This window comes from Genypterus blacodes, unplaced genomic scaffold (assembly GCF_046128005.1).
Source record: "Genypterus blacodes isolate CSIRO-AG114 ecotype Tasmania unplaced genomic scaffold, CSIRO-AGI_Gbla_v1 ptg000032l_1, whole genome shotgun sequence".
NCBI lineage: Eukaryota > Metazoa > Chordata > Actinopteri > Ophidiiformes > Ophidiidae > Genypterus > Genypterus blacodes.
This window is the reverse complement of record NW_027466845.1, coordinates 8,729,644-8,952,370: the sequence shown is the minus strand read 5'-3', so window position 1 is coordinate 8,952,370 and position 222,727 is coordinate 8,729,644. Positions and strand designations below refer to the sequence as shown.

Here is a 222,727-nt window from a genome sequence, read left to right as displayed (position 1 = left end):
TGAACTCTAAACAGGCTCTCCTCCCCTCCGCAGACACACACACACACACACACACACAAGCGGGAAGGCAGGGGCTGGAGATGGAATTGAAGTAATAAAAACCCCTTTGTTTTAGTTTGTATTGGACCATTCATCATCACTTTATTTAATACGAGGCTGTAATTGTGCCATCCCCAACCATCACTAATGGCTGTGTTCGTCTGTGTTTGCTTTGTTGATGGAAATGAATGAAATTAGGATAAACAACCGCCGAGTCGCGTGTAATCAAGCCCTGATTAATGTACCCGCGTTTCAGCGCCGTTTCTCATTCCACAACACCTGATATCTTTCCCATAAACAAATTGTGTTTGTCTAAATGAAGAAATTAAATGACGCATTTGATGAGTTTATGATTGACCCGGTCCGGCTCGTGGCTCATCACTCTCTGTCTGTTGAGGCCAAGAGGTATGTGACTAATGCTCTGTCACGTCCCACACCAGGATTTATCACCGCTGCTGATTAATGGCAGCCAAACAGCATTTTAATAATTTTATGATTGTGGTTTCTGGCAGTGTCAGGGCTGAGATGGTGAGAGAGAGAGAAAGAGAAAGGGAGATGGAGTTTAGCATGAAGGGGAGGAGGTTGGGGAGGGGGGTGGGTGTTAGAGGGAGAGAGTCCAGCCTATAAAGAGGGGGGAAAGTGACAGAAAGTGTTCATCCCAGATTAAATGTTTTATGCCCTTGCCGGCTGAGCAGATGGAGGCATGATTATACGCGGCGTGAGCGTCCTCATGAATCTTCTTCTCGTACTTAAAGTATTTCATACGCACGTTTAATGAATTTCTCCCCCTCCCCCCCCTCGTTATTGCATTTACTTTTTGCGGTGGAAAACAACAAATTGGCGACAAATCGGTGAGCGTTTGCTTCGCCCCAGGGGGTTCAAACGAGAGGTGGAAGTAAGAGGGGGGGAGGGGGACAGGTTAGGGCTGGTTTACGACGGAGGCCGACATCTTACAGCAGATAATGATGAAATAAGATTATTGTCAACGACCCGTCGCTCTTCTCGTTTACCAGCCAACAATTGGACGCTTTCTGACTTCTGCCGCTGCTGGCAAGGTCCCAGATTAGGAACCTTTTACAGGAACCTTTTACTTTTGCAGCAGGCGGGGGTCCCATGGGTGACGGCAGTTTAAAACGCTCGCCCAGCACAGCAGAGACCCGGCTTGGTCACGTCTTTCTACGGAAAACAAATTGGCCGCGTCCTTGGGTGGGTATATGACAGAAGGATCTCTTCCTTGTCGTCAGTCAGGGCCCGTGCCACCTCTGGTTTAGATCCACTAAGGTCTAAACAATCTGCCATTTTACTGCACCTAAGACCACTGATGGACTGTGTTCCAGGACTGAGGTAGCACAGCAGAACTTAGGTCTGTCATGTTTCTGTCTCTGGAAACAACTGGAGGATTTAAGTAGGCGTAACATTGTGACATTCTAGAAGACTGTGTGTGTGTGTGTGTGTGTGTGTGTGTGTGTGTGTGTGTGTGTGTGTGTGTGTGTGTGTGTGTGTGTGTGTGTGTGTGTGTGTGTGTGTGTGTGTGTGTGTGTGTGTGTGTGTGTGTGTGTGCCCCCTCGCGTTTGTGTTTATTATCACGGGACCCAGGACTTCAATTCTACACGCTGAGGCACACACTGCATTGTGTTGAAGCCAATGGTTTTGAACAGCGTGTGTGTTGTTCCTGCCACACCGGCAACATTTCAAAGTGATTGTTAGTTTGAATTAGATTAGCACGGGTCATTTTTCCTTCCAACTCTTGAGACACGGGAACAAACGCGGCGCGGGCGATAAACATTTAGACACCTGTCTTCTCCAATCTCACATTCCAGGCCTCAGGAACACATGGAAGTCATGAGTTGTTTCAAAGCTCTAATGAAGCTCTAATTTTGTACAGATTGTGCTGTTAGGTCTGCCACTAATAACACAACCCACAAGTGCACTTAGACCCACACACACACACACACACTTTCACACTTCTCCCTCCTCTCCTCTCCCCTCGCGTCCTACGACCGTTGGGCTATTGTTCCCATCCTACATGATTTGCCAGTTCTGATGAAACAGTGTTGCAAAGGTCTCAAGTTATCTGTTGTCGCCTGCTGGTTGGGTTTTGCGATGTTCCGGCAGAACTTTGGGCGGGTTTGGATTCCAATTTCAATCAGGTTGGCTTCAAAACTTCAGCCCAGATTCAATCCCTCTTTGTCGCACACTCGCTTTGTTCTTCCCTCCCTTCTTTCACCTCCTCTTTCCCCTTTATCATCCTCCCCTGGCTCCATGCGTCCAGTTCTCCTCTTTCCTCCTCCCTCTTTTCTCTCGTGGTCTTGGCATCTGCAGTCAGACATAACAACTCAAACAGCTCTCCTCTGTTTGGCGCAACAGGCCGATGACAGAGACGTCCACCTACACCCCAAACGGTTGGCATGGCCGCGTTGTTTACGGCAGGCCGCATGTGACGCAGCGGCTCGTCCATTTCGTCCAAGTTGTCCCACCCAACTACCCAACCTCGTTCCCCCTCTCCGGCCTGAACTTAGTGGTTCCAGCGGAGGAGTGAAGACAAATAAACAGTTAATTAATCCTGCGTTGGCTCAATCTTGCATATTTCTCTCTAATTAGTTAACCAGGCGGCAAGGGGCCCCTATAGGTGCTGGTCTCCTCCCAGCTGGGGCCACGGCGCTGGTGTGTTTAAGGAGAAATAAATATCAGAACGTAACACTGCATCTCTTTCATCTCCTCGCACTGAGGAGAGGGAATTACTGTGGGAGAATTAATGTTCATTTAATCTCCCTTCTTTCTTCTGCTCGTATATTTGCATTCTTCAGGTATTTCTTGTCCGTCCATGTTTCTGTCTCTCTCTCAAGCACACACACACACACACACACACACACACACACAGAACAGGGCCGTACACGTAGCCGCTACATCTGCAGGACATATGTTCAGTATACGTGTGTTATACTGGTGTCTGAGCAGCATGAATTACTGTATCAGGATGAAAGACAGATGTCCTGGCCTTTATCTGCTGACTGGCACAAAGTGTATTTGTCTTGTGTGTTCAACACAACATGAAGACACCCTTGTTACCAAAGGCTAATCTGTCGTCCCAAATTTGACAAGTCTTAAAAGGCTCTCCAGGCTGTGTAGTGGAGAATAACGTAATCGGATCTGTTCACACTGAAAAGAAGCTTGTTTTTGCATCTGTGTGTTATCATGGACGTGTTCCGGCTGTCTTGAGGCCACGAAGCTTCACATAGTCTGCTTATCATGATCATCAACAGCCAAGCGACCTCCTGTTGCACTGGATATTCAATAGTTCTGTACCCGAGTACCATGTTAAGGATTGTGGTATTCGCTCAGTTTTACAAAGAAGTATCTGACTGTTCAGACTCCAAAACCGTTTATTATCGGTAATTATAAGTCATAGTTATTAGTTTTAATACGTCTAACTGCTGTTTCCAACAAGTCAGTGTCGCCTGCCCTGCCCGACTTATGTGTCTGCTGTGTGAAATAGTGATTATGATTATAATGGTAATGATTATCTACAATGTTTAGGGTGGTAGAAAAGATTTTGACAATCTCTGAAATGCTTCAGATTGTTTTCTACAGTCAAAGGAGGAAAAGTGAGCCAATGACCAAATATTACAATATGGGGGGAGGGAAGGAGGGAGAGAGAGACACAGGGAGAGAGAGAGGGAGAGCGAGAGCACAGTAGGGATTAGTGTGCCATCTATCAGAGTTTAGAAGCTGCAGTAGTGAATTAGTTGTCTAATATCGCTTCTAATAGCGACAAACCTTCAAATCCCCCATCCTGTGTTATAACTACAGATTTACAGAGCCAGGTACGACCTCTGACCCTGAGTTGATAGAGTATACACACCTGCCAAAGATTATGGGAGTCTTGATTACTCCTGGGACCAATCCACTAACAGATGAGCGGGGGGGGGGGGGGGGGGGGGGGAGTGTTTGCGGACCCGCGAACGAGGGAGGATCCTCGGATTGTGAGAAGAAAAAAAGGTACGGCACGTTAGAGGGGCTATAGGCGGGTGAGAGAGGTGAGGGCGGGGGTCTCCAGATGAGGACTAATCGGTGGGATCAGCAGCAGTGAATGGGCCGGCCGTTATTCTGAATTGGCCAGGATATGTGGTTATATGATAGAGAACGAGGGTTTAAATCCGGCATTGTTGGGCCGTCTATACAAGATGGCTTTCCTCCACATACACACAGAGCACGGATGAGCATTGATGATAAATGTATAATCCCCCCACACACACACACACACGCACACACACACCATTAAACCCCGTGGATTACATCTCGGGGAATTACAGCAGGGATTTCTGTTGTCTCTCTCGCTCCCTCACTTTCTCTCGTTTTCTTTCTGTCTCTCTCTTTACTTTCACTCCCTCCGCTCCTTCTCGCCGCTTTTCGCTGCCCTCGCTTGTCAACAGCCCCACTTGGCCCGGGCCTCCACATCCCAAAGCTTTCGATGAGGAGGTGTCAGCTATTTGTTTTGGCCGAGCGCAAAGTGGATCTCTGAATAGAAAGAGTGCGTGAGAGAGAAGGGGAGAGCGAAAGAGAAACAAAGCTGAGAGAAAGAGAGGACGGCCATCTTGGCACGCGATAACGTTGCAAAACTAATCTGCCACCTTCCTCTTCTCCTCCTCGCTGTTGTCTTTCTCTCAGGTCTCTCTCTCTCTCCCCGTTCTGAACACTGCCTCTCGCCCTTTATCTCCTAAACGCAGGCCGTGCCAGTGTCGGCTTGCAGCTGATTACCGGTGTAATCACTCACATTTTAGATGATCTGATAGGAGAAAGGGCCTACAAATCATCTTAACACCCCCTGATTCCCGCTCAACGCCTTCTCCTGTCGACGGAGGCCAACAAAAACTTCTTTATTTGTGTCCTAAATATTTCCTTTTCTTAAACTGTAGGCCAGAAAAATTCCCTCAGTAAAGCCCGGTGTGAACAAAGCTCTGCCTAAGCTCATTCTGCCAATATCCAGCGCTTATTTCACTGTAATGTAAGCCTTAGATTTGCACAGTGTAAGTAGATTGGGACACAATGTAAATACAAGCAGAGTCGATGCAGCTAACTTCAGAGTAGAGGTCTCAGTAACACACACACACATGGCAGCTGAACTACTACTTTGACTTTGTTAGTACAGTGATGCATTTGATGGCAAACTCCTCTTCTTTGTGTTTAATGGCACCGCCTACTTTAATAGAAGTGTGCACTGACGAAAGGGGACTCAATTCCGTTGTGTTGACCTTTTGAAATCATAATTAACACTCTTAATTGAATTAATATCCCAAAATCTCAGCCCGTGTAAACATAATCAGTTGTCTCAAAGCACAATTAAACAGTGTGAATTTTGATAGTGATTCACGTTGTGGATTTGTGTGTGTGTGTGTGTGTGTGTGTGTGTGTGTGTGTGTGTGTGTGTGTGTGTGTGCAGCTTGGGAACCGTTAATTACACATGAAGGGGTCCCTGAGCAGCAGGCTGGGAGCCCTCGGGGGCCACTGGTAGGGCAGGGGGGGTGCAGGGGGAGCAGATTACGGGGGTCTCGGGGCACCAATAGATGGCCAGATGAACCAGCAGGGGCCCCCTTTCTTTTATTCATTCCCCCAGTGGACCCCTCCACAGGTCCGGCCCTGGACATGAGGCCTGCACACGTTAGAGCTAAACGGGTAAAACAATAAGTAATCATTAAATTAACCTCTGCAAGAGAGGAACTATGAGGTTCATGCTGAGATGATTTTACGTTGAAGAAAAACCTAGAAGTTGACCAAAATTAGCAGTTATTTTTGATTTTTCGTGTCTTTTTAGCATTAAAAAGTACGCAACTAAGTTATCTGCCTGTAAAATGTATCCTTAATGAGGTGTGTGTGTGTGTGTGTGTGTGTGTGTCTGTGTGTGTGCATAGGGGTGATAATCCTTTCTCCCATCTGCAGCGTCGCCATGAAAGCCTCTCAAGCCACTTCAGTCACTTTGATCCAGTTTTTTTGGGAGGGGGGGTAGCGCAGTTTAATTTCCCATAATGCCGCTGATCAATGATTTCCTTTCAGCCTTGATGTAATTAGGGGCTTTAAGCCGGTTTTATGCTCTTCTCTGGCGGCGTTTGACAAGCTTTACAAAAAAGATCGATACGGGCTCACTTTTTTTCACAGGAGGTAATATGTACTCGGGAACACGGAGCAGAGGTGTGTGTGTGTGTGTGTGTGTGTGTGTGTGTGTGTGTGTGTGTGTGTGTGTGTGTGTGTGTGTGTGTGTGTGTGTGTGTGTGTGTGTGTGTGTGTGTGTGTGTGTGTGTGTGTGTGTGTGTGTGTGTGTGTGTGTGTGTGTGTGTGCGTGCGTGCGTGCGTCACGAGAGTGTGTGCATGTTTAGATAACTACAAAAACTAACACTAGCGACAATTATAATCCGTCTCCAAACAGTTGCTGTTCTAATGCATAATTAAAAGAAAGGAGCACACAAACCTGGCAGTGTGTTATTAGGAAAGGCTTTTATGAAATCACTTGATTAAACGGCCTGATTGGAAACGGTCAAATGATTAATACAAGCCACCGTTGGCGCCTGCTGCACCCGTCGATGTTGTCGGGCTGTTAGCTCGGCAGAATAAATGAGTTAAACCCTAATTTCATAACCGCGTCACACACTTCTCTCTCTGCCATAAATCTACATTCAGCTCATTGTACAATTCAGCATTGAATAAGTTTGAAGTGTTTCCTTTGTGCTGCTAAAGTAAAGTAACACATTTTATTGTGCTTGTGACAGTGACGCTAAAGGTTTCTTCTGTTGCGTTTATACAGCGAACAGAGATCTGATTAGACTCCGAGTGGAGCGTTTACATCCGCTTCACTAACTCGGTTAACAAACAGTCGGGAAGACCTGAGGCCTGTTGAGCGAACGAAACACACACACACACACACAGACACACAAACACACACACAGGCAGGCGTACTCAACTTCCATCGCTTCCTGCCACACTTTAAAGCCAATCTACCTGTTTTGCTCTCTCACACACTTGTGAATGACAGAGCTGCCCGCCGCTTGGGCCGACTCCCAGATTGCCGTGCTTGTTATTTGATGGGCGGTTTCAACCTCCTCTCCACTTTAGAACAATGACAGAGGTCAGAGAGGAAACGAATGCCCGCATGCGCCCGCTGTATATCACCTCGGCTCGGCTCAGGTGATGTAAAACGCCGCAACGCGTTTCCATTTCAGTGTTAAAATTGAAGCACAATGGCTCCGCATTAATTCTGTAAATACTGATGACTTCATTTTGGATCAGAGGTAGTTGAAGTGGCAAATAAGAGTTAATAAAATGAGCCCTGTAGCGTTGAGCCAACACCGTTTTTTAAATGGACATTTATGGATGTGTTGTTTTGCATAGCTGTGGCAAAAGATGCATCATCGGTCTTCATTTGTTTGGAAATGAATTTATTGGCCTTAAATGTGATGGAAGTGGTTTTAGAAGGCGTCATCAGACTGTTTAACATAAGCGATGTGATTTTAAAGATCCCCATAACAAATTAACTGCACCGTAGTTAATGACGAAAGTTTTTGGTGATGGGTTGGTTGGTGGAGATATTTTGATGATTTTTCTTCCAGGTGTGTTCACAGAGCCTCTATGGAGATACAGACTCATCTTAAACTCCATAATGTACACTGCAACACGTTAGGAGTCACTTCCCTGACAGACACTAAGCTTTTTCTTGTTCTCTTGATGTTAGTGCATAAATTCAATGTCGATTCTTCAAGTGTCTCAAGAACAAGTTTGCATTTCACGCACAAAGCCAATCGGAAGTACCTGCTTAAATATCCTGTAGTGTCTCTTATCTGTAGGAAGTGGATACAGTGGGGAAAGTAAACAGAATCTACACAAAATTCTGAAGGACATCTTTTAATGAAGAGAATAAACATCGATTTAGTTCACACACATGATTTTATACAAAAAGCTGGAGACACAAACTTTATTTTCACACGTTTTCATCTTGACGGTAACAAAAAGGCGCAGGAAAAGTGTAGGTAGACTTGTCCGAGTGACGTCTGTGGTCATTACTGACCGTGAGCCTCTCTCTCTCTCATTTACCTGAGTGTCCTTTGAACTGAGTCCGCCGTGCTGCAGGGCGTTCACGTACGAACGCAAGGCCAGAGCCCGAAATTACCGCCACACCGTCCGCCAAAATCCGAAGTAGGTAGTCATTACTACAGACCCTCCGAGTTCTTCGCCCTTTTGAAGTGTGTCAGTACTTAGACGCATAACAATGCTCGTGGCCCTTTAACCTTGTCGGGCTCTTCAGCTATGCGTGTCTCTGTTCTCGTTTGGCCGGCTGATCTTTAAAGTTGCTCAGTGATCTGGTTACAGCCAGGGGATGAAGCGCAGCACAGAGTAGTTTCAAATGGAACCAAACTAAGCCTATATGCAAACAAAACCCAGGGAATTAGAGGAACTAAGCCGGCCCGCTCACAGTAACTCCTGCGAGGGAGGGAGGGAGTGGACGAGCGAGGCTCTCTGAATTCTCATGAAGGGCCTGTTCTTTTAATTGTGTCGAACAAAACAACAGGGGCTAAGTAATGGGGTTTTAAAGCGAAGCACATTTGGATAGATTGTGTAACGCCTTGTGTGGGTGTGAGGAGGTGAGCGCAGAGGAGGGAGAGAGAGACGTCAAGGCCGAGTGGGCGGCATTGTGTGGCAAGAACAAAAGGCGAAAGTTGGCAAACGGAGGCACCCCATCGAAAAGCCTGGAACCAGCTAATTACTGACACGCATTGTCAAGGAGGAGGAAGCGCAACAAAACCGGGATGAAGATTAATTTTCTACCTCATCCTCCTCGCTGTCAGACGCACAGAACCAAATCCTGTAAATTGAAAAAGAAAAAACAAGGGAAGCAGATATAAGCAGCGGGGATCAGAGGGATGAAGCTACAGGAGCGTAAAGTGCACAAAGCAACGCTAGCAAGGCTCCATTTGTTCTGTCAATCCCTCCTCTCAGACAATCACCTACTGTAGATTTTGCCTTCTCTCTGTCTCTTCTCAGTCTAAGAAAGAGATTGTGTCTGAAAAGTTCAGAGATTGAGCTCTGTGTTTGTAGGCCGGATGGGGAAGATGAACAGACATGGAGAAGACCTGGAGATCTCTGCTACTGTAGAAGAAGCAGGTCTTCCCAGTTGCGGGTTCCTCTGATCTGGATTTGAATCCTATGGACACAAATGGCTGTATTGGACGTCAACAGAGAGCCGACAGCTTGACTTCACTGTGGCACCAAAAGTTGGATTGTAGAGACAAACATTAAGGTGACTGTGGTGGCATCACGTGACAACTGTCCCATTGACAGACAGCAAGGGGTCAAGTAGTGAGAGAGACGGCCAGAGAAGGCGGGAACGGACCAGAGTCTCACCGAGGAGGCCATGAAGAAGAGTGGAGAGAGAGAATAGGTGCGAGCGAGCACAGAATTATTAATATCTGTGTTTGTGGAGAGCGGCTAACGTTTCCTGACATGTTTGTTCTGCGTTCAGCTCTTTCAGACTTTGTTCTGCCATTGTTCTGCTTTTTTAAACTTCTCTGCTGATGAGTGTCTTCAAAAAAACGCTTGTCATCCCCGAAACTACACCGGGCCGTTTTATTTCCATTTTTCCTTTCTTCCCTTTTTTTTGTTTTGGTTTTACCACGGAGGTTTCACGAGCGTACGCCTGCGATTTGGAGATGAAAGGGGTGGAATCATCTCGATTCCTGCCCTGCCACTGAGCCGCTCAAACTCTGACAAAGCTGTCAGACTCCATTTTGCCTCTGCCTGCCAGGGTAAACTTGCTCTGCCATTTACAATCAACAAGAGGCGGCGCTCAGTCCCACTCTGACCCGTGTCAGATCCCTGCAACATTAAAGTGGATTCACCCCCTTCTTCTTTTCCTTATATTTGCCGCTTTCTCTCCCTTACGTGTTTCTCTTTGTTTACTCTCGCCCTTTACCTGCTAATATTAAATAACTGTTGATGGTTCACAAAGCCTTGATTCCACTTCCATACAGATACAGAATGTGGACTTTTCTGCGTGTTCTACTCAGCCCCCGCTCTCCTGTGCGGGATCGTGAGGAGCTGAGGTTGTTTATTTATCGTCTATTTGATTTAATTTATCAGGCCTGCCATACGTTGGCTACATTTACATACACTCAGCACTGCGGTTATTTGTCTGTACTGCCATTAAGGCAAACACGCGGGTCAGATGTGTACATGGAAGGAATTAATAGTTCACCGCAGTTCACCCAATATACACAAAGTGTTGCGTAAATCACTGTATGAGAAGAGTCAGACCAATGAGGAAATGCATGTAGACACCTTTTACTTACAACTCCTTCATGCTTTCCTTCACATCTACGGGTGGCGACGTTTCCAGATCAGCTGACTTTCATTTGTTTGGATTGTAGGAGGAAGCTAGTACACCTGGAGGAGACGGGAAACAATCATCCCTTTTTGCGCTCTTGCTCGTGATCAATTGTTGTGTTCAGGTTCACACAAACACACGCCGTGATTGCGTCCAGCTGATGAGATTTGCATTGTGCCGACCCTAGTGGACCCTATTGGACCCTAGTGGACCCTAGTGGACCCTAGTGGACCCTTGTGGCTCAGCAGACGTGGAAAAGCATCATTTGGCATCACAGCACTTTGATAACGAGCACATATGCACCATGTGTGCACAATTTTGACCGCGATTTGTTTGTTTCTACTTTCCGTGGCTTTTGCTTGTTTTCACCAGATCAGCTTGTGCTTTGTTTACACACGCTTGTGTGCCTGGTGATGATGAGGATATTCCTGTATCGCTGATGATCCCGTGATCTTCCCATGACGTCTGACAGGCTGCAGCTGTATTGGAAGATCTCAGCGGGGGTTAAATCTTAACACTTGGTATTTCCAATCTGAGAATTCATCTCCTTGGGTTTGTGCTCTAAACATCACAGTGTTTAGAGTTTAAACTAGCCCTTCTTCTATTGTTGCCTTCAAATATGCACCAACCCAAACCTAGGCAGCTGAATCTAATCTGTCTTCTCAACACATTACTCTGTGGTTACTGTATATTTATGTTGTTTACTGCACTGGCTGTGTCTTCTTACTGGATTCTTGCCATTTTGTTGTTTGTTTACAGGATTTTTTTTTACTTTAGCTTGAAGGTGTTCTGTAAAGAAATGAAGAAAAATATATTTCATGGTGCTCGGTCTTACCAAGAGCTGGACGATATTGATTTTGTATCGGTAGAGAAAAGGCTCTGGGATGTGTTAAGCTTAGCTTAGCACAAACACTTGAGTCAGAAGGAAACTGCTAGCCTTGATTAAAAGTAGAAAAAGCACACCTTGCCGCAACTCTAAATCTCTCATTTACAGGCTGTGTAGTCACGAGTCTCACAGTGTAGGACGAGAGAGACGCTAAGGACGCTTGGCTTCCCTCCAGCAGTGTTCCTGGGGCGGAATCCAGGTTCACCCCTGATTTTACGTCATATTTTCATCATTCACAGGCTGATAAGAATGTATGAGGCTGTTTCATATTATTAAGCATGTCACTTGGTAGTAGAGGTTACTGGAGTTGTGCCCAGATAAAGTTCAACCTGAATGCCATTTATTTGCTACAACAATAGATTGTCTGTTTCATTGACAACATTTTCCCAAAGAGAAGGGAAATCGCTTACAGCAGCAAAAAGCAATCAAGCTATTTCTTGGTCCCGACAAACTGCAACAGGCCAGCATGACTTCCTCTCAAACAGTTATTTATGTGTACATGCACTTTAAAACTTCATGCGTATACAAATCTAAATTGTGTGTACTGTGCCTATTAAGGACAAATACTCTGGAATACTTGATGCATGTAGTATGTTAAGTGAATGGTTGGACGTGTGTGCATTTATCCGTGACTGGGCATGGTAGCGCACCTGCTCAGTCACTTCTGTCACTGTGAAATAAAAGACATTCGTTACGTTTCATTCGGCAGCTCCTCATTTCCTTTGTAACCGTTGAAACGGCATTACAAGGAGCAAATTCTGTAGCTATCCTGTTTACTCTGCCTCGCTCAGCCCAGCCCAGCTCAGACTATTTGCTAGGCCCATCTGAGCGTGGCCCGGCTCGGCCCAGCCAGGTTCGGCTCCGAATGAAACGGCACATCCATAATCTCTGTGCCGGCATGTTAATTTTCAAGTCAAAGGGGCAGCTCCCTTTTCATCACGGCGGAGGCTGTGGAATATTCAGTGCGCTGCAGATGTTCATGAATAATGTCTGTGGCCAAACCCCTGGCTGAGGCTGGGGGTGGAGGGAGGGGGGGAGAGAGAGAGGGGGGGAGAGGGGAAAGGAGGAGGGTGGGGGGGGGGTTGAGGTAGGGAGGCCAGATGAATTACACGTAGGGGGGATCTGACAGGCGGCGTGGAGCTTTGTGATCATTCCAAAGTTCTAATAATCTCTCTCACCTTCTCCATCTCCCCAGTAATGAAAGAGAATAGGTGATTGCACCCCGGGCTATGTTCCCTGCGTAATGACTCCTCCAAAGGCACAGAGCCGCCAAGGAAAAATGAACTTTGAATGAGCAGCGAATTGGCTCTGACAGCGTGATAGACCGTGACACAGATTCTGTAGCAAAACAGACGTAGTGCTAATTGATTATCAATATTTTAAGCAAAGTGATGAAAATAAGCATTAAGAGATGAGAAAGAGGGAAGAGAGACGGGAGCATGCAGCGCTGCCTTCAAGAGAGGACCTCGTTTGTCCGACCTGGCTCTCTCTTTCTCTGTCTCGCTCCGCTCGTCCTCCCCCCTGTCTCACCCTCCCTGCCTCACCCTCATGAATATGGTCCTCCTGTTTTCCTTTAGCGTTCCGCCAGATCACATTTTAGTAATTTGCAGTAAAGTAACATTTGTCAAATATGTTGGAACTTGTATTAACCACTTAACCCCGAGCAGACACAGTATTTTTTTTTTATTTTTTTTATCCAATTTGTTTTTGATGCGTCATACATTATAAATGATCGGTAAAAACAGGAAGAAAATGTAAAAACCGGATGATAAATAGGACTTCCAGGTTCCCTATTTTTTTTTACATGAATTATGTCGGTTGCCTCATCCATTTTAACACGCCGTGTCTTGATTCAGCTGGTCATCGCTGGTCATGTTCAGGTCATCGGCGAGGAATATTTGCGATTCAAGCCGGCTCAGCCAATCACAAAGTGGTGCTCTTGGTCGTGACTCATGAATATTCATCGTCCACCAGTTGACCTACGAAAAGAAAATGTGCTCCCTGGGGAAAGTAGCTCCGTAGATCCTTAAGCAAAGCACTTCACAGCCCACATGAACAGGAGTGGATGAGCTAAAGTGTGTTTTTCAGTTTCCTGCTAAATAAATACAGAGCAAACTTCACTTTGAATGTTCCAGATTTATTACTGTGTGCCCACGAAATAAACGGAACAGAACAAGCTCAGAAATATGTGGACACAGTAAACACACAGGGCTTAAGTGGTTAATTTTCTAAATCTTTTCTTTATTTGTCCCTTTTGCGTTCACGTAGAGTTTTGTTACCGGAGCTTTAGTCACCTCTTCCCTCTGAGAACCTAACCATCTATTCTGTTCCTGGCCTCAAAAATGAAAGAGAGAAATCAAACACTGTATTCAATAGTGGACCGGTCGATCTACAGAATTGGACGGAGAAAAGAAAATGAATCCAGTCTTTTTACGAGGTCTTACACTCCAATCCACCACACAAGCCGCCCCAACCAGAGAGCAGACGGGGAGTAGCCGAGACCACCAAGTTTGTGTGTCTATTCTGCCGAGTGTGTTTGTTCCCCTAATGTGGTCAGCGGTGTTGAGCCCTATTGACGCTGCCGGGGACCCGACTCTCCTGTCTTTCTTTTCTAAGTGGCCGCCCTCCTCAACCTCCTTGTGTCAGCAGGGCGATTAGCGGCCCCCGTTTACCTTTCATGTGCACGGGGTCCTGATAGGTTTTAGTCCCAACTCCCTTGCCGCCACTACAAACACACACACACACAGACACACACAGACACACACACACACACACAAACACACATACAAGACACACACTCAGTGGTGTGCCGTCACAATGGCATCCAACAGGCTTTCAGCAGGGGAGCCGGAGTCTATTCTCCTGCATTCACAGCACGCTCAAGTGCACTCATGCCGCAATAAATGCACAGATACACACACCCACACACACACATACATACACATAATACGTTGCCTTTCGACAATGTCGCAGAACACTTCAAAGAAGCTTAAAAGTTGCATTAAAACATGACATGATTCATTTGAAATGAGTGCAACAGGAAGAAACTGAAATATGTGAAACTACAAATACAGAAAATTAACATGGTGACACAATCTAAAAGTGCTGTAGTTGTCAGTAAACATGGCTTTAGTAAGTTGAGTTAGATAGCTGATTTTCTTGTGTTGTAATTTGCAATATTCTGGAGATGTTTTGTGTCTCTATAGGCATTTGAATAAGTGAGCAATAAGTGAAGGCCAACTTACAAAACAACAACATCAGTGACCTAGTTTGGATGTCAATGTAAATCACTCTGGCTTCATTGTAAGATCAAACCGGTGCCGTTTCCTTTCTGTTGCTCCGTCGACCTTTAAGAAATGTGACGGTTGCCTGTCGATGGTGCGCCGCCGTCTCTTGCCGAATGACCGAGAAGGAGCGCGGTAGGTTTGAGAGACAGAACAGATGGAGAAAAAAGAAAGACACAGGCACAAGGAGAAGAAGAAGAAGGAGAAGACAGTGGCGTGCTGAGACGTGGCGAGGTTGAAGTTGAGGGTGAGATGTCATTCAGAGGCCCCGGGATGCTTAATATTTCACCGTGCCATCTCTGCATTATGGATTTGATCTGATTGCCCTCTGAAGACCTCTGCTGTGCTCTAAACCCACTCAGCTCAGTCAAGTTCTCATGACAGAACTTTTTGTTTCTATCTAAAGAGTCACGCCCACCCTCCCACTGAACCGCAGCGCCGATGGTAAACACACTGTACATTAATGTTGCTGTTTAATATACACTGGAAGCCCGAAAAGGCAGAAACATTTCCAATTTTATCATGTGATTTACCCACAATGAGGCTTCAAGGTTGACCCCTGTTTGACCTTGTGGCTACGTTAAAGAGGCTTTGTTGTTTTGATTGTGAGTGTGTGTGTTTTCCCCTCGGGGCTCGTGTGTTATGCATTTGTGTGTGCGGTACACGCTGGTCTATTTATGTGAGTGAGTGTGTGTGTGTGTGTGTGTGTTTTTGTCAGGTGTGTTTATGTGTTTGCGTGCAAACACAAGCCCACAGCGCTGCGCGGTCCTTAGAGTAACCTCCCTCTCTGATCTCCTCGACCGCTGGAGGCCTCCGCTCCTCCCCGCCTTCTCCTCTCTGGCCCCGGGTCCAGGACCTGTGTCTCTCAGGGCGGCCATGCAGCTGTGGAATGGTGGGATACGCTCCTGCCCTGGGGTCTGAGGGGGCAGGTCAGGGTGATGGAGCCCAAGCCACCCACATGCTAACGAAGGCCCACTGCTCAGCTGCTTATTTACCCACTTGGCCCACATATGAAACTTGTTCCCGGGCTGCAAAACCTCCAGAGCAAGGTTCGACCCTAAGGAAATAAAGCCTGAAACAAATTACAGAGTGACTCACAGGGGTTTGGAACGTAGGGATCGTGTTGGATTTATCGTGTTGTGTTGCTTTTACTGACAGGACGCTGCCTTGTTGAATCGCCTCACAGGGCTGACCGCTTCTCAATCCCTTTAGGCCAATTTATACGTTGGTTCCACGTGCTTGGGTCCATGTGATGTAAATTGCTGATTATGTGCAGGTCAATGTCACCCAATGTTTAGCTCATACCTAAAAGAGCAGATTACACACGACTGTGGGATGAGACGAAGTAAGGAAGGAAGGGAAAGGGCAGCGATGATTGTCGGCTGTGTCCGCATGTTGGTTGGTATGACAGTTGTATATCCATTTCTGAGCGTCTGTTATGGAGTTAAGTGGACTACAATCCTCGGTTTCGGTTGGTCTAGGTTATTGCATATTGAGTTCAGGTATGAAAGTCACATTTCAGCGCACACTTGATGCGAGTGAATCTCCCCTCTTGCTTTGTTCCGCTCAGACGTGATCTATCAGCATGCAGCTTTGCCTACTTGCAGCCGGCTCCTGCGCGCACACAGGCGATCCCTCATCGCTGATGCATCCCAGCGCCACAGAGTACACGCTCTAATTGATGCTCCCCCCCCAGCACCAGAACATAGCTGTGAAACAAAAAAAAAAAGCTTTTCAGACGATTGGTAATGAATAATTGATTGATTTTGTAAGATATCTCTCTCTAATTGTTTGGTTTCTAAATATTTCATGGGCGTCGTTAAATCCTCTTGATAACAAGCAGGAGGCCAAGCTGTGATGAAGATCATTCGGGTCGAGGTCCCCTGCTTTGTGCTCTGAGGAATTTGCTCCGTGTGTGATTTCCAGCTTTAGCAGGGCCATCATATCAAGCTGAACTCATTACACTCGTGTTTATGTCAAGTAGACATTATTCAGGCCTAATGCCGGCCATTGATCACATATGAACAGTCTAGAATGTAAACTCACTGTTGCATTAGGCTACTAAATAATTAAAACTGATTTGTGTGGCTGTTGTTAAATTATACTGTACAACTATGAAGCCAGGTGAACTGGTTTTGATAGAGATTACAGTGTACACACACACACTCACACAAACACGAGGGCTGGCTGGAGTCTCCAAGTTGTGTTGCCTGTGTTTTGTGCCACCTAGTGGTTGATTTGGACACTGCCGCCTCCTGAGTTCTGATTCTACATCTCCATCATGCACACACACACACTCGTTGATAGTGGATTCTGTTTCACAGTTGATGTTTTGTCACCTGACCAGTCAAAAATACGCTGAAACCAGTGATTTTTGTGTTTTTGGAGGAACGTAATCTCTCTCTCAGGATTGGTGGCGCACATGAGCTCATCAATCTCAGTATCGTCTTTGGAGGTCAGATGAAGAGCAGATGTGATCGCCGGCCGTGTTAGTTGCAGGGTGGAGTTGTTTTCCTTATCACATTAACCTGTACAATAACAATACAGTGTTCAATTAATATTTCAGGAACACATGTCTGAATATTTGGTCGGACTCGGTCAGTTGTTTTTCTGTATTTATTCTGTCTTGTTTTATTTATGCTGCTCTTCATTTTTGTATTTTGCATATTATGCTTAGTAGTTGTTTTTCTCTGCGCTCGTGTTTGAGAAGCAAGGTCGTTTAGTTCTTTTTTTAGTACTTTTTATTTGAACATTATATTGAAAATTTGTTTCATTTTCAGTTTAGTTTAATGAATCTTTTTACCCTTTCCATTGAACTTGTTATCTTTGGTGACCTCCATCATTTAGCTTTCATTCATCTTTGTTTATAGCTTTTAACTAGAGAGGAAGAAGGTCAGGGAACAGTCAAAAATATAAAAAAGACTGCTGCCAAGCTTTAAGCACACGTTTGCGTCATGTCTGTCACAGGTCTTCTTCTCTCATCATCCGTGGAATCTTCATCTCACAGGTTCACATCATTGGTAGAATGAATTCCAATGACAATGAAATCTTTGAATTCAACCGGCATGACGAGTTTGAGACTTGGGTTCTGGTCCTGCATTAGACTACATGCATATAACTTTCCCAAACCTATCAAACTATCCTGTAACTTTATGAAAGCAGAAGAAGAGCAAAACGCTGCGTCCCTCTTTGAGCACGTGGACCGCGTATCACATCTGTCTGTCTGTCTGTCTGTCTCTCTGGTCTGTTGTGTATCAGTGAGCATGCTTACCTGGCTGTGTTCCAGTCCCATTGTCTGTTCATGTGTTTTGTTTTGCCTCTCTGCCTGTCAGGTTTGTTATCTGTCAGCGTGTCTACATGTCTGTCTGTCCGACCGCCTGTCCTCACCTGTCTGCCTCTTATTTCTTTATTTTCCCTCCTTCCCGTCTCTCCGGTATTCGGTGTTGGTGGAGGCCAGGCTGCGGAGCTTCACTGTAAAGTGCTCAGCTGATTGGAAGGGACGTTTTTCCAATGGCGCGGCGCAGCCTCTAATATTCTGTTTGTCGTTGGGTGTGAGGCTGATTTATCACGCCTCCTCTCCTGCTGACATTCAGATTCACTTTGATTGGCGGCTGGATGGAATGACACCCACCGCTAACATCGGTATAATGCTCCCACACACACACACGCTGGCAAATGTGGAGTCTTGTGCACACACAGCTTGCTCAGGTGCACGGCCGATATGAATGTGCCGGCACAAATGACAAGGTTATTGTTGTTAAGTAAAACTGTAACAAAGGCGTTTCTAAAAAAAAACGAACTAACTAGGAGCGTGAGACACAAAATACTCAAATTGCAATAACAAACTTCAAAGCTGAACTAACAAAGCAAAAATTGGCGGGAAATGAAATCGTTTTTAAATGAAAACCCAGCAGCCTGTCTCTGCTCCATAACGGCTCTCTAAAAAGGAGAAAAAAGGAGGAGAAGTCAAACATTCGCTTTGTTGTACTGAAGACGTTTAACCGGATCAACAGGAGTGTTTACATTCAAAAAATTTCTGACACTTAAAAAAGTAACGCTCAAACATCCTGAAAAGTGAACTGAAAAAGAAACAAAATTCAAAAATGGCATTGAAATAACTTAAGAAACAGGACTAAAATGATCTGGACACACACACAGATTCACTCTAACACACACACATGCACACAGACTGAGAGTGTGTAACCTTTATTGAACACCATGGGCACACCGCCACTTTTATGTGGTCCTCTCAGCGCCGCAAACTCCATAATGCGATCGTCTTTCTCGCCGTGCCCAGCCCGAGGCCCAAACTGCCGCACTCTTGTGTTGAATAACATCCCTCTCTTTCCTTCTCTCCCTCCCTCCTATCCCTCCTTAATAACTCTATAACTCACCTCAGCCTTAGATTTAATTGCTTATCTGTGTGTAAACGTATTAACCCTCTGCTGTATCTGTTTCGCCACCGTCCCGGGGGCCCGACAAGCCTCTCCGACTGCCGCGCCTTACATCCAATGAATAGTCCTTCTCTGAGCGGTAATAGGGAATCAGCGTCGTAGCAGCAAGCATTGGCGGCGTGTAAGAGATAAATCAGATTGGGGGTCTTGCTTTGCCAGTTTATTGAATCTAAATTGCGTGCGTGCGTGGCCCCCGCCGGCCCTACATGGCCCATCCATCTCCCGGCTGATAATGGAGCGGGCCCGATTCCACCTGGTGGGAGCATTATTACATTTCCCCTCTAACGAGACCCAGCTAATCCTGCCAAGGGAGGAGGACAAGAGAGAGGAGAGAGAGAGAGGAGGAGAAAAGAGATGGAAGAGGAGAGTCTCAGAAAAATACAAGTGCCAAATATCCTGGCAGCCTGCCTCCCTCCCTCCCTCCCTCTTCTTCCTCTCCCTCTTTCGTCCTCACCCTCTTCCTCTCTGTTGCCGTGCATAAAACATCTTCGAGCGCCATCAGAGCGACATGGCCCCTGGGCCCCCGAGCTGCAATTACACTCATAATCACAATGCGATTTCGCTGAGTCTCTCCTCCCCTTCCCTCTGCCCTTCCTCCCTCCCTCCCTCCCTCCTCATCCCCTCCTCCGCCCCTGCAGCCAAGACTGAACGAAGTCTAAATGAAGTGAAAGGCCTCTCCTCTCCCCGACATCAGGCCGTTTATTACCCACTTTAATAAAAGTCCATCACAGAATTATCCTACAATGAACTGGAGCCACTAACTTGCCAAGAAATATACTCCCAATAAGCAGCCTGTGCACGCAGACGGACTGATGTTTCTGGATGAACAGGACCAAAGGGAAAACAGGGGTCCACTTTTGAGCTGGGAGTCAGTTTGTGCTTTTAAAAACTCCCAACGCCAACTGGCTTTTTCACGAGAGCGCAGCAGCGTCCGTTCATGTAACGTGTTTATGTGGTTTTATTTTTATTTTTTAGGCAGAGGTCCTTATTGATGTAATTAAAATCGTATCCCTGGCTCAGCGCTCGGGCCCGCTTTCATTGTTTTGAGGGGGCAGGAGCCCCGTGAGGCAGCGCACTGATGAGAGATGGATAAACAGTTTGATTTGCTGCTAGCGCCCCCGGGCACAGTGTACTGGAGAGATGAGCGAGAGAAAGAAGAGAAAGAATGGAAACGGGGAGGGGGGGGGAGAGGGCGAAACAGAAGGAGAGGAGAGAGCGCGAGAGGATGAGAGAACCTGTGCGGGGAGGGATGAAGGGATGGAGGCGCAGAATAGACACGCAAACACACACACAATAAAAAATGGGCGACAAACCGCTCCTGTTGTTTGCACTCGTTTGCGTGAACGCAGTGGAGGGTTTCTCTGCTCGCTCTCTCTCTGTCCTCTCCTCTCCTCTTCTGCAGCCTCCTTTTCTCTCACTCTCCCCCCCCCTCCTCCTCCTTCTTCTTCCTCCCCCCTGCTCCATCAAACCGATACCTCGCTCTCTCCTACCTGCCTCCCGCTCGCCCGGAGCAAAGAGGAAACTGAAGAAGGGAGAGAAGAGTTCACACACAAACACAAACACACACACACACACACGCACATATGTAGTCCACACTTTGGTTACGGACTCACACACGCACACACACATTTACTAAATAATGGCTGCATTACAGGGATGAATTATGTGGTGAAGCTTTTGTTACGCACACACTTACAAACACACACACACACACACACACACACACACACACACACACAGACACACAGAAGCGGAGGGAGGTAGAGCAGGGTTCAGTCATCCATGTAGAATCATTGTTAGCAAAGATGCGGAACCTCCAGACTTAACCAGCCGTAACAGCAGTGTGACGGCTTCTTTGTCTACGGCAATTAGTGAACAAAAACAGCAGCGCAGTCACAGAGAGACGAGCACAACCTATGGCCTCCCGCACACACACACACACACACACACACACACACACACACACACACACACACACACACACACACACTTCTGTGCATATGTAACACGTTACGAACCGACGTGTGCTCGCAGTGCGGATTCAGAGAGACAGATAGAAGAAGAGCTCATCCTCTGAACACACACACACACACATGCACATACATGCACACACACCAGGCATCTCAAGTGGTGCATTAAACTACATTGGAACACCCACAGCTGTGCCCTAACACAAACATTCTGTATGCACTCACAAACACTTACACCCACTCTCATATTGTATTAACTTCCCAAAAACAGTGTGCCCGCTCTGGTTCTCTCTCTCTCTCGCCCCCCCCACCCCCTCGCTCTCTTCTCTGCTTGTTGTCTTCTATTTCTCTCTCTTTCTCTCTCTCTCTCTCCTCTTTTTTTCTCAAAGTTTAAACTCATTAAGTGTAATGATATTGGAGACTCAATTTTACATAGCTCACTCATCAAGCAGTGAGATAGCAATAAAGGCGAATGGCTCCGCCGAGGCCCTAACGCTGCGAAATAAATGATGCGCCGCAACGGAAATGTAATTAATTTAGAGGCAGTATTGATAGTCCTGCCATACACGGCATTATATTTTTTAATGCGGCTTAACATCTTGATTATTCAGGGGGAAAGGCGGAGGAAAAGGGAGCCGAGGCGACGCGGCTCACGATGAGAGATGCCCAAAATGCTGCGACGAGTGTTTACCCCGCCGCCTCACTTCCTCTTAAGCTTTTCATTATGCAGAGGATGCGTACGCCTCTCCTCGCCGCCATGTCGGCACTTAAAGGGGGAAAAAGGAGGGATTACTCATATTTGTGCAGATTTATACGTCGAGCCTTGATTCTGCGATGACGTCCTCTCAGCCTGAGAAGTGTCGTCTCATTTCAGAACGCAACGCTTATCTGGAGAACGGCCTTTTCTATTGACTAAATGCAAATATCATTGTTTTAATTCATTGATTTAACTGTTGTAAGCTATACTTACAACATACTATGGTAAACTATACTATGCTATTTACAGTATGAGTAGAATTCTTATGTTTTTGTTTATTATTGAATGTTTTATGCTCTTAGTTGAGTTTTTAATCCCATTTTCTTTTATTTATCTTTAAATGGTTAATTAAATGATATTTTTGTTTCTATTAGTTTGTCTAGTTTCATTTATTTTATTTAAATGTATTTATTCTTTATTGATCTCATGTTTTATTTTATTCTATGACTTCTCTCTTCTCCCTGTGGTCTCAGTGTTGACTCCATTATGCTTGGCGTTGTTTCTCATCCCTTCCAACGCACTTTGGACTGCATTTTATCTTGCAAAAGTGCATATAAACTGATTGATTAATTGATAAATGCGTCTGTTATGAGGATTCCCTGACTTTGCGCTCATTTCTTTCCAGCTAAGACGGACGAGGTGCTGAAGGCCAAAGTAGCCAAAAGAGAGGAGGACGCCCGGAAGAAGCTGGAAGACCGTGAGTCCAGTGTGTGTGTGTGTGTGTTTGTCCGTTTGTCTGTGAGTGTGCGTAACCCCAAAACAGCAACTGGTGAACTAATCCGAGGCCAGTTATAATGGATCTAAAATGACAACGCAGCCACAAAGAAAAACACAGAATAAATCGCCGAAGCTTGTTGACAGACAAACAATCAAAACAATAACAATTGTTCTGCTTAGTGAGGTATTTAGCATCTCCTCCATCAGATAGCTGTCAATATTGCTTTTGAAGAGTGAAAAACAGAAAAACTACAAGAATCTTTTTCTCGGCTGGCAAACATCTGTCGCTCAGCATCCAGCTTTGACATCATTGTTTTTAACCGCGTGGAGATCAGCTGCTCTAAACACAAGACCATATGTGTGCAGCAAAACAAGTCCTCTAAAGATTTCAATGGACAAAGTATGAAATTTATGCAAGCTGACAAAATTAAAAAACCAAATGGTGTTTTTAGTTTGGAAAAATTCCCACTCTCTCTGCCGCTGTGCAGGTGTTGCAGTTTAACACCTAATAGATCTAACAAGTGGCATTAAGGCGTTTACATTCCTCCTTAAACTCATCAACAGTTTGCACAGCGTCAGCGCCGCTTTGTGTTATTAAGACGTCTGCAATCTACATAAACATGCATGAGGAGACGGGCCGGGCGGGAATGTGAAATGTGCTTAGCATCGCAGCCAGTAAATTCATCCTGCTAACGTGAGCCAACCCCCCCGCTGACACAACACACACACACACACACACACACACACACACACACACACATACACGATATACATTCAGATATAGTCAAGAGTAATTTGCAGTGGATATGCTCAGAGTAATAAAAGCCCTTAGATTGAATAATGACTCGGGCCCCTGTTTGGACCAGAGCATGATATAGATGAGAATATCTAATATTTGTGTGTGTGTGTGTGTGTGTGTGTGTGTGTGTGTGTGTGTGTGTGTGTGTGTGTGTTGGTATTTTATATTCTCTCTCTCTCTCTCTCTCTCTCTCTCTCTCTCTCTCTCTCTCTCTCTCTCTCTCTCTGTGTGTGTTTGGTCGAGCAGGCTCGGCTGCGTGACCTTTAAAGTTTGCTGACCTTTTGGCCAAATGAAAGTCCAGCCATCAGAAACTAATTAGCCCTGCAAACTTGCTTTGGTCTCTGGGTTATGGAAAGAATTCCTCCTCCTCCTCCTCCTCCTCCTCCTTCTTCTTCTTCTTCTTCTTCTTCTTCTTCTTCTTCTTCTTCTTCTTCTTCTTCTTCTTCTTCTTCTTCTTCTTCTTCTTCTTCTTCTTCTTCTTCTTCTTCTTCTTCTTCTTCTTCTTCTTCTTCTTCTTCTTCTTCTTCTTCTTCTTCTTCTTCTTCTTCTTCTTCTTCTTCTTCTTCTTCTTCTTCTTCTTCTTCTTCTTCTCTGTTTTGCCTCCTCCGCCTTGCTCGCACTATATTATTCGTTTTTTCCCCTCCGTCCAGTACTCATCCTGTCTCATCCTCCCTCCTCTTTCTGTTATCTCCTCCTACTTTCTGTCTCCCACCGCTCACTCTTCCCACCTCCATTTGTCCTCATCAGCCATTTCCACCTCTCTCTCGCCCTCTCCCTCTCTCTCTCATTCTTACTATTTCCCTCCTCCTCCTTCGCTCTTCTCTCTCTCTCGACTTCACTTTGCTGCGGGGCTCCTGGGTAAATAGGTTTCCTATGCAAAGTTCGACACTGCAATGAATCCTCTCCTTTGGAATCTGTTGACTCTTTCTCACCTCAGCTCAGTGATACCTCATCCTCCTCTCCATGGTCCACTTTCGCGGTAAATGAGGTGTAGCGCTGCCTGCGTGGTGGAGAGGTGCCGTAAACGGTGCAAGATGATTATTTTATTCTATTCCCTACAAAGGCCAAAGAGTCTGCAGCAGTATTTTAAGCGGCAAAGGAGTAAAATGTGTATTTACTAAATGGCTACAGTGAAGTTTGGTTCCACATATGCAGAACCACTGAAAACTGTGTTTGGCCTGATGCCTTTTGTGTGTGGGATTTTCCTATGTAAGATGTATAAATGTGTGTTTAAAATCAAATATTTGAATTAGTGTAAAGAGAGTGTTTCCATCAGCTGTGTACTGCGGCCGGGATGTCAAATGTGAATCCCGTTTCCTTTTTAATTCTGCAAATATGTGAGTTTGAGACACACTGCCTCTTCTTCAGCCACCTCAAGCAAGTACACACACTTCTTTTTGCACATTTTGAAAGATAGATCCGATATTTTCTGTTTGCATCAAGCCTTTGTGATGCCACACGTCAGGATAAAGAGTCAGAAACAAAAGCCAGTCTACTAAATAAATACCACACAGCACAAACTTTTGGGTCCGGGGCTGTAATTTAATGTAAGTTTAGTAAATATCCTTCTAGTTTCAATGTCTTGAGACGTTGGACAAAGTGGCCCTGATGCGTAACCTTACCCCAGTAATGAGAGACGCTACATAACACACTAATCCTCAGCTGACCTTCCTAGCTGAAGTAGGATAGTCAAACAGCAGATCACCAGGGGTCTCCATATTCCCCAAATGGACTCCTAGAGGTCAACGCAACTAGAAAGTTTACATTTGAACCGCAAAAAGTGCTAAAATGAGAAAAGCTGTAAAGAGACGGGAGAGGAGAAGAGAAGAACACTACCACCCACACGCCTCGTTCATAAATAGATCCGCATCCTGGACCGGCACTGCGTTTGAGTTAGTTTATCCCTAATCGAAACCGCCGAGATCGGATTCATGTGAGCGCTATGATATGCAAGCTATTATTGTTTGCGAACTGTGGCTGCGTACCGCACAGCCCCTGCGAGAAGAGAGAAGCTTTATCAGCCGGGTTCCCTGAGTGAGAGGAAGAGGATCAATAACTGGCCCCGTGGTCATCAGTTAACAAAGTAGTCTCCACTTTAAAGGAGTGTTTGGCTCTGTGGTTAAGGGTAGCCAGATGATGCTAGTGGTTGAAAAAAGGAAACTTGTGATATGAAAGGGTGTGGGAATGAGAGGGGAGGCCAACGTCTTTGTTAGTTTGGTGCCTATTAAAGCTGAGAGACGCCGCTTGTGAGCCCAGGAGGCGTTTAGCTAACGTAGCATGTCCAACAATAATGAGATGAAACGATTGCCAGGGCAACGTGGCCTGGCTCCCACTGTGCTGCCGTGGCACTGTATGTATTTATATTTATGTTTTTGAACGTTTGCAGGGGCTTAGATCCAGCGTTTCTACCGTCTAGAAAATACTGCGTTTATAAAATACTGCACTTTTAATGCCTTGGAAATGTTTTAAGAAAACAAAGTAGTTCTGGAAAGGTCAGGGAATGTAGAGTGTATCAGGAGACAAACATGTTCAACCGCCTTGAAGTCAAAACCCCTGAATTGATATTTGTTGGTCGTATTTTGTCACACTAGTTTCAACAATCATGCAAATTCAGGTTTTTGTAGTGAATCTTCTCCTAAAATGGGTCCTGGTTCCTTGAACGTCCCGAAAAAACACCTGCTCAGCGCACACACACACACTCCATAGTCCGTTTATTAGGTACGTCTGTACAATTCAGTGCAATCCAATCCAACAGCCCTGCAATAAATCCTCTGTGAGGCTTCCCGTTGTTGACACAGCATCAGAGGGGTGTTGATTCAACACCATGGTTCTGTTGAAGCTGTATTTTCTGCCGGTGTTGTATTGGATTGCAGTATAGTGAGAGGTGTTTCTAATATCCTGTCCCTCTCCCTGTATGTAAATGGGGGGTGGGAATGACAGAGGTTTGATGGAGAGAAGGTCGGAGGATGTGAGATATGAGAAGGAGAAATGTCAGTGTGTCGTCTCCATTTCATCCTCGCCGCTTAAAACGTACAGATAACTGAGTCAGATATTCAGATGTGCTGTGTGTGTGTGTGTGCGGCAGATGATTAAGACAATTTTGGGCCCAGGTTCCCCTCTTCGTTGCCTCGGTTCTTAAGGTTTGCCTCCTTCCAATCTGCTCAGAAGCCCGTCAGAGCTGCCTGAACACAACTCATAAACATGTCACGTGTTTTAATATCTGCAATCACGCATGACCAGTTAACAGGTTTCATCTTGTGATTTTGGAGAGTCTGGATTCTGGTCCATTGTGAATCTGATTCAACCTGGTTCACGCTGCAGGAAGGTTTTCAAATCCAATCAGATGTAGCCTCTTAAAGAGTTTCACAGCGTCTTTGTTTCTCTAGTGTGCGGAGAGCAGACGCACTTGACCATTAACCGCTTAACCACAGCAGCTCATCGCACAAACTAACAGGGCCAGTTGGCTAAATTATCTTATCCGTGTTAATTCCTCCTGATTTTCCTTCATCTTTTTCTCCAGTAAAGCTAAGAAAGAAAGGAGTGGCGTGAACCAGTCCAAATGAGAAGCAGTGTCAGGTTGTCAGGTCGCTTGATAACTCTGCTTCAGAACTCCCAACACCGTCAGCGTCCTCTGGCAAGTTCAGTGTCCCTGGTAGCATTTACCAGGCCGCGCACGTTAATCTTCTCATCTTCTGCAGCTTCCTTTCTAACATACAGAATTATGTTGATATGGATTGGACTCTCCCCTATAGCTTACAGATGGTATTTTAGCCCCCACGCCGCTCTGTCCCCATTACCTCAAACCACCACCAGATTGGGAGATCATATATTTTAATGAGACGTATAATAGCTCTTTAACCCATATCATTAGGGGAATATATACCTACCGTTTGCTCTTTTGGCAGTAAAACGAAAGGACTGTTTCCCTAATTACGTGGTGTGTAGGACAGGTCATGGGTTGGGTGTGTACCTGACTGTGTGTGTCTGTGTTCCGGAATTATATGACCATTAAATATTCAGCCGCAGGCCCCCCCCGCCCCTCCCCTCTTCCTCGACCTAGCATCCATTAACGCCTCATCACCGTTTAACTAGCTCTGTTGTCAATCACCGCTGGGCCTCGGCTGAAACGGAGGAGAATGTCTGGATTTGGTTTCTAGCCCCCGATACAAACAGCAAAGCACTCAAGACAGCACAGAACTCCGCCAAGGCCACACACTGCCCTCAAAACCTGCATTTCTCTGTACATTTGTTATAATCTGACTCATTGATCTTGCAAACTTCAGTGATGTCTGCATCTTTACGTATTAGTTTAGGACATTTTAAGGGAAATCAATAATCACTCATGTCTGAACTGTAGTGGATGGAGCGCTGCCATTATTGAAAATACAATCGAATCAATTATAGAAACTAACCACACAAAACCACCAGCACACACTCAACAAACATTACCTTCCTTGGCTGAGGTATGAAAACCGAACGGCAGAATTGAAAGCAGCAGCTGCAGGGATTCTCAGTCAGGGATCATCAATATGAGCCAAACATCATTGTGGGTGTTCCTTCCTGTGAAATAACGTTTCTCTCGTTAGGTGCCATTACGCGCTCTGCCGAACAATTTGTCAGTCAGCTAAAATTTCCCCCTCACACCTTCATTACGATCGGCGTCGGAAAGCGGCTGCACGCGGCGGCGGCGGCGTGGGCGCACGCGCGCCTCCGTAATAAACGACGTGATCCCTTTTTCTAATTGAAAATAATAACTAATCCACCGATAACGAGCTCTGGTATAATCCAGAGCCTTACCCCAGTCTTGTTTTGCGGCCTATCTCGGCTGTAATAAAAGACAGGAAATGAGAGCCAAGTGAGAGTGGTGGCTTGGACATTGACGCTTAATGTAATCTGCCTTGAAATCAAATTATTTGACCTGGAAAGCCTAACAATACAAACTCCTGCCGGGCTGCTGTTAAATATTTAGCACGTGCCTGTCATGAATACAAATGGCGCACAAATTAGAATCTACAGGCGCGTGACCCCCATATCACACCCCGGGAGCACGGGCGGGCAGGGGGGTTGGGGGGGGGTGCTGGCTTCTGCTTTAAATGTTTTAATTACCGGGGCCACGGCGCACCGTGCCGCGCCGCCGTGCCGCGCCGCCGTCGACGCCGCTCGGCCTGCCGTTTTGAAGGACAAGCGGCGAAATGTAACCGCTGATAAACACGAGTGATCTGGTGTCCATTATCTCATCACATTAACTCAAACGCAGGGCATTACGCAATGAGGAGAGGCTCCGAGTTAGACCCAGCTATAATTATCGTTCCCAGCATCCCATTATACGTTGTATTTTTTTTTTAAGCTGTGTCGTTTTCCAGCGGCGATACGATCCACCGTAGGGCTCCGGGGAACGCTGCGTATTGCTCTTGTGCACTCTGCACTGAAGGAAGATCCGTCTCAGTGATTTTGATGTAAGAAAATCCGGTTTGTATGGATTGGGTATTGATTAGTGGAGTTAGCAGCATCTCCTGTCGTTACTTCAGATAAATGGCCTTATTTGTTGTGTTATTATGTTCAACACAATCATGCCCGGGACAGTCAAAGGAATATTGAGCCGACACTTCATCGGCTTTCGCGGCTTCCCCGTCTGTTCCCTGGGATTTAAGGGACGTTTTGTCTACACGTATAGCGAAGGAACCAACGCTGACAATCAATTACGCCTTCGCTTTTAAAGGTCTATCTAATAAACGCTACAGAACTCTTTCCCCCCTCACCCCCCCTTGCCTAAATAATGATTGATTTGATGAATAGTGTCACAGAGTCGGTCTCGCCAACTGCCTTTTTATTTTCTCCTCTCCTCTTTCTATTCATTCAGGTTTGTGGTTCCAACCCCCACCCCCACCCCCCCCCCCCCACCCCCCACCACGTTGGAATGATTAGTTATGCCTGGCTTGTAAGCACTGAATCAGAGTTATGGTCCCCGGGGAAATAAATTTGGCAGAAAATCAGTGTGAGAAGATTTAATTATCACGAGGAGACCTTTTTTTTCTCTCCCCTCCTTGCCTTGGCCCACTGAAGCCCAAACTCCTCTCTCCTCTGTCTCACCGCGCTCACGCCCCGGCATGGCAGCGCGGCGTGGACGCCAGCTCCTCCCCCCCCCTCCCCTTCTTTCTCCTCCCAATTTGTTTCATTGCGCGGTGATAAGCCAAGCAATTACCGCTTTATTGATTTTTCATCACTGCAAATTTAAAGTTGATTTTTTTCCACCCCCCTCCCCTTCCCGTCCTCCTCCTCCTCCTCCCTCGGAGATGGCTCGGCATTGCGATTAGGTGACCTCCTGTCCGAGGCGAAACGTGCCTGAATTCTACCAAACCCCGCGTGACCCCTTTGTTGTCCTCGGGGGCTAATGGGATGCTGACGCCGCCCAGTGTGGCTGTCACTTTGTTCTCTGCGGACCCTGCAGCTTAATCGTCTCCACAGGGGTTTACACGTTAGCAGGGGAGCTAACCCGGCCGTTAGCCTAACATTGCAGCAAAGATTGACCACGGCGAGCTTCCGTCTTGTGTTCGTTCGGGTCAAGTGGACAGATGATTGACAGTTACCTTTTACCCCCTGTGATGGGTAATCGTTTCTCAGGTCACGCCGATCAATTAACCTCCTGCCACCGGGCCGTACGTCGTCCATTCAGCAGCCTGGCGCTCCGGTCACCAGGTTGATATATTTCTCATTCCATTAAGCTTTTCGGGTTATTATGCTGCAAAAATTAAAACCTATACTGGACGTCCAAATCTGTCCCAATACGTTCCACTTTCTGAAAAAGATGATAGCGTTTTACATCATCATGAATTATTCCTCTTCACCTTCTGATCAAAATCTTCACAGTTTAATTAAACGGATGTTGCCCAACTTAAGGTGAGACGTGATCTAAAAATGGAACAAAAACAACAACATGTCCAAACACACACACACACACACACACACACACACTGGTGTATGTCTGGACATGGTCACACACACAGCGGTAGCGTAGCCTGTGAAGTCTGTCAGGGTGGTCAGGCTTGTTGTGATTAGACACACCCGCAGACTGTTGTGGGTCAAAGCGCCGGCGTCCTGGGTGGCTCTGGCCATGTGGTCGCCCCCGCAAGGTTTGTCATTAGACATCAGAGGTCACTGAAGTGTGTGCATGTGTGTGAATGTGTATTAGGGGCAGTAATATGGGCTTTTTGTGTCCCTTTTTAAACGATGTGTGAGAATTGTGGATGAGAGAACCCCGACATGCAGTGTTAGGGGTGTGTGTGTGTGTGTGTGTGTTGGGGAGGGTCAGTGGCACCTCATTAAGCATTGGTGGAGTAAGGTACATTTATTTGATGGTGCTTTTGGTGGAGCTACATGGTGTAACAGAGGAACCGGGCTTCGCCAACTACATGAAAGCACCAAATTTTACACATACACACACACACACCAAACACACACATGAACAGAGCGGCATTACTATTCAATCCAACCACCAACACCTTATCAAACATCGGCACACAAATCTTGACAACTGTAACAGTGTTAATGTCACAACGACAACGGAAACGCTTCCTCAGCGGCGGGTTTGGCGCTTGATGATGTTTTGTGGTTCAGTCATTTTTTTTTCAGGATTCCTTTTAATAAAGCAGAGTGCAATAGAAAAGGGAAGGTGATATATTACGCCGCGCCAAGGTTATTAGACTACAACGAGGTCAGGAGAAGAGTGGGTGGGGGCATTTGCCTAATTAATTACTACTCAGACACACTAACACACACACACACACGGCCATGACCTTTACTAATATAGTTTGCAGCAGACCACACAAACAAGACTCTCTCTTTCTCTCTCTCTCCCTCTCTCCCTCTCTGTCTCTCTCCCCCTTTCTCTCTCTCGCTCACTCTCTCCCTCCATCTCTCTCTCTCACATAGAAGCACACGCACACACACAGTTGCACACATGAACACACTGAGGGAGAGCGAAAGGCAAATCAATTACTGCCCAACATTAGAGTTGGTTGTTTGATGGCTCCACATCCAGAAAACTCTTGGCCTCTGTGTGTGTGTGTGTGTGTGTTCATGCATTAGCGTATGTGAAAATTGGTCCCTTTTCCTGGATTCGGATTACATCATTTTCATTTTAAAGACCTTGCTCCAATTAAGTAATTAGTTGCTTGGTGTTTCTCTAATTACGGAGCTGTTCATAAAAGAGCTGCTGACCAGCCTGGGATGGGAAATGAAGACGGATGCACTTTTCCCAGCGTGCACAAACACACACACACACACACACACTCAGGCACTACACACTCGCACGGCCCTAGTTTAACATCAAGTTAATGCAGTCAAATGCTTGTTATTTCTGGTAAAGGGCAGGGCAGGACTCCACATTGTAATCACAGTGAAACAGCTCCGCGCTCATCCAGTTTCACAAATGATTTATTAAACAAATATGAGAAACGGGCTCAAAGTTCAACATGCGCGCCCCTTCAAGTGGAACAAGAACAGAGCCCGCGCTGAATTTCCCGAGCCGGTCTGAACACACTAAACATATATTTTAAGAACGTGTGATATTATTTGAGTGTCGCGCGGGGAATTAACCGGGGAATCCAAACTTTTAACAGCGCACCACCGACGCTCCTCTCGCGCCGGCGGACGGAGCAAAGCGTCTGTGATCTTGAAGATGTCACCGCTCAGCCTGTGAAAGCTTCACTTTTTAATGAGATTCTGTGATGCTGCCCAGGCACGGGACATCAGCTTACACTCACACTCTGCTCACACACACGCACGCACACACACACACACACACACCTATACACACACACACACACACACACACACCTGGTTTTGGTTAGCCCTGTGTGCAGCCTGAGCTCGACTTACAGATAAATAGTTAATGCTTATACAGTGTGTATGCAGTGGATGCTTGTTTAAATGTCCTCATTGTAAACAAGCTGTTTTGTTTACATTCACTGTTTCTCCCCAAACTCGTGCCGCTCGTGTCATTAAGGTCGAACAAACACGTTGAGTGCTTTATTCTCCCACATTAAACGGTGTTTTGATAAACTTGAAACCTGTCTTGTTTACATTCTCTGTTTACAGCGTTTAGCTTTCTTCTTCTCCTGCAATTAATCGAGACGCGAAAACGTAGCATCCTCTGTATCCTGCTCCAGCTTCACCGATACGTGTGTGTGTGTGTGTGTGTGTGTGTGTGTGTGTGTGTGTGTGTGTGTGTGTTTCTGCACTACTCTCACAACGATGTCTCATGCAGCTCTGCCGCCCATAAGCTGAAGCGTTGAGCAACTGCCAAGCGTTTCCATACCAAACAATGGAAAGTATTCCTCTGCCACTTCCTGTACGGGCCAACCAGAGCACCTCAGCACCGTCAGTTAACTGTGTGTGACTTTGCCCTTATATGATGGAAGTCATCCTTCCTTAAAATCTTATTTTAGATAACTATTGGTTTACCCAAGTCTGGATAACTTATATTATTGTATTTTCTCTTCTCTTCTACGCTACGATTCATTCTCAAGTCGGAACGATCAGCTGCAGTCTGCCTCCTATATGTTTATGTGATCTCACTTCTTGCTTTATGTTTATCTTGGCAGTTATGTAACACCGTGGAAGAGCGTTTTCTCACCTTGCAGGAATAATGAAGTTTTTTCTAATCTAATCAGTGCTTTGGCGTTTTATCACTGAAGTCTGATTACGTCTGGTGGTTATTTATTTCATTTGACGGCGGTGACAATCCCAGAGATTTTAATTTTGTAGCCGTGAGATGCCATAAAGCGCGGCGTGCGTGTCTGTCGCCGCACGCGTACAAACAAACAGGAATCTGAGCTCGACTAAACATCGCTCTGACGTTCCAGCGGCGGTCAGAAAACTCCATTTCTGGATTTGTTTGCTCCAGTTTTCCAGATGTTTGCCCCCCGGGGTTCAAATTGGAAGCTGTATTTGTACATTTGAATGTAAATAAATACATGTCGTACCCCGTGAATACATCGGTAACCAATACTGTACGTCGCCCGGTCCTGGGCTGTCGTTTGTGCCAGGCTAAGCTGGAATGTTGGAAAGTTTTTGTCCCATCAGCGTTGTAAAAATAAATCATATAACGCTGCTTTAGGGTCAGTTAGTGCAATGTTAATGAAGGCGGAATCGACTGATGAGATGTGTGTAACAGACAAGTATATGGACGGATGGACGGACAGACTGGGGCCAACGCGTCGTCCTCCCCTCCCTCTCTGAATCCATCATGGAGGACAGACGGCGGCAGGCTAAAAACGCATTTAATTGCGGACGCGGGAGCTTTCAGTGCGCGCTGGAAGAGCGTAGAGTAATTTAAGCGGGGGTCATTTAAGGAGAGGAATGATGAGCAGAGGGGAGTTGAATGACGGGAGGGAAGCGTTGAGGAGGGAGGGGCCGAGCGGAGATGCAGGGAGGAGATAAGAAGGCACGGCACGTGGCCGCCGCCGCTTCTTCCTCGTCGTCTCATTAGCAGTTTGTTTGGCTCTTTAATTCATCATGCAGACCTTTATTGACTGAAGAGTGGGAGATCACTATCATTGGGAGATGCTAGCTGGGTGTGTGTGTGTGTGTGCATATGACACCACTGCTCTTCATTTCCTGATGCCAAGTGGATTTTCCTTAATGTAGCCAATAAACCGCAATCTCTCATAATGTTTACACACCCATTTTTACTCAACTTTGTGAGCTTCTATACTGTATGCAGGACAGTTTTGTAGATCTGATATTCAGCGAGCCAGGGGCCTGTAAAGATGGAAACATGGTTTGTCACATGCGTGTTCACATGTATGAGATCTTCAAAACATTTTTTTAGTTTTGGCTCGTTGTTGTTTGTGTCTACTCACATTTTGGAGCCACACACTCTTGATGTTACCACAGAGCAGTTTAGTGACAGGACTCAGCAGGAGCCTCCAGAGAGACCAGTTGACACCATGACAACAAGGTGAGCACCACAGGGATCACTTGTCCCCACGCCTGTATTGTGGCGTAAGGTGCATTGTGGGAAGACGCGGGTTATGGGCGTGGGTGGCTTTTTTCAGGGGGGGGGGTTGTGGGTACTATATGAATGAGTGCGTATTATGTGTGTGCGTGTTGTCTCATGGGAGCGCACATTAGAGCAGCTTAGCCAGCTGCTCTGTCATTGGACATCTCCCTCCTCTCTCTCACACACACACACACACACACACACACACACTTACAAACATACATCCATACACAGCCTCCTTGGGGACACACTCGGGACATCTGGCTCAGCCTGTCAGAATTTTTCCTTCATTTTGCGCGACCTGTTGACCCCCTGCCAGCAGCCAGACAGGCATCAGCATACACAGCCGCACATCTTGTTGCAAAGCACCATGGGTGGTTGGTATACGCTGGTTTAGCTTTACACGTGGGTTGTTTTGATTGTTCATGTAGGTTCTCTACTCGTATCCCTGAGCATGCTGGGTAATTTTTTGCCCTCGCTGACTGAAATTGGGCACTTTGTGAACTAAAAATATAAACGTCTTAAAGTGAGCCAAGTAATCTGTACTTTTTTGCAGGCTGGCGACAACAACAACAACTCCCATAATTCCACGCAAAATGCATCTCAATCGTTGACATAGCAACCTGAATGCTCGACATAAAAACAGAGAATATCGGGTTGATTTTGCCTTTGGTCATTTCCTACGCTGCTCCCGAGTCTCGCTCATCCGTCACCTGCTCTCTCTCTCTATCTCTCTCTCTCTCTCTATCTATCTTTCTCTCTCTCTCTCTCTCTCTCTCTCCCTCTCTCTCCCTCCCTCCCTCCCCCTCTCATTTTTCAGCGTCCGGAGCCCTGGCGTATTAGTTATGCAAATATTGACGTGCAGCTTTGGCCTGCTAGCTATCAATTGAAATCAGCTAATCGATGGGCCTAATAGCTGCTCATTAGCTACTTGATGCATTTCCAGGGCTAACATCAGAACCTGTCAGCGGCTTCCTGATCGATACAGTCTAAAAGTATTACCTAACCGAGGCCCCGCGGCAGGACACCTTTTTAATAACACAAGTTGGCCGGCCGTCTGGCTTCCTGCGCAGCCCTCTGGTGTTGTTTGGTCGGTGTTTTGGGTAAGCGAGTGAGTTTGATTTGACGGCTTAAGTTTCCATATCAACACAATATCTCATTAGCGAGGACATGTGCAGACACATTAGATTCCTTAATTTGTTTGTTTTAATGACAGTGTAATGGAAATGCTTATCTGCGCCGCAAAAAAAAAACGTCTCGCCTGGAGTCATCTGGTGCTGATAACGAAATCTCATCACTTTGGATTTTAATAAGTAACCTATTGTTTGGTTGTTTTGTGTTGTTGTTTGGTCCGGTTCCCTGGCACGCATCGACGCTGCCTGTTGTTTGGGCCTGGAGAATCGCAACGGCGCAGGGCTTTGATGCAGCTCAGGATGCTGCTGAGAACAGGGGCCCGACCGGAGCCTCCTCTTATCGCCCCGAGCGCACAGCCCCGCTCAGCTTAACTTGGCTGTTTGATGCCAAGCTTTGCGAGAGTAGAGTGTCTGTGTGTGCGTTCTTGCGTGTGCGTGCGTGCGCGTGTGTTGTGTTGTGTTGTGTGCATTTACCCAGCTCAGGGGTTACATAAACAAGAGCAGCTAGCCTACAGGTAAGGCCCACAGGAGACCAGCTGAGCGAGCGAGAGAGAGAGAGAGAGAGAGAGATGGAGCGCCGGGCTCTTACCTTGGCGTTCCCCAGGTGTTGTCGCCGGTGCTGGAGCGATATTTCCACTAATGAAGGGCGAGCTGGAAAATGACTAAAGGAGATAGAAAAGTTAGATGGAGTAAAGCCCGGTGCGTGTTTGTGCGATTCTTTGTGCACTTGCCCTCCCAACACACACACACACACATATTGACACAAACATTCACCCGCACATGAATGTTAATACACAGAACCTGGTGGAGGTAAGTGTGTGTGATGGTGCCTGATGAATCTGAGACGAGGAGGATGTGGGCGGTTGGGGGGGCTTTGGAGGCGCAGACTGGCAGCGGGGGCAGTTTGTCCGGCGGTGCAGAGAGGGAAACGGGGAGGAAGGGGATGGGTTGGCAGGAGGGGGGAGGAGGGGGGGGGGGGGGGGGGTCCAGTGGAGATAAATCATTAGAGAGCAGGTTATTGGAAATGCAGGGAGATAAAAGAGTGAAGAAGCCAGTAATTGCCTTAAAGATCAGACGACAAAGCATTACTTTGGATTTTACAAGGCCAGCCAGCAACAAAAGAGCAGTAATTTATGAGCTCAGTGTAAAAGAATAGCATAATTGCATTAAAAATTAATGCTAATGAGGGCTAAAATGGGGAAGGTGGTTATTATGAAAGTTTGTATTCATCTTCCCCGGGTTGAATGATGGCTAGTGGCTTGATTAATGGCTTAATTTCTATCAATTAGCAGGCAAAAAAATCTCCACTGAGACGGGCCTAAATTGAGCATTGAATTACACATCTTTACTGCCGTGCAGAGAGGAGAGGAGGGGGGGAGTGTGTGTTATTGAAACCTGGGAAACCAAGACTTTAGAGTGTGTAAGTGGAGTGCGTGTGTGTGTGCTTGTGTGTGTTTGTGTGCAGGGAGTTGTGCATGGGTTAGAATAGTGGAGTTTATCCTCATGCGTCCTCATGGGTTTACTGTGGCTGCATAGGAGGAAGACACAGGGAAGAATGAGGAAACTTCATTCAATACAAACCTCAGTTGTTGTTTTAGATATTTTGTAGTATTTTATTTGTATAAAGTTTTCTTCCTTGATTTACTGCTTATGCCTGGTAAAGATGCTATTTTTACACCGACTGCAGAGCTCATTTAGGTGCTCGGCGTCATATATAATGCATATTTTATTTTTATTTATTCTATTCTTCTTTTTTTTCTGGAGACCCGCAGTAATAAATTTGGAACCTTCAGAGTGGAGATTGTTACTCACGTCTTGATATAGCAGGCAAAAACTGACACTAAAAACAAAACTGTAACTAAAACAAGTATCATCGATTCGCTCTCGATAAAGACATACGTCACATGCTCAGTCAGATCCATCCAAAAAGAGGTGACCAAAACCAAAAAGTACCTGATCCACTTACGCTGAAGTAGTTAAAGTTATGCATGTTCTTACAAAATTTCTCCCTTTTCAAGTTAAATGGAACGAACCTGATAAGTGACGATCTGCAGAACGCAACGTCGTACACACAAACACCGTCAGTGCCCTCACTCAGATGTAAACAACGTGAAAATCCTCACATTTTTGGAACCTCCGCAGTGTATCACTTCTGAACTAAATCTAAATCGAGGTGGGAGTTACCTTTACTCTGACATGACATACACCATGTTTATATCTTGTCCTTACTCTGCTGAAGTTTCACTACCGAGCATAAATAAATACAGCAGCACAGTTTGCCCTTTTCTTTGCCATGGCCTCATTCATTTTTAATACATTCATTAAATGGCTTTAAGCTCTCTGTTGGCTATATAATTCCAAAACACTGTCAAAGATTTGCAGTAATTTGCGAGCAACCTCAATAAAACAAGCAGTTAGTTTTCCCTTTATTTATTTTCCCCCATGCAACAACAAGTGCTGTGGTAGTGCAGTCAATTACCCAGATTAATCAGCAGCAGCAATATATTCAGCTCTGCCGCTCCTGATTGACAAACTGTACACCAAAGTCAAGTTTACAAAGACGCCGCTGCCACCGCCGTCACAGCCCTGGAGGCCTCCCTGCCCGCCGCATAGACATGTGTTGTTGAACAGCGCCCTCCTCTGGCCGGAATCCAAAGGCTGCTGCACTATCGCTCTCACATCTTCAAGGCTGAGGAGAGATGAGCCGAGGAAATCCGTTTCCATTGGCTCTTTTGATTTTCTCCCCCCCACCTCTTCTTCTGGTCTTAATCAATGAGGTGGACAAACAGCTATTTAGAGAGAACAATAGCCTATTGATTCCGAGCCGCTCATCAGCGCTGCTGTCTGTCACGCTCATGTGATGGCAAGTGAATTTTCTGACCGCCTCTTTTCTGCACGTTAGCACACACACACACACACACGCCGTGCAGAGATTAACACACATGATGCGGCTCTGCTTAACACTTGTACATCAACGTGGACACAAACAGACAACCGGCGTATTGCTAAAGGCCTTAACGTGTTTTCAACGTTCAGAGACAAATGGTCCAGTGAGGCGAAACTGTGTCCATTCTCTCCGGTTTCTCCCCCTCTCCGCTTTCACTTGGTCCTCCTCTCATCGCTACCAGAGGAGCGCTCCTAATGCGGTGACAATTGAGTCGACCTGTTAAATTAATTTGCCAGATAATGTGTCAATATTAAATATCAACTTTGACCTCTCCGAGCCGCCGAGTGCGCTCACCCAGCGAGAGTATTGATTTTTGTCTGCCTCTAAGCTCGCTAGGCACGCACTCAAAGTCCATTATTTTTGATTTTCTCATGAAATACATATCTTTTCCCGCTGACATCTGACAAACAGCATATGGAAGTCATTTTATCTACCAATAATGTGTTTGTCAAAAAGTCTGAGGCCTTAATGGATTCCTGCAGCGTGCACGGACAGCCCGGCAACAGACAGGCCTGCCAAAGAGATGCGAGCAGATAGGGGGTGGATGTGTGGGTACATGTCATAGAGTGTGTGTGTGTGCTCGTGTGTGTGTGTGTTTGAGGCATTCATACTCAAAAGGACGCTCTCTAAAGGGTAATTGATAAAGTGGATTAATTGTGGCTCGTCCTAGGGTTTGGTTTTGTTTCGGGCCACCTGTGCACCGACACAGTGGCTCATCGAGCGGCGGTGGCGGTGGCCTGAAGGACAGGCACGCGGTCTCCAGGAGGATATTGGAAACAATGTTCAGCCCCAGTCAAGGTAACGGCTATCTTTGGAGCCTCGGAGCGATGGGTCTCTGGTTGACAAGCTGATGGTCTGTCACACAAGAAGGCTTAATTCCACTTGTCACTCCGTCGTCCAAATCTGCAGTCAGGTTTCTTTATGGTCCGTCAGGGGCAAGGTTATCATCTTTAACTAGAACAAAACAATGAGTAAAAGCTTTGCGAAACTGAAGTATAATTACACACTCCAGAAGAAACTGAAATAAAATAAAAAGTAGGTTGTTTTCCTATGTTTCTATTCATAACTCAGCAGCGTGTCCTTGCTCTCTAAACAGGCTAATCGATTGGAAAACGTCACTAATGACACAGAGGGTCAGAGCAGAGCCAGAGGTGGAACACAAAGTGCCAGTTTGTCGCACTGTCGCTTTCAGATTCGACTCGTTTGTCTCGAAATGCCTCCTGATTTCTCAGCTTTAAAGAGATTTCCCTATAGTTCACGTCCACTGTTTGCTGCTCTGCGTCGAAGCGTTACATGTAGTTGAATGGATCAGCGACTCACCGAGGGCCACACACAGGGAAGTGGACAGAGAGGAACGCTCATAATGTTGTTGTTTAGGAGACATTTACATTTGTTTATGACATAAGTAGCATTTATGTTTTGTTTTTTTACAGTTATTCAAGCAAAAGCTACAAAGAATTCATGTTCTCTTTAAAAAAAGGAAAATGATGAATGAAGGGTTACACTTATTACTCATTATTATACTATAACAGTAAGTAGTGGCAGTGGTTTGATCTATTTTGTTTGTTTTTATGGCTTTGCTTCACAGTTTTCAAAGTTTATTAAAGCTTTTGTACGGTGTGTTTTATGACCTTTTGTTCCTTACTTTGTAAAAGTTAAAACAAAAAAAAATTATTTTGATACGAAATGATGGAACCTCGCCAAATATAACAAGCAAATCAGAAAAGGATTCATAAAAACTTGACCCAAACTGTAACAAAAATAACCTTGACCTGTGTGTGTGTGCGCCTGCGTGTGTGTGTATGCGTGTACGTGTGCTTGTGTTTGTGCTTGTGTGTGTGTGTGTGTGTGTGTGTGTGTGTGTGTGTGTGTGTGTGTTTGATGTACGTGTGCGCGAGACCACATGATGCTTTGCTAACCCCATGAACGCTGGAACAAATATTCATTTATTCATTAAAAACCGTGGCGATAAAGATCTGTCATGACACCTTTTATGTGGCTGCTAATGAATTAAATTAATTCCCGCTGTTAGTTCCAAATCCTGCGAGTGTGTGTGTATCCGTATGTGTGTGCGAGTGCGTGTGTGAGAGCGATATGTATGTATTCACCATGAGTGTATGTACTGTACTTAAGCGTGCATAATGAGCACATATGCTGTTTTATGTCGACGATGCGGATGTGTGCGTGCTTGATGTTTTCCTTTTCACTCAGACATGTAAATGAAGGGAGAGAGCCTGTGCCACGCCGTGTGTGTGTGTGTGTGTGTGTGTGTGTGTGTGTGTGTGTGTGTGTGTGTGTGTGTGTGTGTGTGTGTGTGTGTGTGTGTGTGTGTGTGTGTGTGTGTGTGTGTGTGTGTGTGTGTGTGTGTTCGAGCGCGCGTGTGTGTTCGAGCGCGCGTGTGTGTGCTCGTTCTCATGACACGGCTCACATCAGCGTGGTAGGGAAATGCACACGTCTGCCGGATTGACAGATAGCGAGATGGGAGAGTGCAGGAGAGGACGGACGGATGGAGGAGAAAGGGATGAATATTGACTGATCAGTGGAAAGATTGACAGCTGCAGAATAACGGCATCGCAACTTTTCCAGACACACCTACCCCCTGCCCTCCTACACTCCCCAATTTTTCCAAATCATTTATTATCCGATATGCAAAATCCTGATGTGTTTATACGGGGGGGGGGGGGAGTCATTTACTGGAAACCCTTTTCTGTCTCTCTGTTTGATTGGACGAGCCGGAGAAAAATGCTTTCTGATGCGCGGAGCCGAATGAAATCTAATCATGTTTAGAGTCCGTAATGGAATTATACTGCATTGAGTTTGTGTTCATATTTTGATTATTTTAGAATGCTTTATCCCAGCGTAATTCACTGTCCTGCTATTATCTTGTTTTGTGTTGTTTTTTTTCCAAGGCCTCCCCCTCGCTCTCCCCCTCCCTCCCCTGGGCCCTTGGCTAAGCGGGTCTCCTTTTCATGGAGGCCGAGATTAAAATACGAGAATATCAGATATTTCATATTACACGTGTCAAAGAGCGTTATGTAGAGGGATAACATGGAGTCAAGGAAGCGCAGCCCAAATGGAATCTGGTGCCTTTCAAAACACGGCAAAAGATGGGCGTCCCACTGCGTGTGTATGTGTGTGTATGTGTGTATGTGTGTGTGTACTGTGGGGCGCTTGGCGGCATGTGTGCACGCTTTTGTTCACAGACTTCCCCTCTGTGTAACGTGTGTTTCAGAAGGAACTTCTCTCGAGGAGCAAGTGCGAAGGATAAAGGACATCGAGGCCATCGAGAGCGATTCCTTTGTTCCTCAGGCTTTCAAATCATCCCGGGATGAAATAAAGGTGCGTTCTGTCTCTTTCTTTCTCTCTCTCCCCCCTCCTCCCTCAATTTCTCTCTCCCTCTCTTTTCACCCCGTCTTTTATTGAATTTTGCTCTCTCTCTCTCTGCGATGCCGCGCCGTCTGTCCAGAGACAGCCCAGACCAAATCAAACGTTCCCATTCAATGCTGTTTGTTCCGACCTGAGATGGTTTCATCTCATCGTCGGCAGCACCCGCACAAAAGCCCACTGGCCCTTCCTCTTCCTCCTCTCTTCTGGCTGTGCAGACCAAACATGAGTCATTATTGAAATGTTTCCGTCGGGAATTTCACATTTGTCCGGGGCCTTGTGGCTGTTTTGTAGAGACGGGTGACAAAAAAACGTGACGGCGAGCCTGGTGGACTTGTTGGCCACGTGTTGGTGAGTCGGACAAAGGTCAGGACCCATGTGGCAGCAGCTGGGACCCGACTGAGCCCATCAAGGCCAAAGCGGGCCAGCACAGATTGCATCATGTGAGACCAGACCTCCACCATGAAGATGCTCTGGCACTGATTTTCACCCCATTTCAAAGAGCATCCATGAAATCATGTACGTTTACATACATGTGGACTGTTCTAGTAGAAATTACCCCTCAAAACATTTTACTGAATTAATAATGATAATAAAGGTGCATACTTATCTCATTTCTTAGCTCCTAAAATATTACTCAAGTCCAAACCAAAGTGTACCTCTAGTTGGAAGGATCTCATCAAACTTTTTAGCTGCATTACCTTCATGAGCAGAATTACTCAAGACCCAAACTATTGTGGAAGTTAGCCTGAACCAGCATTTGACTCTCACGACCCCTGTACCTTCAGAGCTCGGGCAAGATCTCGTGTTCTGCTGTATATCAAGTTGAGAGGCTTAGGCATTGTTCTCGTGCATTGTTTTGTAGCTTCTGCCTAGGACACGTAGAAATATTCTCTCATTGGTTGCTAAGAATCCAATGTAGCCTTAGGCTTCGGGTTCTGAAACCCTGCGGCATTCTGCTGGTCCCCTAGCCACGGTTTGGGTTTGCCATACCGTTGTCTGTTCAGGAGCCACAGCCTTGTATTTACCATGTTTAGTTATAATTGTAGTTAACATTTCGCCTTTAAGCATTAAGCTTTAAGTCAATAAAGACTGAATTCAGGCTCTCTTCCCTAAGTGCTCTCATTTATTATAGTTTGCTTAATTTATCACCCCGAGGGAAAAGCGTCAGAAACCCAACGTTACAAACTTCACAAAGTTAGGCCGTGTTGAAGTGCTGTTGTATTGGCTCACATTACACCGTACAGGAGAACTTAAATAAAGTGTGAGCTCAGTTTGTTTGTCCCTATCCACTGTCTCTCTCACCCCCGTGTTCATAAACTCACACACACAGATTAATGAGTCCGGTGAGACTGAAGAAGATTCAGATACGGTACACTGCAATTTTTTTTTTTACTCCAAGTGCCAGACTTTCACTGCCATCTAGTGGCAAAATATGCCATTATATTTGTTGACCTGTGTGTTATTGTGGACTGTTTCTACACACACAGCCGTCCTGAGGTAGTGAGGGCCTGTAACCCCGCACACAGGCTAGCAATCGCATTCTACTGCATGACTGTTTAAGTACATCGTCACTTTGTATTAATTATTCATCTTGTTTGTTTTTGTTGCATATTCGTTTTCTATCGCTGTGTTTTCTCCTTTGGAATACACCAGGACCAATTCCAATACATTTTTTAATTGAAATGGTCCTAAATCATTGAATCTTGAGTTTGATGACAGTAGAGAGTAAAATGAACTCGATTTATCTTTTACGCTTTTCTTTTTCTTGTATTTCTCTTTACATTTCATTTGTTGTGTGTCCTATATTTATGCATGTTTGATCATCCTGTACGTTTTTGGCTTCATTTGTTATCAATGTACATAACATTTTCACTTCTCAGGACTGTGTGGGCGTGCACAGAACTTGCTAGATTGATACCCTCTCTGACTTGTGATTGGTTTGTTGCTGTTGTTGTGACGGGACATCTGGCACCTTTATGAATCTTTAAAGTAAATTACACTTACACCTATATGCAGACGTCCAAACCCAGACATGAGGTTTGTAAATGAGTGAGTTTGCAGGTTGATTCCGGTTGTGATTTATCTCCTATGATCCTAAACTCTGGATTCATCTCTGTGTGGATCTGAGGGGAGCTGCTAATGTTGAGATATTGAACTTAATTACAACGTTTTTAGTCTAGGATATACTTGAAATGCCTGTTTTAGTATTTTCCTCTTCTTTTTTTTTTCGTCGTTATTTTTTTATTGTTAAAGTTCCTTATTTATGATGTTCACAGTGCTTTAAATGTCTTATGTTCCCTTATTTATTGTACTTTGTTTTGAACTTTTATTGATTTATCTTTACGTGCATTAGTCTTGTGCTCTCCAAGGTTCACCCTTTCCCAAATCAATTTCTAAACCTATATTGTGATGTTGAACTCACCATTTTGTCAATAAGTTGTGGAAAGCACTTTGAGTAACAGCATATTTGATTGATTGATGGATTGATTGGTTTCTTTATGTACAAATGGGTGCATTTATGTGACTTCAGGTTGAACCAGCAGAGATAAAGCAGGAGTCGGAGATGCCCGTTTCCCTGGACGTCTCTTTCCCCGTGTCCATCGTCTACAATGACAGTGACACCCTCGCCCACCCCTCTGTGAGTTCCCGTCGCAAACCCACGCCACTATTTTCTCTGATTGCTCACACTCAGCTCCACCTGAGCCCCAATCCAGCACAGTAATTGCCTTCACCTGGTTTTCTAAATTGCTTTCAGAACCTGAGATACAGGGTGAAAGCAATTAATCAGGATAGAATCACCATAGGCGTGGCCCTGAGTGATCAGTTTAGAGCTAATGAGCAGCTTGATATCCTCGGGTTCGGCTCAGAAAGGCTCGCCGTCGTTTCATCTTTTAGTGCCTTCTTGCTGGAATAAGTTGGATAATTGCTTTTACTGATCGGTGAAAACTTTGTTAATTGTGTCTGCTACAAACACTGCTGCTGTTTCTAATATTACTGCCACTGCTGGGTTATTGAATATTATACAATATGTATTTGAAAATGGAAAGGAAGAGTCTGCGTCAGTCACAACACTTCATAAAGAGTTTTCTGGCCTTTTTTAGCTGCAAAGGAGTGAAATTGCCCATAAATACAGGACCAATGTGAGGTGAACACATGCAAAATGACTAAAAAGTGTTCGAGTTAATACATTTTGCATGTAGCACATTCCTTATAAGGAGATTCAGTCAAACAAATGAAGACCTAGTTTATTATTGCTGCTGGTGGGGTAACAGCGTCTGACCTTTGGCAGCAGGTGGAAACTTTGTAATTGAAAGCAGTTTGATCAGGCAGCAAGAGAGGGATCAGATAATGAGAGACACTGGTGTATGCCGCTGCCTGCCATGTGGTGCTGTCTTTAAAGCACGCAGCAGCTGAGCAGTTTAGTACCCCACAAAACTGATGGCATTAATTTGCTTTTAGTAAAACAGATTTCCATTGTTTTACACAGACTTTGAGGAACTCTGGTGTATAAAATAAGATAAGATAAAACTTTATTTCCATAAATAATTTGTTTAACATTAGCCACAGTTGAAACTCTCCGCAGAAAAAAACACAACAGCTTTTGAGTGTAGAGACGAAATCCGTTTAAACCAAACTGGTAATAATAATAAGCCTTAGGCAGCCGTCCAGAACCATGCATTGCGTAGCATAAAGCACTTGAGTATAGTAAATTATGGCCTCTTTACATCACTTCCTCCCTGCCTGCAGACCAATGATGAAAAACACGAAGGAAAATCCTTAAACTCCAATAATGCTCCCTGGGGCCTCCCAGTCATCTATCTCTAGTGGGTAAACTAAGTTATGCCCTGATGTATGCAGATCAAACCCCCCACTCCACCCCTCCACAGACGCACGCACACACACCCTCAGACAGGCTGATGTATGGCAGCAATATGCCCCAGGCAGGCCCCGGCCCGAGCTCCAGCTCCTGTTCCACTTCCAATTAGAACAGATGAGTCCCATTAGCCCGGCCCAGATACTGTCAACCCACACACACTGCCTCATTAGCACCGTGACACCAGCGCACGGCTGACAGACAAGAACTCGCTGGTGCTGAATCTAACACACAGATAACACGCAGTGCAAGGATGTAAGCAGCATAGGTTAGGGGTGACGGATTGATGCGGCCTGGGCGCTCTGCAATCTGCATAATAACACACACATTATTGCATCGATGTACATAGTGTACACATAGCCGGGATGTCAACATTGTCTCTCTCACACACACACACACAGTTGATATAGAAACGATCCATTTTCCCCCGTGCTTAGTTTGTACTCTCAATAGTCCTTGTGTTTCCTCATAATAAACAGATGCCTTCATTCATCAGAGACTTACAACAGTTTTATAGCCCGACTACAATCAATATCATCGCTGCTGGTGAGGCCCTGTGATGGATACAAGTCACATATACACAGGCCTTTTCCATAGGCAGGCTAGCACTCTGCTAGGCCCACACAAATGAAACCCGTGTAGTTTTATGCTTGTGTTTATCCATTGTGTGTGAATGGAGCGAGTAAACCGAGAAACATTCCACAACCCTCCACTGAATGACAGCATCACCAGTGTGTGACTGAGGTTCACGCCAAGGTTAGCAGGGTGTCAGCGGGCGGCACTCACAGCCCAGTGAAAGCCTCATGAAGTATTAGTAAGCGAGAGTTCATTGGGTTCTGTCACATCCTGAATGTGAGAGGTGGAGATGTCAGGCTGTGCGGCCGCAGCCCCCATGGTTTGGGAGTTGGCTTTGATTCACAGATAAAAAAGTGAGGGAATATTGCTTTTACTGCGCAGTAAAGAAGCAATTACATTTGGAATGTGTCGGGGAGACAAACATATTCCGCTGGCTGAGGAGGGAAACCTCGGAAAATTCCACCTCGGGTGAAGACCCCCGACAAAGACTTAACACCTAAGTGTGTTAGTCATATTTTATCATCACATCAAAAGCTTTCTCAATTTTCACCGGAGACAGAGACGTGCTCAGAGTTCATAGGCCCATGGACGACCTGGAGAAGTCCACTCCCAGGCCTGGAAAAGTAATGGAAAAACAAAGACAAAACATTTTGGAAAAGTCATGAAATTTGAAAAATCTTTTTTATTCTGATTAAAACAAACAATGTCTTTATATGAATTGTTAACAATTTATAATTCCATAGGCTATTAACATTTTGAAACAAAATGGAATTTTAGGTTCCAGCTTTTAGTTAAATTCAAGGGAATTCTGATAGGATACTTAGAATAATTAGGATACTACGTATGAAGAATTAGGATGCTCTCGTCTTATTTCAGGCGGCTTTTGTGGGCTTGAATCCACGTGCTGATCTTGAGGGCGGTCATTGCCGTCTTTGGCAGTCCTAGTCCAACTCCTTACCCGTCCTGTGTCTTCTCTCACCTGCAGTTGTTCTTGGACAAGGAGAAGGCGGAGGAGCTGTGGATAAGCAGGCTGATCTCCCTGCGACAAGAGAGGCTCATGGGAAGTCCCGTGACATGAAGGACAGGACATCAATGTGCTTTTCACACAGACGTTGACTTCTACGAGTCCACAGTAATTTAATGTATTTCAGTTCATTAAAACCATGTCTTTATTTTGATTTGTTTTTAATAAAGGACTTTCTCAGATACAATTGAATCAGATGGTTTGTTTTACTATTGAGAAGACACATTTCCTACAATTTCTTGCTTAATTGCCACATAAGTTTACATGCAGAACATCTGGACCAAAACGGATAATGGTTGATCTTCGTTATCTCAAATCCATCATCGTTTTGCCCCAATTGTGACTTCATTTTAAGCACATTCACTCTCGCATCTTCTCCTACAAAAATAAGCATCGGTCAACCTGGTGATGGTGCTATAACAACACCAGTGAAGTCAAACTGGTGTGTTAAAGCCATGTAGCAACATATAGTCTGTAGAGATGAATGAGTCACCTTGGCCGGCAGCCTGACTCACGCTGTCCTCACCTTATCTCAAGTGTCTACATCAGGATGGCATCATAATCCTGAAATAGACGTCGTCTCACGCTCTCCTCTTTACCGTGCTTAATTTTAAAGTGTGTGTATGTTAGTTCAATATCTCGTCACACTCCTCTACTGCTGTGTTCTGCTATAGAAGGGTTCTCAAGGCGATGTAGGAGAGTCCAGACTCGGGACCTATTTGTGGAACGTCCAGATGGTAGAGCTATCCTGAGACTGGGACAGCATGTCTCACTCCAATCATTCGCTGTTGTGACGACGTCATGTATGAGTGAGGAAAACAATCTGAGTGGGTTTTAAAATGTTTGACTTCCAAATATGTCCAAAATAATATACATACATTTACAACTTTTGTCAAACAAGTCCATTACACGCTACAAAATGAATTCTAATATAGGTCCTTGTGTTGGAACACTGCCACTGCACAGAGGGCGATCAAAAGCCCTGCTGCCCTCTGAAGTGTGGCCAAGTTTTGTCTTCTTATCGAATGTGTGTGTGTGTGTGTGTGTGTGTGAGAGAGAATCTGAAGTAAAAGTGATTAGAGTAATGAAAATAAAAGATACTTAAATTGGAAAATAAAAGAAAAAAATTGTATCAAATTCATGAATGGGGGATTACTAGAGTGGTTGTAAAATTGTTGACGAGTTTAGGAAAGGTCCTTGTTGCACAAACATACCAACACACACACACACACACACACACACACACACACACACTCCAATTACAGTAGTAAGATATCAGTTTTGGAACAATAGAATTTGCCTATGCGATACAGAAAAGTCATTTAACAAAGGTGTGTGAAATCTTAGGTCATCACTTTGAGTGAATGAAGGGAACACATAACACACACAATCTATCTAACATTACGGCACTTTTGCACGCCTCTTCTTCCTCCTCTACTGCAGAAACGAGTCATGCTGTTGTTTTACTTAATATGTCTCTTAATGCTCTGAGTTCTTTCATCAAAGTCTGGTTATTGCTCTCCAGATTTGCCGCCATCTCTTCCAGGCATTTCACATAATCCTTTCTTTTCTGTCGACTTTTACGGGCTGCATATCTGAGGGAGGGAAACAAAGCTGCGGTCAGTCCAACTGAAAGGTTAAGCAGAAGGGGCAAGTGTGGTTCAGAGGACTTGTAGGGGGTCAAAGTGGGCTTTCTGAAGGCATCCCAGTCGACAAATCATAGTCAGTTAGTAATGAAAGAGTTTTTACACATTTACAAATGGATATACACTTTATTCTGTCCAGATTATCTTTGAACATAAACTTGTTCTGTCCTTGATTACTTGTAGTGTCCTAAACCCCCAAACTGCCCTGTTAACATACCTGTTCCTCTCCCTCTTCAGTGCTGGATCAGGCTCCTGAGACAGGTCCACGGGGTCGATGGTCTCTGTCCCTGACTCCACGGTTGCTTGGGGAACAACCTGGTTGTTCTCTGTGGCTGCATTCTCGTCACCACTTCGTCTGAACTTTCTCCTGTTTGAGTCCATTGTCTTACCAAGGTAGACAGAAAGCTCTCAAAATAATAAACTTCTACCTCTTTGCACCTCTTGACAAACAAGTTAACTGCTCCAGTATCAGTTCAATTGTAAGGCTCAATCATTGCGGGGTTTAAAACTACTAGTCAACAATGGCATCATTCATGATGTCATTAAGGGTTCCAGATGATTCCATTTTATGTCATGGGCCCCTATGAGATCATTCATGGTGTCATGAATTAACAACTATGACATCATGACATCATCTGTGGTGTCATTATGGGGGCCCTACGGTTGTTGCATTCTTGTCTTCTGCTGCTGTAATGTATTTATAAATATGGTCGACCATCAAGTTGGAATTAATATATTTTTCCAACTTTAGTGGCCAAAATGTGTATATATACTGTTGCCCATAAGGTTGGAATAATGTTTAATGCAGCTTAATGGGTGTATATATATGCATATATATAATATATATATATATATATATATACCCACCTATTATATATATATGCATATATGTGAAATAATAAAAGAGTAGTAAGATAAGATGTATGGTAACACGTAGATTGAACATACATCTCAAGGTGAAGTTTTCATTCATTGTGTTTATATGTTTTACATGGCATAACAAGTTAGTCAAAATGAAAATCTAAAAACTATGTAAGACTGTTGGCTGACAATACTCATTTGATGTTTAAATTCAGCAGCTAAATTACTTTTACTCAAGTATTTTTTCTAATGAGGGAAATGTAATATTTTATATTAATATATAATATTAATATTAAAGTCAAAGCCCCCCCCACACACACACACTGAAGTGTGTTCGTCAGTCTGTCAGCAGTTGGAGCTCCAGCGTGTCAGGTGGCTGCAAACAACAAACCAAGAGTCACCTCACAAACAACATATACTTTACAAACACACTATATGTCTTCTAACGCGCCCGCCTCTGTGGTTGTGTGAAGCTTGTGTGTTGGTTTCCGGGGTTGACGCCCGCTGGCAACCTAAGAAAATGTGACTTTTACAGGATAAATGTCTTAGGTGCCGTTGTCATGGGAGCCAGGCCACAACACAAAGCTGGGAACAAACGGGCCAATGAAAGCGCGAGGCTGTCGTCACGTGCCCGCGTGCGTAAAGCGTGTCGCCTGCTCCGTAGTAAACGCACACTGCGGGACTGAGCCTGAGTGAGCGCGAGCCGGAGCTGCTGCCGCTGCACCTGATCCTCGGGACGAACAGCTTCACCTGATTTTACAGCGTTTTTGGCGTTAAAACGTGGAAATGTTCAACAGTCTTCTCAGGGATTTTGACGAGGACCCCTTCTTCTCGTGAGTACCTCAAATACATGTTTATAAAACCGAAAAACAGCAGACAAAGTGAAGAAAAGTGACAACAAACGACCAACCCCGCAAATAATACGACTAAATAAACACCAAGTAAACTTTGTTTTATCGTCGATAATATTAAAATAAACGTTTGAAATGTCATTGATTTTGATTGTGTATTACTTTTGTAACTAGTTTGTTAAATTTGTTAGTAAGAACATGAATTTAGTGGTATTAGTGGAAGTTATGACAGTTAAACTACAGGTCACATATTACTTAACTTAAATTATAATTGTTGGTAACAAGTAAATTTTTTACAATTGTGAGTGTGATTTAGGATGAATTTCGCACTATCTTTAGAATTATTACAATATACTGTTATTTATACGAGCTATGGAGAAAAAATTTAGGGTAAACTAAATATTCTAAAAATGAAGTCACTCCTTGGGTAATTACCTCCACCAGTGATTTCCCGTCACAATTAAGAGAAATCAATGTGTTATTGATTGTTTTTCCATTACTACCAGCAGCACTGACACAGAGTGCGACAGTGAGTTTGATTGATGGCCTGTGTGTTTGTGTGTGTGTGGGTGGTCACACTCGGCCTGACTTAGCCTAAGTAGCAATCAGCTGAGTGTAATGTTGCTGAAATTTGGAGTGCTTCTTATATTCTAGATTATATGGTAGAAGTTGTTAATCGTCTTAAATGACAGAAAGGGCAGGTGGATAGAATGGAGGGCTTGGAGCCAAGGGATCCATGCCAAGGCTGTGATTGGTCAGTCACTCTCTCGTGCTTCACATACAGCAGTTAAGTTCAGGCTACACAATGTAACTCTAACTAACCAATCTTGGGCAGGGAAAAGACAAACATAGCACCTCACCCTCCATTGTAATATCTACCTGCTCTCTTCATCTTCCTTCTCCTCTCCTCACCTCCACCCTGACCCTGCCCTCCTCGGATTTATTGGGCTTCCTTGTTGACTTGTTGTCTTTAACATCCTCTTCCTCTTCCATAGGGATCCATTCCGGGCTCACAATGAGCACATGAGGCAGATGACGCGTAGCTTCTCCGATCCGTTTGGCGGGCACTTCATGCCCAGTTTAACGGACGGGCGTAACCATGGGTGCAACCTGGCAGGGCAGCCCGGCTCATCTCTGGCACTGAGGGACGACCACAGGGTGAGGACGTGTGTGTGTGTCTGTGTGTGTGTGTGTGTGTGTGTGTGTGTGTGCCTGTGTTTGAGTCCGTGAGCACCATATCTCAAAAGGTTGTTGGGGTGTTTCAGCCAAACATGGTGTCCAGGTTAGATAGATACTTTCATTGATCCCAAACATATAAGCGTTTGGAGGAAGCGCTGAGTTTACTGAGGTCATTATGGTGGACGCTCTCCACCGGCAGAGTAACCGGAGCCCCACTCAGTGAGGTATGGGGCCATGTGAGTCTCTGCCTCAGTCGAAGGGCAACCCTCTTGGCCTCTCTGGACAGTTATATCTAGCCGTTAGGAGCTCTATTTATAGTGCATTGTTCCACTGACACACTGCTGTCTTGTATATACACGCATACACACACACACAGACACACACACACACACACACTTGTTTCATACTCACACTAACAGGACCCAGGAGAATTCTACTGTGCTGTGCTGATATGAGCTGCTGCTGAAATGATATTCCAATAGAACTCCGCTTCGTATGGGTCGAGGCTCCACAGCCGGTGTTCACCTTGTTAGGTACACCTGTACAATCCAATGTCACACTCTTGACATGTAAATCAGACCTCTGTCAAACTGATAATGCTCAGTTTTTGTCTAAATTGTGTCAAAGTGTGCTTCTAATGTTCTGCTCAGGCGTCTTTACAAATTTATATCCGGGCTACACAATTAATCACATTAAAGTTGTGAAATGCAAATATGTGATTATTAAATTGCAAAAGGTGGTGATCTCAATTTATGTTTAATTGGAGAGCTTGTGTATGTATATGTGTTAAATTCAAAGAGGGCCGTTCCTCTAATCGCCTCCAAACTTGCGAGAACCGTTTCTTACATTTGTTTTTACTTCATTAAGATTTTTATTGCACGCTTTATCAAATTCCAGTAGTCGAGTCGTGAATGGAATCACGGTAGCAACCCCCATAATGACATCATGAATAATGTCGTAGTTGTTTTGACCTCTTTCATGACGTCATATTGAGTCGTTATCTTGGCTTGAGCGTCTCTGGCTTATGTGGAGATAAGGAGCCGTCTGCTGGAGCGTCACCGTGCTGCCATGTTTCTGGCTTCACTCAGTTGCCCTGTTTTCTCCTCGTTGCTCTTTGGGTCCATCTGTTTGGCAGAACGTGTCTTGGCAGTGCTGACGCGTTAGCAGTGAGATGACAGACAGCTCAGTCCCATGCTGCTCTCCGATATCACAAGGACATATGTGCGTACAAAAATACATATGCACGCATACTAAGACACATGCTCAAAAGCACACGCAGACATGGAAGGCTGGATAACAAGCGCCACATAGGAATACATACGTTGGCTTCACAGTGTTGGAAAGCTTCAGTTTCTTATGTCAGTTTACCAAACATTGGGATCCCCAGTGGGAAAACTTTCCCCCGCTTTCCCTCTTGAGCCTGCCGAGTCTCCTGCAGCTCTGCACTACCTGCTCACTGACACCACATCACCGTTCAGAGCAGGCATCTGTCTGCACGCTTGTTTATAAAAACAGTTGATGAGTGCCATTGATTCAATTTGTGCCAACCAACAGTGAGCCGCCGTGTTAGAGGTGCCGTGTGTGTTGTCGTGCCGTTGCTACGACACATCAGGCCTATTTCAGGATCTGACTGCAGTAGGGTCCAGGTTTCACTGAACTCACATGAATGAGTTTGTGACAGCCGAATTGTTTTTAGATGCGGTGGTTAAAGGCAACTCTTCATGGTTCCTTCTTCTTCTTCATTGGAAAAGCTGATTCTGCTGCTTTATTTCCAGACCACCAGTATTAATTATGTGCAGCATCCTCTATGCTTTTGCGTACAATGTCATCTCAGCCCTCCTGCCTTCGGTCAAACTCCTCTACCAGCTTGGTGACCAAATACTGATGAAGACGAGTTTTAATTTACATGATCACTGGCGATTTTGTATGATAACGTGATTCACCACTTGTTTTTCCAGTCTCAGCATTCAGGCCATGCTGTGTTATGTACCATAACATATCCCCCCTCACTTTACAGCACAGCCTCACTCCCCCTTTAGGTCCTCCTCCTATGCCGTGACCTGCCGTTCCCCTCAGAGGACGGTGACAGGCTCAGTATCAGAGCGACAGAGCAATACAGAATGTCAATCTGCCGTCATCTCAGACCGCCTAAAATAATGTGTTAAAGACCAGCGGGGCCGCGTCTTTATTTTTCGCCCTGCGTCGCTCCTCGACTCGGCCCAGCCCTCTCTAAAAATAACGGAACTGGCATTTATTCGTTCATAGCTGCCTCGCTGAGATAAAATTGGTGGCAAGCTTTGGTGAATAGTGTTCGGCAGTGTTTTACATCAGCGTGACCTTTGAAGAAGAGCTGAGTGAGCAGTCTTGCACTCGTCAACCCCCTCACCCGGGTCCCAGCCCACCACCCACCCCCTGGCGTGTCCGGGCCGGTCCCAGCCCGCAGCCTTCCTAGAATGAAGCTCAGTTTCAGTGTTAAACCCACTCTAATCTCTGGCAATGCGACCCAATTACACATGGAACACAAGTCATTCAACACCCTACTGATTACACGCAATACCTCACTCCCAACAAACACACACACACACACATAGCTACAGGGCTGTTGATGCGTATCCACAACTGCGGGGTCATAAACACCTGCGGGTTTGGTCAGGCGGACACAGGGTCCTACTGAAGGAAAGTAGTCCAACCTCCCGATCGTCCTCTTCAAGGTTCACGACCTTGAGGAGCTGCTCTAGTTTTTCTTTGAGTATTGGACATAGCCATTTGTTACATCGGTAATGGTGGAAATATTAGTATTCGTAATACTGTGATAAAATTCTACACATGCTCGCCCGGCTAGCTCAGTCGGTAGAGCATGAGACTCTTAATCTCAGGGTCGTGGGTTCGAGCCCCACGTTGGGCGGCTTTTGGTCCTGAGACTGTCAAGGCGAATGAATGGGTTGATGTAAAGTATTTAGGATACAGCGCCACAAAGTCAGAGTCCATATATGTAAAAGTACTAACCATTGTGTTATTAAGCCTAGGTCACTGTCACACACAGCCGGGATTATTGTCTTTATTTACGGGAACCTGAAAGTCCCCTTAATCGTCTGGGTTTTTCTTTTTTCTTTTTTATAGGCCCATAAAAAAGGTGTTATCAGACATACAGACATACATTACCAGGTTCACTGTCATGCTGGATCTAGCTTTATGGTTTTGATGTCATTGGGTTCGTGTGATGAAGTAATAAATGTCAGTGCGTCGACTGCACACACACATGACACAAACACACATGCCCCAGTGTGCATGTAAGTGCGTATAAATAAAGGAGTTGTTTATGAGCTGATAACGCTTGCCGACCAGGTGGTGCAGTGAGCCCAGCCGTCACACTCTTCTGCTCTACTGTGTGTGTGTGTGTAGGACATGAGCTCAAGGAACCCGTTCAACAAACTCGACAGCATGATGAGCAACGTGAAGAGCAGGATGGAGGAGATGCACAAAAGCTTTGTGAGTTAAAAAGTGAACTGTTTTCAGTTTGTGTTGCGTTTTCTGTCTTTGTCTTTTCTCTTCTCACACTGTCTTTGTGTGTCTGTGTGTGTACACCAGGAGAACATGTCCACAGATCCAAACTCGCACTCCTTCAGCTCCTCGTCAGTTATGACTTATTCAAAGGTTGGGAACGAGCAACCCAAAGTGTTCCAGGCGACCTCAACGACACGCCGCGCCCCTGGAGGGGTACGTACCAGATGCTGCACACTGTGTGACGCCGCTCTACATTCCAGTGCAGCGTGCCCTGACAATTCAATGTTTCTGTCGACGTCGGCCCATTGGTGCCATTCTCAGGATCAATCTTCACCAAGAAATAAACAATCAACATGCCCTTTTTGTCACCATCTTCCGCAGATCAAAGAGACCCGGCGAGCCATCAAAGACTCGGTGAGCGGCATGGAGAAGTTGGCCATCGGTCACCACATTCAGGACAGGGGACATGTTGTGGAGAAGAAGGTCAACAACAAGACAGGAGAGAGAGAGTTAAACCAGGACTTTGAAAACCTGGATGAATGTACGTCACCATGTCTGTCTTTAGGGCCCATGAGCTGAGTGATCATTCAGGATCAGATTTAGATTCTCAGGCCTGATAGAGGGCAACATAGTGGATCAGTGGTTAGCACACGAGTCATGTGTTTGAACCATGCTATTGAACCATGTTTAGTCATCGAGGTTTGTTTAGGTCACAATGTCACAGGAATGACCCATGATCCTGTCTCTCCCCCCTCCACACACACACACAGCTGAGGCGCAGTCTTTTAATGACGAGTGGCAGCAGGAGTTGTCCAGGTTTCAACCGGCGGCCCCCATGTCTCGTCTGGAGGGACCACGGCCCCGCGCCGTCCACCGGGCAGCCATCAGCAGCAGGCCCGAGCCAGTCCACAGGTCAGTGATAGAGAAATCACAACCCTGTGAGGATCAGCAGCTCAGGGGAAGATGACAAACAATGAGAGAGACATCTGCTCTGTAATGTACACATTGTTGTTTATAGATATTTTTGTAAACTTTTGTGTTTTTTTTTATTTCTGCAGTGAAAACCCAAAACCCAAGGCTGAAGAGAAAAAGGAAGTTTCCGTCAACCAGCCTAACGTGGAAGGTTCCAGCGTGTCAAAGCAGTAAGGAACGTCTCTGCACATTCAAGCTTTTTCGATTTAGACGCCCTCTGGTGGTGATTGATGGTACTTCTGGGCTCATTGAGTTCAGCCCAAATCAGATCCCAACAGTAGGAGGAGCCAATGAGGCCTGATTCATTATCACAAAGCACTCAATGTATAGATTCCAAAAAGGGTTTAATAATGATTTCAGCAAATTCTATAGATATATATTTTTATAAAAAAAGATTACAAACCGCTTCAATGCTCACACTGGCTTTAAGAACGATACACTAAATATACAAAAAGTGCTCATCCCTTCACCAAAAATGTATTGGCACATATTGGTGTTAAAACAGACCTGTACGATGTCATAAAGGTCTAAATTAAGGATTAGTCAGGACATACAGCATATTGTTGCAGATGTAGAAGCCGATCACCTGCTTTCATCTCTCTAACATTGTTTTCATAGTGTAATTCTGTCAACATTCAAACTAAATGTAGTGATTTGCTGATTGACCACATCTGTTTATAATTATACTGTTTAGTGCCAGATGTTCTTGATATTTGTATTTTATCTGCTGTAATCTTTGTACAAAGGACAAAAATGTATATTGTTACTTACCTTTGGATTTGGTGCTGAGCGGACAAACTCTTTAAAACTCAAGATTATTCTCAAGAATTCTTGCTTTGTTCTTATATATTTTTTCAAGCTTCAATGTCATCTACGAATAAAAAATATGAAGATATGAAGAGATGAATGTGGTCTTGTTGTGTTGTTGTCTGTCCCAAAGTGAACCATCTGAATTGTCACTCTCTTGTTGTTGACACAGCTCTCCTGAAAGTCTTCAGTGTGATCCTGAGTGATGATGGACCTCGTGTTGCACCCGTCTGTTTATGCCATGGATGTTATTATTGGACGCGAGCGCCTGTCAGTAGCTCGTCGTGATTTGAGATGTTTCACAGCTGCTGGTCCACAAAGTTCTGCTCTCACATGCTTGTGTATCTGGCTTCATTAACCCTTTGCTCTGACAGGTTATTTTCTATTAAGCTCTGCAAAGGTCCCATTCTTCTCCCATTATTATAGCAGTACTGTAAACACTTTTGCAAACATGATGCATATATTCGTTAAAGACTTCCTGCTTTAAGATTATTTGATTCTGTCATCACAATCAATTTGAAGCCTGAACGACTGCATTTACAACTCCAAATACCCAATGCTTGCATAACAAGATAAAAGTTAATAATTCTGGTGCAAAACGTGTAATGTCAGTAGAAATGTTTTAATAGTCAATACAAACAAGCTACAAAATGTCTGAATATTGGAGTGCCAGGTGAAACTCTACCACCACCTGCTGGTCATCTTAGCACATGACTTTCTTTCCTGATAGGAATATTTACACCATTTACAAGAGACACAAAGGGATGAAAATGAGAATGTCATAAACATCATTTTGAGTAAACAAAATTCATTTGAATCATCTTAAACCAAACACAATTAATTTAAATACAGCAGAGACCCGGATATGAAATAAACCATTTTTCTCTAGGAAAAGTCCCTGATGAGGGCAGGTGGGTGCGACCGAGGGTCCCGTCCTCAGCTACATGATTCCCTGTGGCTGCACCTTTCCTGCAATCTTCTTGGAACACTCCAGCAGAGCATTGTGGATGTCTTTGGCACAGGAGATCTGAGACTTGATCATGCCGAGGTACTGAGCGTAGGACATGGACTCGGTCTGTACTGTGTCTGGCTTGGTGGCTGTAGGGACCAGGTTGGGAGAATGTTTGGCGCTGTCAATGCTCTGGGAGAGACACTCGTACGCCAGCCGCTGCGTGGAGAACAGGAGAAGAGTTGGAAGTGGGTGTATGGTGTCAGTGTGTGTATGTGTGTGTGTCACATTCAGCTAAAATGTCATACCAAGCACAGCTCCAGCTGATCACAAAGGGCATAGAACTCCTCCAGGCTTTTGTCGAATCTTTGAACGGACGTGTCGCTGCTTTTGCTGAAGGGAAAACAGAACCCAAACACTCAAGACACACATCTGACTGAATCCCCTACATGCTGCTTCACTGACATTACCAAGTGGCCGTGTTAACCGTTGACTTCTGCCTAGATGTTTCATTAAATAATTGTTCTAGATACTTTTTTTATCAATTTCATTAAGTTTCATACAAACCCAAATGAACATCACTTGTCTAAACTGTCACCATCACCTTATATAATATCAAACTATTTACAGCGGACCACTTATATTAATGAATTTCACTTATCACAAAATGATAAACTGATATAAATAGTTATAAGAATATTAATAATAAACATGTATACTGAGTTGATTTCCTTCTAAATGTGCAGGCTGGTGACACCAGATTACTCGGTCACTCGTTATTCTGTAACACTGGTAGGCTACTTACATTCCGTTGTCAATTGAAGTGTTGTGCGCCAAATTCAGGGACGCGATCTTCATTACGTTCTGTAAAAAAAACAAAATAGGGAAGGAATTCGTTATATGATGAGAAAACAAGAATAAACGTTTTAAGAATTGATTGTTTTCTTCTCCATCCGTTGTGGTTTCACCTGCAGACTCTCCTTCAGCTGCGGGATCAGCATTTTGAACCTGTGCACCGGGTCAAAGTCTTGTTGTTGACTTAGTTGTTGCTGTTGTTGATGTTGATGTTGTAACGCAGCACTTTGTTGCATTCCGGGTTGAGACATCGGACCGCCGGGCTGCTGCTGCGCCGCCATCTTTACTGTCTAACCGGAAGAACTGTCATTCTTCATACTTTGTAGTTTCCAAAATAAAAGCGCCCGCAAACCACAACGGGGAGCATTTATTCAATTATTACTATTATTCAATCATTCAGACTAAATATTGTTGAAAAAGAGCATGAGCACTCGTCCATCAGGTAATATACTTCTAATACCATAACGTTTGATACAACCGAGGTCATTTCACATAATTCTCCAAACATGAAGGGTTTCAACTGTGTATTTCGGGATATTGGACTTTTAAATCTGTTTTTTTAAATGTTTAACATAATGTAACTGCTGTAGCCAAGTCTTTTAGAGAACCTGATTAATCCCTCACAAGAAGGTACAAGCACCGGCTTCACTAATGAAAGTTTACGACACTACAACTCACTTTGAATTTCTAACTCCTAAAATCTGAAATCGCGGATTCTGTCTGCGTGTCCGTGAAGGCACCGCGCCGTGCAGAGGGGCGGGCCCTGCTGTAGCTCTTCTCTGCCGCGGAAACCCCGTAGCGCAACACAGCAGCGCCATTCGAACACTGCAACAATCCAAAATGGCAGGAGCCGACGGAGACGACTCTCTCTACCCGATCGCCGTGCTCATTGACGAGCTGCGGAACGAGGATGTCCAGGTACGAACGCGGCTGATTCCCGCGCACACCGTATTTGTATTAAAACATCGCAGTATATTGTATTTAACGCATTGCAGTTGATAACTAGCTTGCTAACTAGCGACGGTACTAGCGGGCTAGGTTGCGGCCTTTTTCTGCGGGGCGCACCCTGCCTCGACACCGGGCTGCCCAGTTTGTTATTCTCATTCACGACCATTCATGACCTGTAGGTCCAGAGTACTTGTTAGTGTGATTTATAGTCTTAGGAATGAAATTGAATGTGTAAATAAGTAATAGGGACGCGAGGCAATCCGGTCAGTGGGCTACTCGCTAGCGTCGTCCAGCCTTAAGCTAACTGTTTTAGCTTTAGCAATCACAACAGCAAAGATGCGGCGAACACAGCTGAGGTTAATTAATGAATTGACGAATAAGGAATTGAAGTGTAACTTGGGCATCATAGCCAACGTGAGGCCCGACGCTGGTTATGTGGTGCGGTGACGGTATTTGTGGCAGTGACAGTGTGAATCCTTGCCGCGATGTCAAGCTGTGATTGTGCTGTTTGTGTGTGTGTGTGTGTGTCGTCTTCATCACGCTGTGTAATGATGATGGTCACATTGTGTACAGTTGCGGCTGAACAGCATTAAGAAGCTGTCTACCATCGCTCTGGCTCTCGGCGTTGAGAGGACCCGCACCGAGCTGCTTCCCTTCCTCACAGGTAAATCCCACCTGACACCACCTGTCCGTGAACGCTTCACCGATGAGGTCACCGTCGTGCTCTCACTATTGCATGTGTTTTATGAGGATGTTTGGCCATGTACAAGCTGTATAATGTAAATTATTCACCTTAATATGTAGATATGAACAGTGTTTGACTTAAGTGGGACAGTAAGTAATGCTTCCCTCTGATTATTGCACTCACAAAACTGTAATCATAACATAACACTGTTTAACCAACTAACTCTGTTTATGTAGACATCAGCATGAATGAGTTAAATAACTGTGTAATGTCCTCTGGGCTCCTCTAGACACCATCTACGATGAAGATGAGGTGTTGTTGGCCTTGGCAGAGCAGCTTGGCAATTTCACCATGTTGGTTGGAGGCCCCGAGTACGTCCACTGTCTCCTGGTGAGTTTAAAGGGCGTCGGAATCTTTGGACATGTATTGAAAATGTGTTTTATGTGCATGAATCACCTGTTTTTAAATAGTAAAGGGAAACTGATGTGGGATCTTGTACACAGAGCAGAATCAGTAATAATCAGGTCTGATTTAGAATTTACCTAAGCTCCTATTACACTTCATGATGGTGTGTGTCCTCACACACACAAGTGCAAAGTGGTGATGCATCAATATCCGCCTGATTGACCACAGTTGGTAAATTTAGTGTGACATTTGCATTGATTGTGTTCTCTTAACTGGTTAACACAGATTGTCATTATGCAGATGATGAGGTCACATGTTGATGCACACAGTATCAAATGTCCCCAGGCTCGTATTGTGGCCATGAGTAGTAGTCGTCTCCCCCCCCTCGTCTTCCTCGTTTTGTCATAACCTTGGGGGGAATGGGGGTTGTGACTTGCTGCAAAGTGGGGCCTGTCGCTAGAACGCAGACATTGTCAACAAGAACATTTAGTTATTTTTCACACGGATGCTGATCGTCCCCAGAGGAGGGAAACGGTCATTGTGTGCATGGACATGAATGCAGGCGGTAACATGCTGCTTCCTGATCTCAGAGGGAATCTATGTTGTGTGTTTTGCCTGCATATGTCCATGTGTGTGTCCTCTCAACATTAGCAAATTCTCCAGGCTGGTGTCACTGCTGCTGGTGTCGTCATGTTCATGGGTGAAATTCACTGGATGCTGTGAATTTATCAGAATGGAGTTTACATTATTTTTACTGGACAGTCGAGTGAAGTTGGGTGTCAGATTCATACGTGTGTTAACTATTGAGATTTGGTATAAATATAGATTGTAGCTTTGTCTTTAAATTCTTCACACATGAAGAAGAGTCTAATCTCATGATCTGTCCTCGCTCAGCCTCCTCTGGAGAGCCTGGCCACAGTGGAGGAGACGGTGGTGAGAGACAAGGCAGTGGAGTCCCTGCGCAAGATCTCTCAGGAGCATTCTCCAGTTGACCTGGAGGTCCATTTTGAGCCCCTGGTCAAGCGGCTGGCCAGTGGTGACTGGTTCACCTCTCGCACGTCCGCCTGCGGCCTCTTCAGCGTTTGCTACCCACGTGTCTCCAGCACAGTCAAGGCTGAGATCCGCCAGTAAGTTTGATCTACAGACATCAAGTCTCTGCTCATAGCTCGTCTGTGGAAGCTGCGTTTGCTCTTAGATCTGCATGTCTGATGTGTTTGTGCTTCTCTCTCTAGACATTTCCGCACCTTGTGTTCAGATGACACCCCCATGGTTCGTCGTGCTGCAGCGTCTAAACTCGGAGAGTTTGCCAAAGTCCTGGAGCTGGATTATGTGAAGAGCGACATCATTTCTCTCTTCACTGCTCTGGCCTCTGATGAGCAGGTAAGAGGACTCTCCCATCCTCAGCCTTTGTACTCCAGTCCCCCCGTAGTCCACATATGACATCATCACACAGCGGCTGACCTGATTCCCCCCCTCCTCACTCTTCTCATCAGGATTCCGTGCGGCTCCTTGCAGTGGAGGCTTGCGTCAGCATCGCCACTCTGCTGCCTCAGGAGGACCTGGAGACGCTGGTGATGCCGACCCTGCGCCAGGCTGCAGAGGACAAGTCCTGGAGGGTCCGGTACATGGTGGCGGACAAGTTCTCCGAGGTGAGCAGACGACACAGCCGCCGCACAGTCAGGACCCCAAAGTCAGGAGTAGAATAGATGAAGTTCTTCCAACGCACGTTTAACAGAATTTGCAGTTTGAACCAGGTTGCAATATTTGATGCCATTTGGCATCGCTCCATTCAGACGAGCCCAAAGCTGAAATGATGCCCTGACTGTTATTCATCTTCATAATGTTTGAGGTTGTTTCTATGATTTCCCTCCATACAAAAAATGTGTTCAGCCCGGAAGTAATTGTTGTCATCTACAGCTGCAGAATTAGACCAGGAAAGATTAAATGGGAAAATCATTTTGTTCTCTATCATCTTAAACTCCATGTATCTCTGTGTTATGGTCGTCTGTGTGTTCCTGTGCTGATTGTGAACATTTGTCTCCGTCTGAGTGTAGCTGCAGAAAGCCGTGGGCCCAGAGATCACCAAGAACGACCTGGTCCCTGCCTTCCAGAACCTCCTCAAGGACTGTGAGGCCGAAGTCCGAGCTGCCGCAGCCAACAAAGTCAAAGGTCAGCATTTAAAAAAACATGCAAATCATTGGAATAATTCAGACCTTGTGAATGTTTACAGAATTTAACTGCAGAAGCTAAAATAAAACTTCTCCATTCCAACGTATCTGTTCCAGATCCTCTTAACAGTCCAATCTGTTTTTTTCTTCCCCTCAGAATTCTGCGAGAACCTTCCAGAGGACAACCGTGAGCAAATCATCATGACTCACATTCTTCCCTGCGTCAAGGTAAAGACATCGGCTCTTTGGAAAGTTTGCTGCTTCACCTTTAAACTAAACTTGAATCCCCACCGCTGCATCAGACTGAACACTTTAAGTTTGGCAGAATGAGTTTCTAACTGCACCTACAGATATGTGACCCCTGTAACCATGGAGACATACAACCTTTAACCGTCATGAATAAGAGATCAGTTTAATATTTAGTTCAATTTTACTGGATGTACCTCAATGTGCGACAATCCAGCCAGTGTTAGTCAGGTTTCAGCCAGCAGGTGGCACTGTTGTCCCGGTGTTGAACAGCAGGTTTGGGTCCAGGGTTGCAGTGTTCATCAACATGCAGCTGACTGTAGATATTCCACTTTAACTCTAAAGTCTAATGTTACTGTGTGTGTGAAACGTTGTTGTGTAATGGAAGCAGCAGGTCGATGTCGCTCTGCTCGTCCCGTCAGCAGCCGCACACAACACACACACACACACACACACACCGACAAACCGACATTCAAGCGTAGAACAAGAGCGGCGCTGTAGCAAAGACGACATCACCTGATAGACGCATCAGACTCTGACAGAAAACATGAAATATGTTTGTTTAAAGTCCTTTCCTGATAAAGGTGACCTTGATGGGCCTCCCGTGTGTGTGTGTGTATCTGGATTATACCCTCCTGCTGTTGTGTGTTGTGCTCTCTGTCTCTCTTTTTATGTCCTGACTGATCTGCTCTCTCTCTCTCTCTCTCTCTCTCTCTCCGCCTCACCAGGAGCTCGTGTCCGACACCAACCAGCACGTGAAGTCGGCCCTGGCCTCCGTCATCATGGGCCTGTCCACCATCCTGGGCAAGGACAACACAATCGAGCACTTACTGCCCCTCTTCCTGGCTCAGCTCAAGGACGAGGTAAAGCAGACGCACACTTGTTGTTTCAAGGCGCTGCGTCGTCTCCGCCCGCTTTACACCGCCGGCCGGAGACGACACAAAAGCTTCCTGCGTCACCTTTTTGAACGAGGCTGAAACTTCCCTCTGACGTCGTCTGCGTCACTCGGTATTTCAGACGCGTTCACACCACTTAGCTGCAGCCGCCACACACACCTGGCTGGCAGGATGAGTCATGCAGCCGGCAGCCAGACTCCGACCTCAGAGTGAGACGAGAGCACAGCTCCATCTAGAGGGACGCAGAGTGAAGAGCGGCCCTTTAATCTGGAGAAGTTAGGGCCTCGTGGATTTGGACTTCATGCGTTGGAAGCAGGTCCTTTTATTGGCTGTAGTCGCTTTGCTGAGGTTGAACTCTTCTGTTCCTGCTGCACAGAGAAGAGTTCATCAGGAAAATTGGATTTTTGTGATCGTGTTCTTTATTATGCTCTCAATCATTCCATATAGGGACTGAAGTCACTGCAGGCTGTAGGAGTGCTGCTTATGTTACAGCGCTCTGGCTGTGATGACGCGTCTTTGGGCAGTCGTCCTCCCGTTTGGAAACGAGATGGCTCAGTCACATCTTCCCCGACTCTCACTCTGAAAGGAGAGATCGGAGAGGTTAAGAGGAAACAAGTCTGAGTGTTTTGGAAGAGTTGACGCCGTCAGCTCTGCTGCTTTGTTTGGTCCTATTTAGAGATGGCCCGCTTCCCTCAAAGACCGGAACTGTGTGTCAAATCAGATTACTCACACACACACACACGATGGCAGCCGCACTGACGGCTTTGAGGTGCAAATCTTACAAATGTGAGGAGCAAAATGCAGAATCTCTCTCTGCAGAGGCCGGAGACAGAGCAGAGCTGCAGTCTGGGTTTGTTGTGGCGTCGTCTTGCTGCTGCTCTCATTCAGTTAACAAGCGTGACGTCACACTGCTGCAGCGCCCTGACGCCTCTGTGCTCAGAGGAGGAAAAGTTTGATCAAGCTGTTCCCTTAGTTTGTATCCTAGATCAGATCTAAACCACGTCTCCATCTTTAGTTATAGAAGCGACCTGCTGACTTGACTCTGGGCTAAAGGAGAGAAGAAGTGTGTGTGTGTGTGTGTGTGTGTGTGTGTGTGTGTGTGTGTGTGTGTGTGTGTGTGTGTGTGTGTGTGTGTGTGTGTGTGTGTGTGTGTGTGTGTGTGTGTGTGTGTGTGTGTGTGTGTGTGTGTGTGTGTGTGTGTGTGTGTGTGTGTGTGTGTGTGTGTGTGTGTGTGTGTGTGTGTGTGTGTGTGTGTCTCTCGTACTGACCCGTCTCTCTCTCCTCCCCTCAGTGCCCTGAGGTGCGTCTCAACATCATCTCCAACCTGGACTGTGTGAACGAGGTGATCGGCATCCGTCAGCTCTCCCAGTCTCTGTTGCCGGCCATCGTGGAGCTGGCGGAGGACGCCAAGTGGAGAGTTCGCCTCGCCATCATCGAGTACATGCCGCTGCTGGCCGGGCAGCTGGTGAGTGAAGCGTCCGACAAACCTGCACGCACACACGCATGTCCAGAGGAGGTCCCAGTGGAGACAGATGTCCTCTCCACACGACGGGGCTTAATAATCACAACTTCCTGTCCAGTCCTCGGGCCGGTCTGACTCTGTGTCCTCTCGTCCTACAGGGAGTGGAGTTCTTTGATGAGAAGCTGAACACACTCTGCATGGCCTGGCTCATCGACCACGGTGAGACCACGCACACACGCCTTCAAACCCTCAACTCACACATATTAGTCTGTGAAGCCCTGAAGTAAAGACACACACCCCAGACTGTCCACTGAGTGGCGCTGTAGCACAGGGTATAGGTCAGGGGGGGGGGGGTTGCTGTCCTCACCCGGAGGAAGTCCCTCCCTAGAGGTTGTGAGGCAAATACATGTCTGTTGTTTTGTCTCAGTGTGATCGGTACTAAGCTAACGTCTCTGAACGCTCCAAGATGTTTGACTGCTACGCTGCCGGAGAGAAAGGGAGGTATTCTATGTGCTGCTGACTGGTTTCCCCTCTGGGCTCAGAGATGTTTGCTTTAATCATCAGCCGTCTTTGTTCAGCTCTGATTCAGTTTCCTCCCTCAGCTCGCCGTCACGCAGAGAGACGCTTCTGTACAGGCGTCTCTCTGCGTGACGCCCGTCTGTCTGTGTGGACCCGCTGCACCCTGGTTGAGCCACTGGGGGGGGGGGTGGGTGTGTGTGTGTGTGTGTGTGTGTGTGTGTGTGTGTAAGAATTGGAGGGATTAGTGAGCAGATTGAGGCTCAGAGGTGTGAGATGTTGATCTGCAGGTCAGGAAGAACCAAGACTGTGAGTCAGAACGTTACTGGTGTTCTGTGCGTCTGAAGGAAGCAGCTTCATCCTCTGCACTGATGAAGTGCAGAGGATGAAGCTGCTTCCACTGACGCTGCTGCAGTTTGGTTGTTCACTACTTTGGCTGCACAAACACCCACAGCTTCATTTCAGAACTCAGAACTTTGATCCAGTGTCTAGTTTCCCTTTCATGTCGAATCTTCCAATTAGACACACACACACACACACACACACACACACACACACACACACACACACACACACACACACACACACACACACACACACACACACACACACACACACACACACACACACACACACACACACACACACACACACCTGCTGTAGGGGACAAAAGGCCAGCTGCGTTACATCATTGGAATGTTGCTGGTGTGAGTGTCTGGACATGGGTGTGTGTGTGGCTGCAGTCGGGGTCGTGTGTACGTTACATAAGCCAGAGAAGCACAAGCCCGCTGAGTCTGACTGAGCAGCAAACGGCTCCATGTTAGTGTCTTAATGTGAGGGTGAGGAGGATGAGGAAGAAGAGATCAAGCAGCCTGGACTTGGTTTGATTTCTGGACAAACGGACTAAAAGACACTGAGCCACAACTTCACCCAGCTGCTGTCAACATGTCGGGCTTTGGCACTGATGATGATGATGTGTATCTTCTTCTTCTCTGTGCTGTTGCAGTCTACGCCATCCGTGAGGCCGCCACTTGTAACCTGATGAAGCTGGTGGAGAAGTTTGGAGCTGAGTGGGCTCAGAACACCATCGTGCCCAAAGTGCTCAGCATGGCCAACGACCCCAACTACCTCCACAGGATGACCACACTGTTCTGCATCAACGTGAGGCTCCTCCCTCTCTCTGTCTCTGTGCAGCCCCACGTCTGTCCCACGCTGTGTGTAGCCTAACGTCTGTGTGTGTGTGTGTGTGTGTGTGTGTGTGTGTGTGTGTGTGTGTGTGTGTGTGTGTGTGTGTGTGTGTGTGTGTGTGTGTGTGTGTGTGTGTGTGTGTGTGTGTGTGTGTGTGTGTGTGTGTGTGTGTGTGTGTGTGTGTGTGTGTGTGTGTGTGTGTGTGTGTGTGTGTGTGTGTGTCTCTCTCAGGCTCTGTCAGAGGCCTGTGGGCAGGACATCACCACCAAGCAGATGCTGCCGGTGGTCCTCAAGATGTCCAACGACCAGGTGGCCAACGTGCGCTTCAACGTGGCCAAGTCCCTCCAGAAGATCGGCCCCGTGCTCGACAGCAAGTAAGAGGCCGCCGTCGTTCAGTTAAGCCAGAGGACGAGAAGGGAACAGGCTTAATGAACGTCTGTGTTTCTGTCCCTTTAAGCGCCCTGCAGACAGAAGTGAAGCCGGTGCTGGAGAAGCTGGCATCAGACACAGACATGGACGTCAAGTACTTCGCCCAGGAGGCCATCAGTGGTGAGTGTGTGTGTGTGTGTGTTTGTAATGTTGATACAACAAAGACTTCACAGCGTCTTAAAGGAATCTGAAATGTTCCCACACAACAACAAGACCAATCTGTGCTTTTACTTCAGTCCAGTTGTTTTCAGAATATAAAACTCTTTTCACCGTGCAGACATCAAGAGGATTTGCTGTGTATTGACAGTGTTTCCTCCTCTCCTCTTCCTCCTCAGTTCTGGCTCTGGCGTAACCGACCCCGGCGTGGCTGAACCGGACCAGCGTCCCCCGAAACATCAACGCAAACACTTTTACAAGATATTTATTGATGTTGAGGAACACCTGGTTAATGTATAGAGAAGCTGTTAACACTTTGATCTCTTTTTTTTCTGATCGTCTCCGTCTGTCACAGCTGCAGGTCCACTCTTCGTTAGCTCCTCCCCCTCCCCCCTCTTTTTTTTTTCTCTTTGCTGTAAATGGGCGCTTGGACACAAAGCAGCGTGTGATTAGATCGCGTTACGTGCTGCATGCTGACTAACGTGCTGCTGTTGTAGCTAGACGTCGCCCAATCGCAGCCCGTCTCACATTCCTCCCTCCGGCCTCACGTGACTGAGTGATTCGCCCGGCTGACGGTCGATGGTTCTCTCTTAAATAACGACGTCTAATCTGAAATCTCCGAAAGCCGCGGCGCTAATAAACCTCGACTTTGATGTTCTGTCTCCGCACGCCGCCCCGCTCGCTCGCCGTGTTCCCTGCAAGATTGAATCGGTCAAACAAAGGTGATTTACCTCGAGCCAATGTTCCAGGAGGAGAAGTGATGGGGAGCTGCTCATCATCACTTCTCCTCCTCCTCCTCAGCCAAAGTACTGATAAGCTGTAATCTTCTGCTTTACGTTGTAATCTTTGTGCCGACGGCGTTTTACGTTTTAGTCTGCTCGATTTAAACGGTCGTCGCTTGCGGAGTAATGAGGCGGCGCCGTCCTCTCCTTACGGACGTTTTTATTCCTCAGATTCCTGAAAGCCACGTCGGTTCGCCGGCAGTCGAGCAGCTTTGCGCACAAACGCGTACACGGCGGAGAAGCGAACACTCGGCTCAGGGACACGAAGCATGTTGATGTAAGGCGGCGTGGCGTTTTATTACGGGATGGGAGCTGGGATGGAAACGGTTCGGTTCAACGTGTAAAACTTTTGTCTTTCCCTGAAATGTTCCCACAATGCCCCTCTCCTCTCCCGATCTCATGAAACTGAACCTGGATGGTTGATTGTCCGTATATCATGACGACTGTGCTTTTGTTTTTACTTTGATCTCTTCACAGTTGGGATGCTGTACTACTGTATCTTGATCCGAATAAAGTAACTGAGAAACTGATGAGGTGTGTGTGTGTGTGTGTGTGCGCATGCATGCGTGTGTTCATCATTAGTCTGCTGGAGCGCCTCAAGGTCACCATAATAAGTTTAAGAAGAAATTTATGATATTGTTAGTTGAAATCTACAGGCCTGTCCTCAGACTGTGTAATGTGTTTCAGATGTTCCTCCTCTTATTTGTTGGTGGAGATGAAACGCGTGGCTCCTCCGGTTGTTTTGGTCGCAGGGAGCCGTGGAGAGCCAGGATCCCTGCTGCAGGGCTGGGCTCAGGCTCAGACTCAGACTGCATGTTTGTGTTCCTGCAGGTGGAGAACAGATGTGATCTACTGACTTTCTACATGAGGTCTTTGGGGGTAGAACAAGTTCCAGCGTTACATCAGGAGAGAAGAGTGAAGGTCCAGTGATTAAAGTAACTGAGCATTAACAAGTCATTAACAAAGACTTCATTTAATAATGCTTAGTTCACTTTATTGTATAACCAAGCATGGCAGATCTCAAAGGGCTTTACTGGAGCTCTGGTGTTTGTTTACTTAAAAGAACAATCAGAGAAGAGGAGCTGTGACCATTATATAGTGTTAAACCCTTAAGAACACACACTCTTCCTGCTCTCTCAAACATTAAGAATTAATCGCTCATTCATTAATTGTGGGTGCAAAATAGAAATGAGTCAAATGAAATGATGCCTGGGAACAAAATCTTGAAATTAAGGGGACTTCCAGGTTCACGTTGAACAAAGACAATAACCCAGACTGTCCACTGAGTGGTGCTGTAGAACAGTCAAGTAAGTGAACCACTGAATGCTCAACGCATGACATCATTCTGCTCTGCAGCCAATACAACACCTGAAGAGAACATGAACAACAACTCCACTGTGAACGTCCCAAATTTATTACTGCGGGCCTGCTGACAAAGATGTATTAGGTGCGATGCTGACTGCCAGAATGAGCTCAGTAGAACAATCGATATGTTGATGGATGCCTCATGTTTCATCCTGGGCTCCAGCGATTCAAATCATCTTTCTAATTGATGCTTTTTGTGAGGAAACATCTCCTGCCTCTCAGTAATCTAAGAGTGCTGCAGCTGCAAAGTCACTTCTTAAAGATTGCAGCTTCGTCTTTGTTGATTCCAAACAAGCCATCATCAGAGAGGATTAGAGCCATAAATCAGACAGCAGAGAGTTTTATTATGATGTGAATGTTGCATATTTAATCTCCTTCAAATCTCCCAGAATGCCTCTGCCGGGGCCTCTTGACCCCCCGCTGACCCCTGTGTACGCTACGCTTAGACCACGTACAGCTCGGCGAGCCTTTGTCAGCATATCGTGCGTCCTGCAGAGGATCAGAGCCCACCTGCTGTGCTCTGTGTGTGTGTGTGAGAGAGAGAGAGATGGTGGAAGGAAGAGAGCCACATTTCTCAAATCACGCCCGGGTCTTTACGATTCTTTATGTATAAATCTGTAGATCTGCAGGCTGGACAACACAAAGTCCTGAACCCGCAATTTTCCTCTGACTCAAACTCTTCATTACAACGCGATTACTCCAGGGCTTTCTGCTAATCCGCCTCTGAATGTGCGACTCGATGACGCGGTAATGAAGCGGCAGCAGCAGCCTCTGTACATGCCGAGTTATTTGGGGGGATTTTCAGCAGCCTGAGCCCCCGACGGAGCTCAGAGTCCTGACGTCAATGCAGCCTCCTCCCGGGCCTCTGTCATCATCTATAATGAAAGGAGCCGAGCAAAGCCCACACACACACAGGCGACACACACACATGGCGAGGGCAGATGCTCTCAGGGTGACGAATGACAGAAGAGAAGCATCGGTCCACTCTCTTCCTTTAAGTCACCTTGTCATCTCTCCTCTGTGTCCTTCTCTCTCTTCCCCTCTCTCTATCTCTCTTTTCCCCCTCTCTCTCTCACACACACAGACACACATACACAAATGTGGCACTCATTCATCTTTCCAGTACAAATCTTCTCCAGCTCATATCAGGGACAGTCACAGTGTGTGTGCGTGTGTGTGTGTATGGACAGAATGTTGTCTTTTACATGAGATCTCAACGCAAATGTGCTCAAAGTTTGCTTGCAGTCGACTAAATTATTAATATGCTGCAGCACTTTGTGTCTAATGAGCCACGCCCACTTTACTTTGACTACAAATTATGACAAATCATTACAAAATATATAAAGCAAAATGACAAATGTTTTTTCTGGACGTTGTTTGTGTACAATTTTGTGACAATGGAGTTAAAATAGTTTCGGGAAAATTAAGGAAGTTTCTGAAAAAAAAATCAAAAATGGAGGAAATCGCAGACCTGCACAAATGGGCGTGGCCTGTAAGGACGGGGGCAGAGACGATACATCTTGTTCTATGTGTTTAATGTCAAATTGGTTATTACAGCGCTACCGTCAGGCTGAATGAAAAATGCTTGATAGTGAAGGTCATGACCCCAAGGTCGCAAAGGTCCCTTACATGTGTGTGTGTGTGTCCTTGTGGCTTCCATGTCCTCCTTGCAGCCTATGTCCAGTGTGTCCAGTGTGTGTTCAGAGTGTGTTCAGTGAGAAGGCTGAGGCTGCACACTGGCGCACACACATACACACACACACACACACACACACACACACCTGCCCTTCATCTTCGTCTTCTCCCTGATGTATTTTAACGTCGCTCTCTGAAAAGTGCATTAAAAAACCCCACAAATCATTTTTCCGACATTCCCGTTTCCCTCCCAGTAAATCCTGAATGCCTCTGTGCTCTCCCGCTCCACAGCCGCAGTAGGATGTTGTCGTCTGCACTCCCCCGGTTGTCACGGCAACCATTGATGTCATTACACTGTGATGAGGGAACAGGCCTGTGATATTATGATAATGTATTAAAACGAGCAAAGAGAGAAAGAGAGAGCGGCGTGTAGAGAACACACAACGTAAATAAGCAGAATTCACCAGTAAACATCTGCACGGTGTCACGTTTCCCTTTACACTCCGTTTGGTTCTATTTTTATCTGCCATGCAGGAGCAGCAGGCGATGACTCAGGCGACTTAGATGCGTTACATTTGCCCTTTGTAACTTGTGGTTTTCAGAGTGTCTTGTTGACTTTGTTTTGAAGGCGCTGAGCTCCACGTGTTGATTGAAGTCTGATTTGTGTGAGTGTGTGTGTGTGTGTCGGTGTGACCCCATCCTGCGTTTTAGCCTCGTGGGTTTTTGTCTAAGCTCTAACAACAATTCAACAATCACTCGGGGAGATCCCAGGAAAAGAAGCCGGACCCCAGTTTCCATGAAGGGATTGACCTCCCGTGCTCCATCGCCCCCTCGCTCCCCCGCTCACCTCTGGCGCTGTATTAGCAGGATTAGCTGTTCTCTGTCTGTGGGCGGATTTGATCTCCACGTTCTCTTTGCGTGATCCTGTCAGAGAAGCAGGCCGCCGCTCCCCAGCTGCATTAACGACTCCTTCTTGTTTCAAACTCCACTTTTTTACTCTGAATGTCAAGGATCAATGAGGCTTTTAGTTTCACTTGAATCGTCCAATCAGAGCCCAGCTAAGGACTTCTTAAGCCTGAGCTGAGGTTTGATCTTTACATTTATATTTGAGTCTAAATTAGAAACAGATAGTAAAGTGGACTTCCAGGTTACTTGGGATGAAATACCATAACTGTCCACTCAGTGGCGCTGTAGAAGGAATGGAAGGTAGAGTAAGGTGGGTAGTTACTGTCCTTATCTAGAGAATCGCACCGGGGCAAAACATGACTTAGCGGTGTGTCTCAGTCAAAGGTCATAGGTCATTCAGCAGAGTAGAGATTCCAGGAAAGTTCACGAGTGGCAAATCTTTTAAGATGACTTGTGATGCTCAAGATGTGGTTCAGACCCTTTTTGTGTACGAATAATTGCTGTGAATGCTTTCAGCTAAAAAAATCCCTATTAAAGCTCTGCAAGTTTCCTTCAGGCTCTTTTAACGTCTTCATTCTTTCAGGCAGAGAAATCATTCCAACAGGTTTCAGGCTTTCAGACTTCAGGCTTTCAACCGCCCATTCAGGGTTTTCAAATATTTCATCATTTTTTAGATAATAAAAATTGAAATCCTGAATGACAGAAGTGCTGCCTGTTTGCTCTCATCTGGTGAAAATTGGCAGAATTAGTAAAGTGGTCTTATAGCAGCCGGTTATAAGGAACCAGTGAAGATACAAGAATGTCTCTTGATTGTTCCTAGTTTGGCAAAGTTTCCCAAGAACAGGAATTAATCATTTCCCTGCCTGAAAAAAAACATTTTTAAAATTCCACGACTTTCCTAGGATTTCCTCTGAGCCGCTCGTGTGGAACTCCCGCTGGAATGCGGCCTCGGGCGTTTTCGTTGCGGTTGAGACAAGTTCAGGCTGTGACTCAACTGTTTATACGAAACACTCAGCAAGATTGGGTTTTTTTCGGGTTTTTTTACCCCCTCTGCCCCCCCCCCCCTTCCCCCCGCCACACAGCCCACTTCCTGCAATCCTGCATCAGATGAGCAGTTACAGAAAGTTTTCAATTCGGGGAAAAAGGTATCGCAAACACAAACAGTGTTTTTAGAATGACGTCACAACAAATGACTCACTCGCCAGATTGTAAACAGTCGATTGGTGTCGTGGGAACGCTACAACTGCATAAAGGTCTTTGTGGCAGTAGGGGGCGCTGAACTAAAAAGAGGAGCTGAATGCAACATAACCGACCTCGCATTTACCCAGAAACAATTTTGTTCAAACCAAAGCAATAATGAATGTGTGCAACTCTCTTGACCGTGTGACGCTAGAGGTCCCTTATTTAGCACAGCGCCCTCTACTGCCACAACAGCCTGCATAGACTGAATGGTGACAATACGCTCAAGCTGATAAGGGAAATTGGTGGACTGTCCCTTTAAAAAACCATCGACGATTTACAAAATTTCTCTTGCTGCCTGTACAACAATGCCATAACAGTTGTGCAAGTGTGTGTGTGTGTGAAGCAGCTCAGTAATCACCTGATCAACACACAAAGTGGCATGAAAACAACAAAAGACTCAGACACAACAAAGTTCAATAAACCTTTTTAATCTCAACAGCAAGTTAGCTTATGTGTGGTCAACATCAATGAAGGTAAATATAAAACTGAATTTCTATTGATAGATTTCTCTTTTTATCGTCAGGAGGTGAAATTATGATATTCGGAAACATGTCCACTAGAATCATCAGCTAGAGCAATATTGCTATAATACTTTTAAAATGGCGTACACTGATCAACCGACGGGAGAGAGCGCGGCCGCGGCAGAGAAGCTGACCAACAAGCTCCAGAGCGCCACACGCTGGGTCGCACAGGGAAAACTGCTGAGGGACTTTGGTTTGGTACCTTTAGTAAGAACCTGGCTCTGCTTTCATACCCAAATAAAATCAACCAATGATAAAAAAAAAAGACAGGACACAACCAGGAACGCTGACAACTCTCTGGATTTAGACTGGAAATAAGTCAAAGTAAAAGGCACACGAACAGAACCCTGTGGGACGCCACAATCCTCCAAACCCTCCACGTAGACAAACACACCGAGTTATTAAATGAAACCATTCAACATTCCACTCATTGGATTTCTGATTCTGAAACTCAGAAAACAAAACATCTCCAGTGTGTGTGTATGCACTTGTGTGTGTGTTGGTACCTGGCATATGACGACCTCATTCGAAGGAAATGGTAGCAAAAATATCAGATTTCCAATTATTTGTCACAGTGAGACATTCAGTGTGTGTGTTTGTGTGTGTTTAGATTTTTTTTAGGCGAGGACGTGTGTGTGTGTGTGTGCAACCCTGTTTAGGAAGTAATCACCACCTCACGAGCGGAAAAGTGTAAGAAATGGAAATTGAGGATAAAATGTGATAAATTTGAGAAACACTGTGACTGTTTTGTTTCTGAGTGGACGGTTAAATTATTTTCAAAATCAGGTTGTGGAATTCTCTTTCGTGGAATTTTGTTTCAGAATCTGGACGTCCGATGGAATGGAAGGCACACAGAGCAAAGGGAGAGGAGGAGGAGGAGGAAGGCCTTTTCCTTTAGATTGTGGTTCGTTTGTAGACTGAAGGCGCCCACCAGCCCCCCTTCCCTCCCCTGCTTCTCCCTCACCGTCCCCACGCCGTTCCAGCCTGACGACTCCAGCACCAAACAGAACGTCCAGGTGAACTCCCCGCTCACACACTCCCGCACGGTTACACCCGCTTCAGTCTGTCAGGCTCCTGAGAAAACACGGTGCTGTAGGGAGTTTGGGCGTGAACGTATTTCTCGTGATTAAAAGGCAAAGCATCAATGCAAATCGAGCGAAACCGTCTCGCCTGTGAACACCGGGGTGAGATCACAGAACCTGTTTGGCGGCATACAAAGAATTCTGGTCAGCTGAGACGAAACTGGCTCCTCTGCAGCAGATTAATCTCTGTGTGCTCCTTTGTGATTGGCTGGCAGGCGGCCAGGGCCATTGTTTTATCAGAAGTGCGGTTTTGGTTAATGGTTTTGTGTCGTTCCAAATCAGCGTGCCAGGTGCACGAAGCCGCAGGTAACCATAGCGGCGACGCCTGCTCCGGTAACTCAGGTAGAATGGACAAGAACAAATAGTTAAAGTGAGTGTGAAGGACATTTAAAGGTGGAGCCCACAGAGTTTACACGTGTTAGGCTGCAATGGCCAAAGTAAGAGAAGGTCAAAGGTCACAACTCGTCGATGCTGAATCTTTAAAGCCGCTCTGAGACGATTTGCTTTGCATCTTATAAAGGCGGGACAAGACCCTGTGATGTCATAGAGGTCCCCTCACTTTGAACAGTGCCTGTATAGGGACGTGGAGAAATGGTGGACTCCCCCTTTAAAAGAGTGAACGCTCACCAGGACATTGTTTCCTCTCTCGTCCACTCTGTTCTATGTTGTATACATGGTGTGAATGTTATGGCATGTGATGTGATATCGGTTTGCTTTGACGTTGACCAAAAACAAAATGGCCCACATTTACATTCTATAATGCCAAACAGTGTATCAGTGTTCTGAGGTGGACTTTTCCTTTTACGTCTAATGCAGGCAGGGATCGCAGAGTGAAGTCGCCATCGGAGACGGCCGAGACAAACCATCCTGTCCAGGTCACGGTCAGCACATCCAGGTCGTTAGATATGTGGCAGTCGTAGTTCAAGGCAAGACGACCAAAACACAAAAGGTCAAAGGACGACAGACAGAAGAGGTTTGTGTTATATCTCCCAGTTTGAAGCCAATAATTCCCTCTGCTTGGCCCCATATGGGATGTAAAGTAGAGAGTAACAGATTGAGATAACGGGACAAATTGATTGACTTGACAATTGGAGTAAGCCCCGCCCATGTAGGGTGCTAATAATTATGTCCATGCGTGTCTTACTCGTAATTTCTGCCTTAACAGAAGTACAGAAAAAAGGAGTGTGCATTTAAACGTAGCGACCGACCCAGAAGTGAAGTGACTTGGGGAACAGGACTTCCAGTTGCCTTGAACTACCACCGCTAACCAAATCGGAACTTGGCCACGAGTGAGCTCTGAACTATAGTAGTGGTGTACAGGGGTAGCAACTGCAATCCCGACTGAATTAGTTGAACGCAGCCCTACAGGTTGACCCCGTGACCTCTGGGAGTCCCGTCTCCAGCCTGTGTCGCTCGCCGTCACCTTATTCCAATGAAAACCTGTTTTGTTGTTTTTGTTTTATTCCAATCTGTGAGCTTCAAGTAGATTCAACACAGTCTAAGTGCTAAAAAAAACAGTCCTCTCCTCTGGGCGTCGCCCGCTGTCAGGTAAAGATCCACCGTTGTTCAGGTGGTCTTTGTCTCACAGCGGCCTCAGCCTCAGTGAGGAAACATTCCTTCATGACATCTGACACAGAGAATATTTAAGGGATCGCTCCATGATTCTAAATGTACTCGACATTTTTTGTATCGTGTTCACTCACTCACTTACTCACTCACTCACTCACTCACACACACACACACACACAGAGGAAGTAAGCTTCTAAAGGAATCTGATCGACCAATAAAGTGAGTGCGGGATTTGTATTGATGACTATTGACTGTGTTGAGACGATGGACACAGCGTTCGTCTTCTTCAGTGGTGACGGATGTGTTGACAGGCATAATGTGAGAAATGTAGAATGACAAATTAGAAGCACACACACACACACACACGCACACACGCACACGCACACGCACACGCACACGCACACGCACACGACCGTCCCCCGGCTCGTCCCTGTACAAGCTGGCCAAGCGAAAGATCAACTCCTGGTTACATCATCGGCTCCAGCGATGCCGATGACGACTCGGAGGTCCCAGGAACCAATCAGAGGTTGGCTGTACAGGTGAGGCTTCCATTCATAATCCCCTCAACATCAAGGATTAATATTGCTTCAATATTGCCACAAAAATAGAATAATATCGACTGTCTAACACTGCAACTTCTTAACCAAACACACGATAATTACACAAGCCCTCATTTATCAGGCCCGACACATGACCCACAATGCAACTGTTCGGCGAGCGTTTTCCCTGTGAAAACTGTCGACTGTCCCGACTTCAAACCTAAGAAGTGTGTGCGTTCAGACGGAAAGGTGAGAAAGCAGATCAGTAGTGTAAGAAGAGAATCAGGATCAGTAGTTGAAGTTATAAAAAACGCCACAAAATATAAATTCACTTGAGGCTAAAGCCTGAGGGCACGAGTCCGTTTGTGCTACTGAAAGAATCTTAGCGTCTTTAGCAAATACACAGTTTCAGCACTGTTAACCACTTAAGCCAGAGCAGACCAGGTACCAGGACATTGTCTTTTACATTGGTCTAATGGGGGATAGTTATTGTACTTACCAGGAGGAAGTCCCTCCCAGCGGGCATGAAAGCTGCTGCATCCTAGTGGAGGAGCGCCATAACGGCCCTTACCTTAAAATAGAGCGTCAGTGCCCGCATGAAGACAGAGGCAGAGCGGCAAACGGAGCCGGAGGTCAAAACGTACTGAACAACCATCTCCTTGAATGTTTGTGGATATTATATGCAAGGCTGCCTGGCAAAATGAGCTCCGTAGAACAAGAAATATGCAAAGTCTGTGATAGCGGCGATTTTTCCTTCCAGGGCTTAAGTGGTTAAAAGCACAAAGGTAGAAGGTAGTAAAACAGCTGGCAGGAAGGTGGCGCATTAATCACCACCTGTGTGTGTGTGTGTGTGTGTGTGTGTGTGTGCGTGCGTGTGTGTGTGTACTTGGTTGGAGGTTCTGGAAGTTGTCTATAGGTTTGACTGCAGGTTAATGTTAAACGCTGCATGTTAGAGTGGAAACCTTTTGTGCGGGCGTGAGTGAAGTGAAGAATCCTTCCTGACAAACACAGTTGAGTTTGTGGTGATATCAATGGGATCCTGATAAATGAGGGCTTTTTTCTCTTGTTCAGTTGTTTTTCCACCTACAGGAATAAAAGACTGCACAAGAGTGCTTTGAGCACCAGTCTATTGTTGGTGATTCTGTCCTATTTTCAATACAAAAAGCACTGCCAGCCTTTTGTGCTTTTGGTTGCCAGTCAGTCTGTCCTAAATTAGTTCACTTCCAAACCATTTCTAAGTAAATCGCCGCACGCTGGCAGCCTTCGGGATCCGCGGCGTCCTCGGGCTCCACATTGCAGTCCCGACGAGCTCGTCACCTCACAGGCGACACAACGTCCATGACTACGGCCTTGCCTACCAGCCTGGCAAAGCCTCGGCTCACACTGTGCCACGTCGGACCCGTTCATGCCTCAAAGAGCTGGTGACACCGAGAACAGAGGAGGAGAGGGAGAAAGGGAGGTAGGCTAAGGGAGGATTTGGTACAGAGGTTGTCTGAGGTTCATCACAACTATGAAATAGAGTTTGTATTAGTCGTACAAAAATTAACACTTTTCCTTCCCTGTTGCTACGCTTATGGCCTCCACTTACATCTCCATCCACTCTGCTCTTAATGCTGTGTGGGTTCTCATTGCTTAATACTGCCTGTTAACCCCCCACACTGGCTTCAGTTGACCAGTACGAAGCCGTGCTGGGAGTCCACGGTCTCCATCATCTCACTGTCCAGGAGGGAGCTCTGGAGCTCAGGCAGGCCCAGGCCCTCCGACTGCCCCGGCCTCACCAGAAGCCCGGGTGCCATTACGGACTGTCCTGGGGAAGGTGGGAGCAGGGATCCGGGGTCCAGCTGGAAGTCGTACTGCTCCGGGTGAAGAGCCGCTGCAGAAGGTCCCATTGTCTGCTGCTCACAGGGTATGGGGTAGCCATAGCTCAGGCTGCCAGCGGAGGCTTCATGGGGCTGGGGATGGTGGAGTTGGTGGTGCAGGTGGGACCCGGGGGGCAGGTGCGGGGTGTAGTGGTGGTGGCTCATGTAGGGGTCAAACACCAGGCCCTCTCCAGGCTCCATCAGAGGGCTCAGACTGTGGGGGTGGCTGAAGGGAGGCGAGGCCTGAGGACTGACCTGCTGTTGGGGCTGTGCAGCGGACATTGGGGGGCCCTGAGGGGAATTTTGTGACACTACTGAGTCCAGAGGGGGGCCCCCAGCCGAGAAGGAGCCCTCCGCTATCTGCATCTGGTTGAAGTACACCTGCAGGCCCAAACCTTGCGACTGCTGTAAGTACATCCTTTTCTGGTGCAGCCTGTAGTGAGAAGCAGAGACAACTTGGATCAGAAACAGCGACGGTGAGAGATTCCATTCTTGTAGATTCACGTCAGCTATTTAGAGTTTATTTGCAATTATAAACAGTTTCTGAGGTCAGGGTTTATACACTTGGCTACACTCACCACAACGTCTCTATAGTGTAATGATTATTGTATGTAAGCTAAACTGTGTGTTAGTGCACAAATGTGAATCGACAAACTGTAGTTTGCTTTCTAAATTCTGCACTCGGATTTGATCTTTGATTTTTTTAACGTTATGTACTTTGGTTGGTTTCATGTTGCATAGAACCTGTCAGGACCCCATTGAAATGGGCGTTAGCTGGTTGTTGATAGGGTTACAAGCACTAATCCAATTGTTCTTCAATGAAGACATCAGCCTATAGTGCAACCGTGACACTAGATTACGGAGGTCAGAAGGTATAGAATCTGCATGTTTCTGTGGCGACCTATTTGTTGTCTGTGTGTTTTTTTCTCTTTTCCTGGATGAACACATCCAACATTGCAGACATATCGCTTCAACTTACATCCCATCTCCAAATTTGAAAACACAATTAAAATTTTCCACCATTAAACCTTTATTTGTCTGATATTGTGAAAGGCTGTAAAGGTTAAATTCGTAGTGGTGGATATAAAAGCAAACTAAGCCACAGTATAGTGTGACCGGTGTTTACCTGTGTTCCTGCAGCTGTTGCTCTAAACTTCGAGGAGCCTCCTTGCAGTAGAGTTGGCAGCTAGCCGGGCTGTTCGCCAAGACGCCGGCCTGGACACGAGACAGATTGGTACTGATGACTGTGCTCAGGGTAATTGCCATGGTAACTGGCTACAAACATTTCCATTCCATCATTGTTGCTGCTAATCCTCAACTTTCCAGAGGATATCAATGACTCCACTATGCAGATGGTTAGATAAGCCGAGTGTGTGACACCATGCGCGATGTGGAGAGCGTCAACAAAGTTTGATCTGTAAACTCTAAATCTGTAATCAGTAACGACATTATGGCCAAGTGTAGATGTTACCTGTAGCCTGTGAGTGAGGTACTGCGTCTCCAAACTCTGCCTGCGGGACAGCAGTGGCGGCTGCGCTCCGCCTTGGTACAAAGCGAGGTCCTCCTGCTGCTTGGATGCTTCACCCTTCAACCGAAGACACAAAGAGAGTGACACGTTCAAACAAAGTGCCATCACGTAGCCTCAAGACCCAAGGATGGGAATAGATTGAGACCCAAAGATACAATATTACGCCCATATTTAGGAGACAATAACACTGAACTAAAATGGCTGAATTAGAAATATAACAGTACTAAGTGTTCAGTACAAAGCCCCGAGATAGCCTGAGCTATCGAATGTGTTATTCACTTCACCATCTGAGAGTCGCTGGCTAATTTGTGCAGCGTTGCTTCCAGTATTTCCCGGCTAACATTATCAGAATTAGCTTAGTTTAGCTGTAGCAGAGTTAGCCCGATCAGAGCTCAAACAGGTGGCCAATACTTGGGCTTAGCTGTGACAGAGTTCGCATATTAAGTCGTCTGTTTACATTTTAAAAGCCAAAGTGAGTCCAGACTTTAAGATTTCAATGGGGTTTCTGTTTCATGCTGAGTCAGCATGCGCGTGTTCCGCTCAGAACAGCACAGAATCTGACGGCACAAAACACAGCTAGCTACTGCATTAGCACAACTAGCTAACAAAACAGATTTGTCACAGAAAGCTTTATGCCCCCCTTTCCTGTAATCGTGTGGTCTAACTGGATTTCTCCTCTGGATTACGCATGTCGGTAAAATGAAATAAAAGCAAATTAAATGGAAGCTGGACCAAAGAGCAGCATAATTACATTATCTTCCGATTTTGCTGCCGCTTACAGTAAAGACGCCTACGTATCCTCCCACAAATCATTCACCCCAGTGTGTGCAAATACATCAACTTGTGTATATGTGTGTGTGTGTCTCTCTTTTTTTGTTTTTCTTTGTTTCGGTGCCAGTCACTACTATGGTAAGTGATTTCAACAATGGCCGCATTCACTTTGACCCAGACTCCAGGCTCCAGGCCCGGGGGATGATGGGAGACAGTAAACAAGCCACATTTGGCTGCTTCTCCCTGGGTTACACAACAGCCCCCAGAGCCTGGCCTGGGTGTTTAGCCAATATGAGGCCAGGAAAGTTCAATTCAAATATTCAAAAATTTCAATGATTTTCTGGGACAATTACATCAAAATGAGGTCACTGACATTGTTTTCTTTTATGGACGTTGGACCGTGTTTGGTGAGATAACAGCGTTTCACAGTCCCACGTGCTATTTCTTCTGCGACACAACAACAGAAGTTATACAGGACACAATAAAGGCTTAACCCAGGGGTTCCCAAAGTGGGGGGCGCAGGGGGAAATAACTTCTGATCTATAAAAGGGGGGCACAAAAGAAAAAGTTTGGGAACCACTGGCTTAACCTATCTACTGGATAGAAATCTGCTATGCTGAAATGACGCCAACACCATGTCAAATCTGTTTTGAAAAACTAAGTATAGGTAGGTGTGATCCTGACCTCCAGGAGGTTGTGCAAATGGTGCTGTGGTCCCATAGGGCCCATGGCTGCCGCTTCTCCCGAGCCCATCTGTTCCACCAGCATTTGGACTTTGTTCAGCTCCAGGATGCCTTTGGTCCTCGCCAAGTTCTGGAGGTGCTGCCGAAACGCAACCAGACCTGAAAAGTGAAAAAAAAAGTGAAACCTGAATCAAGCCAACACTGGCAATCAATAAACCAATGGAAATAAGAAGATGTAGTAAATCCTTTTCTCTGTGCGGGCGACCACTCTATGGGAAGGAACACGGATGAGGAAACAACCACAAAGCAGATCAGCAAACCTGATCCATAATCACACACTTCTGCTCAGCTGGATGTTGGCTTGATGCAGTTCCTCGTGCCTGTATATTACTCAATGTCTAGAGCAAACGTTTTTCAGGCCAAGGACCCCCAAACTGATGGAGAGATGGAGCAAACTGGGCCTACTGCCATGTATTAACATAGCAACCCTGTTATTGTGCATTCAATTCTAAGCTATTCAGTGACGTGCAGTGAGGTTCGCGGTGAGGTTCGTGGCTGGGGAGGCACTGACTCTTTCAAAATCAGATTTACAAATATATGAATTCAACAGAGAGAAATGCGCCCTCTCAAATCCTTGTCCATTTCACAAAAATGATCCATTTGGTCCATGGTTACTATGACATTTTCCCCGAATTTGATCATAATTTTTATTTGCCCCAAACTTGCAGCAAATGATCCTAGTGCCATCTAGATGATGTGGTTGAAATTCTGGAGCTCTAGCTTTTTCCTTGTCCAAGATATGGGCCTTTTACCAAAATTACCCTTTGGGCGACTTCTGCCGAAACCTGGGATTGAACCAGGCATGTAGATCTTCAGTCCAACGCTCTACCCAACTGAGCTATTTCTGCTATCTCCGTTTCAGTCATAGCGCTCAGGCGCTTTCCACTACCAAAATATGGGCTTTTTACAAAAATAACCATTTAGGTCCATGGTTCATTTTTCCGAAATTTGACCAAAATTTTAATTTGCCCCAGACTTGCAGCAGATGATGGTAGTGTCATAAAGATGATGCCATTGGAGCCTTGAGGCCGTGTCTGAAATGTTATCTCTCTCGCTCCGTCCTTGTCCAAGATATGGGCTTTTCTGGTTTTCTCTAGTTTTACAAAACAGCGGGGTTAACTTTTTCAGAATATTCCCCAATTTGCCCCATAATTGATTCATGTTAATGTGTATTTAAAGACATTTCAATTTGTGGGGGAAAAATCTGTTAAAAAAAAAAGATTTTAAATTCAAAAAAATTAAAAATTGTCTTATCAACCACAAATTTAGCAACTCCCCTCTGGTCTAGAGAACTAATTTCTGCCTAATTAGACCAGAATGTTTTATTCTAATATTGTCGTCTTTTATAGTACATTGGTGATGATACATGATGTACATAAATGTTTTCCACCTCGCTGTGCCTCTCAGAGCGTGCTTGTTGTTCTCATGGGTTGTCACCAATGTCAGCTTTTCAAGACATTCACTAATAGAGCAGCGCAGACGCTTTTGGCTCTATCTCGTCGAGATTGAGCCTTTCTGACGTCAATTACCCGGCTGACCAGTTAGCGTTTTCATCGCCCTCACTGACGCCGTGACTGGATGTACGTCACAGGGCTGCTGTGGGTGTGTGTGTGTGTTAGTTTAAGCGAGCTGCTCAGATAAGGACCCCATCCAGTGCTGACAAGTTGTGGCTGTGAACGGTGGGGACCTGACTCACCCTGAGGGTGGGAGTTATTTAAAACCGGAGTCAGCAGTCTGCAGAAGCATCTACAGCATCAACGCTCTCCAAAGAGGATTACCAAGAGAAATAAATTAATAACTGCTAACACCAAGAGGGAGTGTGTGTGTGTGTGTGTGTGTGTGTGTGTGTGTGATTATACAGAAGCAGTGCACACTATTATTACAGTTTCAACAAGGCTAAAGTACAGGTGATTTATAAGCACCACACACACAAACACAGATCTCAAGGTAAAACTAAAAAGACACACACTTCACACTCCCTCTTATGTTTTGACTTCTTCTACACAGAATGAAACTGAAAAAAGGCACAAAATGGAATGAATAAGGAGTTAGCAAGGCAGAGGGAGAGAGAGAGGTGAGAGAGGAGGTGAGAGAACGAGGGAGAGAGAGATGTGGGCTGAAACCTTCAAATATCTGTCTGTGATTCATTACATGAATCATCGGCGTCGTTGTCGTCAGAGAGGCTGGAGAGGATGAGGTGGAGGAGGAGGAAGAGGCAGAAAAAAGTGTGTGAAAGAGGGGAGGGGGGGAGGCACATCTATCCGGAGGGGATGTGTGCGTGTGTGTGTGCGGGTGCAGCTGCAGCTGGGGTGTTGTGTCTGTGTCATGAGAATTGGAGCTGCTTCCTCTAACTGGATCCTCTATGCATTATGTGACACTTATTGATCGAGCTCGCTGCGGCTCAGCTATCAGGCTTAAGAAGACAAATCTGGCATTTAATACTCGCTGCCTACTGCATATAGGACTGATCAGCCACGCCGAATGAATTCCTGTCAACCCGGCTCATCTACTTCCATAGGAGGCAGCAACTTCTTCTTTTTTCAGAACAGAATACAATACTGTCAAAGCCTGTTTGACCTCTCTGCATTCTGGATGTGTAGAATGTGTCACTGGTCTTTGGACGCAACCCAAAATCAGGAACCAATGTCTCCTCCCGCAATTGTTGGCTGCGCTCAAATCCACTCCAGTGGGAGGAATATTGACAAGAAAACCCTACTCCCACTCCATTATAACCTCCTGACGGTTCTCAGTACCAAGGCTGTGTTTTTTCTTAGTCGCCACTGGTTAGTTAAGAACTTAATGGTCTTCACAGCCCCCTCTTCTCACCTCATCCATCAAATCCGTCTTATAATGGCACTGTCTGTCTATTTGTGTGGCAGAACGGCTTCGTGCTTATTGAGGTCGTTGCCTAAATGGAGCGCCAAGGTTTTGCTCGCTATGAAAGGGAGTGAGGTTTGAATGCACACGGCAGCGGGTCAATTCAGCGAAGCTTCAAAGGGAAGGCGGCTGGTTCTGACCTTGGGTGAGCGAGGTGTCGGAGGCGCGGCGACCTTCTCTGAAGCTGATGGGGGAGCGATTGTGCGTCTCCCTGTGCTGGGACGTCAGGGCGGCCATCGCTGGGTTGGCGGGCAGAGCGCTCAGGAAGGAGGGCGGAGTAACGCCGTGGGCAGAGCTGTTGGCCGTTACCACTTCACTGAGAGAGGGCGAGTCCTCCAGCAGGCCTAGGTCGCTGTGCATGGAGCCCATGTCGTAACCCATGTCCGAGTCCACGCTGCCGAGGGATGGATTGTGGCCCAGACTATAAAGTTTACCTGGTGGACAGAAAATGGATGCAGAGTTCTGTTAAACCTGCTTTTTTAGACACTATGTCCTCGTGCCCGACGCAGACCAGCGCGTACCCTGGTGCGAAGGCCCCGGCTGGTTGGTGACCTCAGAGAGGGTGTGCCGGCGCTGGCCGAAGCGAGCCGTCTGACAGGCCGACAGCAGGTGGGCCGGGTCGTCCTCTGCGTCGGCCTCCTCGGTCTCGATGCCCTCGTCGATCGACGTCTCCATCATGTTGCTAGGCGACGAGGTGGAGGACTTGCGGAGAACGGTGGGAGGGGGCAGGGGGTCCAGGAGGCAGCCATTCACCTGAGAGCAGTGTACACATTCAATATTGCTTCATATACTTGGAACACAGACAGTAAACACTCACATGTGACATTGAGATAATCACAAATGAATGTTATTGGTCAAATCAGCCATTATTTCATCATTACACAAACACAAACACACACAAATCAATCTGGCACAAAGATCACTTGGATGGTGGGCAGTGGCTGATACTGAGGGCTCCACTGCTCATTCTCCTCCCACTTCTTCCCCTCCAGTTGCCAGAGTCGCTCTCATGCTGTGAGGAAAAGTGAAGGGAGTGTGTGTGTGTGTGTGTGTGTGCGTGTGCGTGTGCGTGCATGTGTCTTAGAGCATGCAGAAGTATGTGTGTGTGTTGTGGAGGGTGGGGATAAAGGAATGCAGGGCCAGGAAGTGAGCCTTAACTAAAAGTTAAGACACACACACACACACACATTTGCCGCAGTAACCATAGAGCCCGGTGTTGGAGCAATGTTACCGAATTCCCATCTGCTTTCTGTAGCGAGAGCTGAGCTAGGAATGCTATTACTCCACACACACACACACACACACACACACACACACACAGAAAAACAAAACAACAAAAAAGTAAGGAAGAAGATTGAGCATGGTTTAAAAAAGGGAGAAGTGCAACCAGAAAGTAGAAGGAAAGACAGAGAGAACAGACAAAGTGTTGGCTGATGGGTAGGAAGTCAGAGCGCCGAGATCAGTGGATCAGCAGCGGCCGCTTCCTGTCCATGTGTGTTCACTCAGTTTCGCTCTAGGTCACATCATCATCACAGGACGGCTTACATAACCAGGCTCCATTCACGCAGATAAAACCCATACACACACACGCGCACGCAGAATTCTTGAAGAATGATGCTATGTGTGTGTGTGTGTGTGTGTGTGTGTGTGCATGTGTGTGTAGTCCTGCAGGTGTGCCGTCAACTCAGACCACTGGAGTCAGTGTTCTGTAACAGTCGGTCAGCTCAACAACACGCCTGGAGGAAAAGGTCACTGGCTGGCACAGATAAATGCAGAGAAAGAGGAAGAACACATTGTGAGATAGTGTGTGTGTGTGTGTGTGTGTCTGTCTGTCTCAGAGCTGTGTATGATACCAGTTGTCCTGTCTGATGTGAGTGCTGGCTGAGTGCTTACATAAGAGAACAAGTCAGCAGGTTGAAGGAGTGCCGCCACACTGTTGTTGTGGTTAATAGGAATTTACTGTTTTGTGTTTATAATCTGCATGCGATTATAAACACAACATTGACTAATTGTACGCGCCAGAAAGCTGCCACGTTTGAGTTACTGTCAATTTTTTGACAGTAACTATTTGTCGACACAGCAGATGGAAACAGAAGCGCTACTGTATGGAACAGTAGAGAATATAATGGGAGAAAATTCAATAGGATTAATTGTACTAATGGGGATAACTGCACAGACTTTCACTGGACAGACTCAAGACGCAGCTCCCTCCGCCATCACATACATATCAGACAATTCGAGCCTTAAGCGTTGGCTATGGACTCACTTTGGGGGTGCTGACGTCCTCCATGAAGAAGCTCTGCTCAGGCGCACACGCAGACTGGGGGAAGGTGAACGCGTCGGAAGCCTGCGGCAGAACCGGCGAGCGCAGCAGACGCATGCCCTGTGGCAGCAAACCCACCTGGGCGGAACAGCTGGTCGACTGCAGGGACACAGAGAGAGAAAGAGACTTTGATGTAAGATCACTAGACCTGCTCCAATAGCCAACGCCACATCCTCCATAATAAGCAATTACAACTGAGATGAGCCGCGATGGATTTGACTTTGTAATGCACGCTTGAAAGCGAGGAAATTAAGCCGGATACTAGACGAGGAGAAATACAAGAAAAATACACACAAAGAGGGATAGAAGACGCGCAGAAAAGAGTGATGAATAATAAAGCGACAGAGAGGGGCATTAAGATCAAGGAGAACAGAGAAGATTGGAGGAGAGCAGGTGAAGACGGACGTGACAGAAGCTGGCGGGCTAAATCAATGAACGGGACCGGCCGTGTGCTTGTTTGTTCCTGGGTGCAGGTGTGAATAATGGCGCTTTGATCAGACAGGCGTAGATGGTAATCCCCTGTACAATTCTGAGACCCCCCCCCCCCCCCCGTTGCCCTAACACCCCGTGGTTACCTTGGCGACCGTCTGTTCGGCGACCGTGCTGGGCCGACGCTGGCGGGCGTCAAGCCTCTGTTCGACGGGGAAGCTGCAGCGGTGGGCCTTCAGACGCTCCACCAGCAGGTAGTAGATAGCAGCAAAGTGGTTGTAGCTTTTGTTCTGCAGAGACTGAAGGATAAAAGGCAAAACATGAACGGCAGCTGTAATCGAAGCCATTACTGACTCACACCTTCCATTTTGCACGATTTAATTATGCTATTAAGCTGTTAAGTTACGCCGAGATGAAAGTTTAATTATCCCTGCACAAAACTGGGTCATTGCTGTGGTGAAAGAACAGGATACATAAGACAATACCAGGCACGGAAGAGAACATTGAAGTGAGCGCGTTCTTCTTTACTGTCTGATGGAGAAAGAGGAAGAGTACACCATCTTTCAAAGTCATCTTACACGCTTTTTCCTGGTGATACTGACCCCACGATGTCAAACATTTACATTAACTGAATGGCTAAGAGCCAAAATGTTAGTTGGAAAGCTTTCACTTTTTGGAAAATGTAATCTATATGCTGACAATGAGCAGCATTCCCTCAGGATTTAACAGTTGGAAAATACTTCCCTGGATTGCTCACATAGAGTATCAGGTCATCAGCATAGAGAAGAATATTTTTGTTTTGTATGAAATAAGTCACTGTAACATTATCTTGCTGAATTGTGCTTATATTGCCATATATTTGGAACAGCGACATCCAATTTGTAATGTGTTGAAAACTATATCTATATATTTTTTTATTATGTTGAGAAAATTCTAAAACATTTCATTTATTAATTGTGCAGGATGATTTATTTTAGGATATTCTTTTACTATTGTATTATTTAGATTAAAGCTAATATAAATTGTCTATACTACATCAACCCAGCCTCAGAGACTAAGTGTCTGGACCTTGTTCCACATCCAGTTATGAGACTGCACATCTGCCCATTAAACTGCTGGATACTTACCCTTTCCCACCCTAGTAGAGTAGAGTATTATGCACAATCTACAGTCTGAAGGTCCGACCTCATCCTTCCATATCTCTGCAGAACAAAGGGTTTGAGTCCTCACCTCTATGGTCTTGTGCTGGTCTATGCCAAGGCTGTGCATCAGGCGAAGAACCTGTTCACTGTATTCCCCGACGCCTGCTGCACCCTCAGGAGATACAGCCTGTTGGTACAGAACAGGCCTCCGCACTGGAACATCCAGTGCCATCCACTTGTGCTCCTTGATTTGGGCCACGGAGAGACGCTTGGATGGGTCCAGAACCAGCATCCTGCGGATCAGGTGCTCACAGTCTGAAAGGAGAACAGACAAAGGATGTTGATGGAAGGAAAACTTAAGGAGAGGATGTGAGAACAGTTTTATAGCCATCCATATTTTAGAGCCGTGTTTCTGTTTGACAATGCTGAGCACTTTTCGGATATGCTGTGAGGAAGCAAATTGGATCTCTAAAGGTCAGGCCCTTCAAAATGTACCTCAGGTGAAATGGGGCCGAGATAACACTAAGGGGCTTCAAATCTCCACACTGTGTTTCCTTGGCGTCTTCCAGTGCTTCTACACTTCTCCGCCCCGCCTCACCCCCCCATCCTAATGTGAGCTTCTCACCTCTTGTTAGAGGATAGATGGGTTTGACGTCAGACACAGTTGGGTTCTTAACAAGATTACAGTTCCCCCGGCTGCACGCCTTTGGCCCGACTTCACCCCTACTGACGGCACTGCATTCCTGCCTGCCACACTGCGACCTTCCTCGTATAGCCTGCTGCTACCGCTAAGCACATGTGACATAGGAGACAGACTTTATGTCTTTCTTCCTTTATCTCCAATATTGGATTACTCGAACCATAATGCTGACCGGACACGGGGGTCTGCTTTTCCAACAGAAACCCTGCTGGTTGGTCTTTGATGTTTATTTGAGCCTCTGCCGTGTATACATTCTCTTCTGTTCTATACACTTCAAAGGCACTGTGCAGCAAATTCTCAAATTAAAACGTCACTTCCCACACCATTTATGTTAATTATGATGGCAACTTTAGAGGGTTTTCAAAGTGCAGACATTCATTTTACACATACATCTTCTGCAGGTCCCTTTGTTCCCTTCCCTCAGGTCGTCAAATATCAGATTTCAACCATAGAAATCAAAGCAATTGTGTGACGGAAAGAGGCCCCGGCAGCTCTTAAGAGAAAGCTCTGGGACCTGCCTGCCAATCTGAACTCCCTGCCGCACATTCTTTACAAGTGCCTCGATGATCTAACATCCACATACATTCGTTTTTTTCCCTACTTCACCCTTGGATCAGCAAACCCGATTTCTTCCATTAATGGAATAATCCACTGTGCTGCGTCCTGACTTCATGCTGTGCCATCTAAGCAGCTTGTCTAGCCACTAAACTCCCACAGTTAAGAACTGCTTCAAATACAGCGCGTTTCTCTCAAACGTTACTCATCGACTCAACTGTGCCTCACTGCTGGTTGCTACAGTTTGTTTATAGCAACAGCTGAGGCTGTGCACATTTCTCAAAGCTTCTAATCACCAGGGAGGGCTGGACTATGCTAGGGTCTGCACTGACTGACTGATGAGTGGCTAGCTGATTGACTGACAGACTGTTATTAGCCAGTACATTACACCACAGTGACTCAACCACACAACCATCCGGTTCACACTTGCAGTCTGTCAGAAGCTGAAGAGCAGAAAAGCAGCGCAGAGAATGATATGCCATTTATTATCTTGATCTTCATCAGATGAATCAACACATCCAGTATGAGTAACTGAGGAGACTGTGAAGATGAGAATAAGGCAATTCAAAACACACATTTAGGCTGTGGCTCCTGAACCGGAACACCGCCTCCACAGGCAGAGGCGATGCTAAACGGAGCTAAATGTAACCATAGCCCTACTGTTAACCACAACCATAACAAAACCATCGACTGATGCTGATCGAGATGGAAATCGGCCCAAAATGGAGAACTGCCGTATCTCAGCTCTGACAAATACATTGGGCTAGCCAAGCTTGTAAACTTGATTGACCACAGAGTTCAACAGACAATTTTCGGGTCAAATGTGACAAAAATCTACACATTAACTGTCTGAATCAGTTCCAACAGGTTTTTATCTTTCTTCCATTCTGCGAGAATCTATCTGTCAAAGTTTTATGGCCGTGCTGCATCACTGTGAAATAATTAGTAGACTGGAACCAAACTTGATGGACACGCTGATCACTATTTACGCAAAACAACAATCGACCTGATGGTGGCGCTGTAAAAACAAAAATTTGAGTTTTGTCAATAACTTTGGAAGTGGACATGGTAAGGGTCAAAAGTTCAATCAAATGAGAGTTATAACTGGAGCACTACTTGGCCTTGGCAGAGATATGAGCTATCCGAGTGCCTTCTAGTTGGCCAACGGCATTCCAAAATTCCATAAATGTTATGTGGTGTCTTAAGTAAAGAAAAGTATTTGTGAAGTGCCACTCGAAGAATCTAATTTGTAAGACAGAAACAGAACATCAAGTGTGGGTGAATCACTGAAGATGAGGTAAAACACAAAACAAACCATTTATTTTCCTTAGGTGTCGTGTTCTACTATCCATAACACACACACACACACGTTTACCACAGCAGCACGGTCCTAAAGACGTCTAACGATAGTAAGACCACGAGGTCTTAAGTGTTGGGATGTTCTCGGAAGAGTTGGCTGCGTGGTGCGAGGCCGTGCCGCGTACCGCAGGCTTGGCCGGTGAGCGCAGTGAGGAAACGGCACACTCTGTTCTCCTTGTTCAGGGAACAGAGGCTGGGCTGGGGTGGGGGGGCGGCTTGAGTGTCAGTCTGGCACTGCGGCTGACATTATACTCCTACATTCCCCTTATGACTTAATTGTTTCAAGGTCCTGAGCGAAGAAACCTGGACGGTTCGCTCACCACACCCCCCGTGGAGAAAGAGCTGCAGAGAGACAGACGGGCAGGAACACAGAGAGACAGGAAGTCTTCTAACATGCTGCCGGAGAGCACAAGTCAAAAAGACACACAAAAGAGAGACAGAAAGACACACAGGTAGAGTCTCATCAAAAAGACAGAGAGAGACAGACAGACAGACAGACAGACAGACAGACAGACGGACAGACGGACAGACAGACAGACAGACGGACAGACGGACAGACAGTCTCCTCAAAAACACAAAGACGGAGAGACGTCTTCTCTAAGACACAGAGAGACACACAGACAGACGGGTAGTCTCCTGAAAGCAAACAGGCTAACCGAGGCTCCTCATATAGACAGTCTTCTCAAAGAGACAGAGGCTGCACCTCATTTCCTTTGAAGAACCACATAGGCTAGGGGGCCTACAGAGGACAGAAGGTTCGGCCCAGCATAACCGATGTTCTCACTTCACTTTTGCCTCTGAACAACACATAGTTTCATATTGTAGTGATGTCACACAGAAAGTTTGTTTGGAGTGATTCATTGTTGACTGACCTGACCTGGTGTCACCCCTTCTGCTTTGTGTCCTCCCTCCAGTACTTTCTGTCAGGACGGTGAAGCTTTTTATTTATAAGTATCGACTCTGATTTCTTATGAGAATGGATTGTTTGGCGTTTCAAATTTCACTCGCAACAAAAAAAAAAACACGATGATATGATCAACCAGACTTTAAATGCAGCGCCGGGAAGGCCAGAGTGGCTGTGCCCTCGAAACTCGTTCAAAAGAAGGTCAGTTCAGCCAAGTTGATCCTCTGTGACGTCACTGGTCTTGAAATGCAACCATCCAAGGCTGCAGGCCAAGAAATCAGACACAGCAACACACAAGCTGACAGACAGATAGATAGATGGATAGAGAGGTAGGCAGACGAGCTGCTGGAAACACTCACTGGCTCTTCCCCAGGTTACATAAACGGCTCCAGTTCTGGACTTAATCTGCTGCCAGAGAGCTAGCACAGCTGCTAACAGCAGGGCTGCTTTAGAGCAGTTTGCCAACCTCACTACCTAATCTGCATCCTGCATGCACACACACACACACACACATAATGGAGGACAAAGTTGGTGCTTCTCCTATTGTATCCAAGTTCTTTTTTTTGATGAAATGACCCTGATCGCCTACAACCACAACACAGCCTGGACACTGAATGCTTCAGTGACTCAAACAGAAAAGCACTATCTATTCATCTGAGGTAGTGTCTGCAAATTTGTTATGGCATTTCAGGATATGTTCAACAACATACGGCCATAAAAAACATCTCAGAAATGTTGGGACATGGACACACAAAAGTTTCCTAAGTTATTTTAAGTTTAACATGTCTTATTCGTTTCCTAAGCAGTAAACAAATCCAACCCTTCATCCCCATCAGAGCACCCCAAAAAGCACATCAGAGGACATGAACACAGTCAGCCAACCTCACACTACAGGACAATAAATATCAAATAAGCTCAAAAATCACAGCTTTAGTGCCAAACGTAAAAGGGTTGAATCAGGCTCAAACTCAGCTTAATGATCTGCCAGTGTGTACCCAGTTTTAGATGGGCTGCTATATTATTCAGCCATTATCCACCATGTCAAAGGTTGAGCTCTTGAAGCCAAAGCGGAAGAAGACGGAAGAACCATCCTGCAAATTATTTATTAAAAAAATCATTTAAACGCTGATAGTTTTCAAATTACAATTCAACGACTAATTCCAGTAGTAGTACTAATTGTTCTCTTAAACGCGGTATTCCAATATCGTTCCCGTGGAAATTCGGTCTCACCTTCGGTCATGAAGTAGGGGATACGGAACCTTCCCTCAAGGACTCTCTGTCGGAGCACGGGCAGGGTGGGCCCGTCGAAGGGCAGAGCACCGCACACCAGCACGTACAGCACCACCCCCATACTCTACAAGAGAAACACACACGTCAAGGTCAAGACAGGGGCTAAGAACAATCAGTACATCAATCAATCAGAGGGGCCTAGATGTAAATAAGGCCAAGATTAGTATTGGAACTCACACACACACAAGGTTATTTATTATGCCGTACAGCTATAGGGTGTGGTTAGGAAATCACACTCCATACACACTTAAACGTTATGTTTAAGACTTTGACCTCTAATACATCTGTATAATGGTGGCTTGTCCTACCCAGATGTCCAGCTGTGGACCCTCGTACTGTTGGCCCTCAAAGACCTCAGGAGCAGCATATGGTGGGCTGCCGCACCACGTGGCCAGAGGCTCCCCGGGCTGGAAGAAGTTCCCAAATCCAAAATCTAAAAAACAAGGAAAACAAAACCGAGGGACGGCATTAAAAATGAGAAAGGACATTTACGTGGATGCAGGATTCGTGTGTGTGAAGACGCTTCTGCCTTTAGTCTTCTGGTATTCGTCCATCTTTGAGATTGGACCGTCCCTCAACAGGAGAGGAGGACTGAGGCTGCATTCGTCTGGCTTACCTGGCTGACATGAACCTTCACAGCAAGATTTGGTTTCATACTTGAGTTGACCATGTGCAGCAGTTTCAGCAAAAAAGTTAACTTCAAGTGTCTCTTGTGAACTTTATTCAAACTGTAAAAAGGAACAAAGGACATTTATAAGGTGAATCTGCGTGCCTGCAGTGAACTGTAACAAACCAAACTCAGGTGGGTTACGTCTTGTGTTTGAGCGTTTCTAAGCGTCTTGAAAGGGGTCTGCAGGGATTACGTAATACAATATGTTAGCCACATATTTGTACACTGAGGAAAGCGGCCTTCATCTGAGGTAACCTCCCCTCGAGACTGACATCATCACAAACCAACCGTGCTCTAGATTGTAAATGTCTCGAGTTCGTAGAACTCTTGTTTTATCTTCAGAGGGACTAAATCTGGAGAAGTGTGTACACATGCACGTGCGCAAAACTCGGAGAAGTTCTGAGTCTGCCTTTCGTTAAAATCCAACTAAGCACTGCAGTAATATCCGCCTATTGCCAAATCCCGCTCGCCTGTCTGCAATCGTTCAGCCAGCCGTTCCTCTGTTACTTCAGTATATCATTTTTCCGCCTTCTCTGCCCCACCTTCTTCCGTCTGCAGTAAACGACTCTTTGCCTCTCTTTCCCTCGGAAGACCTAAGCTCCACATCCACGTCGCTCTTCCCAGCCCAAAGGTGTTGGTCACTTGTTATCAGAGAGGCCCCCCCCCTCGTGATGACGTCATGTGGAGCAGATGATCACGCAAAGCTCCACTTTAACGGCCCCATCCCCATTTATTTCCAATCAGAGACGGTTACACAGAGAACATTCGTATTGCAAAACAAACAAATAACTCTGATTTTAATAACAGGCTTACATAATGTGGGGACACACACACACACACACACACACACACACACACACACACACACACACACACACACACACACACACACACACACACACACACACACACACACACACACACACACACACACACACACACACACACACACACACACACACACACACACACACACACACACACACACACACACACACACTTTTTTTCCTTTGCTTTGTTCAACATCAGTCATTGTGTTTACATACTCAAGACTCATGACTAATTCAACGCACGCGTTTGATCTGTTACAGGAAAAGTATACAGTCTTTCCGCAACCGTTTCAAGTCCAAATGATGTCACAGGTCAAAGCTCGGCTGCAATTTGGGATGTACGGCAAATAATAACAACAAGCTTCATTTGGCACGGGTTACAGTTTATTTGGGTAAATTGCAACCTTGCCATATTTACACAAAAATCCAAATGAACACACTGACATTTTTTCCCCAAACTGTGCAGGCCGGGGATGATGATGGCTATGAAGAATCTGGAGGGTAGGGACACTGAATGCGATATTGGGCTGTAAAAGATAAATTTGATTTGATTGAAGGGGGATGGGAGGGGGATGGGAGGGGCTTTGGGGGGGAAGAGCTTACACAACATTTGCATAATATTCACCCCCCCGTACGTGTCACACTGGAATACGTGCCAGCTAAAAGCTTATAAAACTCTGTGGCGGGCGTATGCCAGTTCTGTCACGGCGCTGCTGCGGCATCCAGGAGTTAAAGAATGCTGCTGTGTCATGTCCAGTGACGGCATATGAGCTCCCACGTACTGTAGTTATAGATTATGCATGAGCCGTTGCAGTGAGAGCCGAGTCTGCCAGGTGATGAAACGCATGCAGATTATATATGCGTACGTGACCCCATAAATCAATCAGTCACATGCTCCTCAGACGACACTCAGACTACTATTATTGTGCTTGCATAATGCAAAAAGATGATTTATTACTTTAATTTGGGTATGATCAAAGTTTCAGTGTGCAAGGTAAGGAGAGATTCAGCAATATGTGCTTGTTGTACTTTCTAATTGTTTATCATTAATCCGTGTAAGTATAAAACGTTCAGTACATTTCTCCACAAGGTCCCCTAATTTTAGAGGCAGATTTGCATTTTATGATCAGAGGAAGAGGACAGGGGCGGGGTTAGTTTACGCTCGCAAACAAAATGCAAATGCGACTGACGTCTTTGCTTGGCTCCACGCTCCTAACGCCGCCCCTCAGTTCTGCGCTCTTTCCTCCCTCCAATTCGTCTTCTGTCAAATCAAACTTAAAGGGGCCGTTTGAAGTGAAAACATAAAGGGCACCCCCTGCCGCCGCTGCAGCCACTGACGCCGCGCTCTCCTCTTCAGCCACTGCGAGCCTGACCTTTCTTTGACTGACCGCCATCAGGCAGCGGTGGCCTTCAAACTGGAGGAAACGGTGCTAGAAAATGTGCTAGAAACTGAAAACAGAAACGGAGAGGAAACCTTTACTCCTCTCCGTCACCACAGCTGAATCTAAACTCACACGAGTATCACTAATGTAACCAGAACATCTGGAGCGAGTGCTTAAAGTGAAATATTTACTCTAACTTAAGAACTCTCGCCTGAACGCTGTGGGTGAGAAGAACAGGATGTACCCGACACTGCAGACAGTCTTTCCTGAAAGAGGCTTCCTCTAATCACACACCAGGTAATGTTCTGTCCGTTGTTCTTCACTTCAAATCTAATCTGCGGCGGCGGCGGCGGGGACAATCGCCCGTGAGTCACAGGGTGAAATTACCACCGCGGTAACAACAGCTCGGTGTTATCGTGTTGGAGCTTTGCGAGAAACCCTGGAAGGAGTGAAGCAGGTCAAACATCCAATCCTTTCTACACCTTTGTGTGCTTCTGCCCAGTGTGTTTCCGTTGATTGATTTCGCTCTTAGGATGACTTGAGCTTGAAGGATTGGTAAATTGGAAAGCGGCTATACAATGGCGAAAATTTGAGTGCATCTTTTCTGTCCTCATCATTCATCTCCTCCACAGCTTCCATCATTCCCTCCACGCCAGCCAGCGACGCCCTCCTGCACTCTGACACACAGCAGTAGGACAACATTCTCACCAGCGTGCTCCAAATGCCAGTTGCTCCACCATCAGACACTCTGGAGGTTGACCCTATACACCTTCAACTTAGTCTCAAATCGCCACCTTTGAGTCGGCTCGCCTTTCATCTGTTTTATCTCTTAACAGGTCCTTAACGATACTGGTGTTAGGTCGGTGTTGAAGAAGGTGGAAAGAACCCTTCAGATTTTAGTGGCGTCTTTTGAGCGTTTGTGTTACTGGCTACCGTCAGCCTGCAACTATCTAGCGAGCAACCGCGGACCACTTGTCGACACAGTGCAAATGGGCCGGTCAGGTACTTCAGACATTTCTGAGCTACACCGGCGTTGAGATCATGGCAGGCAATGGATCAAAACAAAGTGATCTGGAGCGGAGCAGACATTCTGTGCTTCTCATCCAGACACAAAACTGCGTCACGTGTACGTCCGTGTGTCTTTGGGTCACAAACTGCAAACCTGTCCGGACCTGAAAGCGCCGACTACATATACGCAAGACTGTGAGAACGGACGCAAATGTGTGCAGGCAGAAGTGGAAGTAAGGAAAAAGGAGGAATAGCTGCAAAGTCAGTAGGCAGCTTATTGAAACCGCCTGACAAGTGTGAATGAGTTTGTATGTGTGCGATTAAATAAACCATCGGCTCTACACCAGATATCAAGCCAACACCAGAATGCACAGTCTGAAGTATAAATGGGTCTGCAGCAGGTGGGAGTGTGAACTGTAACCATGTCCTACCTGCTATCTTAATGTTCATGTGACCGTCCAGCAGCAGATTCTCCGCCTTCAGGTCCCTGTGGACGATGTTGCGGTTGTGGCAGTACTCCACCGCCGACAGGATTTGCCAGAACTTCCTCCGAGCCTCCAGTTCACTGAGACGGCCGTGCTTTGCCAGGTAGTCTGTTAAGAGAGAGAGAGAGAGAGAGAGAGAGAGAGAGGGGAGAAAGAGAGAGAGAGAGAGAGTTTGGATATCATTTTAGAATATCGAGATAACATTTTACACCGACTTGCATAACCAGACTGTACAGGCACGGTATCAGGCATCGCTTTGCGGTTGGTTAATTCAAAAGATGCAGCTGTATACGCATGCATGCATATTTCAAAATCTTGTGGTTGTGTTGAAAGGATGATTTGCATTTGAGGAGATGCGGGCCTGATGCCAATGCTACTTTACGGCTAATGTACATTACAACATACTTTGGTGTATTTACTGAGTGCATAATGTACTGTAAGCTGTAATTATCCTTCTAAACTCCTATTCCCTTTACGAGTGTGTATGTGTGTAACAGGCGACCGGGTTGTACGTGTAGTATCTTGTGTGTTGCCATAACTGGAGCAGGAAAGGGAGGACCTGAGGGAGGATTTCTGAGAACTGGTCAGCTGCTACATCACGTCCACATTAGCAGAAGCTGGAACAGTAGGAGTGAGGGAGAGACGGAGAGACAGAGAGAGAGAGAGAGGACGACTTGTTCCATTCCTGCTGGTGTGGTTGTAAAAATAATGTGGAGTTTTCGCCGCTGCAGGAAGCTACGCAAACGCACACACATGCCCGATAAACATCCGGATAAATTAACAAATTGTTTATCTGGTTAGTGAAGGAAGGGAGAGCTTTTTTCCATACCGTCAGTGTGTGTGTGTGCGTGCGTCAGCATGTTAACATGCACGTTATACTCCGATTGAGGCAATAAATTGTTATTTTCAAACATCATGTAAAGGTCACGGTGCGAAATAAGCATGAATCAAAGCTTGAATCAAGAGTTACAGACATGAATTATCAAATTACGTGACAATTTATTCAAACAGGTAAACATTTTGTCACCTTGCCATGCATTTCCTCTGCATTCTGACTCTCCTCATACTGTGCTTATGCACTGCATCATAAAAAGGCACAACCCTATTGATTATTTCCACTCAACCTCAACGTGACAAACGCAATTCTAAAAAGGACACCAGTGCATACTTTCAGTTTCACCCTCCCTGTGGAGCGTGGACAGAGTGTTGGAAAGAGCAGAAAACAGAGCAACATTGTGAAATTAAGCCCTTTCACAGCTGCCAAGTGATGCATGAAGCAAACAGAAGGTGTTTTTACCATCAACTTCTGACTCTGACAGACAGGTTGGACACTGCGTTCTTAAGACAAAGAGTGTGTGGTGGTTTTGAAAGATGCAAGAAACCAAAGTCTAGAGTCAACACACGTCACAAGGAGAGCAAAGGTCGTACATTTTATTGTGCCTTCTCCACGCATTCAGATCATTGACCTCCCTCTCTTCCTCTGCTCTTATGCTGCTCTCATTGTTCCTCTGACCTTTAATCTTTTTGCATTCGCTGACTTTTCTGAAATGGACCTGTCTAGCAGATTATTGCAGGACACGCGATCGCACTCAGCCCTGTGGGCTGTGGAAAGTGCGCCGTTTGTTGTGGCTGTCGGCAGGGTTCCTTTTCACACCTCTCTGTCCAGATAGCTCGCTAACTCTTTAATTCACACTCTGTGGCAAACAAGATAGGACGCTCTGCTTTGGCTCCGCTTCCAGTTGGCCCGGGTACAGACCACCGACCAAACCTGACAACAAGACACAACAACCACAACAGGCTGGACCAACAAAAAGCTCCAAGCGTACAGACATATAGGGAACACGATTACTTGAAGGCCTCGCTGTCCATTTTATATAGGAGCAGGGACTCTCAGCTCAGACGGTATTAAAACCCTTCTGTTGTTATTGTTTTAATACGTCTTCTTCTAATAATATAGCGGTGATTTCCCTGGTGGACGCACGGAGCAGCAAACCCTTGGCAGACACACACACACACACATACCTAAAGATAATATAATTTTCAGCTGTTTCCACAATAGAACTTTGTTGTGTTCTCCTTTGTTGTGCAATTCCTGCCCACACCGACTAAAATTTGGGGGCATTTGAAATGTACAATGTCTTCTTCCTCCAAGGAGATCAGGATATCTTCACTTGAGGAGTTTCAATCAGACTTCAATCTCTAGCCTAGTCTTTTGAATAACTTATAATAGGTCAAGTACTTGTTAACACTATTTTGTTGCAAAGGAGAAGAAAGAAAAGAGACGAGCGAAGTCATGTTCTCAGGTCAGGATCAGAGCCAAACACAAAGCCATAACTCGCCAGCGTCAGTGTCAAAATACGGAACGAGTTACTCATCAAGTCATTCATTCACATCCATTCATTGATATAACGAGTTCATTCAAAACGGTTGATAACATTATGTTACACTGTGTTCTACCTTTTACGGGGTCAAATATGTAGAACATAGGGTTGACTTGCCCTTTGGTCCTGGTTGTTTCCTGCACAAGTCACACTAATTTCACAGGCAATTAAGATCAAAAACATTCTTTCATTAGCTGCAGCGAGGCAAGCAGAGACATGCAGCACCGTGTTAACACCTCAGGCCAATAACATCGTATTAGCCCGGCGCAAGGTTGAGCAAAGGGTCAACTGTGTACAGGGCTTATTCTTATCTGCCAAATCAATAACAAAACTTTTCCATGCCTATTTCCACAGTAATGAAAGAATCTGTATAACGACTACCACCATATAAACTTCCTTCGCAAGGTCAAAACAACACAGATTTTACAAATTCCACAATTTTCACGCCGTTTACATCCAAACTAGGTCACTGTTTTGTAGCATTCTGGAGCCACATTTTTGCAAACGCTATCATTTTTGTTGTAAAATAGAACCACTTGTGCTATTACGTTTCGTCATTAACACCTCGGTAGACAAATAGCTAACATCTGACAGAAGGAAAAGAACCTGATTAGATAGTAGCTGGCAAATTCCATAGTGGAGGCCCCTCTATGACCAGGGCAGCTTTCATGCTACGCTGCTAATCAAAAACACACTGGGGACAGGAATGTGTCGAGGAGGTCCAAGTACGGACATGCGAGGAGAAAGGGACACCGGATAGCCAACAGCCAGAGGAGGACGTATACAGATCTCAGGGATCGAACCATTCTTCCTCGCTGCACAATTAATCCAATTAAAGTGCAGATGTCAAAGGGGACCTCAATATTTTTTGTATGAAAATGGTCCAAAGGGTGTTAAACATTTTGTATGGGCATAGAACCTTTTGACTGTGATTGTGTAAGGGGCCACCCCACCATCAGGACGGTACATGGAAATACATTATGGACTTTGGAATGAATAATAAACAAATGTTGATCGTCACTTTGCACGATAAGTTGCACAACAAAACAAATCCTGAACACTGGGATCTCATTTCTGTCAGGATGGCAGAGCTGCACTGCTGCTGCGTGTTGCGGTGGTTGAAAAACAAGCCATTACTGTTTGAGCAATCAAACCACACAGAGACACACACATACAAACTCTCTCTCTCTCCCTCACACACACACACACACGCTGCGGTATGTTGCCCCAGTGGAAGGATGAGTAATCCACTGATTCAATGTCGGTGGGGGCAAGGACCTCGGCACAGTCAGGCACGCACTGTTGCATTCTGGGAAAGCGAGCAGAACAAGCATGAATCATAGGGGTATTAGGGAACAGCTCATCAACCGCTGTGTTCCTCTTCTGCTGAGAGCCGAGAGAGGAGCGAAGTCTCCAGACAGCTGCTCCTCTTTGGACAGGACGGACGCAAACTGGCCCTCTGGCTGGACTCCAGGCAACGCAAGCCAGGGTGGGGAAGGGGGGGTGGGGGGGAGCGTGGAGAGGACAAGGGGCAGACACAAACGCAGTCACACACACGCACACTCCAACATGCAAATTGTTATGTTGTTCAAATTTCCACACTTGGTAAGAACTCTAATTTGTGTTTTCTCTGCTTGTTTTGTTGGTTCTTTGCGCTCCCATCCTTCTTTGTTTTGCTTTGAAAAGCCTCGTCCGACCCTCTTCTCTCTCACTTGTCGCCTGCTGTTCCGCTGAGCAGCGCTTTTCACGTGTGTGTTTTTGTCGTCTCGATGAGCCCTCGGTAACATGAGTTTGAAAAGTGCTCCGTAAATAAAAAACAGTATTTTTATACTAGTTGGCGGCTTTTGTTTTGCTTTCAATCGACTCTTTTGTTTCACTCTTGACATTCACTTCAAATCGACTCTACTCTGGAGCCGTGTTTCATCTCCTCGCTGAAACATCTCACCCACTTCGCGGTTTCATACTGACTCCATCTTTGCCGACTGGAGATCCTCAACAGACGATTAAGAGGTGGGGTAACGTGCACGCCCAAAGGAAGACGGACTCCAGAATTTAAACCTCTAAATGTTGTTGGATCGGGCCTTCTGAACAAACGGCAATGAGCTCCTGGACATTCTCTCCTCCATTGTTAAGAATTTGAGCCAATCAGTGCGTGATGGTCAGGCTCGGTCCTCTGCTCCTAGACTAGACCTACACTTAATTGGTCAAACACATTTTTTTATCTGTACATAAAACCTGATAACACATTATTAAACAATTATTGCCCCGATAGCGATAAACCGAAACAAGCGATCGTGCGTCACTGAAAGGAAGTTGAAGTTTGCCCTGTGTGTGTTTGTGTGTGTGCGCGCGTTTGCCTTCCGTGTGATTTTTCAGCTATGTGAGGACTCGTAAGGTCAAGAGTCAGGATGGAAAACTATATGGGCTGTAGAGCAATACCTTCAAGTTCAAACGGTATCCAGGGAGAACAGGTGAGACATATTAACAGAGTCATGACGTCGCTTTTTAAATATCACTGGGTCATCATTTGCTCAACGTTGGGGTGCTAAATCAAGTCAATATTGTGGGGAGGTAGATCAGTAAGTTCTGCCTCTGCCTGGCCTCTCTTTGATTGAACATCGTCCTCTTTTATTTCCCTTTTTTGTCCCCAGAAATCAAAGTCGCTGCGCCCTCTCACAGGCCAGATCTGCATGTAGCCGTGCAACGCTGTCCAGGTTTCTATGATGGAACACAAATTTGACAGCGCAAGTCAACGGGAATGTGGCCTGACGAACAGCCCCAGCGTGTTTTTCTGAAGTAAACAGTCTCCCCCTCCTTCCCATCAGTCACACCAGAGATCTGCATGACTGATTCCACTCACTGCCAGCTATTATTGCCTCTCCCTCTCTCTGCTTTCTTAAATATGCATGCCCTACATTTCCCCGCCACCTTCCAAACTCAAATGTCCCCTGCTCTTGGCCCGATTATCTGCCGCCTTCTCGCCGCGGCTCCACTTTAAGTGCGGTTGACCCAATTTTCAGGTTTGATCCATCCTGCAGAGGAGCCGTGGAGCACCAGACAGACGGAGACACAGAGAGAGACAGGCAGGCAGGTAGGCAGGCAGGCAGGCACATCAACAAGCTGGCATGGATGCCTGTGCTGTGCCCATTAGCCCACCCACCCCCTGCAAGGAACTCATTACTCTCCACCTCCTCTGCCAAAACTAGCCCCGCTTCTTTGTTTTAGGGACACACACACACACACACACACACACACACACACACACACACACACACACACACACACACACACACACACACACACACACACACACACACACACACACACACACACACACACACACACACACACACACACACACACACACACACACACACACACACACACACAACCATTAACTGCCTCACCAACGCACAGTAACATGGTGGACTGCTAAGCATCCATATCTTCAATCACTCCACAGGACTTATAGCCATACTCCCCGCCAAACACGCTCATAAGTCCCCGAAGGAGGGGGGGCAACACAGGGCATGGATCAGGTCTGGCAGGTTCTTCCGTTTGTCTGAGTACATTGCCGTTGAACGACTTGGTCCCGTTGCCAGAACTGGTTTGATTTGGCGAGATTGAGTGTTACACTGTTTGTTTCCACAGCTGATGTTCTGCTGCTGCTGCTGCTGCTGCTGCTGCTGCTCGCTGTCTGCCAGGCTGAGTCAACGCTGTTACTGCTGCAGCTGGTGACGACACATAAATATCTTACATAACCATATTATATTGTGTAACGGGGACATTGGGAGTCCAGAGAATTAGGACAAAGTGATTTTATGACACCGTGATGTGATCTGTTGCGAGTGTACAGCTGTCACAATAAGTACAAACAAGTAGAAGAGGGAACTCATTACTAAAATACACACACACACACACACACACACACACACACAAAGTACCCAGTGTCACGCGACGTTTAGCGCCACTCAAACATGCTTCCCTTATGTTAATTAGCCCACCAGTGCATCATTGTGATACATGAGCAGAGTTTGCATTGACCAGCGTTTTGTGCAAGCGATGGAAACATGGACTTCTTTTGACGCGCGCGTGTGTGTGTGTGTGTGTTTTATAAACAGCTTGACTGACACACAAAATGAGGTAATGCCCCAGTAACTCTTTCAACCTCTTTCAAACGCTAAAAAGAAACTTATAAATAATGGAACGAGGTCACAACTGACCCGGCACCATGTTGTATCAACGTTACAAAGTACTTCTGTTTCCATTTTAGCAACATCTCTCTCTTTTTTTTCTTCTTCTCTGCACTTATTACACTTTTTTTCTCCACCACATCCTCTTTTTCTCCATTTTTCTAGCCTGACTTGCCCGCCTCCCTGGGTCACAGGAGCAGAGAGCTGCTGTTGTTGAGTCAACATCACAAGTGAAACACTGGCCTCAGAATTGCAAAGAAGCGAACACACACACACGCACGCACACAACTGTTCTGTTTACCGTCGGCCGTTGCTACAGTAATCCTATCAGCTAGTGTGTCTGGAAGTAGGCTAAACACCCACATTCTGGGGGGGGGGGGGCTGTGGGATATCCGGACTTCGGGAGCTCATCGAACACGGGTTGCGTGTTCAGCGATAAAGAGCACACGCGGCAGACGGCAATCATCTCCTATCTTCCAGTGTTATTCTTAGGACACCTAAGAAATGTTCGGCCCCTGCTCTGTGTTTATGTTTTGCAAAGCACGTCAACCTAAAGCGATATTTGCGATACGCAGCTGTCTCTGCCTGGTGGTTCCCTCGGGGCTCCGTTTCCTCCGAGAATCTTAACGGGGAAGGCTCGAGGCTCGACTTTGGTTCTCGCTTCCAAACCAGTGGTGCTTCCCTGTTACATTACATTGCGTCATTAGGCAGACGCTTTTATCCAAAGCGACTTACATTACATTTACCACCCTTCGCAGAACGGGGAGCAATTGAGGGTTCGGTGCCTTGCTCAGGGGCACCTCGGTATGGACTCGAACCGGCAACCCTCCGGTTGCCAAGCGGAAGCTCTAACCACTGAGCTACTGCCTCCCGCGCGATTACAATTTCACTCTCATTTATACGACACACTCAAAACACCACAGTGAAATTCAAATCAGCTTTAACCACAGTAGAGACAGAACTGAGAAGTTGCTGCTCAAAGTGCAACGTTATAGCAGTTAAGATGAAACTCACCGTCATCTTTTGTTTTCAGCCGCATCTATTGGTTTGATTGCACTCTTTGTTTAATTTCTATGAAATTTATATATCTTTGTGGGAGTTGAAATTAACCCATCAAAGTTTGGTGTTGCTCTAGATCCCAGAGCAGAGGCATTAAAGTTTTTATTCCAGTTATTTCTGAAGGCATTACACCATATTTTCGTAGATTTCTTCAATGGTAGAACACCACTGTCAATGCAATAATTATAATCAGGCATATTAAATCAATGACAGACTTGAAACTACTCTATTACTAATAAGTGAATGAAGTCGTATTATGATTTTTTGTCTTTAAATCCAATCCACTTTGCTTTTGCTAGTTTAGCCTTGGCCAAACTAAATGTTGTGTTTTTTAATTAAATAAATGAATAATATATCTGGAAAGTGATACATAAACATTCTGAAAAGAGTGCACAATATGAATACATCCTCTCAATCTATGGGTTTCTTTAATGTGATTCAGTGCTTGTGCTTTTTATGTTGCTGTATATTTTTCTTTATCCGTCTTCCTTTTATTAACATAAAGCACTTTGAGCTGCGTGTTGTGGTGCTGCACAAATAAAGCTTGGCATTATTATTACCATTATTACTCTGACATTCAGCTTGTGTGTGTGACCCGTAAGTGGAATGTTTAGAACCTGCGACTCCCCATTATGTTTACGTAACAAAGTCTAATCTACTTCCTTATTGGCTGCATTTGTCTCCTGCCTGGAAACTATTGTCAAGAGATCAAAGCCATCTTTTATCCTTAAAGGTACAAATGAAATAAAGTCGGGCGTGTACTTTAAAGAGCCTGTTCCTTTTGTTTAGTAACATAATGGGAAGGTCATTGGAGACCTTTAGGATGACCCAATAAGGAAACAATGTCAGCACTTTGAGCAATACATTCAAATACAGCACAGCACAGCACATGACTTACGGGCTACATCAGGACTTAGATTTCCATCAATCATGTGACAGTTTAGACTTTGACACTTCCTTGTTTGTCCGAACGCACACAGCACTTTGTGTGCGACTGTAGCACACAGACCAACCAGACAGGAATCATTTTTGCGATGCCCGAGTTGGCTCCGATCTCGCGTTTCATTAAATCACATCCATTCATCATCAACTCACCGAAGATCTCCCCATTCTTGGCATACTCTGTGACTAAGTACAGCATGTTCTTCGTTTCCATCACCTGAGAGAGAGAGGGAGAGAGGGCGAAGGAGGGAAGGAGGGGAGGGAGAAAAGAGGGAGAGTTTACGTAAATACCACATAACGCAGACGAGAACGCTTTAATATCAAAGCCATTATATCAAAGCCATTATATAACACAGATGAACACACTCCTCCAATGACGGAACTTAAACCTCACACATCAGCACAAATGAGTGACTACATTGCACAACTGCCCCACGTGGCGTCTTCCTGTGGTCAAAACCACAAGTGTCCAGCATCTGTAAAACAGTCAGCAAAACAAAAACACACAAATAGCACCGGGTCTAAAAACGGCATCCACGTAAGAGAACGGAGGTGGACGGATGGTGTGTTTGTGTGTGTGAGTGTGTGTGTGTGTCTGAATGGTGCTTAAAACCCTTCAGTCCTAACGCGCTGCTGGGTTGTGTGGGAGGAGGAGGAGCACCGATTTAGCAGCAGAGACGCTCCAGAGATGAATAGAATTAAAACGCGCGGGGAGGAGGAAGAAGAAGAATCAGATGGAGAGAGAGAGAGAGAGCGGAGAAGGATGAATCAGACGCGGCGAGCCAGACATTCACACTCCAGATCCCACGCTCGTTGTTTGCGATCAATTTTTCCATCTGTTACACTGACCGATTCACCGATTTGGGAAATGAAAGCCAATTTAGTCCTTTTTCTTTTTTTCGGGGGGGGAGAGGGGCGGGTCGGCCTCGTTTGTGTAATGAACACATTCTGTTCTTAATTACAGCAGAAGCTATCAGTGCCTTAACACGCAGACTACTGTGATTGAGGCAAAGAATTTGAATGAATGTCATAAATAAATTGTATTTTTTCACAGAAAATACTGCAAAGCGAGGACTCGGAACTTGAAACTTGCTAGACTGCATGTATTCCTTTTTTTAAAGCCTAAACTCTATAACAACCTTGTTTGTACTTCATTCAAAGCGAAACAATGGCGGTTGGTGCTTTTCAGAGCACTTCTAAAGTACCCAGTCCAAATGAATGAAGTGGTATAATGTTTGCCAAGGAATAGCCCATTGATTAAAGCTTTTAGATGACAGCATTGGCTGTGTGTGAATTGAGCAATATCACATTCCTGTAGGAATCAAATGAAGGAATCGGCACTTATCGTCTTCTCTATGGTATTTTTGTCTGTTGCGTCACATATTTGGGCGGTTTGTTGAACATCCGTAGCCAGGTTTGGTTCAGAGTGATTCCAGTGGGAGGGTTGTGACTCATCGAGACTTAAATGAAATATTTCACTGGGTTTAACATTGTTATTAGGATACTGCCATGAGTAATAACCTCAACCTACTCCAACACTTCCGATCGTACCGTAGGCATTCAAAACACGTCTTCATCTTGCATTGCTGCAGCTGTGCAAACGCACCCATATAAGCTGCTAATGTTCATTGGCTACAGCACAACCAAAGAAATTGCAGCTTTCCCCAAAACAAACCAATAAGACTTTGATCCTTTGGAGACCACGGGGGTCAAAGTCAAGAACTTCAAGAGGTCAAACGGCAGAATTCAGAGCTCAACTCAAGCCTAACCAGGTACATAGCAAAAATCAATAACAGAGCCACAAACTATTTCACTATTTAAGATTCAACCATTAAAGAAAGGCATTTTGAATCGAATATTCTTTTTTTAATCGATTAATCGGGACACATTGAGCTAGGTATGACTTCATTCTACTTTTGTCAAGTCAAATAAATCTTGGTTAAGTTCAGAGAGGGGACACCCAAAAGACAAATGAGACTGAAGAAGAGACGCATCACAAAGTGGTGGTGAGGTCTATAAATGTGTGTGTGTTCATTAGCTGGGGGTTCTCTGCAGGCCACAGGGCCATCCCCTGTTTGTGAGACGCCAAAGGAAATGACTAATTGACCTGCGCTGATTGGTCGGAGAGGGCCAGTGGAAATAATGACACACCGAAATTACACAGGAGAAAGCTGGAGCACTGCCACACGGTTGTGTAATGATAATGAACACTCATTTACTTTCCCTAAACAAATAAAGGGACCAAAAGGCTTATGTAATCCAATTAAATCACTGAAATCTTTGAGTTATTGGCGTATAAGGCCACCGTGTGCCAGACAGCGGACATCATGGTAACTCGGCGAAATGAGTTTCCCTTCGCCCGGCTGCTGCACCGACAACGAGCGAGCAGCAGAACAAACGACTTCTGTGCGTCTCGTATAATTAGAAAGCAACGTTCACGTCCCTCCAACGAATGGACAACGTACAAGTTCCAGTTCCAAAGCTGTGTATGTATTGATAGTTGCTCTGTGCTGGCTGACTGAAATGTCCTGAGCCCGGCACACCAGGAGTGAGAAGGTCGGTACTTTTTTTGTGGGGGAAGTCCCTTATTATTATAAGTGGAGTTTCACAGAATCCCCAGGGTCTTCCAGCTGAAATGTGCAACTGTGCAGTGATTCTCGGTGACACTAAAGTCAATTTCAGTTCTGCTGCCACGCTCAGCACATTACCATGCACTTTAAAACTTCTATAAATCTGTCAATCACAAACTTCCGGTGACAAACCAACGTTATGCCATTTGTAAATTGATTTATTCTGGCCTTAAACACAGCACAGGCGACTAATAATGATAATGTTAATGCATGTAAAAGTGAATTTGGAGGGACGCCTGTTACTATTAAACGAGAGCGGGAGAGCAAGACGACCTCTGACCTAGAAGTCTCCTCACCGCACCGAACAGCTGGGATAAGGAAGGAGATCGATGAGACGCTGCCGGCTGTCCGCTGATTAACTGAGCGGCGGAGAGGAGTTCATGTGGTTAACGCAGGTGGTTTGGCTTAATTTATGCAGTCCTTAACCATTTACTGCTCTGAGTCATGGCAGCGCCACCTTGACACAAAGGAGAACACACACACACACACAGCGACACAAGTGTGAGTCAGTTATTAACCACGCACTCGTATCTTTAGCTAATCCGGCGGTGGCAGGTTCAGCGGCTGTTTGCTAATGCATTAGAGAACGACCTGGGTGCGCCCCGAGCTGCGACACCGCCGACGGGCTGCATGAGACTCGACGAGGCGCGATGGCCGCACCGCGACAACACTGATTTGATTGCACAACACATGCTGAGGGGCCTGGGCCAGCGACGGGGCCCCCCGGCACTTACATCACCCCTGATAACCAGCACACAACAATCACTTTATTTGTCCATTAAGACTCCGATTCTGCCATGTGTGTTCACTCCCAGTAACCGACCTAAATCCTAAATTGTGCGATTGCAAATTGATTCAGTCGGGCATGTAAACATCTATAGGGGGGGAATCTCTTCACCCTGCGATTACGCAATGATGTCGTGTTTACAACAGGAGAATCCTATTAATGCCATCCACATGTACGTCCTACGAGCATTTCCGCCTTAATTGCAGTCTTAATTACAGACATAATCAGAGTATCGAGTCCGTGTAAACACAGTGAACGAAGATTCTTGGGTTGCCTCGGCACTTTGGGTCAAATTGCTACCTCGGTACCCTTGGGCCACGCAGCGCACGGTTCCAAACCCAGCTTGAAAGTCCCGCAGTAGACAAAGGAAAACACAAGAAAAAACCTTAACACGCGAAAGAAATCCACAATTTCACTTTAATTAAAGGGTGTAAATGGATCCATTGTGTGGAAAACATAAGCAGTTTTTGGTAACTGTTAGTGTCACAGTGCCTTTGTTCCTCACACTCACTGAGCAGGCGTCTCTGTGTGTGGTGTACCAACTGTGTGTGTGTTTTTGTGTGTACGCCGACATTATTGTGTCAGCTACAATGACGGCAACGGCGCGAGGAGTTCTGATGGGGGAGGGCGTTGAACGAGGTTAAGCTTGTGCGAAGAACAGAAAAAAATAGCATCAAACGCTGCGTCAATCACGAGAGGAGAACAGTGGGGAAACAAAGATTACACTGCAACAATCCCAGTCGGCGCTGCATTAAAGGTCACCTGGCAACACAGGAAACGGCAATTTACAAACTTATTCCCACTACACAAAAGAAGGAGGGGAGCCCAAATAAAGCCGCTGCGTTCAAACTAACAGACGGCTTTGTGCGCTCACCTGGTAGAGCTTGATGATGTGCGGATGGTTCAGCATCTTCATGATCTGAACTTCTCTGTAGACCTTCTCCAGGTTCACAGCATCCAGTTGAGTCTTATCGATGATCTTGATGGCCACCTGTAGAGAGGACAGAAATAATCAATCATTTATATGTCGAGAACCACCTACGTACAAACATCGTACAAGAAAACAATCGCGGTTTGAATTGTCGGAAACTCTGAATTGTGACGTGTGAAGCAATGATCACTACTAATATGCTATACATGGGACTCGTTAACCACACACACACACACACACACACACACACACACACACACACACACACACACACACACACACACACACACACACACACACACACACACACACACACACACACACACACACACACACACACACACACACACACACACACACACACTCCTATAGACAGCAGGTTAATATTCTCTTAGCAGCAAAAGGAGACAGGATGTCCTATTTACAGCTCTGCCATCTGTTTCTGAAACACAAAAGATAAATACCAAACTATGCATCTCATCTGAACACACACGCACATGCGCACACACACAGGCATACGCACACGCAATGACAGGTACATGTGCAAATCCCACCACAAACACACTCTTCTAAATTCCAGCGCTCTTGGCTTTGATTGATGATGTCCGGTATGTAACGAGCAATATCAACGTCCCTCTCCGACGATCTCATAAACAACATTTTGTCAGCGCGATCTGAAGTGTTCCAAGCGTCTATGAGGCATGCTGAGAAGAGTAAACAACAGAAGACACACACACACACACACACACACACACACACACACACACACACACACACACACACACACACACACACACACACACACACACACACACACACACACACACACACACACACACACACACACACACACACACACACACACACACACACACACACACACACACACACACACACACACACAGTTCCCTTCTCAGTAATGGCACCACCGCAATAAGCTGGGAGCAAACTCTTAACGCTCGGCTAGAACTCGCGGGCCTCAAAACGAACCCACAGACCCCAAATGTGTTTCTCCGTTCCTTTCTGCACGTTTGTAGTTTGAACACACAGATGTACAGTAACGGGTGGAGTTGGACACATCGAAACTGCAATGTGGCCACGTGAAACTAGGAAATCGTAAGAGATTGCGATGTATTTAAACACGTCAGAGTGTGAGGAGGAGCGCTCCAAATCGGGGGGTAATTACCGTTAATCCAGCAGCTGTCCCGTAGAGACTCCAGAGGAAATCAGTCAGGATTTCACTCAAAGACGTCGCAAGATGTGTGTCGTGCAGTGTAACCGCACACACACACACACACAGAGACACGCACATACACAGATAAAGGAGTGTGTGAGTCAGACGCAGAGTGGTGAGGTTTGGTTTGTTTTACAGTACGTGGTTGTCGGATCCTTTTGATAGCCGATAGCCTGCAGTGTTTACGTCTTATCTCTGCTGACATCATAGCAGCTATTATTTACTCATTTCTCACCGTTTTCGTTGCCGTACTTAACCAGATCGCCGGCTGAACTAGCATCTAGAGAAACTAACAGACTGCACTACACGCTGCAATAACCGCAACTGGATTTTCTTTTTTTAATTCTCCAATCCTTTAAAAATCAGACGCTTCGCAATGAAAGGTTCTTAGCAAACTGATTACATTGTCAACAATGTCCACACACACACACACACACACACACACACACACACACACACACACACACACACACACACACACACACACACACACACACACACACACACACACACACACACACACACACACACACACACACACACACACACACACACACACACAAGGTCATTTGGGGAAATCGAGGGAGAAGATTTGCATGAACTCAAGCTAATGACGGCAGATGCAATGCAAAGCGCGTGGATGTGAGCGGCCATACGTGAACTCACACGCTGGCAAACGCTGAGCAGGCCCAACGCCGCCTGCAATATGTACACAACCAGGCGGATGGGTCAGTAACACGAGGGCCCGACAGTTGAAAATGTAGGTTATGCAAACACAGAGATACACCTATCAGAAATATGCATGCGAGTGCACACAGGCACACGCACGCACGCACGCACACACACACACACATCTTGTTCCCTGTTCCAGGTGCAATTAGCGCTGGTATTCCATTCAGACAAGCTCCTTGACGGCTTCTCCTCAGACTTTATGACCCCGTGACCTTGGCCACGCCACCACACGGGGCCTGGCTCTGGTCTCGGGCCCCAGCCTGAAGCCAAGCAGCTGTGTTTGCACCCAGCGCTACCAAGCAGGAACGGCGGCGAAAAAGCCCCAAGTCAGCGGCGATCAAAGAGCCAAACGCACACGCGCAGGTTTTCATTTCACTCATACACTCAGCGAAATCGTTCGGCTGGAGTGAAGACCTGCATTCGCTCGACTGTATGAGTTAGACGGTTGCAGATTACCTGGATAAACTAAAGCTGCACCACTACACAGGCTTTAATTACAAGATTAACATAACAGAGGTCTAATAGGCCATTTTCTAGCCTCTTTAATCCAAAAATCCAACATAAGCGCTGGCACAGTTGATGAAAATCTGTTTTTCTTTACAGTACGCCTGCTCACGTTCAGGCAGCGCGATGGAAGCGCTCGAGATCAAAGATCAAAGTGTGCAACTGTTTTCCAGAGCCTGGCTGCCTGTTTCTCAGTCACTCGCTCTGTCTCGTACACACAGCCTGGCAGAGGAGCTCTTTCTCTCCCCTCCCTCACACACACACTCACACACAGACACAGAAACACACAGACTGCATCCCAGTGTCTCCCTCATTACAATAGAGCGGCATGGCACTCGGAGGTACCAGCCAGGAGAAGACCAGAGCGGGGCTGAAGGGCTGAAACAAATCCAGGCTCTCCACATTCTGTGTTTGCGCTGCTTGGGCCTGAGTGCAGTTACATGTGCGGTGATATCCATGCCCGTCCAGGGGGAAAGACACCCGAGCAGCGCCAGCATGAACCCAAATACCATCACAGCACATGAATACACTGTCAGCTAAGCCTCACATATTGGCTCCGATCAAATCTGACCCATTTGTGACATTTGAGGGCAGTGAAAACAAAATGACAATGAAAGATTCCAAAAATGTATAAATGATTGTATAGTATTAAGTAAAATTAACATATTGAAATGCATCATTTGATTTAAGTATTGAGTTCAGTTTTAGAGAACATTCTTATCCTCTACTTTGTGATGATGTATGTTTTTCTTCTATGTACACAAGTGTTGTGAAAGATAAAGAACAAACTGTCTGCAGTCTGCTCTCTGAAACACCGACTCTGAACCAATCCATCATTTATTAATGAGTGAGAAGATTTTTATGGATGCAAAACAGATTTGTGGCACAGATTTGAGGCGGGTTATGAGCAGATGCTCGGTCTGGGTCAAACGTGAGTTGACTCGTACTGTATATAATATGAACAGTTGCACACAGTGGACACTTTATTAGAGACACCTGTATGCTCTGATTACACCCGTCACAGGTGTTTCCAACACTCTGCACCCTAAGGCCACCCATGCTGCACCCATGCTGCACCTGTCATCACCAGGCAGCGTTCTGTAACAGCACCATCGACTACAGTCACAACAATTACTGTGGAATTGAATCAAGACCTCTGACACTGTGTCAACAGAAACTGAACATTAACACGACGGTTGCAGTCAATCGATTATTATCTAAGCATAGGTCTTAAAATCACTAAAATGATGCCTGATCGATTATTCTGCAAAGATAAATAACTCATTTATTTAAATGTGTTAATGGCAATATTACATTATATTTATGTGTAAATTGGGGGGGGGGGGGGGGGGGGGGGAATTTGTAGTTTTACATTTTTCTTGTCTTCTTTACAGTAAGAAACAGAACCTGGACACACTCAAGAGTACACACATGTACAAATCTCAACAACTAGATTATTTATCAAAACAGTTTCTAGATTAATCGATTTTCTGGCTTCACACATGCAGTAATCACAGTTTGTGGGGTTTATAGGACCTTTCTGGAGTGTGTAAGAGTGTTTCGTACAATGACTGAGGAGTGTGTGTAGGGGTCTCACAGCAGTAAGCCTCTCAAAGAAGAAGCTACTGAACAACAAGATCACACCATTATTAAAGGTTACATAACGGGACCACCGACCCGCGCTTGCCCCACATACAGCAAGGCGTGCATGACGGGGGTGTTAACCGTTTACAGCTTACACACCGAGGCTGGTACCCGCGTCTGGGTCACCGTCAAAGGGAGGAATGAATCAAAGCTTGCACGGTGCTCCGGTTTCGTGCGGAGCATGTGTGTGTTTACAGAGTGTGTTTCCCATCACTGGAGGTCAGAGCTCTTTCCCAGCAGTGATGTTGACGTGCACTCACTCAGCCGCTCTACCTGCAACTCTTTACCTTTGGAGCAGCAGCTGTTGCTCGCAGCGGAGCAGCAGAGTGTCCGGCAGTTACCCGAGCCCCCCCAAGTTCCTATTCGGGGCAGCATGGCGGTGTATCTGCCGCTAACATGCGAGGTGTCAAGTAGTGCATGAAAGTTATGTAACTCAGCCCAACAGTAGCCCGGGTTAGCTACGGGGGCTAACGAACGCCACTCACCTCGGTCTTGGTTATACGGTGTCTCGCCAGCTTCACCACGGCGAAATTGCCCTTTCCTAAAGTGCGCTCGATGTCGTAGAAGCCCACTCGGACGGGACCCCGGATAAGCGGTTTCTGGACACTGTCAGCCATGACCATGCTGTTCAGAGTGAGACTGTTGGTGGTGGCGGTGGTGGTGGAGCAGCAGGAGGAGGAGGAGGAGGAGGTAGCCAGACGAGCAGGGACAGGGGCTCACAGATAAGGAGGAAAGGAAAACAAACCGCCCGCTGCCTCCGCCGCTGCTACTGCCGCCGCCGCTGCTGCTGCCGTTGCTGCAAACGCGTCCATTAAAAACAGACAAAGTTGACGTGTGTTTGTCGCCAATGTGGCCGCTGTGTCGCTCTCAACGCGGCGGTACGGAGCAGGCCATTTACCGAGCCTGTGGGCTGTCACGCCGCGTTCTCCAGTACAATGGAGCTCTAATGTTTCAGCCCGAGGTGCCTCTATCAGCTACACAGCACACGAGTTGACTTGCAAAGAGGCATCATGTTCTCCGGTTGACGTGTATTGACGTCAGAGCCATAGGGGTATTTGTACAGGGGGCGGGGCTACGGAGCCGCTCCACACTTCAGTGCCAATTGGTTACCAGGACAACCAGACCCACCTCTTACGTCAACCGGTAAAATTGCTATTCTGAAATCTGTTTGCTCGCCTGCGCCGCTTGATTGCACGCATAGGTAACTTTGAAGTTTGGCCCCGCAGGTGCAAAGTGAGCTCCGGTCGGCCCGGAGTCACGAAAGAAACACGCGCAGTTCACGAGCAGAGGACAGCAGCGCGCGAGGGAACGTGCACACAACGCGCTCTGCGTAAATTAGCAGGACAAAAAATGGTTTTAACAAATGGCATGTTGAGATAAGACAATCTCTTTAAAACATTCTTAAAATTCCTCACTATGCTTCGGTCCGGTTTTGTAATCTATAACATGACATTAAATCATTACAAAACATCTCATACATCATAGTAATGTATGATACTATAACATTCTGTAGGGATAATTTCTCCTATAGATACTTTTATCTGCTCAGCTGCAGACATTTTGGTCAGCAACGTAACACCGCCATCTATTGGACAAAAGGGAGAACTGAGTCAAGCACAGGCCCTGTTCTAAATGCTGCTCTTCATGTAAATGTGTCTTTATCACTCTACACATAAACTTAGCAATGACAATGATTGGATCAATTCAAATGTTTGGTTTGGGGAATATGAGTGTTTGCCAGTCAGTGAATTTGATGTTTAAGTGGAGTTGCAGGTCTTTTCTAATCTTATCTCATTAATGTTTTCTTCTGTTGTTTTCGTTTATACTTAAGTTACTTGTGTAGCACTTATTTTTCACTGTGGTTTTAGTAATGTGACGATAGAGGCCCTGAATATGCCCCTCGTGGCTTCTTGTGCTCTGACCGCACACTGACTTGTTCTGTATTTGAATGTTTTCTACTTTTACTTTTCACTTCTGCACACAAATAAAACTCAAAAAGGCAGCAAATGTGTGACTCATGTCCAAGTTGAGGCCAAGCCAAGTTGAGGCCACTCATATCACATCTTGTAACCTCAATCCAACCTTACTTAATGTAGCTTTTATTGGCACCCAAAATCACATCATGTTTGAAGTATATCACATATTCACTGCCAGCAGTTGTTCTTCCAGCTCCTGCAGCGACAGTCTGACACGGAACACTGGATTGCAAAGCGAGCAGGCAGGCAGGCAGGCAGGCCGTCGTTCCAAAGGCCTCTGCTGTCACGCATAGACTTCCTGAATGTAAGAGTTCCAGATGTGCTTTTGGCATTTCCTGTCTAACATTCTCCAAGAACACACTCACTCAGCCTCTCCTTACTGGGCTTACTACATCTTTCCATGACAGCGACCCACAGTCCCGTCAGTGCTTACTTACTATGGAATAACACACATTTGTATTCACATCAGTACACTGACAATAGGAGCAAGGAATAGGAAAAAAGAAACACAATTTTACAAGAAACATGCCGTGCTGTGATGAATGAATCCACCGCAGTTTGACACTGGGCGCTCCCACATAGGTCTTTCATGACACCGGGAGGGCCGAGTCTCTCGCACGACCAGGTGGAGTCGGGAAATCCCACAGCTTTGAGGTTTGCTGGGGTCGCCAGCGTTCTGTCGTCGGTGTCTCTGCATATACTGTCCTCTTCCCTGACATCAGAGGCCAAACAGGAAGCCGCACACAGGGCTGACATCAGGCTTTGTAGGTTCAGAGAAGGGGTCAGACTGGTCCCTGGACACGACGCTTCCACTACACAGCCCACAAGCTCCTTTTGTCCTTGGTGACGTGATTGCAAAAGCGCTGAGTGGTTAATTTCTTATCGTTTACAAGACAGGCAGCCTTGTACGAGTCCTCCAAACTTGTGCTTATTCCCATGGTTAAATGTGCAACACATCAAGCCACATTTAGAAGCAAACTGACAGCTTATTAATGTTTACTTCAACCCCAAAACCACAGTAGTATTATTTCTCAGAAATGATGGTTTGGAAGGGGAATCAAACACATTTGTCATATTTAGATCCATATATAAATAGTGCAGATCTGGGACCTCAGGTGGGGTCAGATGATATGCAGATGAGGGTCACAGGAGATTAAAGCACCTGTGGAAATGTATAGATATAGTTAAGTGTGTGTGATGTATTTTTAACAATAAAGATGACAGTTTACAGAACAGTTGTAGCTCCTGCTTGTTGGAGTTGGTTCCTGCTTCAATGACTTACAGCATTCCTGACTTTTAAAGGGGTGTGCTGAAGTAAAATGAGCTTCAGATGCTGAAAGCTACAACACTGAATCCACATCAATGGATGATCAACTAACCAACATCCAGGCTGAAGCAAACATGGAACAAAGCAACATTCCTGTGACCTTGCAGCTTACAAAGGGAAAGGGATGGAGACGTATGTGTCCTGCTGTCAGCCTGCTTTCATGACGATGTGCTTATAAGAGTGAGATGAAGACTCAAAGAGACCTGATAGGCTTGACCGCGTTATCCATAAATCTCGTTTTCCACCCATCCAGTCGGACCGCGGCGGCTCTGCGCTCTGCAGATCTCGTAGATGTCGTTGGTCACAAAGCCGCTCTCTCTGTGCGGAGACGGAACATTCTCGTAATCGTCACACTGGGTGTCCGCAGAGGAGTCATGGGGGAACTTTGGCCTGATGTTTGGGGGCACGTTGGCGCTCAGAGCAGCAGGAGGCAGCTTCATAATGTCACTGAATGCATAAGGTCCCTGTACGGTGCAAGGTGCTGCTGCCATCCACGGCTGCTGTCTGCTCGGGTAGCTCTCAGTCTGCGTCTTCCTCCTGAGTGTAAACGAACCAGCATAGAGCACAGAGCATCATCACAATGTATACTAGGATACTAGGATACATGTTGTGTCAATAAGTGTCAACACCTTTAGAATAAAAACGTCAAATTTACATGTTTAAGTCTTCGATTATTTGATTAAAAGTGCTGCAAAACGATGTTTCCATGGACACCATAGACACTTGAATGTGTGTGTGGACAGTGTTTTACCTCTTTGCGTGCTGTCTGTAGCAGAAGAAGCCAGCAGTCGCAATCAGCAGCAGCAGAGCAGGAATTGCGGCATAAAGGATGTAGGAGATATACAAGGTGCTGTCTGAGAGAGAAACTGTAACAGAAAGAGCTGACTGACAAACTACCGCAACGCTTTACCGACTGTATGACTATTTTTCATAGTTTGATTGTAAGTGTAACATGTTCTTACCTGATGATTCTGGCAGGCCCATCTTCATGCTCTCATCTCTCTCTGTGGTGGAGAGCAGGTTTGGCCTCACCGATGGAGCTACACACACAGATATGACACAGACACAGGATCAGAAACAACAGGGGTTTGCTTTATTTAGAGTCGGATGCATTGAGATCATATTTGATCATAATTTGTAGATGGAAATTGGCCAAAGCAGCTTATTGCTTTTTTGAATATACTTTACAGGTGTTTACATTTGTGGTATATTGGCAATTTTCCTTTAAATTTATGTTTAACAGATTTCTGCACAAGTCACTTAGTCAGTCAATCAATCAAACAATCAATTAATCAATCAATAATTGACCCATGGGTGCCTTTATGTGACAGTACTCAAGTCTGAAGTCAACACAGGACAGTCACAAGTCATTTATTGTGATGATAATAATGTATATGAGTCCATCACTCATATCGATAGGAAGAGGAAGAGGAAGAGGAAGAGGAAGAGGAAGAGGAAGAGGAAGAGGAAGAGGAAGTATATGGGAACATATGTGTGTGTGTGTGTGTGTGTGTGTGTATGTGTGTGTGTGTGTGGTACCTGCATTCACTGTGTTACCCTCCTCAGTAAATGTTGTTAGTTCTTCTGCAGAAGATTGAGAAAGAAATAATGTTAATACATGAACTTTTTAAAAATGTAATCCAAAGTTGTTTCATAGATGTTTATAACACAAAACAAGACGAACTGATGGAAAACAAAGTGAAATGAATCAGATCAATATCCAAAATAACCAAATCACAATCTTCATAATTTTGTTTAATGTAACAAAAGCATCTTAACATTCTTTGGATTCTTTGAATGTATAATTTTCTTTTACATCTATTTTTAGTATGTTTTGCATTTTGTATCCTGGTTTTAAGATATTTGATTCCATATTATAGTATTATTTATCTTAGATGATACTTCATACTGCACATACTTCACTGTATTTATCTGGTCTTATTTGAGGTTTGTTGTTTGTTTTCTTGTTTCTTTTCATTGGTGGATGTGGTTTGTTGACATTCATGTATCTCTGTAAAACACTTTGAGCTGAATTTCATGTTGGAAAAGTGCTGCACAGATCAACATATGGCTGAATGATGGATCGAAAACACAATATGATTCTGGGATTAATCTTGACGAAGGAGAAGAAAAGTCATCACTGACGCAACACGAGTTCATGTTCTCACTTCCATTATGAATCATTTAGTGTTTGATGTTTAAAAGCATCAGATGCACATAACTGATTTAGAGCACATATAAATGTGATTTATGTGCTAAAGTGCCACGTGTAAGCGGCCTGCAGCTACTCACTCTCTGTGTATTTGCAGATGTAGTTGTTCTTGGAGTTGCAGTTGTCATCATTCCACTGGAACAGGAAGTGGCCTTCTTCATCGGGCGGCGCAGATGGCTGGTGGTACAGAACCACACACATCTCTCTACCGCAGGACGGCTCGTCCCAGTGCCAGTTCCTGCAGCAAATCAGATGCTTTGATTTAGACTCAGCGGTGAAGATGATCCTCATTTAACCCTTTGAGATCTGCCATTATCATACAGTGTCACGTGTGCAGACCAGAGCAAAAAATAAATCAATATATTGTTCCAGAGATTTAAAGATTTTTAACTATAGTTCCATTTAGGTGTTTTGAGCTTCTAAGTCAGAGTTCATTTCAGTTTCCCTTATACATTGAAATATACACTTGCATAAAAGGTGAAATATAGAGATAAATTCCACAGACCTGAACTTGGCCTTGCTTCCATCTAGCCAATAGTACTGTGAGGGGCAACCTGGGCTGGTGGTCCCAGGTCTTAAGCGCTGTGAGCTGCGGCGGAGCCCAATCCAGAAGTCTCCGTCTCCGGCCTGCAGCTGCTGTATGAAGCGCTCCACCAGGCGCTGCTCGCTCTCTGTTTCCACGCTGAGCAGCTCGCCGCCGTCCTGCCTGCACGATTGCCTGGCATCTTCGAAGGTCAGCCTCCACCTGCTGTCCTGGATGTAGGACACTTTGTAACAAGGATGTTCGGTCCCACGCCGACAGATCCTTTGGCCTGGACGAGACAAGTCAGCGGTGACATCATTGAAACAAGATCAGGACGTTTCTTTCTAAAGACCTCTTGTGTCACCCAGGTGGCAGAGAGATGAAAAGCAAGCTAAAGGGCACGCTGGAGTCAGAGCAGGGAGCCAAACCATCCCTGCATTCCTCTGCACTGTGGCTGGAGTAAATCAAAGGCTGGTGAAATTATAAACACTAGATTCAGACGGTAACCAAAACAGTTTGGGCCTATTGTAGCTTCAGGGCGTATCATGAAAAACAGCACGAACAAACATTCACAATATCGTTGAGTCTTTAAAACGTCTAAATCCACTGGTTTACTGTGGGCCGAGGAACAATCACTACCTTAATTGCTGGATGATTTATTTTAATTATGGCCCTCAGATGAAACTGCGTCTTGTCTGCTCCAGCCACGAGTTGCACAATGCACATTCTGCCTTAAAGCAACAGTTTTTGACTCATTCTTTATGATTGAAATGTACTTATTTCATGTTTTTTTATGACTTTGCCCTTATAGTACCTCTACCCTGAAATATGTGTAAACTTTCAGGATTTTTGAAGGATTTCAGTATGTGAGTGATGTGGTTCTTCCGTGTTCCATCCGTGTTGCCGACAGATTTTCTGGATTGCCCACCTTCTTGTGGGAACACGGGTGGTCTGAACCCCAGTTTTCCCCATTATGGCAGAGGTTTCGCTCATGACCTCATTGCGGCCTGTAGCCAATATGGAGGAAGACGGAAGAAGAATTGTCCCAGAAGCGAAGAACGCTTACGAATACTGACAGTTTGGCCACATTGTTTGGCCACAATCGAGGTCGTGACTGCCCCCCCTGTGGTAAGTTGTGGCATTTTGTGACCTGAAAGCTTTTTTTCACCCAAATCAGATTCCGTCAGTAGGAGGCGCTACAGAGGCAAGGAAACTTATCACATGATTTATGGATTCTTATCAGATTTGATGGGAATTTCAGTGCATTGCACAAAACAAACTCTGTTTACATCATTATGTTGTCGTTACATACATGGAGCTCGATAGCTGTAATTATTGCATTTATAAGTTATTAATTGTTGTTATTCATTTGAAAACAAATCACAGATGAGACATCCTGACTGACTGACTGACTGAGTGGTGAATTCTGCTGCTGCTCCTCATTTTCCGCCACATCACGTGTTTCAGTGCTGACTGACTGACTGACTGCAGCCTGTTTATCACTTTTTAATGCACAAACCAAGCAGTGAAATACGGCTTTTTAACACGCAAAACACACATCACAAACGTGATGCACAAAACGCACCAAGCATCTGAAAAAAAAATTCAAACAACAACAACTGACAAAACAACTTTAAAGTGAACTTATTCGTTAGAAGTCTTGAAGTTTAACCTCGAAATTCAACAAACTCTATCACCGTATCCCTCTAAATAAAAAGTAAAGTCACACTTAGTTAACATATATTTACGTAGGTTTCAAATTCTTCCGTTGTAAATGCTCACCATTTATTTTGGAAGCGGATCCCGGGTGGAACAAAACGGCGATCACGGTGCCGAACAGCTTGATAAGATCCAACATCTCTACATGTTCACCCGCTGGACTGGACTCTTACTGGGAAAGTCACCGATCACTGATTTTCGAGACTGGACCAAGAAGTTCCCCCCACCGTGACAGGCTTAGAGCTGGTCCACTCACACACACACATACACACAAACACACACACACACACACACACACACGCAGGAGAAGCTGTGCAGCTGGAGGCGTGCATATGGCGACGGAGGGGAGAGAGGGAGGGGAAGAGAGAGAGACAGGAGATCCGAGTGTGGAGCTTCTTCCCCCTTTAATGTGTCAAATACACACATTTCTGTATGAAGATGAGACGTCTGCTGATCTGTGACTCCTCATTTACATTTCACTCATGCAGTTTGGAGTCATAACAGGATGAATAGAGGCCATTGTGTGCATATATGTCCTCTTAAAGCCCACTGTCTGTCTCCCTGTGACAAAATAGAGTCAAAAACAGAGAAGAGAAACAGGGCAGGAAGAGAGAAACGCAGAGAGAGACAAAAGGAAACTTCCTCTGTTTACTCCCTATAAGTAGCTCCTCTTCTGGTGCTATGCCAATGCAAAGGAAGACCTCTAGTGGTCACAGCTGATCAAGCCTATTTGGAGATCACAGAGGAAGAAGAGGCTCAAGGTGAAGAGGAAGGTGAAGTAGCCTGAAGAAAGAAGAAGGAGGATAATTCTGCCTCAAATGCAAGCAGCTACACCCTTGACTCAGTTGTTGTCAAAACAAAGGAGTCACTTATCTCCTGTCTTCCACAGTTGTTTTTCAGTAGCTTGGTGTAGCTTAGCAGAAGCTACGCCAAGCTACTTGTCATGCGAGGGGGAGTCAGTGACCAGTGACTCCATTCAAAACACTCAAAAACACACACACACACACAAACACACACACACACACACACTCACTCAAGTCTCAAAACAACCCCAACCTTTCCTCCTGAACATATCCAAGCATGCATCAGTCTTCCCTGTCACCTCGCTTAGCCTTGTGGGAAATGACAAACACACTGAAATGTCTTGTAAATACAGAAGTCTAATATCCTAACATAGTCCAAATGTAATACTGCCCCTTGAAGTAGCTTCTATGTAGTTAGCTAGAGAGAGAGAGAGAGAGAGAGAGAGAGAGAGAGAGAGAGAGAGAGAGAGAGCTGATTAATTGCTGTCTGGGGAAATGACTGAGAGGAAAGAATGGTGAAGACAGAAACAGACACAAGTTTGACTTTAAAAAGTGAAACGATGTGTTCAAAGCTCAAATCCAGCCTCTCTCTCTCTCTCTCTCTCTCTCTCCCCCCCTCTCTCTCTCTCTCTCTCTGAAGCATAATGCCGCTCGGCCTGGTTTGCGTGCCAGCCTCTGATCTGTAGACGGTGGGCCGCACGGAAAAACTCCCGCTATGAAAATGCAAAAAAAACAAAAACATCTGAAAGCAAAGAGGGAAGTCGTCGACCACATGTGCCCCCGAAAGCACCAGCGCACAACGGGATAGGCGGCGAAAGACAAAGCTAGACAGAGGGGGCGAGAGAGCGAGAAAGAGAGAGAGAGAGAGAGAGAGAGAGAGAGGGGAAGAGGAAAGAGGCTTTTTTTCAGTCCGAGCTTCCTGTTCTGTGCTTTGCTTTGGTTTCCAAGCATCGCAGCTTAATTTCCCTCCATCCACAGCGTCAAAGCAGTCGTGTGGGTTACGCAACCATTACTCTCCATTTGATCCAGCAAATTCATCACACTGAAGCTCCTGGGCCAAAACTTCAGCACACACATAAACACACACACACACACACACACACACACACACACACACACACACACATACGCTGTTACAACACCGGTTTCTCCCTTAACCTCACAATAGCTTGTGGTTTCACCTCCTCCTTTGCCAAATTATTTTTAATAACTGCCATCAGCATAGGCGTGCCATCGCAAAACAGAAAGAGTCATAAACACACGCCTCTCCAGAGGACACACACTTCTTGCTCTGCTGTGTGTGGCTCTGTTGTCTCTCTCTATGGGTAAGACGAGTGTGTCCGTCATGTAGGACTCAGTGGAGACCCGTCACGCTGTGTCATGTGCCCGACTGTGATTTGTCTTGTTTTGGTCTTGTTTTGGACAAGTTAACGTTGTTACTCGAATATGCAACTTCAGTCATGTGATGAAGAATCGGCTTCCAAACTATTCAAGCACTCGCCCGGTCTCTCAAATACTCACTGTGCAGAACAACTGTGGCAAAACCCCCGGAGACATAATGAAAAACAGTCTCTGTGATGAAACTAGATCCTAACTTAGACTGATTAAAAAGAACATACACATTCATTTAAAGGGCATTTTAAGGGCATTAGAACAACAAACTACACACAAGTCTACACGCCTTAACCACTTAAGGCTTTAACTATAAATGTTTGTCATAATACAGTTAAAATGAATAAAAAGCAAATGCCAAAGGAGGCTTCCATATACACTGAAATAAAAACCATCACCCATCAAGTGGCACTGTGGCACTGGAAGGGATATGAAGAGGGGTAGTTACCGCCCTTACCCAGAGAGCTGCATGAAACGTCTCAAGGTGTAACTGTGGGTGAAATGTGTGTGACGTTATCATACTATTCCGTCTTTTTTTTGTTGATGTTTCTGTTTAGTTTTCAGAGTTTCACCTCCGACCCCTCCACCAAAAAGAACGTCTGAATGAGAAATACACCAGATTTTGCAAAGAATCTTTAACACCTTTAAACTTGTATTATTATTTGAACCAAACAGCCTACGTACAGCCCGACTCCAACTCTAGCACAGTTGGCACTTTCCCGCAGGAAGAATGCTGAGGAGCCGGGTGTGTTTGGCAGCTGATGAGAGAGGAAAGCACAGCGCAGGCCAGAGGTAACAAATAAGTCAAAATGTAATTGACTCAGTGTAAGTGTCACCATTTCTGTCTCAATAGGCGAATGTGTGTGTGTGTGTGAGTATGTGTGTAAGCTTGAGTGTTACATGCGCGTATTGAAATGTTGCATAAACATGAATACAGATAAGCAGGATCACGGCCGACAGCGAGAGGCAGCATACACCACGGCTCAGGACTGATTATACAGACGACTGCGTGAATGCCCATTCATGCTGTTTTGAGAACAAACTGAATAATGTCTACGAGTGTGTCGCCTGTTCATGGAAGATAAGTTGTGTGTCTTGGCTTGCAGTCCTCACTGATGAATCACAAGTCTGTTACATGTGGAGAGCAACAAATCACTTCCAACTGTTCAGTTTTGGCCAGCAGATGACACCAAACTGTAGCTTCATGAAATCAAAGCATAACAGAAGCTCCCATTTCCTCCTGTGGTTCAGTTACAGTGCAGGGATGTGAGAGGAGGTCATGTGCAGCATATTTATGTAGAAACATACATAATAATCACACTCAATCCAGCAGCACCAGACAGTTAAATAGGGAATAAAACAAACAGCAGGAGGTAAACATACCATGGAGACCAAAGCATGCAGAGATAAAAGTCAGGGAAAAATAAAATAAGATAGATAAAGATTTTTAAATAAAACACAGCAAGCAATGAAATATAAGATACAAGATTAGATTAAATACAATCATATGAAATAATTGAGAATAGAAGAAAGGGCATAAAATCAAGGGAAAATGAATTATAATTAAGAATAGGAATAAGATAATACAAGATAAAAATTAAAAAAATTTGTCTAAGAGAGATAAACACTAAAATATAATATAAATAAATTAAGGAATAAAATACTTAAGAACAAGAATATATTCATTAATATAATTTCTTCAAAATAATTAAAAATGGGAATAAATTTAAATTCAAAAACAATACAAATCATTTTGAGGTATAGCTGTAAAAATGTAAAGATATATATTTTTTTAAATTAATTTAGATAAATGCTCTTCAGTCTACACCAGGCAAAACGTGTGTATTCAGTGTGTGTTTAGTACTGCATGATTTCTACAGGAGGACTCACTCACCCCCTGAGGGGTCATTAGGTGCACTAATAATAAACTTTAACTGTACACACACTGCAGTCGTCTCCTTACAGGCTTCCCAGCATATCTTCTTTCCTCATAAACTTCATGTATATCCTCCCCTGGGCTGTGTTGCCGTTGTTTTTCCGATATGATTGGATGTCAGAATCCATTGTTTAACTGTTCATTCTGCTGAAAGGCTCATTTTTACATTATGCGAATAACTGTGTTCACTTTAATCTCCTTACCTATGATCAGGTTGATTCTTTTCTATTCTATTACAATGAAAACAATAAGCCACATGTTATCAAACCAAACGCAGTTGAAGTGATACTCCTATTTTTAGCTAATGCCGTCTCACCCCTATAGAGAGGCACATTGTGTCCAGACATTCTTACGCAATCTGCCATTATTAAACTCTGATGACTCCTGGCGACTACAGGATTATAGAAAATGGCGAATATGATAAGGATTGCATGCGAATGTCTACTGAATTGTTTTCTAACTAGTGTCTTGGGAGGTGCAGTACATCCTTGGTGGAGACGAGGGCTGAAATGAGATGGTAATACCCTGACGTATAAGTGGATAGTGTAACAAATGTCTTCTCTGACTTTGGGCATTTTGGCAAAGACACTGACGCTCCTTTTCACTGTGTATGCGTGCAGAACAAAGGGGCTTCTCAGTTGAACAGTAACAGTTGTGGCCTATAGCTATGTAGAAGACCAGCACAACAACTGTAGGGAGACAATAGAGCAGAGGCCCGACAAGCAAGGGAAATTAACCAAGCCTATTTCTGGTTGGCTGTGCAGCTGTGTAGCTTTTGGCGATTTTGCTCACGTTTCAGGGATTGTGGGTGTTCCATTCGCAAGACTTTAATCCACTATTGAATCAGGACAGAATGACTTTAGAATTCTGGTAAACTCCTCTCTTTGTCTGTGAGGATCAGCAAAGCTTTACCCCGCACTCACGTTTACATATAGACGCCCTTCATGCAGTAGACTGTAATTTAGGATGTAGACTGTATTTATTCTTCATCCTTCCCTTTGATATAAACGTAACATAGATGAGACATGTTAAAGGCCAAAGCACATTTTTGTCCATTCAATGCACGAGCTCTGTCATTCCAAACATTATTTTATATATATATATTTTGTAGTTCATGGACAGCCAACAACCACAATGACAACAACCCCTCATCTCCCCTTCTCTCCACTCTTCTTCTCCCAAATTATTCCATGCAGGAAACTTGAAACAGGAGGTGTGTTAACCTGGGGAATTCCTGTCAAAACCCTCACACAAATTAATCTGTTTGGAGACGATCTGACAGCTACTGAGAAGACGAGGTGGAAAAGATCAAGAAGTTTGTGTGTGTCTGTGTGCGTGTGTGTACATAGGGGTCTATAATTGGTGGAAGGGAGGATACTTGAGGAGTCACACCTCAGTGGTTTTAGGTGTCTAGCACTATAAAAGCAACACTGCACGGCTCCCTGGGACAAACACCTGCTCAGGTACCAGTAACCAAGGTAAGACCCTCCTCAGCTTGTTACATCGTTCTCAAGATTATACTTATGTTGAAGGGAATTTGTTTTTATGCATGATGAATTGGAGAGAACAGTTTCATTCACATTCATTCACACATATGAAAGAAAATCTGGGCACAATGCAGATGGATTCAATCGTTTCGTGTTTTTTTCCCACAATCGTCAGCGTTGTCATTCTTCATGGACTAATAATGCTTATGTTGTGATTTCAGTTTGAACCTGTCTGGAGTCTGGAGCCTCCACCAAAAACATGCCTCTGTATCTCTGTCTCCCTCTGTTGGCTGTGTTGTTCCTGCGCTCTGCTCTCGGCTCATACAACTGCTCCTCCGAGTATGAGAGGACCCCCGGTAAGGTCAACCTGGACCTCTGACCACAGAGCTCCATCGCTCAGAGACACAGAGACACACACCGGAGCAGAGTGTCTCCAGTGTGTGTGTGTCGTGACAAGTGTGTGTCTGTGTGCAGGCGTGAATCAATCCTGCCTGATGAGAGCATGGAGAAATATATGTATCAATCCAATTAGTTTTCACTTTGTTCCCAATGGAAACTAGGCGCCACTCCCTACTAAAGTAAACACATAAAACAAGTCTGGATGATATATAGATGAGTACGTATCCATTAATAACAACAACATTTGGGTCGGCAGGTTGTAGGAAAAAGTGTTTTCTCACAGTTCTATCTGTCTGCACCTGAGAAATGAAATTAGATTATATCGATGGATGGTTCTCCTGCCACTGTAAATAAGTTATAAATAAATTGATTTCAGTCCAGAGGATAAGAAGGATGGCAGGAAACCTGAAAGCGATAAAAGAGCTAAGACAGAGGAAGTTAGGGATCTTTATAACCCATAACTCTGCAACCCAAACATCTTTGTTGACTGTACAGACGTGCACTGAATTAGTAGATGAGAAGAACACAAATGAGTTCCTTCTTTTCACTCTGTTGGGTTTCTCTTGACTGTCTTCCTCAGATAACTCGGACCTGTCGGTGGACTGCGGCACCGCTATGATCACCCTGGAGGTCAACCTGTGCACGGCCCAGTGGGCGGGCTTCGACTACACAAAGCTCGCCATGAACGGGCAGCACAACACATCCCAGTGCCAAGGCACCATCGACAACACCGTGGACCCTCCGGTCATCCGCTATCAGCTTCCTGTCAACCACAGCGACAGTAACCCCTGCCGCCACTCCCTGCAGGTCACAATGGAGTCCAGACTGAATGTGGATTGATGGAGTGTTTATTGTTTGGTGAGGTTCTGACCGACACTTTATTGTCTGGTTTAGATCGTGGATGAGGTGCCAGACGCTTCAGGTCCCTTCAGCAATTTCAACAGCATACAGTCAGTTATCATCACAGGGTACATTGACACGCCAAAGTCTACACAGGGCCTGATCAGTTACTCCACAGATCTCTACTATCACTTTTCCTGCCGCTACCCACTGGAGTACTTGCTTAACAACACACAGATTGTGGCGTGAGTAATTTGTACTTGAAGGATCTTTCTACCATCAGTCAATTGTGAGTTTCATTCCACTGGCAGTTCTTACCACGACTGAGAAAATCCTTAATGGTTCCATCTTTTCTGTCATTTCTAGATCCTCAGTCTCAGTGGCCACCAGCGACAGTAATGGAACCTTCATAGACACACTGAAGATGAGTGTTTATAATGTAGGTACACATAGCACAACTGATATGGTGTTGCCAAACTTATATTTCATATCTATTTGTCCTGACATATACATTTGACTTCTTCAGGACTCTGATTATGGCTCTCTATTACGAGTACCAACAACAGGACTTCAGCTGCGAACCAAGATCTACGTGGAGGTCAAGGCCGTGAACCTCACAGGGAAGTAAGTGAAGACTGAACACTCAGAACACACTTATTGGAATGAAAGTTTGTTTCCCTGTAACTCACTGACTCCCTCTCCTCTGTTCAGTTTCTTTGTGTTGTTGGATCACTGCTTTGCAACACGCACTGCTTACAACACGTCTGACACAGCGAAGCACGATTTCTTCATCGGGTACGTCAGCGAGAGCATCAGTCAATAGTCAAAGCGCGTCTGTAAGGTCCTTGCTTTTGGTGTGGAAACAACAGATGATTTACAATAGACCAGTGTGTATCTAAGCAGTTCTGTCTTCCTCTAGATGTACTGTGGACCCGAGGACGACCATGTCAAACAATGGCGAGTCCCCGACCGCACGGTTTAACTTCGAGGTCTTCCGCTTCATGCAGGACCGAGACAAGGACAAGTCCAGCATCTACCTGCACTGCATCCTGAGGCTGTGTGAGCCCACCAAGTGTAAAGAGCTGCTGTCTGTAAGTCCAAGAATTCATTTAAAGCAATGGAAACACAACGTTCATAGATGCCTCATAAAAGAACCTCTGTTCATTTAATGATGCAGTTTATGACTTCATGCAGTTTACTTTGACGGTGACACCCTGGCTCAGTGGTTAGCACTTTCACCTCATTACATGAAGTCATGGGTTTGAACTCAACTTTCCCAGCTACAGCATTTAAGAATAGAGTTTGCATGTACAAAGATGTGGAGGTTAGATGTATTGGACCTGAAATGGCACAAGTGGATACAGCAAATGTGAAAATAAATAAATAATATTCTAACTTAGTCTCACCTGTCTCTTGAAACTGTAATAATAAAATAAAATAAGATAAATAAAATAAAATAAAATAAAATGAAATAAAATAAAACTTTCTTTTCCGTTTTCAAATCAAATGCAAACTCAACTCTTCCGGATGTTTGTTGTTTACAGGGTTGTAGTGGTTCCAGAAGAAAAAGAAGAGCGTCTCCGTTCGGGTCCGAGAGCAGAGAGTCAGCGACTGTTTCAGCAGGACCTCTTTACGCTGCTGCAGCAGGTTAAAGCTCCTTCATCATCACCTAAGCTTTCTAAACAAAACCACTGTAATAAACCAATAGAATAACACTTTGTCTCCTTTTCTCATCTTCCCCTTTTGAAGAAGTACCGATCATAGCTGCCTCTGGTGAGCTCAGTTTAAGCATAATCGGAAATCCTCACACAAATCTTAAGGATGTTATTTTGGATGATGCATTATCTCATCTCCATTTCCCCTTGTGTGCATCAGAAGGTGAAGTACCATCAGGGAGGAGTGATGTGGACGTGACAGGCCTGGTAGTGGGCGTCGTGTTCGGATCGGCCGGCGCTGTCATGTTGGTTCTAGGTGGCTGGTTTGTCCTCAAGAAGTTCTACTGGGCCGGAGCGTTACCTCACGCGTTTAACTGACCATGCGCCTGAGCGCTTCACATCGCTGGCAACATGTGGAGTTATAGCACCTGATATGTCATGATTTAACCTTTCACATCCAAATCTGTCACATTTGTATTATATGTTGTATTTCTTTATGAAGGAAAAGTCAAATCTGACTTGTGTAAGCACTTGAAGAACTGAATAGATTTTGAATATTTTCCGATAATAATAAATATACCTTTGATTTAAACTGGGTTTATGGCTCTCATAAATGACTTATGTTTCATGGCAGGATGATCCTGCCTCTTTATGGCTACAGAGGCTGATTTACAGTCATATAACCACTGACTGATAGGAGATCAGCTCAGAACAGCAGCTGCTAATCTTTGTAACAACTCATAACAACATCCGAACAAAATGTATGATGAGCGATGTTGTTGATCGAAGGAAACAACACATATATAAAGAGAGAGAGAGACCACATGCGTGTGTATATTGAAGCAATAGATACATTTTTATTCTCAAAATTCAAGATCCTAGTGAAGATAAAAGGATATTTTAAAGAACCTTGATCACACACAAAATACAATAAACACATCAATGCATTCATACATATGTACAGACTACTTACTTTACTGGCAACCAGTAAGGAGTAAGAAAAGGCAAAGCAAATAAACCATTGTAATGGTTTGATATGCACAAGTGTCTGTCACTGCACTGAATGCAGAATGTCCTGGATCAGAGCAGAGAGTTTGAGCGTGAAGCTCTCCTGCAGAGAGCCACCAGACTGTAGGGAGGAGGGAGTGGACGCGCTGGAGTGGGCCTTGACCTCCAGCTCTTCCTCCAGGCCCACGAACATCCTCTCCACTCGGGCCAACACTTGGCTTTGCAGAGCTGCACTTTGGCAGAAACGATCCACGCTGGCCACCACTTCAGCCCTGAAAGGCTGATCAGTTCCTAACGCTGTGGCAAGCTCCGATTTGAGAGTTGCCGCCCTTATCTGTGTCTCCACTCTCAGCGAATTCACTTCCTGTCCCAACCTGTAGCTCATTTCCTGCCAGAGCTCCGACTTGCCTCCGTCTCCCTCGCTGATCTCTTTCAGATGTTCGATTGCCTCAGTGGATTTAGTTTGGAAGTGGCCGATGATGTCAGCCATGTTAGATCGGCTGTGCTCCAGGGTTTGGCTCATCCACTGGAAGGCCTCCTGGTACAGAGCCGGACCGACCTCTGCCTGAACCTCGGCCGTCTCCAGGCCCTGCAGATAGAGGCTCAGCTGACCACACAGGTCTTGGGTGTTGCTGCTGAGAGAGGTCTGGAGCTGCTGGGTGAGGGGAGCCAAGCGCTCCCTCATGCTGGCCAGGGTGGAGCTGAGGTGGGCCGGGTTAGGGGACAGCCTCTCTTGCAGCTCGGCCAGCTCTTGGCGCAGACGGGCACGCAGGCGCTCAGACTCCATGTTCAGTTTGTGCTGCATCTCTGCTGCCAAAGGGTTTGTGTTGCGATCATCTTCTTGGGAGTAAATATGACTGCTGTCCATGTGGCTCTTGTAGGTCTTACTGCACAAAGACACACAGAGAGGCGGGTTATAAACACATCTTATGATCTGTGCACTGTCTCCAGATGAACAGCTGGTGAACTTACTTCACATCCTTTGAGTATACTGCCTTGACATGAGCCTGGTTGGCCTTCGGATCGGCTGCCTCCCTGTTTGCTCCGTCACGGTAGAGTGGGTGTGCTATAGACAGATGTAGCATACGTTAATAAATGAACACACCTCAAATAAAATAAATTAATTACAGTTTGAGGAGTAATCCGTACCTAAAGTTGTCAAAAATGACAAAGCGAAGATCACCACTTTGAGATGCATGTTTATCTTTCTGTGGAGGGACACATGAGAGAAACACAGTAGAATTAACAAATGACTGTAGGCTTTAAGTTTTCAGATATTAGCTGCAAATTTCATCATCGTATTTCAATCAATATGTGAGAGACCGGCCGCCCTTTACCTGGGGATCAGGGTCTGCAGTGCAACGTCTGCGCTCATCAGGCTTATAAAGCTTCATGTTATCACACTCTGCCTGTGTCAACAGCCAACACGTGGAGGGTCACACTGATGATACACACACACACACACACACACACACACACACACACACACACAAACATACACACACACACACACAAACATACACACACACACACACTCACACACACATACACACACACACACACACACACACACACACACACACACACACACAGACAGACCTGTTCAGTTGCATCAGCGTCAACAGTTGAATGAAAGTGACTGCATTCTTGCAGTATTGATTGAAGGAAGCATTAACAACGTTATGTCCACATGGATAAGATGAGGTCACAGACAGAGAGAGTGGGTATGATTAATAGATAAGCCCAAGAATGAGGAGAAATATAAGAAGTATGAAATAAAACACATGATAGAAGGGAACCAAACCACCAATCCTGCAGCAATGCTAAACCAAATAAACAAGTGGAAATGATGAAAGCATTTATTGGAAGTACCAGATGAAGTTCAAAGAGCTTTGTATGTCCACAGTGAGATAAGAAGTTTGGCTGGACATTTGTCTTCATGTCCATGGCCCATTTAGCTGACGGCAATAACTACAGGAACATTAACAGTGGAGATGGATGTAAGCATTACTGTATATACAGCCAGTGTTGTGCCATAAAACACATGTGCAACAGCTGAAAATGATCACAAACACTGAAGGAAACAAGATTTATTGCAGGTTGATGGATTATACAATGCTGGGTTATGCAAGTGGTCTAAATCAAACACTGCTGCTGTGTTAGTCAAGCTTAACTGTGCAGTACAGTGTAATCCAATACAAATAAGTGAATTACAAGCAATTTAAGTGCATAATTGAGTGCATACTTGTGTGTTAGTGGGGTGGGAGAAAAGTTAAGACCAGTAAGTGCAGGTGAAGTCACAAGATGAATCTTAAAGTAGTCATAATGGGCGTCAGATATAATGCCAGGGGTCATGATTTGGTCATAAAATGTATTGATCAATTTCCGAGTATTGTTCGATTACATCAACCCGAACTGTGTGTGATACCAATGAAGACTGACCTCAGGTTTATATTTCACATGTAGACCTCCAGCTCTCACCTGTTTGTAGCATGTTGTGTAGCCCTCAGTGTTAATGACAATTATGTGGGTGAAAGTTGACATCTGTGCGGTTAGGTAAGCTATAAGACATCACTGAAGGGCTCAAAGTCCACGGCTACAATGATGAAATATGTACAGCGGATAATTCAAGGCATCCAAAGTCTATTTAAGCCTATACAATAATAGTGTGTGTGTGTGTGTTGAGGGGGCTTTAGATTCATAACGCAGCACTGACTGTAAGGCTATAAGGGACATGAACACACACACATAGGGATGCAAATGTATCAAGACTAAAACTATAGAAACCCTAAACATAACGCTCTGTGTTGATTGTTTATATTGATGTTTGTTTTGTACTTAGTGTACAGTTCAGTCAGTTAAAACACTTAACGTCATCGCCCTTATCTCTGTATTTGAATATGGAGCAAAGGGTAACAGTCTTTCCTTGTTTATAGTCTTGCAGATATTAACATGAGAGCTACTGGATGCATGCAAAAGGGCGTCCATTAAAGCAAGAAAAGCTTTACTTTAATTATACTTTTATTCTGAATTAAGTGTCATATTACCATGGAATTCAAGGTGTAGATACCAATCATGATTTAAAGTAATTAAGCTGCAGCCAAGCTACTCTTGTGATGATGTAATGAGCTACACGATCACCAATTTAAGGTGAGATCATCTGGAATTCATAGGAAAGGAGAGCAGAGAACATTTGAGTGTGTGAACATAAATTTGTCTGTGTCGTTCCTCTAAAGCAAAGCTGTGTTGATGTGTTGATGTCGAGGGCCAAATCCTTAATCAGTTTCATGCTAGGATTGAGAAGAACAAATACAGTAATCTGACCCAGCAGCACTGAGAGGCTGCTGTGTTTCTTCCTGCAGCCCTCCACTGTCACTGTCACCTTACCTCCCGGGTGTCATAAATCATTCAGCAGACCAGGGAAAGTTGTGTGCGTATCAACTAGCTCACTACTTAGCATGCAGGTCTGTCTGCCGCTGCACAGATCAGGTCATATGTGCCGACCTGCAAAAACAAAAGACGGCCCGGAAAGAGAGTTTTTACTGATCCTGGGTGAGGACTCGTCCACGTGTCCTTTCTCTCGTCCACATGTCCTTTCCCTGAGCATGAAGCTTTGGACCGGATACTTTCATCATGATAACGACACATCAATCCACCTGGTTTGGGTGTTTTAGATGGCTTTGTACCGCGCTGCTCCTTATGCCGACTGATGGAAACAACTTCAGCCAACACATCCTTTGCCATCCAGGTAGGCTCAACACTTCACAACCACACATCTCTATCACAATAATGTCATCAAACGTGAAAAGTCAGAAATCTGTTACGGTTTCTAACAGGTTTCTACTGCCCACTGGGGAGTTCCACCTCAGTCCCTTGTCCTGAGGGGACGTACGGGCCGACGGCCGGTGCTACGTCCTCAGACGGCTGTTTGAAGTGTCCACCTCACCACTACTGCCCCCGACCAGGTCTGTCTGTCTCGCTGCCCTGTGGCCCTGCGGCCCGACAACATTTGCCTGGACAGGATTCCTGCATCTGCCTGGGAGAAGGACAAACATTCCAGGTATGGAGCTCTGCCACTCAACCCAGTCCAATGACCTGATTATTCCTCCTTTACTGCTTGCAGCGTCTCTCTTCTGTCACGTTTTCAGTAAGCAACACTGTCTCCCACTGTCTCTCACCTACTTATCTATCTTTCAGAATTTCAAGGTTTGAGATGCTTTATGTCCCTCTTAGTTCCTTGGTTACTGTGTGCATACCAGTGTGGTCAGGTGAATAGCTTCTCATTAGCTCACAGAAATCTTAAACTGAACAATCTGTAGCTCCGAGCTGAAAGAGCTCCATATCGAGTTCCCTCACAGCCGGGTAGAGTTTCCTCCGGCGCGCAGCTGTCGAGCCCTCCACTCATCAGCTCGTGATTAAAGGAATGAGATTTGTTTCGCTGACTCTTGCCTCAGCGTTGGTCTGACAACTAACACCGCTTGTATGAGCGAAGGAACTAGAAGGACGCTCAGGTAGCTCCTTGACCCTCACCCAGAGCTTCACTGCACACAGAGCTGAGGGTCGGCTCTACTCTGGATGAAGCTGCGAGGTACCTCAAGAATTTCACAAGTCAATGTCAGATTTGATCAAACTTCGATGTGAAAGCACCAAACACCTAATGTAAGCTTTTCTTGTGTCAAATTTGAGTTCAGTTTAAGTTTTTTTCTGCTATATCCAGATGGGCTGAACAGTGTCTGGGTGTTACAGATTTATTACTGCAGGTAAAAAGAACAGTGTATTATATGCGATGCTGACTGCCAGAATAAGCTCTGTAGAACTAGAAACACGTGGACAGTGTGAGAGAACTATTTGTCCCTCTGAGCTTTCACATCTGAATTTTTGTTCTTTCCGCTGTCTCTTCAGATCAGCGATGGGCGATGTCCCTGTACTTTGGGGTATCGACCAGCCACCAGCGGAGACGTGTGTGCACCCAAACTGTTTGACGTCTGCAGAGACAGAAGGACGCGAACACAGTATGGAGACTGTCTGGACAGACATCAGTGGTCACTTCACTGCAGACAGCAGGTTGGAACTGGCTCCGTCACACACACACACACACACACACACACACACACAAACACACACACACACATGGACAGGCTGAAAGTAGAGTAAAGGTGAATGTCATTTTTCGCACGAAAAGCACGGCAGATAAATCGCGCTTGAGGACTTTGAGAGAGACAAAAGTTAACAGGGACAAATCCTCATCTGTTTACAGAGCAGATTGACAAAAGCTAGACTACAGTCTCAGGCCACAACCGCCATGTCTTTGCCCTTTCTTCTTTGAACCTGACAATAGTTCATATTAAGGTACCACAAGTAGAAAGTATCAAAGTACTGAATCAAGTATTTATTTAAGTTTGAGTTACTTGTGTTGTGCTTTCTTAAGCTACTTTATACTTTAATCTTCTGTATTTCAGAGGGAAAATTTGTAATTGGTAAGGCTTTTAATGTGTTAATCACTGATCAATAAAGAATAATTTAACTGTCTGTGCAATTCTGCATGAAGTTACTTGTAAAGTTACTTCAGGAAAGTTAAGTTAAGACTACTTTTATTGAAGTAAACCATCTGAATATTCAGTCAGGCACAAGCTTGTATCAGGACCAGGTAATGTTTAACCTGGCAGTGAGTTGTGTGTTTATTTTTGTCACTGTCCTTCATAGTAGTCTGTTGTGTAAAAGACCTTTCACCCAGTTACACAAGGATGAAAATGATGAAGTACGATTTCAAGCAAAGAATAAAATTGTGTTCTGTGTATTATAACCCGTATAATAAATTCATGTATTCTGATGGGAATCTTTCAATTGGTTCCTCTCGTGCAGGTGTGCCCGTCTGCAGAGGACTACCAGGGTTATGATGGCGAGCTGGGTCTGTGTGTGTGCAGAGAGCCTCCTGGACGAGCTGCGTGTGGGGCCCTATGCAAGAGTCACCCCCCTGCTGAGCTGAACCTGCGGTGCCACGCCAGCGGAAACATGGAACTGGTGTGGAGCTACAAGGGTCAGGTGAGGGAAGATTTATATGAACAGGCACAAGCACACACATACGCTTACACACACACACACACACACACACACACACACACACACACACACACACACACACAACTACAGTGTTTGCACTATCTCATCAGACAATGCACACAAAGCTTCATATAACGTTCTTTTTATTACACCAGAAGTGAAAGCTTAAGACGCGTGTCTCCAGGGTTGGTTGCAGTGACCTATTAACGGAGAGCACTGTTATTGTGTGTGTGTGTGTATGTGTGTGCAGGTGTCGGCCGTCTCAGGCGGCGTGGTCGACACGGCGTTTAAACACTGGGACTCCCAAGGGACTCTGCTGTGCAAAAGCCATCTCGACTCCTCACGTCCTGTCTACATTGTTCAGACCACAGGTGGGGAGACACACACACACACACACACACACACACACACACACACACACACACACACACACAGATGTTTGTTTATAGTCCCAGCACTCCAATTTGATCATTGCTCTCTTTCTCCTCACTCCTGTGCCCCCCCCAACACACACACACTACAGAGAGGGGCTTCCTTGGCCTCCCCGGCGACATCCCAAAGGAACTTCAGACACTGTTTCCTGTTTTCACCGAGCAAAATGTTCAAAGCTCTGCAGGTTTGTTCCGACAACAATCAGATTTTCAGGCTCCTCTTGATTGCCCACTCTGCTCTGATTAGCACTGCATTGTTGTTTCCCCCCCACCCGTATTCTGACAAGAAGGCGGGCAGTGCAGAACTCATCAGGATCTGGGGTGGTGACATCACGTGGTTGTCTATTTGTGATTGAATGTCCTCTTAAACAATAATACTTTCCCATCTGGATACTGCAGATGAATAATTACTGCAATAACCTGGGTGCTGTGATGTTTTGTTTTTAGATGGAGATGCTGATGTGTGGTGGGAGGCCCCCAGGGGTGCAAATATCAGTCAGGGGGACAGAGAATTGAATTCCACCGGCAGGAGGGGAGAGAGGAGCAACGTGGGAGGAGAAATGAGTCAGACCGGTGCTGCTGGAGTGCTGAACCCAACAACGTGCCTCCATCTGGGTGATGTTCTGCTGTTCACCGTCAGCCAGCATCACTACCCTCAGTACGACATGTGAGTAGGCGCGGCGGCGTTCACGTCTTCGGTGTGATGTGTGTGTGAGGCCGTGTGTGTCAACGCTTCACTTCATGTCTTTTTCAGCGAGAGCCTGTACAACACAAACGGTGACTTTGACTGGGGGGCGTTGAGGCAGCTGGCAGAGGAGCTGGCTCTGTCCTGGACCCCTCCCAGCCTCTTCTCGGTGGCGTTCAACCAGCCTGGAGTTTATGTTTTCACATTAAGCAGCCATGAGCACAAACACATGGTAACCAAAACTGCTACGACACATTTAATCTACAAATTATGAGTATTCATGATGCTAAAATGTGAGTGTAATGATAAAATAAAATAGAATAAAATAAAATAAAATAAAATAAAATAAAATAAAATAAAATAAAATAAAATAAAATAAAATAAAATAAAATAAAATAAAATAAAATAGTGGTATAAAACATATAGTGTGTTCCCTGCTCTCTCAGTATGTGCGGGTGATGCCTGCGGGGGTCCAGTGTTATGAGCCTGGGCCCTTCTTCCCCACCCTCCCTCGCCACGTGACCAGGGTGGGCATCAGTAGGAGACGTAACCTGTTGCTGCGCCCTGATTGGCTGGTGACTGGTGGACTGCTGTTGGGAGCTGTGGTCATCCTCTGTTTGTGTGTTACACTGCTGGTTCGAGTGCACGGAAACACACACAAACTCTTGCACGGCTACAATACATAACATATGACATTTACAGACTGTCACTCATTCATAAACCTTTCCCCTATATAAACATAGATCCTGTTCCGTGAATACGGTTGGCCGGAGAAGGAGCCAATCAGAGCGCGGTATCGCTTGCTGCAGTTGGAGTACAACATGGATGACTACGCATCAAAAGGTTCAAGGGTGATATCACTGAGGAGGACACACCGAAGCCAGCATGCCAGAATGACACACGACTCCATTCAACCAGGTGGGAGGCTGATGCTGTAAAGACACATACACAAACACACAATTACACACCACCACCACCACACACACACACACACACACACACACACACACACACACAATTTACAATACATTCAAATGTCATTTTCATTTTCATAAACACACACAAACACACACACATCTGCTTGATCTTTTGGTCCATCTCACCCTTACATAACATGACGAGTGTGCGTGACCCTTCGGGCGCTGCTCACACCCAGCCATTAGTGTTGAATAGTGCCTGTCACACACCTGGTATCACGTGCAGGACAGATAATAAAACTGAAAACAGCGTAAATGTCACGGAACATATATGACCTCAGACCACATGATCTCATGATAGTCTGTCTTCTGATTGCTCGTCAAACTTGATACACAAAGCTTTTACGACTGTGTGTAATCAATCGGACACATGTTTCTCACTGTGTTACTGTGTGGCGATAGTGTGCGGCGAGACGTTGGAGGAATTCTGGGATTATGAGCACCAGGTGGATCTGGAGGCTTTCAGCACAAACACCTTCTACAGCCTGCTGGTCAAACAGAGTCTGTCCGTCACCACACGACTGGGTCAACTCACCACTGAGGTGCCTCACTCACAGCTGGCACACTAAAGTGCATATTATCATCATTATTATTGTACATCATAGTGATATTAACACTCGCCCCTCTCTCTGGGTCCACCTTTCCTTCCATTGTTGGCATAGCTGCACGTACAAAATACACTATACAGATTCTTGTTTTGCTTTTGAAATCAAAGATTCCGAATTCATTTTCATCTTCAGTTTGTTTGCAATCCTGTTTGTTCGTGTGCATTCCCAATAACATCGTATTGGCATTGGAGTAAAATTAAATCAAAATCTGAAGAAAACAAGTAATTTTTATTATTGATTATTATTATTTATATTTCATTATTAGGACTTGGAATGCAGAATAAAAATTTGACTTTAAGTTTTCATAAAACTAGAGGCTTGATTTTACAAACAATTTTTTCAATGCTCTAGTGGCAAACATAAACCAGCTGGTTGAGCCTCGAGTTTGCTTCCAGATCAAATTCCTCCTTGGCTCGGTTGAATCAGCTCGACTGTCACACACACATCCACTTATCCCTGCTCTCCTCTTCATCTGCTGCCGTCGCCTCCCAGGCCTCAAAGATTGCCACTCGTGAAAGTTCAAGGCTATTGAAACAGATTGAGTGTCATATTAGAATGTTTCTTTTTTCTGTCACTCCCAAACCTCAGTCCTTCCTGTTTACGCTGAAATTACGCGGGCTGTGGCAAAGGACACAGAGGTTGTTGTTACATGCCTCAGGATAGCTGAAGTGATAAATGTGATGGTAGAACTGGTGTGTCACCGCTGCTGTGATCTGATCTTCCTCCTGCGCTGTAAAGACACCGTATATGTGGAATTCTCTGTCCAAATCTACAGTATCTGTTGTGTTCAGGTTAAAGAGCTGTACCAGGGAGTGCTGGGCAAACTGCAGCTGCTCCACCCACGCTTGATCACCAAGGAGAGGACGGGGGAGGGTTACGAGATGCTGAGGAAGGAGGTGGAGAAAGAGGTGGTGCGGCGCAAGTCTGTGGCCTCACAGCTGAGAACGCTGCTCGACAACCAGCTGCAGGTTCACATTACGACCGATTCTGCACTGTACATGCCACACCATGGACACAGTAATGACAACTACACCTCAAATGTACAGATAACAAAAAAACCTGGGTCAAGCGTTTTTCCCCAACTAAATGATCTTTTCCGACGTTATTATCCTTTTGAAAATAGCTCATGGTGGGATGTGTCGAGTCTAGGGAACACTAAAGGAGAAATATGAAGCATTTCAGTGGCTATAACACACTTTCTATACACTGTAGATCATCATTAATATTTATTTTTTTGTCTCTGTCTGCCTTCAGGGTAGCAACATGGCATGTTGGAAACGGCTCATGATTGGCTATAATCAAAGTTATTATTATATTATGAATCTAACTGTTATTCAACTGAATACTTTATAAAAGCTGTAATGATCAAAGAGGCAAAATGTCAGTCAAGCATGATATAACTCAATCAGCAAGAAGATCGTATAAACACAATTAGTTTAGATCAGAAATGATTGCATTGGTAAAGAGAATTGATCTGAATCAGGTTGCGACTCTCTTCCCGGTGTGTGTCCTCCAGGTTCTGAGGCGAGAGCAGCAGGCCCAGCAGAGGGTCCACAGCATTCTCACAGCTCAGCTCAGAGAGTGCACAAGACTGCTGACCAAGGTGTCCAGCAACAACCAGCACCAGCAAAGGTAACGCTCCCATTTGCCGAGTTAATCACTCACACGAATGTCAACAAATGTAAAGACCGCACAACTTCTAAGTGAAATCGTAAGGTGGCTCTTTTTCTCAGAAGCTTTGTGTTTGCTACCATCTCCAGTGTGATCCTGAGGCTGTGCTCCCTGGTGGATGAGATGGTGGAGCTGGTGTCAGCAGAGTGCCTGCGTCAGGGTGCCTGGGGGTTACTGGGTGAGGGCACGGGGGCCAAGCTGCTCTGCCCCGACACTGGAACTGTCCTCACCAAAGAGCACATCATAGGTGAGCTCCAAACACCTCGCAGCACTATTCCTCTGCCATGGAATCTTAAAGAAACAGCCCTATCTACTGGTAGAAATGAGCGTTGCAATGATAAATAACCCATCAATGTTCACATCGATGTACATTTTCAGGAAATTATTGCAGGAAATTATCAACTATAAGCATGTGATCATTATCATAATTATACACCATAATTATAATTTTGTCCTCCAAATCCATTGCGCTTGTGTTTAATGGGATACTTTAGAAACATCATTTGCTACTTGATGAGTGTAATGTTTCACTGAAGGGAAAGCGTCAGTAAGAGAAGATGGCCACCAGCACCACTTCAATCATCACCATCATCATGTTTTTGGAGTTTAATGACTTCCACTTCCCTCCAGGTCCTGATGGGTCCCTGCGAGTCAGTCGGGCAGTTTGTTCTGATCCAGTCACAGGCCTCATTAGGCCGAACCCTCACAGCCACATGCTGCTGAGCAGCGGCCACACCATGGCAGTGCCGCCTGATTACTTCCTGCACCCACAGACCGGTCGAGTCCTGCCCATAGCCGGCAACGTGGCCTACGACCCCGCCAGCTCCACTTTAGTGCTCACAACTGACTTGTGCACAGGTAACAAGGTTCTATGTCCCTGTGTGTGTGTGGCTTTGATTGGCAGTGTGGAGCCAATTTTAAGCTGCAATAATTAACCTTCACCACTAGAGGTCAGATGAACTCCAAAACAAGCAAACACACACATACACACGTGCCTCACATATTAATGCCTGCCTAGACACTCACACAATTATTTAGCAACTTGTGTGTGGTGTTTCTGCTCTCCTGTCTAATCCAAGTCAGATGCTCTTCAGTCTTTGAAGAAAAGTATAATGCAGCTTTAACCACTGAAGCTTGAGACAAACCGAGCCTCAAACACTTAAACACTGAAAGCAGATCCTTGTTATGCTGTCTGCATTTCTGGAAGGATTTTGTTTTCAGTATTTGAATAAACTGCAGATAACAAGCCAGGTGTTTATAATACAACATCTTATTAGGACGTTTCTATTGCAGGTCTTAGAAGTTAAATGCTTATTGATTGAACGCTCTTATACCATTATTACTTATTGCCAATTTGTGTTTTACAAACCCTGATTTCTCCCTCACACACTCTCTTCGTGGTAGGAGATAACAGGAAGTGGGAGAATCCTCTACTTCCTTTCATCCCATACCCAACCATCTGCCATTCGGACCTGCCTCTACCCTGCAGTCGGCTCAGAGGTCTCAGACCGGGCCAGAGGCTGCAGTTGGGTGTCCCCATGGCAGATCCAGACACGGGGGTCCCTGTGCCCATTCTGGCAGCGGCCATCCACCCTGAGAGCGGACTGGTCTACCCGCTGGGAGGGGCGCACGTCTGTCCCCTCACCCGCCTGCTGGAGCCCATACAGATAGGCTCCCCCATGTTGGACCCCAGGACAGGGAATGTGGTGCTCATTGCTGGCGTCACTTTAGATCCAGTAACAGGTCAGTGCGGTTATCATCAGGACAACACGTGTCCGGCCCACTTTATCTCCAGCAAGCTAATCTCTCTCTCCATGTCTGGGTAGGAGCCGTGCTCCCGGTGGGCGGGGTTCTCCTGGCCGAGTCGTTTATTGAGCCTCTGAGCGGCCTGATGGCGAGAGTGGGAGGAGCCAGTGTGAGGGCCGGCCAATCAGTGCCTCACGCAGGAGGTTACCAGACTCTTCTAGACCTCAAGGTGATACATCCCGTTTGGATTTCTTGCTTTAAATGCCAAAAAAAGTGGCATTTCCAACATGCACTCTGTACTCCAAGGGCAGTATTTGTCCTCAATGTGATTAAAGAAAAAAAATGTGATTAAACCCCATAAGTGCACAGAATCAATAGGAGTCTGCTGTATACATACGTTTTTTTATAATTGAAGTATGAGAAATACATGTGGAGGCAATGATAACCACAAACTCACCTTAACAAATCAATATTCAATCACATAATCAAGGTCAAACATAGATTAAACATACAGATCGATTTGTGCCAATTTCACTCTTATTAAGGCGTAAACATGACATTTGAAAAAGTCAATTTTATGCCTTAACAATAGAATACATACAAATATAATGAAAGGCTTGTTTATGAGCGAAACTAGCAGAGCTTTCTTTCTCAGGTGCTGGCAGCCATGTTCAGAATGGTGGAGCTCCTGAAAGCGCTGAGTGACGAGTGGAGCTCAGAGCCAACGTCCCATCAGGGCAGCGAGAGAGGAAGCGGCCACCAGGATCATCTTCCCGCAGCAGCCAAGGAGCTCCAGCAGGCCTGGGGGAGGAGCCTGCACTGCCAGCTGCAGCTGCACACCAGGCTGGAGACACTGCTGGACTGGGCCATCGGCCTCCAGCAGGACGGAGGGACTCTCGGTAAGACCAAATTCTGACGTTACTAAGTGATTCCTGAGGGGCAAAGAGCTCGAGTCAGGTGGGAGTTGCCAGAGACCTCCTGATTCTACATGACAACTGATTTGCAAGTGAAACTTGTTTAGAAATGTTGATACGAGAAGCTTTTTTACCTCTGTGCTTGTGTGGGAGGAATGGTGAAGGAGGAGGTGTGTATTTTTCCATTCAGACCGTGCAGGGGTGTGCTCTGTGTGCAGTGAGATGTACTACTGTATGCATCTGAGCAGACATACATCTCCCCTCCAGACTCTCATTTTGCCTCCCTGCATCTTCACCCTCCTCTTCCCCTTGTCGCAGTAAATGAGCTGTGTTTTCATTACGCCACACTGTGGAAGCGATCAATTCTCCCCACAACTTTTGCCAAGGGGTGACAAGACGGGAGAATAAAGTCCTTATTTCCTCTCATGTTACTTTCTCATTTTAGTCTTCAGTCTCCACTGGTCATCACATTGTTCATTACTGAGTAGTTTGGACTATTATGTCTTATTCACTTTTCTCTGTCATCCGTCTATAAGCCGTTTATGTCCTGGATGCAGCCAAAACCTTCACTTTGCTGTGCCTCGCTGATAAAAGTGGAGAAGGAGAAAAGGCCTTTTCATGGAGGAGGGGGCCCATGCCATTTAAAACCTGAATTCACATTAACAACTGAACAGTCGCAAACGGCAAGCTCGATAAAGCCGAGGGTCACATTGGTTCACTGAGGAGAGCACCTAAACAGTATTTCACCACAGTAAATAAATACAAGACAGTAAATGTCTTGTACTCGCTCCTTTAGGCACACAGCATCACAGTCTGTTTGTCCAATGTACTCAATATTACTCACATGCATGCATAATTGAGGGAGAGAAAGGGAAATGGGAAAATGGGACAAGAGAGATTACTAACAATGCAAGAGGGAGAGGACACGATGAAAAGTAGATTTATGTTTTGTTTTGTTTTGTTTTAATAAGTCTCACTGGAATGGAATTTCATATCAAATACATAGCAGCATGTGGTTAAGATTCCCTTTTATGTGTCATTTCAGCTCCCGATTCATCAATAAAGAAACAATGAATACTGAAATATTTAGTTGTTTACATCCATGTGCTCTGCTGGATGTCCTGCTGCTCAGTTTTTCTGCTCATCGTGTTGAATCAAGCAAAGACAAGTTCATTTGACACAATTTGATGCAATTCTTGTCTACTTTAGTCAGAAAATTCACGTCAGCCTCAGGGCCTTAACATAAAACATACATACTCCACAGAAAAGGAAAAGGAAATGAAAACTCACAGGAGCACGTCATCATGTTTTCATTTTCAGTTCCAATCATTCCACATCTGCTTACACAGGAGACATGACTCTGAGCGGGTCGGATGCCTGTGTGCCGGCTCTGCTGGGGTTGGACTACCCTGACCCCATGGGATCCGGTCTGAGCGTGCCTGTGCTGGGATCTCACACCGATCTTGTCTCTGGGTCTACAATACCGCTAGCAGGGACAATGGAGGACCCCGATGGAAAAGGTGCTGCAGAAGGCACAAGTCGGTGTTAATGAGATGCAGCTGATTTAACCCATTTTATGTTTTATAGAACTTTTCCAAATGCCTCTTGTATTTTGTGTTGCACTCTGCAGGTCTGGTTGCGATCCGCTGCGGTTCTCAGACTGTGGACCCGGTCACAGGGGTGTTGGCCCCCGTGGTTGGCGTCAGGCTGGATGTTTCCAGAAAAACTGTTGTACCCGTCACCGCCTCCTACTGGCTAACAGTGGTGGACCAAACGGACAGTGCACAGGTGAGAAAATAATCCGAACTTAGTTTCTCACAAAAAACTTTTAACGTGCCCCCTGCTGAGATTTGAGCTGTTTCTGTTGGAGCACCATTCAGCAGAAAGAAATGGAGTGAACTTGATGTACTTCCACCTGTTGCCAGGTAGAGGCGCTGCAGAGGGAAGTGTGTGTGCGGAACAGCTACTGGCAGCAGCAGAGGCAGAGGGAGGAAGATATTCTCTCTGATCTGGACTCATCTCTATTCAAGTGTCTCATTAGAGGCCTGCAGGCCGACCAGGTCAGCAGAGGGGAGCCGCTGTTTTGACTTGAAATATTTTATATTCTGACCACTGAGTATTAGCAAAGTTTGAGCCTTTTGAACATACGTATACGTGTGTGGATGTACAGTGTGAATGCAGGAAAACAACACTAGAAAGAAATTCCGTCAAAGTGTTTCTTTTTCAGCCACTGCCAGTAAGACAGCTGGCATGGAAAGGTTTCTGTGTACAACTACAAACATATGAAAATAAAAAACACGATCTGCAAAAACACTGCAATAAAACCTCAGATGTGGAAGAGAAGTTCAGGTTTTACTTGCAGAGTCTTAGAAGTTTTACTTCTCATCAATGGGGATTTTTCAGGCTGAGAAGTGAAGTTTTAATGGCTTAAGTTATAGTGAGAAGAGTTTGAAATATATCCTATACACAATTGATCTCTGAATTGAAAGAGGCAGAGGCAAATAGTTAATAATTCCCCTTTTGATCAAACAGCTTCAAGACAACACAGGTGGTCTTTACTGATTGCTATGCCTGTCACCTTTGATACTATCTCAAAGCTCCATCTCTGTGTTTGTGTGTGTGTGTCAGTTTTTAAACGCGTGCCTCATATTTTTGCCTCCTGTAATTGTGTTATGCATGCTGCAGGTTCGGTGGTCCGGGCCGGGGAGGCAGCTGAGGGAAGCGGTGACTGAGCTCCAGGATTCAGCCCAGAGTGAAGCTCAAAGACGAGCGGCTCAGCGTGCCCGCCTAGCTCTGCTGCTGCCTCCACATGTGCTGCACATACTAACGCTGGGTAAGCTCGGCTGGCAAAGCTGGGACAATGACGAGCATTGGAAAATTAATCATGACCTGCGTTGTGGTTGTATTGTTCAAATGAAAGCAAGTTTTTCACATCATTGTCTTCAGTTGTTTGGTAATTGACGTCATTTCAATGTCTTCTATTGTGTGTGCGTTGACGTAAAGTCTTTGTCCATGTGTGCCCTTGCATCCAGGAAATGAGGAGGAGTGGGACCAGCAGTGTGTTTGGCACTCAGAGCTGGTGTCAGGCTTAGATAAGGTAGATGTGTGTATGGAACGGCTGCAGCAAGAGCAGGAAAAATGGACATCACAGGAAGGAGAGTGGACAGCATCTCTTCATGCTGTGGTGAGAACAGACGCTATACAACATTCTACACAGGGAAGCCTAATACACTAAAGTACGGTTGTCATGATGTCGTCTATGAGAGATTACATTTAAAAAAGAAAACCTCCCCCCACCCTTGAATACTTTTAATTTGTGGTGTTCCCCAGGGTTCCATTCTTGGGCCATTACTATTTCAAATGAATCCATACAATGTCTCTAACCACAAACCAACCCCAGTTTAATCAAAGTATAGAAGCCACTAAAACTTTGATGTCACCCCGTTCCCACAAAAACTTCTGTGAAGACAGTAATGAATCTAGCAAAGCATAAAATCAACACTGGGGATCCGATTCTTGTCCATCTGTTAAATCTTGCAGGACATTATGCCGTAACAGCAGGTATGCAGTACCCATCTTTTATTTATACATTAGTTTATTCTGACCAGCACTGTTTAGGCAAGCACACATGCTGCTGCCCTACATAATCGTTTCACTCTCCCAGGGGTTATGGGTAAGATTGCACCTCATTTTCACCCACAAACCTACAGGGGACCATATGGATAATTGGAGGAGTGTTCTGAGAAAGCGTGTCTATAGATTAAGATCAGCCCATGTTTCAGATTCAAGATGATGAGCAACGCGAGGGTGTGAAAATCTAGTAAACTGATCAAATCTAAATGTTACTTTTAATAATTTGATTCCACTTCAGTGTTGACTGTAAGTGACTCTGTGTGAAATCCTCATCTATATGTAAATAAATCCTGCTTTCTGGTTAGGGTTAGGGTACTCGGCGATGTGATTAATTTTGCTCGTCGCTCTGTTTATTTGTCCAGGACAAAGAGCTGCAGCTGAGGGAGCTCTGGGAACAGAGCTGCTCCACACAGACAAAGCTGGATTCTGCTCTCAATGCACTCCACTTTATCAGACATCTCTCTCAGCTCCGCGCTGACACGGCTCAGGTTAAAACACACACACACACACATCATAAATAATGATGAATATAAACAATTGTGTGATGAAATGGGGACATTTATTCAACCCTGTGATACTCTGGATAATCAGAAAAGTGAGCCACGTTGTCTTCTTACCTTTCCTAATGCGATACGATACGTAAGTCGCTAGGAAATGATAAACAATATGATACAATTTGCACTCATATTACAGAAAAGATATGGAAAAGACTCCACATTCTAGAATAATCTATTGAGCCTTTGAGAATCAGATAATGCTCCCCATACAAATTAGTAGTGATTCACATGTGGTGTAATCAGAACACTGTCCCCTGGTTAATCTAGATGGATGCTGTAAAACACTCAAAATACAGTTGCCACATCAAACAGGGTTGTAAATGTTAACCCAAAGTTGAACCCACATTGCACAAGTTGCGCTTTATTTCGACCTTAACTTTTTCCACCAAGGCGCTGACGTTTTTGCTGGTGGTTGCTTCTCTCTTTGTTTTTTGATTGTTGTCGTTTGACGTTTGGTAGCATATCTCAAAACCTTCCTGCCACACATTTCAGTGAACTTTGGTGGGAAGATTAGACACGATCCAGAGAAGAACTCATTCAATTTAACTACCTGTCAGTCTTGTGGTGGTGATGTAATTACCACTTTTATGTTTTGAACCGGAAGTCATAGAATCACATTTCTTTTCCACAGAACTCACCCATGTCACGATGTAAGGAAAACCAAGGGGTGGAGGAGTCAATTGCAGGTCCACATATGGATAACTCTCTCTCTCTCTCTCTCTCTCTCTCTCTCTCTCTCTCTCTTTCTCTCTCTCTCTCTCTCTCTCTCTCTCTCTCTCTCTCTCTCTCTCTCTCTCTCTCTCTCTCTCCCTCTCTTTCTCTCCCTTGCTTGCCCTCTTCTCCCTCTCTCTCTTTGCAGGCAGTGCTGTGTGGCAACTACTGGTACAAAGAATACGGCCCGGCTCGGATCAACATAACACACAATCCATGCGTGAATTCTGCGGGTTTGCTCCACCAGAGGGCTTTGCCTCTTCTGGAGAGACTGAACCAGCTCCTGGAAGACAAGCAGGCCTCCAGCTTCTCCCCTAACACCTGCTGTCAGCACATAGGGGGTACCGGATCATACGGGCAAACACCAAAATTAGGATCTTTGTCGTGACGGTCGATCTGGCAATATTTTGTGTTTCCATGTTTCACGTGTATGTTTCAGGTTTGTCCACAAAGCAGATGGACGGTTTGGAGATGTCCTCCAGAGTGTGGACAGCCTCGGTGCCTGTGGTGAAAGGTGTGTCTGTGTTAGAAGCCATTCAACACCCACACATAGTTTAATGGCTATGTGGAAAGAACATGCAATCATGCCCTGGCACTCCTCTCTTTCTGCTGCCGGTTAGAGGATGTTGTGACTAATCTGTTCACCATTTATTTGGCGCTTAGCAACAATTCCCACACTTGTCAGTCTGTCAATGTACTGGACCCAACACACTTATGATGCTAGGATGTAAGCAAAATCACATTACAGCAAATTAAATGTGGTATCTTCGAATCCTTAACTATAACACACATTCACACCCGTTCACAGAAATTCTTGATGAGCAGAGTTTGTTCTCATGTGGCTTTTGCTGATATATTTTGGGCGTCTTGAAGTTTTCCTCTGGTAACTGACCTTATTTGCATGGGGTGCATTGGGACAAATCCAGCCTGCTGAAGTGGAGTAATGCATCACAGTTTTATTATGTTTTGTTCTATTTTGTTCTGCTCTCTGTCTATCTAATCTCCCTGCAGAAGCCCTACGAGGTCCAATAACCGTCACAAGATTCAATTTCTGCTTAGAAGTATTGATAAAATGTTGCTGACACTCTTATCTCTATGCCCAGATACGACAACATTAATCTGTTTATTGAAAGTAAATGTACAGAGATAAACCACCAGGGTGAGACAAATGTTACAAAAGCTATTCAAAGAAAAATAAAAATGCTTAATGTCTCTATAAAAACTCTAACGCAGACTGCTTTTCCTCAAAGTAATCTTTCTTCAGAGTGTTGCACAAGGTAGCCTGTGAGTGAGCACCACGGCAGCTTGGGGAGATGTTTCACCTCACTCTCTGACTCTATACCTGAATCATCTCTGGCTTGCATCACCAAGTCTCTGTTGCATCACCAAGTCTCTGACAGTTTGCGTTTCTAAAGGAATCTCCACGCAGTCGTTGAGAGACCCTGTCAAAGCTCAGGCCCATGACCCTTCTGCCGCTGCCGCTCTTCAGGCTGGCTCGACCGCAATGCACAACTCGCAGAGACACACCACGTCTTCTGGCATTCACTCCCAGGGTGAGGCCAAACACAAATGATATGGCTGAACACAAGAACCTTTTCACCCACCGTTCTCCCCGTGACGTGATGAGTTTGGCTTCAGGGCTCAGATGTACGAGGGCGAACTGTGCTGTATTTACCAACTTTGCTTTCTCTTTCTAGATAGCCAACCAATGAAAGAGCCTGCTCAGCCCTCACATGTCTCTGTCCCCATGGTTTCAGGTAATATCATGGTGGAAGAAACTAGTATTTTAAATGGTGAACTACACATAAGAGGTACTATCACATCAATATCATGAACAACTCTGGGAGAGAAATGAACTACGTGTGACTTCACAATAGACTTCAAGGTCAAATGTAGGTGAAGCTACTGTCCACTGAAAATGTCCCCTTTATCCGTCCATGTTGTTGTCTGTCCTCAGAAGAGGAGTGGCCCAAGCTGCTGGAGCTGTCTCCTCTATTCCAGCTGTTGAAGGGGGTGGAGCTTGAGCTGAGGGGCCGCGCCTGGGAGGCGGGGCTTCTTAAATCGAAGGCCGCTGGTATGTCTGACACAATGGAGTCCGCCTGGAAAATGTTTGAAAATTGATTCGATTACAAGTTTATTGTAGTTAAAGAGTTATATACTGACGCAAATGTGGGCATAGGTGTGGCGCAATTATAAACTTTGATCCCGTCTTATACTACTTTAACTACAATAAACTTCGAATCTGATCTCTCATTTTTTAAACATGTTACTGTTTAATATATAAACAATAAGATAAGGTCGCGATTAGATTATCTCAGCATCTATTAGTCTTCTAAGCGTCAGTAAACTCCATGTTGCGTGTTGCTGTGTGCTGTGTGTTTTGAGCTCTGGGAGTGTATGTTTTTACAGCCCACTCTCATTTTTTTCCGAGCCCATGTGGTAAACATTTTCTCAACCCCAAAGTGCACAGGCATCTGTTTAGCTTCAGGTTTCACAGTGTAATTTGATTTCTCTCATCAGGCTGACCTCTTCCCGGCCCAAGCCTCGTCCAATACGGTCAAGATTGCTGCTTTAACTAGAGTGATAATACTCTATGAGAAGGAATCTCAGCCTCATTTGCACTTTGGCAGTAGATAGATTGTAGCTGTGATGTGTTCACGGATTGTTAAGTTCCCGAACCTCCCCTTTATGTTTTGCTGCTGTGTTTTGGATACACTGTGAATTCTGTCCCCCCCGGCTTTGTTTTTGAAGCTTACTGAAAGTGATGGCTGGTAGCTGATGGTGACTCTGGGTTCTGTGTTCTGTCCAGACAAAGGGAACAGTTTTGTAGATGTTCTGGATGCCCAATGGGAATGTGAAGGGGAGCTGATTCCGCTGGACCCCGCCACGCTTAATCCCAGAGAGTTTCTGGTCTTCCAGCACGGCTTATTCCTGCTGCACACACTGCACACTCTCAAACTGGTTGGTGCCAAACACATTTTTCTGACAGATTGCTGATTGTTCTAAAGGAATTTAATTTCACCCACGGTCCCCAGTTATCGTGTGACCTCTAATCACTCCTAAATCCATGCCTGACATCCTGAGGAAGGAACTTCTCAACCCTTCCTGTGTCTCTTCGAAAGGAATGCAGATACGGCAGTCAATGCGAGCTTATTTATTTGGCACTGTTCAGACACACAGGCGATACAAAAGTGCTTCACAAATGCATTCAAAAAGACACTGAAATGAAAAGACTACAAAAGAATAAACACAGAAAGTAAGAGGAAAGGATCAGAGTCAAAAGGTGAAAAAAACAGCAGCAACGTCGTGTACACTTTTGGCCCTGGGATCAGTCAAGGAAGATGACCTGAGGGGGTCTGCATGCTTCACAACGCACCAGCGGATCAGAGATGGGTTTGGGCTACAGGTCATTTAATGCATTACACATAGAACACTTTTATTTATGAATCCTCCGTTCCATACCTGAGTAACGTGCTCCGCTCTCTCTGTGTGCATGAGGACTTTGACTGCAGCGCTGTGGATGAGCTGCAGCTGACACCGTTGTGATAGTCAAACCTGCTTAAAATAAACACACCAGCACGTTTTTTTTCTGCATTTTCCTGAGATAAATGGCCTTTAAGGAAATGATGCCAAGATTTCCAGCTTGATTTGTAGATGTGATTTGATTGGACGTGAGCACTAACTGTTAATTATAGTATGTCGAAAACGGCAGAATAAGTCAGCACGTTTTCCCGAAATCTCAAATACTTTTGATGCTGCATTTTGCACAGTGTCTCTGTTTAAACTCTGTTTAAACTGTGTTCAAAAATGTTGGCAGCGGACAGCATGAAGCCAAATAAATTAAGAAGTCACTCAAACACATCACACCCCAACCATGCTTATAAGCCGCTTGAGTTTTTCCAGAGAAAACGTGCCGGTGAAAGATAAACACCAACTGTTTATTTTTCAGTATCACATGGCTCAATTTGTTGGTTGAAAAATGTTTGGTATAGTATAGTTAAATAGTTTACACAAGGATTTGATTTTGTTGAAATTAAGGCAAATTAAATCTTTTCTGGTTCACACTAAAAAAACTCTTCTTTGTTGTAAGTGGATCTATTTTTTTCTTTTTTTTTTAGTTTTCCTTAATGTTAATAAGGATACAACATCTTCACGTTGACCTTTCTGATGCATGTTATTAACCGGAGCATCAAAGGAGACGCGGCTGCCGCAGTGTGACTTCCTGTGGTTTAGTGATGAGATATTAAATTGATTCAAAGCAAAATGTTATAAAGGGGATTTCTGGGTTGTTTGGCATTGGGAGGAGGGGCGGGGACACAGATAGGATGTGTGTTTGTGTGTGTGTCTGAAATCTCATCTTAAATAAACTTAACATGTATTTATTTTATTCCTACCTGATATCTGTCATTAACTGATACTCTAGTTTTATCCCTGTTTGTAATTCTTCCTTCAACACGAAAATGATCACAGTTTCATTTACATTCATTACAATATGATGTTTACATTCATTACACTAAGTTTGTGCTGTTGTAAAGTGCTACACTGTTGTTTCCTCCCCCACAGACTCCCTGTGTTTCACTTCAGATCGCGGCGAGTCTCCCCAACAACAACTACTTTAACAATGCCTTCAGAAACTCCTTCTTCTACCAGGTAAACTCTTCTTCTCTCTGTGAAGATTATCATACCCCCCTCTCTCTGTCTCAGTCTCTATCACTGGCTCTCTCTCTTCCTTTTCCTTATTACACATGCAGGGTTTTTGATGCTTTCTACTCGTCTCCCTTGGGAGCTCTGGGTCGCGAACCTGTAAAGCCCTTTGAGACATTGTATGTGATTTCAGGCTGTACGAATACATTTGAAATTGATTTGATGTTATCTGCGGCGGGGAAGAGTTTGTAATTATCTGAGGAGCTGGAGCCTCTACAGCATCTGGTAGATAACAGGAGGGAAGTACAGAATCAATTTGTGTCTGCAAATAACAAATTTATGTGTATGAATCACAAAACACATTCCCCTCAAATAACTAATGTCTTCCCCTGAAGTGGCCTCCCTGCAAATATCAGACATGTTGGATAAGCAGAAAATTCCTTCCGGGCGTGTGCTTGGAAAACTGCGAGGGCGCTGAAGGATGACAGGGAAAGATTCTCCGACGTGCCTCTCAGTGTGCGTCCCAATTACAAAAGACACATCTGGATCCAGAAGTGTCGGATCAATTGAGATTCTCGTTTGCGTTTGTGATTGTCTGTGCTCGTCTTGAATTAATTGACGGTCGATATTTGTGGTGTTTGCCATGCTTATGTTCGCCTGAATCTCACTGTGCTGTGGCATTTCAATCTGTGCCAGACAAACGTATGGCGAACAGATGCTGGCCTGTGTGGGTTTAGCTCTAATTAGTGTTGCTCCCTTGATGTTCTGGTGTAAAAAAATGTCTGTGTGGTGAATGTGTTTGTTTTTGCGCTGAGATGATTATTAAGCATTCATATCTGATGCCATTTTGAAAAACATTAATGAATGCAATTAATGATTATTCCGGTCTTTCATACTTTATAATGTCTGGGAAGATTAAAAACCTCACACTGAAGCCAAAAGATGTGAACGTAGTGCAACAGCCTGAATACCTGAAAATCCGAAGCTACTATTTTTCTTCTTCTTCTACTTCTTTATCTATCTGCTGTTTAAAGCTATACCAAAGCTTAAAAAGAGGGTCAGGGTCAAGTCCCAAGTGAAATCCAGCTCCATTTAGCCCCCACAGAGCAGAGGGGCCAGGCCAACAACTGCACAGGCCCGAGGTTGTAAAGTTTACAAGGCTTCCCCGACTGACATTCCTTTACTTAACAAGGCTTACAGAGCGTCACACTCATCTTCCTCCACAAAAGTGAACCTTCCAAAGCAGCAGATGCCGCTCGGACCGCCTGGCAAATTAGGCCTGTTGAATTCCAATCAATTCAGTACCACCTTTGTTCCTATAATAAACGTGTATTTTAAGAGTTCTGTTGAAGGATCCTCTTCCGTCGCAGCACAATCAGCATTGTACACATTCGCTTTTGTTTTGTTTTTGTTTGCCGCATCCTGGGCTGCCAGTGTCTTTGCTCGTCTGTAGTGTGTTATTGTTGCTCTTGCTTCTCAGACATGTGTGAATGACTGTGTTGTTGGCAGGAGGCAGAGGAGACTCTCTTTGTGCGGCGGCAGAGGCTCCAGTCGGTTGGGGGATTCTCGCTGCTCCTCCTCCACTGCGTGTCCCATATCGGCGTTAAAGACGTGAGCTCTGACTGCAGCCCGGCCTTCCAGAGGCTTTTCTTCAAGGTACAAACACCCTTTGTACTACAAACCCTAAATGATTTGGGGGCAAACGGTTTAAACAGTTTCCATTTCTAACCTTCTTGTAGCTTTCATTGGTTTGTGGGCTTTTACCATTTCTGATACATATTTTGTTTTGTATTGTTGACTTCTAGGTGCTGCAGGCCTGTCTCGGGGAGCTATTTCAGGCCAGACTGGGTGTTCCACCGTCTGAAAGGGGAGACAATTTGCGCTTTTGGCCTGCAGGAGACTTAACGGGGACTCTGGCAGGCGGTCACGCTGCTTCCCTGCTGGACAGGCTGCACAGACCAAGCAGAGGGTTGCTCTCTGAAAATGTAAGGATTCAACATTTCCTTTGATCGCCGCTGATAATCCCACATTGCCTACATTAATCTCTTCTCTCCAGATTGTTCATAAACGAAACTGTTGAGGAGTGGCCTGATTGCCTTGAGTAACAGAAGGTTTATTGTCTGTTTATGGGAACAGGGCGTTGAGGAGATTGAGAGGAAGCACAGAGAGACGTCTGTGCTGTCACAGGTTGAAGGACTGCTGAGAGAGAGGAGCTCTGAGGTTGCAGATGAACACCAGGCGGGGTAAACATGGATACCAATGGACTTCCGCCCTCTTACAATGTGTTATTAAACTAAACCAAATTAAACAAACCACACTTTTCCAGGGTCATCGTAATCTTTATTATTGCCAAACAGCAGCTGATGCTTTTCCAGTTGTCAAGAAGCAGAAGCCACACTGATGATTGTTGAATTTGGACTTGTGATTATATGAGAGTTGATTCACAAGACAGATTACTTTTTTTGATTACTTCTTTTCACAAACCAAAAGACAACAAGCCCACCACATCAGAGGAATGAAACATCGGTGACGTTCTGCAGAAGCTTTGGCTGTTTTCTCTCACAAAGGAAGATGAATAATGAATGGAAATGTTGGTCATCAAATGTTTCTTGTACTTAGACACGGATGAATGTACAAATCCAGTAGTAAACTTCTAACTGTGACCTCAGCATAAGTGTGGTAGTAATACCATATAACAATTTCTGTATATAGCCACATTTACTGTGTGTGTTTGTTTCATTTTGCTGCCTTTGCTTTATGTGGGAATGTGTAAAAAGTAATGAAAATGCTGATTATATGATACTATGATACTATTCCACTTCATGATTGATCACAACATTTTTATTATTCATCACAAAAATGTCTGCAGTCTCCAGTTTTTGTAAAAAAAATCAAAAACTTAATCTCATTCACAAAAAGATTTCTTGTTAGATTTTGTACTTTAGATTTTGTACTTTTTAAAAATTTTATTTCCACACCATCGCATACACTGCTTTAAAATGGCATTCCATGGGTCTGTTAGTAGTCAGAGGACTTAAACGGACGCACGCGCGCGCGCGCACGCACACACACACTTATGTAAGTGACATGAACATACACACAGCTGGTTCCAATTGGTGACTCCTTGTGTGTAGGGGTGGGGGGCAGGGGGGTCCATGATTACTATAGCTTTGCCGTGGTTCCAATAGACGCAAAAACTGCCTCCTTTGATGTTGTCATGCACGCCCAGCGACATTGACAGCGACGACGATGATGATCAGAATTATTCCACAGACAAGTCCGATGATGTTGAGGATCTTGGCTGTTCTCGCCGCGTCCTCGGCTGTTGCCGTTTCACCGATAGCATTTGCATTTTGTGCCTTAGAGAAGAAACGACTAAAGTCAGATAGAATTCAGCTCTGCACAAAACTGGAGAAATTGAAAACTGAATCAAATTCCAATTAAAACTAATCTCATCTCTCAAAACCTATAGTTTATCCACACAATGAGAAGGAGATGAGAAGAAGTTTCTTGCTTGTACAAATCAGTAGTTGTGTATGTGCACACACCACGCCCTACAGCCACTATTACAATTACACTACTACAACACAGCAGCCTCAGGTCATTCTGTAAACCCAGTAAGCAGTTGTTAATTTACAATTAAGCCCTGCAATCTCAACAATCCAGAGGAATAAAGTGCAAATTTTGTTGTAGAAAATGCAGCTGATTTGCGAGCATCTCTGGAGGCGACTGCACCTCATAAGCGGGATTCCAACACATACCCTGCAGGAACACACAATAGCAGCAATCCCCAGAGGAAGGCAACAGCACAAAGTGTTGAAGATGGACCATCCCAGGTAGGTTGAGGCAGCGGCGCGGTTCTGACCTGATTCCATAGTGGCTGTCTGTCTCAGCTGAAAATGATGGTAGGTATGCTTTGGTGGCCAAAGTCTGGACCCAATAGCTGATGATGGGTGGAACGTTCACCCTTTTATTCCTAAGGGGTGTGGTCTAAGGGGCTGTGTCAATTTCACAACTTTTATACAACCAGTGGAGTAGAAAGACCCAATATGTGCCTGGATTGAAAGTATGGGTGGTTGCTCATCTCTTGTTTCTTAGACTTGAGTAGTTGGAAGATTTGCAGAGAGGGTGGAGAGAACAGAGTGGAGACAGAAAGTTCTCATGTTTTTATGTTTGGGCTTACAAGGGAGGAGCTCCATATGTTCCTGTGTGCCCCCCACCCTCTTACATAACTCATAGGAACTGAAAACATTCCAGGATTACTGTGTGACGTTATCTGAAGGAAGAAAGGAGTTTAAGAGACAAAGAAGAAACCTGCCGACTTCCTCAAGTTATCACATTAAAGCTTGTGAGATCATAAATTGTGACAGTGTTGAGTTTTCAGGAATGGGCTAGGGTCATTCCTTCCATTCACCATTCATGACTTCCCGTTACTAGATTGGCAGTTGGCTTGATTCCATTCACTTATCAGCATCAAAATTAATAAAATAAGGTAATTTAATTATGAGATACAGCACCTTGATGACTGAGTCAGACTGAACTTTGGCTGCCAGTTATAGTAGAAAGACATAAAACAAAGATAAGAGTTTTTGTCTGGCTTGATCCAGACATTCAGCATGTAATTCTGCATTTTAAAGACAGTTGGCCTTTAATCGTAGCAGGAAATTCCAAAAAAATTGGGGGAAATCTACTATGAGGTAAAATGGTGTGGCCTTTATGAGTCTGTTTGTAACGACTCAAAGTGTATGGGCCAAAACATAAGAAGTGTTCATTACAGTGCCACCATCAGGCCATGTGGTATCCAAATTCAACTACAGACTACACACAGACTTCCATGGTCATAGTGTCATGTGGTGTAGCGATGCAGGTGAAAATGATCTGTTAGATTTGCTATTTGGATCGTTTGAGACATTACTTATTTAGATTTGAAAGATTTTTCCACATTAATCATTTTCACGGCTTATTATTAGTTGTAATAGAAAGCAGAATTCCCCACAGATGAAACAATTAATGAAGGGGATTTCAACAGGGATAAGAATGCCCAGGGGAGTTATTTGATAGCACAGCTGGCTTGCAAAAATGAAAAACGGGGCAAAGGAGAGGTTCCGGCTGGAGCAGAGATCCTCCAGGACAAGAGAGATGACCTACTACGCTGCAGATTCAATGGGACAACAGGAGCGAGAGTGGCCTCCATTCATCATGTCACATTATTAGTAACAGTAAATCATGTGCAGGATAATGTTTGGAGCAGAAGTGACTCTGGGTTGTTTGAGTTATTGTATGTTTGCATTGAGTGAAGCTTTTTCTGTGCTCTGGATTCTCATCAGAAGGCATGTTGGCACGTTATGGTGTCCATTATTGCACAAGTGACTTGTTTATACTTCACTTTGCCGGCTCCTCCTCTGTTATTTGGACCGGCTTCAACTCGGCAAAAGGGTTTTTAGTGCTGTTTTCCAGCCGATATTTCAAACCTTCACTGCTTTCTCTCTGCCTGCATCTTCAAACATTTGTCTTAACTTCCATTTGTAGCTTTGGTGTCACCGCTCTTCTCTTGCAGGGTGGCATACCCGGCAAAGAAAACTCGGAAACTTTGAATGTAGAATAAACAATTAGATTCTGGGTGAAATTTCAATGTGTCCACTTTGTTGAGAGGTTTAGAGTTACTGCAGTTACAAAAACTAAGAGGAAGTTGGATGAAACAACTGACATTCATTTGAGGAGATTGCAGAGAATGACGCCATATTGGAGGTAAATGTCTCCTGTGACTGCTGTGCTGGTTACAGCATCTTCCTCTCGCTCAGCATGGTGATCACAGATAAATCCCTGAAGTGTTCCACAGCGGGAAAGTGTCGGGACTGATGTAAGAGAATCCGTCTCCAAATGGGGGAGGGAAGAGATCCAATGGAAACTGATTAGATAAGTCAGATAAGACTTCACCCTGAGATCTTACAGGAGACACAAATTCTTGATAATTTGTGTGACCTGGAGTCGGACATCACTTTATGGGGGGAATGGCTATTCTCATTAGCATTTGCATTGATTTAAAGAAGCAGTCTGTAAGATTTTGGAGAAAAATCAAATCTCCTCCCTCCTCCCTCCTGCTGAGGTGGCAGCTCCCCTTTGTGGTAAACGGTGGAAAGATTTCTGCCAAATCAGAGAACGCCAAGGGAAGTTATTAAACTCTAATGTATGATGTGCTATTAAATATAATATATTCAACCCTGAAAGGCAATTGAAGTGCACTTCAATCATCATCTTCCTCTCTTTGAGGATGAGTGTGAAGTATTAATTAATTCCAACGTGCAGCCTGGTGGCAAAGTGGTGGGAAACCTCGGAGAAAAGATCTGAGCCATAAGTGGATTTATTGTACAAAGGCTGATAAAGATGAGAGCTCTTCATCAATGACAGCATTGTGCTGTGGAGCTGTGGCATCCACAGCAGTTGGAGCTACAGATTTAACAAGCTTACAATTTAGCAGCCTTTGTTGTTTGTTTACAATGGTTCTCACTGGCTGACATGTAACACACGCCGCCACTGCTCTGGGAATACCTCTGTTGTTCCACGGATCACCAGCTGAACACTAAGTGATCAAAGCTACACTCTGAAAGCACTGCTCTCCTCTTCTATCCTCATCACGGAGAAGTTCTTCCTTCCTTCCTCTCGCTGAGGTGTCGAGCTGTGGGCCCTCTTGAACTTTGAGCTTCTGGTTTTGGAAAGCTCTCCAGCTCGCTACTTTAAGACTCTAACGGCCTGTCACTATGGAATGTGTGAGTCGTATGCATCCTTAAGCTTCAGATGTGCACAATAATTCAAAGTGCAAACTGATTCTAAGATGACAACATCAAAATATCAAGGCCAGTCTGGGTGCTCGCCATTGGAATGCCTTTCACTCGTTTCCTCTGTGCTTCATGCTCGGCTGTTTCCTCTTCCAACAGAGCCTCTCTGTCTGTGGTTGTTGATGACTGAGGTCCTGCTGCGAGTGCCACGACCCGCAGGGGATGAGGTCAATGCTCCCATTCCATTTTAGGACCTTTTGCTGAGGACAGTTATGCAAAATGGTTGTGCACATTGTAGTTTCCCAAAGTGGCTGTGCGGGTGTGCGTGTGTGTGCATCGAGAATTTACTAGTGCAGGAGTGATCGGCACAATGGACGTTCTATTTCAGCAACCCGGGCGCGAAAGCTGTACACAACTTTTAGTGGAAGAAATGTCAGCGAGTATCTGGTTTTCATCAACACTAAAGCAGGGTGCAGTCCAGCTGTGTTAGATTTCCACAATGTTCCAATCACTGAAAATACTTCATATCTTATGATTCACTGCCATGAGCAGGAAAGGACCAATCTGGACAATATTGGACGAGCTAGAAGAAGTTGAGTTAGAAATGCAAACTGAACACTTTGTATGTTTATCCAACATGCTGATGTAACCACAAACATCCAAAAGATGGATCACGTTTGTTGGCAGGTTGCAATTTTGGATTACGCTGGTGAGGAGAAAGAAAGAGCTATTTATCTTTTATCATTCATCTTCTTTAAAGTGGCAAAAAAAGTTTCCAGCCTGATTGATGAGACGTGTCACTTTTCCACCACTTTTCCATAAATTTGAAAGAGAGACACAAATGATTGATGGAGAAGACTAGAAGCAAAAACTAACAAAGAAGAAATCCCCTGAGCTAGATCTTCTACAGTACTATTCCATAATCAGGGTTCATCTTATAGAGTTGCTATGGTTACATCTAAGTCGACCACTCTGTGACTTTTGATTGCAGCTGTGCCACCATAGAAAACAGGAAGGAAGCGAACAAGACACGTTCTGTTGTTTGCACGGTCAGTTGGATGTGTTGTGGTGGAGGAGTGGAGGTCTGCTTCATATGTCTAACACGTTGAGGTTCACCAGCAGGCTGATAACCCGAGATTAGGGTTGGAAGCAGGATAAAGTACGTGATAGGGATGAAAGCTACTCTGTGGCAGTTCTGAAGCCTTTAGACTGCTTTGCTTTATCCTGCAAATCCATTGTAATGTAAATATTTATTCTGCTAGCATTATTACTTTGATATTAAAAAGGGGCTTCTATATCCATATCACAATAAAAACCAACATCATGGAATCTGTTTAAACAATGCGATCTGTTTCCCGCTCTCAATCACACGTTTGGGGATGTTGCCTGGTCTGGATTTAATTAACATTCCAGACAGACAGAGAGAGAGAGAGAGAGAGAGAGAGAGAGAGAGAGAGAGAGAGAGAGAGAGAGAGAGAGAGAGAGATAATTAGAGTGAAAGAAAAGAAATGTCTGTCTCTCTCTCTCTCTCTCTCTCTCTCTCCGTCTGTCTTTCTGTCTCTTACATTTCATTTTCTTGTGAGTATTTTGTCATTCTTAACTATACCAGACAAAACAACTTAATGAGGTGTCTCTGAGTTTACAAATTGAGAGTTTGGACGTGCTTCTATTTTTGGCCAGACGGAGGCAGTGTTGATCTGCTGCTCAGGGCAAAAATGGGTGGAGGTCAAGGTGCAAGATGCTGTTATATTTAGGGTTGGTTGCTGTCGAAATAAGCCATAATACAGATTTATCGGTGGGGTTGATGGAGTTTATGTTTGACCACAGTTTGGCACAGAGGCACAGAGGGGGGAAGGAGAACCCCTGATGCATTCTGCTCATTGTGGAGAATCGTAAAAGAGCAATTCCTGTTCCATCAGGGCCTTGATGGAACAGGAATGCTTGAAGTAGTTCCATGCATCCATGCATTATATTGTGTCTTTAGATCGAGATAAAGTGATATTCTATAATCTACAACAAGTGCTGCCTTAAAGGATTTTCATGGAGATTGTAAATACGCATATGATTTTAATTTGTTGTATCATTTTAATGATCAAGATAAATAACTTGACATATCGATTATGCATCAATAGATGGCACTAAGAGCATAAAATGAATTAGATTCATTAATTAAATTAGACTTTTATGTGTCCAGTTAACGAATGAGTAGTTCAGAGCCAATCGTAGCGCTTGAATGCTACACTGGGCGGGGCTTTGGCAGAACGACGGTGGGATTCATTAGGACGTTGAGTTGAGCGTCGACGTCATCTCACCATGGCAACTCACGCTGTAAACAGCGCGTGAAGTTCTGCTGCGTGACATGTGATTTCACCCTGAGCTACTTTTCTCATGACAAATACAAACACAGAGAAGACCGCTGCTAAAACACGTGACAGTGACAGTATCGTTAGTTTTACGAGTGATTAAAATCATACTAAACCTTATATTTATCTCAGGCTGTAGGCAAATCAAACGCTTTCTCCGAGGCGTCGACGCTACGTGACGCAATTCCCCCACATAACACGGAGGCTTTGGAGTTAGCTAGCGAACTGTACACAAATTAACTAACACTTCATTTAAGACACATTTTCGCAGAAGGGAAACAACAATGGACAACTCTGAAGACTTCGAGAGTTTTCTGAAGAATGTTGACACAATAAGTGAGTAATAGTTAAGGATATATTTCTTGTGTAGGTGTATTGTTTTGCTAGTAATGCTAACAGTGAAGTCACGCAGAACCCAAACACAACCACTAAGTCTCATTTCATTGGTAATACTGGTCACTTCTCACATATGTAAGGTCTGTACGTTCAGTTTAAGCACGTTTTTAAACCAACCAAGATTGAAACCATTCATTTTCATCGTAACTGGTGTGTAGGAAATGCATGGAATCTGTATGAAAATATAAACAAGACAAAGTGTAGAATCTGTCAATTGCCAGTAAATACGATTGTTTTTTCTATATGAGTAGTTGTGAAACAGAGAGGTGTTAACAAGGTTTCATTTTCCAGGTGGACTGGTGAAGGACTTAAACTCCACTGATGAGGAGGTGAATCAGAGAGCGATAGAGAGGGCAGATCGTTACATGGCTACGCTGGAAGAGCCCTGCAGGACCAAAATTAACAAGACAAGAATCAACACAAATCCACCAAAACCGCCTCCACCGGTTCAGACAGGAGGCGAACTGCAGCAGCACCCTGGATCACAGGTCTGTCTGTCTTTCTGTCTGTCTGTCTCTCTCACACACACACGCTGACACACACACAGACACACACACATCCTCTCTCTCACACGTCTGTGTCTGATCTTCTCCATCACAGTTCCCCAACTCTCCCTCCCATCCTTCTTCTTCTCTCACTCTCACAAGCACACACACCTTCTGTCTGTCTGTCTCTCCTTTTCTCTCTCTTGCCAACTCTCCTTCTCTCTTTCCTTCACAGTCTCTCTCACAGGCTCTTTCTCTGTCACACACACATACACGCTGCCTGCCTGTCTCTCTTTCGCTCTCTCACAGCCTCACTCTCTTCCCTCTGTCTTTCCCCTAACAGTCTCTTGGTTTCACTCTCTCTCACTCACTCTCACACACACACATACTTTCTTGCCTCCCCCTCCACCCCCCCCCCCCCCCCCCCCTTCCACAGTCAACACACACACACACACACACACACACACACACACACACACAAACTCATACATACTATCAGTCACACCAGAGGGGAAATTGTGATTTACAGTAAATGGGGACTGGGACAGGATTTGTATTTGGTGAACTGCCACTTTAATCCTGTTTTATCTGTCTTCCAGTGTCCTAGGAATGCTCCAAGCATAAGTCCAGGTGAGCAAAGATGAAAACAGAGCTTCATGTGTTGGTTCCTCTATAGTGAGATAAAACAATGCCTTAATTATGCTCACTAAGCGTCTTTCTGGAAGTCATTTTCTGAGACTGGAGCCAATTTCTATAGACTGAAATGACCAAGTAGTGTACAAGATCGATGCATGCTTGAGAAAGTTTCCACCATTTGGTTGCAACAAAAAACAAACTACCTACAAACTACTACAAACAATATGCTCTCTGTAACGTTAAATACCGAGTGTTTACTGCAGCGACGACACACAGTTTCAAATGATCTTCTTTACTTTGAGACTCCTGCACATATGCAGATGTAAAACCCCTCCAGCAAAGCGATGAAGCATATTTATGCCCATGTAATCATCTCTCGCCACCAAAAGAAAATCTACCTACAGTGTGTTAACTGAGTTTGTCTTAATTGTTAAATCTAATAAGGGAAACTCATTTTCTCATTTACATGACCAGCCAGCCAATAAGCAACTCCTAACACACCCACTGATAATACATGATAATGATTTCATCCTAATTGTTTTCCCGATCACACCACAGGCGTACTGTGCACCCCCGGCCATGATGATGCCAATAGTGAGCTACCGGGTGCTGTCAAGCCGTCTGTGCATGCCATGTTTAACATGCGGCGAGCGCTTTGACTCATTAAAAGTGGCCCCTCGCTCACTATAAAATTCTCCGTTGATTTCATTAAGCTGAACCCCCCCACCCCCTCCGGTAATATAATATATGAGTGTTTATGATTGAGGCCCTGTCGTATGAATTAAAAATCTTTGTAACTCTTCCCCATGGGTTTAAGCTCGTCTCATGGTCAAAGTTCATGATGCAAAAGTCGTCATATATTTGCACATTGTCCATTGGATTGGGCGAGCTTGTTTTAGTAGTTAAATAAAAGATAGTGAATTGATCTAGATCTGTTATTTATATGCGCTAGTTCCATAACATTCTCATTAACATTCAGTGCAATGCAAACCTGGACAGTTTGCCAGGTTTAGTGTCACAGGATAACTCGCGTCGCTGACTCTTCATTCATTCAGTTTGTTCATGACTAACCATAACGACCATAACATCAAATCATTATGCCTGTGCCATGTATGGGCTGCACGGAATCCTAAAATGAGGATGTTATGAGAAGGAGCTGAGTGATTTCCTATCTTTAGTGACTATCATTAAATACATAATGGAAATATTAAGAGAAAGTAATTTACTCACGGCTGTTGCTTCCAAACTAATTATCGTCGAATGCTCCCGGCTGTTCTTCTGGTTAAACTCATCGATTCCGTCACGACCGCAGAATCACGCAACAAGCACGTTTCACACTTCTTTGTCCAAAGTTATGTACATGTAGTATAGAAATAGAAGCAATACAGACTCTCCCACTATTTAACATGGAGAATCGGCAAATGGAACAATGACTCAGACCCTGATCAGCTGAAGGAATCCACGGTCAGACAACACGTCCTCCTTTTCTACACAGAACACTATTGAGAGCATTCTGGCTTCATTCATCATAGTCTGGTGGAAGAGTTCACACATACACATCCATAAGAAAGTACGGCACGTTGTGAACGCCGTGTCATCTGCAGATTATTGGTTTCCTACTCCCCATCAATTCAATCTCTACCACAGCTGCGCACTGAGATTCATTTGCTGCCCTGGACATTGCTTTCCTCTGGCCACTGACCTCGAGGAGGCGCCACAGATTATTACCCCTTTTTTAGAACCGTCGGCTGTAGGCACACTTAACGTCCCTGCTGTGTGTGCTTTAGTCGTTGGAGGTGTAACTGTACTGAACCTCACATTTCATGACACTCAGATTTGTGATCCCACGCTGCTTCTTCCTTCAAACGACATTAATTACAATGGATTTAAAAGCAGCGCCTGTCTTTGGGAGAACATATTCCTCTTTTAGTATTCACAATCGCCAACAGCGCCCAAGGGAGTCTCTGTAATTGGCGACATTTAACTTTCAAAATCTATTTTCAAAAGTGCTCTCGAGTCACAGATTGCAAATTACTGATGCACACTGTAGGTTTGAAAAGCCCCCTGCCCTCCTGCTAATGGTCTGGGTCTCCAATTTCATTTATTTTGTTGTTATATTTCACAAATTGATGATGAGAATGTGTCCTTGCAGTATAAAGAATGACTAAAAGTGCAGCAGGAATGGGAAATATTTGGCTTCATGGAACAGAAAACATCATTATAACCCTGTCACATCTGTCTGCTGTTGCGTTCACGCTGACGCACTGTTGCTCTTTTGCGGCTAGAGAATTTCATGAAGAGTATGGAGAGGGATGCTGAAGAGAGGAGAAAACGCAGGGTTGCAAAAGAAAAGATAGCAACAAGTGAGTGATTCTGACCTTTTAAATATAGCTTTAGAAGGCAGTGTTCGTGCCTCTTACACGCTGTCCTTTTTTTTGTCTTACTACAGCTCTCAAAGAGAAGGGGAATGAAGCTTATGCCCAAGAAGACTATGAAAGTGCTGTGAAGCATTACAGCGACGGCCTGGCTGCACTGAAGGACATGCAGCCATTGTACACCAACAGAGCTCAAGTGAATTGAATTGAACTGAAGTTTATAGAAGTCACTTTGCAAGCAGAAAGAGGTTGTGAGAGTTTACATGCATGTGTAAACTTTGATTTTACTGCGACTAAGGCAATATAAACATAGATTGTGTATCTGTAAATGGATTGATGTCTTTGTCAGCGTGGGACTTCATCATGTATAGCAAGGAAATGGCAGATCCTAATAAGCTGATGTGAATGTCTGACTCGCATTTTTGCCTTATGTTTTGCCATCATTGACAACATTATTTTGCCTGATTTTGACTGATCTGTTTCAGCATTTTGGCCCAGACTGATGAAGATGAACCTCAACTTAAGGATGTTGAAATACGTTCTCTTGTATTCTATTTAAATGCAGCTACATACAGGCTAATGAAGGCACCATCACATGATCTTCAGGCTCCTTAATGCTGGCAGGCTGCAGATGTCTGTCCAGGTTGCAGTCTGACCGACTACAAACAACTTTAAGAGTTTGTAGTTCAAATAAACTGTGTGTCTTTGGCTTGTGGAAGGAAACACTGAAGCAACAATGATAAACGACACCTCTGTGTACGCCTTTCTGATGCTAGATGTAGTTATCGGTGTGTTTTATCTCCTCTTTTAAGGCCTATATCAAGCTGGGGAAGTACAGGGAGGCCATCACCGACTGCGAATGGGCCCTGAAGGTAAGTAAGGCCCGGCTGGGGAACATGTTGGAGAGGGGGGGGTCATCACTCAGTTGCTCCCTCATCCGTCATGGTGTCATTTACCAGCTATACAATTCTTTGGAGTCCTTGGCAGCTAAGAGGAGACATGATTGGTAGGAAATCGGGTTGGATATCTTAACACGGCGAGGCTCCGTCTTCTTGTGCAGTTGTCAAAGTGGAAAAAATACAGATAAAACAGTGCGGGTCACGAGCGCCACAGCACTCTGTGGAGGAGAGTGTGCTTGAAAGAGTGGTGGAGTTGTGTGTTTAGGAGTTCGTCCTTATTTGGCATTTCTTTTGGAATGTACGTGTTGGAAGTTACCCCTGAATATAAGGTTGGGAGTGTTTCTGTTGAACTATTCTGCTGTTAAGAATACAGAAACATTAAAAATCAATGATTTAGTGCTGATGTGCTTCAGATGAAGTTCTTTTGCGCTCCATGATAATTTTCTCTCCCTCCCATCAGTGTAATGAGAAGTGCTTAAAGGCTTACCTGCACATGGGCAAAGCACTCCTGGCATTGAAGAATTATGAAAAGGTGAGCGTAATTACCACTCCTTTCGTCTAATCACACCCCTGATTCTCGCAGATGCTGGTTTTGCACACACACACACACACACACACACACACACACACACACACACACACACACACACACAGCAGCAGCAGCCACAGACCAGCAGTTTATCTTTACAGCAGAGACAAGAGTGAATTTAAAGACATGTTTAACAAGACTTAGCTGCATATGGCTGTAGTTCTGTTATGAATCCCAATGCGAGCCCTGCAATATGTGCTGCTTAGGCGTTCCAGTCCACACAAACATACTGTATAGACATCTTTTCAAGTTCCTCATTTAGTGCATTGTGGTTTCTGGTATGTCACACATATTGATTTGTGTGGCACCGGAAGAGATCATTTGACACTGAACACACAGGCAGCCTCGATCGCATTACCAGCAATGAACCACATTCCTCTGTTTTTCAGTCGAGAAGCTGTTTTGAAAAGATGGTGGAAATTGAACCTGGGAAGGAGAAGCTGGCCAAAGGTAAAGGGAAATCAGTGTGTCCTCAGGGGTTTGGGGGAAAACTCCTGAGTTTCAATCAATCAGACTTTTCAATTTGAGGACACGGTCCTTGTTACGGTTTTGACGAGTTCACACCATCTCCTGTTACTGCCTATGAATCTCACATTGTTTTTTTGTTTTTTTTTACTTTTTCAATAACATTTCGGAGAACACACGTCCCTGGTCTGTAGTTCCTAGAATGAACCCTTATGCACCCATTTTCATTCACAGCACATACTGCTCTCTATTCTCTCCACTTAAATTTTCCTTTGTTTGCTCTACACAGAATATCTGACCCAGGTGGGTTTGGAAGAGGAGAGGGAGAATCAGGAGAGGAGTGCGATGGAGGAGTTTGTCAGGGGAGAGGTGAAGGCTGCAACAGTGCCAGAGCTGTTAGAGAAGCTGTCCAGGCCAATGCTGAAGCCCTTCTACTACCGCGGAGGGTTGGAGCTTCTGTCACGAGCCGTGACTGACTGTGAGTGCTCTGTTAGATTGAAGTTCATTTAGCATTTATTCACAAAGCCCCATTTCAGGTCAAAAAATAATCCACTGGATAAACATGTACTTCCCAGAACTCTGGCTGGAATCCCTCAGTGCTCACGTTCTGCCCTCCAGCACCTCCTCTCCCAACCTCATTTCAGACCTGAGGAACACATGAACAACCATTCTCTTTCTCCTCTAATCTCTTGTGCTCCTTGCTCCTCAATAACGTGCTTCACTGGTTTATCTATCTTTCAGGTATGTGGCCAAAATAATAGCAAAACATGTACCTTTTGGCCGAGAGAGTAAAGAATACTGAAGGTGAAGCAGAAAAACCAGGACTTTGCTGTTGGTACAGAGCTGCAGTCCTTACAGTAAACATCCTGTCAGCATAACTTCAAAACCCAAACGTTCGTCACACCTTTGACAATGGAAGAGCCAGGACACTTTAACTTCCCAAAACCAATTTCTCTCCATGCTCTATTAGTTTGTCACGGTGAGCAGATTTCCAAAATGACTTCAATAGTTAAATGGAAAGAGTAAAACCTGCCACTGCCTGGAGAGCAGGGGCCAATACTGTAACATGTATGTTAAAATAGAGGCCAGGTCTGTTCTATAGTGGGGACTCTCTTTGTGGAAAGTAAGGGAACTGGAAAGAAAATTCCGTCTTAATTCTTATCCAGCTATGATCAGTGAGCTCATAATGTTCCTCTTTAACTTCTTCATTTATTGGCATATTTCTGCCACCTGTTGTTGATGTGTGGTATTGCAAGAAACAGAGGTTCTCACTCCTTCCATTTGACATGCACCTGTACCAAACCCATCAGGCCATTTGATACACATGACACGCATGTGATTGTTTCAGAGTTGCTTTGTAATAATGGAAAAGGCTCACGGACCGAAAGTGTGTGCATGCGATTACAGGCTAACTAATGCTTGGTGAGAGCAGCAACACTTAATACCACTGTGCACATCTTAATGTTCACACCCAGCCACATCACTGCCACTTCATGCTGATGGATGGATTGATATCAGAGCAAAAGAGAGCACAGGCTGTTACACTATTCCACTGAATGCTGACCTCTCTCTCTCTTTCTCTCTTTCTCTCTCTGTGTGTGTATGAGTGTGTGTGTGTGAGAGAGAGACAGAGAGAGAGGTGCACCGTACAACTGGCTGTAATGAGGAGTACTGAGGGTAGAGCCATGGAACGGTTTATGCTCATTCTGCCTTCTGCATTTTGAATTTGAATTTAGAGAGCAATACATCTTCAATCTGATAATATAAATGTATTAATTGTCATTCAATCAATATTTTAACATGCTGTCCAAACACATTGATTATTGTCTGATTAATGCCATTAACCTTTTTTTTCTTCAAACATGGTAATTAGAATGAAATAAGACATAAGCTTACTCCAAGTTACAAACCTCGAATATGCAAATACGTTTACTGAGGTATGTAAACACTGTAACCAGACAGACACTGTGTGTGTGTGTGTGGGTGTGGGTGTGGTAGAGGAAGCTTTCTGCTCCACCAAAGGAACTTTCATCTCACTGATTTCCTCTCATTACACATTTCACATCTCGTGGGTATGATACAATAATTATCGTTGCCAACAGCAACAATCAAAAATCTCAATTGGAACGGCACATAACAGTGTCTTCAAATTAATGACATCATTGCTTGAAATGCAGTTTTTGTTGGCACTACCTATAGAAGAAGTGAATCCTACAGGGTGAAGAAATAATTTGTGTGCTGCTCTTCATGTAGCTTTGACTTCTCCTTCACATGCTGCTGATAAACCCCATTTCTGAATGTTTTTGACCCAACAAACGACTTTGAAACTCCACTATTCTAAAATAACTCTCTTTGGCAGAAATAGCAAGAGTGCAATAGAACAAATAGAGGTTAATGCCCTCCTCAGGAGTATTTGTTTGGTCACATTTTAATGTTAGAAGCTATCAAGAGGTGTTTTTGTTTATGCTGCAGCTCACTGCTCATTCAGTGGACCTGAGCCAATGCCGGAAAAATTTGAATATGAACAAGATTTTATGTTAATTTTATTTAAATATCAGATAGTATTTGTAGTTTTTTTAGGGTCCTCTCAGCTGGGGGCTCCAGACAGGCACTTAGGTCGATCAATAGTGAAGCCTGCCTCAGCATACGAGCCGAGGATATCAAAGCCTGATGGAATTGGAGGGGGGTAAGCTTTTGAAGTGTGTGACTCAGCAGGTCGTTAGGTTGTGAAGACGCTTCCATCATGGAGGAATGCTAACTATCCTTGTTTTAACCTAACTGCGTTTGTAATACACTGTGTCCTTTGCACCATCTGTCCTCTGAAACATTTCTTATCTAATCTCCCCTTTTTCTTCATTTAGATGAATAAAGGTGTATTGTCAGGTGATATAATGCCTGTCACATAGTGCCATTCAAAGGAAAAGGGCAAAACTTACATAACACACAGAGAGGACGGTTGACATTACAGAACGTTCTCTGTCATTGCTCTGCTCTACTTTATGTCATCTTCAGCTCATTATGAGAGGCAAACAGACAATTCCTCACTGTCCCTCACCCTCCTTATGTGTTCAATTTATTCTGCTCAGTCGTGCCCTTGACTAAACCAACGTGGACGGACAGTTGTGCTAAAAGAGGAGAGTGTTGTGTTCCTCCAAAACCTGGAGGCTTCCTGGTGATGATGTATGATATTCTCTGTCTTATTACACTGCTGTTCTCTTCTCACAGGTACTGGTCAGACCCTTTTCAGACTGAACAATGGCTTCAGTATCATCAGCAGCAATGACACTATGAGGAGGTAAGGAGACCAGTGGGAGAGGTAGCTGACAGCCCTCAGTGGGGCTCTGACAGATGGAGCCAGTATGAAGGCCACACAGAGACAAAGATGGCCCAGAGTAGATATCACCCTGCACTCTCCTTCCCTCTTCCTCTACGGTTGTTTGTCTGATAGCCAAAATTGGAAAACAATGTCAGACAGGAGATTGAGATGAGCACTGAAATCAGCAAATGTCAGAAAGAGGTGTGAGGGGTAGCACACAAGACAAATTATGATTCCCCCAACGTCAGAGCAGTGAGGGTATTATTAACTCTCCACATATACTCGGCGGTGTTCATTGTTAGCAGTGTCATTATTCAAGTGGGAACACAGTGTCCGGAAAGTAGCGCAGAAGAAATGGCTTGCCTGAGCTCAGTGGAAATAAGCCCAACAAGTTTTATCAGTGTGAAACCAAGAGAACAAAGAGTGAGATCTGCGAGAGCTCGCGTGGCAGAGACGAAGGCCAGCACCTCCCACCCACAATCTCATTTAAAGGGGCAGCCTGAACACGTTCGTGACCTCTGGAACCCTAAATATAACAGTCAAGAATCAAGCAAATAGTTTCACAGTTTCAAGTTCACATGAGAATCCAAGTACATTTTCAAGTTGATTATGCTTCCATGTAAACACCGTTTGTTTGGAATCGGCATGAATCAACATATGCTTACTCTGAGTGACAGACGGAGGTTATGAGAATGCAAATCGACTAACTCAGGCATGGAAAAGCAATAATCAGAGTGAGAAACCGCCGCATGAATTCCCTCACCTGGGAATGTGTATTCAGAGAACAGTGGAATCCTTTTACTAGAATTACATCCATGTCCATTAAACGCAGCACAGAGCAAAAGTATTACAGTGTATAGAAAAGTAGCTGACTGATTGGTTTTAGCCATAATGTTTGTTTGTCGTCTGCCACATTGCATTTTTCCCTTTTTGTGCTTTGTGCAGAGATTTCATTTTAGTGCTTCACTGTTGTTAAACCTGTGTGTGAATAACATGTTTCATTCTTTGAAAGGTGCCTGTTGCAGAAAACGAACGATCAGCACAGCCAGGAGTTGTGTGTGTCCGTTCTGCAATTATGGAGGATTATTTGCGATGGAAATGGTGTGTATATATGTTTGGACAGCACCTTCTTTTCTGTCTTTGTCAATGTCATACTTTGTTCTAGTTTATTTGGCAGGAAAACATGTGGAGGGGGGTACATAGTTTTCTCATCACAAACACTTTGGTGTATCATTGTAGGAAAGGCCCAAGGGCATAACTAATAATAATTTTAATTAATGATGGCTGTGCTCCACAAAGGCACGTCAGCGAGTACAACACGCACAACACCAAGGCTGCAGCACTGGCACGTGTAAATGGAGTGCAGCCATTAAACATTGATACAAAAGCCCTACGTCCTCATTTGCCCAACTCACAAAAATAAATTCACAAACAACAAATGATGACATGCTGTTTACCCAGCCACCCACAATGTGTACATGCTAATGCTGCGGAAAACACGAAACATCAAGGTGTGAACCTGATGTGTGTGTTTCTCTAATACCTCGAAAGTCCTTGGCAGCCAATCACACAAGTATATTAGCCTGAATGATGTCCTCTGCATGGCCACACGTAACACTTCTGCATGTAGCGATCGCAATGTTTTGTACAGAGTCAAAGATCAGGCGCTCTCTGATCGGCCTGAATCATCAGCGTTGTGTTCGGTGAGCTCATTCTTTGTATTTTTCTCTTTTGCTTTCAGATGAAAACCAGAAGACGTTGATGGCATGTCCGGTCTCCACACAGGCTATCGTCCTCTCAGCGGCATCAGGACAAGTTGCAGTGCGGTCAGAGAGCCTGGCCTTGCTGCGTTTGTACTCACAGATGCCTCACAGCAGAGGTTTGGCCATGAATAACTTGGATTTGCACATGTAAGTGTAAGGGCCCAGAACTGGCAACACACACGGTCACATCACAAACTTTTTTTGTTTGTAAATTGTTAAGGTGCGTGTTGTTGCTCCATGGTGGAATTTACTGGTCTAAGGGATTTGATTTCTCCTCATGTCTTCACAGTGTCTCAGTCGCTACTAATCAGATTTTTTCAGAGGAAATTTTTGGGAAAATGCTCATTAGTGTTTGTGCAAATATTCCCGGTAGCCTTGAGGAATGTCTGATTTTTTTTCTTGCTCTACTTCTTGATCTAAAGGTTAATGAAGAACCTCATGGCATGCATCTCACAGCCAAAGCATCCGCATCAGCAGCAGGAGGCCACAGCAGTCATCATTCTGGAGAAGTTTGCAGCAGAAAACAAGTATCAAAGATACACAGCCAAGCAAAAAACAACTACAGCCGCACACCCAACGGAATGATTAATGTGATTTCTGGTTGAGGAAATACATATTTTCACAGATACTCCACAGACTTTGACCCACCGGACAGTCTATTATCCTCCCATAGATCATATCCATATATATTAAAAGCACTTTATAGACTCCGGCCACTTCAGGAGAGAGGGCCTCTGAGAAATGGAGGGTGTGACGTCTTTAATAAATCATGCGCTCACCTCGAGTTAATGTCACTTGAAGGCGAGAAGCTGTTCCTTTTCTCAAGCCGTTTCCCTGTGCGCCGCCTCTTGAAAATAGACATGAAAGGACAAACTGGACCCCTCCCGCAGCAGGAAATAAGACGAGCTGTCGAGCGGTGAAATAGGAAAATCTATTTTTCCTGTCTGTAGCTCGAAGGGAGTTACCTGGCTAAAACGTGGTAGCTCAGGTGGAACCTAAAGAGAGGTTACGCAGCAGTTCAGTCGGGCCTAAGTTCGCTTTTCATGGACAAATGAAAATTGCAATATTTTGAGATAGCAGATATTCATCATTCAAATATGCAATGTATGGTAGATAGGGAGTACATTGGAGATTGGATTCATTATAGATGTGCTGCTGAGACCTCTGTTGGAACTGTAATGATATCATTATGATGGACAAGATTCCTCTCTGGGATCTTGTTGACCCCGTGCCTTCATCAATACATAATTCACTAGAAGCAGCGATTGCGCTCTAGCACTAAAATGAGCGGTGAACTCTATTTCTTGCGTGAAGTAAGGCGTCTTTGGCTTAATCTTTGGACCTATATTCCCTTCTCCTGCTTTGCAGTCTGTGGAAGGTGAATTTGAACTTAATAATGAATTTCCAATATTAATATGTCACTTCTCCAATTTCCTGCTCACTTCACATTTCTCCACTGGGCTTTCGGTGCGAGCCAGGCTACCCACATCCTCTCACGCACGTTAAACACACACATACGCGCACTCTTAGAGCAGATGGAATTGGGAGGTGGTTTTCTACCAGCACCAGTCATGTTATCCTCCCCTCTCCTCTCAGGCTAATACACACACCTAGTTCAGCTCTGAAAAAATTTCACTTTAAATTTTGATAACCGTTATGAAATTTTAACAAGGAACAGACAGAGAGAGACATGAGGAGGGAAGGAGACGGAGAGAGAGACACAGAGACAGACCCTTTACTCTCGGCCGTCGCTCCCTCATTGGTTGAGCCTGGGAAGCGGTGCTGTGCTCTACTTTATAGTGTTCATTATTCACATTTTCTTTGAAGCTTTTCTTCACCAATAGTTCGACTCCTTTATTTAATGTGGGTATGTGAAGATTTTGAGACCATATTGTTTTTAATAAAGATCAACCCTGATCTATTTAAGACATTTAGAAATTCTCTGTTATCTGTTATTTCTTACACGTTGAAATTTGTCATATTTTCTTGCAGATTTTGCTTTCAGTTAAGAGACGTGTTGACAGACTCTGTCAGTGCCCCATTTGCAACAATGCTGGTAAGATATGTAGATACATATTGTCTTAGTACTAGACCCCAAAACCCCTGTGGAGGACTTATAGTGCAGTATGTATGTATACGTACAGATTCTGTCTCCGGGGTAAATTCTGGTCTGTTGTTTCCTTCACTTCCAGAGAAATATCAGCAGCTGCAATCTGCACATCCTGCCATCAGTGATATCGATTGTTGGATGTCTGGCAAAAGATGATGTCATCCGCCACAATCTGGCTCATGATCCAGAATGCTGGAAGGCCTTTCTGCTTGCCATTGTTAGTGATAATGTTGTTTTTTTTAAAAACCTGAATTGCTTTTGTTCCACTGTCAAGAAAAGCACAAATGACTTTTTCACACCACAGAATCTGTTTCAACGCAACATCTGGACATCATTTGCATGTGTTTATTCTCACTGTATGCATGCTTTTTCATTTTTAATGTGAAAATGTGTTTGGTTGTTATTTTAGAAGCAGTGCGGTGCGTCTCAGTACACAGACATCCTCTATCCTCTGCTGGGCCTGATCGTCAACCTCTCCACCGTCACCTCTCCAGTCATCCAGGTAAGACAGGTGGTGGAGTGTGTTATTGTAAGATAAGTACGCTGGTAAGGCTCAAGTCAAGTTAATGGGCTTACGCATACAGTTGGAAAACCAGATGCAGGAAATTGAGAATACAACCCCTCCCTTTCTCCTTTCTTACAATTACAGCATCCTAAAGTAACACAAGTAGTCAGCATGATTGTCACAGTGAATGAAATTAACGCCATAGCAACAGAAGACGAAACTAAGCCATGTGACGCAGTGACGAAGGTGCAAATAGTCTGCAGATTGGAATATAATGAAAAAGGAGAGGGACCATGTGAACCGCAACGTGTGATGTCAACTATGCAGATGTGAAGCGCATGTGAAAATTGGCTCAGGTCCCTATTTCTGTCCTGTTTCTCTGAAGGAAGTCGCCGTCTCCCTTTGCGGCTGCTGCCTGGACCTGCTGAAGTATCACAGCGGAGGAGTCATAACTGTGAGTGGATGAAATTGTGATACGAAGGACAGAAAGGAACCCCATCACTCTTCCAACAGTTACAGTTATGTCATAAATCACAGAGTTTTCATTTGTGTCGAACTTGGAAAATTCTATAAACTTCTCCTGAGGGTCATTTAGTTGTTGTTGGCAGAAGCGCGCTGAAAACTTTCCCCCGGTTTGTTTTCCCAACTCTGTGTACACTCTGTAAAGCAGAGACCATTCTTTAAGGTAACAAACAAATATAAAAGGAGTTTGTCGTGAGTAATGGCCCTTCCCTCGCGCTCATGATCTCACTGGCAGCGTGCCGGCAAATGGCTTTGTTCATAGTGCTGTATGTGTGTCATTATGGTTGATTAAAACTCAGGCTTCCAGGTGCTGTCTGCGGTAACGGCTGTTATAGCGGCCTCAACCTGTCGACGTGGCGCCCTCACAGCCCTCAGCCCACACAGCCCTCACACAGCCTACACAGGCCCTTATGCCCGTGCATCTGTCTTCTTCCTGGGTTTTACTGCTCACTCACCATCTGCCTGAAACTTTGTCTCCCCCATTGCCCCCGTGTTCGACATCCATTTTTATTTCCTTAATATCATCTTGTCTCGTCATCTCTTTTTTTTTAAATTATTATGATGAGTCACATCAGTTTTGTTTCCAGGGCCAAACTATTTGTCCTTTTGTTCGGGGGAAACATCAGCACAAAGAATCTGCAATCCAAGAAGTGTTAGAAAAGTCTCAGCTTGTCAATGCCAGCAACTCTTGTCAGGGATGCTGACCACTGTACTTTCTTCTTCTCTCTCTGTCTCTCTCTCTCTCTCTCTCTCTCTCTCTCTCTCTCTCTCTCCCTCACCCTCACCCTCACCCTCACCCTCACCCTCTCTCTCTCTCCTCTCCCTCTCTCTCTCATTATAAGAAATAACTTCCCTTGAAAAGAATCCATAAATAACTCGTGCAAACACCCGCTGCTTTGATTTTACAATCAGAACTTTGACTATTCTTGAGTTTTTGCTGGAGTCTTAGTCTCGTCACAGTCATCCAGACGCTGATTAGATATTTCTTGAACATTCTCTATGCACAGAATTTAAAACTGGTTGGTTTGTCAGCTTGGGCAGTGCTTTCATGTGTTCAATGTAGCAATACGCCTTCATACTTTAAGTACTGAACTTTCAAGATTACGCATTTATTTCCTAGGGTGCTAATGCCACTGTTGCCCTGGCATAGAAGGCGAGGGGCCAGCCTCCCTGCAGTTACCCAGAAGAACCAGTAGGAGTTGCTAGCAAAATGATAATTACAATCTTTGACTCTACAACGCTACGCTATGGAGGTATTAAGTAATTGAAGCAACTCTTTACTTCCGACATGGCGGGAGAAGCAACTTTTGTGACATCTAATGACATCACATTTCATTTCTCTATTGTATTTTCTTCCTGTCATCCTTTCCCTGAGATGGTCGGTAAACTTTTATGTCCACTATACAATGTGTTCACACTCCATCTCTCCACCTTTATTATCCAGCTTCTCCACTTTATGTCTTCAAACACACTTCATAGCCCCTGACTGACTACAGGACTGAGGACACAGCTGTATTTTCCCTCTCTTTATTCTCCATCTTTCTCCTTCGCGCTCTCATCATCTCTGCTTTTGAAGGAACAGGTTTCCCGTCGGCTATTTTCTCTTTACCGGTTCTCTCTCAGCCCATTAATGTTCACTGATCCTTTTGCTGCTTTCTCTGTCATCTTTGTTATATCTGCTCTTTCTAACATTGCTGTTATTCTTCTTCGCTCCCCAGAGAGCTGCAGGTGTGTTGAGCGGCGTCCTCCCTCAATCCCCCGATGCCATTCAGCATGTCATCGGGCAGGATGTGGTAAAAAGCATGTGCAGGCTGCTGAAGGTGCATGTTCCGCACACCGCCACATCTATTTTCAGTTTCACCACAGTTATTTTAGTTCCACCTGTAATTAAATGTGTCAGGCTTAGGGTTAGATCCAAAATGAACAACATGTTTACACTTTGGAAGACGTTTTAATAGGATGTGCAGAACAGAGGGTCCTGCAGGATCCAGAGGGTTTTATCATCCCGTATTGTAGCATGTTGTTGATTGGAGGATGGCCGACTTAAACAAAGAATATGGGTCCTTATAAATCATAGTGAGTCAAGTAATGTTTAGATGTATATACTGAGATACTTTATATACTACTGAGAGATTCCGTTTTATTTAGTTTACAGTTATGGAATCCAAAACAGCCCTTCTCTAAATCCTGCCTTTGTAAATCTAATAATGTTTCATTTCTGTCGACCCTATTGAAGGTGTATTGGTTTGTATTATATAGAATTGTTTCTTTCACCTCTTTACATTCACACTTAACACATGATCTTGGTGCTATTGCTGTATCTTGTCAATTCAGGGCAGAGGGGAAACCGCCACTAAGTACGCCATCAAGACGCTGACAGTGTGCGCCGCTGACAGCCCCTTGGTACGGGACCAACTGGTGAAGTCCAATAAAAGTGAGAAATGATTGACGCACTGGTATAACTTTTATGTACTCATGCATTAATATAAGGAATGATGTAGGTGTGGACGACCCGATATGCAGGTGAAGTGTCTATATGTATGTGTATGTGTGTGAACGTGTGTGTGTGTCTGCAGATCTCTCCATTTTACGTCGTTTGCTGGCCCCCGGCAGTGATGAGATGGTAGCGGGGAATGCAGCCCTGTGCCTGAGCCTTTGCATTGAGCTGGAGGGAATCGCGAGCAACCTGCTGGGCACTGATATTGTGCTGCTGCTACTTCGCCACGCTGCAGGGGACGCCAAGAGAACAGCGGTGCAACGGAACGCAGCCGTCGCTCTGGGGAAACTGTGTCGATCTGAGCCCAGGTGCCCTTTCACCTCACTCTGTAAACCACATGCTTCTGATTGCATTTCACCATCTAGCCTAGAGGAACACTGATGGACCTTTCAGTAGCCGCACAGACGAGCAGATGTGTGTGCAACAGGAGCATGTGCAGCTTACAGCATGCAACGTTTAGTATTGGAATCTTTGGCCATCAAAACTGATAATTTCATAAGAAAAGAGAAGGACCACAACAAATACAAATTACCTAAAGGGCAGATACGCTCTATTGACGTTTCTTTGTTTCAGTAAAGATGAGCTGTTATAATCTCACACATCAATCAACTGGGGGTTGTAGCCAATCATGTTCCGCTTCCAGCACGCCGGTGTCGCCTGCCTTGGAGGCAGACACACACACAGAAATAAGCGAGTGAAGGATTTTCCCTCAGCTTGTGCATCTGCTATGGGAAATTAATGATGATCTACTATATTTAGAGTGACAGAAAAGAGTTTGATAAACAGCGGAATGGTTAATTTTTATCCTCCAAAGTCACAGGAGGGAGGAGTGAATGTCTTCTTTCTGCTTTAGTGTCCATTGGGGTTTGTAGCACAATATTTATTACTATATCCATTTAAGCCAAGTTACTTAGCAAGAAACAAATACACTGAATAGTAATTTCATAACATCGGAGTACATACTTGAATAGGCCTGTTCCATACAACACAATAGCAGAGTGTGACAAGCTTTGTTCACTGGCAGCTGAAGTTCAGAGGGCCCTGAACACAGCAATCTGGACAGTAAATCTGCCTGTCACTACTTCTAAAACCACTTTGTCTTGGTGGTAGAAATGGTGGACTGACCTCACTCTCCCTGAACAGCTTAACAATGTAACGATTCACACACCAGCCTGCACAATTCAGGTTCCACACAATCTGGCTGTTCACAGCTTTTGGCTGTGACAGCACTCCCCATAATTTGGGGACCGGAGAGGCTGCTGCCATCATTATATGGTTCAGTTCTCCATAGCAGAGGAGTGACCAGCTGCCAGACTCTCAGCAACATGAGGGAAATCAGAGGGAGGGGAGGACAGGCTCATCACAGCACCACAGAGGGCAGGGAATGTTGTGTTACTTTACAAACAGATCTGCCCAGTGAACCCGAGTCTCTCGGCTATGACGTCACGGTTCACTCATCTGGTTGCAGACTTTCTGAGGACACAGGCAATCAGGTTTTCTGTGGGGTTTAACAGCAAGATGGAGCACACTCACTTGACACAACAGTGTGGCTGTTGTGTCAAGTGAATTTGTACGTCCCACCTAGCCAGAAAAGCTCAAAAGTGCACATGACTGCCTCCATCTCTATTATGTTAATGTACTGAGATTCTTCTGAGCCTCGTCATCCTAAGTGCTCTAAAGACGTTTCTCCCCCAAACCCAGCCGGGATGCATTGGTATCAGACATGATCCATGATACACAAACACATCATTGAATGTGACTCATGTATAGGAGACATATATGAGTCCTGAGTTATCACGGGCCAGGTGGATGCCTTCAGAAGCTCCACCGGGGCTGTGAACAGTTATTGATCAGTGTTCCTCGTCTGGGCTGTGCCGTTTGGATTCCACATGCTTTGTAGCTGCGCAACCATACAAGCTTCTGTGCTCAGAGGATCTTGAGGAACTAAAAGTTACAGCAACTTTTTCCGAATTAACACATTTGAATTCCTCAAAATGTCCGATTTTGTAGAACATATTCTTTTAAGAGTTAGAAGTTCTCTGCAGACTCTTTGGAGACTGTAGCGATCTGTCTGGTCATTGTTCCTAATCAATGGAGGAGCGCATTTGAAAAGTGTGCTGCTCCAGTCATTAAAATAAACCAGGAAGAATACGTTCAATCTATATTCTTAGTGCTAAACTACAAATATTGTACTTCACTCCTCTTTACTGCACTTTTCCCTTTATCGCTTTGTGTGGGGATGTTTTAATTTTGCATCACAGAGAATTGGTCTCTCGCATGGAGAGCAGTTTCTCCGCTCATTATGTGAGTGAAATAAAACTTGATCACACGCCAAACTGAACAGTTAGCGTTGCTACTGTAGGCAATCTTCCACATCTCCGGTTTGATGCATTATGGGAGCATTTCATGAAAGAAGCTTTTAAATACAAACTCAGTGTGTCCCAATATGCTCGTTTTCCCTGCAAGCAGGCTGAAGACTCGTCATTCTTCTGATCTTTACTTCTCACACTCACTCGGCTTGTTTTAATGATGTTTCTTAACGACACTTCTGTTTTTATTTCTTGTGCTCCACAGACACATAGACAAACTTCGACAACTCCACGGTCTGGAGATTCTGCACTCCTGCATGAAGCTCATCACATGAAGACAAATGGCAGCATGAGCCATAATCTCTTCGCTCTGTTATCAGCTTTGCTCTCCTCTGTTTCAGCTTTAGATACAACCAGCCTCTTAAAAGCAAACGTTGATATTACTGGACTGGAGAAATGGGCGCTGTGAGGTCGTCCTGCTTGTTTGTGTTTTATTCTCATTATTAATTGTTTTCTCGCTGATGTCCCAGTATTTTAAAACGATACAAGAGCATTTTGTTAAAGGGCTAAGCCCTCTTAGAGAGTGATAATGATTTGATTCATTTTAATTTCATTCGCCTCCTGATTGTTTAAAGTACATAAACAAAGTCATAAACATTACCGACTTTCTTGGCTGCCCTTGTTTTATACGCCCTTATGAATTTATATTGCTTTCCTGTTTTATAACTCAAATTCTGAATACTGTTTAAAAGCTCCACATACAGTGTTGACAAATATAAAGAAAATGAGCCAGTGTAGAGCAGATACTGAGCAGACAGTTTCACTCCCTGTCCACAGTAAATGTGTACAGTTGCCTGGCGAGTGCCACTAAAAGTCATATTGTATGTCAGCCGTTCAACCGTCACTCAAAATTGACGTATGTCAACGTATGTTTAACTCCATTTTCCTCTCAATTCACGCTGTGTTATGAAGTAACTCACTCGCTGGTGGACTACAAACACTAAAATTTAATTGACTGTAAACTACAGATGATATCCTGTGTTAATCATAATTTGTATAGCGAGGTAATTCAGTCGTAGCTATGAGTTACTGAAAGGTGTGGCAGTAGTGTAGAATAGATGGAGCCAGTGGCAATAATCTGTATGACTTTATTAGATCTTGTGTTTCATTAAAGTCCACAATGTCCTGAAGATCATTTTCACAAGTCAATCCTCTCGAAGCAATGGCTTATTTATCTCAATCCCTCATGTTACAATTTAAACTGGCAGATCATTTTGAAGAATATGTGGCTCTGGTGTAAGCGTGGTGATCTGATCTGAGAGCTCTAAACCTAGGACACCATGGCATAGATTATTGCTTATACTTGATATGTTATTTAAGGTGAGATGTGATTAGTGCAGTATGTTCATAAGAGTATCACCCTGCCATTTCTCATCACCCTCAAACTTGTCTATTTGCCATTGAGAAGTCCTTATGTTTAATACAAATAAGGGAGTCCACAAATAAGAGCCAGAACAACCACATAATCACATTCACCGTACATATGTGACTAACGAGGAGCCAAAAATGCTCAAAACATTTTCAGGCCCAATTCAATCTGTGAGAAATCCTCAATTATTCATCCATCCATGGATGATCGTATTGGATGGACCAATCATCTAAAGATATTGTTTCCTGATGATATTCTATTGCTGTTGTGTTGCGATTGTGTTTCCAGTTGCCAAGCCTGACAGCTCTGTTTGTGCTGAGCCACAGGAAGATGGAACATGGGACTTTCTCGCTTTGGACTGCAGTTCTAACCATGGGCACCCCAGTGACATTGCCTCCATGAGAAGGTCAGAGCTGTAACTCTGCTGGCATAGCGTTTGCACACCCACAGTGTTTGTTTTTGTTTATGGACTTCGACCAAATGAGGCAGGTGGAGCAGGAATGATTTTGGCTTCCACTTTAGTCCAGTGAGAGTTTCCACAGTCATAAAACTCCTGGAAGTCCTGGAGTTTGAATCATTTCCATGGTCTGGGCTTCCACCTTAGTCCAGAGAGTTTCCAAAGTCATAAACATCCTGGAAATCTTGGGATTTGAATCGTCACCATGTTTAAAAGCTTAAGCTTAAGCCATTTTTATGTCCTCTAAACCTTCTCTTGTCATTGCCAGTTGCTGGCAGTTTGCAATTCTTGTGCTTGTTCTTGAGGTTAGGTTTAAAACTTCATTGTAGCAGCAGATGTTACTTTACCAACTACGCCACAATGAGAGCGCAATTTAATGGGGCAGAGTATTTCTCAATCGTGCTCATTGATCTCTTCCTGCTCTAATCAGTGCTGATGAGCCAAATCATGTTGAGGCCTAAATCAGATGTTGATCAATGAATCAAGAGAGATGGAGAGAGATGGAAAATATGTGCAACTGTGGGCCCAGGGACCAGGACTGAGAGCCACTGCCTTAGTTACACTATATTCAGAGAGTGTGTGTTTGTGTGTGTGTGTGTGCGTGTGTGTGTGCGTGTGTGCGTGTGTGTGTGTGTGTTTGTGGGTATGTGCAAGTATGTACAGAAAGCTGTGAGTGGATGGTCCTTTGGGAAGGCTGGTGTCAAAATGTGGGAGGAGGGAAGGATACAGCAATGTGGAACTTTGTGTTCTTGTTTACTTCTTAGATTGTTTGGCAACTTTTTTATAGTCACCCAGATTCCACAGCTATGAACATCCAAGTAATGCAGAGGTCTCAAAATCTTCACAACTACCACAAAAACGTTGATGTGAAGAGTGAATTAACATGTTTTTTATTTTTGTTTCTAGCATGGAGTTGCAAAAAAGTAATTAGCACAGACAACCATGTGCCACACTGCAAAGGGTTTCTGTTAGGAAAATAAAATGGAAAATGATGAAATGTGTTGGAGAGGAGAATGGGTTTTTTTTGTAGAAGAGAAAAATAAAGGTCTTAATCTTGACAAGTAAAGCGAGAATCTGAGAAGCGAAAACAATTAAAATATTAGTATTCTTCCTCCAAATCTTAGGAGAGCAGTCCAGAGATGTGGCGGTTGCTATGAGACGACAGCTGGCTGACAGTTACTCACTTGAATCATCGTCAGACTGCAGTTTTAATAAGACCTGCTTGTCTTATGAAGAAATACAGAATGTGGCTAAAAAAAAAACACAAAAAAGGAAATACTGCATGTAAATTTGATCAGTAGTAATGGAAGAGTTCTGACAAATAAATGCTTGAACAATTCAAGCAAACACTTTCTGTCACTACAGGACAGAAAGTGTTGCCACTACAGGAGCAGCAGTTGTGGTAAAAGGAAGGGCTACTGAGAAATCTAATGCACAACCAAAACAAAAGCCCTGTATGAGAGGATACCAGCTGTGTTTGTCTTTGTACGCCATACCGTCTGCTCAGTTGGATTAAACGGTAATAGGGCTGATTATTCACCCGGGCATGAGTAATTGCAAACAGGACTGAAGAAAGATGAGGAAGATTTCCTGTTTCATGTTATTTTTGTTTCCTGCTTACAGGTATGTAATTACCTTTGTGTTTATGTACCACACAGTACACAGATCCATCATGTTCCAGCTCATTTGTGTCTCTGCTGCTTATTGTATATAAAAGATGTTTTATGAAGGTTTGTAGAAAGACGTTATAATAGGAATGAGTCATTGAATTGTGCTTTTGAAAGTGAAGACCTGCATAAATTCATATCCAGCTCTGGTGACGAATGTTCAACAAACACAGACTTGAATTACTATATTACTTTTTGTATATATGGGGAGTTTCCTTGATATAAGATAAGAATATATGACAAAAATCTTCCTTAGACTCTACACTTCTCTGAGTTATCTCTATGAAGGTTTGGGCCCGAGTGCCTAAATGTGAAAACACTGTCAAAGTACATCTATATATTTAAATCCTTTTACTATTTTTATTTTTATTTTTTCCTTGACCCAACCCTTCACATTATATATATCTCTCACAAGACATTTGACCTATGGTAAATGTGTTACGTTTTTGCCTTTCGTTTTGCCTTTAAGCCCAAAATTTAAACGTAAAAGCAGTTTCAATTTGTCATGAAATACAAGCAGATAAGACTTCTATGACGAACTGCCTTACTTTCCCTGTTTTGATGTTTAAGTTTCCTCTTGATGTTTTAACTGATTATATCATTGCAAATTCTTTCCTAAAATGACTTTCACATCATGCAGAAGCAGAGCCACATGAGCATTCTGTTTGAGTCCTTTTGCTACCTGTTGCATTGAAACCCACCACAGTTTTGCACTGGGCAGACAGCAAACTAAGTTGTGCGTGTGTGTGTGTGTGTGCGTGCGTGCGCGCGCACGTGCGCGCGCGTTGTGTGTGGTTTTAAATAAGACAGGATCATTGGACTCTTGGAGCAGCAGGGAACCACCCAGACCAATCAGCCAACCAGAAGAGGTGAAGGCTTAGTATAATTTTGTTTTAGTGAAATATTAACGTAACTTACAACCTCATAGTAAAACTCAGATTTTACAAAACAGCCTAAGCAATAAAGGGGCCTGAAACAATTGTACTGCCTTCAAAAACATGTTTTTAAACATACCACATATAACGGAACACATAAAAAAATATACCGCCATACATAATATTGAAAAAATATGAAATTACAAAACTGAAAATGCACATAAACTAATTAATATCTTTACATTTAATACACTAATGTCAGTGTAGACTCATGCCTGTATTTAAAAAAAATGACAATGAGAAGTTGAGCTTTTATTGTGGTATGCATAACTTTAACTTTACTTCCTCTAGTTGACAAAAATTGGTAAAACCCTTTTGTAAATTTTAGTATCTATTTAAAAATGTAGAAGGAAGATGCTTTTGCCTCAAGTGAACATAAATCATTGCAAATGTATGTTTTTGGCAGTAGCTGTTGTAAGATGAGCATGCATCTTTTCTTTGTCTTGTAAGCTGTAAAAGAAGATTTCCAAGGTTACAACACTCATCAAACACTAGACATGACTATTACGAAAGATCTGCTTTTGAAAACGGAAAATGCAACCGTTAAGGTAACGTCAGCACGGTATAGAAACAGAAGAAACACTTCAACTCACTGGTTGCTGAGAGTGCCAAGCTTCATGTTCCAATGCCACTTTATGGAAGGACACAAATCACAATGGCATCTGCTGTAATTGCTTTAGAGGACAGCGTCAGCTTTGTTTCCAGAAATGGCCAAAATGTTCTCGAGTCAAATAGAGACAATCCATCAAGCATGAGGTCTCACACTGAATCTGAAATCCCATTGATCTCTAATTGTGAGCAGATCGTTTTCTCTTCCACTCAAACTGCATTTGAGTCGATGATGAATGGCAACCCAGAGTCTAGGGTCCGGTCGTCCTTGCATTCAGCCTAAGCTTCCGTTTGGCTTCACACTCTGCTTGGTAGAAGCAATCAGATAAATACTGACTCGCTCTCTTTCACCTCTGCTGATGAAGGGTTGAGACTTCCAATCCTATCTGCATCTTATCCTCATGTAATTGATAACCTGGCCGACTGGCTTAATGACAGCGATGACAAACGATCCCCAGATAAGGGTGAGAACATGGTTTCCAAACTCCAAGGAAAAGTGTATCCGTTTTATACAACATAATCCATCTTCCAGAATGATACAGCAGAAATCACTGTGAAGGAAATGGTCATGACAAACGTGTGTTTGACCTGCCGGAAAAATCGAGGCGCATTGTTCACTGGGGAATCTGCAGCTCTGCTTGCAATGTTTGCAGAGGAACCCAGTTCATATTTCAAACGATATGCAACCTCATCACATAGTTTACTGAAAAAAAAAGATGGAGAGCCAAAAGATATACATTCTCCCAACATCATCACAAATAAATCAGCTTTCAGTGTGAAAGGTCTAGAAAGGCTGGTTTACAATCCGACAAAGCATCACTCGTCGTCCAATGAAACTGAATTCCAATCAAAGCACTCAGAATGTTTCCCATATCAGTCTGCTTCTATCACTTACAAGAGCAGTTGGATTTCACACTAAGTCTCTTGCTGGGATATCATCTGCACAAACAAATGCAAAGGATCAATTGAGCCATCGATCGATGCATGCTTATCTTAGTGTAACATTTGCTACTTGGAGACCAATTGCAGCAAACGCTGTGATTTATCGGAAACAGGAGGTGTTTGGAAAACTGGTGAGCATCAAGGACCTACAATCACAACCGATATATCTCCGTAACAGCAAGAAGTCAACAAACATCCATTGTTGTTCATCCCAGGCCACACCCCAGACTTTATTAATGTGACCTTTAGGATGGAAGCTCTACAGCTGTCAGAGTCAAGTTCCTCCAAAAAGCAGTGATCATGGTGCAGCACTTAATCCAACTAAAGCTCTCGGTGCAATTACATCCTTCAGCCCAAAGAGGCCAACAACCTCTGCAGTCAAATATCCAGTGTCTCTCTCTCTGACAGGAAAAACTGATTCTTTGATCTCTTTATTGACTGACACTGGATCACTTCCAAGAAAACACAGCTCTCAGGCCAAAAAGGCAATATTGACTTTATTACTGAAGGATCGTGGTGCCAATCTTGCATCTGTGACCACATCAAGGCACCTGACAGACAAGCAGCAGTATCAGACACTTGCAACTGCACGCACGATGACATGTCTGTAGGAAGAAAAGTGGTGAAGCCTGTGACGTCTTTTCTTTCAGAGCCAAGGAGTGATGATGACAATGATGATGCACCTGTGTTTTTATTTTCTGAAATAGTAACCACGAGGGAATCAGGAGGTAGTCAGACAGAGAATACTCTGAGAATTAACGTTAGGACTAATAACAATGTGACGCCAACAAAACCAACCTTTGTCCATTTTACTGTTGATTTAGTCAGAGATTCACTGTCTGGCTACATTCTGAAGTCTGAACAGTCTTTTATCTCTCTGAAGAGAGATAAAAATGACCAGAATATGACAGTGATTTTGAAAGATGAGGTAATTATCAAGAGACGAGGAGAGGAAGGCGAGGAAATGAAGGCGCTGAAAGAGATACCAAAGGTGCCGGAAGGAGAGGAGTTCAAGAAGAAGAGTTGGAGAGAGAAATTTCCAGAGGATTAGTAAGTTCAGACAAGACAGAAAGCAGCAAACAAGAAAAAATCAATTAGTACTGTGGAGGAGATCAATGGAAATACACAGCGGGGTGGAGACCAAAAGAAGCAGCGAGGAAGACGGAGCGAGGACGGGGGAAGAGGGTGGAACTTTAAAACAAGGTGGAAAAGGTGAAGTTAAGGAGAAAGAGGCTAAGAAGTCTGGAATCGAAAAGCAGTCACATAAAGGATTAGTGGCGAGAAATGAAACAACTGGAAGTGAGGAAGACAAACAGAGAAGTTGGGACCAAGGAGGTGACAAATGTGGCCCTCGGACTCAGCACTAATTCTAAGGACCTTAACAGAGACAAAGGACACACTGCTTCAAACCTGTCTGCACGCCACAGTTTGATTAAACAGCCACTGGGAGCCACTAAGCGCAAGGACATTCATCTGGCCAGAAACACTGCACAAATTGTGGAAATGAAAAGCCTGTTTTTCCAAAAAGTGACACAAAATAACAGGCCACTACAATCTCTTAGCCTAGAAGTATCAAGAATGATATCTCTTCCTTCCCCACACACAGCCTTCTCACTTAACGAAGAAAGTTCTCTGAACAAAGTTGCAGAAGCTACGCTTTACGCAACTAGCAAAGTTTCAAGTGTAACTACTAAATCAATTGTCTCTCACAAGACAGTGTCGACCATCTGTTTTCACTCAGCGAGCAACGATTGACAGTTCCAGCTGAGCTATCGGGTGTTGAGCCATATTTTAGAGTAAATAACTCCACTGTTGTAGTCTCGGATCTGACGCACAGGTTTAGTAATTCAGAGAAAAAAGCAAATCCTAGTTTACAGACTGGTGGTGTTATTTCTGCCGGAGAGCAAACAGAACTCATTTTACCTTCAAGTATATTTGAATCCAGTACCAAGGACACTTTAACCTCGAACATGATTGAACAAGTAATTATATCTGCTCCCCTGGATCAGCAGACGCACACTGACTCATCACCTGAACCATTCACAGCAGCATCCTTGTCATCCCAGACCCACATCTCCATAGACCTAGCGCTTCTTCCCCACCAAGGACGCTCTGTCCCTGAGAGAACTCTGTCCTCTTCCTCCTCCTCTCCCCGCTTTGACATGACTTCGGGCCAGCCGTGCTCATTTAGCCTGGCAGAAAAGGCCCATTCAGATGCTTTGCGCGCTTCTCTTCAGGATAACTAGCCGAGATCTGAACGGGCCCTGACGGCTTCGATGAGCCCTTAAGCAACGAATGATCAATTTCCTCTCAGTGGCACGTCGCCACCGCTAATTCTAACGCTGTTTGGAGGTGACACTTTACCTGGCACTGATAGTCAGACAGCGCTAACAAGATCAGCCTCCAGTGACAGAACACTGAGGGCAGTCACCACTTTTGAATATGCTGAAGGTGAAAATGAGCATACAGAGGCCATGTTAGGAACTGTCAATGAGACAGATCAGCCTGCAAAGAATCTCTTCTAACCTTCCACAGAGTCTACAGCTGTGAGTAGTTGAGGTGAAGTGAATAAGCACACGGCTAACAACACAGGCAAACACAGCAGTTCTTCTTTTACAAGAGAAACGCACAATGGCACCCGATATCTTTCTAACAGGTCCAATGAAGTTAATTCTTTGTCTATAATAGGCGTATAGACTGACCTGTCCGATGCAGACGACAATAATGAAGCAAACAATACAGTAACAACTGCCCTCCAGAAAAATCCTGGTCTGTCCCAATTGGACAATTATAAAGAAACAAGCACCAAAACTGCTCAGGCAACCCACAAGATGAAGCAGCAAATAAAAAAGGATTCTGTGTCTGTTTTAAATTAGTTTTCCATTTCCGGAGCGTGACACAAATGATCAAACTACTACCACTGCTTTTGTCGAGTCTGGTCGACTGCCCAAAATAGGGGCTAATGATGCGACAAGCGATGCTGTGTCTGAAACTGCAGATACTGAGACGCTGCTTAAGAATGCTCTCACAGTTGCTGATATCAATCTTGGAGGTGACCTTAAGGCTCAAGCTACCTCGGCACCGCAGGCAGCTAATAGGATATTGAATGTTACCTCTGGCTTTAAGATAAATGCTATCTACAAAAGCAGTGATGTGTCTCTGGCACAGACCCCAAACTTTCCAACAGTGGCGAGAGACCCGTGCGACTCAGCAAAGCAAAGGAGTAGGAGTGCACTAGTCATTGTTGAGAAGTCACCTAGGGTTACAGTGCAGTCTGATAATCATATTCAACCTTCGTCACTGAGGCAGAATCCCTCGTCTGTCAGCATTGGAAATCTATCCCCTAGCGTGAAACGAAGACACACACCAGAAATACACAGCGTTGAGCTGACTGAGCATGAAATTACTACTACACAGACTGTTGAACAAAGTCGGTATGCCATAAATCGCCCGATCGATGACCCTGACCGAGGCGTCCAAGCAGGTCTGGTAAAGGTGACCCGCAGAGGTGAAGGGATGTTTGAGACGGCGCGTAGCAAAGGTGAAGGTTATTATTTATCGAAACGCATCAAACCAACACAGACAACAAATCACACTACACTTTAGAGACCTGAGGCAGTCCAGACAATGAGAACTACAGTACCTCAAAATGGAGCCGCTGAGATGAACAAGATAGATTTTAATACAGAGTAGATGCTTTACACTAAGCCTTACTTCCACTCTAAGACACGCTGTACTTTGACTGTATCTGATCTTGACTCCACAACAAAAAATAGGAGGGAGATCGTGACAGATGGAACCTTCAGGAAAACACACGGAGGATCTGTTGAAACGGAGCGCTCAGACCATCACCGGACTCTCCAACAGACTGGTTTTGTAGAGAAAACAATACAAAGACCCCCTCACAGAAGAGGCTCAGGGACTCAGGGGACCAGAGCAACAGACGTTACCTCGTCTGAACCCGAGGCAACTGATGCACAGAGTGTTGAGAGAACCACTGACCAGACACTGCTTGCGGAAACCAACACAAGAACACAATTAGACAGAGAAAAGTCCAACGTCGAAGCGTCTGAGGCACAGACTGGCACCGTGTCAGAGGTCAATGAGGTCAGAGTAGAGTCTCAACAGCAAGTCTGACCGAAAGCTGTTGGTGCCAGGGCCTGAATCTGATTCACCCGAAATAAACCAAAGGAGAGGAATCTGTCTTCATCACTACTTCTCTGGGTAAATATACTTTATATAATTAACCTGTTATGATGGGGTCATTGTTATTAACCATATTTTAATTGATCAGCTTTCAGATATCAGATGAATTTGCTAAATAGTTTTCCACTGATTTCCACAGAGATTTCACCCCATTGACTTGTGTTTTGTGTAAGTTGAAGCTTGTATTATTACAATTGGAAAACACCCACATACCACAAATGTGTTTTTGTGGGAGCTGTCGCCCTGGTAACTGTGACGTTCGCACGTTGAACCCGCTGGGTCTCAGTTAAATTGGTCTGGACAATTACATACCTAAAAGTCTATGCTACACATATGATAAATGTGTCAACCCGCTGCCCCGTCTCTCTGAAGAGGCTAATCGATGGTAAATGTCACCAGTGAGACAGAGGGTCAACGCACAGCCACAGGCGCAACTCAAAGTGCCGCTTTGACTTTCCAAAAAAAAACTGCAAGGGCGGACAACAGAGCTTTCAGGTTTGATTAGTTTTCAATGAACATTTTGACTTTGGTGAAAATACTTTCTCCTCTCTGTGCTTTGAAGCGATGTCCTATCAATTCATGCCCACGTGTGAAGCCCCAAATGTCAAATTCGGCATTCGGTTGATATCAGAGATGCTGACATTTGCCATTTTTAGAAATAGCCCAAATTTCACAATAACTGCTTCTGCTCACACAGCGAGTTGAGGTCAGGAAAAGAACAGACGTGTCATTGCACCACTTGCGCCCCCCACCAGATTAATGTATTTTCATGGCTTTGCTGTCAGGCTTTCAGTGTTTTTAAAGCTTTGCCACTATTCATGATAACTTTTGTTTGTTTTGTTTCTGACTTTTGGGGCCTTCTCCCTTTCATTCCCCTTAAAGTTAAAACTTAAAGCAAGTTAAATAAAAACTAAATGATGGAGGTCATCAAAAGTCAAAAAGAAATGGTAACAAATTCAAAACCAATTTAAATATAGCTTTAAAGTCCAATAAGAAAGAAATGGAATCAAGACAACCTAGATCAGCAGTAACGTACAGCACAACTTATTGTTCCCTTATTTCTGGAACGTCATACAAATGGACACATATGGATGCTGTAATCTCCTGTTACAAACCTGCAGTGATGTTAATGTGCTGTGCAGGGTCACACAAGTGTCAGATGAGCTGTGTGGCAGCGGGAACTACACAGCAGAGATGAGTGTGGACCTGGGCAGAGGCGTGAAGCCCGGAGACACCGTGCCCCCCCGGGGGACCCTCAGAGTGCTCATTCAACTGAAGAGCAACAACACTTGGGTCAACCTCCAGGTCACTTCCTGTTGCCTGTCCCCGACCAGCCAGCTCGACCTCAGCAGCTCCACCTGCTGTCTCTTCTCCAGGTATGCAGGGGCGGGGGGAATTCGGGGACATGCAGCATATCTTATTCCTTTGTGTAAAGAGGGCGGGATGTATTTCAGGTGTTAATATACTGGGTGAGAAGTCAAAGAAGGACAGGAAGTCGCCAAGAGCATTTGTTGTGTGTGTGTGCTTTTGAAAACTAAATACAAAAGAGCAGAATCAGCAAAGTCACAGTGGGATATTGCTGCACTTGCACAGATACAATATGTATGCATTCAGTACAGACTGTATTTAATGTGGGCTGTATTTAATGAAAGTAAAACTGCTGCTGCTTTCATATAGTCGAGGCTTGCCTTACATATTAAGCAACATAAACACTTGTTAATGCCCCTGTGGCTGTCAGGGGGCATTTATGGATGTTAAGTCATTTAAAAAAAGACTTTGATGGTGTCAAAAATAAAAACCCTCTGAATTATTCACTTGAAAACATTCAACCTCTCAATCTTAATGTTTATATTCAGGCATGGCTTTGTTCTTCATTTACTGCATGGGATTTATTGCATAGAAGTTTAGTCCTGGGATTACTATTTACTATTACTATTTATTAAATGCAATTTTTGTCTAACGTTGAATAGAGTGAGAAACTAAAGTACAAGAGAGTTTGACTTTCACAACAATCCTTCTCTAAGTTGCTGCGTAAACTTGATATTCATGTTGTGATGTTGAAAGGTGAATTCAGCAAGACCGCCATAGAAAGTGAACGCCGACCTTTATCGACACGATTGCTTCCCTTTTCTAAATCTTCCTTTTTAATACGGTATGAAATATTGATATGAAGCCGGTTCGCTCCCTTTTTTTCCCTGCCGTCATGTTTATTGATCAGTGCGGCTCTGATGCTTTCTGGCACCCGTGTGGAGAATTTATTTGCAAGATCCGCTGCTTTAACCAATATGACTGTGCCAAAGTGATACTCTATGTTTTCTCCTGTGCCTTAGGTTAGCAGCAGCACCAGCGGGGATCAGGCTGCTGCCAAGTATCCTGTCAACCAGTGCCAGCTTCACCATCACTCTCTTCCAAATGATTAATTACTCAGTAGTGTACCTACAGTGAGATCTCAGCCTCTGCCCCAGGAGCCGCTCTGACTGTGAAAGGGTAAGGGTGGTGAATGTGAGAGGATGAGAGAATGAGCGGCTGAGAGTGGTTTATATTTAGCGTGAGAGTGAGATGGCGTGAAAGCAGGGAGTCAGACGTGCGAGGAAGAGGCTGATGTAAATGGGCTGGAAAGATGAGCAAGAGGAGAGACTGTGGAGCTCAATATACTCTCTCTAAAATATGAGAGTGAGAAGAGGCAAACAGAAATGAATGGGATGGGAGAACACGTTTGAATGAGGTGTGAACGGTGGATGATTTACAGGAGAAATTTGCTGTCATCCGTGCAGCAAATAGAAATATGACAGGAGCGATGTGATTATAAACTCAGAAACGTGGTGCGAGGTGAGGGATTAGATCAGGCAGACTGCAGCTGACAGCCAGGGAGACGCATCCTCCACATCATCCACGACACGGTCTGAGCTGCAAAGGTCAGATGAGGTCTCCTCAAACTTGCACAATGACACTTACAGAGACGCCAACAGTGATACGCTGACGCCAACTGCTGTCTCCTGCTGTTGTGGGAACGAGAGCTGTGATTTCCTGGCAAAAACGGAGTCAGCAGGCGAGTGCATGTAAGAGGGCAGAAGGTGAGCGAGAGAGAGAGAGAGGCGAAACTCCAGAGATATGTAAGGTAGTCTTTTGAAGAGCTAAGCCACTGAGGCTCAATGTTTCTACAGCCAAGAAAATGCTGGAAAAGGCCCACAAATGTTTTTAAAGTCACCGAAATGAAGAGGTTCTTATTTCCTTCAAAGTAGTCAGTGTAGAGCTGGCAATGGTGTGAGGTTATGCTGATCCAAATTAAAAATAAACTAAGTCTTCACATAATGGCTCCCATGTCGTCATGATGAGGCAAACACCAAGAATATGCCAGCGATGTAAAAGGCGCCTCTGAAAGGTGCTTGTTTAAAAAGGAATAAAATGAAAATAGTGAAATAGTATGAGCCTTATTAGTGTACTTTCAGCTTTCTGTTATTTTCTCATTTGAAAAGCATTTGAGGTAATTTTGCACATATATTTTTGAGCCGTCTTGTTTGTGTAATGTAGGTGCTATGCATCATGGCTGGGCTGCTGTGTGTGAGCTGTGCCAGGTCAGAGGGCAGCTTACGTAGATGAAAAGAATGAACTTTTTTTTATCTTTGCCAGAAATCAACGTGCCTGCTTCTTCTTAACGCACACAGGGGAAATAAATTGTGGACGCCCTGTGTTGTTTCAATTTAGTTGTCTGTGCATTGAACCATACATCTTTGATAACATGGAGGGCATCGTCCTTCTCTCCTGTCTTTCTATAGCCGTGCCTTCAGCAGAGGAGAACCTTCTCTTCAGTGGGTCCTCGGACTATTATCACCAATCTCAGGAATCGCATATCCTTCGGTTCCGCGTTGAGGGAAGTGAAGAATTCCAGCGCCTCAGAGGAGACGGGTAATTATGATCAGGGCCTTCAAGCAATACACAGTCCATCTGAGATAACACACACACACGCACGGAGGAGAAGCTACAGGACAGGAAATGAGAGATGACCGTGACAAAGAGAAGCATGTCATGTGTGTGCACGTGCATTTAGCTCTACATGAGCTGACACACACCACTAAGATTTTTGCTGCAAAATCTGTACTAATATTCTGTGATAAAGAGACGTTTAGGGGTTAAAGTGAAATCAAAATAAAGCTCCAGCCACAACAAATCAACAAAACACGTCCTGACCTTTAAGTCTGTTTAACCTGGAATAAATAATGGCTCTTTGCTGCCAGAGGTTTTGCTATTCAAGGCACGACAGAGATACGAAGCAAAAGCGGAGGATTAGCTCAAAAATGGATCACTCATGTGTGAAGTAAAGTCCAGGGCATCAATCTGCCTGTTTGAAGACCCTCACTCCAATCTGTAGAAAATGGAACCGTTTGCATACAGTTTGTGAGTCACTTCCTTTGTTTTTAGAAAAGGCAGCTTTCAACACTTAATAACAGGAAATTAGTTTTTGCAGAATGTGGATATATCAGAATTATCTTTGTGATTTAAAACACAGCTTGTGTTTACAGAAATGACTGATGTAATCAAACCTGAAAGAGCAGCACAAAACATTGATCTGATTCTTAAAGGTAAACAAAGGCATTCTACTTTATCTTATGGATGTTTGGGATCTTGATGTGTCCAAACCATCCAATCCACTTCTCATACTCTTATATACACTATAAAGAGTTTTGTTTAGTGAATAATACACTTAACACCTCTGTCAATCCAAGCAAATTAGAGCAAATTCAAATAAATGTAAAAGCATTTAGTGGTCGACCCAGACACACTGCGGCGGTGGTGTTGACCGTTTCCACCAAGGAGGCGACACCATCCTGCCGTGACCAAGGAGGTGCCGCCGCCAATTACGCCAATCAAGGCCTCGCGAAAACAGCTGCAGACAATTACATTAGCCAACAGACAGTCGAGCAGTCATATTAAGCGTAGAGCAGAGGCGGCCAATCGTATCGGCCCACGTAGACCAGACCAGATGATGAGGAGCAATCCAATTCATGCCTCCTCTGGAAGGTGACACAGCTGCCTCAGGCAAATTTCACACTTAACCACGAGCAGTCTATTATCGTTCACTGAGAATAAACAGCGTCTCCAAATAGAAAAGCTGCTGTGATGCTTTTTTTTCTCCTCTCCTCCGTGACAATAAATCAATGCTGTTTGTATCCCACTTTCAGATGGGGACGTTGTTAATGCTACTTTAATGTGATGTATGCATTCGGAGCTTGACAGCTTTATTGAGGGCCGGTGATGGAGCGTTCAGGGTGAAACGTCTGGCTCACTTTCTGTTGCACGGGAACCTTAAGCAGTGTTTGTAATTTAAGATTCCGAACTCATATCTGCCCCGATCACCATTTTAAGGATTTAAGGATTACTTTCGACAGCAATAACAACACAGATATATAAAATAATATACTTTACACCTATGGTACAAATGAACTACATGCTTGGTGTGATTACGTGCTTGAAAAATAACAACACCTGCCAAACATTTTTCATTTCACTGAATCATCATCTTAGCTTCACATTGGTGGTATTTGCACGTCTCTTTATATCTCAACATACGCAACTGCATACATGTGACTGATCATTCGCACGTACCGGTCGGTATCTGGATCTGGATGAATTATGGTTTATAACGATTGACTTTGTTTTGGGATAAATATGTAAACAAATGTCCCATCTGCAGTTTTAAGGACAGTAATACAAAACTTCCTGTTGTAAAATCTAATGGGATTTCTACAGAATCTCTAAACAAAACAAATTGGGTCAAAGCTTCATTTTTACCACCTTGTTACCATAGTAATAACAGCAATGAATTAACTAAACATTTAAATCCCCACAGCTTTGTTTTAAAACCAAATATTGTTTACAATAATCAACCGCGTACATTGGATTAAATTAGAACAATACAAACATTTGGAAGGTTTTTATGTGAGAAAGACACTAACATTTGTCCCAAGGCACTGATTGTATTACTTTATCATACTGCAGCTTTCCTCTTCTCACTGAATGCTCCACACGCTGCGCCCCTGTGATCAGATTAGGATTCACAGTGTAAAGTAAAGTATCAACATAAGATAACGCTTTGATTCACAAACGCTCTGTGCTCCTGAGAGATTCTCTATTCTCATATGAAGCAAATTGTGTGAACTCTTGCATTTAACTGTGAGTACACAGCAGAATAGACAAATTCACCGCCATCCCACACACAAACACACACACACACTTACTGTGTTTTGTTGTCAAGCACCTTCTTCTTACACAGAATATAGATCAGAGTCATGCTAATTATTTATTGGAGAACATGGAAAAGCCTGTGGCTGCAGCCAGTCAGCTCTCCCAGGGTGGAGTAGCCTGCTAATGTGATTGGCTGAGCGGCAGTACAAGGATTTCCTCAATGTGGGCAGACTTCTCCCCTCAGGTAACCTATCAGGAACCTGATCACGAGCGCCTAGTTTTCATTGGAACATCAATCCATAAGTTTGCCCTAAATAATAGCGTGGGGCAGTGAGGCATGAAGCCGAGTCGGTGGCTGAATGTTAAATCCATCTGTTGGCGTCCCTGCATGCATACAGAGACCAGCAGGACCAATCACGCAAGGGCTATTTTTTTTTTTGGCGAGAATTAGTTGTGACATTATTCCATGCAGAATATTTTTACTTACAGCTGCACAGAATGAGCCGGACTCTGCAAAACATTAGCTTTTTCACGCAGACCGCTCGGCAGGAGTTTTCCCGAATCCAGTGAAACTTCTCCCTCACTGTGAAACCACAGAACAGCTCAGACGTGAACTTAAAAAATTGCATTCAGATTTTACAACACATCGATTTACAGTCAACCAGGATTTTCCTGTTAAAATGACGCCTGCAGCTTATACAAGTGAGCAGCGTGATTTGATGGGGTAATGCACCACCACTGGGCCCGATGCTGTAATAATGAGGATGCTCTGTCAGGCGGTATGATCAGTAATTCTGCTCTGTTTTTCTTGTCTCCAGTTTCAGCTAAAGAGGCTCTGACAGCCCGGTGTAATTATTCACAATGCATCAGCGTGATACAAAATAATTAATCTTTGATAGTTTAAACTCAAAATAATGTGTTTCCCCATTCAAATATCTGCAGCCTGATCAGATGCACGACACAGGCCAAGTCCATATGCAAATCAGATCCCAGCCCCGCAGTGTGAGACTGAGAGCAGAGAGGGGAACATCTTATTGAAGAGGATTTCTAAATATATTACAAAATATAAGTCCTGCCTGAACAAAGAATGGTCTCAAAGTTCTGAAGAGGAGCAGGAAACCACTGCAGAATCCTAACACGCCGCTGCTCTCTTATGGGTCGAATTCCAAATGAATCACATGCAGTCACTGGCGCAAAAGCTACAGGGGGGAGAGAGAGAAAGAGAGAAAGAGAGAAAGAGAGATGGAGTTGACGACAAATGGACGACTGCCCGGTGAGAACTCTCTCGCAATTGTGAGGTCGTCGTGGAGATTTGTGCCGCGGTCCCAGTAGGAACCACATCCAATCTAAAAGGTCTATTTTCCTGGAATGAAATACCCAGAGAGAGAGAGACAGAGAGAGAGAGAGAGAGAGAGAGAGAGAGAGAGAGAGAGAGAGAGAGAGAGAGAGCTGTTCCACAAATTTATAAGTTCTGAATTTACCACTGACATTATTTATAGAAGATGTTAGACTACAGGACAAAGGTCATCTCTTTGTTTAGGGTCACAGCAGGATGCTCTTTATCCCCACAGATGCATTTAGCTGTAAAGAGAGTTAGTTGGAGGCATAAAACAAGTCAGTGGTCTGTACAAAATGGACAACAGGTGAGAGTTAAAGGAAAGATGGTGGAGGAGGTCTTTGTTTACAATAACATGCTGGCTACTGAGATTCTCTCTTGTGAGCCTGACGGTTTGAATGAAAACAACTCTGCGTTAATGAGGCGGAAAGATTAAATCCGTAATTAGTAAGCAAAGGTAGAGAACTGCAGATATGAAGCTTACAGACTGAGTCTCCGTCAGTGTATTTTTTTATAGTATGCCACAAAAATTGGAGTAAGACACAGTCACGGGAGGATTTGAAAGGATTACATTTTTGCAGAATGCACACGGCTCAGCGCTTGAGGCAAATTGGCGAGGTCAGGAAATGCACAGGCAGGGACGGCTGACGGGGAACTTCTGTGATAGTCTCAGCAGTTTGGGCAATTGTGAACCAAACAAGTGACACCCAGTCTGCCAAAGCATCGCTCCGCTTCCAAGTGGACCACAGTCACCTTGCAGATGATAACGTTCTGGACTAAAGTGGCACTGAAGTGACCAGTCAAAGGAGGCAGCCAAGGATTATGTGCATCATAAAGAGGAAATATGCAGCAGTGTGGCAGCCTAGACGAGCCGCGGGTATGCAGGGAATGAAGAAGAGATTCGACTGGAAATATGAGCTGCCGATGACATCATGTCACAACTGGAAGACACGTTGGAGTGTGAAGTCAAAGAGTGAACAAGAGAGGGAAGTGAAGGTTGAAAGGATTTCAGAGAAGTGCTGAATAATGATTCTTTCAAGTTTGAAAGACTTTATTACATTAACCATGTGTTACCCTTCTTTAAGCAGGCAAAAAAACACATTTGCATGTTCTGACATCTGTGCACTATGTTTGTATTTTTATAAAAAAAAACAATGAACATTCCAACACAGTGAGGTTCAGGAAATTTAACTCCCACACCAAACACGTCCCGTTTTGCTGTGTGTTTCCTTTGATGAAAGACAAAGTCAAAGTCAAATAAAATTAAATTAGAACACAACAGAAGGCCGAACAAGACGGCACGCACAAAGGATTCGCACCCCAGACCTGCTCGCTGTGAGGCAACAGTGATAACGACCGTAGTTGATGGATTTTGTCCACATGTTCACTTCAAATCAATTTCGCAATGTGCACCGAAAATATGTCACATTCAGTCTGATGGCGGTGTGTGTATCGTTTTGTATCACATATTACCTCAGTCAGCTATGAATCAAAGTTTTGCCCAGAAGTGTGTGTGCTCTGTGTGTCATTAATCAAGAAACTATTCAGACTATTTTCCATCCCTTCTTATTAATCATTTCATAGTTTATTTGAATGAGCTGCGGCATCCTCGCTGTGTAGATCAACACTTAAATCAACTTTTTCCCCTGAGCGTGACGAGCTGTCGGACGGCACAAAGCAGATTATATAATTCCCTTTTTGTCGAGCACAATAACAGAATAAGCAGCACATAACTTTATAATTACATTTTTATCTCTTTATGGCTTTCTTTTTGTGTTTGCCATTGACCGCCTAATGCCAGACAGACTGTACGGCTTTTATTATTTATTTATTATACACACACACAATGAACAAGCTTTGGCAACAATATCATTTCTCAAAGTCATTTCTGTCCTCAGTGTTTATTTGCCAGCAAAAGCACAAAAACCATGCTGTTGATTTAAAAAATTGGTTTGAACGATTGCTTGAACCCAACCTCACGACGCGGGGTACACTCGTCTTCGTCCTGATTGTTGCCATATGAAGCCAGTAGCTTTGTGTATTTTAATAATAATAATTCCAAACTAATACTTATCTCTTAGCAGAGTCATTTACAGGCTTGATTTCTATTAGAATCGCATTGATAGCGGCTCCATTCACAGATTTGAGCAGCCGCCAAAGTGCCAAAGAAACCATTTATCTTAGGAGAACCAAGTGCAAACTACACAAAGCAGATTCTCTAAATGCTCGCCTTGAAAATATTTGAAAGTCAAATACAAGAACATTAAACTTAGAGGTCGAGACTTTCGAACAAAATAAAGTTTAGTGTCCTGTTTTTTTTATCTCCATACCCTCACTCGATTTATGCTCGGGGCAAGATTTCTATATATTTATTTTATATTTATAGTTTATGGCTACAGCCTGGGAGAAAACACATACACACACACACACACACACACACACACACACACACTCTCACTGGAACTATTTCGTATTTTCTTATCAAACTACTGTTTGCTGAACTGTTTTGCTGGAGCAGCTGGGGGTTAAGTGCCTTGTTAAAAGGCACTTTGGTAGTAGTAGCTGTAGGGTTTCACACACAGACACAAATGACACCAGGCTAAACATTCACATCACTGACAGATGTTTACGACTGATGTGAATCGATCTGGATTTAGATGTCTGCGGGAGGTTCAAGAATTACATCCTGTATATCGGAGAGGCCTGAAGGCAAAGTCAGCAACTTCGGCTGTCTGCTCGAAACCGGCTTTGCAACATTGCCGTGCAAAATAACTTCCTTGCCACAGCTCCTCCCATAGATCAACATTCTAGATAATAATGTGGCTCAACCTGACTTTCACCACTGTGTGCACGTTCTGCGTCTTTGCCTCCATGTCATCTACACACTCCTTTCTCTCCCTGTGCCAGAGGGTTTGGATGGGAAAGCTCCCGCCGCGCTGCTAATCGATACTTTTGAAGATAATCCCTGTTTGTGCCTTGGATTAGAGACGAAGTGAGCTCTTTGAGAGGATCCTTGCCCTCATGGAACGTCTGGGCAGAGCCTGCGGGGAGCTCAGAGACTTCCGGAAGGTTGACTTTGAGGCGGACTGGATTAAGGTGGCAGAATGCAGATTTGGTGAGGTGTACCAAGTCCAACTGAGAGGGCAGCAGGAGAGCTTGGCCCTGAAAACCTTCAACACCAGTCTGTGTGCAGAAGGCTTTTACAGGTGCGATACACAGGATTTGGTTTTGAGTTACAGCAAATAATGTACATATTGTATGTATAAGTTTAGTTTGGATAGGCCAAAGGGATTTTTGATCTGGAAACCCAGATGTTCTAATAACATCTTACTTCTCATCTAGATATGATACAGTTCTTTACAACTCATAGATGTGACTTGTGAGCCCTTTGTGGCTTTTTAAAGTGTGTTCCCTGCTCTGAGCATTACAGTATTTCTTCTTCGGCAGGAGAGTAATAAACGAGGTGTCCAAGGTAGCCACGCTGAAGTCTCCGCACATTGTGCCCATCTACGGGCTGTGCAGTGATGTCACCGCCATAGTGATGAAACACATGAGTAATGGATCGCTGAACAGTCTCCTGGGCACTCACACACTGATGTGGCCAAAGAAGTTCCAGATGATTCATGAGGCCTCGGCGGGCATGAATTTCTTGCACAGCATGAAGCCTCCACTACTCCATCTTAACCTCAAGACATCTAACATCCTGCTGGACAATACCCTCCACGCCAAGGTCAGCCACAGCCAACCTAACAAGTCTGAGGAGGCTTTCAAGAATCTCTTGACAGTTCTGAGCTCTGTAAAGTAATGAATGCTAATTCTGGATTCCGGAATATTCAGCTTTGTCTTTTTGTTTTTGCTCCAAAGATTTCAGATTTTGGCTTAATCCAGTGGGAGGACGGTATGAACAAGAATGTGTTCATGGAGCATCTGATAGCAAGAGGGAACCTAAGTTACATCCCTCCAGAGACCTTCACTCAGGGCCTCGATCCTCCAGGAACTGCCTTTGATGTTTACAGGTGACTTGCCAAGGACATCTCCAGCGTTGCACCGTCAACTCTCACTACATTGTTTCCGACTCGGTGCACACTATAACCTTGCTCTATTCCATAAACTCTTTGCTTTACTCTCCCACTGGTACGCACCTTCATAATCCTTTCATACTCATTAGTTCCAGTTCACATCTATCAAGAGAGATACTTGTTTTAATTATTATATCAAAATGTTTACGTTCTGAGTGATAGATGTAATGAAAGGAAATTGATGTGCCACTGAGTGCTGCAAAGCGTTGGAGGCCTCAGCGTTTAAGTGCTTGTGTCTGCTCTGATTTATAGCTTTGCCATTGTGATGTGGGAGATTCTGACACAGCAGAAACCGCACACAGGTAGGAATGCATGAATTTTTAAACACTTTAAAGCCTCACGAGAAACGAGGTTTTAATGATCTGATCAAAGGGCCGTACAACACCGACGTGACGCTTTAAACTCAACGCCGCTCTCAGTTCTCTGTAGGACTGCGGTTCATAACTCATTCCCCATTCGTCCATGTCATCTTCCTCGCCGTTCCCGCTGGGGGAACATAATCAGTCTGAACTTACAGCCTCGGCTTTCTTAAAGTACAAAAAAAAAGGACTTCATGCGCAAAATGCTGAGCCTGAGTTTGTACAGATGTATGGGGACGTGCAGCAGTGATAAATAGGCTCTGAGCTCGGAGGTGATAATGGGGGTGAGGAGGTGAGCATCAGCTGTTCTGAGACGGCGGTGTTGATGGAGAAGGTTATTCGGGTGTGAGGAGGTGACGTTCTCGATAGTTTTGTAGGTGCTAAGTAGAATGTTAAACGGAATGCCCTGCTGAAGGTGTTGAAGTATAGTAGATGTAGGACTTCAAAATTTGCTCAGGGGCCGTTCGCTTGTAGTGGAGGAATTCAGAATTCACCTTCCACTTGTCTCTCTTGGCATTGAGTGCTTCTGTGTGCGTCCAGGCAGCAGCGTGACCACGGTGCTGCTCCAGGTGTCCAACGGTAAGAGACCCAGTGTGGAGATGATACCTGACAGGAAGCCTCGCGAGTGTGAGGTCATGACCGGCCTCATGAGGCAGTGCTGGGACCACGACAGCAGGAAGAGGCCTCAGTTCTCAGGTACGTCATCGTAATCACGCCCAGGCTAAAAGTGGCGCTCGTTTTGTCAGGCAGGCAGGCGTGACGGCGTCTCTAAGGAGGGTTTTTATGGAGATATAAACACATGTCAGAGGTTGCACAGATGTTCTGCATACGTGTTGGAAATACCATATACTGAAAGACACTGAATGGCTGAATCTGACGCTAATGTATACTCAAAACTACTAATTACCAAGCAATTATCCAAAGGCACACACACACACACACACATACACACACACACACACACACACACACACACATACACAAACTAAATGGAAACAGCAGCATACCCAAATAAGAAAGGTTCCACTAGCAAAGCACAAAATATTCCTTCATCTTTCTGTGTGTGTGTGTGTGTAATTATCAAGTCAATATTCAATGAGTTGTCATCTCTCATCACCACATTGTGCTGCTTGAACACTTGAGTGAAATACTTAGACTCAAATGGATTTAAATCATTATCACAAGAGGCGTCAGGTCACCTTTGCTAAAGACGCTTCTGCCTGGAGAAGTTAATGAATACAAATGAGCGTGGTGTGTATTCATAAGCAGCAGCCAAAGCAAATGTGAGGTCTCGGGGAGAAAAGCAGCGATGTCATTAGCATGTTGGTGAGAGAACTCGACCGCGCTTCTTGCACGGCGGCGTCGCAGTAGTCGTTAATTATCGAGGTCGGAATTATCCTCGCGACCTTGAAATTGCTTCAATGACGCCCTTGGATACATCTGGAGAACAATGCTCTGCTGCTGTCGTGTTCGCAGACGTCGTGAGGAGGACGGAGGCCATGAGCGACGTCTTGAGGATCCCCGGATCAAACCAGAGACAAAGACCAGACGCCGGCGGGCCGCAGTCGCCCATACATACAGTTGGTTCTGCTTTTCTACTCGCACATTCATTTCCTCTGCCTTTAATATTCGGCGGCCCGGGTTAATGGCATTACGCGGAAATAAATGTACAAAGGAAATTCGATTTCAGAGAAAGACAAAGTACATAAATGTATTTATTTCTTTCCCTCAGGGCGGATTTGTTTAAGTGTTTAACCATCGCGTTATTTATGTTTCTGATACATTACAGGCAAATATCACTGTTATTATGCTTCTGCTTTGTCTCCCATATTACAACTGAACACACCTTCAGAATTATATACATTAAAAGCAGACAGGACCCATGTTTAGGCTCTCTAACGTCCGAGCCGTTTGATACCTATGTGCCTATTAACCACACGTCTACTGGTTGATGCCGCAGCTATAACTTTAGTAGTTCTTTGTTTCCCATTTCAGATCGCTTCCCCTGTGATGTGCGGTTTCCCCTCAGGTAAGCAAACGGGCAGAGAAACGAGGTTGAACCCCGGCAGGCTGACATTTAAAGACAAACACACACGACACCGCCGTAAACGTTGTTATTCACCAGATTCAACAATGAAAGAGAGAAGAAAAGCTGAATGCCGTTTCCTTTGAAAATTGGGAATGGATTCATGAATAGATGATTGATCTGTCCTTTTTGGTGCCAGTTAAGATTGAAAACTTTAAATGCGTCGATACAATTCAAGTCAGAAAGGCTCAGGCATTCGTATCGATCCCTCACAAGGTTCCATTAAAGTTAAAACCTCACTACAAAATACTGATATTGACCGAGCAAGCGGAGCAGCCAGAGATATTCACTTGCAGCTATGATCAATCAGACGCTTTCTTGGTGTTTAGCAGACGTCTGCCATCATCGCCTCATTCAGTCGTTTAGCATCAAATGCAACAGATTGTTTGATTTCAGCACAGCATGAAATTTCAATCTGGTTCATTTTCTTGATGGAATGATTTTTGTTAAGAAAGGAGATATATTATAAAATATCCATATAAATCAAGTTTTTTTGTGCTTTCTTTGCACTAAGGCGTCTGGAGGCATACTCATCAATGTGAAATGCTGCTACCCTCTGGCGATGATGCTTTTTGCAGCGGGCGATGAGGCTTTGTTTCTGATTCGCTTCACATTCGCAACATAGACTAAAAAAATCTATCACCGCCCTACAGCAGCTCTATCAACGATATACACACAAGTCAGCACTTGACAGTCGATGGCGGTCCAGAGGGTTAATGTGGCTCTGTGACAGTCCATGATTGCATTTTATGCATCATGTAACATACTTTCATTTCATCTCACAGAGGCCCAGTATGGCAGGAACGGCATTCTCTCTCTGCTGTCAAGGGGGGACTTTGTCAGTTTCCGAGTGTCGGTAAGGAGAGAAGACACGAGCGTACGGTTTGCAGGTGAAAAGCGCCTCCTTCACTACACTGTTGCCAGCGGCGACACACATAGCGTTCAGCACGTGCTGAGTCTGGGTGCTGACGTCAACTGCACCACTGCCAGAGGTTACACGCCTCTTATCATCGCTGTGTTGCACAGGTCTGGATCACAGCCCTCTGTCTTTGAACAAAAGAGTGAGTTCTTGTTTTTGCAGAGATGCACGCTTACAATGAATCCTCTCTCCTCCAGACTTTATGACATCATCTCCTTGCTGCTGGACCACGGAGCGGCCACGAACCTGTGCGATGAGGACCAGTGGACAGCGCTCCATTTCGCGGCTCAGAGCGGTGACGACAGGACCGTCCGGCTTCTGCTGGACAAAGGAGCGGTGGTGGAGGCTCGGGAAAAGGCCGGTTGGATGCCTCTGCACCTGGCCTGCCAAAATAACCACGAGCCCGTCGTGAGGCTTCTGCTGTCGCGGCTGTCAGACAAGGCGTTAGAGGAATGCAGGACGGCCCAAGGGAGGATGCCGCTCCACCTCGCCTGCGCTTATGGCCATCTGAGCATCGCTAAGCTCCTCCTATTTCAGGGCGCAGACGCCAATGCCACTGACCAGTCCCTGCTCACCGCTCTCCACCTATCAGCAGATGACGGACATAACAGAGTGGTCAGACATTTGGTAAAGAGCGGGGCGCACATTGACGCCGTGGACATCAGAGGCTACACGCCGCTCCACCTGGCTGCTCTGAGGGGCCACACAGGCATCTGCAGGCAGCTGTTGTCAAACGGGGCCAGCCCAGATCCCAAAACCCTGCAGGGCTGGACCCCCGTTCACCTGGCTGCCCTCAAGGGCCAACAGGCCACTGTGTTCCAGCTGTTGTGCCAGGGGTGCAGTGTGAATGCCAAGGGGGAGAACGGATGGACGCCTCTCCACCTCGCCTGCCACCAGAGCGACCCGGACGCGGTGGCCAAGCTCCTGGAGGCTGAGGCTGACCCCGACACGAGGGAAGACAGCGGAGGGTGGACGCCGCTGCATGTGGCTTGCACCACCGTTTGTCTCCGGAGCGTCCTCCACCTGATATCACATCACGCTGACGTCAATGCGGTGAACTGGGCCAAAGTGACGCCTTTACATATGGCTGCCCAGCGCGGCTGTGCGGTGATTGTGGAGGCTTTGCTGCTGAACGGAGCAGACCGGACTCTGCTGGACTCCTCTGGGTGCACGGCGCTGAACATGGCCCAGAAGGGCGACAAAGCAGAAGTGCTGCAACTACTGCAGAAATGATGGAACATAAACGAAAAGCCAATTAAATAGTACGCCAACTAAAAATGTAATTATACACAAAATGTTATGACTTTTGCTGAATAAGTAATTGTATTTTTGTTATTATATCCTAAGAAAAAAACACCTTTCTTTTGACTTTGTCAGTGCGGCAAAACGTTTCTGAAATAAGAAAAGAAAAGGTGAACCTGCGTGTGTGTGAAATTGTCCTTTTTTGAATATTTTACGCATCTTGGCAGAGCGCCAGGTTTATTCCTCTCATTATATCCCAACCCTGTGGAAAAATAAACCTGTACAAAGACGACAGCGTGCTTTATCTCTCAGATGTCGTCAAGCAAACTGTGAATCCTGCATCAAACCTGACTTAGCCTTTTATATTATTTATATTTATATACTGATAATAATGAATATCATGTTTGTAAAGTGAATAATAAAAGGTGAGCTCGTGCCTCCATCCATCAGCTGTGAATCATTTTGCTCTCTTGGGGTAATGGAGTTAACGCCGCCGCCACGATAACAAATAAAGAGAGGGCTCGTACGATGACGTGTGAGCGTATGGAGTCGATGATTGCGTTGGGAAAGCTGTCAGATGATGAAGCCAGTTTGCGTCTCGTAACTTGGTTAGAATATTGATGCAGAAGCCGGAGGATCGCAGTTATCGGCGTTATTAAAATGTGATTGCCGAAACCTTCCAGACTGCAGATGAACGCTGAGGAGGAGGATAACTGATTACCATTCAGGGAAAAAAGCGCCGCCCAGCCGCTTTTGCCGCTCGTTTTCCCCCACAGTGACGCCTGAATTGAAATGCAATGGATTCTGGAGTCACACTGACCTGCACGCTTGCAGGCGTTCCCCTGCGACTGTGGCGCCTACAAAGCAAATGAATCAAATCGGATGAATGCTCAAAGACTCCACAGCGTGTTTGACTTTCACGCGACACCAAACCCATCCGTCCATCTGCCCTCTCATCATTCTAGTGGCAGCACAGCCAAAAGCATCATTTACCTTAATTATGTGTTTGTTCTGCTCAACAAAACTGTGATCAGGGAGAGACCTGATTTATGTTATTGAAATCTGTAGCGTCGTCCAGTACGTTTGCTCCAAACATTTGTCTCAGTTGGTTGAATGAGGATGAATTATACAAAACATCATGTAGACAGACTCGGGTTGGAAGTGAGGGGAGGAATGATTTTACATCCCATTTCCTTCCCTCTGTGGCGAAGGCTGACGTGATGTGTGGTGATGTGACCTGTTGTGTTAGCCGCCGTCACGTGGACATAACCGTCGTACTCATTTGTCTTTTGTGTTTGTAGGAATGTGGTATTCATAAGTTGAGGCTACGCAAACTGAACCATAACCCCTGAAATGGGGTTATGGAAATGTGTTCCAGTCCATTTCTTGGCTACAGAGTAAACGCCGCCATGAGCTATAGCATCAGGCTAGTGGGGGGAAAATGTGTCGGATGGATTGAAAAAATTGTTTCCCAAACTAAGGATTATGATAATTAGAAATGTACTATTCCAGGATTTCCAACGGCTACTTTAATTAGAAAACGATGATGGAGCCTTCAGTATCTTAAAAACTGGAACTGAGTCAAGTTTGTAACATAAACAGTCTGATGGGTTGTGGGTAATGCAAACCATGGGTGGGATCCACAAAGCTTTTCTTCTCTATTGGACAAAGCAAACCTGTCCCGCCACATTTTTTTGTCCTGCTGCCAACATCCGTTTAGACAAACAGGCTTTTGTTCTTAACCACACCATTGTTCTGATGCCATGTCCTGAAAAATTAACCTCCCCCGACATCTAATCAGGCCGGCGTGAATCAATGGTGCTGTCCCACCGCCTGTTCCCACAGACGCTGACACGTCCCACACCTTCTATCACACAGCTAATTGTGTTTGCAGGCACCTAAACTAATTTTGTTTTCTATTAGGGAGACGAGGAGGAAGAGGATAATGTCATGTAAGCTGCTGCCTCCGCCACAAACTACAGAGCTGAAGAGGGCGAGGAGAAGAAGAAGAAGAAGAAGGTGAAGAAGAAGAGGAGGAAGTTTGTTTGTCATCTTCTTCTCTCCTCTATTCTACTTACCTTTACAGATATTCATGAGAGAGATCAGAGAGAGAGAGAGAGGGGAACAGAAAGAGGGAGAGAGTGAGAGAGAGGGTGGAGGGGTAAGTGAGAGAGAGCGAGAGAGAGAGAGAGAGAGAGAGAGCGAGAGAGAGAGAGAGGGGAACAGAAAGAGTGAGAGAGTGTGAGAGAGGGTGGAGGGGTAAGAGAGAGAGAGACAGAGACAGAGACAGAGAGAGAGAGAGAGAGAGAGAGAGAGAGAGAGAGAGAGAGGGAGAGAGAGAGAGAGAGAGCGAGAGAGAGAGAGAGAGGGAGAGAGAAGCTGCTGCTGCTTTCAGGGGTTTTGAACCATTTGATTACATCATATTAACAAATCCCAAATCAGGTCTAAAAGCTAAACTGAATAAGATAAAAAGTAAACGATGCAGGTCACCGAATATAAATCAAACCCTCTACCGTACAGATAAGGGTCAGAGGTCAAATGGAGAGGATATTTAGGCAAGTCACTCATATTTACCAGCTTATACTTGGTGTTATATATATACAGTGTTATTATGTGTTATACTGTGGACTTAAACAGTTCATTATGAGGAAAATATTGAAATGTAAAGAAATGGAGAAGTGGCGCTTTGAGGAGACGTTAAGCTTGACGTCTTGCCTCTGCTGCGGCGAGGAGAAACGACGGCGACAGCTCTTCTCATCTCCATGACCGGCTGTAATCCTCCTCCTCCTCCTGTGTGTGCTGAGCCCCTCTCTGCCTAGTCGCTCTCGCCCAGCAGGGATAAACTCGCCATTGAGCTGCACCCTGCAGCGCTAAGCAGCAGCAATCATCGCTAATGCAGCTGGGCCTTTTTAATGCAGGTGTGCCGCCTCAGCAGGGCCCAGCGAGCACCCGGGTGGGCACCTCTGCTCCTCAACAGGATCATTTATTGAGTGATCTCTCATGGCACCGCAGGGGGCTTTGGTGGGTTTTTTTTCTACTCGAGTGAAGAGGTCAAAACTATTCTCGCCCCCCAGCCACCTCTCTGCCGCCTCTCGCTCTGCTGTACAATACAGGAATATCAACAGGGCTACTGCTTCCTGTTAAAGGTAGATGACTTCCTAACCACAGGGATGCTTTTAATACAAATCACAATTCTACAGTGATTAGGCTTGATGATTGTAATTAATGTTCCCTGAATGATCAGGCGCCCGCAGAGCCGAACGCATTCTTCAAAGCTATTGAGCTGTTGTTGATTCGGCTTGTTTCCTTGGGCGTATTCTTATTATCCCGTCAGCTCCATTTCCTTCCGTGTTGTCATGTTCTGCTTGAGATGATTGATGATGGATCTCGCCGCTATCTGCCCGACGCGCAGCAGAATCCTTTAACATCAACAGCTTCCTCGCGCCGGAGCTGACGGCGTGCGTGTCCCACATCTACAGCAGGTTACATACAGCAAACAAAAGACAGGCGCCCGTTTGCAATGCACAGCCCGGGCCCTTCTTTGTTTCATCTTCGTCAAAATGATCTCTGCGATAAAAGCAAACCCTAATGAGAGGAAGCAGCTTTTAATAAACCTCCTGAGACTCGGGGGGGCGGTTTCATCAATAGATTAATTATAGAGGAAAAACTATTTCAACATCGTCTCAACATAAAGCTGCCGTCCGCCATAAGCTGAGCAGCTGTCAGTGTGTTTCTGTAAAGCTCCAGACAGCGTGATGAAAAGTCTCATCTGCATACGTCCAACTCGCTGCATTCACCTGCAGACTGATTTGTTTTCACTCATGGCAGCTGCTTGTGTTGCTCCTGGCCTGAAGCATAAGGGAGGAGAGTTTGCAGCACATATTAGGGAGGGATGTGCTGCATTATGATTGAAATGAGTTTGGAGCCACTCCCCAATTGGATCAGCTCCGTCTTACTCACTTACTTGATCGACTTGTCCAAGAAAGTTACATTGCTGTTTTCTGTCCCTCATGCTTCTTCCTGTTTGGGTGTGTTTACTTTACCGCAAATGGCCACCGGGGGCGTTTTCATTTTGTGCTGATGCTAATTCTTGATCCCTCCTATTAATGGGTTATGTTTATCGTGATTTTTTAAGGCAGCAACTCCACCTCTTTATATTAAATAGCGCCACCTACTGTATAGGAGTGTGCCTTGTGTTATATAATGTCGCTTTACGTTATAAACAGTAATGATCCAGCCAGTGTGTCAACTCAACGTGTCGAGTTATAGGAAGAGACATTTTATGAATAGAAGAGGACAATCTTTGTCTTTGAGGCTTTGAAAACAGAGGCTGAAGATGTCCTCAGGGAGACCACAGAGACGTGATTGGCCCTTTAATTCCCTCAGAGGTTGGGCTGAGGCGATTAATCCTGATTTGAAAGTTTAACTGGAATGGCTTTTCATTTTACACTCCTCGTGCCTACACATCTACACTCACCCATTAACTGAGATCGCCATGGAGACACAAACGCAAATAAAGCAAGTAAGACATTTATACAGTGTATAGATAACACACACGCACACGCACACACACTAGCTGAGGGGGGAGCGTAAGAACAGAGCTGGAATGATGCTTTAGCACCCTGCTGACACAAAGCCGTCTCTCCTCTCAAACCATGACGAGGAAGAGGAGGGGGAGGAGGAGGAAGGCTATAAATGGAAAGATTGTACAGAGGAGGGATTTGTGGAGGAAACGTGGACGCTTCCCTGCAGCACACGGCCCGCCTGAGAGCGTGACAGTAGGAGGCGCTGCTGAGACAAAGCGCTCCATTCATGAATCACAACATGAACGACAAATCCTTTAAGATAGAAACGGTGACGATTTGAGGGCGGATTCGCTGAAACGTGGTGGAATGGAACTTTATGGAAAGCACAGGGGGCGTGAGATGAAGAATTCAGAAAAACAACAATGGCAAACAATTTCACCTCAAAGTGCTCTACAGATCATTTTTCACTTCAGTCATTTTTGACAGTGGAAAATAGAATATCAACATGTACCCCTGGAGATCTGCCTTCCTCTTCAGGTGTGTGTGTGTGTGTGTGTGTTATGTTGCACCCTTTGTCTTGTGTTTTCTCTGCTCCTTTGTTTCAGGAAGCTGCGGTCCAATCAGCTGCCTGTGACCGATCAATCTCACGCCTGACACCTGGACCCGGCAGTTTCAGTTTACCTCTCTCTCTCTCTCTCTCTCTCTCTCTCTCGCTCTCCCACTCTTCCAGCCAACAGCTTCTGCAGGGTCTTCATTTCTTGATAAGTTCGAGTTAAGTTCACCCCTTCGCATTGCTTCCCTGTTTGAGCCAGAGTTGAAACAGAGCGACTCTGGCTGGACTCCAGCTGTGTGTGAGTGGACATAGAGGGTTGCCAAGGAGCTGTCAAGGCAAAGGAAAGTCAGCAAATTATCGCCGGTTCCACCTGCTGCTATTGATAAAAACAAACGGCAAAAAAAGCCGATTGATCTCTCTCTTTTTCTCTCTCTCTCTCTCTCTCTCTCTCTCTCTCTCTCTCTCTCTCTCTCTCTCTCTCTCTCTCTCGCCTTGAGAACACAGAAAATACACGATGCCTCTACCCCAACATGCAAGACGCAAACAGACGCTCACCAAAGACCAGCGTGCTTTGACTCTTTCGTCTTAGAGCCTTTTGAGGTTATTCGGAGCCTCATTCGTAGTGATATTTCATATTTGTTCAGCATGAATGATGTTTAAAAAAGTTCTTCCCTGGCCGTGTAAATTGAGGTTTACTTTGCAGATTAATATCAAAATGATGCATTACAGAGCACAAAGCCGCCAAGTCCGAACTCCTCTCTTTTTCTGGACAGACTGCCAGTGGAAGTGAAGAGACGGAGAGCGGAGATCGATGAATTTAGCAGTGCTCAGATATGTATCGCTTTCATTTCCTCCCGCCTTCACCTCGCGCCCTTCAGGCTTCAGTGAAGATTACAGCCTCCAACTCAAACCCTCACACACTTTCGCTGTCACTCTCCGGCGAGCTCTTCATTCACCTCAGCTCACCACACAGGCAGACACGTTCACAAGTGCTGCGTTGGATGAAGCTGTATTTAGTTTATATGAGGCTTCACATTGACAGCTGCATTGTGCGATGGATGTATTGTCTCCTTATTATCGATGTGATGTGTGTGTTGAACAATTTCCTGTAGGAGTTTTAGGTGCATTCATGTCAAATGTTTTGAAAGTTGTTTTGTCGTCAAATCCAAACTTTATTGTTTTCTGCAGCCTAGTTCAGTGTAGAGCAGAGGCTAAAACTCTGTTTACAGCTCTTCCGCTCTGTTCATTCCTGCCGCGAAGCTCTGGATTTATAGAGCCATGGGGAGGGACAGTTACTACCCCCCTTCCTGTCCTTCCCAATTCTCCAACTCCACTTAACTCCTTCATCTGAAATGTGAGTTGTTTCGTCCTCATTTAGCAACAACACGATACCCTACTTCTGAAACGCTCTTATTTCAAATTGAGCCGAATCTCCGCCAAACCGTGACTGAAAGCCTCTTTATATTCTTCACGGCGATGAGGAACAATATGAGTTTGGAGCAGGTTATTGGCAGTAACCCTGCTCTCCGCCTTGCTGCAGGACCCAGACGCTAAAGTAAATCATTACATTCAATACTACTGCAGATTAAGGTGAGGCTGGGATCCTGAGACTAAATCTTTAATAATTTGGATTCCTATGTGAGAGAAACGCAGCATTAAAGCTTTCATCGATACTTCAACATTGATTGATGGGTTTAAGTGTGCCGAGTTCCTGAGTGGAAGAAAACTAAGTCTGGGAAGAGAAAAAGCTCATTTAGGATCATTTATAAATTGCTGCCCCCTCTCTTTCTCTCTCTCTATTTCTCTCTCTCTCACACAGACACACAGCTCTAACATATAATTGGATGGCAGTTGTGTCATGAATCACAGCGTCCTAATGAGTGTGAGTGTGTTGGAGAAGTCTTATTGACACATTTCATAAAGGCAAACTGAAGTGATGTCATGTCTCTGTGCCTGCGTCTCAGCTGCGGCTCGGTTCTGACTCAAGAGACGAGCGAAGAGGGAGAAGCTCATTCTCCAGAAGAAGGTGATTGTGACTGTCTCCGCCCTGGGAGCTCTCCAGTCACTCTCATCCCCCTCCAGCCCAATTAACAGCACAATCCCCTAGCCGTTATGCCGAAACCCCTCGCTCGCTCTCTGATTTGGTAGCTTGAGTAAAGATTTAGATTGATACTCTTGCCTCAGACGGGTGAATGATTGCCAGTTGCTCCGGCCCTTCTCCAGAGACTTCCATTAAGGTAGGGACAAGCCAGGTGGAATCACTTGGATACAAGAAGCTGTAAATCACTCAGTTTCATCACATGAGACGCCGGTGTCCCACCCACCCACGCACACACCAACACAGGTTTGTACAATCAGAGCAGAAACTAGATTTGAAACATTCAAAGCATCCTCCTCTTTCCGCCTCCTCGTCTTTCTTACAGTTTCTCTCCCATCTTGTCCGACTCGAGAGATTAAACGGTTCACGTGTTTCTGAAGATTTGCCGCGCTCTTTCTGCGTGTGATTGATTTAATGGTGCCGCTCCCTCACTAATGATGCCTTGATTGGCGAAGCTTCATCCCTACTGCAGAGCGCTCATGGTTCTGTGTAAAAGCAGGTACATCATTATCGCTGCCCTCCCTCCAAAGGTAAATGCATCCTCGTTTTTAACTAGCGCCGTCGGCATTAGAAGACATTTGAATGAAGATGTGCTGTGTGATTGTTCTTCATATTTATTCCTTTCTGAGCATTTGCCGCTTGGTATAAAATGTAGTCACCAACATCAACAACACTACCACACACATACTAATGTAAATGTAATGAACACCTGAAGAGAATTCATGAGAAAGTAACGAACCACAGCTGCACCAAGTGGGTGTTGGTGCAGCTGAGTCAGTTTGCAAATCACGTGAAATCCAAAATTAGACTGGAAATGTCAAATAAATTCTAGCATTGAGCAAAGGGCAGAATCCTGTGTAGGAATGTGGACTACCTGCATTTATGCCTTAATCAGACACAATATATAAATCCAGAATAATAATTAGCGTGTAGAGTGCATCTCTTAACACTGAACGATGCTGCTGGATTAAAATAAATAATCACGTTAGATGTTAAAAATGTAGCGTATACAAAGACAAATCTGTATTGTTTCACCTTATTGTAACAAATACGTGAACCCCACATGTGTCTGCACGCATCCAGCAGGCAGCACTGCAGTCTCACTCCCTGATTGATTAATCACCTGCAGCTGTGGCAAGATGACACAGCTGAGTCCAATTGCCAATTAACCCCACCCCACCGCACACGCACACACAAACATACACACACTGTCACAAGCATACAGTACACAAGTCTCAATGTATCACTGGAATCACTGGAACAAAGCTTTTTTTTTAGATTCAAATTGTAAGGAGAAAAACGAGGAATATATGTTATCAACATTTTTATTCATTATTGAAATCCCCAAATGTCATTTCTTCCCTGTGGTATCATAAGTCAATCAAACTTCAGAACTAATGTGGCCTCATAGACCAAACTTGTCATCTAACAATCGCAGATATATGAACAAAGTGTTTTTAGCCATAATTGATACTTTTCAGCGACAGATAACCATGTGTTGTTAAAAGTGCAAAGCATTCTGATGATGAGGACTCAAGCCAGGATTGTCAAGGAATTAAATCACCATAGCAACGAAGATATAAGGCAGAGAGTTCAGAGACGGATAAAGACATAACGATGAAGTCCTGACCCAGTACAGAGGAGTGAATGTACAGAAAGATGTGGTCAGTTCACATATAGACACACACACACACACACACACACACACACACACACACACACACACACACACACACACACACACAGCATCTAAATGAACATAACTGTACACTTGCTGGCAGGGTTCTGGGGCTGCTGGTTAGCCGCTGAACAACACTTTTCACTCCGTGCTGATAAGAGCAGTGCACAGGCTTGAGCATGAATGAATGAATTAAGATAAGAGACCAGCGGCCACAGCACCAAAGCTTTCAAAGGAGCACACCACTGCTGTGTTTAATTACAATGTCCTCTTTAATAAAAACTACCAAAGTGTTCTTGAAGTGTCCTGGCATCAAAGGAAACTTCTCTGTCTTCTTCTTGAGATGTCACACAGTCGATTAAACAGGTGGATCATCACAGTAATTTACTGATAGCAATAAGCAAAGAGGTGAGTGGGTTACTTCCAACCCTCTAAATTACAGTAATGGTGGTAATAGAAGCTCCAAACGGGCTGGATGATTTAGATAGTTGGCTGCTATAGCTGTAGTAGTTTCACAATGTTTATTACTTCTATGGACTTCTCAGAGTTATGGGTTGGGGTTAGGGCTTAGACGTTAGGGTTAGGGGTTAGGGGTTAGGGTACTTGGTCCACAGAAAATACTTGAACATAGCATATTATCCTTTAAAATGGGGCCCAGTTACTGTCTATATATCTGGAGCCTATACCTTCACCAAGGCTGAACAGGTTTACCCCCTCAAAGCTACTACAATGGGTTAGACATGTTTGCAGATGAAACCATAATGCTAACAACAACATAAAGGCAATAGGCAGCAATGATGGAAACAGATTTTATCGTACTATACACTCGTCACTGTAGCCTAAATACACAGATATCATTGACTTCTACAATAACTGAATTACTACAATGACTTTACGTTATAACAGGAATCGCTGCAAAAGTCAACTAAAAAAGACTTAGCTTGCAAAATAAACAATAAACGTGTAAAGCAGCAGAATTATGTAACTAAGCAGTGGCGCAATGTATGAAACAGAATGTATTAAGTTGAAAGAACGAGGATAAGTGACATTGTTCTGTAAGGCAGCAGCAGCTTATGCCTGTGCTGCATATTGGTGCTCTGGACCTCCTGGTGATGCACCAAAGTGTTTTCCTTTGAACATTTACGCCAGCTACACATTAAACCTCTTTAAAGGTGGTAAGAGAAGCTGGTATGATTGGTCCCCAGCCCCTCAGCCCCCCAACTCCGCCCACCAATTCCTCCCAACAATGCACTTAACACGCTCCGTTCCCAGCTTTTCACCAATTCCTCCATTTCCACTTACAGGAAATTAGGGGCCATTGTGTAAAAGAGGCCAATGACACGGCACAGCAGCTATATAACAATCATGGCTATGCTTACGTGTGTGGGAGCCCACTCATTCTAATGACAGGGGGTTAACTGCTTGCTCGCTGTCTCATCAGGCCATTTAAAAGAACGTTCAGTGATTTTTGTAGCTCTCCAGGAATTTATAAAAGCTATGTCCTCGAATCTCTCTGAGTATAGAACCAATGTACTCTGACCCAGTGGAAACAATTTCAAAAGCACATCACAGTATACAATTCGACACGAACCACATAGTTCCGAAATCAGTTTCCGTTAGCATTTTGTGAATCCAACCTCAGTCGTTTCCTCATTCCTCCACAAGGTAATCAGCTTTGTACCTCTTTGTCTTCACTACACACGTCAGTTTGCCGTGTTGTCTGTTTGATGGTGCAGTAGTTTAGTTGCTTGGGTCCTAAGAAGATTTCAAGGAGTCAATTAATCACAACTTCTTGAACATCATCTTGGTTGCTTTGAGTCTCCTTCAACTGCTGTGACTATTTTTACACATGCCAGTCACGGAGTCCAGCACAGTTAGCGTCTGCACAAAGGTGACAAGGGAAAACACCCGCTGGAGACTCAGAGGAGAAGAGGAAGACAGATAAAAGGGAAGCGTGTCCTCGGGGACCTCGCGTTTGAAGCTCCACATTCTGTCTTTATGCACAGCCACCTGCCAAGATAACACCGCTTGTTGTGGAAATTTGCCTTTGATATTCATTAGAGGCAGAACCTGTGTGAAGGTGCCTCTACTTCGTTGCCCGGACTTGTTACTTTTAAGGTCCCGTGATAAGGAACTATAGATGGTGTTAAAGGGTGACTGGCCAGGATGCAAAGATTTCCTCCAAAATATGAATAAAATGAAGGATTTAACACTTCTTAATATATGTACATATATAAGCAGCTGTGTATAATATGCTGTGTGTTTGTATGTTATGTAAGTGCTGCAGTGTTTACAGCAACAGGCAGTCAATTATTCATGAATTCAGGTGCTCATCATCGGCTCTAATTCTCTTGTGCATTATGCTGATATTTATCTAGACACATTTCTTGCATTATTAATGAACAACGTATGCAGAAACGCACCACAAATACATTTATGACGGCAATGTTGAAGCTATTAAGAGCAACTAATGTGATGTTATCCAGAGCATGGCTTTGAGTTTATGGATCTATGTGTGTGTTTGTGTGTTTGTGTTGTGGATTTTGCCTTGTAAAAGTTAAAACTGCTAATTCTAACTTTGCTGTGTCCATTATGAAGAGGAACACAGCGCCACCCTCTGTCTCAGGCCACGATGCCGCCTGGTCTGGCGACAGCAACTGCGATGTGGGAAACCTCGTGGGATTCTATTACAGGAATGTAGAGCACGTGTCATGCAGGGCAGTGGGAGATCCATAAATAGCAGAGACAATACATATGGATCATGTATGCATCCGTGCCGGTGAAACACACACACACATACACACACACACACCCCCCACCCCACACACGCACTCACCAGTCTGTAAGATGACTACAGATGTCCCAGTTCTGGTGTCTATGCTGAAATATTGAGTTGTCCCTGTTTTTTTATAGAAATTATTGGATTGTTTCGTCGTCATCAAGAAGCCCCGAGTCACACAGCGGTCAGGTATCCTAGGAGCTCTGGGAATCCTGGGAACGTGGAGTCCTACCTCCACCAAAGCCGAAAGAGACTAAATCTGAGTTGATCCACATCTTTATGCTTTTTACTCCTAACTGTCCTAACTGCACAAAAATTTGCAAACAAACCAACCAACTTGGTGGAAATAATGTAACACTCCTCTCTGCTGCAGGTCCAGTTAAGGCATGCATTCTGTTCCTGCTCAGCACTGAGCCCAATGTGACAGCTGGTGTAACAGGAAACCAATTTCTCCACCATAAAAATTCCACTTTTTCCAGTTGATTTGGATGTTTGGGCTGACAGCGATGGAACAGTGTGATTTCAGCAGAACTGCAGCACGCCAACAGCATCCAACCTCGCCTGAAACAACCGCAGAGACCCGTTAACACAGCATATTTTTCACTTTAACGCGTCTTGGCCCAGGTTGAATTTAGAACAACCTGAGATAACACACAAACACACACACACACACACACATGCAGAGACAGTTTTGTGTTTGCCATTAGTTTGGTTATCCGGAGCAAAAGACCCTGAGGTGTGTGCGCGCGCTTTCACATTCACACTTGAACACTACAACAGTCTGCATGCAGGCCATTATGCGAGCCCGGACGCAAACAACTCCACCACCACCATCATGGTAGCTGGAGCTTCAAGTGCCTTCCAGCCATTTTGCTCAAACTGCAAACCGGCGGCCAGAATCACTGCAGATCAGCAGAGAAACAGTGAACATGTTGAGACTCACGTGCAGCAGCTTCAGTGTCTCATAACTTCATTTATTGTATCGGACAACTCGTGGAATTTGTTTTGTTGAACATTACATTTCATGAGAAGGAGCAGAACGGCATGCATCACATTTCTTTGCAGGCATATAATCACAGTTAAGAAAATACTATATACAGCAAATAATATTAATATGTCATGTAATATTTGTACATATTCAATTTATAAAATTGCAAATATGTGAATTCTGGCATAGCCACATGATACAGCAAGTGAATCAGCTCGTTGGTAATACACGATCCAATCGGTGACGACTTAAGATGAGCTCGCCT

General features: G+C 44.8%; 11 protein-coding genes, 1 long non-coding RNA gene and 1 other non-coding gene across 13 annotated transcripts; 9 read left to right on the top strand and 4 right to left on the bottom strand.

Moving 5' to 3' along the window:
* Positions 1 to 14,691: 14,691 nt before the first annotated feature.
* On the top strand, positions 14,692 to 47,396 carry LOC142995329 (serine/Arginine-related protein 53-like). The gene is made up of 5 exons (XM_076146330.1): positions 14,692 to 14,710; positions 22,382 to 22,453; positions 41,587 to 41,693; positions 44,272 to 44,379; positions 47,177 to 47,396. The coding sequence occupies exons 1-5, from the start codon at positions 14,692 to 14,694 to the stop codon at positions 47,267 to 47,269; spliced, it is 399 nt and encodes a 132-aa protein (XP_076002445.1). The 3' UTR covers positions 47,270 to 47,396.
* A 3,040-nt stretch (positions 47,397 to 50,436) lies between these two features.
* Positions 50,437 to 56,402, top strand: mlf1 (myeloid leukemia factor 1). Its single transcript, XM_076146329.1, has 7 exons — positions 50,437 to 50,555; positions 51,569 to 51,731; positions 55,155 to 55,241; positions 55,341 to 55,469; positions 55,638 to 55,797; positions 56,027 to 56,168; positions 56,315 to 56,402. Exons 1-7 carry the CDS (start codon positions 50,509 to 50,511, stop codon positions 56,400 to 56,402), a joined length of 816 nt encoding a protein of 271 aa, XP_076002444.1. The 5' UTR covers positions 50,437 to 50,508.
* Positions 54,585 to 54,657, top strand: trnak-cuu (transfer RNA lysine (anticodon CUU)). The gene has a single exon. It is a non-coding gene; the product is annotated as a tRNA-Lys (tRNA).
* Positions 56,403 to 57,647: 1,245 nt separating the features above from the next.
* med29 (mediator complex subunit 29) lies at positions 57,648 to 59,125 on the bottom strand. Its single transcript, XM_076146177.1, has 4 exons — positions 58,953 to 59,125; positions 58,790 to 58,848; positions 58,293 to 58,377; positions 57,648 to 58,203 (listed from the first exon to the last, which is right to left on the bottom strand). The coding sequence occupies exons 1-4, from the start codon at positions 59,118 to 59,120 to the stop codon at positions 57,976 to 57,978; spliced, it is 540 nt and encodes a 179-aa protein (XP_076002292.1). The 5' UTR covers positions 59,121 to 59,125; the 3' UTR covers positions 57,648 to 57,975.
* Positions 59,126 to 59,607: 482 nt separating this feature from the next.
* Positions 59,608 to 69,250, top strand: ppp2r1bb (protein phosphatase 2, regulatory subunit A, beta b). Its single transcript, XM_076146071.1, has 15 exons — positions 59,608 to 59,757; positions 60,361 to 60,451; positions 60,762 to 60,862; positions 61,772 to 62,004; positions 62,110 to 62,257; positions 62,371 to 62,526; positions 62,932 to 63,046; positions 63,203 to 63,273; positions 64,020 to 64,154; positions 65,479 to 65,652; positions 65,808 to 65,868; positions 67,172 to 67,326; positions 67,585 to 67,727; positions 67,811 to 67,902; positions 68,118 to 69,250. Exons 1-15 carry the CDS (start codon positions 59,680 to 59,682, stop codon positions 68,132 to 68,134), a joined length of 1,770 nt encoding a protein of 589 aa, XP_076002186.1. The 5' UTR covers positions 59,608 to 59,679; the 3' UTR covers positions 68,135 to 69,250.
* Positions 69,251 to 74,280: 5,030 nt separating this feature from the next.
* Positions 74,281 to 116,505, bottom strand: sik2b (salt-inducible kinase 2b). Its single transcript, XM_076146331.1, has 15 exons — positions 115,957 to 116,505; positions 111,301 to 111,417; positions 107,163 to 107,226; positions 98,381 to 98,542; positions 94,368 to 94,492; positions 94,000 to 94,123; positions 89,340 to 89,566; positions 88,256 to 88,408; positions 87,624 to 87,779; positions 85,879 to 86,110; positions 85,498 to 85,791; positions 82,422 to 82,579; positions 80,910 to 81,023; positions 80,565 to 80,653; positions 74,281 to 79,871 (listed from the first exon to the last, which is right to left on the bottom strand). Exons 1-15 carry the CDS (start codon positions 116,092 to 116,094, stop codon positions 79,244 to 79,246), a joined length of 2,781 nt encoding a protein of 926 aa, XP_076002446.1. The 5' UTR covers positions 116,095 to 116,505; the 3' UTR covers positions 74,281 to 79,243.
* Positions 116,506 to 117,558: 1,053 nt separating this feature from the next.
* Positions 117,559 to 123,525, bottom strand: laynb (layilin b). The gene is made up of 7 exons (XM_076146610.1): positions 123,292 to 123,525; positions 121,492 to 121,798; positions 121,067 to 121,224; positions 120,314 to 120,358; positions 119,737 to 119,814; positions 119,526 to 119,640; positions 117,559 to 119,311 (listed from the first exon to the last, which is right to left on the bottom strand). Exons 1-7 carry the CDS (start codon positions 123,365 to 123,367, stop codon positions 118,996 to 118,998), a joined length of 1,095 nt encoding a protein of 364 aa, XP_076002725.1. The 5' UTR covers positions 123,368 to 123,525; the 3' UTR covers positions 117,559 to 118,995.
* Positions 123,526 to 129,105: 5,580 nt separating this feature from the next.
* On the top strand, positions 129,106 to 132,254 carry LOC142995326 (zona pellucida-like domain-containing protein 1). Its single transcript, XM_076146324.1, has 9 exons — positions 129,106 to 129,202; positions 129,826 to 130,052; positions 130,140 to 130,330; positions 130,452 to 130,524; positions 130,612 to 130,709; positions 130,797 to 130,880; positions 131,005 to 131,176; positions 131,630 to 131,732; positions 131,835 to 132,254. The coding sequence occupies exons 1-9, from the start codon at positions 129,106 to 129,108 to the stop codon at positions 132,116 to 132,118; spliced, it is 1,329 nt and encodes a 442-aa protein (XP_076002439.1). The 3' UTR covers positions 132,119 to 132,254.
* Positions 132,255 to 132,573: 319 nt separating this feature from the next.
* Positions 132,574 to 134,186, bottom strand: LOC142995336 (uncharacterized). The gene is made up of 4 exons (XM_076146338.1): positions 134,086 to 134,186; positions 133,898 to 133,956; positions 133,721 to 133,814; positions 132,574 to 133,635 (listed from the first exon to the last, which is right to left on the bottom strand). The coding sequence occupies exons 1-4, from the start codon at positions 134,121 to 134,123 to the stop codon at positions 132,792 to 132,794; spliced, it is 1,035 nt and encodes a 344-aa protein (XP_076002453.1). The 5' UTR covers positions 134,124 to 134,186; the 3' UTR covers positions 132,574 to 132,791.
* Positions 134,187 to 136,457: 2,271 nt separating this feature from the next.
* LOC142995325 (uncharacterized) lies at positions 136,458 to 158,146 on the top strand. Its single transcript, XM_076146323.1, has 33 exons — positions 136,458 to 136,496; positions 137,651 to 137,812; positions 138,611 to 138,790; positions 139,059 to 139,179; positions 139,332 to 139,424; positions 139,687 to 139,906; positions 139,994 to 140,156; positions 140,371 to 140,559; positions 140,668 to 140,842; positions 141,304 to 141,443; positions 142,301 to 142,477; positions 143,026 to 143,141; positions 143,270 to 143,427; positions 143,811 to 144,038; positions 144,585 to 144,923; positions 145,007 to 145,155; positions 145,582 to 145,825; positions 147,190 to 147,378; positions 147,471 to 147,628; positions 147,766 to 147,900; positions 148,526 to 148,673; positions 148,873 to 149,024; positions 149,836 to 149,961; positions 150,890 to 151,082; positions 151,181 to 151,255; positions 152,142 to 152,294; positions 152,439 to 152,498; positions 152,699 to 152,815; positions 153,551 to 153,702; positions 155,305 to 155,391; positions 156,895 to 157,041; positions 157,191 to 157,370; positions 157,522 to 158,146. The coding sequence occupies exons 1-33, from the start codon at positions 136,458 to 136,460 to the stop codon at positions 157,630 to 157,632; spliced, it is 5,076 nt and encodes a 1,691-aa protein (XP_076002438.1). The 3' UTR covers positions 157,633 to 158,146.
* A 6,338-nt stretch (positions 158,147 to 164,484) lies between these two features.
* On the top strand, positions 164,485 to 185,547 carry ttc12 (tetratricopeptide repeat domain 12). Its single transcript, XM_076145892.1, has 21 exons — positions 164,485 to 164,860; positions 165,212 to 165,408; positions 166,005 to 166,035; positions 168,327 to 168,404; positions 168,491 to 168,612; positions 169,229 to 169,288; positions 169,776 to 169,847; positions 170,294 to 170,354; positions 170,659 to 170,847; positions 173,595 to 173,664; positions 174,698 to 174,786; positions 175,427 to 175,595; positions 175,871 to 175,975; positions 177,441 to 177,504; positions 177,641 to 177,775; positions 177,968 to 178,060; positions 178,449 to 178,517; positions 180,304 to 180,405; positions 180,920 to 181,019; positions 181,162 to 181,390; positions 183,657 to 185,547. Exons 1-21 carry the CDS (start codon positions 164,809 to 164,811, stop codon positions 183,724 to 183,726), a joined length of 2,157 nt encoding a protein of 718 aa, XP_076002007.1. The 5' UTR covers positions 164,485 to 164,808; the 3' UTR covers positions 183,727 to 185,547.
* Positions 185,548 to 194,815: 9,268 nt separating this feature from the next.
* LOC142995049 (uncharacterized) lies at positions 194,816 to 196,699 on the top strand. Its single transcript, XR_012961485.1, has 3 exons — positions 194,816 to 195,012; positions 195,967 to 196,123; positions 196,594 to 196,699. It is a non-coding gene; the product is annotated as an uncharacterized LOC142995049 (long non-coding RNA).
* Positions 196,700 to 203,978: 7,279 nt separating this feature from the next.
* Positions 203,979 to 210,100, top strand: ankk1 (ankyrin repeat and kinase domain containing 1). Its single transcript, XM_076146565.1, has 9 exons — positions 203,979 to 204,361; positions 204,603 to 204,885; positions 205,020 to 205,171; positions 205,487 to 205,536; positions 206,134 to 206,289; positions 207,070 to 207,173; positions 207,589 to 207,622; positions 208,465 to 208,705; positions 208,796 to 210,100. The coding sequence occupies exons 1-9, from the start codon at positions 204,177 to 204,179 to the stop codon at positions 209,829 to 209,831; spliced, it is 2,241 nt and encodes a 746-aa protein (XP_076002680.1). The 5' UTR covers positions 203,979 to 204,176; the 3' UTR covers positions 209,832 to 210,100.
* The last annotated feature ends 12,627 nt before the right edge of the window (positions 210,101 to 222,727 follow it).

Excerpts from the sequence above, each read along its gene's own strand:
- ppp2r1bb (XM_076146071.1), top strand. The coding sequence starts at position 59,680 with ATGGCAGGAGCCGACGGAGACGACTCTCTCTACCCGATCGCCGTGCTC. Across the intron at positions 62,258-62,370 it reads CTCTGGCCTCTGATGAGCAG|GATTCCGTGCGGCTCCTTGC; the intron begins GTAAGAGGACTC and ends TCTTCTCATCAG. Across the intron at positions 64,155-65,478 it reads TGGCTCAGCTCAAGGACGAG|TGCCCTGAGGTGCGTCTCAA; the intron begins GTAAAGCAGACG and ends TCCTCCCCTCAG.
- ankk1 (XM_076146565.1), top strand. The coding sequence starts at position 204,177 with ATGGAACGTCTGGGCAGAGCCTGCGGGGAGCTCAGAGACTTCCGGAAG. Across the intron at positions 205,172-205,486 it reads ACTGCCTTTGATGTTTACAG|CTTTGCCATTGTGATGTGGG; the intron begins GTGACTTGCCAA and ends TCTGATTTATAG. Across the intron at positions 207,174-207,588 it reads CGCAGTCGCCCATACATACA|ATCGCTTCCCCTGTGATGTG; the intron begins GTTGGTTCTGCT and ends TTCCCATTTCAG.
- ttc12 (XM_076145892.1), top strand. The coding sequence starts at position 164,809 with ATGGACAACTCTGAAGACTTCGAGAGTTTTCTGAAGAATGTTGACACA. Across the intron at positions 170,355-170,658 it reads GAAGGAGAAGCTGGCCAAAG|AATATCTGACCCAGGTGGGT; the intron begins GTAAAGGGAAAT and ends TGCTCTACACAG. Across the intron at positions 178,061-178,448 it reads TCACCTCTCCAGTCATCCAG|GAAGTCGCCGTCTCCCTTTG; the intron begins GTAAGACAGGTG and ends GTTTCTCTGAAG.
- mlf1 (XM_076146329.1), top strand. The coding sequence starts at position 50,509 with ATGTTCAACAGTCTTCTCAGGGATTTTGACGAGGACCCCTTCTTCTC. Across the intron at positions 55,242-55,340 it reads AGGAGATGCACAAAAGCTTT|GAGAACATGTCCACAGATCC; the intron begins GTGAGTTAAAAA and ends TGTGTACACCAG. Across the intron at positions 55,798-56,026 it reads CTTTGAAAACCTGGATGAAT|CTGAGGCGCAGTCTTTTAAT; the intron begins GTACGTCACCAT and ends ACACACACACAG.
- laynb (XM_076146610.1), bottom strand. The coding sequence starts at position 123,367 with ATGTTGGATCTTATCAAGCTGTTCGGCACCGTGATCGCCGTTTTGTTC. Across the intron at positions 120,359-121,066 it reads CATCTGCAAATACACAGAGA|AAGAACTAACAACATTTACT; the intron begins GTGAGTAGCTGC and ends AATCTTCTGCAG. Across the intron at positions 119,641-119,736 it reads GGGCCTGCCAGAATCATCAG|TTTCTCTCTCAGACAGCACC; the intron begins GTAAGAACATGT and ends TTTCTGTTACAG.
- LOC142995325 (XM_076146323.1), top strand. The coding sequence starts at position 136,458 with ATGGAAACAACTTCAGCCAACACATCCTTTGCCATCCAG. Across the intron at positions 142,478-143,025 it reads TGCTCGACAACCAGCTGCAG|GTTCTGAGGCGAGAGCAGCA; the intron begins GTTCACATTACG and ends TGTGTCCTCCAG. Across the intron at positions 152,816-153,550 it reads TCTTAAATCGAAGGCCGCTG|ACAAAGGGAACAGTTTTGTA; the intron begins GTATGTCTGACA and ends TGTTCTGTCCAG.
- med29 (XM_076146177.1), bottom strand. The coding sequence starts at position 59,120 with ATGGCGGCGCAGCAGCAGCCCGGCGGTCCGATGTCTCAACCCGGAATG. Across the intron at positions 58,849-58,952 it reads AGCTGAAGGAGAGTCTGCAG|AACGTAATGAAGATCGCGTC; the intron begins GTGAAACCACAA and ends TTTTTTTTACAG. Across the intron at positions 58,204-58,292 it reads ATCAGCTGGAGCTGTGCTTG|CGGCTGGCGTACGAGTGTCT; the intron begins GTATGACATTTT and ends TTCTCCACGCAG.
- sik2b (XM_076146331.1), bottom strand. The coding sequence starts at position 116,094 with ATGGTCATGGCTGACAGTGTCCAGAAACCGCTTATCCGGGGTCCCGTC. Across the intron at positions 107,227-111,300 it reads ACATCATCAAGCTCTACCAG|GTGATGGAAACGAAGAACAT; the intron begins GTGAGCGCACAA and ends TCTCTCTCTCAG. Across the intron at positions 87,780-88,255 it reads CCGAACAGACGGTCGCCAAG|TCGACCAGCTGTTCCGCCCA; the intron begins GTAACCACGGGG and ends GTGTCCCTGCAG.
- LOC142995336 (XM_076146338.1), bottom strand. The coding sequence starts at position 134,123 with ATGAGCGCAGACGTTGCACTGCAGACCCTGATCCCCAG. Across the intron at positions 133,957-134,085 it reads CTGCAGACCCTGATCCCCAG|AAAGATAAACATGCATCTCA; the intron begins GTAAAGGGCGGC and ends GTCCCTCCACAG. Across the intron at positions 133,815-133,897 it reads GTCATTTTTGACAACTTTAG|CACACCCACTCTACCGTGAC; the intron begins GTACGGATTACT and ends ATCTGTCTATAG.
- LOC142995329 (XM_076146330.1), top strand. Across the intron at positions 22,454-41,586 it reads CCGGAAGAAGCTGGAAGACC|AAGGAACTTCTCTCGAGGAG; the intron begins GTGAGTCCAGTG and ends CGTGTGTTTCAG. Across the intron at positions 41,694-44,271 it reads CATCCCGGGATGAAATAAAG|GTTGAACCAGCAGAGATAAA; the intron begins GTGCGTTCTGTC and ends ATGTGACTTCAG.
- LOC142995326 (XM_076146324.1), top strand. The coding sequence starts at position 129,106 with ATGCCTCTGTATCTCTGTCTCCCTCTGTTGGCTGTGTTGTTCCTGCGC. Across the intron at positions 130,053-130,139 it reads CCTGCCGCCACTCCCTGCAG|ATCGTGGATGAGGTGCCAGA; the intron begins GTCACAATGGAG and ends TGTCTGGTTTAG. Across the intron at positions 130,331-130,451 it reads AACAACACACAGATTGTGGC|ATCCTCAGTCTCAGTGGCCA; the intron begins GTGAGTAATTTG and ends TGTCATTTCTAG.